This window comes from Gambusia affinis, linkage group LG04 (assembly GCF_019740435.1).
Source record: "Gambusia affinis linkage group LG04, SWU_Gaff_1.0, whole genome shotgun sequence".
NCBI lineage: Eukaryota > Metazoa > Chordata > Actinopteri > Cyprinodontiformes > Poeciliidae > Gambusia > Gambusia affinis.
Genome location: NC_057871.1, coordinates 12630257 through 12874049, shown reverse-complemented (window position 1 = coordinate 12874049; position 243793 = coordinate 12630257). Strand labels below are relative to the sequence as shown.

At 37.7% G+C, this 243793-nt stretch overlaps 11 protein-coding genes and 1 long non-coding RNA gene across 23 annotated transcripts; 6 read left to right on the top strand and 6 right to left on the bottom strand.

The window, feature by feature from the left end:
• Nucleotides 1-284: 284 nt before the first annotated feature.
• pkn1a (protein kinase N1a) lies at nt 285-62219 on the bottom strand. 2 transcript variants are annotated; one of them, XM_044115412.1, is made up of 23 exons: nt 61327-62219; nt 28366-28560; nt 26142-26247; nt 24383-24531; nt 23444-23564; nt 18415-18560; nt 17129-17342; nt 15393-15587; nt 14404-14513; nt 13830-13973; nt 13651-13726; nt 11073-11208; nt 10738-10864; nt 10421-10500; nt 10186-10258; nt 9002-9093; nt 8567-8743; nt 7910-7972; nt 6303-6379; nt 6076-6218; nt 4906-5013; nt 3728-3808; nt 285-2079 (listed from the first exon to the last, which is right to left on the bottom strand). In XM_044115412.1, exons 1-23 carry the CDS (start codon nt 61345-61347, stop codon nt 1876-1878), a joined length of 2838 nt encoding a protein of 945 aa, XP_043971347.1. In that variant the 5' UTR covers nt 61348-62219; the 3' UTR covers nt 285-1875. The 2 variants fall into 2 exon arrangements, with proteins under 2 accessions (XP_043971347.1, XP_043971346.1); XM_044115411.1 differs by lacking the exon at nt 61327-62219 and adding an exon at nt 29175-29300.
• Nucleotides 51625-51984, top strand: LOC122830226. The gene is made up of 2 exons (XR_006370496.1): nt 51625-51842; nt 51921-51984. It is a non-coding gene; the product is annotated as an uncharacterized LOC122830226 (long non-coding RNA).
• A 2989-nt stretch (nt 62220-65208) lies between the features above and the next one.
• Nucleotides 65209-75727, top strand: lg04h19orf67 (linkage group 04 C19orf67 homolog). Its single transcript, XM_044115410.1, has 7 exons — nt 65209-65874; nt 67573-67747; nt 67831-67975; nt 68883-68983; nt 69065-69262; nt 69790-69942; nt 70631-75727. The coding sequence occupies exons 1-7, from the start codon at nt 65733-65735 to the stop codon at nt 70755-70757; spliced, it is 1041 nt and encodes a 346-aa protein (XP_043971345.1). The 5' UTR covers nt 65209-65732; the 3' UTR covers nt 70758-75727.
• On the bottom strand, nt 71986-106307 carry si:ch211-214c7.4 (nucleolar protein dao-5). Of its 2 annotated transcripts, XM_044115409.1 has the most exons (8): nt 105942-106306; nt 94804-95427; nt 94632-94722; nt 86490-86668; nt 84175-85931; nt 82703-83327; nt 78154-78836; nt 71986-74884 (listed from the first exon to the last, which is right to left on the bottom strand). In XM_044115409.1, exons 2-8 carry the CDS (start codon nt 95357-95359, stop codon nt 74717-74719), a joined length of 4059 nt encoding a protein of 1352 aa, XP_043971344.1. In that variant the 5' UTR covers nt 95360-95427; nt 105942-106306; the 3' UTR covers nt 71986-74716. The 2 variants fall into 2 exon arrangements, with proteins under 2 accessions (XP_043971344.1, XP_043971343.1); XM_044115408.1 differs by having other exon boundaries at nt 71986-78836; nt 105942-106307.
• Nucleotides 106308-110263: 3956 nt separating this feature from the next.
• On the bottom strand, nt 110264-128986 carry LOC122830217 (mucolipin-1-like). The gene is made up of 14 exons (XM_044115398.1): nt 128772-128986; nt 122341-122612; nt 121345-121512; nt 120948-121104; nt 118088-118169; nt 117729-117825; nt 116426-116525; nt 114877-114983; nt 114560-114709; nt 113809-113910; nt 113602-113724; nt 113167-113373; nt 112231-112361; nt 110264-111653 (listed from the first exon to the last, which is right to left on the bottom strand). Exons 1-14 carry the CDS (start codon nt 128800-128802, stop codon nt 111617-111619), a joined length of 1764 nt encoding a protein of 587 aa, XP_043971333.1. The 5' UTR covers nt 128803-128986; the 3' UTR covers nt 110264-111616.
• Nucleotides 128987-132179: 3193 nt separating this feature from the next.
• Nucleotides 132180-137626, top strand: LOC122830218 (N-acetylmuramoyl-L-alanine amidase-like). The gene is made up of 4 exons (XM_044115399.1): nt 132180-132426; nt 133948-134808; nt 136156-136366; nt 137041-137626. Exons 1-4 carry the CDS (start codon nt 132357-132359, stop codon nt 137342-137344), a joined length of 1446 nt encoding a protein of 481 aa, XP_043971334.1. The 5' UTR covers nt 132180-132356; the 3' UTR covers nt 137345-137626.
• A 10-nt stretch (nt 137627-137636) lies between these two features.
• On the top strand, nt 137637-143351 carry LOC122830222 (lysozyme g-like). Of its 3 annotated transcripts, none has more exons than XM_044115407.1 (5): nt 137637-138211; nt 138447-138533; nt 138634-138830; nt 138924-139062; nt 140244-141053. In XM_044115407.1, the coding sequence occupies exons 1-5, from the start codon at nt 138208-138210 to the stop codon at nt 140366-140368; spliced, it is 552 nt and encodes a 183-aa protein (XP_043971342.1). In that variant the 5' UTR covers nt 137637-138207; the 3' UTR covers nt 140369-141053. The 3 variants fall into 3 exon arrangements, with proteins under 3 accessions (XP_043971342.1, XP_043971341.1, XP_043971340.1); XM_044115406.1 differs by having other exon boundaries at nt 137639-138211; nt 138456-138533; nt 140919-143351; XM_044115405.1 differs by having other exon boundaries at nt 137639-138211; nt 140919-143351.
• A 1140-nt stretch (nt 143352-144491) lies between these two features.
• Nucleotides 144492-149332, top strand: LOC122830221 (lysozyme g-like). 2 transcript variants are annotated; one of them, XM_044115403.1, is made up of 5 exons: nt 144492-144695; nt 145275-145352; nt 145453-145649; nt 145743-145881; nt 146392-149332. In XM_044115403.1, the coding sequence occupies exons 1-5, from the start codon at nt 144692-144694 to the stop codon at nt 146523-146525; spliced, it is 552 nt and encodes a 183-aa protein (XP_043971338.1). In that variant the 5' UTR covers nt 144492-144691; the 3' UTR covers nt 146526-149332. The 2 variants fall into 2 exon arrangements, with proteins under 2 accessions (XP_043971338.1, XP_043971337.1); XM_044115402.1 differs by lacking the exon at nt 144492-144695 and having other exon boundaries at nt 145214-145352; nt 146392-149320.
• Nucleotides 148564-155050, bottom strand: LOC122830219 (zinc finger protein Gfi-1-like). Of its 2 annotated transcripts, none has more exons than XM_044115400.1 (6): nt 154723-155050; nt 151462-151736; nt 150602-150795; nt 149886-149999; nt 149631-149796; nt 148564-148978 (listed from the first exon to the last, which is right to left on the bottom strand). In XM_044115400.1, exons 2-6 carry the CDS (start codon nt 151721-151723, stop codon nt 148800-148802), a joined length of 915 nt encoding a protein of 304 aa, XP_043971335.1. In that variant the 5' UTR covers nt 151724-151736; nt 154723-155050; the 3' UTR covers nt 148564-148799. The 2 variants fall into 2 exon arrangements, with proteins under 2 accessions (XP_043971335.1, XP_043971336.1); XM_044115401.1 differs by lacking the exon at nt 154723-155050 and adding an exon at nt 151916-151972.
• Nucleotides 155051-158086: 3036 nt separating this feature from the next.
• evi5l (ecotropic viral integration site 5 like) lies at nt 158087-199392 on the bottom strand. 4 transcript variants are annotated; one of them, XM_044115395.1, is made up of 21 exons: nt 198981-199391; nt 189332-189706; nt 186112-186301; nt 184166-184390; nt 181631-181705; nt 180558-180683; nt 180273-180416; nt 180099-180188; nt 178468-178565; nt 178167-178227; nt 177446-177499; nt 176985-177017; nt 174299-174439; nt 172537-172653; nt 172026-172166; nt 171757-171930; nt 170677-170823; nt 169955-170050; nt 169733-169828; nt 162293-162583; nt 158087-162152 (listed from the first exon to the last, which is right to left on the bottom strand). In XM_044115395.1, the coding sequence occupies exons 2-21, from the start codon at nt 189565-189567 to the stop codon at nt 162135-162137; spliced, it is 2553 nt and encodes an 850-aa protein (XP_043971330.1). In that variant the 5' UTR covers nt 189568-189706; nt 198981-199391; the 3' UTR covers nt 158087-162134. The 4 variants fall into 4 exon arrangements, with proteins under 4 accessions (XP_043971330.1, XP_043971329.1, XP_043971332.1 ...); XM_044115394.1 differs by having other exon boundaries at nt 158087-162583; nt 198981-199392; XM_044115397.1 differs by lacking the exon at nt 176985-177017 and having other exon boundaries at nt 198981-199389.
• A 2454-nt stretch (nt 199393-201846) lies between these two features.
• Nucleotides 201847-209746, top strand: LOC122830215 (ATP-dependent RNA helicase DDX39A). Its single transcript, XM_044115393.1, has 10 exons — nt 201847-202110; nt 203981-204188; nt 204375-204502; nt 205444-205720; nt 205864-205982; nt 207141-207272; nt 207362-207471; nt 208222-208366; nt 208528-208675; nt 209479-209746. Exons 2-10 carry the CDS (start codon nt 203981-203983, stop codon nt 209493-209495), a joined length of 1284 nt encoding a protein of 427 aa, XP_043971328.1. The 5' UTR covers nt 201847-202110; the 3' UTR covers nt 209496-209746.
• Nucleotides 209747-209928: 182 nt separating this feature from the next.
• On the bottom strand, nt 209929-220664 carry LOC122830213 (CCN family member 1-like). 3 transcript variants are annotated; one of them, XM_044115392.1, is made up of 7 exons: nt 220594-220664; nt 220471-220484; nt 217071-217284; nt 215204-215451; nt 214709-214853; nt 214441-214622; nt 209929-212041 (listed from the first exon to the last, which is right to left on the bottom strand). In XM_044115392.1, the coding sequence occupies exons 2-7, from the start codon at nt 220477-220479 to the stop codon at nt 211736-211738; spliced, it is 1104 nt and encodes a 367-aa protein (XP_043971327.1). In that variant the 5' UTR covers nt 220480-220484; nt 220594-220664; the 3' UTR covers nt 209929-211735. The 3 variants fall into 3 exon arrangements, with proteins under 3 accessions (XP_043971327.1, XP_043971325.1, XP_043971326.1); XM_044115390.1 differs by having other exon boundaries at nt 220471-220653; XM_044115391.1 differs by having other exon boundaries at nt 214709-214835; nt 220471-220653.
• Nucleotides 220665-243793: the final 23129 nt, after the last annotated feature.

Below are 243793 nucleotides of genomic sequence, written 5' to 3'. Positions count from 1 at the left end.
AATCAAATGAGATGGATAAGCAGTGCTTACCAATAACTGATAAAGTCATCCAGGACAAAATATTTCTATCCTTACTGTGAAATATTTAATGATCCAGAAGTGTTTGCGTTCTGATTGTTTCTGGGTTGTGTATTATTGCTGCAAATGTTTTGGCTTATCTATTCCTCAGCGCTGAGCTTCATCCTACTAACAAGGGATTTCAGTTTGGTTCTGCTTTTACTCTCATTATAAGACATTTAAATATTAAAAATAAAAGTGAAAATGATGACACCAATAAACAGACATATTGTTCACTGCAGGATTTCTTTATAAAAGATGTAATTTCATATGTTTTATGGTACTTCTTCATTGTACGCAAGGAAAATCCACATAATCATACAGTTTCAAAACAGACTACTCCTGTACTCTAAATGTCTTTTGTAAAATGGGATCAATTGTTAATGCAACAAATATTCCTCTGTTGTACTCTCATGGGACCATTTATGAAGAAATGTATAGCAGCGACATCCGCTGCACAAAGAAAAGGTTTGTTATCCTTTTGACTTTGATATCAACTAGTCTTATCCTGGGGAAACACAAGAGTGCAACCATTGAGCTTAAAGATTTAATGCTCCTGGAAGAAATGGCTTATTTTATGTAAAACAGGGGTGTCCAAACATTTGCAACATGAGCCAGAATTCCAAAGTTGATCTTACATTTTTCTGCCTTGAAGCGCAAAATAAGTTACATTTCTTATCTGCTCATCAACAAATTCAACATTAATGAAACAAAGTGGCAACTTTTTCTCATAATAAATGGTGGATAGTTTCCGAAATTTTTGGGCTTACTGGGCCGAGAAACATTTGCTTTGTTTTGTTTTGTTTTTTTTTAAAGTAAAAAGTTGCTGGACGTTTACGGCTTCTTACGATGAAATAAAAATGAAAATTAAAAGAAAATATGGCTAGTAAAAGAAAAATTCTTTGTGTCCAACATTTTCAATTAAAGACAAAGTAAATTTGTAAAGAATTAAATTATTGTGCAGGTTCAGGTTTGTTGCATTCTCACATGGCCATACAAAATGGTTCCAAAGGCCAGAAATGGCCCCCAAGCCACACTTTGGACACCCCTGATGTAGAAGACACTCTGGTAGCATGTAGTTTATAAGTAACAACATGATGCATTACAGTTTAGTGTTTTCCTTTGCTAACCTGTGTGCAGTATAGCTTAAATGCTGACTTCTGAGTGTTTTTCTGCTACACTTTTAAATTACATCTACCAATGAAAATATGTAATAAAAAAAAATGTGCTGGATGCTGAATAATGCACAAATGAAGCATTAAATACAGCTTATTTGCAAATTACAGACATAAAATCAAAGCAGCACAGTTTTAAAAAGATGTTTGTGGACATCAGAATAATCCACAGCAGTGGTTTTCTTTATACCCCATAAATCACCAAATTCTGAGCACAGACTCTCTGTTTTTCTTTTACCACTGCACACTTTTTTAATCTGTTTACAAAGGGTGACAAAACACACAGAAGTAAAAATGTAAGGCATTGGTTTGAGAGGCCACAGAGAAAACCCAAAACAGTCAACGGTACACAAACCAGTCGTAGGCCAGCATTTTCCCTCTGGTGTACGCCGACTGGATGAAGGGTTTTACGTTTGTTTCTTTGTTGTGATGGAGCGTCTAAGCCCAACAACTACCTGCCCTAGCTCTGATTTAGTCAGATCACAATCTTTAAAAAGCAGACACACCAAACTCTCAGTCTCTTCGTTCATTCACAGTGTAATAGCAGACGGGAGCTCGTATCGTCCGGCGGGAGGCTGAATCTTCGACGAAGCCTTTGAAAATACCCAACATTCCTTCCTCAGAGGCCCGCGGTTTCGGTAAATTAGCAGAGGTCCGAGACGTAATCGAAGTCTCTGAAGCCCTCCTGGTCTCTGCGGGAGAGGGAGCGCACCTCGCGTGGCGGCGTCAGCGCCGGAGGCTCCGTGGTGAACTCCTCGTCGAAGTTGCTGACGTCTTCCTTGCTGCGAATAGACGGGACGAAGGGAGGGGGGACCTTCCTCTGCAGCAGCGCCTCCCAGTCCACGTTCTGGATGGACAAGAACACAGAAATTATCTGTTTTTACTTGTTTTTTTGGGGGGTTTTTAAACAAAAAAAATGGCAGACTGGATATAATTTCAAACGATTTTTAAATAGTAAATGGATTGAACTCATTTAGAGCTTTTTCAATCATTTTGTCCACCCAAAGTGCTTTACACTAGAGTCACATTCACACTAGGGGTTGAACCAATTAGTCGACTAGTCGACTCTAGGACGTCTCGCGAGTTTTTACATTTCATGTCGACTAGTTGCAGTCACGTGATTGCCGGTGGTGACAGCCTGTGCTGATCTGACAGCACAGTATACGTCACAAGACACAAGAAAAATAAGTTAATACATTAGTTTAAATGATATGTAGATGGATGCATATTTGTGGTTTTATAGTGTTTTTAAAAGGAGATAGAGTTGCAGCTGCAGTCGACTACAAAACACGAGCCGTCTAAAACTCGCTTCTTCCGCTTAAGGATGTCACTTAGCTGCTCATGAAAGTGTCTTTGTCACGACGATCTAACTAATACATTATGATGTTATGTTGCTGATTAAATAAAGATCTGTGGTAATGCCATCTAAAAGATGTGCGTTTCCTTTTGAATGTTGGTTTCCCAGCAACTTATTATTTATCATAAACTATCCCGATGTTTTGTTGTTTCACTTGTTGCTGTTCTGTGTAAATGCCGTATTTTTCCGTGAAAACGGGTAATAAAGTCTGTACGTTATTCCAAAGCTTTGCGTCTTGCGTTGCTATGACGTCACAACGGCTAGTCAACTCGACATCGACTCGACTTTTATCATGTTGACGTTGACTAGAAAATATCTTAAATCGTTCAATCTGCTGAGTCAGCAGAGCTTCCTGCCGCGCATCGGGCGGAGGAGAAGCAGGTGGTTTCGTTGAATTCAGCTGTAACCAAACGGGATCCGTTCATAACAAGTTTGGCTTGTGATGTTCCAAAAGCACCATGTAGTCAGTGTGATAATTTGACTCCTATAGTAACTATCCAGAGATCATCAGCATCAGCCGGTGTTTAGAAAAAAAAAAAGTCAGACCCGACTTTGTGCAACAAACTTTTGCTGCTCACGAAGAATGATCTGTTTATTGCTCTTTTAATTCTCCATAATAGACTTAGTAAAAGCAGGAGAAGGGGATTGTGTGTGTGTGTGTGTGGGCGGGGGGGGGGGGGGGGTAATATTTGCCGTGAAAATAGCTAATAAAGCCTCCAAGTAGTTGTGAAGGGTTTTTGCGCTTACGTCACTATGACGTCACCGCGACTAGTCGACATCGACTCGACTATTATCATGATGTAGTCGACCTTAAAAAATATGTAGTCGTTCAACCCCTAATTCACACACACACATTTACACACCGATACGCAGTTCGGTAGGCAATTTGGGGTTAAGTGCTTCACCCAGGGGCACATCAACACGTGGCAGGAAGAAGCTGGAATCGAACATACAACCTTACAATCTTAAGATAACCACTCCACCCACAGAGCCACAGTTGCCAGGATTTGTACACTTTTCCCTCCAGTAAAATCAGAGATGCACCAATCCCACATCAATATCTGCATCAGTTCTGATATGTTTTAAGTTGAGAGAACCGAGAAAACCTGCATTTTAGCGACGACTCAACCGTACTTACTCTGAAAAACGGCTGCTTCTTCACCTCCTCTGCATCCTTCTCTCCTGATCCCAGCCTTCTCTCTGGGTTCCTCCTCAACAGCTGCACACAAACACCAACAAATTACCAGGAGTTTATTCCACTAATCAGCTGTGCTAATCCATGTAGCTTACATATGTTGTCATGCGGCAACTAGAAACTTTTTTAACGCGTTTTATTGGGATTCTATGAAACAGAGCAACACAAAGTAAAGTAGTGCAGAATTATTAAGGGTTGATATTTGCTGGACGTTCTAAAATATGCTGTTTTATGCATCTGGGTGTAAATTTCCAAGTCGTTTGCAGCTGATGCACTTGAATATTTTATGCAACCCCCTTCATCTACTCCTAAAACAGTCAGCCCCTCAAGAATTTAGAGGGTTTTGTGATTTTTTTTGCAATTTGGCGTTATTTTATGAATATTTGCAAGAAATGTTGTGATATTTTCCTTTAAACTTCTGTTAAAATCAACAAATAGAAGAAAAAAGCCTCAGAAAAAAAAACAAGCAGGTTGGACACAAATCTTTTTATTTTTAAAGAACTTTAATTTCTAGATTTCTATTACTCACCACATTGATCACCAACCATAAGATGGAATCATGGCTGAGACAGCAGTGTAGTAAAAGTTAAAGTAAGTCACTTAAATGTTTTTTGTTATCATTTCTGCAACAAAAAAAAGAAATTGCAATAAAACATGCTTTATTTGTATTATACATATTTTAATTGCAATACTCTATAAATTTATATATATTTATGGTTTTGCTGTTGGCACTTGTAGATAATATTTTTGATAATATTCAAGTTCAATACAAGATAATTTAATATTTTTTACTTTTTGCCTATTTTATTAAATAGCATTCATACAGACAGCAAAGTAAGTTTTTCATTGCAGAGTAAGTTATTCAAGGAAACATGTTTTTATTGTGAACATAAATACTGAACCTCTGATTTTTTACTTTAACAGGATTTTGGAAAATGCATATTGCCCTTCAACTTTACAATTGTAACCCTACACCTAAATATTCTAATTAAAACGGTAAGATTTTTGGGTCCAATGTGAAAAATTAAAAGCTCTAAATACTTTTATAAGACACTCAGCTTTTCGTATGGAAATAAAGCCCTTATTGTGTATGCCGAAGACGACAGGAACAATATTCTTACTCGTCTCATGATGCCAATGGCCTCAGTGGAGAGGAAGCGGGGGTAGCGGACTTCGTCATTCACAATGCTGTCGAACACCTCCTCTTCATCATCACCAGGGAATGGAGACTGCAGAACAAACACAAGTACTGTGAAACATTTTATGTCCAATCCATCTAAGAGATTTGGGACAAAATGTGCAAAATTTCAAGACAGTTCTGGAAATAGTTAAATAAATTTGGTAAAACAAAAAAGCATCTAGGACAAAAACGACTCCCAGTTCCTAGCAGTGGCACTAAATGCTAAGCTATGATAAATCAAAGTGACTCCATGAATAAAGCTTTCATATCCGAGAGAAAAAAAAACTCAATTTGGTCAGAACCCACCAGCAGGAAATATCACTAATTCTGGACTTTCTGTTGATAATTCAAGCAGCTGGACCCAATCATTAAAAAAGTCAAAGTCAAAAGTCTTTCATTGTCATTGAGGCTACAGCACAACGAGATGTGCACATGTAAAATAAGCCTATCAGACGCCAATCTAAAGATACGTTCACACTGCAGCCTGAAATTACACAAATCAGATTTTTTTTTTTTTACCTGATCTGATCTTTTTATGGCAGTTTGAACAACACAAATCAAATTTTTTCCAATGCGACCCAGGCTACTTTGATATGTGGTCCTGAATCCGATACTCATCTGAACGTCATTGATGCTCGACAAATTTCACTATTCCATTTCCTGAAACGCGCTAGCGGGGAAAAATCCCAACAACCTTATCGCATTTTACTGACGATTAAGCTGTTAATGTGCTGGTTCCGGTCGGACAACAACCTCAAAGATACGCTCCACCATTAGCATCCAGGTTTACTTCTACAAACTGTGAGCACCTCTTCTTCTACTACTACTTTTTTTATGGCGGTTGGCAAAACAGTAAGCATGCGGGACACTTTCATGTCATTTGCAGTTTACACGGGAGATCACAAATATCCACTAAAATTAATAAATAAACAAACAAGTAAATAAATAAATAAGATTTCACAAAAAGAGAGGAAAAAATTGGATTTTTGTCACTGATATGGAAAGACTCTTGTTAAAAATATATATGTTTGTTTCTAAATACCAATTGAAATCCTTTAGGCAGCCATTTTTCTGCCTTTATAAATATGTGAAACACAACCCCAGTCCTCACCTCTCCCACCAACATTTCATAGATGAGAACCCCGAGGCCCCACCAGTCCACGGCTCTGGTGTAAGACGTATCCGTCAGGACCTCCGGGGCCAAAAACTCCGGGGTCCCACAGAACGTGCTTGTGCGGTCCCCATAGCCCATTCCTGCCGAAAGAAGCAAACAAAACAAACGGTTTCTGTGAGCCGGCGAAAAGTAAGAACCTACCACTCTGCATCATCAATACCCACCTTCTTTGCAAAGCCCAAAGTCAGCAATCTTTACGTAACCATCCATATCTAGCAGCAGGTTGTCGAGCTTGAGGTCTCTGCGAGCGACAAGAAATGTAGGTGAGATGCGTCTGTTCACAGCTTACCGTCATAAAGTACGTAGAAATATTTCAGTGTTTTCATTCTGGCAGACTTTAGCTTAGGCCTGTCCAAATTGTTTGCAACGAGCCAGAATCTCAAAGTTGAAAGCACACTTATATTTGTGTCCATTCCCTTCTTCCCTGCTCAATGTGAGTATGAAAGCTTTGTTTCTAACCTGGTTGATGCGTGGGCATTGTTTTAGTTCCACATTCATTTCGTTTCATTGTTTGATTCCAGTTACAGTGATATAAAATCTTTTAAAAGTTGTTCGGACGCTACATATTTTGAAATTCAGCGTTCCCCTGTACCCACCCCCTCTTTCATACAACGTTTCCTGAAGATGTTTAGGTAACAGATCATAAATTATTTACATGAATAGTAGAGGTGTGCCGATCGATCAGCCACCCATCATGATCGGCCAATTTTCATGAAAAATGTATGATCGGTGATCGCCGATCACTGTCTCTTGTTGCCGATCACCAAAACGATCACCTGTATCTCACTTCCCAGCTGATCTCTTCTTTCCCTTCACACTGCACAGGCAGCAGCAACAAATCCTGTCGTGTGAAGCTGTAACACTCAGAGTGAACGGGACGTTTGCGTGTTGCGGCGGAAAATTACCTCAGGGGTGAAGCACTTCAAAATGCGTCAACACAACGAATCTAATATAACATTTATAAAACAAGCGCTGCACAGAGTTTGGCCATATCGAGGCTCAACGCAAGGAAAAAATGACATCTGGAGCAGCCAGATAGCAGGTAAAGCAGCGCATTGCTACCAACATTCACCCGAATTAGCATCACAGTCGGAAAACTAAAAAAAAAAAAAAAAAAAAAAAACCTGACAAATAATTAAAGTCTTCGAGCTGGCGGTGTAAGGCGCTGGTTCTGCTGTCACTCCTGGACCGCCGCTACACGCTACTGGTAGTAATACTTCACAGATGTTGCGCCGCTCAACCTCCACCAGAGAGTGAACTCTCACACCGAATGTCTGCTTAAAGCTGCAGCAGGTAACTTAAAGAAAGATTTTAGATATGTATTAAAATATGTCTATTATGTCTAAATTAGGGGAATTTATTGCCAGATAATCTTTCCATTTTGCCAGATAACATAGTATAATTTATACCTACACCGAAAAATTAACAGCCATTCCAAGTGAAAGATCGGTGATCGGCATCATGGATGATCGTTATCGGAGTTGGCGGCAAAAAACCTGATCGGAGTATCCCTAATGAATAGGACAGTTTGATATTTCACAATGTCCTGCAATTTTAGGAAATTGGACTTAAAAGATTTATGTGTGTAAGAAAACTAGCATTGTGTAATACTCTGACGGCTCTCTTTAGCAGTACTGTTACTGGTTGTAATTAGATCTGATTTAGAGACAGAAGATGCTTCGTGGACAATGATGCAGGTGTTAGAAGAGTCAGTAGCTCAAGTTCTCACCAACGTAAGGATCAAATGTCTGTCTGAGTGACTTTCACTCACCTGTACACAATCTTATGGTCATGAAGGAACTGAAGTCCAAGAACCACACAGGCAGCGTAAAACCTGAAACCAAAGGAGCAATGTAAGGAACTGAGATGAAATCTTTAAAAGACTGGAAGTCAGTCACCAAACTTTCTGCAAACTTTCGTTCACTCAAGCTGACATGCAGAGGCTCCGTTTCCCTCCTGTACTGCCAGATCGACAGCGTTCAACTTGAAAGCTGCATCAAATGAACTTCTTCTAGTGGTTTCCATGATGAGTTTGAAGAAATTTCTCGTCTTCTCTGCTGCTAGCATGTCCTTGTACTAAATGAAAATTAGCCCTTTCTTCTTTGATTTCCAATTTTGACTTCCAACTAATCACTTCCTGCTAAAAGAGCCCCCTGGTGGTTGAAGAAAAATCCACAGAAAAGCCGCACCGGGATGTAAGCCGCATGGTTCACACCGTGGGTAAAATGTAGCGGCTTGTAGTCCGTACTCCAAAGCAATACTCTGTATCCATTCCTTCTTTAAAATGTGGGTAATGCCTTTTCTTTTAAGTTAAATAAGTCAATAAAATGTGGAATATTGCCCTAAAACACCAGAAACAACTTAATTCTGGTTGGAAAGCATGTTTGTCTTTCTGAAACACACAGAAACACACACAGGCATCACGTACACGGCTCTTGGCTCTGTGAAAACGTCGGTGTGGATGTGCATCATCAGGTCGCCTCCCGCCGTGTACTCCATGACGAAGCAAACATGCTCCGGCGTTTGGAAGCATGCAAACAGGTTGACCAGGAAGGGATGGTGAGACATGTTCACGATCTCAAAGATGCGCTTCTCACACATCAGACTGGCAGCGAAAAAAAAGCAAAAGAGATTAAAACAGTAGGAAAAAGGTGAATTACACAAAGAATTGCAGAGAACTGCTTTATTTTGGTCGATTGGATTCTGAGACTCAGACGAAAGATGAGCTGTTTTATTGCAAATCTGTACAAAGCACACAGAGCTGTGTGTCTGAAGGAGATCTAAACCTGTTTGATCAAACACAACTAGCACAGTGTCACGGTTGAGGCATACATACACCACACACACACACACACACACACACCTTTCCACCTCATCCCGAGCGATTATGTCTCCTTTCTTCAGGGCTTTGATGGCGTACATTGTGCCCGTCTTCCTGTACTCTGACAGCAGCACCTGCAGACACACAAACACATTTTGTTTCACGGGAGGAACACCAAAGAAACTTTCAACTAATCCCGTTTGTAGGTTTATGTATTCTGATGATACTCACAGGTTTGATTAAATGTGAGTAGGGATTTCTGAACAACAAACGTCTCATTTGCATTTTAAAAACAAACAACTGATATAAATAATGTCCTACGTTTTTGTGGCGTGGATAAATAGTCTGTTAATTAAACAGAAATATTTCCATGCAAATCTGCATTTTTCTTCTCGGCTTTACTTACTTTATTTAATTTATTCTGACAAAAAGTTTGATTTATTGCATCATGGTAAAATTCAGTTGTTGATGGTAAGTAAAAACCAAAACTGACAATATCATTGGAAATGTTATTTTTCTTATTTACTCTATTGTTCCACGAATGCATGTATAAATATCAGTACATTTAGAAATATGATTAAATGCAGTGACTGTGAGACGTTTTCGGAACACAGTAAATGAGATGCACACAATAACTGCATTTAATTAAGTCATAAATTTCAGAATTTATGACTTTTTTTAAATGGAAAAATTAATCAAATTTCCAATTAAATGTATTTAGTGACACAAATAACACATTTTCTTAAATAAGTGGCATCCTGAAGAAGCTTGTTTCAAATTAAAATTTTCAAGAACAATATTTGAGCTTGTGGTATTATAAATGCTGTGCCGTAGTTACAGCATTTATAATTCCACATAGTATCATAATAGTATGATGGAAAAAAAGTAAATCTCCATCTAAAAAAAAACAATAAAATTGAGATTAATCTCAGAAATTTTCTAAAAAAAACCCCCAAAAAAACCCAAACATGGATGTTTTTTAGATTAACAAGTTAAACAAGTTTGACTTTTCGAACTCAGAAATTTCCAAAAGTCAAACATGTTTGATGTCTTTTGTACAAAATTTCTGATTCTTTTGGCATAAATTAACTCCTCCTTCTATTTCTATCTACAATGTGCCGTCGTACAATAGTACCACAAAATATCACAATGAAATTCTGAGTCCATATAGTCCATCACCTTTAAGCTAAAGAAAGACAAAGAAAAGGACATTTGTGACACTGTACCTTCCCAAAGTGTCCCCTTCCCAGCACAGCTATGAGCTTGAAGTCCTGAATGGACAGAGGCCCTTTCTTTTGCCTAAGAACAAATGGAAAAAATTTAAAACACAAGGTTACAAGAAAGCACAAACTACACTGCACGTAAAAAAAAAAAACAGACAAACCAAACATCCACTTTGGAAACTGCAGCTCCTATTAAAGAGTTAAATGCACCCCAGGTTGTGTTTTAGTGTGTTTGTACCTGTTAGCAGGTGGGGTTCGGACAGGGGACTCGGGGATTTGGTCTTGGGGAGAGAGGGACTCGATGACTGCCGGGTGATCCTTTAGGAGAACGTTAGGAAACAGACATAGAGGACAAAAAAACATGCCAAGGCAGAGGTGAGAACACACAATGGAAGACGAGGGACAAGGTTCGGATGTAACACATCGGCTCCTGTGCTGCGTTTAGCATCCACACTGAGTGTTTATCAGTTGGTGGAGGCACAGCCTTTGTTTTGTTTTTTTTAAATCATAAAATAAGACTGAAAGTGCAAATTTTAGAAATCCCTGATCACACACCTCCCCTATATCCTGGTTTTCCTCTTTCTCTGCCTGCCTCACTGGAGTGAGAGTGTCCGTTTCTCTCTTGAAATCTCCTCTTATCGGAGAGTCGTTGTCCAGACTCAATTTCTCCACTGAGATCTCCCTGAAAGTTTCACACGGACACGACGACAGGCAGACGTTGGCATGACAACGGACAGACACGAAACAAAACACAACAGGAGCATTAGACACAGGGCCGTGAAAGCATCACAATCAGTCACAGGAGAAAGGATCAAGGAAAGGTTTCATGTCCGCATCGAGCCGCGGCCGACCTGATTGGTGAACAGAAATATGGAAAACTCGGGTCTCACCCAGAGCTCAGAGTCAGGCTGTGAGCGTTGGGACTGTAGGTTCCCGAGTTGTTCACGGTGGGAATTGCGTTTCGCAGCAACCTCACCCAGGTCCCGATGTCCACGTTCATCTGACGCGCCCGGAGGAACGCCTTGCCTGGAGGAACACACAGGAAGAGTAATTATCGTCTCACAAACTGTAATGTTTGAACATTTCTGGCAAATAAAATGACATTAAATTACTCTAGTTTTCATTTTATTCAGCTTTAAATAACTTTTCTGTAGTTCAGTTAGCATTTTATTTATGTTTGATACATCCATATCAACCCATTATGACTTTTCATTAAGATGGTCTGTTCAAGTAAATCTTAAAACAACAACAACAGCAACAAAAATAAATACATATTACCCTGAACACACCATCTCTGTTGTGAAACATGGTGGTGGCAGCATCATGCTGTGGGGATGATGTTAAGTAAAGGGCAGCCCGAGAAGAGAAACCTTCATAAGCTATAATAGACTTGAAACAGGGCTGGATCCTGTCTAAATAAGCAATTAATCACATAATAAATTTAAATGTTCTTGATAATTTCCATTCTAATTAATATTTCTTGAAGGGAGATTTTATTCACAGAGACATAATGATCCACTTGACTTATGGTTTCAGTTGTGAGTGTGGTTTATTATTGTATTTATTGTTTTTGGTTGCTTTATTTTTGATATTTAAAATGTCTTCTAGTTCCAGTGTAAAGTGGTCTTTACTAAATTAAAGTTTATTGGCGTTTGAGAAGCCGATTTTCCATTATTATGCCGTAATCAACTGAAAATGGTCTCACAACAATATAATTGTTTGCAATTACAATAGTTACAGGGGCAGCAAAATTTGTAATTGTGACAGGCCTGCATGGAGGGATTTCCTTCCAGCAGGAGAACAACTGTTGCAGATGATAAATACAAATGCACTCCACACTTTTCAGATTTGAAAACAATGATGGAGTATTATGGTCACTGTGTATAAAATATATGCAATATATTGGCCATGTAGAAGCAAGTTTCTACCTAAAAACTCAGAAATTTCTACTTTAATTTAGAATTCAAACAAGAAAAAATTTATTTGTTAAAACATTACAATGTAGTTTTAATATTGAAATGTTATTTTTTTTAATCATGGAAAATTATATTTTTTCTTGCAAATGTATGACTTTTCCACATAACAGCATAGCCAATATTTTTCTTGTTAGTAAATATGTGAAATTAATCTATAAACTTTCAGATTTTTGGCAGAAATGTACTCCTCCGTGACTGAATTTTTCCCCTCTGAATCTGTAATGATCTTGACACTTTGGTAGAACAACAGTTAAAACTCCAGTAAAATCCACTGATATTTGCAGCCATAAAATGTAAAATAGTTTAATGGGTTTGAATAATTTTGAAAGGTGCTTTAAACCAGAAGAAAAACCACCCAACCTCTCTAAATGAGCTTTGCATGACTTCAACACTAGAGGGTGCTGTGGCACCAAAGAGAGAACAAAACTAACAGACTAGTGTCTGTGAAGCCACATGTGTTTCTCTCCTTTAATTTTTCACAGCTTTAAAACAAATAGCAATAAAAAAAACATACACCTTGTCGATTTAAAAAAAAAAAAAAATTTCATGTTCTATTTTTATTTTTGCAACAAAGCGCTGTTAGAATTATGAGCAGAAAATGCTACAGAGATCCAACTCTTCAATTTAAAATTTAAGAAATTTCACGAGTTGGTGGACTATTTTCTGCAAGATATGTTTAAAACACAAAAAAGTAAATTACAAACACATTTGCAAAAAAGATTTATTAAAAGAGATGGCATTTGTAGTCAGAAATTTTAGATTTTGTAAATTATAATAAAGTTGGAACAAACAAATGGAACGCGTTTGTGTTTGGGGAAAAAGTCTGTCTGAAATCAAAGCGATTAGATAAATTTTAACTTTTAAGAAAATAATAAAATATTCTATCTAAGTATAAGGACAGTAACATAATATATCTTTTTTGTTTCTTTATGTAGTGTTTTTTTGCTTAAGAATGTATCTACGGCTCTGGAAAAAAAAAAAGAAAACTCCTGGTTATTCCTCCAAAATAATGATTTCTGAACTCTTCCTGAGTTAAAACATTAATATTGTTGTTTCTAAGTGAATATCAACTTGTTTTCTTTGCATTATTTGAGGTCTGAAAGCACTGCATCTTTTTCATTATTGTGACCTTTTTTCATTTTCTGCAAATAAATTCAACATTTTTGTTTCGAATTTCAGAGACATGTTATTAGTACTTCATAAAATAAAAAATACTGTTCATTTTACACAAATATATAACTATAAAGAATAAAATCAGAGAAACTGATCATTTTAAGTGATCTCTTAATTTTTCCCAGAGCTGTAAATGGATGGTTGATATTTATGGTACAATGACTTTTGGGAGAAGGGTTAGTCTCTCAAAAGAATATATTTTCTTCCAACTACTCCTTTTCATTCAAAATCTTTGTTTATATCAACATGTGACATGTTCATTTTAAGCTGTATTTGAATGAAATGGACAAATAAATGAGTGTTGAGTCTTTTCTCCCACCTTGCTGCTTTGAAAAGATTTTCTTTTGTCTTTGAAGGCGAGGAACTCTCTCGATGACCGGGTTAAAGAAGGTCACCTGCAAACGGTGGACGAACATAAACAGCGTAGATGACAGCTTGTAGGTAATTGGCACTGGATAGGTTATGGTAATAAGAGCATGAAGGCAATGATGGATGTACCTCGGCCAGCAGCAGGCCCTGAGGCTCCAGCTCCACCTGGACTCGGTGTTTCTGGTTGTCCAGGAACTCCTCCAGCTTCAGGTACTTCAGGGCACAAAGTGAGCGATAATCCTTCCAGTAAACTGCGATCTCCAACTCTCTTGACTAAAACATACATACTTGTATTACTTATCGCTACTTTTACGGTTTATATGTTCATTTACAGACTTTTGGGAGTGTGTGTGTGTGTGTGTGTGTGTGTGTGTGTAGGTGGGTGTGTGCACACGTTTGTTTCTAATATCTTCTGGGGACCATTTTCCTGACACATACTACGTTGTGGGGACCCACTGCTTTTTGTGGGGACTGAAGCTTGGTCCCCACAAGGGGAAACGTTGTTTTTGGGTCAGATTTAGGACTAAGGTGTGAATTGAGTTTTGGTTAGGGTTAGGTATGTAATGGATAGGGTTAGGATAAGGGTAAAGGTAAGATTTAGGCTGTAGAAATGAATGGAAGTCAATGGAAAGTTCCCACAAAGATAGCTGCGCAAACATGTGTGTGTGTGGGTGTGTGTGTGTGTGTGTGTGTGTGCGCTGACCCTTTCCAGCTCTACAGTGAAGGTCTGATCCCAGGCCTGCTCTCCTACAGTCCTCCAGGCCGTCTGTCCGACCACAGTGTTGTCCAACTTCAGCACCGCGCTCACCTCAGCTACGAACAACAGAAATTACTTGTTCTATGACAAATTATAGAGCAATGTATATAGACAAATTATACATTGGTTTTAAGAAAACATGCAACTAACTTTGCCTCCATTGGTGGAAATGGCATAAAAATGGGCCACATTCTGTATTTTGTGGCAAATTTTAGTTTTTATTATAGCTAAAGAGAGCAAACTGAGTCCCTTTGGCCTTTTTCATCCCTATTTCCCCGATTATAACACATTAATAAATATAAAGCTGCAACTAACAATTATTTTAGTCATCACTTAATATATTCTGATGATTAATGGAGTAAAAAAACTTTAGAAATATATTAAAAGCTGCAAACAAGTAATTAAATTCCTTTTTAAAATAATAAAATAAACATTCTATCGCTTAAAATGCAATAACAGTATTCCTTTAGTGAAAGTGTGATCAAAAGAAGCATCTGCAGCTAAAAAATACTCCAAACATCAACATGTAAAAGGCTTGCACCTTAGTACAATAAAGACAAAACTAATATACAAATAACTTTTCTGAAAGAATTAGAAGCTTGTTTTTAGTAAATAATTCCTCAATATTGATGAAAAAGTGCTAGTTATAAGTGAAATAATCTGCCAGTGGAACAAAATATTTTTCCATGTTATAAGTTAAAATGTTTTGATTTCACTTACAACTTGTACTTTAAAGAATTATTGACTTAAAACAAGCCTGCTCTAATTAATAGCATTAATTTGAAGAACGGAAAGAATATGTTAATTAGTTGGAGCAGGAAATTAAGGTTAAAACTATCATTTTAAAAATATTTTGGAACAAATATCTCCCCGCAGACATTGCAGCAGCTGGATTAAAGCACCAAACACCTCCTGAAATCAAGAGTAATGCTTACAGGACAGTTCCTCCGTCTTGCTGGGCGTCTTCCCGCTGACAGAGCCGCTGCGTCCGTACAGTCCCTTGCTGCCTCTCATGAAGGACTTTGTGTCTCCAGGGCTGTAGCAGGGCAGCGTGACAGATGTCCCTTTACTGCGACCTGGGACAACCTCCAACAATCCGACGCAGCCCAGCAGCTGCACCTGCAGGGTGCCTGAGGACAGAGGGAAAACAGCACAGGTAACAAACGACTACAGGTCAGAGCACAGCAGGCCAAACACACACAATCATGCAAGTCCCAACTGGCAGCCTTTTATTCACATAGACAAGCATGTAAACTGCAAATTGGATTTCTCATTTTATCACACAACTGTGGTTTTTATAGACTCCAATTTAATGCTAAGATTTTGGGGGACTGTTATAAAAACGAGACAGTGCCTCTGTAGATAAAAGATAAACAGTTCTGCAGTCACTGAGTACTTGCTTGATGATGGCATTTGATAAATTATAATATCTATTGATTGTTTCATAACTGATGACTGTATGACGCTTATATTTGGGATGCACCGATACAATTCTCTGGCTGATCGCAGGTTACCGATCTTTTAAAAAGCCTAACCTGCCAACACCGATTTTGTCTGAAATGTTGATCAATATAGTAAGAAAGTTGTTGAAGTAGCAACAGAATGGTGACTATTGCTAACTGCAAACGTGCAGAAATGACCTGGTGGGCCAGTCTATCAATCAAATCTTTCTCATGGCAGATCAGAGGACAGTGGTTGATTTTTTAGACCTTTGCAACAATTATCCGATCACTGATCTCCCAAAATAATAAAAAAAAAAAAATTAAAAATCGACATTGATAAATTGGCTGGCCAATAAATCGGTGCAACCCTAGTTTTTAGGATTTAATGCACTTTTGAACTGTCCTGCTGCTGAAATGTGCTACAAAATATACTTGACTTAAATTTCCACCAAAAAAACTCAGGAATTTCTACATTAATTTAGCATATGTACGTGAAACATGGACATTCTTTGATGTCAAAAAGTTGTAAATTTGCAAGAAATAAATGTACATTTTCCACCAATATTTTACCAAATTAACACCAATAAATTATCCGACACTGTAAAGGCATAAATTTGCATAAAGTCTTTTATTAGGATTATAATGTCCGAAATCTACAACATAATTTGTCACGAGATAAGCATCTGGATATTTTTCAAAGTGGTCCATCTGGGCTCTTTTCCTGTCTCAGAACTATATTTCCTGGGTCCAGACCTGCCATGAATGCACGCCTGAGACAAGAGAAGAAGAAGCTCCAACATGGCCGCATCGGGTCAGCACCCTGGACGACGAGGTAAACAGCCTGGATTCAAATATTTACAGCGAAAAACTTCCAGATGTTCATCTCCTGAATTTACCACTTTAACCTTGGAGGACTTTTGGCAGTTTTGGTCAGAAATATCTGACTTTATAATGTAAAAGAATATTCTACTTTTAAAACTGTAATTTTTTATTGTTATTCATAAAAAAAAATCATTTTTACAACATGAGAGGATATCCAAAATTTTAGTCATAAATGTGTGAAAACAACCAAGATATTCCTGAATTTCTTTGGTGAAAATTTACTCCTCCATGATCAGATTTTTTTCTATTATCTACATCGGCCCTAATAATCCATAGTAGATTCTTGGAATTTCCCTTTCCAAATTGAAAAACTCTCAATGTCCCTATATTATTAAGTGTTTGCCTACCAGTGAGAGGAGAGGGCTTGTTCAGGGTGCTATATTGGTTCTGCAGATAGGGGGCGCCGTGGCGGGAGCTGAAGGCTGGTGAGGAGGCCAGAACCAGCTCCTCCTTGATGATGCTGGCCTTTGGATGGTCCTCTGGCAGTTCTGCCAAGCGCTGGTCCAAGGAGTCCCTGAGGAGGTCCAGCCGCTGAGATGCTTCACTGAGACGGGACTGAGCCTGGAATCAGCACAGTATCAAATGTCAGCAATAAACTAAAACTCTAACTTGTTAGGCAGTGAAGGTGGCATTCACACCAGCCTTGCTTAGTCTGCTTTAATCAAACTCTAGGTTGTTTCCCTAGAAAGTCCGGTTCGTTTGGGGAGGTGTGAATGCGCAGCTGAACTCTGATGGAACAAACAAGTGAAGTCTTATCCTCCTAAAAACCTCGGTTTTGGTTCGGTTCACTCAAACTCTGGCACAGTTCAAATGCAAATGTGAATGCCATCCGATCTAAAAGCAGCAAGCGGACTATAGCGCACGGCATCCAAGTTATATAGAAACTAAACAAACGTGCAAATCTAGCACTAGCAGGAGAAACCGCTCGTGTTTTTTGGTCAAAAACAAAAGAAAAATTCTACAACTATAACAGTGTTTTAGTTATAGAACGCTGTTACAACTAACAGCGATAGTTACTAGTTGTAACGCTGTTAGTTGTTAGTTCTATCTCCTTTTTGAAGATAGAAAAAAAGGAGGAGTAAATTTCTGCCATATACAAGAAAAAGACTAAGATTTTGAGATTAATTTCTGTAATTTTCTAGAGAAAAACTTGGAAATTTCTGAGGTTGAAAAGTCTCACATTTGCTAGAAAAAAACTTGAATTCGGAGATTAAAATGGAAATTTTCTAGAAAAAAACATGAAAATTTATGAGTTTGAAAAGTAAAATAACAATGTGCAAAAGACCTTTTTTAATTAGTTTGCATTGTTTGACAGCGCAGTGACAAATGTAACAAATGTTTCAGTTCTGGTTTCCAATCATAACGAGTCCACCAGGTGTGAAAACACCCTAAATGGCCTTTCAGGGGGTAAGGCCCATTACATAATAGTACCAAAAACAGAAATGATCAAATAAACACCTGAAGAGACACATTAACACATTTAAAAGCCTTAAAACACAAGATGGAAGAGTGCAGAGCATGTTTTCTTTGAACGAACCAATGCAAAGACCTGAAACTGTGTCAGCTACACGTCACAGACGCAGCTCAGCGCAGAGCTAGCTTTGATGTGTGAGCTGAAACTCTTTGGTCCCACCTCAGACAGCGCCTTCTTGTCCTGAACCTTGCTGGCCCCGAGGAGACGCAGGACATTTTTGGCCCCCTCGGCGACAGCGTGCTCCACCCTGTAGTGATGTCTCAGCTCTTCGATGCGCAGCTCCACCCCACAGAGGTCGTGGTTACCTGCGAGACCAAACAGCAGTGACGACAGTCACCAACTTCAGTTTCACATGAGGCGCCTCATCAGTCGGATGTTCAAGGCTCTCTGCATTGCAGTAAACTCCCCTGTGGATCCGAGTTTGGTTAATGGCTTAATGCATGTTGTACATTACACAAGAGTAAGAGAGCAAAGACATTAAGGCGTCTGACAGAACATAACCAACATTAAACTCCAACCACTGATTGCTAATAGAAGCACAACTTAAACAGCAAATGGCGCAACTAAAACCCTCTCAAGTCTCTACAGCTCCAGCATTGTGTAACTGAATAATTGTTACAAAACATGAAGGATTTGATCATTTATTTAAACAACTTGGTTCTATTAGAAAATATAACATCCCAAAAACATAATTCACTCTAAACCAGAGGTCTGCAACCCGTGGCTCCACAGCTGCATGTGACCCTCCACTGTGACTCCGCTTGATTAATCAAAATCCTAAAATGTAAAGGTAGTTTTACAAATAGTGTCTTTAGCAGCTTAAAACCAGATTTTGAGAATGAATCTGCAATTCTGAGATTAGTCAGAATTAAAACTTTTAATTGTGTTCTGATTAAAGAATTTTCAGAATTTTTTTCTCTGCATTCTGTGCCAAAAAGTCCTAATTCTGTGAAAAAGTCTGAATTTTGCAATTAAAACAAAAATTCTGAGGCTCAAGTCCAAATTCTGAGACAACAAACTTTGTAATTATTAGAATAAAGAGAAAATTCTGACCAAAAAAGTCCAAATTCTGAGAAAAAAAAGTCAAGATTTTTTATTTTATTTTATTTGTGCCTCTAATCCTCTTCCATAGTACGTGGCAAATTTGCTTTCGTAGTATTTCAGTGTATTTTTTATCTCAGGAGTTCCAGAAGAGGGCAAAGTATTGCAGCCGTTATGCAAAGCATTTCCATTTACCCCTGACTCTGAGCCACTGGCTATTTATTTCACCACAGGGATGTAATGAAGTGCTAATGGAAGCCCGGGTAATGCAGAAAATGAGGAGTGGCGCTCTCAGGTGCACAGTCAAAACACTGTCGAGCTCCTTCACTTGAGAAACAGACACAGGATCCGATCCAATCGCACCCATGCAGCAAATTCCCAGCCAAGTGGAAAGCTTAATGGCACAGCAGGCAATAAACTCAATGGAGCAGAGGAGAGGTGGGAGATAAGCAACAAACAGGGTAATTAACCTATAACAAGGTGAGTTTGACTTTCAAAATCCAGATTAGGTTTCTGAAGATCAGCTTTTCAAAGCCTCGTCAGAGACGAGACAAGAGAGGAAGGAAGAAAGCAATGTGGGTCCTTTCATATCCAAATAAGGTGTTGCGCCTGGAGCCCAGACGACCCTTTAGACGGGGCGTGGTGCCTGAAGACGGTGTGTGTAATGCACACAACTCAGGCCCAGGATGGTGTAAATAAGACAGACAGAGCCTGCCTCTCCGGCTAGAGGAGGAAAAACTACATTTATTTAATGCAACGTTTCCAAATCCCACAGAAGTTTCTGATGTGTGAAAAGTATTTGAGGTCAAACATGGAGGTCTCTCTCCAGTGAGCATGCCACACACACAGAATGAACAGCAGGAAAGTGTCTCGTAAAAGTGTTCACACCCCAGTTTTTTTCTCAGTCCAACACAAAGCTCAATGTATTTTAATGGAATAAATTGAAACGATTAATCGTGGTTAATCGCTTATTCAAATAATCGTCAACTAATTTATGAATCAATTAATCATTAACTGCAGTATACAGACTCAAAAAATGTCCAAATGCTTAAACTACATTCTCACAGCAACAATTAACCAAAAAAATTACAAAAATATATATGTTTTGCACTTAAGATAAAAACCCAAAACTTCTCAAGTAGCAGAGTTTAAGTTTCATCTGGTTCAGATTCTGTAAAATAAGAATTAAAAATAATCCTATTATGCACCCTTTGCTATCCATTAATTGGTTAATCCAAAAATGAACAGATTAACAGACCTACAATGTTTTGATGTTAAGTCGAGCCAAAATGTCTGAGCTTTTCACGTTTATGTTAGATGTATTTTTTAGCTGCAGATGCATTGCTTGCTACAAATTATGAAGAATTATTGCATTTTAAGCAATGAAAAGTTTATTTTCTTCTTTTTAAAAACAAATTTATATATTTGTTTATGTGTATCTTTTACTTCATTTCAATACTTTTATAAGATAGAATTAAATAAATAAAAATTCAGAATGTGACCATTTTTAAAAATCCGATTAACTGATTAGTGCGTCAAAATAATTGATTACTAAAATAATTGTTAGTTGCAGCCGTATGGTAAACCCACACAAAGCAAAATGAAAGAAAACTTTAACAAAAGTATTCCCACCGATTTAACTTCACAGTGAGAAAAAAATTGTTTTTTATTGGGTGCATGAAAATATCTGGTATCAAATTTAGACTTTTAATCAAAAGTCTAAATTTTTACAAAACTGTGCAGTTTGAATATAAACCCATTTCAACAACTTGACACACAAATCAAGCACTTTCCAAACCTTGAAAACATCTTATTTGAAATTCAAATATGAACCTTAGAGTTCCATAACTTTAACTACACATTAATTCAAAAGGACAATCGGTAAACAAATAAAACAACTTCCTTCAAATACTCAGATTACCCATATTGTTCAATATCAGAGAACAACAAAATATCTGTTCAACTCAACCCTGCAGAAATGGAAATAATTCCTCACATCATCAAAAACCCTGGAGGTTTTCCACATGAAGGACATGGATGAGTAAAGCATGCCCTTAAAAGGCATCCAGAAATCTCTACTCGCACCTAAAAAGACACTCTCAGCAGCCGCCGGCTCCCTCACTCTGACATCAGCAGAAAAGTCCAGATTCTCCTTTAAAGTCTGGGATTTTTCTCCTTTTTTGTCCTGTTTTATTCTTTAAAAACCTCCTGGCTTCTGAATGACTCTCATCAATCTTCTCACATTTGCAGCAGAAGGGTTTAAATGTCCGTCGGCATCCTCTCGCCAGCAGCGAATGTGTCAAGTTTTTTTTTACAAGCTTAAGGGTAAAATCAGAAGGATCTGATGGTTCAGACCCTGATTAATGTGCCAGGTGGACGGCTTTTTGTTTTGCTCGCTTCCATTTAAGGCCCACCTCACCTTCACACAGAGCCTCTGCTGTGCCTCAACCTGAGCCCTCCTCTTCATCTTCCTCCGCACATACAACCAGCAGAGCCATGTGAGGACAGAGAGCGGGCCTCTTCATTGATCTGTTTATGCTGCTGCGTGTCCGCCGTGCTCAGGACGGAGCTGAAGAAAGCCAGCCTCCGGATCAAATGACACCATGAAGGTGAAAAAAAAAAAAAAATTTAAAAAAAAAGAGCTGACCCGTTTCTGCCAGCTGACAACTGTCAGAAAGCAAAAACACTGAATTTACAAGCCTACACAGCCTTGCAAATGTAATGCTGTTAAATATATTTGATTTTAAACTGTTTTTGTTTAGCCACCATTACAGCTGATAGCTTTTTTTTTGTTTGCTGCATGTTTTTAACAACTTTGAACATTTTAGAGACTGAAATTTTTCTCCTGTTCTTTGAAAGCAGTTGAAGCTCAGTCTAGATTTATAGCCAGACCAGAAATACGGTCTGGCTATAAAAGAATTTGTTGGTGGTCGGATTCGTGCTTCTGTGGAAGACCAAACGAGAATGCACAATATAAAGTTGAGTTGATTTATTTATAAAAGTCTAAATAGGAATTGGCAGCTCATCCTCCTGAGGAAAGAAGTTAACGCACCTCCAACCGGCTCCGCTCCCATCAATCCCACATCCCGGAGGATTTACACAAGACTCACCCTGAGGTTGCAACGAGTGACAAAATGGAGCTGAAAGTTGTTAAACAAAAGCTAAAAACAGGAAAAGCTACACTTACTTTGCGTACTGAAATGATGATCTAAAAATAAAATGAAAGAAGAAAAATCCTAATTAAAATATTTATTGAGGTTCATTTTCGGTTCACACTGGGATGTATTAAGGCTTGATCTAAGCTCTAATCAGATTGAGTAGAGAGTGTATGAACAGCAGCTCAAAGTGGTGCACAGACTTTGACTAGGCCATTCTGACAGATAAATGTGTTTTGGTCTAAACCAGCACAGTTACAACTGGATGGTTGGTGTTATTCTCCTTCAGGAAGGTCAACCTCTGACCTCTGAGGATTGCTTTCTTTTAGTTCTCTTTCATTCATCGTGAGTTTAATGACTGATTTGTAAAGTACCAGAGTGTCCTATCTAAGTCTGATGTCATTTTTTAAAATTTTTTCTCATCAAACCAGAAAGCATTTTTTGACATGTTGGTTGTGAAACAGGAGTTCTTGCTCTGAAAAATGCACTCATCCTTCTTTATTTAGGGGTGTCAGAATACGAACGGCAGCCCTGATTATCAAAACTTTACCTTCCTTTTCCTTCTACTTCATAATCTTATCCTCCCTAGTGTTGATCTAACAACTAAAATCTAAACTAAACTGCAACATAAAAACTATAGAAAGGTCCAAAGGTAAAAGTACTGAACTCTGTCTACAATAGGTAATGAGATTTCCTGATTTCATGTGTAGAATGAATGAATGAATGAATGAATGAATGAATGAATGAATGAATGAAGTGTATTAACTTCTTGTCACTTGTCCTGCAAACAGTGAACTGAAAAACCAACAAGCCGGCATAAAAATTAAACACATTTTTCCCCACATATTCTATATGTTTGGTGTCTGATCCAGAACTTTTGCACTGGTGAGTTTAACACAAAAAAAAACAATAAAGTTCAGAGCATCTGCAGAACAAAAACCCCTCAAACAACAGCAGAGGAAGATAAAGAGGTGTAATTTCTTTAGACTCACTCGGTGTGTCCTCGGTGTGCTCAGTGGCCTGCACGGCTTTCCGTATTTGCATCCGGATGATGTCGATTTTGGTCTTGCTGTCCTGCAGCATCTGCTGGGCCGTCTGCAACATTTTCTTATCCTGAAAACAGAAACAAGACGAAAGTCACATGAAACGGTTCAGACTAAATCACAGAGTTTACCGTTACATGTCAGATACAAAAACTGTGAGGGAAGCAGAAGTATAACAGAAACATCAAAACCAAAAACACAAACCAATGCTGTATGAAAAGGCAAGAGAGAAAAAGATGGAAAAGGATTTAGTCACCTGGAGAGACAATGTGATGGATGTGTCCTTTATCCTACTGAACATGATACTGCGACTTTAGTATATATGTATGTGTGGTTGCGTGTGTGTGTGTTTGCAATACCTTGTGAGGACCATTTTCCTGATACATACTACATTGTGGGGACCGGAGCCTGGTCCCCACAAGGGGAAACGCTGTTTTTGGATCAGGGGTTAGATTTAAGACTAAGGTGTGAATTGAGTTTTGGTTAGGGTTACGTATTTAATGGTTAGGGTTAGGATAAGGGTAGATATGAATGGAAATCAATGGAAAGTCCCCACAAAGACAGCATGTAAGTGTGTAAATATGTGTGTGTGCGTTTGTTTGTAATACCGTGTGGGGATCATTTTCCTGACATGCACTACGTTGTGGGGACTAATTGCTCCTTGTGGGAAGCCTGGTCCCCACAAGGGGAAACGCTGTCTTGGATCAGGGGTCAGATTTAGGACTAGGGCGTGAATTGAGTTTTGGATAGGGTTACGTATGTAATGGTTAGGGTTAGGGTAAAGGTAAGGTTTAGGTTGTAGAAATGAATGGTAGTCAATGGAAAGTCCCCACAAAGATAGCCACGCAAACATGTGTGTGTGGTGCATCAAGGGAAACATTCCTCTACCTTTGTTGATCCGTTGGCGTAGATGGGGATCATATTCTCCACCCCCTGTTTGACTTTGAGCTCGATGTTGAGCTGCCTTTCCAGGGCGGCGATGCGCTCCTTGTGGGCTGACGTGCAACTCTCCGCCCCCGGAGACCCGGGACATTCATCTGTGGAAAGACGGCAAGGTTCGAGACGACAAAATAAGGAACAGGATGGTGGTTCACACGGTGGGGGAAAAAGGGGAAATTACTCCACTGGGAATTCAATGGAGCATCTAATAATATGAGGCTATACTTGGGTAACAAAAGCAACATTTGACATTTTCAAAAAAATTCACTGTGGTAATAAGTCTGAAGAGGTCAATATGTATGTACAGTTAAAATGCTCCAAGGCTTTTTTTATTAAAACATTTTATTTTGTAAAAAATTAAAGTTGCATTGCATTTATTAATCAAGATTAGAGAGATGGAGTTTTGGATTTGCTTCCCTAATTATAATTTAAGTTAAAGTTGTTGTTTTACATTTTTTCAGCCTCAAACACAAATACTTGTTTTTACCGTGTCCATTATTTGAACTACTTTAAAAAAAGATGAATAAAGGAAACAATTTCACTAAAATTAGAACAAAAAAAAACTTGTATGCAACATGGCTGACAAATATGAACAAAAATGCATTTGTGGACAAATGAACCAATTGAGAATAAAATAAAATAAAATAAAAATCTACAGACTTGGACAAACTTATTGGCATCCTTGGTATAGATATGCAAGAACAACCCGACAACAAATTCATCTCCTCTTACAGTAGCATAATCTCACATGGAAACATTTTCTTAGAAACATCCAACTTTTAAGTAAATTAATACAGTGCAGGAAAAAAAAGATGTTAAACAATTGTTCCTAAACAAAAAGACTTTTGTCCATAACTATTTCTTTAAAACATAAATTAACAGAATCGATTTTTTTGCATACTTCAATTTAAGCTGAAGATTTTCTGCGAACGTTTAAATATGAATCCATGACTTTGTGTTGCAATAAGTTGCAAATATGATGCAACACAAGCGTAAACGGTTTAACATCCAGTTAAAGACTCTGTAGAGTTTACTAAAGGTTACAGGGTCTTTAAATGAAATTTGGTCAGACGAAAGTAAAGGTGATTTCACACTTGATAGTTCGGTAGACTTTGATCAACTGAGGGCCAAAATTTGCAATCTTTGTTATATTTTCAGCTGGTGAGGTTCACTTTCACGCTACACTGTGTCAAGCAAATCAAACACTTTGAAAAATCTGTTCACCTTCTCACTCGTGGAGGCGCTGCAGCAAGAAATACTGAAGGAAACGACATGAAAACTTCAGAAGAAGACAATGAGCGCAACTTCCCATTTTTTCAAAATGTAAACAAGAAGGAAGTGGGAATTTTAGGATTTCTCTTTTGCCTTCTGTAAAAGACCATGAGCCGTTTCTCCCTTTATGCTAACAAATGGGTGGAGCTGTCAGAGTGCATGTCGTCATAAACTCTTTAAAATACCAGGAAATTTTAAATCAAAATCTACTGGACTCAGAAAATGTGTTATTACTGGTTCACCAAACACAAAATCTGCTTTACTCTGTGGCAATCTCAGTCCTGAATCCTACCTGCAATTTGTTGATTCACAACAATCTTAAAAATACACAAAATAATGTAAGCTAAAGCCTTTTTTTTTTTTTTTTTTACAAAAATGGAGGGAAATAATGAAGTGATGATTAAAAAAGAAGTGATAGTAGTGGTGGTAGCTGTACCTTTGCTCTCCTCTCCTCCTTTCACCACGATGTGAGCATCCAGCTCCTGCAGCTGAGCATGCAGATTGTCCAGCTTTCGGTTCGAAGAGCGCAGCTGACTGTCCACCTAAAGGCAAACAAAAAGAAGAAACAGCATGAAGTAATTCATTTATTTATTGATATAAGACATCATTCAGCATTATTTCCTCTGAGAAACTATCAGAGTATAACTCAAATTATGGAATCATCTGTTTGAAGTATGCAGTCTTAAACAAGAAGCAGAAAATAAAACAAGTTTCATTTTATGTAATTTTTTTGGAAATATATATATATATATATATATATATATATATATTGTAAAGGTTTTATTGGCTCTAGTGGCCTTTATTAAATAGTTAATTGACAGGAAAGTGGGTAATGAGAGAAGGGGGAAGACATGCAGCAAAGGTCGCCAGGCCGGGATTTGAACCTGCGACGGCCGCGTCAAGGACTAAGGCCTCCCCATGTGGGCCGTGCTTAACCCCTGCGACACCACAGCACATCCCGGAAATATATTTTTTAACAAATTTCGCTGGATTTAAGTTTTCGTCATAGTACCCATCAAACTACCAAAGGAATAATTAATCCAAAGTGAAGAACCATTTTGTTCTGCAGGGGATATAATTCTCTTCTCACTCTAATCCTACATATTTAGCTAAAAGCTTTCAGGCTTCTCCATCATTAATCCTGAATTTGACCTAATTGGATGCCTTCACACCCACCTTAAAAATCAATTAGTCGATAGAATAACAAAATAACTCAAAATATAAACAGCACAGGGCCTTAAAAAAGCATTAATAAGACTTAGACATCCACATTTTGTCACATTACAACTGAAGTCTTAAACCACACATTCCTACTTTAGTTTCTTGATATCTGAATTTAAACATATTCTTCCTCCTGAGCTGTGGATTTAAAACATTTTAGGCTAATGGCTACACTTTGACAAGTTTGAAGCTATGGCATACTTTCTTTTTGTTGACACTGGTTGTTTAATGTTGCACAAAAATAACAAAAAGTAAAGAGATTGGAATGTAATTGAGAAGTTGTTATTGTTGCCAAAGCCAAAGATTATAAAAATGTTGCATCATCCCCCAAAAAGCTGGATAAAGTCCTTCAGTGAACTCAAAGCAGGACATTGTCATCGTTCACATATTTGATTATTTATTGCAAGTCATATTATTAAATTCATCTAGAGTATCACAGGTTTTATTAATGTTATGCAGCTCTAATTCAGACTCAAAATGTTTACGTTCACAAAGCAGGTGACCAATTCAGATTCCTTGCAGAAATCTAATTATTTGTGTGTGGTATCAGGTTATATTAACAGCTGATATTGAGCTGTTAGCTCATCATGAGACCATGATGATACAGCAACAGTTTTCAGCCAGAAGCCCCGTCAGGTTAGTTGACTTTTGATTAAGGAAGCCCGATATATCGGAACTGACATCAGTATCTACTGATATCTGTCATTTTATAATATATCGGTATTGCTTTGATAAATAAAACTGGGTTGATATTAATAACCAATATTTATTTCTGTCTTGTCATTTGTTTTTAAATGGGGAGTGGAGGAAGTTAGTTATGTGACAGTGATGCAGAAGAGGATTGTGGGTGTTTTAACTGAAGTAGTGGTTAAGTTAGCGAGTGATTGTTTCTTTCAAGGTGTCAAAAAGGTGGCGAAATGTATAGAATATAAGTTATCGGCCATTACAGCAATACTAATATTCGATATTGGCCCAAATTTTCATATTGGTGCAATCCTGATTCCCCTTGCTCCCCCATTTCTATTTATAAATTTTGACATGTAGTTTGACATAAACTGGTTAAGATACAAGTGGTATTCAAAAATAAATTAAAAAAATAAATTAATTTTCCCAATTCCAGCCATCAGTTTGAAACCAATCAAACTGATGAAATAAGACGAAACACAAAACAAGACAGGAACAGAAGAACCATGAAGCTTTTATTTGGTTTGGTGTAATTGTCTTCAAGGAGATAAAGCAGTGGATAAATGATTGAAAAACGTGTCAGTGTAAACCTGATTTTTTCTAGTTTTGAAAAAAGAAATGACATCCTTTAGATAGAGTACCACCACCAGTGGGTGAGGATCTTTCCCGGACAGTAAAGTTCTGCGTTGAGACGATAAAGTAAAGGAAAGCTGCTTCCCTGATTCTGATGCGTCTTTGCAAGCGTTTGTTCTCACCTGATGTGCGTTCCTCTTGTCAGTCGTGGCGCGGCGCAAGTTCTCCGCACCCTCCTTGATCTTCAGCTCCTTCCGGATCTCCCTGCGGATCCTCTCCCGCTGCTCGTCCAAGAGCTGCTGAACGCTCGAGTCGGAGAAGTCGGAGTTCTGGTCCAAACCGAGCTGCTCCAGAACAGACAGCCCGCCTGGGTCACTCTACAAGAGAAGGAACAGAAGGGAAGGGCGGGAAAAACAAGGGAAAATTGGGGACAAAGGAAACAGTGGTTAAAATGTGTGATTGTTAACACTATAAAAACAAAAGAAAAAAGAATCGTTAATGTTGATTAATCCTAATTTAATCCTCTTTAAACTGTTAATGTGTGGAGCTGAGAGTGAGGAGGAGCGAAGAGAAAGAGATAGTGAGCCTGATAAGGCAGTAATGGGAGGAAAGGCAGATAGATAGTGATGGGGGAAGGAGAGGAAAAGGCCAGTTAGGTAAAAATGAGAAACCTTAGCAACAAAGCATCAATGAAAAAAATAAAATAAAATCAATTTCAACTGGTTTTCATAGTATTTCAAATTTAAAAAAGTATTTGTTATGTTGGCTTATCGGCCAAAAAGGTGAACAACGGTCCAAGCTGTCAATTGTTCTCAGATTTTTCCTCTGATTGTGTCTCCATTGGTTTAACCAGACTGATCTTCCCAGTGAAATATACATCCTAAGTCGTCTTTTTGGGGGAAAAAAAAAATCAAAATGTGGAGAGTCATCAAGGCAGGAAGACACAAAAACCTATTCCAAATAATCATCACTGAGCAGAAATCAAACCAACCTCGGAGCTGTCCTCATCCTCCTCGTCCCCATGCCAACACATAACCGCCTCAGATCTGACGAGTTCACAAAGATACAAAAGGGGGGTGAAAGTCTGCGGTTTGATTCCACGCTCAAGCGGGTGGTTTATGCCACACCAAGAGCAAAATGTGCCGGCGGAGGGTGACACAATAAAAAGAGATAAAGAGAGGGAGAGTCAAGTGAGAGAGGAGGGGAACGCCTCCAAAAGAGGATATCCTTCCCAACACCAAGCTGCTCAGGCCTTTCCTGTTTCCTCTGCGATTTCTGCTGCTGTCAGTGGTGAGTCAGATAAAGGGAATACAGCCGTTCGCTCTCCATTATAGGGTTTGGTAATCATACTTGGAACTAATGCATCAGGCCTGTTTGTGTTCAAACTGTGACCTTTCCTTTGCTCTCACTTGAGTCGCTGATATTATCTTAAGGGCAGAAACAAGAGAAGGATGAGACTTCCAAGCACTGGATCAAAGCCAGGCGGGAATATTGGGAGACATAAATGTTGCTAGTTGGATTACTTGTTTCCTCTTATATACAAGCTTCCACTTCTGCAGAAAGATGAAAAGGCATGATAAAATCTCTACAGGAGTGGCTGTGGGTGGAGCAAAATGCCTAATAATGGGTTCCTATGTTCCTAAAAGTATGGATGCACCGATTCACTTTTTCCACTTCCAATACCGATATCTGAGGTTTAAAATCAGCCGATACCGATCCGAAAAACAGTGAACTGACTTAAAACGTTTCTTTACAAATGTAAATGTGCTGAATTACAAATTTATTTGATATCTCTGCAGCAGCAATATAGCAATAGCTTCACAAACTTGGTCAAATGTGCAAAAATAGCAACTTTAATTTTTTCCAGCAGTGCACCGATTGCAGTTTTTGGCTGATCGCAGATTACCAGTTTGAAACAACAACAATCTGCCGCTTTCAATTTTGTTCGATACCAATTTCTCTTGTCTGAAATGTCACTAAATATAGCAAGAAAGTCGCTGAGTTGGTAACAGTGGGGTGAGTATTGTTAAATGCAAACATAACCTGTTAACTGGTGGGCCGGTTAACACATCTGTCTATCAGTCTCACAGGAGAGCAGAAGAAAACAGTGGTGGCAGAAGACTGGGAGATAAGATCGGCTGTAGTTGACAGGAGGGCTGGGCATTTATTGTATCGTTTATCATTTATTGTGAAAAAATTATTCTCATGATAGGAATTCTGATTTATTGTTGTCACAATAAATTCCCATCAATGATTTAAACTCACCCAAAGCTGTCCATATTGTCAGGATTGTTAGCTTTACTATTTTCTCCACCGTTTGTTCAATGATAGTTGAAATAAATTTGAAAGTATATAATAAAAGCAGTCACGGTGCTAAATAAATCACACTTTTTTGAGTGACTGGTGTCCCAAAGAAGCATATTACAAATGGGGATGTTTTTCAAAAGCAGTATTTGTGTTTGTGGGACTATGAATCCTCTATAATGCTGTCAGAGCCGTATAGTTACCTAGAAAAGTAGTAATTGTTCTTATTGTCATTATTATCATTACAAAATGGTACTGTAAAATATTGTAACAAAACATATCGCCCACCTCACCATCCTACTCTCTGCATGAGGCAGCAGGATAAACAGTTTAAATTTAAATAAAGCCATGGATTATGGATTAGAAATTCCCAGGAACTGATCAATTTAAATATAACTAGAAAAAAGTTTATGTCACATACACCACTTGTTCAAAAAAAAAAATAAGTAGCCAGCTGGATTCAACAAAGCAAATTTGTATAATGTTTATCTTTTGGATAATTAATGCAAAACTTTAAATATTAGAGTGACATTTTTATTTTCTTGGTGCCGACTTTCTTCTTCTTTGCTAGGCTACAAACTAAAAATAATGGGTGATTTAAAAATCATCCAGTTAAAGATAAAAAATTGCCATTGTCTGACCACGACTTCGATATATCAAACAAAACACAATATAGATCATCACTGACAGCTTGCCAGAGAAGCCTTCATCATTACAAACAAGAGTCTATGTGATGTCTGATATTTGGTTTCACCCGATAAAGGAATAAAAGCAGAACATATCCATCATGAAAATGGGATGTTCTCCGACAGTAAACCAACTTTAGCGCTTTGCAAAAGCTGGCTGGTGAAAACGTTCACCACTGTCGCAGCAGTGGATAAAGACAGGATCAATCATTTCCCTTTGAGCCTCAGTGACACAGAATAAACTAGAAGACTACTTCCTGGAATCTAAAAATGTTCAAGTACATTTAGGCTCGGTACATTTAGGACCATGAGGTGGCTTCAGACAAAAAAAAAAAAAAAATCAGCTTCTTTTAGCTGTTGTGGTAAAAATGCTACAATGACAAAATGTCTTACATTAAAAACAGCGCATTTATTACTTCGTATGATACACGGAGGAAATGGCGAATTCAAATATAGCAATGTGCTGCTTATGTCATCAAATTATTCAATGTAATGGCATTTTACTGTAATTTATGCTAAGACAAATTAGACTGACAAAAAAAAAAACAGTAGTTTTTAAACTGTTTAGTTGGTTATTTACTTGTACTTGGTAGCCCGCTAAGTGCTGTGTTAGATTAAAGAGAGTGATGGATTATGCTCGTTTGACACCATCACTGTTTTTTTGACAACAAAAGTATTTCCACACTGCTGAATTTATCCATCTATTAAGTACAGGGACAAAGTGTGGTTGCCTTTTACAGTCCAGCTGTCTCTGCTGAAAGGACCTCAGACCGTAGGAAGAGAAACTGACTTCAGCTGTTTTATAAATGTATCTTGATGTAAATGTTCACCAAAAATGTTGTGCACTCAAATTATGACTTATCAATACAAGCTGGACTTAAAGACTCTTATGGGAGCGCATGTTTTACACCAACCCTCACATGTGTCCGCCAGGTGACTCAGATATTAACACAGCCTTTAAAAAACAAAAAATAAATAGAAAGTAAATTTAAAAAAATTTTTTTTAAATAAAAATACTTAAAAATAAAACAATAACTTTAGGATTAAAGTAAAGAAATAAATATAGCTGTTAAAAAAAACAAAAATGAAAAATGAAGAAATTTTAAAAAGGAAAAAATGAAATGAATAAAACAAAAGAAATGGCCACTTAAAATACAAAATTAAAAAGATACTTCTAAATAAAAAACAATAAATGAATGAGTAAAATTACTAAATAAATACAGCTGTTAAAGAAAACAAAAATGCCAAATTAAACTAAAAAAAAACAATGATTTGAAAAAAAAAAACAATAAAATGAAAGAAATGGTCATTTAAAACTACAAAATTAAAAAAATATTTCTAGATAAAATAAAAAACAAAAGAAATAAAAATGCAAAAAAATCTAACTTCAATATATTAAATAAAAAATGAAATAAAAACATAAAAATTAAAACAGAAATAAATACAGGACTATGTTCAGCTCAACAGGATTAAATCGTCCAGTTGGTGGGAACTTGCCTCCTGTCACTTCCACCACCCATCTGCTACAGACGTGTCGGCGGCAGCAGATGTTTGTGATCCGACACAAATATGCAACATGGCAGGGAGACCAAATCACTAACCGAGTCACATCGGTGGTTGTGACAGCGAAGCTTTACTCTGCACCAAATTTGATTCCCCTGTTGTAAAAGTGAAAAACTTCAGGTTCATTTCAAGACGAGGAAGACAAAAATGGCAACATCCACTGGGCATGAACAGATAATCTCATGCATCTTGTTAGTAAGTTTGCCCGGGGAAGAACATTCAGACATAGTGTTCAGGGAGGCCATGACGGGCTAATTCAATAGATAAAAGCACCAAGAGAGTGTAATTCAATCAGACTGTGTGTGGCGTAGTGAAGCCTGGGGCCGGACAGAGGGGAACGACATGTAAAGTGAAATATTTGAATATTTTTCTTTCTGATATACCCCACCTGGGCTGACCACAGAGTTCAGATCCCCACAGAGAGGTCACAGAGTTGTGCAAGCGTGCACGACACGGACAAAAATAGGAGAGGAGATATTCACTTTTAATGAACATGAACACAAAGCCCCTCTCAGTTTCCAGTGAAACGTGAGAACATGTCACTGTGAGAGCGAGGCCGCTGAGCTCGGCACGCTTGGAGGACTGCGATCTGCGCCTCTTGTGACGGCAAGTGAAAATGCCCTCAGAGCAGCGATGGGATGCCTTTAACGTGACAGAGGAAGGACAGAAGACCTTTGTCCGAGTTAGAAGTCGCAGCCCGTATCAGACGGAGGAGGAAGAAGAAAAGAGAAGTGGTTTGGGGTGCAGATTAAATGTCTTCAGTTACTATGTGCTTAAATTTCAACTAAGACAGAAAGGTTTTCTAGCAACAAATAATTTGTGTTCATGTTGGAGAAAACAACTCTGCCTGATTTCACAACATGTTTACAACACAGCGGCACAAAACACAGCCAGTCCTCTGATTTCCATCACAACCCCCCTTCAGACCTAAATGTTTCAGATCAAACAAAAAAAAATTATGATTTCAGTTATATCCTGAGTTAATGCAAAAGCAGAGTTTCAATAGTCAATTATGCTTATAAATAATTCACTAAAAAGACTAAGACTAAAAAACCACTTGCTAAGAGTCGCTTTTGAACCATGATAGCTGGAGTATTGACCAACATATTTGAGGCGTATTGATGATATTAAATATGGTACTTAACAAAATGAGATGTCTGTTATTGGTTGTTGTCTGTGTGAGGTTTTATGTTTTTTGTGTGCATTTTCACCATTTAAAGCACTTTGAACTAATGCGTTTCTGAAATGTGCGATACAAATAAACCTAATTGATTAATGGGGGAAAAAAGCCAAACCAATCTGATATTATGTGAAAAAATAACCATCAGCACCAGGGAGCAGCCATCATTTCTTTAAGTCTCCACAGTGGGAGGTTTTTGAGCATTAATATTCCGTTTCTGGCCACAATAAAGAATCTTTATTTCAGTTTGGACTTTGACAAGCCCACTCTAAAATCCTAATTTTGTTGTTTGTTTTTTAAACTTGTACGATAGTGGACTTATTTGTGTGTTTGGGTCCATTGCACTGGTGTATAATCCAAGCACCTTTCATCTTAAGGTCACAAACTGATGTTCATGGTTTTTCCTTTTAGGATTTATTTTGGTCATGACCAGAACTTACTGGTCTATTAATTAATATAAATTAAAGAAGCATATATCCCAAGACAATCACACTACCACCAACAAGTTGGACTCTGGGAATGAGGTTTGTTTTTTAAAATGGTGCTATTTTCACACCATATGGAAAAGGGACACAGATCTCCCAAAACTTTCCATTTTTTGTCTCATTAGTCCACAGATTATTGCACTCAAAGTCTTGGCAATAATCAAGATGTTAAGTTGCAAATGTGAGATGAACCTTTGGGTCTTTTTGGTCCACATGGCTTTACCACTGTTCCATGTCGTCTCTTCTTCTATGGTTCTCTGGAGTCCAAAACCCCTTTAGAAACTGCGCTCTTTCCAGACTGATAAGACTCGGTCGGTGACCGTTTCTCGCTATTTTGAGGTCCTTTAGCCTTTCATTCACTTATTTCCAGATTTTAAAAGGGTTAGTGCTATCTAGTGAAACTAACCAGGAAAATGGGAGTCAAACAATAAATCATTTAACAAGAGGCAGTAACTTTCTAACGCAGGACCAGATTGTTTTGATAGCCGTTTGTATTTGACCGTGTCTTTACCTAATATAAACATTTGTTTAAAGTGTCACAGAGGTTCAAAAACAGAAGAAATTTCATGGGGCACAGTATGTTTATATATATTTTTGTTCTCTATTTCTGCTTCTATCAGTATTTTCACTGAGGAACGGAACGAGGGGCAGTTTCACAGTTTCACCCTGATTTTGGAGAATGTATCAACATTAGATTTATCGAATAATTTGATTAAAAAAAGAGAGACTAAGAACTTTTAAATGATTTGTATTAAAACTAAATGAAAATGAACCAAAAGAGAAATTGATGTAGAAAAAGAAACCACAATATACCTGGAATACCTACAAAATATATAAAACAAGAAATTAAAGTGGATTTAATTTTCCCAACTTGATAATGCATATTCAATAAAATGTTCTGAATGATTGAAACAGCTTTTGCAAAGCATAACTGGCTTTTCAGAACAATTGAGGTTATGGTGACCAATAAGAATATTTTACATTTTAATTCCATGAAAGAAGCAAGTTTGTTCCTACCAGCAGTTTGGTTAAAAAGCTTGAGCAAAGAACAAATACTAAGATACAGTATTACAAATAACTGGAGCAGAAATGACCTTCTCATACACAGATTATGTATCTTATTATGGTTACACGACATACTAGGAACCAACAGAGCATTTTTTTTTCTTCAAAGTCAACGGGTTAAAGCAGTAAAAAACGGGCAGCTGTAAGAATTTGAGTCAAGTCAGACATGAGAGGGTTACATTGTCTCCAAAGCCGCAGCTGTTGCGGCGACATTCCCAGTCTGCAGAGAGCAGGAACAACCAGAAGTGATCCAAGAAAAGGAGCAGGGGTGAACAACCAACAGGGTCAAAGTGGGCCAGAGCCTAATGATGCATGTCGAGCTGCAGCCGCTCAGATTGCTGAAGAGGTTCTGATAAGAAGGTACCAGAATCCAAACCCATTGTAGTTTGTTGCGACCCATGCAGAGCAACAGGCTGTCTAAAGCTTTACAGATACTCCCAGATATCTACAGAATGATGCTTCTGAAGCAACTCAGTCATTTGTTGTCAACTCTCTTTATTTCATCCAACTGGGCTATTCTGTTAATATTTGTTTACCGCAGTCTTTGAAGTGTACGCCACATTCTGTAAATATCTTTACCAATGCCATTCCCAACTGTTGTAATGGTTTTATCTTTATTTTTTTATCAGCTGCAAAGATTTAAAAATTCACAAATTTCCCTCAATTAGGAAGAGCTGTTTTCTAAAGCAGACTTCTCGTTAGGGATGCGCTGACAAAACTCTGGGCCAACATCGATATCAGACCAGCATTAAAAAAGGGGACCGATTATGCAAAATTCACTTTGTGCACATTTTTTGTACTTCTAGAAACAGTCCAAGTGAGAACAAAAACACCTAGTCATTTTCTGGCAATAACTTAATGTTTCTTGGTGTTTGGAAAACAAGCGGTTTCAAAAATCTTCCAACATTAATCTCCTGGCACTGCCCATCGCCTTGCAACTGAAGAGTAGCTCCGCCCACTTCATTATTAGTAGACAAGCCTGTTTGGTCAGCTACATGCTCTGCTGTTGGCTACAATGAACAACATGCACATTTTCTTCTTCTGCATCTGGGTCTGACTCAGGGTCATAAATGTGCAGTTGTACAATTGAGCATCTGTTTGCAGTCACTTTCACGTGTACAGAGTGGAATATTGAGTTAGGCTGCAAGGCCAGCAGCAGCTTTTTTGAATTTAAAGTGACAAGACGACCTAAAACATCTAATTCTGGAAGGAGCTCAAAACAGGCAGAACTGTCCAGATTAGAATCTCATGACCCAAGAATGATTTTGTGCAAAAAAAAAAAAAAAGTAATCAGATAACGTACAGACATATTTCCCAAATGTTTCAATTTATAAAGCCACAATTAGACTAATCTGACGTCATCTCACCATAACATCTTGTAACTTTTAATTTCAGCTACAGGAGAGCTTAGCTATTTTTGTGGTTCAGTCCCAAAGGCAGTGACATCAGCAGAAGAAAACTCAAGCTAATTTATTTACTGGAACTTGTAGGTCATTTCCTGCAGACGTCTTCAGTTCCTAGTAATTTTTCTGAAAAGTCAAACCAACGGGAAATACAACTTCCTGTTCTTGTCAAGTAAACTGTCTGGATGGGGAGAAGAAAAGAAGTGAAGACAACACATGGATGGAGTCCTGACAAGAACTATAGTAAAATAAAATAAAGAAACTTCCTCAGAGCATAAATCCATTGGCTCATTATTTTAAAGCGCACAAGAGCAAAGGGACGCGTGTCCAGTCACTCATGACAAAAAGAAAGAGGCTGAAGCACAGAGCTGAAGAGAGAGCAATGTGAGGACAGGAAGAGAGGGGGGAGAGAGGCAGAACAAGATGGAAAACAACAATGAATCAGCAGCCAGACAGAGGCTGCAATACAGGGCAAGAGTGGACAGAAACTGTCCCCACAACTGTTCATAAGGAAGACAGACCAACCAGACCAAATGTTGAGTTTTTCAAGAATTGACTTTGCAATGGGAGACATAAACAATCCCTTCCAGGTCAAAGGAACCCACTGAAAATGTCACTGTCTGAACAGAGGAGCTGGACTCAGAAACAAACAGCATCTGCCTCATGGAGAGCTGAGTGGAATCTGGAGTAAAAGGCAAAAGACAAACAAACCTCTGTTTACTGCATATAGCTGCCAAATGGATGAAATGCCCAGGGGAAGAACATGAGATGGGTATATTTCATAACCATCCCTCCTCCTCCTATAAGGCATATCCTCCCCTGCTGTGTCACTAAGCAGTTTTCTTGTGCAAACATCCAGGAGGAGGATTCGAATCTCACCTGAATTAAAGCTTGAGCACCACAAATTAAGTCAACTGAGAAACAACCATAAGGCCAGAGTGAAATTTTTATTCCATTATTAATGTGTATTGATTCAGTTCCATCAGAACAAATGCAACAGTTTTTGTTGGTTTGCTTTGAAGGAATAACTTTAGGCAAAACAAACACAGATGGACAAATTGAACCAAATCCCAGGGACTTTTTTTGGAAGAATTGCGACATCCACGCTTTGAAGCTTTGTCTGGGTCACACCCATCACAAGTTGCACTGGATCTGTCATTCCAGTCGAAGAAAGCAGACTGGAAACGTCACCGCATGTTTTGGTGAACACCAGTTTTATCAAGTTTCTTCAGAGATGTGGAGAAAAAAAAAAGTCTGTTTCAATAAAAACGTAATTAATGTAGTCTTATTAGCTACAATACAAAAGAAAGTGCTAATTCGTTGCTCTTTATTGATCTAGTGTGTCTTGAACAGTCAGGGTTTGCAAAGAAGTGAATGCTCATTTATTTACGGTTCAATATTCACAGATTCACCTATTTTTGGATTTTTCTGTGACGACTCCAAATTATTCTTGGAAAATTTGCCTATCTGCGGATGTTTTTCCTAGAGCGCATCTGAAATATTTCAAACAAACTGCAACTTGGGAAACTGAGATACGCTACTGGTTATTGTTTGGAAGACAGCCAATCCCAGAGCACCATTTATTTTTGTTGCCGCTGATTGGATGAACCCTCAAGATTGGAAATAAGGAAGACAATTTGTTTCTGAAATAGTGCTAAGACGGTTTCCAATGTGCGTATTAATGCATGTTAAGGTGTATTTGGTTTTCAAACTATTAAAATGTAAAGCACTTCTATAGTTAGTATCAGGTATTCACGGAGGACTCAAGCTGTGCACAGCTAGAATCCTCCGTGAATACCAGGAGTCTACTGTAGTTTCATGTTTTACTGTAACAACAACTGAAAAGAAAATGTTTGTCTTTCGTTTCACCTCCAAACCATTCAGTGTTGTTAAAATAATAGAGAACAGCAGCAGCTGAAAATCTTCCTTCTAAGAACAGCTTCAGTTCAAATACTTTGAGTTTTATCTGGTGAAAAATGACAGGAACCTGGTGAGATACTGCTTCTCTAAAAATATGCCCTATGAATTTGGGCTGGCTTTAAAAATTACTACAGATGTAATTAAATCATTCTATTTTTGACCTGTATAAACCCTGACTGCTTTTTTTAAATGGTTTTATTGGCTCTTGTGGCCTTTATTTGATAGTTAATTGACAGGAAAGTGGGTAATGAGAGAAGAGGGAAGACATACGGCAAAGGTCGCCAGGCCGGGAATCAAACCTGCGACGGCCGCGTCGAGGACTAAGGCCTCCTTATGTGGGTTGTGCTTAACCCCTGCGCCACCACAGCAAACCCTGATTGCTTTTAAACTAAAACAAAGATAGAAAAAATTATGTTTTCAGTGAGCCCTGCTAACTCTGCTAGCTGCCGATACAAGATACCAATATAATGTTGTATTCAAATAATCGTAACATCGAGTTTTATGATCTAATACACAGTGTATCGTCACCCGTCTACATGATATATGTAAAATTCTATTTTTTAGTGCTTGAATGATCTTTATTCACGTTATTAAAAATAACATTTCAGGAGACCAAAGTTTTCTAAAAACTAGAAAAGGGAAAATCATTCAAACTATTTGGTGCATCTCTAGTTAAAGAGAAGCACTTTGGTAAGGACTCAGCCAGGAGACCAGGAGAAACTGAAGATGGTGACGACCTGCTTTAGACTTTAATAAAAGTAAAATAAAATAAAAACAAGAACCATGTGGAGTCAAATATTAGGAGTGGAAGCAATCTTAGAATAATCTTTGAGGAAGGTTAAAGTCACATTGAGACTGGGGGGCCGATTGAGGCAAAAAAAGACCCCCTTTCTTTTCTATTATCCGATGACAATGAACCTGCTGAGTCTGGCATTCTCACCAGCCCTATTGATTCCTCCTCAGCAGCAAGAAGAGGGGGTTCAGCACAGCAGGTGCCCCGTCCATCAGCGTCTGCACCAGACGTGTTCAGTGAACAGAGCCGACACCCATCAGTCACTGTCCAATCCCTGCTGAGCCGCCGACAACCTCCACTGCCGTCAGTCAGCCTCCATACACTCCCCAAAAAAGACACAACACCGTTTTATACACGTGTAACATGACCATAAATATTCCATAGCCGATTGGTCTCTACCTGCCCTTGATGGATGCCGTAAGTAATTTTTTGGAATATTAAGATAAAGAGAAAATAGAGGTGAAAATTAGGGTTCACATATTGCAATTTCCTGGCCGATCGCCAATTACTGATCTTTTAAAAAAACCAACCTGCTGATTCCGATTTTGGCCGATAAAATTGTTTTTGTCTGAAGTGTTGCTCAATATATCAAGAAAGTTGCTGAATGGCAACAATGGGGTGACTATTGTTAACTGTAAATGGGCAGACATGACCTGGTCAGGTGGTTTGTCAGTCAAACCTCTCACAGGAGAAAAGAAAAGCACAGTGGGTGATTTTAAGACCTTGGCTGAGGTTGATAACATCGGTGGATAAGATCGGCTTCACATGTAAAAATTGGCCGGTCACCGATCACATGTGAAAACAAACTATGCCCCGACTACTTCCTGTAGTTTTCTTCTTCATGGTTGGAACCAGTGATAACATCTGGTTACTGATTATGCAACTTGTGTGTTACAAAAAAAAAAAAAGTGTTCCCATTGCAGTTTTGTAAAAGAAAGCACCTCATCCTTGATCAACGGTTTAGTTTTTTGAGATTGTCAAGTTTTCATTAAGTCAATTTATTTGCAAAATTTCAACCTGTGCAATTATATGGTCAATGGAATCGAAGCTAATGATGTCATATTACATCAATATTCTGAAATGAAGACTTCATAGAAAAATCATGAGCAAGACAGCTCAGGTTATAGTCAATAACACCCTTCACAGGAAGGGAACGCCACAAAAAGTCATTAATAAAGAAATTAACTCTTCACAAAGTTGTCTCCAAACATAACTACAGAAAATTAAGTGGAGGTAAAAAGTGTGGGGGGGAAAAATAGGTTACATAAGCAACAAGTGAAACAACAACCTTGAAAGGATTCTTGTTCTAATGCAATACTTAAATTATTTGAGGAACTGAACTGAAAAAGTATGTATACAACTCAGGAAAAAATTAAGAAACCACTTAAAATGATCAGTTTCTCTGATTTTACTTTTTATTGGTATATATTTGAGTAAAATGAAATACTCAACATGTCTCTGAAATTCTAAGCAAAAATTTAGTGCTTATTAACAGAGAAAGAGAAATGGTCAAAATAACAAAAATGATGCAGTGTTTTCAGACCTCAAATAATGCAAAGAAAACAAGTTCATATTCATTTACAAATAAAAATACTAACGTTTGAACAGGAAGAGTTCAGACATCAATATTTGGTGGAATAACCAGGAGGTTTTCAATTGGGTTCAGTGCAGTGGACTCTTATTTTTTCCAGGACTGTATAGTGCTCATAGAAAGTATTCAACCTTTTGGATGTTTCAGAAAAATCTAACAATTAAAAAATAAAAAAATAATTGAAATAAATTAACTTTGAACATTGTTTTGCAAGCTTTAGACAGCCATTTCTGTGGTGACGTTTTAAATGGAGCTTAGCCAGTTTGTAGGTGTGATTACTTCCAGTGTTACAGGAATAAACTACATGGAGTATTTTAGAGGGCAAGATAAAAACTGAATCCCAAACAGGTCATGATACAAACTAGTGCAGAACGCTCAGCTCAGTTGAGCTTTCCTGCTTCAGATTTTACGTCTGCATGTTCTGCCTTCAGAAGCGATGTTTGTGTAATCGCTCTGACAGGTCTGGGGTACGTCGAAAGATAAGCTTCAAAGAAACGCAGCTCTCCAGATCTGCACACACCATCTAATACAACTGCATTTCCCCTCTGAGTTCAAGTGTCTTAGTCGAACTGTGGCGCACCAGAAATGGGTAGTTACTGAAAAAAGCTGCAGTTCTGAACCAATGTTGATGGGCGATCCGATTTTGTGACAACCTGTTAAAAAAAGTGCAAAAATAACCATAAGAGATTCTGTTCTTATATCTGTGCACTTAACAGCTAAGTCCAACCTATTCCTGAATGCTGCTGTTTATGAACACAGGATAGGAATGAGTTTGGCTGAGTCAGAGAAAACATCTGGAGGCATTCCTGAGACGCCTGAGTGGTGACAGCAGCCAACCTGGCAGGAACTACAGGGAGGAAAGACAAGGCAAGACCTCAGGCTGCGATACGATAAGGAAAGACGAGTTAGGTCTTTAATGCTGACCCGCTTCTATATAAGGAAATATTCTGGTTATAGTGTTTAAATGAGGGTCATATATGGAAAACCCTGTTCACAATCACCTTTTGCACGTCGGAGATTAGAATGACCACTGATTTTAATCACGTTACCCCAAACCAGGGGTGTCCAAAGTGTGGTATTGAACTTAACCGTTAATGCAGCCAGCATTTACACAGTTTTAAAGAAGATGTATAATGGTTTCATTGTCAGAGTTCATACTTGCAGTAAAGCAAACCCTACACTTAACAAACGACAGCTAATATTTGAGACTTATCTGCATGTGAGGAACCTCTGAGGAAGCAAGTTTGTGCTTAGCAGTAGCATAAAGCTATATATATATATATATATATATATATATATATATATATATATATATATATATATATATATACACTTTTCATCAATAAAACCTTGAGACAATGCTATGCATGTATTCAAAAGAACTAATTTGTGAGGCAATCACTTTTTTTTAGTAACTTTGAGCTAAGTGACATTTATGATGATGTTTATTACATGAAGCACTCGCAGTGTGTGCAGCTCATCCTGGTGTTACCAATAATGATCTTTTCTGGTGAGATCTAAACCAGATGAGGGAGAAAATTTTAGGTACTTTTATGCAACAAGGTGTGCAACATTTCCCTATAAGGACTGTGGTGACAGATGAGCAGTTACGGACAGACCAATCACTTTCACCTTGACAAAGTTTTTATGCATTCCAGTTTTGTTGATATTTGACAGGAAAGCAGAGATGAGTACATGATTTAAACTCAGGTTTGTAGCTAAAATAAGATGCGTTTAATTTACGTAGCTGAAGTTTTTCACTCTGTTTTGGGAATGCAGCTGTAATAACACAGTCTATGTGGGACAAAGTAAAACAGGCAAAGTTACAAATAATCCATTCCTAATTCAGTCTTCAGCAAGGCCAGGCTGCTATGAACGTTTTAGAAATAATTTCCTCATATTTAGACCAAAATAATATGTTTATTTAAACAGACAAGCATGCATGGAAAGACAGGAAACATCATGCACTAGCTTAAAAATCACCTGAAACTATAAAACGACACCCTACTTTACCCTTTTTTGTGTGTGAAAAAACATTCAACAATAAAAATATTAAATTTCTTACAAACAAAAACATCTATTTCTTATGAAATAAGTCTAAATAAAAATAAATCTCTTTCATCCCAACTTCTCTGGTCTCCTCTGGTTGTTTTCTTTCAACCCAGCTCCCTTGCTGACACATCTTTTCATTTTTTCCTGCAAACAGAGAGAGGGATGAGAAGAGAAGAGCCAAACAACTCCCTTCCCCATGAGGCAGACAAAGGCCAAGGAAGCCTCTGAGCCGAGAGAGAGAGACTGACTGACTGGAGGAGGTGGACAGCTAGGGAGAAAGAGACAGCAGGGAGGGACGGAAGAGAAAGAAGGAATGCCAAAAAACGATAAAGAAACAGGTGGAGGAGGAAGGGAGGCCGGTTGGGCCACAAAGCAGGAGGCGACCGATGGATAAAAGGGCAGGCGAGAGCACGCTGGGAGGCCCGACTCGCTGCCAAAGAGACGGGAATCAGAGACACCGAGCGGTCGAGGTCGCAACAAAGCTCAAGTCCACGGGTGGAGAACAGTTCACTCTGATCGCTTTTGGCAAAGTGTCTGACATTCATGAAGCAGGGCAGCAACCTTAAAACCCTAAACGTCACCAAACCAAATATTATAATAAGCTGCAGGAGTTGCTTCATGTGTTGATGTTGGAATGGTCTGCGACACACATCTACTCGGCGCATTTCAAAACGTGTTCGCTCTGAAAACAGCGTAAGGCCTCTGCACATCCTGCAGCCCTGAGGCAAAAGCCAGTCACAGCGTATATGTGACTGCAAGAGAGGGAAGAGAGAATGAGGCTGAGGGTTCAAACCGCAGAACGCATCAGGCGCTTCTTGTGCCCCAAAGCTTAAAGTTAAATATAAAAACAGAAGCCGAGAGAAATGAAAGAGTCCCCTCAGTAGCTTTGAGTGGCAAATGTACGCAATGTTTTAAACTTCTGCTGTAGATGGAGAGTTTCTGTGTTTCTCTTTGTATAAAAGAGAAATTGGTTTTGGCACAAAACCAATGTTTTACTTTACTTTTAATGACGTAGCAAGTAGAACCACAAAACTCCAGTGACTTTTTACACAGAAATGGGCTTAGTCACCGTTCCTTTTAGTTACTGGGAATAAACTGAAACTGAAATGTTAAGAAACTGTACAACTTTGAAACCCCTTTTCGATGTTTTAAATTAGAATACATGCTAATTTGTTGTCTAGGAGGTAAAAAGAAAATAAAATCATTTTGTATTTTTAACAAATAAAAATTAATTGTGGCCCTTGAATGCTTTCAACTGGTGATTTTGGCCCTTTGTGCAAGACATTTGGACACTTCTTCTGTAAAGGGTTCATGCACTTTACCTATTGTAAAATTCAAGAACATTTCAAGCATTTTCAAGTTTTCAAATTTTTCCAAAACCACATAAGGAGCTAAGAGCAATACAACCATACTAAAAAAGACTGTTTAAATTTACCATTATATGATATAATTTATTACTGTTATTAATAATGTCTCGTGATAGTGTTATACATTCTGCAGCAGAAATAAAGTCAACTAAAGTATAAAGAAATGTAACGTTTTGAACCATTTCTCACACACCTGACTGGTTTTAGAACAAAACAGTAATTTAACAAAAAACAAAAAATCAATTTCAATAACTTGACATAAAAATATAGGCTAAACTTTATTTCAATGACATTAATCATCAAGTCATAAACCACCAGGAATAATAAGTATTCTTGAAAGCACTGCATCTTCTTTGTTATTTTGATAATTTCTCATTTTCTGCTAATAAAAACTAAATTTGTGCTTGGAGTTTTGGAGACATGTTGTCAGTAGTTCATAGAATAAAAGAACAATGTTCATCTTACTCAAACATAAACCTATAAAGAGTAAAATCAGAGGAACTGATAACTTAAAGTTGTCTCAATTTTTTCCAGAATTGTAAAAAAAAAGTTGCAAAAGAATCTCTATAAAAATGTTCTCGCTGAGTTTTCCGGCATTTAGCAAACATAAATAATTTCTGTAATTCTAATTTAACTAAAAACAAGATAAGTTTGGTCTGATTTAACTCCAGACTGAGAAAAAAAGATTTTTTCTTTTTATTAGGCGTTTGAAAATATGTGGTTTCATCTGTTCATTTGTTTTCACATTTGATAATAGACTCTGTACTAGAAGTGGAAATTCCCACCAATAGAATTGAACACTGTTGTATTTTGTCCAAGATGTTTCAATCCAATGTGAAGTGACTCTCTCTCAGTAGGCTGGAATGGAAATAAAGTTTTAGGTTAATACTTACTCTCCACAGTATGTCTGGAGATGAATAAACAATGAAACTAACCAGTTTCAGTCGCTTTTTAATACAACTGCTGTTGCTTCGGCGGAGCCATGACTAACAGCTGACTCCAAGCAAGTCACGCTGCAAGTTTCATCATGTGAAACTAGTACCTACAACGTGTGTGTATGTGTGTGTGGGTGGGTGAGTGAGTGTGTGTGTGTTGGGAAAGATGCGTGCGATGGAGCGCATTGCATTTGTGCTCCAAGCTAGCAGTTGTGAGCAACTGCTAGCTTGGGGCTCGTTGTGGGACATTCAACGGAAAAACATGACAGAAAAGTGCATGTTGATGTGCCGCAACAACGCCTTTGGGAATCATCTGCTTTGAATGTGTATGTGTGTGTGTGTGTGTGAGTGAGTGTGTGTGTGTGTGTGTGTGTGTGAGTGTGTGTGTCACTGCATACCCAGCGTTGACAGTTGGCCTCAGGTGTGGCACCAGAAGCAGAAAGCAGCAAGTCTGTCTGTTTGTATTTTAGAGACCTGCTGGGACAAGCTGAGAACGCACCGGTGATTATTTAGCCACAGAGATGCTACTGGCTCATAGTGGGGATTTTTATTATTTTTTATCTCATCTTTTAAGATATAATCAGAACTGACAATGCTAAACTCCACCTTAAGTCAAGGATGAACTTTTAATTGCTGCTGAAGGCTGGAAATCAAAAAACAATTTGAATTTTAAAAAGTATTTCTGCTAGCAATAGCAGTTGTTGCAACTTAACAATAGCATGTAACATGCATAACAAATTATCTTCCAGTGACTGAAAATCAACATAAGAAAAATATGGAGATGTTAATTCATCTGTACTCCACAATCATAATAAAGTTACCATTGACTTTATTAAATTAATACCCATGATTCAATGTGTTATACCATTTTTGATCATAAAATCAAAAATGATATTTTTTGATATTACTTTAGTAGTATCAGTCATCAGTCAGTTACCTTAGTATCTAGCATCTGCAAATGTGAGCATCTGCTGTAATGAGATTATACACAAGATAATAAATGAGCCATTTTATTGGCCCATATTAGGCAATTTAGATAAAAACAAGAACATCTAATTCATAAACTTTACTGACAAGTGAAGTTACACATAACAAATATTGTATTGTAAAAAAATGCATTGTAGTGACATACAGAGACTTTCTAAACTCTGCACGAGTCAATTTTCACTGAATTCATGTTTAATTCTAGGTTTTCCAAGACCTGGAATCTTAAGACTGAAGACCTGAAGACTCTAAAATAACCATAAACTACCCGAGATGTCTGCAAGTCATTTTTGTCAAGTCAGGTCTCAAATCTTTGAGTTATTCTCTCAGTATTATAAGTGGTTGAATTGGCATGATTTTGAAAAACATTTCAATCATTGCTTTATAGGAATGTGATGCCAAAAAATGGCTTAAATGAACACAAAGTCTGAAGTCTTTGTTCTTTTGTGCAACTTGAGTCATTCTTCAATCATAAAAGAAAAGAAAATGTTTTGTTGCATTTGTTGTGGTGCAGATTATAATTGCTTATTGTTCTGAATCTTCTGGTGCAACTCTGGGACTAACGGGTAGATATGAATTAAGTATGTTATGTAGAAAATAGGTATTATTTTGTTGATTTGTAAACTTTATGGTTTCATTCATATATAATGTTTTATTTCTTATGCAATAAAAGAAAAACGCCAGCAGATATCAGGGCAGTTAGATTAGAGTTGGCTAGCCTGCAATCTGTTGCTTGACATGTTTTTCTATGTTTACTTGCAAAATGAACTTTCAAGAAAGCCTAATTTTACAGACAGTAAAGGGAAATGCTCAGTTTTGCAATTATGACATTTTTATTTTATTTTATTTTTTAAAAGCAAACTTTCAGTTTTGCAAACAGGGACCAAGTCTAAAAGCGACGAGCGCACCAACATAGATCAGTAACTGTGTTCATGAAGTGCGTCTTTCATTTCATTAACAGTACTTTGAATTGTAGCAACAATGCCATGGAAATGTTTGCATTAATTTCTTAAACTGGGGTGCAACTTGATGACATTAACTGGAGCAGATCTTTTACAGAATAATCAAAACCATTCATGAACTACACTTACTTTGTCCTGATTTTAATTGTATGGCACAGTTACTCATCAGGCACAGAAATGAAGCTGCTATCAAACTCACAACATTATGATTGCAAGCAGTTTCTCTCTGGACACAGACAGCCATCAGTTTCCAGCTGATAAAAAGAACAAAAATCCATCAACATTGTTGTGCAAGAGCCATTTTAGTCACAAAGAACAAAAAGTCAACCAGGCTTAACCTGTTACATCATTTGCTCCTAATCTGAATATCCCAACATTTAATATTATTAAAAGCATTTTGTTTTTCACCGTCTCGCACGGAGTAATCCATAATGACTTGAAAAGATAATATAAAACCAGAATTTTAGCTAGGAAATATTGCGACAGGAATTGGTTTCATGGTAGATGGGAAGTGAATGTGATCCTCTTTAAATTAAATGATTCATGTTATTTTTTGTTGGTTTAAGTCAGGTTATTTAATAGATCTGGGAATGATGACTGAGTAATAACAGCTTAATTATGTGTGAAGAAGAGAAGCATTTGAGTTCAATCTCTAATCATGCAGCCCACATTTTTCACTTTAATTAGAGCCTCAAACAAAGTGGAGACATACAAATGGTGTCAGCAGGGAAAACACTTTTTGTCACTACAGTTGCATGTGAAGAGGGGACAAACACCAAAACCACCTTCGATTTTAGATGAGATAACCACCTTGTGGTGGTTCTGGCATAATATCATCATTTGCTCAACATGCTGCAGTGAGGCTTGCTGATTAATGCTTAGATGGTGGAAGCTGATTAAAACCAGATGGCATGCATACTTTGTGCTAAATAAAGGAACCGGTGCAGGAGAACATCTGATTTCTGACTGCAGAAATGACGTGTTGCCGTGGGAAAGTCTCATAAATGATCACAAACAGACCCAAGGCCTCACACAGGCTTGTGCATTCACGTTATGAGTTCATATTGTTTAGTTATTTACACTGAAATGTGGGTATATGGGGAAAATCATTAAGCAGCACGTTGTTTTATCTGAAAACACCTGCTGTTCAAAGAGCTCTGACTCAATTTGTTTTCTTAAGCTCCACCTTTTCTGGCAAACATCTCCCTGTAAAGACGCGATCACACCCTCCTGTAAGCAACTGGACCAGGTGTCAGAACATTTCCTTCATGATTTAGTTACATCCCGTTTTCAGCCTCTTTATCTGTGACATCATGACAACGCCTACAAATTTATTCTGGCCGCTATAAAAGTTTTATGAAGATGCTTTCAGTAACACTTTACTCGGCAGGATCCGAATCCTCTGATGTCAACAAAACACACGCAGAACAAAACAACCTAAAACAGATTGAACTAATTATGAGAAGCCCTGGCAAATCAGAAAAGGTTAGATCACCCTTGACTGGTCCAATTACGGTATTTTCTGGACTATAGAGCGCATTTTACTATAAGCCGCATCTACAAAGTTTTTAAAAACAAACAGGAAACGTACATATATAAGACATACTGGGCTATAAGCCGCTGGTATCTGCGCCGCTCTCGGTTTTCCACTTGGCTTTCTGTACTGCCAGATCGACAGCCTTCAACTTCAAAGCAGCATTATATGAACTTCTTCGTGTGGTTTCCATGATGAGGGGATCTGAATTTGAAAACATTTCTCAGTCATGTCTGCTGCTAGCATGTCCTCGTCCTAAATGAAAATTAGCGCTTTCTTCTTTGATTTCCAATGATTCACTTCCTGCTAAAGAGCCCCCTGGTGGTTGAAGAAAAATCCACAGAAAAGCCGCACCGGGCTGTAAGCCGCATGGTTCAAACCGTGGGGGGGGTGGGGAGTAGTAGTCCGAAAAATACAGTAAATCAAATTTCCTGAAGGACTTGATTTGTCATTTCAAGCTAGATTCATAAGTTAGTTTATTACAGTTTGGTTCAATTGGCTGAGCAACCACTTTCTTTATTTACGCACCAACATCTCAAACAAAAACATCACCCAAACTCAGGAATAATAAATATTTGTCATTAACTGGTAGGTGGGGGACACCCTGGACATGTTGCCAGTCCATCACAGGCCAACATAGAGACAGACAGGACAAACAACCATGCACACACACACACACACACACACGCCTACACACACACACTCACTCGCACCTAAAGGAAATTTAGAGTGAACAATTGACCCAACAGTCGTGTTTTTGAACTGTGGGAAACAGCCAGAGTACACAAATAGAGTGCACACATTCAAACGTCATGCAGAAAAACCCCAGGGATTCAAATCCAGGATGTTCCTGCTGCAAGGCAGCAGTCCGATCAACTGCTGAACTCATTGCAAAGAACTAGTCTCGAGTCCGGGGCAAAACATGCAAGATAATATTGTACAATATGTCTAAAAATGTGATAAAGTCTTTTGAACTTCATGAAACTTTGACACCACTCAAGAAAACCCACTTGCCCAGATTTTCCCACTGCTCCATCTGGCAGGGGATAAATAATTAAACAACTTATGACTGGCAAGAGAAAAGACTTATCTTAACACATCAAGGACTTGAAATAATGCAGAAATGTGAAAATCTTTACAGCTCATCCATAATGTATTTTCCAGAAAGGAAACAAAAGTTGCTATATGACAGAGAGGGGGAAGGGGGGGGGGGGTATGGATGAATGAAAAAAAACAACAAAAAAACAGTTATGGTATGTGTTTGTGGTGTGTTTTGTTGCATAATGAAGTGCGAAATAAATTTCAGTGGAGTTTGAAGACTAAATATGTGTATCGGTTTATGTCTGGTTCAACGATGTGTGTGCCCCGTTGATTTCTTTTTTATTTCTGGGGGGGATTTATAGTAATCTATAGAGGGGCCCAGAAAATCTTTGGGAACCACTGCTATATCATCACATTTTGAGCTATATTAAATAGTATGATAATAAGAGTAAAGGGGTTGTCTTTATGGGACGCTGAGAAGAATAATTGATACAGATAAAAACAAATTTTGCTGGATGAAAAATTGCGATAATGCTGTTTTGTTATAATCGTGCAAGTTTGCCATTTCAAGGGAAAATAAAGTTTCATTTCGTAAAAAACACTTCACACATTGGAAGACATTTTAAATACTTTTAAATATCCAAAATAAAACATGACAACTAAAAACAATAAATAAAAAGGAAACAAAAACCACACTCAACCACCATTAATAAAATAGATTCCATAGCATCTATAATCAAAAGATATCAGATTGGAAATTGTCAAGCTCAGTTTAATTCATCATGTGATTAATTGCTTAATTGTTTCAGGCTTAGATGCAGATAAGTGTCTTGGAGCTCATTTTCCCATTTACGCTGAAACAGATGTGTTCAAATCAAATTATCCTTGAGCATTTCCATTAAGATACAAGACGATAAGATGCATTTCCATTTAGTTTACTTCTGACATTCAAAACTATTTATTACTTTAGAACATTATTTAAGTGTCAAATCCAAATATTTAGGGATATTTAGTGATGAGTGGATTTAATTGCATGTGATCAGACTCGCAGCTCCACCCAGCCATCTAACCATCCGTCCGTTCAGGCCTGAGTTTATTTATCAGCACAACTGGATCTCCAGCCTATTGTAATGTGCTGGATTGTTTGTGAAGGGGACGTTAATAACTCCCATGCCCTATTTATAATCTATAAGCCACTGTGCCCGCTTATGACGCAAACAAAACGGCACTAAGACGAGCACACACCCTTCAAGACAAACTTTGATGAAGGACGCCTGGACTGCCGTCAAAGATCTCAGAATACTTGTTAGGATGGCCCTTAGCGGCTGGTTTACAGAGGAGTCTTGAGGCAGAGAAATAGTGCAGACCAACCAGGTGTTTATTCTCCAACATTTAACATAGAGACAATCCTGCTTACAATGGCCATGGGTCTCAGCAGCAGCCACACCTACTAACCTGCAATGTGGCCAACATACAGGTTTTTATAGTTCCTGGCTGCTCCCATTAACAACCCCACCAAGAAACAGGGTAGGACAAAATACCTATACACAGACAATCTTGACAAAACAAATAAATCTTCAACATAATCATAACAACACTCTTCATTTTTAAGCTGCCATTTCATTTCTAAAATACCTTTCTATAAATATAAATCCAATCATTACACTTCTAAAATACATAGTTTCATCGCTCCCCCTCTTCCATCTGCATTTGGTCTCTTCCGGAACCTTTATAAGGTGTTCAGGCCCCCGGGGAATCTTTTAGCCTGAACACCCTGCAGAGGAAGAGACAGAGGTAAGCCATTTCTACAAACATTTCAGTGTATTTCAGACAGTTACAAAACCCATCCATTTGTTTGTTTTATTTTAACAGGACACCATCAGTTCCAGCTGAGGTGCCACTGGACAAAACACAAACAATAAAATACTTCAATTTGTATTTGTCTCATCATTCAACCCCTTTTAAGTGTTTTTATACAAATAATGAAAACCTTCATTACAATCCTTCTCACTCTCTTTTCAAAAAGTATGTCTTAAAATATAAAATAATAGAGCTAAAAATAAAAAACCCATCAAATTACAACTGAATTTATTACTAGTCGCCTTTAGTCAACAAATGTTTAGTCAGCATGAAGTGAAAAAAGTCCACCTTGTAAATATTCCCACTGGAGGACGGCTCCAGAGGTCCAACCAGTCAAAGTGGTAAACATGGAGAAGAGGTCTGCAGAGGCAGCAGGGACAGAGAGCAGCTGCTGCACAGCCTGGACAGCAGGAGGAGGGAAAGCAAGAGAGGCTACAAGGGAAAGGAGGGGAGGGAAAGATAACAGATGGACAACATGGTGGATCACTTTACGCTCACAACTGTAGCTGACAACTGAGAGTGACTGACAAGTAATTCAAAGTAAAGTAAAGTAATTCAAGTGATGAGCTCAGCAGATGCACAGTTCCACCAGTTATCTGACTGCCACTAGTCTGAAGGGGCTGGGTGGAAATAATCTGCACTTCTTCATTGACAGAAAGTTATGGAACCACAGATAAGAAAGAATGAATTAAGAAAATAATACTTACCTAAAATAATATAATGCAGCTCTAGGCCTCTCACAATAATACATTTTGCTGGACAATAAATTATCCCATAAGTTATTGCAATTGGTAGTCATTGTTTTTTGAAACCAATGGTAATGGCATAACAATGCAAGTACACCCTCTCAAAGGTCCATAAACTTTAATTTCTCATAAACATTCAACACAAACTGGAAAACGTTTCAAACATCCAAAATAAGTAAAACAGCCACACCAACAAATAAAATGAATCCTGAAGTATGTAAACAAAGGAGCAAGTTGAGACAAATGAACCAAATCGGAAGCATTTTTTCCCCATCTACTCTATGAAGAAAGACAGAGCTAAGAAAAAAATAATAATGCAAATACAAATGATCAAGCTCGTTTTAATTTATTATGCAATTCACTGATTTATTGTTTATTGCAACAGGCTTAAGCAGCCTGGTGTTGAATACGTTTTGTGAAATTAGCTCATAGTTTTGATATTTGCTTTTAGCCTATGCATAAAAGTAAATACATATACAATAGTCGGTATGGAGGAAGAGCAAAAAATCATTGGGTTTCTGTTTCAAGTTAAAAGAATGAAAAAAACTTAAAAAAAACTCCACTGCTAAAACGATTTATAAACTTGAAATGTTTATACTCTCGTGTCATGGTTGAGAAAAAAGAAACGCCACGGTTTCTCATACCATCAATTACATCGACTACTTCTGGAAATAATTCAGAACATTTAAACTAAAATCAATAAACACTCAAACAGTCATCCTTGAGTTAAAAAGAGGTTGTTAGTTGGTACTTTCTGCTTTCTGTTAAACAAATTAGGCCTAGTTAAATCCATTAAGGGTTCTGGTGCTGCTTTGCTAATGAGGTGTTTACCAGCTGACCCCCTGCTGAGGGGGAACAGTCATGACTCAAACACTACAATGTGGGGAGAATAATGGGAACACAAGCTGGCTTGGTGGGAGGTGGACACAAAACTCAACGCTTCCTTTAGTCCTGCAGTCAGACAACAAATACTTGACATAAAATCCAACTGGGAACATGCCAGTTTTTAGTCCAATTTGATGGCGTGATAAAGCTTAATGCTATTAACTAATTTTCACTCAAAAATGCGTTGAAAGTCAAGCAACTACCCCCTCAGAAATCTTCCCTTCCACAATGTTAGGTGGGTTTGTGGCAGATATCAGACTTTCTAAAGACATTTAAAGCTGTGGCTCCCTAACAGCTTCACAAAGCATCAACTTAACCGAGTGGCTGTTTAAACTGGACGGCCGAACTGGGAGCTGAAGGATGGGATCGATGCATGTTGCCCCGGGCCGCTTGGCACCGGCGTAATGAGGATGAGGGCTAAAAGAAAAGCGAGGGAGAGGGACTTACTGTGCTTATATGTACACAGGGTTCCTACACAACCTGGAAATTTGTGTCTATGTGAGAAAATTGACACCTGGAATACCGTATTTTCCATATGTACAGTGCTCAAGAGTGCAAGTCGCTACATGAAGAGGAAAACCAGCTAAGCTATGACAAAAAAAGGGCAAATTGTAGTCTGAAAAATATGGTAATATTTGTACTTCCAGACTTTAGTCCACACTGTGTCCATGCTTCTTTCCTTCTGTCCTACTCTCCTCGTGTCCTTTCTCCCTTATTTTCACATCTTTTCTTGCCATATTTTTGACCTTTCCTTCCTTATCTTTCCTCATCTCCTGCTTTCCTTTCCTGTCTGGTATTTCTTAATGGTTTTCCTCCTGGCATCATTCCTTTTCCTTTTTTCCATCTCTGTCCTTGTGTACTTCCATTCTCTCTTCTTTGAGTCATTGCTTTCATCCATTCTTCTCTGTCTCGCCTCCCTTCCTTCTTTCTTTCCTTCTTTGTGCTCTGTATAGATGAATCTGGAAAAGTTTGGACTTTTTACAAGTAACACGTTTACAGTAAAACTTCCAGCAGCAAAAAGCAACCATGTGCAACTATAAAGACAAAACCTCAGCATGTAAAGCCCGAATCCCCTTCTGGGATTGAAAAACCCAAACAGATGACATTTTTGGAAAATGTCTGGTTGGGTGACGCACCCTGACCCATTTGCTCTCCTCCATCCTCCTCGTCTGCTGGTTTCCAGTGGTGATACAGGAGGATGTTATATTTTTGGATTCAGTATATGTCTGGGGCGGAGAAAGTAGAGGGGGGTGCATCTGAAACTGGAATGCTAGGGTATGCCGCCATGAGGTCATGGGAATTTTGGGGAATTTTCAAGTGAGGGAAAGATGTGAATTGCAAAGTAAAAACAACAAAAAGCTTAAGGAGATTGACCAACGACAACAAAAGCATGAAATCAACACAAGATTTCCTGTCACCAGTATCTAGACAGTCTAACCGTGACAACGCTGGGAGCTGGGTTGGCTTCTGAGGGTGTGGTCACCAACATGACACAGACAGGAAGAGGAAAATGAACTCGCAGTGAACTGAATGTGATCTGGGCTTTTACTATCAGACAATACAAACTATTGTGCTCCTGCGCCTGTAGGGCCTCATCGTCGGCACGGCAGCCTCCTTCACTCCCACCACTGCCCCCCGAATCAATACGTCTCTCATCTGAGCTGCAATCATCTGACAACAGTGCTGCTTTTCAAGAAGTCAACCAGGCAAAATGTGTTAAAAAATGAGGGATCGACGGATAAATATCTCCTGAAACATCCGGGAGTCTGACAAACAAAGCCGCCCTATCAGTTTCTGCAGGGATGCTTGGATTAAAGGTGTCATCCGCCTTCGGAATCATGCATCAACATTGATTTATAAGTTGATGCCTTTGCTTCATTTTGGTAAATCTCCAGTTCAAACTGATAAAGTATGCTCTATTACTCTTTTCTTACAAACATATCGTCAACTAGCCGGTTGAAGCTACTCCACAACAGGTCAAGCAGCTGACCAAAAAACAGAGGGAAACTTTAAAAATAAAATAAAATCTGCACTTAGATTCACAAGGGATTAAAGTAAGTTTTATTTAGTTCCAAAGTTGGGTCATGTTTGTTTTTCTTCAATTTTGCCATCCTTGACATTGACACAAAAAAAATATGCCTGACTATATTAGGAAAAATAACATTGTGATATTATTGTGTAATTCTGAAATGGCAATAACCCCTACTTTTTCCTCAAACAATGTGAATACAAATTTGCATAAGAGGCTTAAGAATGCGGCAATTTTTTTTTTTATCCCATTAATTGATTATTCTAATGACTAATCAGATTTTTCTAAATAAAAGGCATACAGACAGGAAGGGTTTTTTTATCTTTAATGTAGAATGCATATAATATTTGTACAGTTTTGGCTTAATTACTGCTCTGAGTATGTTATTCTTTCAGCAAATCGCCTTTTGAGTCTGTATACTCCAGTTAATGATTTATTATTAAATTAGTTGATTATGGGCGTGCTGTGGTGGCGTAGAAGGTAGCGCGACCCACATATGGAGGCCTTCAGTCCTCGACGTGGCCGTCGGGGGTTCGATTCCCGGACCCGGCGACATTTGCTGCATGTCTTCCTCCCTCTCCATCCCCCTCTCCTGTCAGCCTACTATTGTATAAGGGACACTAGAGCCCACAAAAAGACCCCCGGTGGGAAAAAATAAAAAATAAAAATTAGTTGATTATTTAAGCAAACGATAAATCCCGATTAATCGTTTCGGCCCTTGTTGAAACGACGTTCTACAATTTGAAGAGATCAAAAGAAAAGTTGAGTTTGTCACAAAAAAAATTAAAAAATGCAGAATAAAGGCCTTTTTTTTAGCTTTGTTCTTTAAAATTTTCTTTAAGGTTAATATTAATATCTCATCTTATTCTTGTGAAGTCAATGTTGCGCTTCATCTTGAAGGTTTCAGGTATCGTTACACATCTGTTAATGATGTTCATTTATTCTGTATGTTTTAGAAGCCAAAATGATTATGTGTTTATTAAACTGAGAAGACCAAGTTTGACAGTGAGGAATGTATTTGCTGTCTGTTCTCCCTCACAGGTTTTTTGATCTATTATTTTGGATCGTCTGCCAACACGGCCTTGAGGCAGCAGTGAGAAACCCCACTTTGTGTGCATAGCTGTCTCTTTACGTCATGGTGAGGCTTATGGGAAATATTCCTATGGACTCCTAGGAGTATCCGACTCTGTATGTGTATAACGCTCGTTATATTTGTATGTCTCTTGAAAGCAACAACTTTCACTGAGCCAATCTCATATTTCATAATTTAAAAAAAAAAAAAGAGAGAAAAAAAGGGAAATCTGTCTTCTCCATTCCATTCCTGTCTGCCCTTTGACCTTTCTGAGGAAGTGTGACGCAGTCAGGCTCTATTGGGGGCTATTTAATAAATGGTCTTTCTCGGCCTGCTTCATGTTTAAACACTCCATAAAGTTACCCACCAGTTACAGAGCTGTAAAAATGTATTTGCTCCCCTTACAGATTTCTTCTTAAACAATTTAACAAAATCATTCAAGGAGATTCAAAACCACATTTACTACTACTGATTTTATTTATGAAGCTTTTCAAATCAGACTAATCATATGTGAAATTGTAGTAACTTGGTCATTTTAAGGCGTTCTGATAAAATTCCATCTTTATTTTGCTAATATAATGACTATATTCTCATAACTAAGAACTCCATTGTACAACTCACAGAAGGAACGATTAAATTAAAGGTCCGTATTTGAAAATTTTTTCCTTCATTTGTGGTTTCTTTTAGAGAAAAAAAAAAAACAAGAAAATAATATCAGGTATGAAAAAAATATTAGATTACATTTTTATGCCATGATCGCGCAGCCCTAGCTAATATAATTACACAAACCCTTGAGGCTTTCACAAGGTAGGAAACTGTCAAACACAACCACACAGGCAAGCCCAAAATTATCTGTCACAGCGTCGCTGTCCAGTCTGATCAGAACCGGTCCAACAAGAAAATGTCACCTTCTCATCAGCCTTGTGTTGGCACTGAAATGCAAAATGACACCAGCACCCTGGAGCCTTCAGATCCCCAGTTTATATTATGACAACAAACCTTTAGACATATTGCAGTAACATTATAGGAGCCAAAGAGGTACAGGTGATTATTTATTGTATCGTTTATCGTTTATTGTGATAAATTCCTCATCACGGTAAGAATTTTGTCATTATGATAAATTCCAATTAAAAACAGTCCGTTTTGTCAGGATTGTTAGTTTTACTGCTTCCACTGTTTATCCAATGAAAGCATCAGTAAATCTGAAAGTACGATTTAATTCAGGTTCGATTTGTAGTTTAATGATATAAGTCACACTTAGTTTTATTAATAGTGTCCTAAGTTAACATCTTACAAATATGAATGTATTTAAATAACAGTGTTTGTGAAGCTATTATTGCTGTGACACATGGGTCTGTCACAATAAGCAATAAGTCATTTAATTGCAAGATAAATTAAAATGAGCCCAATAATGTTCAATTGGAAAACAATCGTTAGAGAAGCTCCCCTTATATATATATTTAAAAAGCTGGAATTTGATAAACACTGCAAACTTTTGATGCCCAGCATAAAGTAGTTAGTTTGGACTTGTATTATTTTATTTTTTAGCAATAGTCCAGACTGCTGCTTTTCTCTGTTTTTCCTGTCTAAGCTGAATGAATATTTTTCCAAATGCAATTTCAGTTACAGAGACTCAATACTGTAGTATATTTTACTTATGTTGTATATTTAAAATATCTTCCACTTCCAGTCTTAAATACTGTTTAGAAATTAAAGTGTTTTCTTTTTACTTTGAGTAGGTGTAGGTGAATTAACATAAAACTTGTTCTAGTTCCAGTGAAAATGTATTCTTTAGATATCATTTTTTATATATTTGAGTGGGTATAATTGCATTAATATACCATTATTATTGTTATATTAGTTGAAATTTGACTCAAAATGACTATATTTATTATAATAATCTCCAGGACAATTTGTTGTCCACCAAAATTTGCCATTATGTGGCGCATAGTCTGTCATACAGTTACCTAAAAAGAAGCATTAAATTGTTCTCATTGTCACTTACATCGTTATCACAGTAGTAACACAAAATATTGTGATAAAACATCAAACCATATCCCCAACCCCTTAAAAGAGATGTCTTGTTACGTGAAGTCATATCTTGATTGCATGGTAAGGCACACATTGAGACTTTGATATAAAGATGTGGCTAAAGGAGAAGGCAAGTATAGAGTGGCTGTATCAGCTTGGCAAATACTTTACATCTCAGCTGTTTTCCATATGAGGAGCTCCAACAACAGGCGCAACTCCACTTTTACATCAAGGCATCAAATCCGGAACTGAGCCTTTAAAAGCTTTTCAAAGCAGCTATATAACATACCGCACTAAAGGCAGGCCAATAAACAAGGAGAGTTGTTTTACCACTGACATATGTTTGTGTTTGTGGCTGAAAACTAAATGAAATCTTTCTGAATTAAAGGGTTTTCAACAGAGTGTAGTAAAGACATCAAAGACGAGACAGGATCGGCTGTAACGCTGGAAAGATAAGGTGTATGTGAACTAACTAGAGTGAGCAAACAACTGTTGTGTTTAGTCAACATTTGGTGACGCAATAACTCTGCACACACACATACCATGCGCCGATCCACCCAGCACACCAGCAGAGTGACTCCGTGCTGCAGCCGACATCACTTTGTTCCCTCTTCTGCATTTTTTGCACGTTTCCCCTTTCCACAATGGGCTGCTTCTAATTATAGAAAACACAAAGGCCAACTTGCCTCCTGCTTCATTCAGCGAAGCAGCATTGATGTTCCTGAACTACACACAGAGACGCATGTCTGCAGAGTAAACCTGCAACACTTGAATGATACCTCAGCTAAACATGCCTCTGGATATGGAGATCCAGATATCTAAATGTTGCCGAGCTGTTTTTGGAGAAGCATGGTTGTCTTTAATTCTTGGAAGATGCACTCAAAGTGAACTGTGGCTGAAACTTGAGTGGTTTCACCCCAAATACCAGTATTGTGCCTGCCTTTAACCTCTGCATCAGTACACAGAAAACCTTGAGAGCACAAAGTGAACGGGAAGGCCGCATTGGAGCATGAGCAACACAGGACAACACCAAGGTGACTCTGTTCAGCCCACTGCACAATCTGAGTGGGCTAGAAATGGGAGATGTGGCTAAAAAATTAAATATAAATTGTTTTTCTAATAAATTTTATTAGATTTTTTGCTCAGTATCTTTTCCAAAAAGGAAATTACAGAAATCAAACATCCCTTCTCTGAGTTGTACAACAGAGTATTTGGGACAAGTTGCAAGAATGTTTATTTATTATGTTATTAGCAGAAAAAGATTATTTTTTACCAGGAAAAAAAGTTGTTTTAATGACAAAAAAAAGCTTTAATAGACATCAGAATTTGAAGTAACAACTTCAGTTTCTGTTGATCTTTCTTCAAGAGATTCAGTCATTTGCACAATCGTTTTAAAGTGCTGCTAATTTGATGCCAAGTACCGGATTTCAATTTCTTACTAAGTATTATCTTCACAAGATGATCAACATCCCTCGTTTTAACAATTATTTTTTGTGTTGGAGTTGTCATCACTCATTGGTAAAATTATGACTTTATTCTGGTAATACAATAACTTTATTTTCATAGATTTAAAAATATGTATATTTTAGCACAGCCCTAACACTTCATTGTACAGTTGACCTGAATTCAAAGTCCAAATTAACAGAAGCTGTAAAAAGCGCTTGTCAAAAAGGATGATAGGCACTGGGAGTGCTGACATCATTCTGAACAATGGAAACCAAAGGAGTGCACTGATGGGGGGAAAAGAAAAAATCTAGATTTTCCAAAAATTTAATCTTTAAAAACCAAAAATTCAATTAATCACGCAGGTTCTTGAACTGTTGTACAAGTACCACCGACAATTCTCAGGCTGCTTTGGTGAAACTCAAATTCTGACATTATTTAGTTAGAAAGTATTGTAAATACAAACATTAAATATAATTCAATGGACTTAGTTTGTAGTCGCACTAGTATGACTGGCTATGGAAATGCTCTTCTGAATATGAATCATAAAATAATGCACTGAACCACACCGACCCATGGTAGAGGTGGCGTGTTTTTGTGTTAAAAAAGTTTTGAGGTTGACAGAAAATTTGACAATATGCTTCCAACCATGTCACCAAAGAGACTCCTTAACCTGTCTTTGTAGCACTTTTACTGGTGTATATAAAATAAAAACTATAATATAACAATAAACATTTATTAGCCATTTTCTTAGCCTGTTGGGGGTGTAAGTAAAGCCTAAGTAAAGTCTGATGACTTATAATACTCTGAGGGAGATCCAGAGTACTGGTCAGTGGAATCAAGTTTTATTAGCCAGGCGGCCATATTGGATTGTGAGATCAGGAGTGGGACAAAAGCTGTAAAACTCCAACATGAAACATACATTTCTAGGGATATTTCTGGTAAATGTTCAATATTTAGACGCAATTTCCACAGCAAAAAAAAAAATATACCACTGATGCTGCAATGCAACTAGACCCACCGTATTGTTCACCTACGCTAATACGTCACAACAAAATAAAAAAGGATGTGGTTTCAATCTACTTTTGCCATTTAGACCAGGTCAATTGAAGATGAACCTGATCAATTGATTGTTTTACTTTTCTTAAAATCAAAAAGCTGCGAATCAGATGCTAGGTCGCAGGACGCTTAACCCTGTTGGTGTGAACTTACTTGGACAGAGTCGTTCGCCATGGTTGCTGTCCCTGTTGGGTCTTTTCTAGTCTCCACGCGGCTTCACAGAGATCCCGCTCACGTGTGAGGATTACAGCCCCCCACGGTGTGACACGGTGTCTACTTTCCGAGACAATGAACTGAGTGGCAGAGGATGTAGTGGCTGTTCGTCCCGCGAGTTTTTTTTATCTGAAACTTTCTGCAGTGTGAGCACACAAAGGCAAACAGTCAGGAGGTAATCCGCATTGTTGGCTCGCCTGGCCGCGCCTGAGCTGCTCCTTCCCGGGGTGTTTGACCAGCGTTTAGCCACCACCTCACAAAAAAGAGCAACAAAAAACCCAAAAGCAACTGTCAGTGCGGGGTTAAAAATAATTCACGTCACAACGTTAAAATAAAGCCTTTCAGCTCCAGACTCAATGTCCATCCTGTTTTTAACGTGTCTGCCATGCAACAGCTAGCTAGTGCCCCGAGAAAAGCCAGGCGCATCCACAATGAAAGAAAAGCCTCCTTCCTCCTCCTGTTCTCCCTGTAACATCCGTGAAACCCGCCTCAGTGTCCTGGATGTATCACATGCCTCCAAAGAAGAAGAGGGAAAAGGGGAAAGAAGCCGCCTGTCAGCCCCTTCACAAGCCGATCGCTCAAGCAAAATGAGGGGAAATAAGAAGCAAGAGTGTCCGTCAAATGTCACACGGGATCCGGTTAAAGTCGGGCAGCACGGAGGGCGCTTTTCTTTGTTTTGGAGCAGGAAGACCCGGACTGTGAGGCACAACGCTTTCCAACCTTACAGCAGCCTGTGAGCGACTGTGTGTGAAGAGGGCTGCAGTACAAACACAGAGCTAACACACTCGCGCGCGCGCCCGACAGTAGACTGAACCGTAGACTGATTGGTCCAAAGAGGGGTGGTGGGAACGCGCCCGGGTGTGTCAGGTGACCCGGAGGAGCGACCGTTGCCAACGGCAACCTTTATGCGAGCAACTGTTGAGCGTGACAGGACACTCAAAATATACAGCCATGAAATATGTACGGAAGAAGATTGCGGCCTTTTTTACTCGGAATTCTGACTTTTCTTTTCTTTCTTTTTCTTTTTTTTTTTTTTTTCTTTTTTACCAAAGTCAGAATTCCTTATGCTCTTGGATTTTTTTCTTTCTTTTTTTAATTTTTTTTCTCTCAGAAGTCTTATTCTTTCAACAATATTTTTTTCTTTTTGGAATTCTAACTTTTTCTGACAAAAGTCAGAATTCTGAGACTGAATTAAGAAATTTTTCTCCGAACTGTGACTATGGTCAAAAAAGTCTGAGATAAAAGTAACATTTTTCTTATTGCCCCTAATCCTCTTCCATAAATACTCTTTTTTTGTACAGCATAAAAAATAAGAGAAAACCATTTTTCACTTCCAATGATGCATAAACCCTTTACAGGTTCATTAAAATTAAAATAAGATAGTTTGAAGTAAAAACAAACAAAAAAAAGTTAGTCAATAAAAAGGTGCAAGGGGTGACAGTCTTGTTTTCAAAGCGAATTAACTGTTTTTAATAGGAAAAATTAAGTTGAGGCAAGAAAAAACTAAACAAAACAACACACAATTAATCACAAAATAATGCATATGGTGTAGGGAGTAGTAAATCATTTGTGGATGTTTTTAGAAGAGTGGGTGTGATTTTAAAAGCAAAACTTTATCTTAAGCTTCTAAGCTGATCTGTCAAGTCAGACAGACCAAAATCCCAGTTCTGACCCAAAATCTCCAGATTCGACCCAAAATCTGGGTTGTAACTAACTTCATCCACCTTGACAAATATTTAATCCCAGAAGATGATGTTTCACTGTTTGGTGTTGATTTTGCAATTTTGCAATGGTTGAAATTCAACCATTTATTCAGAAGTGGGAACTGGCAGCCTGTCACGTGTCAACATTGTGATACAAAATGATGCAGTGACATTTCAAGGCCTGACTTCTCCTTTACAAAAGTGCACAAGTGCCATGCAAACCAAGTTCTACTTTAATTCATTCAATTTTAATTTAGGTTCTCCAAAATTTTTCCTTTTTTATTATTATTATGTCAACTGGTTCAAAAATAATAAGAACCACACAATCATGTTTGCTGTAGAAAATCTCTCAGAATTTGTTGGAATAAATTTGAGAACAGACTCAACAACTGATATAGCAAAACAGGAACTGAGGATAAAGTGCAGTTACTGAAATTTAAATAAATTCAGGTGATATGAGTAGACATTAACTGATAGAATTTAGGTCAGCGTTGAAAAGTAATGGACTGAAGCCTAAACAAAATATTATAACTAAGATAAAAAACCCTCAATTATCTGTTTGTGTTTCAGTTGCTGATAAAACTTTATTTCCTGTCACAAACCAAATTAAATGACAAGAAAGCCTGATTGCAACATTTTCAGCATTTCGTATTTTAGATGAGGCATGTTGAATAAACTGATACTGCTGTTGATTTTATTGATACATTTCTTAGAAAACGTTTGAGATATCAATCAAACCAGCTGCAGCAGGGTTGTCTTATTTAAAGTTTGCTGAAATCGTTTTGACTCACTGTGCAGTCGTTTACAGTCTGGGTAAAGACTATAAATATTCTACAATTATTACAATTATTTTTCATGTTCAGCAGTTTTTTATAAACTTGTTTGTGTTTGCGCTAACTTATTTGCTTGGTGTTGTTTATCATTATTTTACTTCTCCTTCCAGTTCCATGACTTCCCCAAATAAATTATTTCAAATAAATCTCACATTAAAAAAATAATCAAATTGTAGTGCAAAGGAACAGTGTGGGAAACTATATTTGTTTTATGAATCTCTGCTGAATATACATTTTGGTAAATGTAAGAATATCAAATTGAAAAATGACAGCTGAGGTAACAGATTCAATTTACACCACTGATGCCAGAGTGCAAGAGGCAGATAAAGGAAGTGTTAGCAGTTTGAAATGGATGAAGTGAAGCACATTTGAATAACTGATTTGCAAAATGAAAATTGAGCAGGAGGGAAGCAGGAAGCAGAAACAGAGCAACCTGACACTCTGCTGTAAAAACACTTCCTGTAAGCATCATAGAAACCGTGTTATCAAATGGAAATCAAATGCATATAGCTTGCCCTGGTTGTAAGGTGTATTTTAGAAATGAATCATAAAAAGAATAAGGTGAGGACATTTTCAAGATTAGAAAGTGCCATAAAAATAGTGCAGGAATCATAAACACTATCAGGGAATGTTTGAACGTCTTAAGCTTGGAACTAATATTATAGTAATTGTATTCTATAGTCATGTTTCAGCTTATCAAAACATTTCAAATTATCAGTGTTCAACAGTTAATCAAAGTCTGCATAAAAGGATTTGGTTGCATGAAAAAAAGTAGGACAACACAGCATGTGACATTTCTCTATTATTGGCAGGGTAATTTGCATGCAGTTCCTCTGCATTGGGCTCTGACTATTATTTTAAACTATGGAAAGACCAAACTTTCTCGTTCAGGCGGATCTTCTGCTGTTTTACATTTTAGTTGGGTCCCTTTCTTTCTATCAGACAAGAACTTGTGTTACATTTTGACAAACAATCATAGTCAAATTTAAAATTTTTGTCACCAGTAGAGTAAGGAAGGATATGCACACAGTAGTAAACTAAAGTATTCCCATCACATTAATCTTTTCACATTTTGATTTTATTCTTTTCACTTAACCTCACCACGTCATACAGAATGAACGGTTTCCAGTTTTTTTTTTCTTGCAGAAAACATGTAGTAGACACAATAAACCTGTGGAAAAAGATTGTCTAATCAGATGAGACAAAACCAAGCCGTTCGGCGTACAAGCAAAACAATTCGTGTATGGACAAATCCAGCTAAAATATGACAATCACTCCCTGGAACTGAGCAAAGCACTATGACCTTGTGTCAAAAACGTGCTCGTATATATTTAAAAAAGATGCTAATAAAAAGCACCAGCAACATCGCAGCTTAAAACAAATATTTCTTACATATTCAAGAACTGCAAGGTGCGTTCCTCAAATCAAATAATTATTTTAAATGAATAATGAAGTGTCGTTATTTATGATAAAAAACTTTGAAGCGCAGTCACCTTTGACCTTTGACCTACAAAAAGGAGGAAGAAGTTAGCAACGAACGTAACGTCATTTGATAATTTTGGAACTAGCAGTCTACTTTGTGCATAGACACTTACTACACGTGTAATAGGGATATAAAATATTTCTTAAATAGTATTAAAAATTAATCCACCTAGTATACATTTGTGGCATTGTTTGTGTTGCCTGCCTTTTGTTTTCTTTTCATTTTCGTTGTTAGCAAGCTAGCTAGCGAGCTTGCTATCTTTAATTAGCACGAAGTTACAGAGGTTTAATTTTCGACAGAGGTTTTTGCCAACACCCGACAGACAATATGATCGATAGCGAAGACGAGCTGGTGGTTCTGACGGACATCTCGTCTCCGTCCCTGGATGCGTTTAAAGACCTGCTACGAGAAGAAGGGGTCGGAGAAGCGCCGGAGTTCACGGAGGGACCTCAAAACCCTGAGCTCCGAGGTTTGCTCACATCACCTGTAGAACCATATGTTGTTGTTAATGCATCTGTCATTTAAGGCGAAACACATAAAAAAAACTGTCCAGTTGTTTCTGCATTAATAATAACTGTTAAAGATATTGGTAACTGTACAGTTTGCATACTTCAGAAAAAAATAGTAAAGCATAATGACACAACCGCTAGGTACAGTTACCCCCCCCCCCAAGGTTGTAGTTTGTAGCTCTACGTCAACCATATTTTCCCAAGTAAAATTAAAAAAGTAAACATTCCAGAAATGACGGAAGTAAGATGTTAAAAGTATTTGATGAAAAAACTACTCAAGTACTGAGCAACTAATCGAAACTTAAATCATTTAATATTTAAAAATGACATCAGATGAATCAAAACATGCAGTTGGAAATGTTGGTATTTTAAAAGACCAAATGAAAATAATTTAAGTAAATATAACATATTTACAAAATCAGGCAAAAGAAAAAACAACATTTCAGATTCTTTTTTTTTCCAATAGAAAACTTTTACAAAAACTGCAAGTGTGTTTATATCTGACAATTTTTTTGTTTAAAACAAGCTTGTTTTTCATTCAGTGAAGTTACTCACAATGGGTAGAGGATCCAGAAATTTTACTCAAGTAGCTGTACTTTATAATAAAGTTACTCAGCTAAAGGTGAAAGGTACAGCACAGAACCTTTCACCTATTGTTGTCATGTTTATACCTTTTACCATATGAACACGAGAACAGTTACATCTACAACAGAAAGCTAAAGGCTTGTGTTGTTATGTTTGAATGAAGGACCCAAGTAACAAATTAAACTTACAGCGAAATGCCTCCTGGAAGACAGAGAAAAGGGAGCAAGGACCAGGAAACAGAATAATGGAAGGAACCTGTGATATGAACGATGAGAATAGGAAGCTATATGTACTGCAGCCTGAAAGCCTTATAAAATGGAAATAGAAACAGCGGAGGGAGTGTGCAATCAGAAGAGAATAAATTATAATAGTTTAATTTTAATGCCACATTACAGTTCAGTTTCAGTCTAAATATTTATAATAGAAATAACTTGTATTGTCCCTCATTGAGGAATTTGGCAAACGGCTGGGCAATTAAAGAACGTTGATTCACACAAAGATAACAAAATTAAAGACTACCGTAGTTGTGGGTTTAAATAGCATTTCACTGGTGATGTTTTCCAGTAACAATTACTCAGTAATATTTTTACATTTCCTGTCTACTTAACATCTTTTAATACAAAACCACGGTGGGCCGCCTCGGCGCCTCAACCACCGGGCTCAGCAAGTTTTCTGGGGGGAAACCCTGATTTCTATAGTTATTATTACAATAAAGCTGATAACAAGGAGTTTAAAGACAACGAATCACACATCTGAAAATACTACTTTTTTTAAAATCCAAAATATTAATGCCATAAATCAGAATATCCATCCATCCATTTTCTAACACCCTTGTCGGGAAGGGTGCTGGTGCCCATCTCCAGCTAACATTCGGGGTGAGAGGCGGGGTAAAATAAGAATGTCTTTTTTAATTTTGTATATTTACTTGGTTCTCTTCTGTTTTGCGACAGCTGGCAAATAAAATGAGGTAGAATCACATCAGAAAGTACACTGTGCTCTCTAAAAGATGCTGGAACATTAATAGTTCCCAAAAAGTAAATAAATGTCATAAATAATATTCTGTTTCCATGTAGAGGACGAGCCGTTGGCGCTGTTGGCTGACGTTGCTCTGGCGCCATCGTGCGGCAGGTCTGTGTCCTGCAGCTGCCCAGAGGTCAGTGGGGTGACGGGGAACTTGCATTCAACCCAGCTGCAGCTCCAGTTCTTTTTAAGCAGAGTGGACGACTTGCAGGATAGCCTCGTTAGTGGGTAAATGTCGGAGTGATGATGATGATGATAGACTGATTTAATTTGTCTAGTTTTCTCACTTCACTGGGTTTTTGTTCTGGCAGGAATAGCCATCTAGACAGAGAGGCTCTTGCTGCTGCAGTTTCCAGCCTGCTGTACACCTGTCAGCCTTATTTTAACCACCTGGAGTCCACAAGTCGGAGTGCAGTGTCACTGTGCGCCCATAAGCCAGCTGAATTTTGTTCAAAGGTAAATGTTTCCTGGAAAATCCAAATTTTACTTCATGTTGCAATAATAATTTCAGTTATTTAGCTATTTTTTTTCTCTATGAACTATGTCCATTCTAGCTTTTTTGTGAATAGGTTACATACTACTTTGTGTTGGTCTTTTCCATTAAAAATCCAAATTTAGAGCTGTTTTCTAGTCTTCTACATGCAGGGCCGGCACAAACCTTTTTGGAACCCTAAGTAGACTTTCATTTGGGGCCCCCCATATCACCAGATCAGCACCCGATGCTTCATCATTTATTATATGTGTACCAACAATAAAAATAATATGGAAATGTTTTTTTTCATTCATAATTCCATTTAGTTTGTATCATCTAATGTTTTCACAAAAAAACATTTGTACTGTGAAACACTCATGTCCCAAACTGAAATGAATTAACTCATTAAACAAGTTACTAGCCAAAAAAAAACACTATTCTAAATAACTAAAATTAAACAAAAATTCTAATTCTAAATTAACCAGAAAGTAAGTAAATAAAAATAAAACTAAATCATCAAAATTCTAAGATTTAACTGAAAATAGAGAAATGGCTCCTACAATAATAAATAAAATGATTAATTAGTATAATTATATAGCAATTATTATTGGCATTACTATAATTATAATTTAACTTACAATCCAGCTATTGGATTTAATTAATAATTTATTACAATTAATTGATTATAGTTATTAATAATTGCTAATAATAACATTAATAATAATTGCAGTATTAATTAGTATTGCAATAATTATTTGTAATGAATTACATAAATTAATTTTTTATAATTAAATAAGCAGAAACCTGTCCATGTGCAGCTCTGTGGATTGAAATCAGTCGTTTCAGAGTGAAACATTGTTGACTTTGCATCGCCGCTCTTTCTGCTTGCAGCTGTTGAGCTTCTCTCAGCAGCTGTGTGACAGGCTGGAGCAGCTGCTGCTGACCTACGCCAGCTACGATCTCATCAGTTTGGATGAGACCGAACCCAACAGGTAGATTCCAAACCCGCTCGATTTTCTGTGACCGCCTGACGCCATTTAACCCTTCGTGCTCCTTTGCCTGCCTCCCTCCAGCATATCTCACTTCTGCGTTGGCCAGGTCCAGCTGGGCCAGATGAAGGTGACCGCCTTCCGTTACTGCAAGCCGACGCCGTATCTGTCCCGCGTCGACACCGGGGTTTACAAACGCATGCGCTGGAATGTGGAGAGACTCCAAGAGGATCATCGGCGAGGAGAGGACAGCGAGGAAGAAGAAGAGATCCAGACTGATTAGTGAGTCTGGAGAGTTTATTTGATGTGTGTTTGTCACTTAAAGGAGACCTTTTTCACATTTTGCTCGTTTTTATACTCCCATCTGGATCTCAACTGCTTCTAAGAAAAAAAAGTCCACAAAAAAAACAACACAGAGATGTTTTATGGCAGCTAGTTAATATTTTTTGGTGTCTGGAAAATGAGCCTTTTCAAATACCACCTTATTGTTAAGTCACATTCCACTGGCACTCCACCGTTACCTAGCAACCCCAGGCAGAGCCCAGCTGGTTACTTGGCAACCCAAGCTGAACTCCGTCCTAAGGGGCGTGGCCAGCAGCAGTTTATATGGATTTAAAGAGACAAGAGGCTCTAAAACAGCTCATTGTGAAAGGAGATCAAAACTAGACCAAAATCTCATTATCTAACAATGATTTTGTGGCAAAAATGTACTGAACATGTTTTTTAAGCACACAAGCCAATCCTAGCCTGTTCAAGAAAGTATAATAGGTGACTTTTACTAAGTGAGCCGTTCAAACTGCCTCTTTCAGCTACTTCCTGTGTTATGAGGACATCCATAACACACACGCTGACCCAGACTCAGAGAGCGAAGACGCCTCTAACGATAACGTGGTGAGGATGTGGTCCATCGGTCAGTGGGTGCAGGTGAAGCCAGAACGGACTACAAACAATATATACGACTGGTAAAGCTGAAATCAATCAATATGCAAATTTTTCTTCGTGCCTAATTTGAGATATTTTTTTTAGGAAACCACAATTATTAAGCCAGAGTTCATTGAAATGGTGGAAATGCTTGAATTTCAAGGTTTGGAAAATGCTTGATTTATGAATGGAATCCTTATAAATGCCTGACATTTTTGTAAAAAAAATAATAATTCTATCTAATGTCTGATTAAAAGCTTGAATTTGGAAAATGTTACTTACGGTTGAACCGGTTGCATTTTTTTCTCAATGTCTAAAGCTAAATCCTGCTAAGCTTTTATTGATTCAGGTTAGATAGAATGATCTAAATTATTATTATTTATTTTGCTAAATGGCAGAAAACTTAACTGTATACTGTATATTGTGGTTAAGCATTTGATTTGAGCTTTAAGATACTTTTGCCTTAACACAATTTATTTGGATTGTTCCAATATAATGAATATTTACCATTTCCAATGGCCTCAATTAAAATGTAAGAAGCAAAAGTTATGTCAAACGTTATTGAAACTGCGCAGGGAATTGAAACAGTTTTTTTCTTTTCGTATACTTGTCTTGTTTTTATCTCCAACGTGCTTGAAAACGTACCTTGAAAACGCTTGAAAAACACTAGATTTTCACTGAGGGAAACGTGTGTGAACCCAGCATGTTCTCGCTGTGGTTTCGTTTCAGGATCTTGTGCGAAGTCCCCGAGGCCAGCTACCGCAGGCTGCTGTTCCTGGGCCGCAACGAGCCGTCCAGCTGCACGGCGACGGACTACCTGCAGCAGCTGCTGCTGACGACGTGCCACGCTGACTGAGCTCAGGCCTGCAGGAGGAGCACACACACACGCACACACACACACACACATCAGTTAATGCACGGTAGCGGCTGTTGCTTGGATAAAACCTGGAGTGTCAGGATGTAGCTTTGAAGCTATCAGGCTAAACCGATGCACACGGTGCCCATCAGAAGTTTCATCTGAATGGTACGATAATTTTGGGCTTGGAAATAAAGATTTGAAAGGATTTTCCTTTCCCTGGATTGAAGATACAACTTAAAGGATTTTTAAAAACTAACTTTTAACATTGTGCGGAAATATTATATCGATATGTGAATTATAGATTTACATTGTTTTTGTAGCCATTAAAATTGGCCCTGGCTTCATTTTTGACCTGTTCTCATCATTAGAAATGAGATTATTCATTTGGTTTCCTGGAAAGGACTCAAGTTTTAACCACCTCACTGCAAAAACACAAATTCAAAGTATTTCTAGTGAAAATGTCTCAGTACCCTTGAAATAAGGCAAAACTAACTTACAAGAAACTTAAGCAGGCAATAGGAGCTTGTTTAAGTCAATAATTCCTTAATATTGATGAAGAAGTTCCAGATTATTTCACTTATAACATTTAAAATAACCTGCTAGTGGAACTAGTACTTTCTTACATTCAATATTAATGAATTATTGACTTAAAGAAAGCCAATATCTTGCCGAAACGTTACTTTTGAGTTAGTTTTCTTTTATTTCAAGGGTACTGAGGTATTTGCACTAGAGACTAGACGGAACAAATACTTGGTAAGATTTTGTGTTTTTGTGGTGTGTTTCAGAAATGTTTTACGATGTTGAGGCCTGGAGCGTTTATGAAGCTTAATGTTAGTCGGATAAAATCCTTACCAAACCATTTCTAATGTTTTGGGGATATTTGTTCTGCCGAAACACTCGGTGTCAATCGTAGGTTGAAGAGTTTCTAAGTTGTCCTCTTCATTTCTTCCTCCATGTTGTGCCATCAGTGCCCTCAGCATGATGCTGACATTCATTTAGGTCGTTTTCTAATTTTTCTGACCTAAAGTTAAAAAGCAGCACCAACGTTGAGTGAAAGTAAATTTCTTTTTACAAATGTTTTTTTTTACTGATTTTACCGTCACGTTTGCTGCTAAACCTGTTCTTTACCAATTTGTAAAAATAGAACTGTTCTCTGTTTGCAGATCGTTTACAGCTGTTTTTTAAAAGTTGCTGTTTGGTGCAAATAAATCCAGACATGTTATTAAAAAAAAACCCAAAAAACAGTATTTTATTTACATGAAACATTGCATTGAAAGGATTACAGTCACACATTTCTCAAAAAAACCAAATAGAAAATATCACCATTTAAACGAGCTGCCATCATTTGGGCCCTGGAGGAAATTGTCCCGTTTACTTCCCTTCAACAGGTTGGTTTTAGTAAACAGGCCAAATTTGATGTTTTAATAAATTAACATCTGAGTGAAGAAAATAACTGATCCTGAGAAACAACTGCAGTCCTTTTCGGGCCACTTCTATTTTCCTTAAACTATTAAAAACTCACCGCTTCTACATGGACAAGGGAAGGCAATATAAGTATAAAGAATAACACCTATAAATCATTTAGTAGCTACTCAATAAAATCTATATAGAACTCTGCTGCTATACTTCTAAAACTCTTGACATAGAAAAGTAATATAGACTCTGCTCAATACAGTGATCAGTCTTTAAACGGCACAACTACAGTTACAGAAAACGCTACATGAACCTGGTGGAGCGTCTTGGATCAGGAGTCTGCAAACTTTACTGAATCAAATGTAACAAAACCTTCAAAAATAAAAATAAAATAAAAATCAAAGGTTTTCACGTATGAAAATTTATCGGCATTTTTAAACGTCCCCGTTTTATTTTTCTGTTTAGATTGTAAGATAAAACATTCGCCTAAAAATTAAGGTGGATACATTTCCTTATGTAAGATGCTGAAGTTTTAATAAGTGAAATAATCTTTTAGTGGAACTGATACTTTTTAATCAATCTAAAGACAACGTAAAACTTTTGGTAAGCGTCTACTTCAGGAAAATTGTTGCCATTTTTAAAAATCCTGATTTTATTTCGGTTTTTAGAGCTTAAAATAAACAAAAGCAAAACATTTGCAGAAAAGAAACTTATGGACACTGAACAAAACATGATTTCCAACTTATTGACAGAAATAATAGACCTAAAACAATATCCCAATAATTCAGTGTCATTGTGTTGTGGAAAGAAAAAAAAACAAAAAACGGTTTAATCATAATTTATTATTAAATGTATTTTTAAAATTGATTTTTATAAAATCAACGTAAGCCCGATTTTTGAAGAGCCATTGAAGGTCTAAAAGCGCTGCAGGTTGCAGACATTAGTGACATTATCCCCAGAGGGGAAAAAGAAAGAAAGCTGGAAATAGTTTTTGTCTAGTTAAAGTCAAATCAGTGCATTTCTAGACTGACGGACCAATTAAAAAGTTCCAGGTTTAACATGAGCACAGACTGACAGATGCGCAACAGGACAGTCCAACATGAAGAGATAAACAGCTGCACAGGCCAAGCACTCTGCAGCTTTTCACAGTTTTAACAACAATCAGAAGACTTGGAAAGTTTCGGCTCACCTTCAAAGCAAAAGCCGTAGAAAAGGAAAACAAAACAAAAAAAGAAATCTGGAAAACTCTTTCCTGAAACTCTTTCCTGCATCATCGACGATGATGAACTGTTTGTTTGTGCTTCGTTTCTTGAAGAGATCCAATCACTGCAAAAACACAAACATTCTGACACTACAAAGTATTTTTGTCTGCTTTCTTGTGCACATATCTTAGTGTACTTTCAATATAAAACTAAACTGACTTACAAGTTAACAAGTAACATTTAAGCAAGATGCAGGTTGTTGCAAGGCAGTAATTCCATAATGTTGATGAAAAAGTACCAGCTCCACTGTTATGGTTATTTCACTTATAACACAGAAACAATATCGTATTATAAGTCAAGTAATCTGCCAGTGGAATTAGTTCTTTCTTAAAATTAATATTAAGGAATTATTTACTTAAAACAAACTTCTATATCTTGCTGAAAAGTTACTTGTATGTTAATTTGCACCGTGTGCTAAAAATCGCCAAGTTGAAAATACTTGGGAGCCACAATTTGTATGTTTTTCAGTTAAAAACAGGAAAATAATTCTATTGTGAAGTTTTTGCTTTTTAGCTGCTCTGAAAGATTAACATGTAATATTTTATATATAAAAAGTCATTAATAGGGTCTCAAACTTGGACGGTTTCCTAAATTGTTGGTTAAGACGTCATGTTTTAGTTTATTCCCAGCAACAAAAATGAGAACAGCCTTTGACAATACTTAACCGGATTTAGTTTATTTTAATTATTTGATTAAACTAAATTTGTTTTGGAGTAAGAAGTCATTGGGAGATTTGTGACCCTACTTACTACGAACATTAAAATAAAAGCAACAAAAAACAACATGGCTAATAAAAGACCAGGACCACTCCTTACTACTCAAAGGGGCGCAAACGGCCCCTGGACCACACTTTTGACACCCCTTCACAAGAAACTAGACAAAAACACTTTGGTAAGTTTTTGTGTTTTTGCAGTGCACAGACTTTCAAGCTAAGGACGTCTGATCCACCAGAGGTTTCCTTTTCAAACCAGAGCAGCACAATGAAAAATAAAAACTTTCCAAAATTAACTTTAAATTGCATTTAAGCAGTAATATATCTGAAAACAGAAGAATTAAGGCCTTATCAGAGCCGCGCTCCAGTGTTTCACCAAAAAGCTAATATGCAGATTGAGATCAAACATTACGTTTGTTTTCTTTAATCTAAGAAATAATCTACACCAGTGGATTGTGATCAACAGGAAGTCCCTCATACCCACCTGATTTGGTCTGATACTTTTAGATATATTTATATAACTTCAAGAGTTTAAGTGCAATCTGCTAGAAGAACAGTAAACTAAGGATTCAAACAGTCTCGCCTTTCATTGGATGAGGAACCGAACCGGTGAGCTCGGTTCGGTCGTATCCAGTGTCCAGTGTTGATGAGCAACACCTTCCTGTTGTGACCTCACGACTCGACGCGTGTGAAGACGAGCGAGTGGCGCCATGATGCGTTCGTGTGCGCTCAAGTTTCTGTGGGAAACATGAAGCCCGACGAGTCAGACACTATAAGCAGAGGCAGTTTGTGGAGCTGAAGAAATCACTTTTAGAGCCGAGTTTCAGTCTGTTCACATCAAATATGAAGCTTTCAATAAAAATAAAAAAAAATGAACCCGAACTTATTAGATTTTTATATCCTGAAATCTGCCAACAATTATGCCTCTTTTTCCAGAGCTGAATCACCACCTACACTGCAAAAACACAAAGTCTCACCAAATGTTTAGTTTCTAATGCAAATATCTCAGCTCACGTGAACCAAGACAAAACTATCAAGTAACTTTTCAGCAAGATATAAGAGCTTGTTTTAAATAATTAATTCCTTTAATATTGATGGAAAAAGCTCTAGTTCCACTTATAACTAGGGAAAATGTCTCGGTATAAGTGAAATAATCTGCCAATGGGACCAATACATTTTCATCTATATTAAGGAATTATTGACTTAAAACAAACGCCCGTATTTTTGCCGATAAGTTACTTGCGAGTTAGTTTTGTCTTCTTCCAAGTTTACTAAGAAATTTGCACTAAAAACCAGACCAGAGTACTTGGTAATTTTTTTTCGTTTTTGCAGTTTAAGAGCCTTTATTGGGTGTAAGAAAACCCCAATCTCATCCACAGTGGGCCTAATCCAGGATTAGCTGACAGCAGCTGAACGCGCCGCTGCTGTTTGACAGGTGTTGTTGTGGTGTTTACGATGCCTTTAAGTGCCTTTATAAATATACGGTACACAAATGTTTGGATTGGAAGCTCTCAACAGGCAGAAGGTGGTAAAAAAAAAAAAAAAAAAGGGACAGATTTTATTTTTTTGTGTCACCGTAATCAACTTATACAATAAATAAAGGCTGAGTAGAAAAATGTTCACACTTTTTTTCACTCTTCTGGGTAATTTTTTGCTGAATAAAAGTCAGATTTGCTCTCAGGCAGAATCTGGTCTCCAGTTTTTGCAAATGTATGCAGCATTTTTCATCATCAAAACCTTTAAATCCAAACCGTGACAAAATGAACACTTGTTTTTCACTGCAAAAACACAAAATCTGAATCCGTTTTATCTCGTTTCTAGTGCAAATATCTCATTAAACTTCTAATAAGACAAATATAATGTTCAAGTAAATTCAGCAAGCTCGTTTAAAGTCAGTAATTCTTGAATATTTAATCAATTCCAATGGCAGATTATCTAACCGACGATGTGAGAAAATTGTCATGCTACAAGTGGGAAAAAAAATCTGCAGGCAGCATTAGGACTTTCTATAAATATTCAAGAATTATTGACTATAGATTGCTAAAAAGTGACTTGTTGGTTTTGTCTTATCTGAAGTGTCAAACTGCATTTGTCCCAGAAATTAGATCAGGAATCTGCAACATTTACCAAATTTACCTTTAGTTCAGCTAAATAAGAGCTGCAAAAATTGAATGATCTTAAAAAGAAAGAACGAAAAAAAAAAAAAACTTAAAACTTTTTATAAATATCCACTTCAGGAGATTTGTAATTTACAAGAAACTTAATTTTATATTTGTTTTTAGGTTTTAAAATAAAGAGGAAAAGGAAGATTGATACATTTCCTTCTGTGGGATTGTTAAATTTATGGAAAATAAATAAAAAAAACATAATTTCCAACTTAAAAATATAGTACATCTAAAACAATCACTGGTGTTTTTAGTGTCATTATGTTGTAGAAAATTTATTCCCTACGTGAGAACAGCTGTTTAAACCAACATTTGTGATTAATTTTATATTTTAAATCATTATTTGTTTTTTTTATTAATATATGAGATTTATTCCGACCCATTGTTGAAGGTCCAAAGTTGCAGACGCCTGAACTAGACATAAATACTGGGTAAGATTTTGTTTTTTGCAGTGTGTGTTCTCCACAACTACCCCTTAAAGCTGCAGTATGTAACTTTTATTTTTTAAAAACCCAGAAAAAACCCAGAAAACTTTTTTCTGTTTTTTTTTTTTTTTTTACATATTTGTTAAAACTTTCACTGTCGTGATGGTATAATACGAGACGGACAAAAAGTAAAAAAAATAAAAAATAAAAATTGAATAAAAAAAAACTGCTTTTCCTTTTCCCAATGCTAACTAGCCTGAGCATCCATGAAAGGCTAAGCTAGTTGTAGCATAGCAAAAAGTAACAGGGAATTAGACTAGCTCAGGCTAGTTAGCATGGCCACTGATGTTAGTAGATGAGCATTTTTTTCTGGAATGTTGTTTCTCACCATTAGTTCATTCAGCATGTCGTACACAAATTGATTGACGGCACTAATACCCTCCTACTGGCTCTGATTCGTTTCTAGCACTGGGAGAAGGCAGAGGAGCTAAAAAGGTTTTTTTTTTTTTTAGATTATCCGTCTCGCGACATGGTGAGTTTCAATAAGAATGTAGAAAAGTCCTTACAGTTTAAACGTTCCACATGCCGTGACGTAATGTCATGAGATGGATAATCTGTCAGAATTAATCTAGCTCCTTCCTTAGCCACTATTAGTATCTGAAGAAATGCACCGCTCCCGGTCAAAAACAACCAATCAGAGCCAGGAGGAGGGTCTTGGCGCTGTCAATCTACCTGGTATGTGTGCTGCTAAATGTGCTAAAGGTGAAGAAACAACTTAACATTCCAGGAAAATCGTTTATCCACCAGTCTGAGCATTCATGACAGGATTTGTTGTGGTGAACCAACTGTGGCATGACAGAGAGAAAGGGGAGAATGTAAACAGCACATACATAAGCTTGATTGACAGCACTAAGACCCTGGACCTGGCTCTGACTGGTTGTTTCTAGTTAGCATGGCCACCGATGACGGCAGATAAAACGTTTTCCTGTAAGGGTAAATTGTTTCTCATTGAGCAACAAATACATGAGGACAGCGCTAAGACCCTCCTCCTGGCTCTGATTGGTTGTTTTTTTTCACAGATTATCCATCTCAGATTACACCATCCTGACGTCCGAATAGGTTTAGTAAATATGTAAAGATTTCTAAAAGTTACACCCTGCAGCCTCAGTGATGAGTCTCTAGCTCCACCACCGTCCACTCGCCCTGTGGCGAGCTGCCGGTGGCCTCAGGGGAGAAGCTGCTGACGGAGGTGACGGTGGCGGACGGAGGAGTGAGAGGGGGCAGCAGACTGGGCCAGAGGCTGCTCTCCAGGGGGCTCAGAGTGCCCCCCGCCCCGCCAGGCAGCAGCAGCAGGGAGGAGCACCCGTCCCCGTTGAGCAGCAGCGTCTGGTTGATCAGCTGCTGGACAATGTCCACCTTCTTCTCCCAGTCCAGGTCGAGGGGCGGCGGTCGCTCCGGAGACGGTCGGTCAGAGTCGCAGCTGGGACACATCTGTTGGTGTGGATCCGGTCGAGGTAGGGTCGGGTCTGGATCCGGGTTCTGCTCCGGGGTTTCTTCATCTTCGCTGCTCTCCAAAGCTTCATATATGGTGCACAGTCCAGACGAAGGGGACAGCAGTGCAGTCTGGGATTTGTTGGACTGCTGCAGCTCTTGCTGCCACTGCATTATCTGCTGCCTCTGCTGCAGCTCCTGCTGTTGCTGCTGCAGCTGCAGTTCCAGACCTCTCCTCTGCTGCAGCTCCTCTTCCTCCTTCTTCCTCCTCTCCTCATCCGCCTTATTCCTCTTTATTTCTTCTTCTGCCTCGTCTTTCTTCTTCCTCTGCTCCTCCTCCACCCTCCTCTTCCTCTCCTGCTCGGCCTCCTCCAGCGGCCGGCTCTGCTGCGCCCGGCGCTGCTGCAGCTCCAGCAGCTGCCTCTGGTGCTGCTCCAGCCTGCGGAGCTGCGGGCTCAGCGCCTGCTGCCCGAGGCTCCGGGGCGGCAGGTCGGTGCAGGTGAGCTTGGGCGAAGCGGCGGCGCTGATGACGGGTTTGACGAGGTCGCAGAACGTTCTGGGGTAGGACGAGTGATCGCGGCGGTGAGGGTGTGGGATCGCCGCAAAGCCTGTTAGCGACGGGAAACAAGAAAACTCCTCAGAGTCGGAACACAATGACTGAAAAATGTGTTTTCATCAGTAATCCAATTCAAAAAGTCAAACTCTTTCATAACAGGGAATAAAATGATTGTTAGTTCTCAAATTCACCATCTCAGAAAAGTCTATATAACAACACACTGCAAAAAAAGTTGCAGTGTATTTGGTATTACAATTATTTCAGTACACTTAAATTAAGACAAAAACGTAAAAGTTTTTCAGCAAGATATAAGAGCTTTATTATTGAAAACAGTTTTTAAAAATACTAGTTCCACCAGCAGAGTATTTAAATTGAAATAAGAAAAATATCTTCTTATTAAACAAGTTAAATAATCTGTCAGCGGAACTGGTAATTTTGAAAAGTATTCAAGATCAAAACAAGCTCTAAAATGTTGAATACTTACCTTGAACTTATTTTTTATTCTAAATCAAGTGTACTCAAATGTTTTCAGTACAAACTAAACAAAATACTTGGTAAAATTTAGTATTTTTGCAGTGCAGGCAAGGCGAGTCATAAACACTGAAAACCTTACCAAGTATTTTTGTCTAGTTTCTAGTGCAAATATGTCAGTACACTTGAATTAAGATAAAAATAAGTTCAAAATAAAAAGATATAGGAGCTTATTTTAAGGGGATCATTTCTTTATTTCACTTTGACATTTTGTAAGTGTTATAAGTGAAATAATCTTCAAATGGAAAAAGTACTTTTTCATCTATATTAAGGACTTAAAACAAGCTTGCAAGTTAGTTTTGTCTTATTTCAAGTGTACTCAGATATTTACACTAGAAAATAAATTTGTACAATTGAAATATGCGTTTCACTTTTTGAACTAAATTGCTGAAATAAATTGTTATTCATAGAGAAACATCTGTTGAGCAGCACAGAGACAAACCACAGCTGTGTAAGGAGGAGCAGAAGAATGCACTGCAAAAAAATAAATATTACCAAGAATTCTTGTTTAGTTTCCAGTGCAAATATGTTTAAAATAAGACAAAAATAATTTGGGCTTCAGCTAGATAAATATGTTTAAGTTGACAATTCTTTAATATAGACAAAATAAAGTATTAGTAGATTTTTTCAAAAGTCAGCCAGTACTTTACCTATATTAGAGATTTTTTCTTTTTTAACAGAGAAAAAAAGCTTATTTATCTTGCTGGAATGTTACTTCTGTCTTACTTTAGATGTAGCAATATATTTGTAGATGAAACTAGACAAAAACACTTGGTAATATTTTGTGTTTTTACAGTGTGAAATAAAGAAGGGTGTCCTCATACTAGAGGAATAGTGAAAGGATTGTGAAGCCAAGCTCAAGAGTTTTTCCAGTTGCCTGCAGCCCGGAAACAACCAGCAGTAAACGGTTTTTTATTTTATTTTACTTATATAAACAGAAAACTGTATTTTTGTGCAGCAGTGACAGAACAAGCTCATTATTTATATAGAGAGACAAAGTGAGGTGATTGGGGGTGGTCAAGTGTTGGGGAAATTTGTGCAGAGAGCAAAAGTGCAAACCCATTTTCTTTTCTCAGAAATGAGACCCAGAAAAGAAAGACTTCAGTGCAAAAAAAAAAAAAGAAGCCAATCTTCCTGTATATGCAATCAGCCCGGTGAGACATGGACACCCACAGAGACGCTCTCAACCAGCTCAACAACAAATCAACCGTGTATAAAGGTCAGTTAGTCCACCTTCGATGCATGCAAAAGCTCCCCCATGCATTTACAGACATACAGAGAAGCACAAACAGCTTGGCTTTACCTGGGAAACATTCACAGCTGGATGTCATTTCTACACAAAAAGCCCCAGAGCCGAGCTATTTGGCTGACCCTGAATGCATCATCCTATATACATGAGGTGCAACTCATTGTGCAGCGGTGACATGCAGAAGCTCAGTGCAGCAAAAACCCCCTAAACAAACAAACCAACAAGGAGGCATAACAGCAACAGACCCGAAGGGAGGGAAATTACAGCTCTTGAGTTCTGTAACGCAGCCAGGCGGATCCTGAGGCGACCCGGTCCGGTGGAGCGAACGGTCAGCTGCGTTCTTCTGGTCGAAGTCACAGATCGATGGCGTCTTTGTTGTGGTCAACGGTTTTGATCTTCAAGGTTTTACAGGAAAGTCACAACTTGTGGAAACGGACATGAATACAAGTCGACATGCGGCGGCATTTGTTCAAGACGTTTTATTCAGCAAAGGATGTTTTAATTTATTTATTGCAGAAATGATTTTTAGTATTTTCTAAAGAAAACCGCTCAGGCATTAACAGGTGAAGAGTTTTGACTTTGGGGGATTTTCATGTAGAAAATGCCAAACCAAATATTTAACTAAACCTAGAGATTCTGTAAAAATCACCTTTTGCTTCACTGTACTGACGTCAAGGAGAGATGAGCTTTTCACATGTTGGACAAACCAAAAAATGATCAAACATAAACTAAAGGAATGCAGTTACATTTTTATTTAAAGGAATCGAGTTATTCATTTGGATATTTTAATGCATTTCTAATATTGTAGAAAAAGGCTCAATTGTAAATGTGACTACATGCTGCAGGTCAGCTGGCTGATATGCCACTGCATTTTTCCCTTGCAAGCCCAAAGTACATGGTTTTTAGTGAACAATGGCATAGAAAATAACCACTTATTAAAAGGGTAAGAATGTTTTAAAGGCCAAAGAAAGAAAACTTTAAGTAGCAGGAATAATTGTTGCTTTTATGCTGTAATTCGAGGGTATCCAAAGTGTGGCCCGGGGGCCATTTGCAGCCCCTGCACTGATTTATGTGGGCCCAATTGGAATTTAAAGAAAACATACATCTGGCCTGCCAGCACAGAAGGCTGCTTCAGATAGACTTTATGTGTAATTCTGAAATAATTAACTTTAAATGTTCTTACAATCACCTTTGTCTATTAAAACCAAATTGGCTGCAGAATTTGCAAACTGTGGGTCTTTGAATAAGACAAATGTGCAAAACCCCTTTTTTCAGTTTTGGATTTACAATACAAAAGAAATGCAACATCTGTGTTTAAAAAGTCTGTCTCGTTTTCCCTTTTTAACATTTCATTTGTCCTGCAGGTACTTTTAAGTTAAAGATTTTTGACCGTGTAAACTAAACTAAATAAAAGCACGTAATTATTTTAAAGATTTGGTTCTGAAATACTTTGATTTTGTTGCATTTTCACTTCATTAACAAACCTCGATGATCCCACACAAACAAATTCATGCAGTGCAATTTGCTCATTTCAATAACGGTACAGTAAGAATACATGATGGTAAAAAAAAATCTAATCTTTATTTAAAGCTTTAATGTTCATTATTCCAAAGGAAAAGGAGGGGAGAAGTTGTTACAATCATAAGTGCAAAAAGACTTGGTTAAAGAAAAGTACCTATGTAGAGTAAGAGCAGCTTCAAAACAGCAAACAGTCTTATTAGTTCTGCTTATTAAAAAACGTACAATGATAAATGTGTATGGAATCGTGTTAAACAATTCATTCCACAGTTGTTTTGATATGTTTTCACTGTAAACAGATGAGTCACATACATGCCACATGATTCTGCATCAGATAAAACAGACACCAAAAACCCAGCGCACGTCGATTAAAGGTAGACGCACCAAGCTATTGCACATACAGGAGTTACTTAAGACAAATGCTCCGAGTTTAAATATGACAGAGGAAGTGCCAATGCGGTCTGCATTTTCCTTTTTTTTTTTTGCTCTCTGATTTTCATTGATTCAGGTTTGAATACATCCACCCCCAGAGGTTTATACAGACTAGAACCATCACTACGGTGTGGAGAGGAAGCTGAGGGGTCAAAGGTGAGTTAGCGAGCTCTGCTACTATACATTACCTGCAAAAGAGTCCTCAGTCTTTTCACAGACAGTCGAATAGTACGGGGGCTGGATGTCTTCTGCGATTTCCTCCGTCTTCACTGTGGCGTCTTCAGATCCAGGCAGTTCCGTCTCGACGCGCTCAGCCGCCTCCGCTTCCTGCTGCTTCCCACACTCGATGTACTCTGCGGCGCGGCACTGAGCGTCAGGCTCCAGGTTCAGGCCCGGTTCCTTGGCCTCCTCCGGAAGTTCCTCAAGGGAGAAGATGCCGGGGCTCTTGATGCAGCTCTCGCCGGTGGACTGGGCGTTGGAGTTGGAGTTGGAAGCTGTGGTTACGGAGTCGAAGTTGTAGGACGCCAGTGAAGCCGCTGAAGGTGGAGTGGCTTCATCGGCGATGAAACTTTCCACCTCCTCTCCCTCTTCCACGGTGGACAGGCAGCGCTGGGGCAGCGGAGGCTGCATGTCGAAAGTCAGGTTGGACACTAGTGGACACTTCAGCGATTCGTCCAGCTGAGCTTCTCCCTCCGTGTCGCTCGCCTCATCTTCCGTTACAGAGGAAGAGGAGGGGTTGGACGTTGGCGCTGTCGAGGGGCCGCCAAGAACTTCATCAGCAGGCAGAGTTTCAGGTTCAGCCTCTTCCTCCTCCTAGGGATGCAAGTTAACGATTACTTAAAGAATCTTGACATCTCTTAGCCTACTGAATGGAAAAATAAAAGTTGGAGAAATGTGAAACAATTGCCCATGAACAGAAATATTCATATAGACGTACAGTCTGTAGATACTCCCAAAGAATTAAGGATACATTTAAAAATAAATAGAAATGGTTGAGAATTTAAAAAATAAAAGTGAACTTCTACTCCTTTTTGGACAAGTACAGTAACTACAGTAGGCAGAAATAAAAAGGCATAGATTTCTGCCCAAAAACTCAGTTTTGAGATTAATCTAAAATTTTCTAGAAAACCCATGGACACTTGTGAGCTCCAAAAGTCAATGTGTGAGAAAAACCTTCAGAAAATGTCCAAATATTTAATTTATTTTCCTTTATGAGCTGAAAATGTGTTTTTTTTTCTAGAACATTTATGAGGTTTTTTGCACATTTTCAATTTTAGGAGCTCAAACGTCCTAGCTTTTTGGTGGAAATAGACTTCATTTTTCTTTCTAAAGTGTCCCTAATACACAGTCGTATATTTTTATTTATTTTTTTCATAAAGCTAGGCTGAATGAGCGATATTAAGGTAATAACTTAATGAGTTTGCGACGTGTTTATATTAAAAAAGAACCTACATTTTACACCCCAAACCGGACTCTGTTTTGACCGTTTCTCTATCCCCGCCATCTTTGATTCTCCATCAGCTAGCTCCGCTTAACGATCAACATTAGTGCCTTGTGAGGCCAAACAATGACACTGAAAGAATGTCTAAACGGACGTTCTTAGTAAATCGATTTTGACTAATTTTAATCCAAAACTGTTAATCAACAACAACATCCCTACCTCCTCCTGCTCTCCTCTCTCCACCTGAGCGTCCTGACAGTCTCCATCCGGCTGCGAGGAATGCGCCAAAGCTTCAAAAATGTTAGCTGGGAGCTTCCCTTCCTGCTTCTGGTCGCCCTGGTCTCCAGGTAGGGCCGTTTCCGAGGCTGGACCCACCGGTTCCAGGTTCGGAGGTTCGTTTGGCACCGATGAATGATGGCAGACATCTTGTCGTTCAAGAGCAGAAGGTGCAGATCCTACGTCCAGCCAGGTCTGCGCTGCGGATTGAGCTAAAGCCTCGCAGTTTGCAGAGGCTTTAGATTCTTCTGGAATGTGTGATTGTGGCGGTTCTTCCCACGGAGAAGCGAACGGGTTGGGTTGGTCCCACTGGGCCGCTGGTGCGGAGGGCAGCACCGGTGGTGGCGGTAGCGGCTGTAGGACCCGGTTCAAGTTATCCAAGTTGTCCTCCGCAAAGTCGTCCTCATCCGCATTTCCGTAGCTTTCTAGTCCGCTCTCCGTCACGCCTTCGCTCGCCATTTCCACGTCATCATCGTCCTCATCTTCGTCCACGTCGTTGTCATGCCTCGGTCTGCGCGGCTCGTCAATCCGCTCCGAGCCCACTTCCATGTCGCACACCCGGTCGCTGTCGTCCTCATCTTCGTCTTCGAATTCGTTGGCGGGAATGTCGGGAACCTTCTCGAAGTCGGGGGAACCCACCGAAGCCAACTCCATATCGATGGCTCCTTTGAGGCTGCCGTCTCCGAGGTCGTCCGTGCTCTCCGTGCCCTCCAGGACGCCGGGCGCGCTCAGCTCCGACGCCCCCTGCTGGCTCCCGCTCACATCCTCCGAGTCCAATTCCGAAAGCAAGGCGCCTCCGGCTTTCCAGGCGGCCCTGCTGACCGGCCCGCCGGACCCGGGACGGGACTCTTCAGTCGGCTGTGTGGTTCCGCTCATTTCCGACACAGACACCAACTGGCTTCCCTCGCGCTCTTCCTCATCTTCCTCTTCATTTAGATTAATAATAGCAACCTCTGTCTGTGCAGCGGTGCTTGGTTCTGTTGGGTTGACATCAGGTGTAGAGGCGGTTTGATCCGCTTCCTGAGGGAGGCGAGCAGAAGAAGAGGCCACGGTTGGTGATGAAGGCTTGGCTGGGGAAGAGAGCTTCTCTGGCTCAGGAAGCGGCGCGGCACGGTCCTCAGATTGTTCCTGAAAAGGAGGAGATGTTGGTGGCGATGTTGTGTTGATGGGTTGGGCCACCTCCTCTGGTTCTGCATCCCTTCCCTGCTGGGTTTGGACCTCCTCAACAGCAGAAACTACAGCCGCTGTCGTAACCTCGGTTACGGTGTCTGCTACCTGAACAGATTCAGCTGCTGTCGTTGAAGGAGCTGCAATCTGTGGTTCGGCAACAGGCAACGCGACTTTCGCAGCTTTTTGTGTGAAAGGCGAGACGGTCTGAGTCGGTTTGTTGGTTCCGCGTTTTGCTGCGGGGGTCAAAGGTCTGCCTGCTGGAGAACAAGGTGGAGTTCGCCCAAGTGGTGGTCTGGTTGACTGAGGGAAGCGAGCCGTGGCTGCAGGTTTCTTCATTTGGGTCGGTTTTACCACGGATTGAACTTTGCCCAGCGACGCTTTAGGATCGGCTGCCTTGGTTGCCGTTGGAGCAGAGGTTGGTTTCACTGCAGTTGTAGTTTTTGATGTTTCTTTCTTTTTGGCCACAGGTGATGCTGATTGTGTTGTAAGGGGTTTCTTGGCAACTGCAGCAGAAGGTGGTCGACTAACATCTGGAGTAAAAAAAGGCAAATCAGTTTTATATTTTCAGAAAAAACATTAACTCTGTATATAAATACATGTACAGTTATTTTATATTAATAAATTGGAAAGCATCAATTTAAATTCATTAGATGGTAAAATGTTTTCTTTATTAAGGTGGAACTGTTTGGCCATATTGATCATAGTTACATTTGGAGGAAAAACTGATGCAATGTATGTAAACGTCTGATTTCAAGACATTAAAAGACGTCTCTCATTATTATGACATTTTGTGAATAGATATAATTTTGCTAGTTCTAACTAAACTAAAAAAAGATTGGTCTGATTTAACTTTAGGCAGAAAACAATTTGCAAGTAAACTTATGGTTTACTTAAAAAGTAATTTTTTATGAATGATTCACATTCCCCTCTAGTCACTTAATAGACAAACTGTGATAAATATTTGAAGCTTTTCTTATTTTACCAATTTATTTACCGACTTATTGCAGTATTTTCCCGTTTACCACATAAATCAAAAGCAAATCACTAAACCAAAGAAAAACCTGCTCCACATGACATGACTTTCTCACCTTTATTAGCAGGATTTTTATTCAGCTGTGCTCCTGCGCTCCTGCCAGCAGATGGCGCTGCAGTGGCTCTTGAAGAAGCAACTCTTGAAGTCGCAGTGGTGGAAATCTTTGTTGTTGCTGCAGCAGCCGGCTTTGAGAAGGTGGATGTTGCTCGAGATGTTGACGGACCTGCAGCAGGCCTGAAAGGAAATCAATTTTATTAGAAAGAAAATGCAGCATTTGTAGCAAAATGTGACTTTTTTTTTTTTAAATGTCCACCTGCAAACTCCAGTGAGATGAAAAATAGAGAACTGAAAAAGAGAAACAAGTGATAGGATAACATCTGAAGTGTTATTTTGTCTGAAGTAAATCAAAAGAAAGAAGGTGGAGTAGAAAACATCAAAAGAAACAGAGGCTGTGGGTTGACGCATTTTACTTACAATATTCTCTGAGACATCCATTTCTAGTCTTCAACATTTAAAGCAGTTACGTTTATCCTACAGATTTGACAAATAAATTAAACATGAGGCTGCCTTTGTGGCATCTGGACACAACTGAATCAGCTGTGTTCAAAAAAAAAAAAAAAAAAAAATCCACAAATCTTGAATGCGTTGAACTGGGTATGAAGTATCCCATATTCTTTAAAGCAGAGTGTGTGAACATTTGAACCTCAATTTTTAATCGTAAAATTGACTAACAGCATTTCTAAGTGCTTCATTTGGAGTTCAAGCAAAGAGTTGAAAATTTGCTGTATGTTTGAGTGTTGAACTAGTAAGAAGTCAAAACACTTCTGGATACATTGATAAATGCAATGTGAGTTTTGGCAAATAAAAAGGAAAAAAATTGGTTAATTTAATATTTAAGGTAAAAACCACATTTATTAAGCATCATTAGACTTCTGCTATTTAGAAAAGACAACAGAGGAAAAAGTTATGAAAAAAACAAAACCAGTGTTTCATACAGTTTGTTTTTTTTAATCCATCTATGCAAACTCAATATAGAACAATTCTAGGCCGGGATTCAAACCCATGACCTTCTTGCTGCAAGGCAGCAGTGCAACCAACTATACCACAGGGCAGTCCTTAAGTCTGTCCAGTCCTGAAAAAAAAAAAAAAAAAAAAAAAAAAATCAAACTCTAAGCTTTAGAACTGCATGAAAACGATGTTTTCACTGCATTTTATTACCAAGTCTGACATCATCGAGTTTCTAAGGTAAATGAAAATAAATTGACCGCCTCCAGTTCCAGTCCGCAAACATTTTTCTGGTTTAACGCACCTGATGCAAAGCAATGGTTTATTACTAAACCTCTGCAAAAGCTGGCACGCTGCAGAGGAAAATGCCGTAGCCTATAAAATTTAGATTTACAGTCTTTATTACCTTTTGGCTACTTACTTTTGTCCTTTGGAGTTTCACCCTGAACAGAGACACTAGAAGTTATTTGACTTCTTGAAAATGTAGCTTTTTAAATCTACAAATATGACAACAGGAGAGCCAAATATATTCACTCTTATAAAAAAAGTACAAATAAAAGTTTCTTGGTACAACAATAGTCTAGAATTGATTATTTGAAGAATTAATTAATTGGAAAATAGCTCAAAGTTGTAAGCGGAAGTTGAACTCTCCATGGGAAATTTGCAAAAAAACAAAAGACATTTTGTGAGGACTTTTTTGATGCATCCAAATAAATAAATAAAAAGGTTGTGTATCCAAGAATGAAAGTTCATTATCAAAAACATTTGTGTCTCATATTGATGAGATTGACTGTCTAGCAAATGTAGGTTGCCCTCTTTTTGAATTAGAAGATGATAAAGAAAAGGTTTCCAGAAAACTTCACCCAACTTTAAATCTTCTCCCATTTATCATCAGGAAGTCATATGCCTGAAAGTAATATTCATGGCATCATTTTCCAACCAAGTGCACCAGGTTTGCTTTAGAAATTGAGTTATCAAATCAGCGACAATAATCTGCATTACGTTTCCTTTGACTTTGTCCGCTGATGTGGAAGTTGCAGCAGGAATAATCTGGGACAAGACTGATTTTTAGCGGGCCAGCATGCCTGCAAAGAGATGCCGCTCCCACATTACAATCAGCCATTACAATGACCATTTGTTCCTCCAAGATCAGACAACCACTGTACAGACATGAAGTCAGAGCGGCAGAATTTTCTAATTGGCTCCCATTAGACCGTAGAACCGGACTTTAGTTTGGCCAAAACCGCTCGAAGCCAGTCTGACACGGAGCTGACCTCGGCCTGCAGCCAAGGAAATAGAGACAATAAAACAAACTCAATAAGAAAGAGCTTTAAAGAAAGTGGAACCATTGATGTCTGTCACATTTGATTTTCTGTGATATGAAGAGGATGTAAATAAATATAAACACAATAAAAAGGTAAAGGTGGCATTACTCACTGTAAGTAGTGATGCCTTCCTCAAATTTTACCCAAACAAAAATGCATTTACTCTGAACTTAATCTCTCCAGGATGGCAGTTTAGTGCATTTCCAGCCCTAAATAAAGCTGCTTTTAGTAAATTTGCCCACCAATTGCAAGAAGATCACTCCAAATTTAAGACACCATCTGTGTGAGCTGCTCTGTCAGAGAAAGATGCACCAAAGCCATTATAGGTTTTTGAAAATTTTATGTATGCTTTCTGTAGCAGGAGTACTACTTATCGTTTGGACCAGTTTCAATGTGTTCTTGTGAAAGTGAAGTCATATATACCCATCAAAGGTCTTAGTGTAAAGAAAAAAAAAGAAAAGTGATTTATGTGCTTCAGCTGCATGTTTGTCTGGATCACTCTTCTCTCCATCAACTCCAAACTGTCCAGATTCCTGCAGCTCAGTTTAGGTGGCACTAAAAAACACAAACACACTCCAATCTCATCAGTTTACTAATTAAAATGGACTTTTAAAACTTTTAACTGGTCTGGCCCAGTCTTCTTATTTAACTGATCTCAGCATTCAAAGAGCCGTAAGAAACACTCTGCCAAATACTGCAGTCATTACCTAAAGTAAAAATGTTAGTGTGCTCCCGACTCGCCACGTTCAATAAAGCACACTGGATGTTTGGGATCAAAATAAAGGCAAACACATGGGGAATAAAAGAAGATCATCTCTGTTGTACTTGATATTGACCATTTTAAGATGGCATTTAGTCGTGGTTAGCCAAACGCATCTGTGCTGGTGTGTCCATTTTGTAGTATTTTCGAAATGTGGCCTCAACTCTGGGTTACACTTTGAAACAGATTCAAAGTCCTTCCAACTTTCAACAGAAAGTGCAACATTAACAGGTTTTTACTGAATTAAGCTAGGCTACTTCACACAAAAACAGTGTTGGGCACACTTCTGCTAATAGCAGAGCTAATCTTTGCATTTAGCACCTTAGCTAACTTTGAAAACATTTGGCATACTTTGCTTCCCCTAAACTATCTTCTTTCTGGATAAATTCTAAAGCGTTAATTTACTTTGCTATTTTATAACCTTTCATTTGAATAAAGGTCAACACAAGCGCCAGTCACCCTGCAGGTGTTGACTGGCGCTTGTGTTTGAGTATAGATTACATTTCCTGCCAGCAGAAGGTTCAAATCATTACAAACCACCACTAAAAGGAACATGATCAGCCTCACAGTCATCCATGAAACTTTAATGATGAACAGCAGGTCCTGAATGACCAACACTGTTGACAAAAAAATTGTATGATTTGTCAGGCTGAGTGTGTTTACAAGAGATGATAGGACACTTCTACTGCTCTCAAAACAAAGCAACTACATCAATTTGGTTGCCAATTATTAAACGCACAAGGAGTATTTTAAAAGCTAAAAACCATTCATCTGTGACTGCTATGGTTCTTTACATACTGGAAAGAAATAAACCAGTTAATTAGTTTTCCAAACTATTAACCGCCTCATAAATTAAATGCATAAAATATATTTTTTGTTTTGCAAATATATTGTTTTCTCATGCCTCAGTGCACGCTAGATATTCAAGTGTAACGCAGAGCCTTGTTTTGCTTGTAAACCGTCCAAAACCAGCAGATTTACTCTGTCCTGAGAGCAGCACACATTCTTGACGCTTGTGTGGGTGATCTGTCATCTCCTCCATAAAGACCGAAAGTGGAGAGTTCAGACGAAGCTCTGCAGCCTAGCAGCCGCCAGGCACTCAGGGTTGGTTCTGCAACCATCACAGAGCACACAGGACCTCTCACAGGGAGAAACTACATTTTCAGAGAAAATGTAAAATAGAGGAAAAATCCAAAATATACTGCTGTGGTTTAGTTGAATTTACACTGTTCATTAAAAAAAAAACAACAACTAATGATTAGGGCTGCAGCTAATTATTGTAGTTTATTATTGACGATTAAAAGGATAGAAAAAATTGGCAGTCGTTTTAATACTTTTATATGCATGCATTAAAAAAAGCAAATAAATGAATTTAACTGCATGGATTTACTGGAATGCTGTAATTAATTATTATTTTATGTGTGTAAAGTTTCTGTTGGTGTTAATTTGTATAATCTTTTTCTAGTTTTATTTACTCCAGTTTAGCATGCATTAGCTTGTGCTATGTTAAGTGTGGGACTGTACTATGTATTTTTGATAAAGTTCAATTAATAAAAAATGCTAATAAATAAATTTCTCTTTTAAATAGGAAATATTTTTACGTCTGAAATGCAATTATAGCATCCCTGTAGTGAACGTTTGGTAATTTGTAGCAAAAGATGCATCTGCAGATAAAAACAAAAAATAAAATCATGATATAAAACTTAATATCTTTTCTGCTTCACATAATACTGTGAGGGCTAACATGTTGAAAAGCTACTTAATTGGAGATTTATTTATTTTGCAGACTTTTAAACAGGTGAAGCTACAACTGACATTAGAGAAGTTCTGGGTAAAATATGTACAAAGGATATTTTTCATCTTAAATACTAAATGTATGCTCTGACTTGTTCTTTAGTGTATATTCTGGTTAACAATTAATAAACTACTGAACTAGTTGACGATTTCGATAACCGATTGCTTCAGTCCTAATGTTGAAGCTGAACTTTATTAGTGTAAACACTTATAACAACAAACATTTAATAACTTCTGTAATTCCAATACATTATGCAGTTTACATTAGAGTTCAGGGTCTTAAATTGGATTGAAGGAAGAAATCAGGATCCATCCGTCCTGTTCTTCACTTATTAAATCTGAAGTAGGATTTTAGTTTTTGTCCTCCTTCAAATGAATTTCCCAGTTAAAGCAGCCCTGCCCTGCAAGGCAGATTGGAGAGTAGATTGGTTTGTCGTATCAACCCAATCTAAGGCATGACTGATCCAGGGCAAAGTAAAAACAAAGCCATGAAATATTCAGCTGACTGATGCATGATTGGATGAAAATATTATCTTTTCTAAAGTTCTTTGTTCCTGGAATCCTCTCCATCCAAAAGCACAAACTCCACTGGTTAAATATGAACCATCTGGCACAGCAGGTTAAATATGGAACTAAACTGGGACCATAAAGTTTGCAAAAAAAGAAACGGAAAGAAAATATTTTAAAATTGAAAAATTGTTAAGAAATAGATCATATTTTTTAGAAGTGGCATTCGATACCCTCCCCAGCAGGTTCTTGTTTTATCTGCGCTCCTGAGCAACATAACAAAAAACAAAAAAAACCCAAAAAACTACAAGCTATAGTAGCTGAAAAAAAAAAAACAAACAAAAAAAAGCCAGGTATTATCAGCAGTTTCACGCTACTTGGTAAATGTAGTTTAATTCTGCAACACTTTACTTGACATTTTGTAATTTCCAATGCACATTTGAAAATATTCAAGCTTTCAAACACAGATGAAGTAAAGTTTCCCCCACTCCACCAAAAACCTTGCATATGCCTCTCTTCATATTTCAGAATCCAACTAACTTCAAGTTTTTTCTCCGACAAAGAGAGATGAAACAGAAACCCGTGCAATAAGTTCACATTTCTGTCCGATATCAAGAAAGAAATTCATGACATCAATAGTAAGGATTACCGAGGGAATCTGAGTGACCAAATGGTTCTGATCTGTTCAATCTTATTCATATCACAACTGGAAAACGATTGGCAGCAAGCATCATAAATATAAAAACCAGAAAAACCATCCTCAAAAAAAAAAAAGGTATCAGCTGAAATATTTCATAATCTTGTCTTTTAACTTCTCTTGTCCAAATACAGTTACCGTTCCTCGCCACAGTCATCTACTTTCCATGATACAGATCTAGAATGTGTTGTTGAGGGGAACATAATGAGCATTTTTAAAAGAAAGCAATGGCTTGAAGGAAAATGGGAATCAAGTGACCCTGTGCTGGGAAGACGGCAGGATTTAATCACGTTTTTCCACAGAACATTACATTCTGTGGAAAACCGACGCTTTAATGTAATAGAAATTACATCTACAAGACAACAACAAAAAAAAACTAATTAAGGAAAACATGCAGCAAACAAAATTGTTAAATTTTCCAGTCACTTCTAAAAACAACTTCCTGTGTAAAATGGATATAAAAAAAAAAACAAAACCCAACAGAATTCATAAAGAAGTCCCTGAGTATTGGCCCACTATGAGGGGTTTTATGATCCAAGTCAACAGCTCTCTGCCCCGGGGAGGTTGGTCTGGTTCTGCCAGGGGGGTCATCAGGGACAAAGTACTGGTTCTTCGGTTTCACATGCTGTGTTAAGGCTCTCTGTCTCAGGTCATTTCTGCTGATGCGACTCATGTAGCTGAAGAGAATCCGATTCATCAAGACTCCAGCAGATGTCCATCACAGGTCTTTTTTCCATCGCATAAAGACGAAGCATTCATAAAGTCTGGACACTAAAAATGTCCAAGGAAGACTTAAAAACCTGTTCTTCAGACAAATTCACAAAGTGTTAATGAAGCATTTAGGCGTTTGAGCTCTACGGGTTGAACCTACTAGCTGATTCTTTTGCTTCTTTCACGTCAACAAGTCGCAATCACGCAACAAAACTGATTTATTCAAGAAGATGGAAATCTAGGCGAGTTCGTAGTCAGCGTTATAAAAACAGAGACAACATGTCAAAAGCTTGGTGCTGATTAGTTGGATGGATGAAAAAGAGCCAGACACCAGGCCTTGTTTTGTTTCGACAGCCTTCGTCAGAGTTTGCAGTGCAACTTTGGTAAATTACTTTTTATTTTTATACAACTCAAATCTGGACAAAGTTTAAGAAACGTTCTGGGGATTTGAGAATCTTTTCCTACCGTCTTAGCTGCTACCCAGAGCCACCAGAGCAGCCGGCTACACCTTGAGCAGCAGGTGGGTGAATCAAAGGTGATCCGTTTACGATAAGTTTAGTTGATAAAGTTCCAATGTGTGCAATTGTGGTCAATTTGACTCCCATAGACGCAGCAGCTGTCCAAGATTATAATATACCCATCAGTAACCACAAGAGTTTGAGGAAAAACAGTCAGACTCTAGTTTGTGCAACTTTTCAGACCACAGCAGCAGAAGTTCAGCGCTCTGCTCCTTTGCATACAGGGTCTCAGCAATTGGGTAAAATTTAAAGCTTCAGAGTCCACAACTCCAGGAAGAAACTGTTTCTCAATTGCAAACTTTTGGCTATTTGGCTGGGCCAGACCAATGGTATAAAGTTTATCAGAAACAGTCTGCGCTGTGAAGAACCGTCTTTCTGCAAAGAGAGAAATAATGAGCCGAACTAGATGGCTGTTGAAGTCGAGTCAATATTTGGAAGATTGGCAAACACGGACTCAACAGCTTCGTTCACTTCCTCCTCTGCCATGCGTAAAACGACAGGCACACTATGATTCTAAAACAGCGCAGAGAATCGACGTCGTCGCTCAGGACGTCTTCTGTTTGCCACCTGGTCTTGCTGACATTCAATTCAATGGGAGAAAGCCCATTCACTGTGCTGGAAGTGAGATTAGAATCAAGCAGAGTTTAACAGGAAGACGACGGCCAGGCTATCTGCAGCTGGAAACTCCAGAAAAATGTTTTGTCCCTTTTTTACTCTGTAGAAAAAACTTCTGTCTGGCTGAAAAGGGGAAATAAAGCCTCTCAGTTGCTGTGAAGCGATTTCTCCTACATTCACTATTCGATTCAACTTTTATCATCTTGACCTCGACTTTAAACAATATGAACTCGTCCATCTGCCTAGTGGAAAATATGACCCGTACCTTGTTCTCGACGAGGCTGGATCGGCAGGTTTCGTTGCGGTTGATGCGCTTGTTTTTGGAGCAGCTGAAGCAACCGGTCTATTAGTAGCAGCTACACACACACAAACAAAAAAGCCAATGAAACAATGATCATATCACAAACCTTTGATTTTATTTTATTGAGAACACTTGCCTGTGGTTTTTGGTCTAGCTCCATTAGCAGCCTCAGCTGCTGGTTTCCTATTAATGCCATTGGGTGCCACTCTCAGTTTGGTACCATTGGTTACTGTTGCATCAGCAGTCTTGACGGGTCCGACTGGCTTCCTGTCAAGAGCTCTCGACTGGTTTTTAGCTGTGAATGAAATTGCTGGCACACCTACTGGTCTTTTAGGCACAGCCCCTGCAGCAGAGGGTTTTGATGCTGCAACTCCTCCTGCTGCTGCTGCTTTCCTCCCTGCAGAGGAAGATTTAATATCCCTCTCTGTGCGGTGTGAAGCAGTTCCCAGCCGTGAGCTGGACCCAGCAGCGCCAGCACAGGATGTTGGTTGGATTTTACTTCCAGCTGCTTTTGGTTTGACTTTGGGATCCACTGCTAAAGGCTTCCCATTGGCCTTTTGAGTCTCTGCAGGTGCTGCTGCTTCCGGATGAATTTGGGCTTCGTCGTTTATGTTTTCCTGAGATGAGCGCTCCACCACGACAGCAGCTTCGCCGAGCTCTGGGGACTCCATAGTAGCTCCATCCGGCTTCATCCCCTTCGTAGGTTGGTATGTTCAGTGTGGAGCGTCACACCGGCCAGTTCCTGCAACTCTTTAGTGCCCTGCAGAGAGAGGAAAGGAAATAATCTTAATGCTATCCAAAATACAACAATACTCCACAAAGTACTGCTCTGAACTTGGAAGGAATTTATGCAACAAACAGCCTAAAAAAAATGTAAAGGAAAGACCAAATATGATCAAAGGTTCTCAGAGTATGGGAGAAAGAAAGCAAAGCCGGAAGGGAACAAGTTGGCAGCAAATAACTGAAACAGCTTGCCCTCTGTGACACTCCAACATGTAATCATAAGACGATAATGAACAACAACTCCTAATAAACATACATTCCTAACCCTAGAAACATCTGGAGGCATCTGGAAACTAAAAGAGGAAAAAAACTGGATTGTGTGCTGAAAGCAAAGAGGCAGAACTTCAGGGAAATGTGCATTAATTGTCCGCAATGCAAAAAGTAAATACGATGTATTTTTGGTCTACTTTGAAGTACAGGTATCTTGAAATAAGTCAAAACTAACTTACAAGTAACTTTTCAACACAACATAAGAGTTTCAGTATATAATTGCTTAGTATTGATGGTAACATACAAATTCCCCCGGCAGATTTCAATTCTAAAAAGATATTTTCTCAAAAGTGAAATCCTCCAGTGGAAGTCGGACTTTTTAAATCAATATTAAGGGATTATTTACTACAACAACTGTAGTGAAGAATTTATGAGAGCAGAATCACAAAATACATTTCATAACAGTTTATTCAAGTAAAGTTAATTTTGACCTTGGAAAAAACCTTTTTGTTTCCTCAACAAATTAGTCAACCATTTGTACTCTGAAGCAACTGTGTCTACATGCTAACCTTTAAAATTGCATATAGAAAGAGAAACAGAGGAAGACGGAAAAGAAACCAGGATTAAAGAACTAAATAAATTTAATGTTGCCGGTCCTCCAGCTGATGAGGAAAATAACGACCCACGACCTTCTTGTTGCAAGGCCACAGCTCTACCAACTGCTCCACTGCGCAGCCCACTGATCATAATTATCAGAAACCAAGTGTTGCAAACATCCGTCTTTGTGTTTCGGTTTGCAATAATGTTCCTGAAATAAACGGATTTTGAGTTATATTCTAATTTACTGAACAGGTCTGTGCGTATTTTGTACTTATTGGGAAAAAAAACAAAAACAACTTAAAATAGCTAATAAGTTACGGTTCCATTTTGGGCATTTCAGAAGCCAGCAGTCCAGTGTAAAACAGCACCCTTTGTTCCCAGACCTGGACCAACTCGGGCCAACTCGTTAGGACGGTTCAGTTCAAACCTGACCAGTTCTACAGAAACTCTTTGCAGCAATTCTTGTTCTGCTGTAGCAGCAAATGTCTGGAGTGGTTGTGATAAAAGATCATCCTGTAGAGACTCTGGGCCAACTCGCATTCCTCATGCAATCACCACAAGAAAAGCCAACAAAGGGGAGTAATTCATCAAATGTCCCTTCACAGGAATAAACTGATTGTTTAATTACATAAGGGAAAAACAATCAACTTTTATCTCATCAGATTACACCTTGGTAACACCTTTTTAATTTAGACCTTAGGGCAGCAACTAAATTATTTTACAAATCAATTATTTGGATTAAGAATCACACATTGTGCACATTATTCTTTTAAGTGCTTCAGCTTATTTCATACAGCGTTAGAAATGCATAAGTAAACGCAGAATAAAAGTTAGAATTTAAACCTGGTGACAAAATTGGCCATTTGAGTTAAATCCAAAATGTTTACATTTTGGATTTAATAAAAACTGCACATATGTGTACAAATGTACAGTTTTTGTGTAATAACTGTTCTCTTTTTTTCAGAAAACTGTCTTGTTTGAATCTCCAGTTACAGATGAATTCATCACTAACTTAGTGGACAAATATTTCAATAGCATCAATCTCTTCAGCCCCATTAGGCATTAAAAACAAACTGAAAACTGAATAAGTACAGGAGGCAAAGCAAAAGCATTTCCCCTACCTTTTACCCAAACATCTAAATGCAAATGCAATTGACATCTTTATCAAAAATCTATCTAAAAACAGTCAAAGACTAGAAATAACAGCCTGCTTATATTGAATAAATATAAAGTTGACAAAATCTGTCACACTCCAACGTTAATAGATTTATTGTCTTTAAATCTTATAGCAATCTGCAGTTTAGTTGCATCTGCCCTTCCTCTGCATGTTAAGGTGCTGGATTGCGTGCGTTTGATAAAATGGGTCAGTTTTAATGCTGCATTTATCGTAGGCAGAGATTACGCCGTGTTGCAGCCACAGGAGGAGTTAGGAAAGCACCGAGCAGACGGATAGGTGGAGGAGGAGGAGGAGGAAGAGGGGTTTGTTGAAACTGAAGTCAGATTAGTTTCATCTGTGGACCTACATCAGATGAATGTTGCATCAAAACAGCAGAGGAATGCACAATGGGCCTGTAAAGGCTGTGCCAAATGTAATCAGTGATAAAGCTGAGGAGTCGTCTAAAAGTGAGGGTTTTAATTTAAAGCTCAGCTGCTTCGTTCTACTGCTTTGGTAAATGTGTAAACAGGGTTCAAATTTATCTGGACTAAACAAAGAGGATTTTTTTTTACCTGAATTTCTCTCTAAATTGTCTTTATGTGAATAAACCCCGGATGGATGAGAAATAAGGATTCACACTGGTCAAACTTGGGGTTTAATCAAACCAGGGAAGTCTTTTCGTATGCTTATTTGGTCCAGATCAAAAGCAAAACATCTGGTGCGGTTTTCTTTCACGTTGCACTTTTTTTTTGCAAGCAAACTGTAATTTGTAAACACGTGAGTGACATCATGGCTCCCGTTGGACAAAAATGACAGGAGATACAGAACAAACCCAGGAATGAAAATCATGGAAGATGTGCTCCACGGATCACCAATTAAACTTTCTGCTCTTTCAGCCTGTAGTGATAAATTATGAAAAAAGTGGGTTACAGCTGAATTATTTCTTAAAATAAAATTCTGCTCTTAGTTCAACTCAAAAAAATCGAGCTGAGAGCAGAAATCTGTTTACCAGAGAGCGGAACCAATAATCACAAGCTATCACTTCAACCAGACTGGGGTCACATCTGACTCAATATTCTGGGGCGCTGAAGCTTAAAGATGATCTACTATGCTTCCTTGAACAGGTTAGGATGGATCACAAAACATGTCAACAATTTTCTTGGATGATATTTTAGTCTGCTCAGTTCTGACCATTTTCAGCTCCTTCCAGAATGAGGCATTTCAGGGCCTCTTGTCACTTTAAATCCAAATAAGCTGATGCTGGCCACGCTTTCTCAACTCGACATTAATACTCCGTGAAAACGGCTGCAAGCAGATGTGCAAAATTACAACCTTACATCTTTGAAAAGCAAAAGTGGAGCCTCCTGCACAAAACAACAAAAATGCAGAATGGTTTCTGGATGGCAAGTCCACAACAAAACGTGTCTTTTCCAGCAGCCATTGTGCACAGCGGTAAAACCAACGGAGCAAACATGCTGGTTGCTAGGTAACGGACGGTAGGTTTCTAGAACGGCTCAACATGAATTTATTGCCCAAAAAAAACGGCCTGGTGGTTGTTTTTTTATGCAAGCGTTGGGCTATCTTTAAAAGCAGTTGAGACCCAATTGGAAAGAAATTTCAAAAACCAAATTTTGCATAATAGATCCCCTTTGAGATTATTAAAATCCAACTAAGAGGCAATTACTGCTTCAGCTTTCAAATGTTTTTGGCATTTTATTTTGCTACGCTTAGGAAATCTGGAATAAACTCAAAAATCAAGTTATTTTCCAAAAGCCACGTCCAGTCTACATACCAGCCCAGCTGGGTGGTGTCCTGAAAAGCCCGTATAGCCTGACAGCTTAATGGCCAGTAAAAGTTTCCCAAACTGAAACTACTTGCACTCAGACGCAGTCATGACTGGCACGCATCTGCCATCCAAAATCAACTGGTTCCAATTAGTGGCAGATGCTTTTATTTGAGGACTGAAGCCATTGCAGCGACTGAAGGAAGTGAACGTGTTCAGCATCAATAAACGCACGTCTGACCCGCCTACATTCCAGCTCTCATGAGGAATCCTCAGGCAGAGACATCTGGCTCATGCATGCGTGCAGCAAATTAAATCTCAGAGAGGTCAGACGGACCTACACATGAGTGAGTGACGCGTTAATGGATGAGAAGCAGCATGTCGAGGAGTGACTGGACGATCAATGGCTGCCATGAAGACGTGGAATCCACTTCCTTCATGCTCCTAATTCGACCGCCACTCATGACTGAGCTTTACATTCTTACAGAACCACACATTCCCTCTTTACAAGCTCAGAAAGTAAAAAAAAAAAAAAACAACCACTTCCTGCTGATGTAAATTCAACCCAACTGTAAATCCCAGTGAAAGTGTTTGAAATGGTCAAAGAGTTGACGGGAAGCAGGTGGGGGGACCAAAAGGGAAAGGAAGGGGTTTTCCCCGCTTCCTGTGGAGAAAATTCAGCAACACAGGATGCAAAAAAAACTGCTTTCTTATGTCCTTTTTAGATTCTCACAGGCAACTTTTATTAAAGACTTTTAAAGCAAACTGATGCTGGCTCAAGTAACTTCAGTCGACTCCTACAAATCAGAAGCTGTGTGTTGATTCCTGCTGCTCAGACTGACCATATAAGGAAGTGACGTTTCTGTTGTCAGTATGAGGGCTTCTCTCTCTCTCTCACACACACACACACATGGATGGATGGATGAAAACAAAAGATAAGAAACTTAATCCAAGTTCGGACGAATAAGTCATCACAGACCAGGCACAATAAATTCAGCTGGGTGATAAGTTGTCCCAATATTTGTTGCGATAAATGATAACATTGTTGTTGCAAGACTAATTTCAAGTTCTCACTCTCTTATCCAATAAACATCACTTTTGTAAAGAACACTTACTGGTGGAAGACATTTTAACGGTCTAAAATAAAAAACAAAATTCCCCCCACCCCAAAAAATAAAAAATAAAATCTGATTGATTGGATTAATACATTTTAGCTTTGAATATGGCAGATGAATTCACACAAAAAGTATTTTTTTTCTTAAATATTAAGCAATTATTGACTTAAAACAAGATCCTACTTCTTACAGAGAATATTCTCAGTTAGTGTTTTCAATATATTTACACCAAAAATGTAACCAAAAATAGTTGAAGATTGTGTTTTTATATTCCATTTTTGTAAAGTACATAAAACGATGAAGGGGGAGAAAAAGAAAAATCTTAACTGGTATTAAAAAAAAATATCTCATTTTATTTTCAAGCCATCTCATCCAGTGTACTTGTTATAAGATTCAACTATAAACAGACTTACTGTAGCATGATAATATCTAAAAGGTGGATTGGAGAATAAAAAACCAAACTGCTCCGGTCATTACAATCTGGAAAGTTCTGCCCTTGTCTCACTTGTGCCACAGTAAGATGAGCAAACTGTTAGAGAGGCTTTACTTAATCATATCTACACACGACGGTGTGTTAAGTGAATGTTAGCGTCTCGTTAAAGCCGCTCTAAAGCCGGTGGCTGAGTGAAGCTATGAGCTGAACAGACGAAGTCAGCATGCCTTAAAGGGAGTGGCTGTCAAAACGCCAGGTAACCCCGGCTACTGGCAGAGCGACGGCCTCAAAACGCTACAGAGAACTGGGTTACAATCTGTCCTAAACCCGGCAAACAAACACCCAACGTTGGCAACATCACAGGCTGAGCACAGCCAAGTTAAACACCGAGCACAAATTATTTTATTTTTAATAACATCTCAGAATAAGTCCATCTATTCTCATCGTTAGTATGTAAATATTTGATATTAATGAAGTCATGAGAGAATGGTAGACCAGCATCTCTATTGTCTGGCTTTGCATCAAAGATCCAGCCTCGGGCACGGTGCTGGGAGGTGTGGGGGTGGGTGGCGACTGGATTAACTGGTGCAAAAAAAGAAAGGAGGAGCAGCTGGCACAAAAAATAAAAGAGAAAAAAAACAAATCCTGGGACAGCAAACATGTTTTAATAAAACTGGATCCAAGACCGATTGCTCTCCTGTGAATTGGCCGCTTCGCGATAAACAAGCCGACAGTTTGTCAATAAAACACTGGATATCCTCTGGGCCGGATCCGTTACCGTCCCAGTGAGCGGGCAGGGTGAGCCGAGGCCAGACAGGCAGCGGCTGCAGTCGCTGCCACACCCCAATACGTTACACTTTTGCGCAAAAAGCAGCAAAATTTATTCAGAACGATGAGCTGCCAGAGAACTGAAAGTAAACAGACAGGCTTTTAGAGGGCCAAATTACCCGTTAAATAATTACAGAGCACTGGTCCCAGTTTCAGTCTCAAACTGGGTTCCTGAAACTGCAGCGCTAGCAGCTACCACTTTATCCTAAGAGGCAGGAAAGTACCAGTCTGTAAACCACAGTGATGAGAGCTGCAGCAGGGCATCATTCCTTCACCCCACAACTGAAAAAAAAAAAGAAAAAAAAAAAAAACTTTCAGAGTTAATGATTTCATTCTTCAATGCGCTCTAAAATGATTCAGAGAGCCAGGAGAGAGTTTGCTTTCAGTTTCCACAGGTTGGGTTCTGGAACAGGCAGAGCAAACATCCAAACCCATGCAAATCCTTTCTGCTGTGCGAGAAGAAGAGTGATTCAGAAGTAAAAAGTGGAATTGAGGTTAAGGAAATGATTGATCGACCATCAAAATAATCGGTAACTAATTTAGTAATTGTTTAACCGTTAATTGGAGTATTCATACTCTAAAAGTTACCATTTGCCGAAAGAACACCACACCCAGGACGGCAATAAAACCAAAACTGTACAAACAAGGTGCACATTTGGTTTCAAGGTGAAAGATCTGCTTTGTCTATAAATATGTTCCACCCACATCTCTTCAAATGGCAACTTTAGCGTCACCTGGTTCAAATTCTGTGAAAAACAATTTAAAAAAACCTCTTGATATACAATTATTATAAAGAAAACCAATTAGTAGACAGTATTTTTTTAGCTGTAGATACATCTTTTCCTACAATTGATCAGGAGTATACAAAAATAATTCATTCGTTCCAGGAAATAAAAACATTTTCTCATTTTAAACATTTTAATTTGCTTATTTGCATCTCTTGTTTCTAACTCAAGTAAAAGAAATCTTAGGTGGTTAAATGAAAAGTCTGCAGAATGTGACAATTTTTTTAATCAATTACCAAAATAATCCAAATTAAGGGCTCCAAGAAATTGAGATTTTCATTTCCAGCATCTAACATACAAAACATAACTGTGATTCTTTCTCCAATCCAGGTTCGATTTTTTTGAAACCGTATTCTAAAATTGAAAATGGACTGAAATGAAAGTAACCAGAGAGAGAAACATTATGCTGGTCTTTCAAAATGAAGCATAACATATCAAAAGCAAGAAGCAGTTAAGAAGAATTCCCCTCCCTGGTGTTTTCATGGCGGTAGATTAGAATCAGCACATTGTGTGTTCGATAATACAAAGTTCTCCAGTATGCAAACAATGAGGACGTCAGTGTTAAATGTACCTTAACTAACCAGCGATCTGGTACTTTCATGGTGAACTCCTGCAGTTTAACCTAGAAGTATGCAACACTTCAAATGCAGAAGGAAAAAATACTAATGGGCAAAAGTAGGAAACTTGAGCTTTGCATAAATGTAGCGGCAGCTTTTATACTCAATGTTATAACATTTAGCCAATCCCAACTTGATAAACTACAAACAGCAACCGGCCAGAAAGAAACTCAAAAATCGAATTTGTCCAATCTTAATCAAACAATAAGTTTTAACACTGCACTAACACTGTTACAAGTTTCCCCCAGAAAACTTGCTGAGCCTGGTGGTTGGGTGTTCAGGCAGTCATTCATCCAGCGGTCCACCATGTTTTTGTATTAAAAAATCTTTTTTAAAGGTGACAGAAAATTTCAAAATATCACTTGGTAATTATGCGTTATTAAAAGATTGGAAGATGAATATCTTAACACCAACTACAAAGTCTTAAAAAATGCAAACATTAAAAAAATACAAATAAAACTTAAATGAATAAACAATGCTTAGCCTGGTGAGGGCACAAGTAAAGCCTGGTGGCCCGCCAGGCTTATAATAGCTTGGGTGAAACCCTGTCTTGGGTGCTGAAGCCATTACTGAGGGAGGAAGCCCAAAGTTAGCACCTTTATGAGTCGTTTAAAAGGAAACCCATCTTTTCTACATGTTTGCTGTTCATTCAGGCTGGAAGAGGCTTTCAGGAGATAAGAGGACGGTTGAAACGAGTAAAATTAATTTGCTATGTTTTATCATTTTAGCTTTCAAGCCATTGGTCCACACAGGATGGAATTGTAAATGTTACCAACCTTTGAAATTCAAGTCGAGGAAGATTTGTATTCTAAAGGGAATGTACATTACTGCGTTAAATACTTTGTCAACTAATTCAGTAATTGAATAATACTTTAATAGCGTAATGGTGTAAACAGACACCATTTTACGTAACAAAATGTTTTTGCTAAAAATCTACAGAATGTGCCAATTATTTAATCGATTGCTAAAGACCAGTAGAACCCCTAAAATGAACACAAACTTTCAATCAGAGATACATAACTTATATTTATTCCTTAATTTCAAAAAGTACTACATTAGAGAGTCAGAGCAAAATGACTGAGTTATCACCATTTACTTTTCATTTTCCTACAGTAAACTAAATCAGTGAGAACCGTAAAGTTCAGCAAATTTTCTGAATAAAAGAAAAATGTTTCCTTAGCTCCTGCGCTGCTGTGACATCAGGAAAAGGAGAGAAGGAAACGGAAACAGAGTAAGTAAAACATACAGCTGAACACGCCAAACAAAAAACAGAGCCTGCTCCTCGTTAAATATTACGACTAAAGTCCGTTACAGAAAGTTAGAATTTAAACATTACTTTAAAAAGTCAATACAAGTTATTTATTCAGACTTAAAGACAGTTTAACACCTGAGTGAGGTTGCCTCATCCACGTTCCAATTAAAATCTGTGCAGCCATTTCACTTTAAAAGATATTAATAAATATTTCCAGTGGTCAAAGCTCTAAGAAAACTAACTGTGTCAACTGTTAACTGTGTGCTACAAAGAGTTTAAATTTTAGCTTTACGAAGCAGCACAATTAATTTGTATCCATTTAGTTTGAGTTTGTTAATGTGGTGTGGGAAGGGCAGGTTGATCTCTAGGCACTTTTTTAAAATCTTTAACAGCACAAATCAAATTTAGTATCATTTTGTAAATGATAGTAAGATTGGAAGATGGTTGACTTTTGAAGACAATATCTTTTAAAATTATAGCAGCACGAACAAAGTTTTTTTGCTGCACAAAAGTTTGACACCAATTTCACATCCAGAAATACAAACCTGTCTTTTATGGACCCAAAAGTTTTAGATCAATATATCATCACCTTCCAAGGGGGGAGAACTAGTTTTGACAAAAAAGAAAAAGAGACTTGGGTCATCATTTTAGGAATGTGGTGATAAATTAATTTGAAATCAGAGTAATCTTTGAAAATTGGTCAAGCAATCAGAATAATCACAAAGAGGATGCAATTCACACCCTGGGGGAGGCGAGTAAAGTTTTAGGTGAAGAGAGAAGACATCCCACGCCCGGCAGAGGGTTTCTCCTGTCAAACACTCGTCCATCTAAAGCCGGAGAAGTGCAGCTCGTCACATCTAAACACTGCCAACCACACCCAGCCATGTCCACAACACTCTGATTATGTAATGCAGGCAGCGAGCCAAACCAGCATCTCTCCATCACCGAGATTTGTACTCCCGATAGACTGCCCATTTCACTCTGCCCTGAACAGTCAACAAGGATGCAAATATGAAAAACAGATTCAATCTTAGCAGGGAGTTATGAGGGAAGGTACACTTTTCCCAAAAGGATTTATCATTAAAGCACTCAATATAGGGCATTTAATCCCCAATTACAAACGAAATTAAATTTTAAAAAAAGCAGGTCGTTGAGGGACACATACTGCACTAATGGGACCCCAAAAGGGGCCTCAGTGTGGCCCCAGGAGGCCGGTTGTTTATTATTTTTTTAAAGGGGGGCTCAAGTGGAGCTTTAATAACACCATTTGTTTCTGTAAACAAAAAATACCAAACCTCCCCTCCCTGGTTTAGCAGGAAAAAAACAAAAAACAAAGAGGACGGTCCAGCCTTGACAGAACAATAGCAATAATGCGCAAAGGGAGCCTGCAGGGTGAAGCACATGAGATTAGTCAATAAACTGAGAGCAAAGGAAACCCAGACGACTCTTTTACCGCCGGAGACAGACGCCAATGTCCTTTTTGGGGAGGAAAAGCTACTCTAACCACGGCCCAGCCGAACCCAAGGCGTCTGGCTACAAGCCGGCTTCTCTAATAACGCAAACAAACGTAACACAAAAACAAAAACATCCTCTTCAAACGCAGTATACACTTTCTTCAAGCAGAGAAAACAAAGACGACAAGGTGCCGAGACGTGACTTAAATTAAATCACCCTCAACAGAAACGACAAAGCGTTACTAAAGAAAATTTTACCTTCTGGACCGCCGACGTTGTTCTTCAGCACCACTTGAAGATGAGAGCAGCTCCTCCGGATCGGAACCAGCCCTGAAGCAAATAATGTCGACACAAACCGGCACCAAATTAACAATGGAGCCGCGTGCCCTGATGCGAGCGTCCCGCCGCGTGCCCTTCCCTCCACGTTTCAACGGCGACAGGCGGTTCTCCTTCTTGAAGGATGGACCCGGGTGGGGAGGGGTCAGGAAGAGGAGGAGGAGAAGGAGGACGAAGGCAGTGACGAAGAGTCCAGCTGCAGAACAACGAAGAAGCTTGGTCCGCACATTTAGAGAAAAAAACACACACGCACGCACACACACACACAGAGATATGGAGTTAAATTCATGTAAACGGTCCAATCAAGGCCGCCAAACGGTGGTGGTTATGCAAAACAATGGTGACGTCAAAATGAGACTCGAGCTCCATGTCAGAGTCCAGGCAGGAAGCTCCGCCCACTCAGAGGGGCGCCTCCATGCACTGCCTGGATGCTAAAAGGATATTAGTGGTTCACTGAAACAGAGGCGGATTATTTCATAACAAGGCCCGGGGTGGGCAGAGTACCCAAAGTTATACTCAGAAAGAGTAGCACTATTTCAACATATTTTTACTCAAGTAAAGGTAAAAAGTAGCCAACCAAGAAAATACTCAAGCAAGAGTAAAAAAGTATTTGGTCAAAAGTTGTCTCAAGTACTGAGAAAGTGATCAAATTAATCATTTAATATTTAAAAATTACATAACTAAAGATAAAGTTAAGTAGAAAATTTGGTAAAAATGACAATAAGTCATAAAAGTAACAAAAAATAGCTAAATCTAGCAAAATATTTTTTTCCATGTCTTTCAATAAAAAAATGAAACCTTATAAAAACTGCAAAAACATGTTTGTTTTTCATTCTGTGAAGTTAGTAGCAATACTTCATAATGAAATTTCTCTAGTAGAAGTAAGAAGTACAACGTCTTAAAAATACTCCTAAAAGTAATTTTTTTCAAAAAAGTTACTGTAACTAGTTACTACTCAACTCAGAGAAAGGGTAGCACTACTTCAGCATATTTTTACTCAAGTAAAAGTAAAAAATAGCCATCCTAGGAATGGACCTTACCAAGCTCCGCCCACAACCGACCCACGTGACCGCAAGTCTCACAAGCAAAGCCTCGTAGCGCATTGTTTCTATGTAAACATGACTCCATTAGTGCATTATTTCTACCGGATTTTCACAATATATAGGCTACTAAAATGGACAGAGGAAATACCAAGTTCATGTCATCATCTGGGAGGAGGTTACTGGCTTCTCAGTCACAAGCTGGTTGCAAACCTGAGGTTAGCAGGTGTCAGTCGGTCAGTTATGGTAGATCTGAAATTTGGTTTGATGACCTCAATATGAGAAGCTACAGACTGATAAGAGGAACCAAAGAGCTCCGTTACGGTAAAGAAGCCATTTGTTTGTTAAAATTTTATGAAATCTATTTGTTCTTTTTGATGTTTGTTATGAATGATGTATAGTCACAAACAAACAGGGTAATTGGTCCAACGTTTAGAAACTACAGCGGCTGTAATGAGCCACAGCAAATGTAAACAAAGGTAAAATAACCCGAACAGGTGATCAACTCAAAACCATTCGTACCTTTTTCTGTCTCTCTTTGTAGTTTAAGCACACTTGTTTACCGTATCAACCCGCCGCCCGCAAGACGAGCAAAGATTACGTTAAAAACATAACATTCACTCCGTTCACGATATCAGGTTTCCAGGCTTGATATTTATTTCTGGATTATTAATCAGCTTCCCTGCTTCCCTGAACAGCGATGGTTGATTGACCAGCTGTACTTTGTGCTAGAGTGGCTAACACGAGTAACAGTTTAGTCCAAAGCGTTTTCTGCTAAAATAAAATCTTTAGTGTGTGTCAGATACAGTACACGTTGCATATTGATCTGTTTAGCTAACGTTAGACTGTGTAGCAGACAGGCTTCAAGGTGTAGAAGTTGTATCAGAACTGCTATTATGCGGTACTTAGCTAACGAAAAGCTCGTGTTTGTGAGACTGCCACCCACGTGACCACGTAGAATGAGCATCAGCCAATGAAAAGCGGCCCCTCTGGTAAGGTCCATTTCCCCTGACAGACTGACATTTCTCGCCCCAGAAGAGAATCTAAATAGCCAATCGTGTGTGGTTGCTAGGGAAAAAGAAGAACTTTTGACCAATCAGGATCACTAAATTTAAAGTCTTTGGGGTTCTCGAAATTCCACCGCTGCCAAAGAAACCGCTGCCGGAAAGTTTTGCGTTGCTATGGTGATAAAGTTAATGATGGCAAGCTGCCAAGAATCTATTTCACCAGTCACCACTGATTCTAGTAAAAGTTAATGTTTCAGTTGAGTCTTCAGGAGTAAAATTGAATCAACCAGCCTTGTTTTTAAATCTTTCTGAAGACTGAACTTTTCCAAAACTTCTGTGCACTTTGATAAATCAGTGATTCTCCACACTAACTCCTCCCTGCTGGGTTTTTTTCCCCACTCCACCATTGTGTTTAATTCATGCTTTAAACAACAACAACAAAAAAAACCAAGACACTAAACTGCAAGAGCTGAATAAAGGAGTGTCTGTTTTCTGAAATTTCGATAGTTGAAACTTGAGCCATGGGAAAGTCTCTGTAAGGTTTACATTGTTCATTTCCTGTTCCCAAAGTTTCCTACAGTTTTCTCTCTCCTATGGTACAGGCTTTGAATGGACGAACTCTAAATGCTTTTTCTGTGAATGCTGATTCTTCAACATGCAGCTGCAGGAAAACACAAGCACAGAATAGAAAACAGAGACAAGGGGGAAACACGCAGCTCCCTGGAAAGACGGTCAGGGTGAAAAGATTCAGACATCAACTCTTGTTTTCTGCATTAAAATGCTGAGAAAGAAGAACAAAGACATTTAACGGAAAAAGAAAGGGATGACTGGAAATTGGAGTGACTGGTAACTAGTAGTTATCTGTCATGGTTTCCCCACAATCTCAGTCAAGCAGTCTAGGAAACCTTTTCCATTTTTTGTCACTTTACTACAAACTTCCAAGTATTTACATCTGATCTCATGATCACAAAATGCAACATAATTGTGAAATAGAAGGAAATGCCTGTGGTTTTTAAGTCTTTACAGACTGAAATGTGTGGTAAAATTAAGTGTTGGAAAAGATATATTTTTATAAATTAAGAAAATATGCCAAAGGAACTAATGCTTTTTCTCAATAACTTAAGAATTATTGACTTAAAACAAGCTCTGATATCTTGGTGAAAAGCTGCTTTTAAGATCGTTTTGTCTTATTTCAAGTGTAATGAGATATTTGCACTTCTTGAAAAATACTTTGTAAGAGTCTGTGTTTTTCCTGTGCAATTCCTCATAAAGCCTGACACTAATGCGCTCCATCCATTTCAGATAGCTTCATAATGTTGCTACATAATGTTGTTACCCAGAGGTGTGGCTCAGAACCGGGCTCTTCCAATCCTAAACAGAACCACGACTGGCTGAAAACTCAAAAGGCTCTTCTAGAGAGACCTGCTTCTTTTAGATCTTCCTATTCTTTTGTGCTGCACTGTAAAAGACAGTCAGGTGCCTGCAGAGTTTATTATTTCAGCCCACAAATACGGCAGGAAAAGGAAAGGCTTGCTGGTGCAGGCACCTACTTTTGATCTGAGGCGCTTTGTTGGTATAAAGGCCTTGCAGTTCAAACACTGAGTCACAATTGAGCAAATGGAGCATATTTCAATTCAAACCGAGATCAAACTGGGAATCAACAAAGGATCTTACATTAGCACACAGAAGCAACAGCTGACAGACCATTAGTTGCTTCTGAATTAGCTACTTCCTCTGCGCTTTCAGTCTGCATTAAAGTCACAGAGGAAAGCTTCTGTATGTCCACGCATGGGGAGAGATAGATGATCCAGGTTTGTGGGATGCATAAAACTGCAAACATTTCCTTTGGTCTCTCACAGACCCATTAACATGAGGTAAAACCGGAGTAGCACATAATGGAAGATGATATTAGCTTAAGTGGGTGAGAAGCTGTGATACCTCTGCTCCTAAGTCTGCTGGGGAAGTAACCAGGAAATTGAACCAATCATAGAGGAATCGATCTGAGATCGATCTGACCTTCTCATAAATTTTTTGTATAAAGTAGTAAAAAACTATTTAAACACCCTCTAATTTATGTAAACTGAAATCTGATCCCAGAATAGCGTTGCATGAACTTATTGCTCCCCCTGCTGGTAGCACAGGAGAACTACAGCAACATTCAGAAGAGAAATAACTTAAAACAAGAAAACGGCAGAAATCACAGGTGACCCAGAAAATTTAATTCATTATTGAGGAACTGGACTGTGAGCAATAGATACTGTACATGACACAAAGCAGATGACTGAACAAACAGTGTTTCTCTGAGGTACAGTACAGGCACATCAACACCGAAACTCAACATAAAACACTAAAGTCAAGCAGAAACACATCTTAGTAATAAAGGACAGTAATGGATCCTTGATTTAAAGCCACTGATAAAACAGGCACTTTTAAAATATATTTTTAAAACCTATTATAGTACAATTAACTTAAAAAATTATTCAGCTGATATGTTGAACACGAGCGGAAACACTTCAGTCCTTTTTTCGGACCAAACGTCTTCATCCTGAGACTCTTCAAACTTTTGTGCGTACAAGAAAAGAAGAAATCTAGTTAGTTCAGGACTCCAACAGAGCAACTGTTTCAGACAAGACAACTTTATGCTAACGGGAAGCAACAAGGAAAAGAATTGAGTCACAATGAGAAGGCATTGTTAGCCATTGTTTTCCATCATTGTTTCCTAATCAGAGTCCGGCTATTCAAGTCAGATCCAATTTCTTAATGGCCGTCAGTGTTGTCTCTCCCTACAGCGATGAGAGTGGAGGGGATTTGCAAACATTTTAACTTCTACACAATGAACTATCACAGTCTCCATAATGTTTTGGCATCATTGAAAAGAAAAGTGCACACAGCTTTAGAGGACAAACCAACTGCAACACAGTCCGAGTAACGGAGTGAGTGTGTCTGCAACACATGGTACACACACTGTGTTGCAACAAGAAATGCTGTAGGAAAATTATACTGAAGCAGCATCATTCATAAGAAATAAAGCTTCTATACAGAAGCTTTGTTATCTTCATTTTAGTTAAATGTCTCACAAATTTTACTAAATAAAACTGGACTTGTTCTTGGCTTCAATATGAAATTTTCTAAAATAGAAAAAAATAAAATAAAATCAAGTAAAGGAAAATAAAAACATTCAGTATCAGTTTCCATAACATTTTTGCACCAGCAGTTTGTGCTGCTTCTGCAGCAGTAATGCAGAATAACAAACACAGAAAAAAAAATACTGAGTTTTGTTCTAAAAACAATATAAACTAACAGAAATGTTTGTGCAGTAGTCGTCAGTGATGCTACACTGTAATGCTCTTTTAGAAAAGTTCCGTCCTTCAGTTCTCAACGAACAGAAAGCTCCAGCAGGAAGAGTGTAGATCCTTCAGTAGATCCAGCCGATGGGAGACTCCTTCTTCAGTACCGACTGCTTGATCCACAGGAACGCTGCTGACGTGTGCAATATACACCGCTGGACAGCAGGGGGGGCTGGTGAGCACTCAGATTATTAAGGTAATCCTCAGTTCACCAGCAGGACGTCTTCATATGTTGTTGTTCTGAGGAGTCAAAGCATAAAAGAGATTTCATACCTTAAACTAAACAACAAAATGTTATTCAATTCTCAGAAACTTATTTTAATCCTGATTCATGTACTTAAACTCCATATTTTAAAATTGTTTTTGTCATCTGATCCAACAAGAAGTTACAAAAAGAATGATTGAAAAAAATCTTCTTTCTTTATTATTTTTTACATGAAGTCCCCATTTTGTGTTTAAATAAATAAATATAAATGCAGAGTTGAAGAATGTTTCGTACTATTTCTCTCTCTTTGATGGTATCTTTTCTGATACCATTTGCAATAGATGGAAATGAAAAACTAAATTAAAATTGAAAACTGTCGTATTTTAGAGATACTATTTTATTTTCTAATATCTAATAAAATCCTTGGTCTCCCAACAAAAATAATATTGATAATGTTTAGCTTTTAGTGAAGTAGGGTTAGGAAGTGTGTTTACATATGCTGATATTATTTGGTTTCCAAAGAGAAATTTTAAGTGTAAGATTTTGTTTGGTGCATCTTAAAAGACGGTTTTTATTTTAGTATTTTCTGGGGTGTATGAGTGATGCGCTCACCTGTCACAGCAGCAGAAAAAGGAGCAGGGAGACGTCTCCACTCCCCTGAACTTGCCAGATGTTGGTGCATCTGTACACTCGGCTATGAAGGCGTGCAGATCTGTGATGTGGATCGGTTCCTGGGTTTGGTGCTGGGGAAATCAATGACAACACGCTTCTGTTATGTATAGACTTCGCTCTTCCCAGTCGCACTGTACTCTACTGTGAACGATTGATGTGGTATATTTAGATAAATCAGATGTACAGTTGACACCAGAAGTTTATGTACACCAAATAAAGGCACACCAACTCTTGTTTTATTATAAAAATTACCTAAATTATTTCTACTTGCTAAAAGGCACAATAATGAGTAGAAATATGTCAGATATTTACAGAGTAATGTCTTCAAGATCATACATTTACCTACAGATTATCTCCTGTTACTGTTGGTTTTTTATGTTTAAGCAGATATGAGGCACAGCGAAGAAACCAGAAACTGCTGCTGCTAGGCAACCAAAGAGTGAGTGAGTTGCTAGGTAACCAAAGATTAAGTTAGTTTGTTGATTCCACCAACCTTGTTTAGCTGGCTGTGAGAGGTTGAGCAGCTAATTAAGCCCAGATGATGACGTCATTGCTTTGGTAACTTTTGATAGGTTAACTGACACATTTAAGTTAATTTGAGGTTTAAGTACATTAAATAAACAAAGCATCTTTCATTATTGTGCCAAAATTATTTCTATTTAGCAAATAGAACAAATTTTGTCATCCTAATGGACCTAAAACAAGAGAAGTTTGGTCTGATTTAACTTCAAACAATGAGAAAAAAAGGTTTCAGTTCTAACCAGATTAACATTATGCAGAAATATAATGTGTTTGCTACAGTTTTCAGAAAAAGCAATCTCTTACATTATCAGTACACTGATTTTAGTTCTTGTTCTGAATGGATAAGTGTCTCACCTTAATGGTCTCGTAGGCCCCAGTGATGAGAGCGATGAACAGAGACAGGACCATGTAGATGAACAGGGAGATGAAAGTGTAGAGGTAGAGCTGGCTGAACGCCCAAACCAGAGTGCTGCTCTCCTGCATCTCCGAGAATGTCACAAACATGTCGTCTCCATTAATGAGGGAGAACAGGCACTCCGACACCATCGACAGAGAGCGAAACTGTGGAGGGCAAAAAAAAAAAAAAAAACAGAGCTGAAGATTGTTTACACGCACGTAGTTTGACGAAAGCTGAGTCGATGGGGGAAATTAAAAGTCGAACAATGTGCTCAGGTCAGATGAAAACAAAATTACAGCCGTACAGCTACCTAAAAAAGACATAAGTATTTTTTTTTAAATAATAATGTTTATCGTTAACACAATCAAGTCAGAAATGTTTGTTTTATTCACCTTCACGTGGTACGGTCCGAGTACGATCCAGCCACAGAAGCAGTAACCCAGATAGATGACGGCTACGCAGCAGCAGAAGCGAATCACATTGGGGAACGCTACTCGAAGTGTGATGATGAGAATCTGTGATAAGAGAGCAAAGATCAGGCGAATTAAATGTTTAAAGGAACGATCTCTTACAGAACAATCAGAAGATCAATGACTTACGTTGTACTTTTGGAAAAACGTGAGGTAGCGAATGACTCCCACCCACACCAAAAGGGTGGAGGTTCCTAGCAGGATGGCACAGATGTCATAGGACGACATAGTCTGTCAGGAGAAAAACAAGATGGACGACACATTTTTAACACAAGAAGCACCCAAATTTATAGATCACAATGCTGTTTTGAAGAAAGCTAACACCTCACGTAATCCTAAAGGAACACAATAAACACAAAGCTGATGTAAGGGAACGTAATTTTATTTATATAGCACATTTTCAGCAACAAGGCAGTTCGAAGTGCTATGCATGAATTAGAAGGAAATACAATCAAAGCAACAAAAACAAAAAGGTAAAAGTATAAAACTACATAATGGTTCCCCTTGTTTGATAAGAATAATAGTCCATAATTTATAAACCAGTAGAGGTTTATAAATTATGGACAATTAATATTGTTCTGATCAAACTAAATGTTGGTTCTCCAGGTTTGATTCTTGTTCTGGGTTAAGTAGATGGTATTTTCTAAGTTTGTTGTAAACTAAGAGGAGTTTCTCTCCAATATTAAAAGTATGAAAATGCTAGTCTAAAGTAATAAGTACTCCACAGTTTATAAAAGTAGCTAAATCTTGACCTAATGTAATGAGGCACTCCACTCCACTCATTTTCATTAAAAGTAATCAACTAAGCAGTTTTCTGTTTTAAATGTTGGTCTAAAGTAATAAGTACGCAACAATTTTAAAAAGTATAAAGCTGAAGGACCTTTGATTCAATGCCGATTTTGATGATGCTGCCAGTGATGGTAAAGATGTCACTGATGATGAGAAGAATATACCAGCCGTTGATAAACTCAAGCCGATCCGCCCAGCACACTTTACGATCCAGAGCCTCCTTGAAGTACTGAACAAACTCCTGTAGAGAAATTCAAACATTTAAACCGTCAGATCACTTTACGTTTATGCAAACAAACACATTCACAACACCATTCAGGTTTTCTGTTGTGTGCTTTTGGTTTTATGTGACATTCATGAAGCAGTTCTCTTGGTGTTTTTGTTTTGGTTACAACGAAACTCTCCTACCTGTTGCAGGATGATGCCTCGCACCAGTGAGCGTCCACAAAGGATCAGTGACAGCAGGCACACCAGAGAAACGATCACGTCGAACGTTACACGTGTGAAGCTCTCAGCTGTGTTTAAAAGAAAAAAACCCAATACTAATAGTGATATTTTATATCATTTTGGTTTTGAACATTAATAAATGGACTGCATTTGCAATGCCCTGCAAATGGATTCACACTACATGAACAATTAAACATTTTTAATGTTACATTAATACATTACTGAATGGATTAGAACATATAGCTCTTGAAATCTGTTGTAATAGAAATCTGTAAATTTATCTGCTGTTCATTCAGCCTGTGAGAAAGCATGAGACTGCATGACTTATCAGTAGTTTTTGTCTTTTGTGGATTTTTAAGTGTTGTCAAACTCATGGAAATCCAAAATGTGTAGACACTTGTTCTACCCTAGAACAAGCATCTTCAACCTGAGGATTCAAAGCAGCAAATGGCTTTTTGCTAACTAATGATTTTAAATAGAATTACAAATTCAGCTTTTACCTGATTTTTATTTAATCATTTTGATGAATTTCCACAACAGAGTGGTATTACAAATATCAATAATGCATTTTTGATCTATTTTCCTTTTCATCAGTTTAGAACGTGTTTGCTTTTTATTTAAATACCATTTTTCACAAATATTATTATCCCATAGCAGAAAATGTAATGTCTTATTAATTTTTTTTATTTTCTTTTTTAAACCTCAAAATTGAAGTCCAATATAAGTTCTTCAAAAATGACAATTTCCTACATTAGAAACCATATGTTGTCTTTTTTTTGAAAAAATATTTGACATTTGGCTCTAAACAAGTTTATTTAGCTGGACTGAAAGCAAAAATGGCTCTTTGGATTAAAGACGTTGCAGGAAGACTCCTGTTTCAGTAATGCTAAGCATGCTAACTGCACTTGTTGCTAACACAGATTACAAAGACAAAGTTTAAAATCCAAACACTAGAATTATTTTGTGTGTTTTAAGGAAATAGTAAAACCCGGTTTTACATTGACTGATCTCTTACAAAGTGTCTCTAATTTGAAATGATCCCTCACAAAAGAAAACATGGAAATTAATATTTCGAATGCTTTTCTTTCACAGTTTTCTTTTTTTTTTTTCCTTCCTTCCCCACCAGGGGGTCTTTTGTGGGCTCTAGTGTCCCTTATATGACAGTAGGCTGACAGGAAAGGGGGAAGGACAGGGGGAAGACATGTGGCAAATGTCGTCGGGTCCGGGAATCAAACCCGCGACGGCCGCGTCGAGGACTCAAGGCCTTCAAACGTGGGTCGCGTTATCCCCTACGCCACCGCAGCACGCCCCTCTTTCATAGTTTTCTACTTAAGTTCTTAAAGAGGAACTGGAATCTGCCAAAACTGAAGTGGGCAGGTCAAAGCTTTACAAAAACAAAAATTGGCCAAAATTTTTGTTTATTTCTAGCTGAAATCAGTAAATATTTTCTTACAAAGTAGCAACTGCACATATGAAAAAATGATCAGAATTGAGAGACTTAGTGACTTACCATGTCCAGAGACACTTGGGTCTTTACATTCCCTTATCATCGCCTGGTTTTCTAACCAGATCTTCACTTTTCCACTGTGAGCCTTGTTGTCCATCACTATCTGAAAGGAAGAATCAGCAATATGCATTGATTATTATATTACACCAACTTTATGGCTAACAATATCACAGGAAATACAACAGATTTCTTCTCCTAATAAAGCGAGTTCTCTTTACTATGAAACATTTCAGCAACTTGTAACTATGATTTCCTTTATTTACCAGTTAAAGCTTATGCTTTACCAGGTTTATCATGAGCACATTATTTCCAGTCAGGAGATTTGACCTGTTTTTGATTTGTTTCTTGAAATCCAGTTCGTGACTCTTCTTTTGCATCATGATGTTTCCCTTAAACCAGGATAAACTGGGTCATTGTTTTAGCATCATTATGTTGGAAAGATCAGAGCTGCTTCAAAAACACAGGAAAATATTTGCTAGCAGTCCAGTAAAATTATCACCACAATGACTAAATCTTTTAGAAATGTCAAAAAATGATAATATGTTGGGAAAAAATATTTAAGAAAGTACTATGACCACTGGTGATGAATACTTTCTTTGCTACTGGTGGCAGCAAAGAAAGTATTCAGGCCAAAGCAAACAAAATCTCAATGGATGACAATTGTGTAAGAAATATATTTTTCATGGAAAAATTAACCCACATACTGAAGCTACAAGAAGCACAACTGTGGGGAAAATTGGAAAATTTGGTTTCTCTAATACCTTAAATAAAGACAAGAATATGAAAAAAAAATGGGGACTAGAATAATAATGAATATAGTAATCTGCAGTTTCCATGGACAACTCTTTGTCCAGTTTCTTTGTTTTATTTTGTTTTTAAGTTGGAAAAACAATAAATGGCCAAAAAAAATGAACATCACAATGGTAAAATATTTTGCAAACTTACTATTGTGATTTGCTGATCATTGCAGAACAGAAACACATTTCTGGTCTTACATCAACGCTTTGATGTAAACTCAGAAAGTGTTATGTTCACAGTAAAAAAAAATCTGCCTGTCTCTGTTATTTCTACGCACATAGAGACAGCATGCCTTTTGAAAAGTGGCCTCGTCTCATGACAAACTCCAAAATTATAATTTTTATCCTTATTTTTATACACTTTAATGTTTTATCTGACATGTCTTAATCACTAAAACTACTTGGAAAAGTGACTTGTTTTTTTTTTTATTCTGATACCAGAGTCTTTGTGTTACTCCTCTATTTACCTATGAATTAAAAATGCTTGCTTGCTTCCAGTGCAAACTTACTGTAATGTGAAAAGTGTAGCAGTCTGGGATCTCATTGTTGATGATAGTTTGTATGTTGATGGCCTTCAGTTGGAACTGGATGGTTACATTAATCAACCTTAAAAAGCAAAACAAATATTCGCATTACTAGGCAAAACAAGAATTGTCTCGAAACATGCATGAAGTAAAAGCTATTCACACCGCAGTGTGTTTACACCAACCGCTGTTGAGTCAGTGTTACTGAATACATCTTATAGCTTGCTGAGCGAGGTGTTTGTGCAAGCCAGATAGATGACTTGGTGAATGTCGCAATCAGATGCAGAAATCCAAAGATAATTTTGATAAAGTCGGCAGACGCAATGGGAAAAATGAAGCCTTACTTGTGGAACTTGAGTGTGAAGTTCTTGTAGCTGCTGGTGAGCAGATTGTGGGGGACAGACATAGGATTCACGCCGATGCAGTCTGAAATCAAGACAGCAAGCAGGGAAAGACACTTTTAAGTAATATTAATTATCATAGTCGCCCATCTGTGTTAAAATAACAATAAAATGTTTAATGATTCAGTTAAATCTTAAGTAAATGTTTCATGTGCTTGTTGATGCAAGATGTGATGTCACTTCCTGGTCATTTCTGACTCATTATATGAGAAAGTCAGAAACTTCAAGCTCATTTAATGCTTTCTCTAAATGGATGTTTTAAAAAGAATCAGTTAGATTAGGGGAAATCTTAGTGGTAAAGAGAAACCTACTGAATTTTTTCAAGAGCATTAAATATATATTTAATACTTTTTTATTGAACAGATGATTTATTTTAACAATACAACAGATGTGAAGCTTGTCAAAATTTGTTTATTTATTGTTTCAGTTTGTTTTATTTAGTCAACAAGTTGTTTCTCCAGACATTTACTGGTGTGGTAAGTTCTTCTGCATTGCTCTCAACAGTTGGTGGTTACCATAACAACCAGTAACTGACAGCTCCTCCCCCTTTTTTCTGTTGCGGTTGGTAACTGTGGTATGTATTAGAATTAGCTCTGTGTTTCCTTTACAAGTATTACTTTACATGTTTAATACTTTACATGTAAAGTATTAAACATGTAAAGCTTAATACTTGACATGTTTAATACATGTGTGAATACTTTACATGTTTAATATATGTAAAGTATTAAACATGGAAATGTTTATATGTAATAACACGTATACTCACAATTTACATATATATTGTGAATATATGTGTTACTCACGAAACACATGTACAGTGTTTTGTGAGTAATTTTTCTATATTTTGTATACATTTTTAATTGCTAGGACTATTAATGTTGAGCATTTTAGCTACGTTTAATTTTACTAATGTTAACTGTTGTTGACCACTACTAACTGCATTTAACTGCTGCTAACTGCAGCCTCCAAAATATACATCAAAACATGTGGCTGGATCTGTGGCTATTACTTCTGTTGGGACTTTGAGTAACCATGGCGACATAATTAGCAAAAAAAAAAAACCCGAGCCAAATTCAAATCAAAACAAATTCTAACCGACACCGTTAGGCTGCGTTCATGCTGCAGACTCAAGTAACCCAATTACAATTTTTTTGTCAAATCGGATTTCTTTCCCTGGCCGTTCACACTTCCAAACATATGTGACCTGTATGCGTTTGGCAGTGTGAACGGGCAAACGAAAGAGAGGATTAATTACCATAGCCACAGAACACTGAGGAGAGCAGAGATGTAGAGAACTACAGAGATGGCGAAACACAGTTTGTACAGAGGAGGGCAGAGCTTCCAGTTAGAACTACAGAGACGCCACCTTGACAGGAAACTTACTACAGAAAAGTACATAAGTTTTATAATATATGTACCACCAACAATATAAGAAAAAAAGACATTTTCACTTTTCTGCAAAATTCACCACCTTCACAATTCTTGTTAATTAGTATTTAGTGTAAGATAAAGAGTATTGCAAAAGACCAGAAAAAAATCTTATGTTTTTTTAACAATAACAATATTCGTTGTTTATCTGTTGCTAAGAGATGAGCATGTGTTCTGGTAACCAGGTGCCACGAAATAAACATCTGATTTTTACTGTTGCAAAATTTACCAAATGTGAATTTCTTGTGTCTAAGAAGATAAACAGTATTTCAAAATAGCTTATATTTTATAACTAAAAATCAATTTGGTGTTAAGAGATGAGAGTCTTTGTGGTAACAAAGTGCCACGAAGTAAACATTTGAATTTTACTTTCGCAAAAGTAAAAATCGGAAAGCAGTGCATTAACATTAGCACAGGCATTGCTAATGTAGCTATGGCTCACATTAGCAGTATCCTTTTCCCTAAAATAAGCTTTTTAGCCAATTAGTTTATTTATTAGCCATGTTTAAGCACACTGAATGGAGAAAGTCAATGTTAGTTGTACCCCACATGCCACTAGCAGCATTTAGGCTAATATTAGCATTTTGGCTAATTTTAGCTTATACACTAATTTTAACATGCTGAATGGAGTAAGTCCATGTTACTCAACATGCTTGTGACTCTCCACATGCTACCGAGTACATTATAGCTTACTTTAGCAATGATGCTAATTTTCAGCATCAGAATGCTGGGTTCCAACCGGCAGGCACACCTTGACAGGTCTCACTTAAATTTCTTCAGAAATTTTCTAGTTGAGAGCTATTGCTTTGTAGTTCGTTTGGGTTACTTGTATTTTATTTGATGTATAGGGACAGAAGCTGCTAATGTTCTCTTTTGTCAGAATAAATACAATAAAACTGAATGTGACTGTTGTGAAGTCAACCAACTGGACCTTATCAGTTCATAAGCAACTTCAATAATTATTTGTTCTAACATAAAGATGCGTTATGTTTTATCTGGTCACATGTAAAGCACAAGCAGAAAATTCCTACCGCTTCCTGGCAGCCTACATAACCAGTTTGTGTCATTTTCAACAGATTCTGGAGAAAAGTTTTGTTTTTGCATGCTACTTTTGTTGCTCTATCTCATCAAACGTCAGCAACATACTTTTTATTTTAACCATTTGAATGGTTAAAATAAAAAGCAGACTAATAATTCTCTGAGGGGATTTCCAAATATTTCTCCAAGCCAGGTGGTGACAGAACTGCTTGTGTAATTTCAATGAAAAACTGATCGTTTTGCAAAAGGCTTCATTTGGTCAGTAAAACTTTATTAACTCTCAGGAAAATAAATCAGTATGTTTGCGACTCACTCTGCATGGTGCAGTTTGTGTTACCTGTGACAATGTGAGGGTCTATGTTGAAAGTATCATTGGCTGGATCGATCTGTCCCTTCCTGTAGTACTGTTGGCAGAGGGAGAGGGCGCTGCTATTCACTTCGGCATCGTAGACGTAGGCGTAGTGCCCCACTGTGTTATCCGGTAAGGTGAGATACTGAAGTGGAAGGAAATGAGGAAATATTCTGAATAACCCAAACCTTTATCAAAAGACGCAAAAAATGATCCATCATTGTGAGTTATTACATCCGAGTCTAATTAAACTTCTGCTACAACTGTTTATAGAGTCCAGCTCGGTTCAGTAGAAGATGGCAATATTTTCATTCAGTGTTTGCCGTTTAAACCAGAAAAAGAGAGTCAAATAAAATGGTCTTTGTGGTCCTTTACATCCTCTTACCTTTTCTATTGCATAAAACATGTGGTCGTAGACGTCCCGCTGGGTGTAAACAGCGAAGGAGTCATCTGAGGATTGATCGTAGTCTTTGAGGAAGAGGTGTTTGAATGTCATTGTGTTCTCCTCCTTGAAGGTGACGGCCACCTGGTTACTGATGCCAAATACGGCTAACTGCAGAGAAGAAGGTGCACAATTTTAAAAAGTTGAAGAAAAGGACAGAGAGAAGGCAGATGTTAGAACCAGGAGAGGCTAAACTGAAACAATCTTTTAAATTATCTGAACTAATGTTAATGGACCAGAACACTTTATACATAAAGCCGATCTTATTTACCAATCTTATCTACCTGAGCAAAAGCCAAAAAATCAACCACTGTCCTCTTCCATTGTCCCATGAGAGGTTCGAGTGATAGACCGGCCCACCAGGTCATGTCTGCACATTTGCAGTTAACAATAGTCACCCCACTGTTGCCCACTCACTGACTTTCTTGCTATATTTAGCAACATTTCAGACAAAAAAAATTTGTATCAGCCAAAATTGCAATCGGCAGGTTAGGAATTTTAAAGATTGGAAATTGGTCAAAAAACTTCAATCAGTGCACCCCTAACAATAATAATAGTGTCAAACCAAGAAGTACAAGGCTTGGTTTGAAAACTGAAACAATAATTTGACAACTGCTTTTGGCATTAGTCCAGGTTACATTTGTCTAATATTATCTTTATAGTCTGAATTATTCACATGTAAAAGCAAAACACATACAAAAGAAGTCTGTAAGGGAGGAAATATTTTTTACGGCTGCGTTACAAAGAAAATAACTCTTAAGAGTCCCATAGTTTAAGCACTCCATAATGTCTCAGGATGTCTTGCTAACTGCTGCACATGGACCATACTTAGTGTGCCCTCTTCATTTGCCTATTTAAAAAAACTTGATGATTAAAAAAACCTGCTGCAAAACAGAGTAGAGTAAGTAAGTAAGTAAACGGAGGAAATTTTTGATGTACCTGAGCTGTGACAATAAATATCTTCAGCACCTGCAGGATCAGCTTGAAGGGTTTGCGTCCTTTGGCGTGATATTTATCACATGGACTCATGAAGAAGTACTTCAGCTTCCTGCGAATGGCCTCCTCCTCTTGATAGGCCCCGACCCAGTGACCTGCTGCCGCCGTGGGAAAGTTCTGCTTGTTTTGGTTGCTGTCGTTGCTGTTTGCTTGATGGTCACTGCAGTTTTCTGTGGAGCCATAGTGGTTCACTGAGGAGAACAGGCCTGTATGCTCTGTTGGGGCAAAAGAAATATATGTTTACATTTTTGGATTTTCAGAAACAATCTCTATTTTAATTAAAGTCTCATATGTCATCCTAACAGGATTTAAAGAGAAATACAGAGAAAATACTTCAAATCAAAAGTACTGGTTAACTAAATGTTTATTAAACATAGACACAAAGTCTTGCTAAAAATTTAAATATCTCAAATAAATACATTATTTATGGAAATGTATTTACCCATGTGAAAAATATGTATACAATTCTTATACTGAAGACAACAGAAGGCTTATTTTTTATATGTTTTTTCTATTTCTTTTCCATATGGGTAATATCCATGTTTTTTTCCCGTTTCTGTTCCTAAACTCCTCTTTTGAGCCTAAGGAAAGTGTGTATACTTCTTGAACTTCCCCACATTTCATCACATATAACAAAAGTCAGCATATGTTGCTGACGTTTGATGAGATAGAGCAACAAAAGTAGCACGCAATTGTGAACTGTGCATTTTCTTATTGACCTGTACAGCACTTTGGTTGCCTTTGGTTTTTAAAGTGCGTTTTAAAGAAATAAATGAATGAATTCAAATGTGAAAATATGGATGATGTACTTGTTAAGGCTGAATATGAATGAACAAAAAAACTTTAACAATTCAGGTTTTGCCTTCCTTCTTACAGTTGTGCACAAGTTGCAGCCTGGTCAAAAGCACAAAGAAATCCCAACACAAACATTGAAGTTTGTGTTACAAGTTGAACTGCTTAAGGTTGTATTAAGATGAATGACACTGGGGGGGAATATGAATATTCTAGATTTTAAATCAGGGATTTCAGATTTCTAAGTTTTTGGTCAAGGATTAAATATTGTACATAAAAAACCCAATAATTAATAAATAACTATTTAATAAATAATGATAGAGCAGAGACACCATATATGGAGAAGGGTGAGTCATATGGACTTCGTGGTGCTACTGTGATTATATTCTGGACATGTGTTGACATGTCAAGTTTAACGCAATGATTGAACTTCTTCAGCCTTTTTGGCTCAATTTATAATATGTGGTTTTATTGTAAAGTACAGAGGTGTGAACAAACAGCCAACTCACTCACACAAAACCAAAAAATAGAAAAGTACCATTGAGTTTTTGTTTCCTTCAATCTGGAACAAACTTCCAGAAAACTGTAAAACTGCTGAAACACTGAATCCCTATAAATCAAGGTTAAAAAACCATTTGAGGTACACAAATAAACTTGACATATTGGCACAAGTGCCAAAGCTAAACAGAAAGTAAAAATGAAAATACGATGGTGTTGGCCAATGCTGGGCCGTTACAGCATTAATTAATGTCAACAAACTGGCAATTTTACAAGAGTTGCATATCATATCAATGGTATAAATCCTGAAGATGAGCCTTGGCAAGTCAGTCTCTGCTATTTAAAACCAACAAACACATCATTGTAACAATTCAAACAGGTTTCAATTTGCATCCAAAACGGTGTTGGTAAAAGAAAAGAAAGCATAAACCAGATCCAGTGGAGGAGAATCCATCCAGAAATGATGCATGTCGAAAACGATTTAAACATATAATTTTGTCAAAGGCGTGCCATCTGTTTTACAGACCACTGTCAATAGTTTCATCACTTTAACCTCACTCTGACTCCTCCTAAGTTGATGTCTGTGTGCAGCTCTGCTGCAGGACATAAAAAAATCCAACATTGCAACAACTCTTACTGTTGTACTTTAGAAGAGTAATCTGCTGAAGTGGCAAAAATAAATGCTGTTTTCTACCTTAACTCACTGAAAGAGCTGCAAAAGTGGAACTTATCTCTTCGGTGTGCAATAACACACATCAGCAACACTGAAGGGGAACTATCTTGTTAAGAACCTGCTGTGTGTGAGCCCATATCTAGAAGTAGAAATTTGACAGATTTCTTAAATAGTTGGGAGCTTCAGAAAAATCTATGATTTTTCATTATTAGTGTTTCAGTAAAAGAACAGCCAGAGACGGTACTCAACTCAACAGAAGCATTTATTCAGCAAAAATATACTGATATAACTTCAGGATACGATTGGACGAAATGGCTGAAAAACATGTCAGGATATAAGCATTTCGTGTCAGTAGATGTCAATATTATTGATTTCTTTTTTTGTTTTAAATATCTGAAATACTGAGTTTTATCCACAGGTGAAACCTCAGCAGGGCTGCCACCATGCATGCTGCTGTGCAAGTTACTCAACAGGTTGTTGCTAGGTAACCAAAAGACTGGAATAACGTACAAAAAGCATTAAGCTAAGCACCTTTGTATCAATAGAAACTTTTAAAGATATTCTAAAAAAAGATGCTGCCTCAAACCTGTACATGTTTCAGCTGCAATGTCAATTGTATCTTATAAATTTGTCTCAGTATTTGCTTTTATTGCTTTATGACCTCTAATGGTCATAAATGTTACTAATGTTGAAATGTAGAAGTGTGCTGCTTGATCTTCCTATTTGTTCTTCCCTCCTGTTTGGTTGACATTGTAAGTAACATTCTGTTCTTAATAACTCACTTGGTTAAATAAAGGTTAAACTAATTTTAAAAAGCAAAACTGGGAGATAATTTGACAACTGCTGGTCAGTATATGGAGTTGACTACTTTATTATTCCTCAAAAACAGCCCATGACTTCCTGGAGTTTAAACGATATGTCTCTAATCAGTTGAATTTGTCTTTCTTGTAAGCGAGGGAAACTTGTGGTTTGTGCAAAACAAAAGTGAACAAGAGAATCCAGATGTTCTAAAAAGAAATTTAAGACAAGTAGACATGTTCTTCTTGGTAAATGTGTAGTACAGATAACAGAGCAGCCAGTTTATGATTGGAAACAGGAAAACCACTCAGCACAGAGTGGGCTTATTATTCCTAATACTTGTCACATGTTTTTTTTTTTTTTTTCCCTCTCATGGACAAGCTGTTGGAAAGACGTCAAGAACATTCAGTTCACAATTTGACCCTGACTTTTGGTTTTAAACGCCAAAGTAGGTCAAGCTTTTGAACAAGTGATGATGACATGAGGGAAATTTATTAAAGTTCCCATTAACAAAGAAGAGTCATTAACTAAGAGTCAGCGATCTGTCAGCATCTGAGAAAGTCAGCAGGGTTACCAGCATGCGTCTTGCAAATGGGAAGTGAAATGGGAACAGATGAGCTGCGTTGGGTTCAGTATCACTCAGCATATCAGGTGGAACCACTGTTTGTTTCCTTCAGGGGGTTTATAAAGCAGCAGAGGTAAAAATAAAAGAAAAAAACAGTTTATTATTTTAGGAGAGACATCTCTGAAGTCTGGATTTTTTCTGACAATTAATTGGATCAAAAAAGAATTCATTTAAGTCTCATATATATATATTTATATACACACAATATTGGAAATAAATTAAAGATGCAAACAAATACCTAAATTCCTTTTTAAAATGAGAAAATAGGTATTTTATTGCCTAAAATGCAACAACAAACCATTCCTTTAGCTTTATCTTTTATAGCAAATAATGCATCCGTGGCAAAATATAACTTCTACCATCAACATGTGAAAATCTCAGCCATTTCTGCTTGACTTCAATCAATTGTAGGGCTAATCTGCTGATTATTTTTGGATTAAACAATAATTCTATTTAACAGGTAGTTAATAAAAGATTTACTTAGAATTTGAACCAGGTGAAGCGAAATTATACAGACTCAAAATAGAATTATTTTGAGTCTGTATAATTCACTTATCAATTAATTGATTATTAAATTAGTTTATGATTGTTTCAATAACTGATTTGTCAGGATTAATCTTCTCAAACCTTGTGTACACACAGCTATCATTCTGAAATACAACATATGATGCAGGCTGAAGCTAGAGTGTGGTTATTTCAGTAATATAAAAAAAAAAAAATAAATAATAATAAGAATGTTGTTCTGTGAAAACATAATATATATGTATATCAAAAACTTATTTTACAAAAAATATCCACTTTGAAAAACCATTTTAAGGTTTTACGGAATGAAAAAAACGTGTAGTATATATTTACCACACATGTATCACACTTGGATTCCAGCAATATACCAAAACCAAATTTAAAGGGTCACTTCCCGTGTCGACACCTGTCGAAATTTAGACAGAAATACAAACTGAAAAACCTGACAAACGAGCAGCTTGGCTGGAGTTTATTAATCTGCTTTATGAACTCAGGTGTGAAGGCAGCAGGTACTGCATGCTCACCACACAGAAAGAATCTGCAATCAGAAGAGCGTGTCAATCGTCACGGCAGATAACCATCAGTCAAAGAAAAACGGGGGCAGATTTCTAGAACGTGGCACCAGGTTTGATACAAAATACGCACAGACACTGGAACCAAGCGAATCTCTGAAAGTATCCGGTTCTTCTGGTTCACTGTCTGCTTTACAGATGAAATGATGGCGCTGTCAGTCAATCAGTCATGACTGGAAACGATAATAGCTCAGTGCTCGCATCTAATCTGCTCATCCAAAAGCAAAAGGCAACCCACAGGTTGGCAGCTCAAAACTTCTGCTTGCACCAAAGCTAGAGAGCTTAAAACACAAAACACTGATCTGTAGGTTTAGAGCTATACGTTCCCAAACATGTAGCTGCTGGAAAGTAAAAGCTGTAACCCAAGAGAAACATTAAAGTTTTAGAGCCCAGGTGTACTAAAAGATGATTTTATATAGGGGTTGTTACTGAGAGAAGACTCAAATGTATTTATTTTCTTTATTATCTTGTTGATGCAGAGAGGATTTGGTATGTTTATTTGCATTTCCTTTTAAATAGTTTTTTCCACAAAAGATAAAATGTTTTTTAAAACATTGTAGGAAGGGCTTTTTTTTTTTTGACAATTCTACAACCATAAAAAGTAAAACAATTTCTGCTGGTATTTGCATATCTCAGGTTTTATGTCATACATTACATGTATTATCATGGACTGGTGTCTCTAATGTAGAAACACATTTGTGAAAAAAAAATCCTACTTTGTTGCTCATTCTTTGAATCTGAGTTCAGTATTTAATATCACAATCTGACCCTTACAGGACAATATATCATTCTTTATGCTATTTTTATATATTTGAATACTTTTACATTTGTGTGAATCTACATGAGTCAATGCACTGTCTCTTTCCTGCTGTTACACGTGGATTTTTTCCACTTTGGGACAACAAAGGATACTTTTTCTTCTTCTTTTGATTTAAAATAATACTAAAACCCTGCTTTAAAGCAACTGCTCTCTCCCACATGGCATATTGAGCTGCTCCACGTTATGGCAGCTCATGGCAAGAAAGACAAATAAGTCATTTAAAAGTTACTAACTGTTCTTTTTAGAGAATAGTTGAATCAGCTAAAATCAGCAGCTAGAAGCCAAAGCCTCACAAACAGCAGAGATGAGGAAAGATCTGATATGTGCCTCTCTAGGTGTGCCAATGGTTTTCAACCACACCTCACAGTCTGAAACAAATATTATGCATAATTGAAGAGTGTCTAAAGGAGAAGGAAGCTGTAGCTGGAAAACCCAACTCCAGCCACCATTAACAGAACTGCAAAGTCAACCATGCATGTAAGAAGCTTATGACCTGGAAAGTGATTATTCTGCATGAAAACATTCACATGTTGGGATATGGATGATCCAACAGCTTGACCTAACAAAAAGAAAAAAAACCACAGAAACATTCTGCAACCACTCAGACATTACACACAGGAGTGGTTCTTATTACATCAGGTGATCCAATAATTACACGGTGCTTTAAATCTGCCACTAATAGTTAGATTTAAAGCGTAGTATGATCTAACTTTGTGTTTGCTATTTTATCTAACATACCCTTTGTCTGGCTCTCTTATTATCTCTGACTGGGAAATTTAATGCAGTGTTTTCAGCTGTGATGACCTCATGATGACTGTTTTCCAGCTAAACATGCAGTCAACAAAACCAAAACACACAAACGCAGCTGCAGCTGCCTGTTAGCAGAAAAACTAATATAACTAATATTTTTTTAACCTACTTGTTGCATTTCAGATGCCAAAACTAGCTAAAATTTGCTTACCTTATCTAAACAGAAAACCAAACTGCGTAAAAACACATGGATTTCTGTACAGATAAGGGAAACACAGCAGAGTAACGGAAAAATACATTAAAAAAGGAACATTAACACTTTACCAGAGGAGTCCCGCCGTCTTGTCGCTGCCATTAGGGTTTAAAAAAGCCAAAAACATTAAAAAACACAATATAAACACTAAAACGAAACTGCTGTGATAGAAATTCCAGTTTAACGACGAACTGCCGAGCGACTCCAGCAGCTTTACCTCGATGTTTGCTCAACAGAACTTCCGGTCGGCCAGGTCACGTGACTGACGAACCGTAATCAGCTGACTCAGAGGAGGAAGGACCAGCGCGAATGTCTTTCTTTCTTTCTTTCTTTCTTTCTTTCTTTCTTTCTTTCTTTCTTTCTTTCTTTCTTTCTTTCTTTCTTTCTTTCTTTCTTTCTTTCTTTCTTTCTTTCTTTCTTTCTTTCTTTCTGTAAATGGAGCAGTAGTATGTATTTTTATGTAGTAACGTTTCATAACACAATCAGGTAATTATGCTACCCGCAGCTATATAACTGCTATATTTATCAAACATAACTTGCCATGCCTCACAGTATGCCATCACATTTCTCCATTAAGCCTTCAACAACATTGTTAGGCGTGGTGGTGTTTGTATTTTAATAATACATAGTTCCACCAGGTGTTTGCTAATTGCTGCTGCAACTAGTTTGAAAGAGCAGATATTAAAAAAATATATTTTTATTTTTACAATGGAAGTTCTTGAAAAATATTTGGGAATTTTGCACACAAATGTTTAATCTAACTTAAATTAGAAGTCAATAGATATTACTGGCATTTTGTAATAAAATAAGCAATTTACATTTCTTAGTAACATTTTAACATATCATTGAATTCCTGATTACGTTCTCATCGAACTTCATGTGACAGTGAACTTTGACTTTGGCAGGGAAACTACTGAGGATGAGGACGGCCTCCATGATGCCATCTGTGAAGACGGCACAGTTCAAGCCATTGTTTTCCTTGAGGACTGAGATGAAGGTGTTGATAAAGGATTCACGCTCAATTATATAGAAGGTCCTGTCATCATCGTTAGTCTGGTCAAGCTTAACTTTCTCCACACAGCCACCTTGGAGATGCAGAATCATAGTAGAAGATAGGAAATAAATATTTATTTCTATTTAATCTCTCATAGTTTGATGTTCAAAAAAGAGACCCTGAAAACGAAAACATGTGCCCACTGCCAAATTATGCCTGATTGAATACGCAGCAAATCTGGAACTAAAAAAAAAAAAAAAAAAAAGGTCACCAAACCCTGTATTTCTCATATTTGCATCAGTCACAGAGAGAAGTGTAACATATGTTCTCAGACAAGGACAAAAAAGAAAATTGTTAATCTAAAAATAAGTAAAAATAGAAATTTGAAAACACAAAGAGATGACCAGTGTTGTTGCTGGATATAAAAAAAGCAGTCAGTTTTGTGGTGGTCCGATTCTGAGTGTCGGTGAGCTGACCCAGTTCTGACAGCAGGTGGCGATACAACCTACACACACACACACACACACACACACACACGCACACACACACACACACACACACACACACACACACACACACACACACACACGCACACACACACACAGCGGTTTGTATTAGGACTTTTTGTGGATTCACATTCATTTTAGTAGCTACATTTATGCCTCACAAAAACACTTTACTAGTCTATTCCTAAACCCAAACCTTAACCAAAACTTACACAATACCTCTAAATCAGTGGCACTGCAAAAAACATTCTTACCTTAAATGAACCTTCCCTTTAAGGTCATTTAAGGTGACCTTAAAAGGTTAAAAGTGGTCCTCTATATGTATGATATGCAAGTAAATTTTGAGTGTTGTGTAGGAATACATGGTTGGCAATGAATTTATGAGTTTTTCTTATTACAACAATGTTTTCCTTCTTTCCAACAAAGTAAAACTTTTTTTTTTCTTACCATTTTTATTTCAATGTGATTCAAATCACAGTTTCTGTATAAGATTTATTTAAGGTTAACAGCCAAAACACACAAATCATTTTAAAATTTACATTAAAAAAGCTTTTTTTTTTTTGAAATAACTTTGAGTTTATTTCAAATGCAGTGGACATGGAAATGAAAAGGGAAATGAAAGATCAAAAATGGATGATAGGATGAAGGATGAGGAGAATAAAAGAAAATATTCTAGAATTCTACACCTGCAGAAAGAGAAGTGAGAAACCACAGACATTTTCACAGAGGGAAATGGGATCCAGAACTCTGAGTTTGTGTCTATATCTAACTTAACTATATTAGCAACAGTACAAAAACTGAGGTAAAACTTTTAAAATATACCCTTTCAAAAAGTGCATTAGAAATGTAGCTTTATTTTGCCCTGTCTATTTATGCAGAGGACAAACAGCATGAGAGAAATCAAAGTATTTACTCAGAATTTATCAAATTTACTTGAATTATGAAAAATTAAGTATCCTTCAGTAATCCTTCTGAATCACAACTCTTACAGCATTTTATTTTCTATTATTTAATTTTCACTCAGACTATATTGAAGATTGAATTCTAAAACATGTTATAAACAGATTTAAACATGACAAAAAAATATTAATTTCTTTGGTTTCATATTTTCATTTTGTGTGTACAGAACTTGTCAAATAATGTGATGAAATTAATTGAACACTAGTGATACCAATGTTTGTTCCTAATTCCAGATTTCTAATCTGTATTAGATTAAAGGCCTACTTTGCCTTTCCAGGAACTCTGGGTTATATTTGATCTGGTTTAAAGTGTAAAATAAACAGATGGGTGGAGTTCAGATTGGATATTTAACCCATTCTCCCTCAAACCTGATTTGATTTAATAAAACAGGGTTTGGTTACAGGTTAGAGAGGTCACTTTACCTGATATGCATGTTTCTGAACTGTGAAAGGAAGTGAGAATAAATCCATAAAATCACAGAGAGAACGCACAAACTCCACACAAAGGCAAAATCTAGGTTTTGACCACATGGTTAGAATATTAATAAAAAGTCCACTTATTTCAGGCTCTTTATCACTAATAATTACACATAGATGGACATTTAAAAGCCTTTAAACATAAAAATGAACGAGCCAATTGGCAGAAAAAGGTTTTCTAAACTTGTTTTTTTCCACAAATCTACGTTCAGTACCCTGGTCATGATGAGCAGTGACTAAGATGTTTCCTCACTCTGGTAGTAGTCAGCAGTTAGATGGTAAACAGTAACTCTGTATGTGCTTTATTTTTCACATCGATTGCATTCAAGCAAACACAACGAAGAAGCCATGAATGGATCCGCTTGTAAGGACAACAATGACACGACGGGAAAGTCGGATCTTATTTTTAAAAACAAACCCTCATCATAGCTTTTTTTTATTAACCAGGAGAAGCAGACTTTGCTGCTTGACTGTAGGCTAAATCAATATTTGTACCAATGAGTGTGCAAATAGTACTATTGGGACAGAACATTGAAGTCACGAATGTACACCCACACACATATACACAAAACCCTCAGAAGCCCCTCCAGACTCTTACTGGGGAGGAAATTTTTTCTTATGACAAAACAAGAAAAGAAGAGATTTCAAATCTTAGATGTATCCTGTGATCTTATTTCATTAAAAACTGGATGTTAAAAGCTAACAACCAGGAAATGCAACATGATTTCTTTTCAATTTACATTTTTGGTTCTTGCTTTAAACTTCTTAACCGTCTACAACAGGCCAGCAGGTAAGCTCATTAAGTTCAAAGACAATTAACCTTTATAACTGAATGCTGTCTTTCTAGAACATTTATCCACAGTTATTTTTTACAGATCTAAGTCTATTCATATCATCCTAGAAGAAAAATGCACCTAATCTGAAGAGGTTAATATGGAAGAAGATACTTTACATAGAAATGTGATAATATTCATTTACTTAACACTTTAAACACAGACATGAGAAACGTTTGTAAGAAAATTCACATTTTAAAACTTTGCTGGGATTAAAAAAATGTATTGTAGTTGATGCATGTTTGTAATTGTAAGCAAAAATGTTTGTTTTGGATGCATTATTAAAAACACATGACAAAATTAAACATAATCTTTTAACATTTTTAGGATCACAGTAATTTTTGTCCTGTTTGTTGAAACTCCAAAGCCCTACGAGATCTGCGTGGTTGGGTTGAAATCAGTTTCTTCAGCATTTCCTCTGCCATGTCATTAAAAGAATCCATGTCTTCACAGAAAAAATATTTGCTTTCTTTTTAAATCATCTATGCACCACAAATCTGGAACAAACTTCCAGAAAACTGTAAAACAGCTGAAACACTGACTTCCCTTAAATCTCAACTAAAAACCCACTTGTTTAGAGTTGCATTTGAAACGTAATCAATTGCAAATTTAATGACGGAATCTGACTTGGTGTTCTGTTTTGATTGTTGATTCTATGTTGCATTGTGTTTTTGTGTTTGATTTGACGTAAAGCACTTTGAAATGCCTTGCTGCTGAAATCTGCTATACAAATAACATTTGATTTGATTTGATTTAAATGGGACCTATTGTTCAAAATACACATGTTGCACATTTTTATATTTCAATTTGGGTCTTGAGTGCTTCTAAAAACAGCCATTACTCTTAAAAAAACAAAACACCCAGGTATATTTTGGGTGGTTTTTGGTTCTTGCTTTAAACTTCATCGTCTAAAGCAGGAACTTATTTTTTGGCAATACGTTCCTGTCTTTTGGTGTCCAGAACAGTTTCAGAAACCTCCCGATTTTTGAGTCACATTGAGTCTACACCGTTACCTAGGAAACACAGCCCATCACCTTAGCAACCCAAAAGGAGCTTCAGCACATTTGGTCAGCTGTTTTTACCGCCAGCATATGCTGTACAATGGCTGCTGGAAAAGACACGTATTTTGTTGTTGATAAAACACTTGCAGGAGGCTCCACTTCTGCTTTTCAAAGATTTATGGTTGTATAAATACGCAGTACTGACCAGACTAAAATCTTACTATCTAAGAATGATTTTGTGCAAAAAGATTTGATGAACATTTTATGTATTGTCTATAGACCTTTTCTAACCTGTTCAAGGAAGTATAAGAGGTAATCCTTAAAGCGGTTTTTCATGGAGTCCAACATTCATTTTAGTTTAAGGCGTGTAATTAAGTTTCAATCTCAAATGCCACAAGTGAACGTCCATAAAGTGAGTGGCTTTCTGGATCAATGACTTTACTGATCTATAGTAAACATCCATCATATTTCTTTCAGGCATCAACGTGCGTAACATGGAGAGCTTCATCCAAGCTGTGCAGCAGGTTGAAGACTCCAACCCTGGTCTGTCGCCCCTGGCTCTGGTTAGAGCTTTGCGGAGGACGGCTGGCCACGATGATCAGATGACCATCCATTTCTTAGGCGCGTCGCATAATCTCAGTGACACAGAGGGTTTGGAGGGATCAATCCTAAATGCAACATCTTTCAGCTTTTTTGACAAAGCTATTCACCACATTGTGACTGACAACGGTGAGGAGCGCGGGGTGGTCCTCGCTCCGGACGGGACCACGGTTGCTCTTGCACCCCTACTGTTAGCGATTGAATCAGGACTGAAAGCCAAGATGGAAGGAACCGAAGCTCTTGGGCTCTTTCCTCTGTCCCTCGGTAGGACGTTGGGCCTGTCGTTTCTAAGCCTTCAGGACATCCCACCATCCATGCGTCTGGGTCCCAACGGGTGCTGGGACAATGTGGAGCAGCCAAAGGTGTTTAAGATATCTCGGCCTGCCACTCTGGCCACAGATGCTGTTATAAATGGTGGCATGGATGGACTTCTACTGGGCATGCATCTCAGCAAATTGCCAGCATCTGAGCAGCCTCAGGCCCTCAGTGAGATCTTAAGGGGATACTATAATTTCACTCTGACTGAGAAACAAGGCATTGATGCTGTGACAAGCTACATTAGCCCGAAGAGAAGGCAACTTTCAAGGCAACTTCTGGAGCCACTTGATCTTCACACTGAAGTGATGACGACACTAACACTGGTCTGGAAGCTGGAGAAGACAGAATGGATTGCTCAGGACTCTGGTTTGGGAAAGGCGGTGCAGGAAGGATTAAAAACATTTATGCACAGGTACCTGGGTGAGTAATGTTATCATGTTGGAGGTATTTAGGCATAAAATAAGGCTGCAGGTAAAACTTGATTTTGAAAGACAATTTTTCAAAATCAGTTTTTACTTGCTCTTGCTAGACAAACTGAACTTTAGTTTATTTTAGATTTCGATGTCATCTGGTGACATTATGATATATTTTGTAAAGAGGCGAAAGAGCAACTTACAAAAATGTTCACATTCCTTGAACTTTTTTTTAAACATTTGTACCAAGTTTCTCATGCTACAAACAACCTTCAGTGTATTTTATTGGGATTTTATGTGATAGATCAACACAATAAAGTGCATGGATTTCTATTCAGTCTGAACACACTACAGAGAACTGTGGTAGTGGCAGCATCATGCTGTAGGGATGCTCGTCTTTTGCAGAGGCAAAGAAGTGGGTCAGATTATGAAGAAACGATCAATTAGCTAAATACTGCTATACTAGCCTAGCATAGAATAGCATAGCATAGCTTAGCATATCAAACCATAGCATAGAAAAGATTAAATTAGTATAACATATCAAATCATAGCATAGTAAACTGTAGCATAGCAAGAAGCATTTTAAAATTTGAAGAATGTTGATTAATGAGCTGCAAAAAAATGTAGGATTAAAAGAAGGCAGACTATCAGTTAGAAATATACAAAACCTCAAGACAAACAGTTATAAATTTAGCAAAGAAATAAAACAGTCATAGACAAAGCCTCACTTTGTTTTGAAGGGCCGGAAGTAAAAATGCATTTTTAAATGAGATTTAAAAATAAGAACCGATGACACCTGTCTGATGTGCAAATCATTTGACAGATTTGCCACAGTTTACTGAGAAGCTGTGTCACCTCTGGGTGTTGATTAAGTCTTTATGCATGCATATTAATGTTAGACAAAACAATAACAAAAAACCTTAAAAACCTTTTAGTGACTACAAAAGACTTTGGAAAGAAAGAATAGGGCAAAAATATTAGTCTGTTGATTTGAGAAGCTGGATCAACAGACAAGAACACCAGCAAAAATATATTTACATTGCACACTTTTTAGATTTAATTTGAGAAATGTTGTAAAAAATATTTTGTTCTTGTTTTGTTTTACAATAATATATAATATAATATATCATATTCTACAAAATGTAATGCCAGTAAAATGCAGATTTAATTTTATTGAAAGGATAAAAATACTTTGGCATTGTACAATAAACTAACATATATATATATATATATATATATATATATATATATATATATATATATATATATATATATATATATATATATATATATATATATATAAATGATGGCGTTCTGAGATAGGAACTAATTAACGGTGTCCTCCTGAATGCAGATTGCCCTCAGATCATCCCTCGCTGCCAGTGGGGGGCGAAAGCTTCACGGGACACACCGATTCCACTCTCCCTCCCACTCAAGTTTCTCTATGTTCACCATACTTACGAGCCTTCGGCGCCTTGTTTATCTTTCTCAAGCTGCTCCCGTAACATGAGGTCCATGCAGCGTTTTCACCAAGAAGATCGTGGATGGAATGACATTGGATATAGGTAATCAAGTTTTGAAAGTTTCACTGTGTTGCACAATTGGATATAAAGACAGAAGCCTATACTATTGAATTAAAAATATGATCATATGTTATTTTTTCTTTAACAAAATTTGTTGAGGGTTCACAAAGTTGAATATTTTTGATAACCGTGAGCCTATTTTTTTTGTTTCAAATTGCATGAACATAATTTCTGATCTGATGATGAATTTTATTAAACATCACAATAAATTCAGTCTCAGAAACATTTAGTGTGAACAAAACATTATCCTCAAGCTTTAAAATAAACATTTTCCTAAGTAAAACACAAGAGTCAGATCAATGTACCGCTCTTCCATCTCAAGATACAGAAACAAGCCACTAAGCATTCTGGGAAATAGTTCCCACTCCTGTCTTTTTCTTCTTTTGTTTTTTTTGTTAGTGTTAATCTAAAAACTCTGTAATTTATTCAATTAATTAATAAAAAGTTACTGCTGTAACTTTATCTTTCACAAATTCACATTTAGGTTCAAAATCTAAATTTAAATTTATTTAAAGAGTAGAAGATAGTCGACACAACTACTAAATGTGGCTCAAATGTTTTGCAGTGCATGGGAACCAGCTGCTGAAACGCATCTCAATTCATGTCATAATTACTGATACACTGAATTATCTATTTTCTTGCATCTTCGTTTTCAGCTTTGTGGTCGGATCAGATGGTTACGTCTATGAAGGACGGGGTTGGAGCCACGTCGGCAGACACACCAGGGGACACAATGCCTTGGGCTACGGCGTGTCCATCATCGGAAACTACACGGCCGCACTGCCGTCTCGCCACGCCATGGACCTGCTGCGGAACCACCTGGCGCTCTGCGCTGTGAATGGAGGAGGACTGACAGGAAACTACACCATCCAAGGCCACAGGCAGGTGGTGAACTACACCTCCTGTCCCGGAGATGCCTTGTTTTCAGAAATAAGAAGCTGGGAACATTTTAGAGGATGACACAAGATTCCTAAATCTAATTTTGATCTCTGATGTAGTTTGATTGATTAATGTGAATTGGTTAATTTATCCAAAAAAGAAGCTTCAATTAAGACCCTTGTGGTTGATATCAGATTTTGTTAAACAGATTAATAAAGAAGTTATGATGCTTTTTTCCCCAGAGAAGTTTAAAGAATACTAAAGTGACAAATTACTTTAATAGAGTGATGGAGCAGAGATGGCAAAATGTTCCCCAAAGCAATGTCACTTTTCAGTTGCAGAAGAATAAAAAACAATTTCACCACATTTGACTGTTTTTGAGATCTGGTTCACTCTCTGTCTAACCAACAAAAAACATCACAAAAAAACAGGCTGCAGCAGTTAAAAATAATAACAGAAAGTAGTGATTTTCTTCTTATATTTCTCAATAAAATCTCTACATAACCACGCTCCATTCAACATCTGAATTTGAGTCAACGCCATAATAATCCTCGCCAGACATCAGAAAACCTGCTGGATGACTGTAAAATACTAAATGTTTGTATTTAAAGACTTTATTTTAATCACAACAGCATTCATCTACATGTTCTGCCTTCATGATGATGTACTGGAAATGAGCGAGCATTTTCACTCTTGGTGACAAATGCTATTGTGGTAAAACTCTGGTTTCCTGTATTCAAAATGCACACAAGCACTCCAGCGGTCAGAATGGGAGTTTTCATGCACAATTTTCTGTGCTGCACTGAGTGTGATAACACAGACGAAAGTAAAAAAGGTGATAAGAGATTGTCCTGCACCCACTGCGTTTACGCCTCAGACGGCAGAACAGTGAACAGATCTTCCACTTCAGCTCCAAGGGAGCATCAGCAAGAGAAACTGCAACAATGAGTGAGTATTTTTATTGTTTAAATAATGTATTTTGTCTGGCCAAATGCTGATGTAACATTTAAAAGAAACAGAAGTATTCATTTTTTCTCCTTAAATATGAAGTATTTTATTAATTATGTAAAAAATAAACATTATTTCAGACATAGCTTGTTCAAAATGTGGTTAAAGAAAGGATTTGATGTACGATTTAACATTTAAATTCATCTATTTCATGCACTTTATGTAAATGTTGAAGTGTTTACAGCTTATGGAGACATCAATAGAGTTGAAACTTCAGGTGCTTCTAAGGAAACCTCTCAGCAGGATAGACTGGGTTACTCTGGTAAATACTGAAGATAAACAGCCCAGCCGACTGAACTGAAAATGTTAATCTGTCGTGCTGAAAAAGGACAAACTTGTGAAATTGTAACTTCTCCAAACAGGTGTGAGGGCATCAGAAACCATGGCCCAAATGGATTCCGAAAGAATGAATAACTACAAATTCAAAATCAACAGAGTGGGGAATCAGTCTGGTATTGATCCAGCCCTTATTGCTGCTATCATCTCCAGAGAGTCCAGAGCTGGAAACGCCCTGACTGACGGTCAGGGGGATCACGGTAACGCCTGGGGACTCATGCAGGTCGACAAATACTGTTTAGGTCTAACGTGCAAAATCTTGACAAATGATTCCAAAAGAAAGATTTAGAACTATTTTATTTCCAAAAACATGTAGGTGGATATTAGATATCACCGTAAGGAAGGAGACTGGGACAGCGAGGAGCATCTCCGCCAAGCTACAGGGATCCTTGTTCACTTCATTGAAAGGATTCAGAAAAAGTTCCCGAACTGGAGCAGAGAGCAGCAGCTGAAAGGTTTGTTTAATCTCCAGCATTTAGTCTGATATTTCGTCCAACTGTCTTTGTATGACCTGTGAGAAGACTGAAGGTTGATGCGTCTCTTTGTGTGCCAGATGTCTAAAAGTATTCAGACGTGAAGAATGTCATTTAAGGTTTATAGCTTCGCTGAGGTGCAAATCATTTCTTGGAGACATATTAAACATGGTTGCTGCTGCAGATCAAATCTTCCTGTTTTAATCCTTTTGCGGTTTTAGTAAGACGCTCAGGAGGAGATCAGAAAATGTCACAGTCTGGCAGCGGCAAAGTGGACAGAGAGAGTACTGGGTTTAACAACAGAACGTCAGTTTCCAAAACCACACACACACAAATATGGAAAAGCTCACATGGGATTACCAGGCACCAGACAGAGCACAGAGTAAAAAACTTCTGAGGTCTAAATAACCCCAATACTTCAAACCACTTAGAACGCAACTAGTAGCAGGAGGAATCAACACAGTTTATTCCTTGCAGACAATTTAGAGGTAATTGTGCTTCCTGTCTCCACCCAGTTGCTCTTCCTGTTTGGTGAGACGTAATCATGCTGTGTGGGGAAAGCATGATTACCTCCTACACACCATGCTTGTGTGTGTGTTGATGTGTGTGTGTGTGTGCGTGTGTGTGTGCACTTCTGTAAAGAAAAGCAGCTTCTAAGGACAGAAACAAAAGCTGAAAACCAGATTCATGCAGCATGCCGTGGTCACAGTCAGATTAAGAAGAAGGTGGAAGCGGTGCATCATTATTTTTAACTGTGTTTGGTTCCTTTATGTTTGGACTCATAGAGACAAACTGTGTTTTACTGCTTGAAGTTGTTTACAATGTAAAAGGTTAAGGAGAAGCTTGTTTTGGTGTCTACATATTTTTATTTTGTAATTATTTTATAATTATTTTGTCAAAAGACCCAATGACTTAATGAGGAAAAAATATTCCAAACTTTCTTTCAAATATGTCTAAAGTAGCACCAAAAAAATTCCCCCCTGTGGAGGTTCCTCAACAATTAACCCAGTGTTAGTATTTATTTAAATGTTTTCATACCATACATTTATAATTTCATTTGTTTGTGTGTTTATTGTTTTAGGTTGTTTACTATTATGGGTGCATACATTTAGTAAACGCCTTTGTTTGGTAATTATTAATTATTTTGTTTTGCTGAGTTGAAGGACTGGCTGAGGGAGAAGACTGGTTGAAAGGCAAACCAGGAAGTGGAACAAACCATCAGGCTGCTGGAAGCAGGGGACCTGATGTTAAAAGAACTTTCCTCTTTCTAGTTATAGCATGTCCTTAAATATTTTGATGTTAGGTTTGATTTGTGTTTGTTATGGTGTTGTAGTTAAAATATGTTGGTTTAAATTAATTGTTTATGTTTATACATTGTTTGTCTTTGCCTCATCTCCCACCCCTTCTTGTGTGTGTAGGCTAGCCTTTGTGTTTAAATTTCCCTGTGTGTTCATTGTGTAAAGTCAGTTTTTGGTTTGTTATCCTGAGTTAGGTATGCTTTAGTTGTTTTCTTTTGGGCCCTTTTTTTGTCATATTTTGGAATTTGATGTTCTTTTTTTGGAAGAAATAATAGGAAAATAAATAGAATTTATTCCTTTTATGCCTTTGTCCCTGTGGTTTACTGGACGGACCGTAACACCCCCAAATAAATAATAAAATCCTGGAGGGAATGCATGATCTTTATATGAAAGGTTGGTGGTTTAAAATTGACTAGAGGCAACCTAAAGAAGGGAAAACCTCTAAAGCCAAATACTGCTATTTGAAAAGAGCTACCGGCATTGTATTTTTTTGATACGTTGCTGAGCTTGATTATCACGACTTATTTATTTTCTCTGCAGGAGGAATAGCGGCTTACAACATGGGGGACGGTAACGTCCATTCATATGAAAATGTGGATGAAAACACAACTGGCAAAGATTACTCCAATGATGTTGTTGCCAGAGCCAAATGGTACAAAAGAAACGGCTACTAAATTTAGCACCTGATAAATCAAAGTGTAGCCTGCTATAAAGAAAAGATACTTCCATGCAAACTTAAATTTTTTTTGTTTATTCATGCAACAGTTTTTGATTATTATAATACAGAAGCGTATTGCTGTCACAGAAGAACACATGTTTTTAAACACTGTCACTTGATAAAATGATAATTATATAATGCAAATGTTTTATTGTAAAATGGGATAATTTCATCAGCTGGTGGTGATAATTTGCCTTCGGGTTTTATTTACAACAACGCTTAGCAGCGTGTGGCCTATATGTGGTGAGTTTTGCCTCCCAAAACTCTAAAGCTGCTTAATGACGACCGACACCAAATCTAGATAATTATTTTGATTAAAATGCTTCTCAGAGAGAACATTCTGATACGTTTTCATCCACAATGCGTAGCAGCATCAGTTTCTCTCCACGTCTTAGACCAAACATGAGGTGAAGCCGCTATAGCAGTTCTTTATGTATGGACTAAAGCACAAGTGTTCAACTCAAGGCCTGGGGGCCAAATCTGGCCCGCCATGAAGTTTTTTGTGGCTCAGAGGGACATGTAAATAGAACCTTGAAATAACCATTGCATGCTTAAATAATATTTTGCCAATTGAATGAAAGCAGCTGCGACAGACTGGCGACCTGTCCAGGGTGAACCCCGCCTCTCGCCCGGGACGCAGCTGGAGATAGGCACCAGCAACCCTCCCGACCCCATTTAGGGAAGAAGGGTGTTAAGAAAATGGATGGATGGATGGATGAATGAAAGCAGTTTTCAACGGAAGAGGATTAGGGTCACGAGAAAAAAAAAGAAGAAAAATCAGATTTTTTTTCTCAGAATTTACCAGAATTGTTCTGATTTTAATCTTCTGAGCTTAAAAAGTCAGAATTCTAGGGTAAAACATTTGAGAAAAAAAGTGAGAAATCTGAGAAAGTAAATTTTTTGGGACTAAATTGTGAAAAAAAGACAGAATTCTGAGAAGAATATGAGAAATGAGAATAAAAAGTCAAAGTTCTGAGCAAAAAGTAAAAATTCTGAGGGAAAATACAGACTTAAGAGAAAAAAAGTCAAAGTTCTAACGTTACAATTTGAAAAAGTAAAAATTCTCAGAATTCTGACTTTTTAACCTCAGAAGATTAAATTCTTTCATTTTTCCTCTGTCCATAGTCGTTTTCTGTAGTTTTCATACATAGGCTACTCTACCAAATTATATCAATGTAATGATGTTCGTTATTATTTAACTTTAAGAAGAACCGATCAGTGCGGAGGCAGCTGTTTAGTTATACTTTAGAAGTTTATTAATGAATTTCATCAATACATTTTACCACAATCGGCCCTTTGAGGACATTTATTATCCTGATGTGGCCCAAAATAAAAATGAGTTTGACATCTCTGGACGGAAGACAAACTATCGCCACTTTCTGGATGAAATTATGATGCCTATACAACGTAATTAACGTAATTATCACGTTTGTATAATTTCATTATGATGTTTATGCAATACTTCATCACACAATTTAATTAGCACATTATATGATAAAAGCATCATGTTTATGAAAGTAGGGCTGCACAGTGGAGCAGTTGGTAGAGCTGCTGCCTTGCAGCAAGAAGGTCCTGGGTTCGATTCCCGGCCGGGGATCTTTCTGCATGGAGTTTGCATGTTCTCCCTGTGCATGCGTGGGTTCTCTCCGGGTTCTCCGGCTTCCTCCCACAGTCCAAAAACATGACTGTCAGGTTAATTGGTCTCTCTAAATTCTCCCTAGGTGTGAGTGTGAGTGTGCATGGTTGTTTGTCTTGTAAGTCTTTGTGTTGCCCTGCGACAGACTGGCGACCTGTCCAGGGTGAACCCCGCCTCTCGCCCGGAACGCAGCTGGAGATTGGAACCAGCAACCCTCCCGACCCCATTTAGGGAAGAAGGGTGTAAAGAAAATGGATGGATGGATGTTTATGAAAGTTAATTGTTACGTTTGAACAATATGCCTCTGTACTACACCGCCTGGTAGGTTTTTATTTGTCTGAGTCAGTCTGTAGTCTAAGGAGTAATTAATGTTCTGTGCACTATGTTCTGCATTTATCAAAAAGGGTAGAATAAGTTTGTGTAAAAGGAAGTAAAATTAGTAAATGCTAAATGATGAAATAAATGTAATAAAAACAGCATTTGCTCGGTGTCTTCACTTTTAAAGCATCAGATCAGTGGACCACAAACTGTCAGGCAGTCATACTCTTCACACTTTCACGCTCAATAAATAAATGACTCTGACACAAAATAATTAAGCACAAAAATATGTTTGTTTTTTTTTATTTTTTATTTTTTTTTATTTTTTAAAAAGGAAACGTTGAAGGATACAAGTTAATTTTGTCTAATCGGGCGTGGCTCTTGGGAAACGTTTTCCTTTGGGCGCGTTTCCTTCCTCTCCAAACAATGGACCTTACCAGAGGGGCCGCTTTTCATTGGCTGATGCTCTTTCTACGTGGTCACGTGGGTGGCAGTCTCACAAACACACGCTTCCCGTTAGCTAAGTACAGCATAATAGCAGTTCTGATACAACTTCTACACCTTGAAGCCTGTCTGCTACACAGTCTAACGTTAGCTAAACAGATCAATATGCAATGTGTACTGTATCTGACACACACTAAAGATTTTATTTTAGCAGAAAAGGCTTTGGACTAAATTGTTACTCGTGTTAGCCTCTGTAGCACCAAGTACAGCTAGTAAATCAACCATCGCTGTGTTCAGGGAAGCGCTGTTTAATAATCCAGAAATAAATATCAAGCCTGGAAACTTGATGTCGTAACGGACTGAATGTTTTGTTTTTAACGTAATCTTTGCTCGTCTTGCGGGGGCGCAGGCGGTTGCCACGGTAACAGGTATGCTTAAACCACAAAGAGACAGACTAAAAGTACGAGTGGTTTTGAGTTGATAACCTGTTCGGGTTATTTTACCTTTGTTTACCTTTGCTGTGGCGCATTACAGCCGCTGTAGTTTCTAAAGGTTGGACTAATTACGTCGTTCGTTTGTGACGGTCGCATCATCATTCATAACAAACATCAAATAGAAAAAATAGATTTCATAAAATTTTAACAAACAAATGGCTTCTTTACCTTAACAGAGCTCTTTGGTTCCTCTTATCAGTCTGTAACTTCTCATATTGAGGTCATCAAACCAAATTTCAGATCTACCATAACTGACTGACACCTGCTGGCCTCAGGTTTGCAACCAGCTTGTGACTGAAAAACCAGTAACCTCCTCCCAGATGATGACATGAACTTGTTATTTCCTCTGTCCATTCTAGTAGCTGATATATTGTGAAAATCCGGTAGAAATGATGCACTAATGGAGTCATGTTTACATAGAAACAACGCGCTACGAGGCTTTGCTTGTGAGACTTGCGGTCACGTGGGTCGGTTGTGGGCGGAGCTTGGTAAGGTCCATTAACGTTGAGTGAAAGCGCAGATAAACGTGAAACAGAAACTGAAAACAACTGCAGGATGTCAGAATGAAAGTGAATCGTGAAAGGATAAGGTTATAAACGCTTCTCCTGCATCCAGCACGTTTCTAATCCACTCCTGACTGCAGAACAGGGAACAGATCTTCCACTTCATCTTAAAGTTAAAGTCAGCAAGAGGAACTGCAACGATGAGTGAGTATTCAACCCGTTCTCACTCCCAACTCGTCATATATTGACGCGTGGGACGTCCTTCGCGAGGGGTTTTACCTTATGCCTTACCGTAATTTTTTCCCTAAACCTAACCAATTTGCGGGGTTTTGAAGTTTCGGCAGTGTTTGCGAGGACCCTTCGCATGAATAATCCATGTAAAACATGCGACCTTCCGAAATCGTCAAATTCGTCAACATTTTACGGTGAAGGAACCTGCCCAAGTCGTCACATATTGACGCGAAGGGGCTACCCTTCGCGTCAATATGTGACGCATGGTCAGACGGCGTCCCAACTCGTCAATATATGACGAGTCGGGTGTGAGAATGTGTTGAGTATTTTATTGTTTATATGATGCTTAATGCCTGGTCAAATGCTGATGTCAGTCTTAAAAGTTAGAGAATTTTTATTTTTTTTTACCCTTAAATCTAAAATATTTAATTGAGAAGGTAAAAACCAAGTATCATTTCAGCCAGTCCAGCTGGAGATGTGGTTAAAGAAAGCATTTGATATTAAAAATGTGTCTATTTCATTCACTTTATGTAAATGTTGATGTGTTTACAGCTTATGGAGACATCAATAGAGTTGAAACTTCAGGTGCTTCTGAGAAAACCTCTCAGCAGGATAGACTGGGTTACTCTGGTAAATACTGAAGATAAACAGCCCAGCCGACTGAACTGAAAATGTTAATCTGTCGTGCTGAAAAAGGACAAACTTGTGAAATTGTAACTTCTCCAAACAGGTGTGAGGGCATCAGAAACCATGGCCCAAATGGATTCTGAAAGAATGAATAAGTACAGATCAAAAATCAACAGAGTGGGAAATCAGTCTGGTATTGATCCAGCCCTTATTGCTGCTATCATCTCCAGAGAGTCCAGAGCTGGAAACGCCCTGACTGACGGTCAGGGGGATCACGGTAACGCCTGGGGACTCATGCAGGTCGACAAATACTGTTTACGTCTAACGTGCAAAATCTTGACAAATGATTCCAAAAGAAAGATTTAGAACTATTTTATTTCCAAAAACATGTAGGTGGATATTAGATATCACCGTAAGGAAGGAGACTGGGACAGCGAGGAGCATCTCCGCCAAGCTACAGGGATCCTTGTTCACTTCATTGAAAGGATTCAGAACAAGTTCCCGAACTGGAGCAGAGAGCAGCAGCTGAAAGGTTTGTTTCTCACAATAGCCTCTTTGAGAAAATACTCTTGAGCATTTGTCTGAAAAGTCTTCCAAATGCCTTTCTTTCACTTGTGAGAAAACTCAAGATTGGGGTGAGTTGAAACTTTTACCAGGTTCAATGTCCTGTTCCCTGTTACATACATTATTCTACTTTATATCTACAAATCCGCTCCATTGAAACATGAACATTTGAGGCTGCGGCTTTCCTCTCTGACAGAACGTTTAACTGTTGCATTGAACATTTTGAGAGGCTTACCGCGGCTCTAAAGCCGGTCTTCATCAATGAAGCGCCCCCTGCTGTCCAGCATTCAAATTGATTCTATGTAGCATTCACTGGCAAGTTCACGTCTTTCCGTTCAAATGAATAAACAGTTTAAATATATGTACCATTATTGATCACTTTACTCTGGTATATATTTTTTCTTCAGCAGGCTTTAAAAAGCACATTGGCGTTCTGATTGTTATAGTTTGATTATTATGACTTTTCTTTTCTCTGCAGGTGGAATAGCGGCCTACAACAGTGGGGATGGTAAAGTCCATTCATATGAAAATGTGGATGAAAACACAACTGGCAAAGATTACTCCAATGATGTTGTTGCCAGAGCCAAATGGTACAAAAGAAATGGTTTCTAAAGTCTGCGGCTGATAAACCAGAGTGTGTTCAGCTAAAAAGAAAAAATACTTTCATGCATGCAACCATTTTAGATGACTAAATGCTTTATTTATGTCTTCACAGTGAAATAAATACCTTCAACAAAATTAAATCCATTTGTTGAATACACAGATTAAACAGTAGTCTGTGTAGATTTATATTTAGTCTGCGCTAAACTGGTGGGAAAGTCGTGTTTAGAATCAACAGCGTCCATTATTCCCACAGTGTAACATCTGATGCGTAAAGAGAAATTCATGTTCTGTGCAGAATGTTTTGGATTTGTAATCAAATACCACTGAATAAATTTTAATAAAATGGTAAATACTTACTATTGAAATAAATGTAACAAAATATACATTATTTTCTCTTGTTGCAACCAAATGCAATTAACTGAAGACTGCAACATTTTCATGGCAGCAGTTTATTTGTTGACTTTAGGCTTGATGACTTCACAAAAGACTTGGGATTCAATTTGCCACTAATAACTTCACTCAAACTTGAGCCTTTTGACCTGAAAACAGCTGATATCTTACACCAAACAGACAGTGCGTCATTTAAGAGAAACTGACTCTCTCTTGTACTTTAAACAATCAATTTTCTTTGTTCCTGTCAGTTTGCACTGATTACCCAGAACCTGCAGGTCTGAACTCCACATGCAATCAAGTGTAAGTGAGGTAAAGAGGTTCAGTGAGATAACTGTCTGCCAATTAGAGAAAAATCATGTCTGTGGTCATTTCATTTGTTTACGTAGGCGTTAGAGAGGCCATAATGTCCAACAAGTTAAAAACTAAAGAGGAGTATGACCAGTGTCGTATAGTCTTGCTTGCTTGTTAAATCCATTAAGTGTTTTATTACGTTCCTGCTCAGATGTAAACCCAAGAAGCTGTGACAGATTGGCTTTTGATGCAGAAGGAAGTACTCTGCTATCCTTGCAGTGCTTTTAATGTAACGTCACATAACTAATGCTGCCTTCATTGAAACATCTGGTTACTTACACTAATTAGGCTGCACTCTAAGCCTGATTTAAACCCCATTCAGTCCATCTAATGTCATATATTGAGGCTTTTGAGGGGAAAGTTGCAGATGGATGATGGGGAATTTACTGATGAGCTTACAAAACTCAGAGGAAACTCAGAAATTAGGGTGATAGGAACATAAGATTGTGACAGAATGAAGCTAAGGAGTTTAAATACTGTAGAGACATGATTGTGGGATGGGAAACAGGTGAGTATGATAAACAAAATGAAGAGCAGCTGGGGAGAATCTAAGAAAGGAGCTGAGGTAGGAAGAAAAAATGGAAACAGGAAACCATTAGAATAAGACAGAGTACACATAACACCAAAATTATTTCCATAAAACTTACCTAGTCAAGACCAGTTGTACTTTGGTTTTAATTTGATGAAATGTTGTTTAAAGAGTCAGAGCTCCTGTGTAACATGGAGAAGGACTAGAAATGGATTTTGCCCAAACTCAAAATTCGATCCATTTGTTGAATTTTTATCTGATAAACACAAAGTACAGCACGCTTTCGAAATGAAAGGAAAATAATCCATTATTTTTCAGGTTTTCAGAAATGCAAATCTGTGAGCACATTTATTCTGGTAACACTAAATAGAATAAACTAATTGCCTTCAGAAGAGTAAATATTTAACGTTTTCAACAAACCACATAAGTGACAAAGTATTCATCCGAAAAAAGGTGATCAGGATGCAGACGACAGTTAAAAAAAAAAATAAAATCTGTAGTCAGAGCTTTGATAGTACAAATAAAAGTATTTCTTATAGCTTCATACAAATTAGACTTATATGAAAATGGTAAAATAAATACCTTTCTGTAAGTCTTAAAGGTTGCAAATCCCATGGCCAGAAACATTTCTCTTATACAACACTATTAAATAAAATAACTTAATGATACGCTAAGAAGTTTTGAAACTTTCCACCTTTTATTGCCTTTTCTTCTGTTGGCACAAGAAGTAAACATGAGAGACATCTCTGCAAATCTATTCGGATCTCAGAAATGTATTAAGAAAATATTTATTTTTGAAAGGTTTAGTGCAGAGCGCAGCAGTTGCTAAACATGTAAATTCCATCCAAAGCTGCAGCTTTTCTTATAAATGGATGCTTTAGGCCACAAAAGATACACGAGGTGATCTGCAGCTGAGCGAAGTCTGTAGACACATGACACCTGATCAACAGAACAGCAGAAGGATTTCTGTCCTCAAAGTGTTTTCTGTGATGAAGGAGAAAGGTCAGAGGTCAGCGGCAGGTGCAGTGGTGCTCCTGGTGCTGCCGCAGGTCCACTTTTTGCTGGAAGCTGTAGTGGCAGAGAGTGCAGCGGTAGGGCCGGTCGTCTCTGTGCTTTCGGCTGTGTGTGATGAGGTTGGAGCTCTGGCTGAATGCTTTGCCGCATATCTGGCAAACATGAGGCTTCTCCCCTGCAAAAGGCCAATAGGTCAAGGTTAAGGAGTTTCTGAAGGGCTGAATTGCACATGATGTCATTCCTCTATTTCATTTCTACATGATATTAATGATTAAAAGGCTATTGATTCAAATTCAAAAATACTTTATTGATCCCAAAGAGAAATTAAATGTTGTTGTAACTCATATTTGTTTAAATTAAGAGTTACTGTAGATAGTAATGGATGTTGGCAGGAAAGATCTCTTTCTAGATCATTGTTTCTAAGTGAATATGAACTTGTTCTCTTTGTCTGAAAGCACTGCATCTTTTTTGTTATTTTGACCATTTCTCATTTTCTGCTAATAAATGCAAAATGTTTGCTTGGGACTTCAGAGAGATGTTGTTAGTAGTTCATTGAATAAAAGAACATTGTTAATTTTACTCAAACATATACCTATAAAAACTAAAATTAGAGAAACCAATCATTTTAAGTGATATATTTTCCAGACCTGTATAGAAAAATACATAAAAAGCGCAGCAGCTTGAACATTTTCACACATTGTGTTACACACCAGTTTGCATCTTATTACAGTATTGGTGTGTCAAAGCTGCAGTGTAAAACATTAAGTTTCAGTAACTCAACGCAGCATCTTCGTGTCAACAATGCTAAGCGGCTAGCGTGAACCTGCCTGTGTGAATGAATGTGTGTTTCTTCATGTCCGACTTCTGGTGGAATCTCTTGCCGCAGTACTGACAGGGATAGGGCCGCGTGTCCGAATGTATGAGCAGGTGAGTGGAGAGGGTGGAGGAACGCTTGAACACTTTCCCACACACTTCACAGCCGAAGGTCTTCTCCTGAAACGTGGAGGTAAGAGTTGTTAAAATACAACATTCAGCGCTGCTTTCTGAATATAAATCATCTGTAAAACTTCTGTGGTTCTGACCTTGCCCCTGTGCAAAGACTTCTTATTATCAGCCCTGCTGGCCTTGAAGTGGGTAGCTTTGTTTCCATGACTTTTACATATATGTGTCTTCAGGCTTGACAGAGATGAAAATATCTGCAGAAAAGAGATGAATGATATTTAACTAGAATAGTGAGGGAGTCTAGTTAAACATTAGGAATCTACAAATATTGGTGCAAACGTATTTTAGCTCTTAAAGGCGACCTATTCTGCTTTCTGGAACAGGTTAGAGCATACTAAACATGTTCACTACATTTAAAAACAAAAAACAAAATCATTCTTACATAATGGTATTTTAGTCGGCTCAGTTGCGCGTATTTTGATCTCCTTTCAAAAATAACTGCTTTAGGATCTCTTGTCATTTTAAATTCAAAATGGTCACAGAAGTCAGCGTTTATACTCGCATAAAAATGGCTGCAAACAGATACACAGTTATACAAGAAAAATACAGCTAAGCAACTGTGCAGGAGCTCCCCTTGGGTTGCTAGGTAACATGCTGGCTTCTCTGTGGTTGCTAGGTAACGGGCTGGGCATTGCCTGGGCTGCTAGCTCATTTTCCAGATCCCCCAAAAAACATGAACTTTATCCTAAAAATCAGCTATATGGGTCTTATTTTTTGGGTTTTGTTTAGTAGCAGTAGAGACTCAAATGGAAGTACAAAATCATTCAAATTGTGAATAGTTGAAACGTCGACATACTTTGCCACAGAGCAGACACTCTTGTCTCAGTACACTGATCCTGGAGCAGCTGCTGCTCCTCGTCTGTGGCGGAGTCAGATGTCCCGGGTCCTCTGACAGTTTGTCTGGATAGTCTGAGCTCACGGCAGAACTCAGCCATGCTCCTGTTGCGGGAGAGACAGCGCCCCCTACCTCCTCTTTGATAAAAGCACACTCTATAGAAAAGAAATGCAGGGTATTAAAACAATCACGTCGTCATAAACCTATAAAAATGAAACATCGGTCGATCAAATTTGGCATCTTTTTCCACACGTCTATGCTCTCAATCAAAATACTGCATGTGTGACGTGAAATAATCTGTCAGTGTAACTCTTGCTTTTTCATCAGTACTAAAGAATAAATTACTTAAAATAAGTTCATATACCTTTAAGAAAAGTTACGTGTAAGTTAGTTTGTCTTATTTCAAGTATACTAAGATATTCAAACATGTATTTTTGATCTTGAAACTAGAAACTAGATCAAAATACTTGGTCAAATATTATGTTTTTGCAGAAGATGCATGGTCAAACATTTTCTGTACAATTAAAGTTTCAAGCCTTTCATTTTTATAACTTGATTCATCAAGTTTGAGATGAATGAGCCAAATCTATTTGGTTTTCAAATTAAATCAGATAATAATAACTTAACCACTTGGAGACACTCAAAGACTTTACATCACATTAAATCGTAATTCCCAGCATTTTAAGCATAGAAGAAGTTGTTACAGTAACATGAATTTTACACCTTTCATCCCAACACACATGCTCTATACAAAGCAGAGGTGCACGAAGAAGATTTGGAAATTTAAAAGAAGTTGACTTATGGAGGAATATGTCACCTACCGTTAGATTTGGGACTGAATTGCTGAAGTTGCATGTTTGCATCGGTGCAACTGGAAACATAAATATCGGCCTGTGAAGTTAGAATAGTCGCTTGCTTTTTATCTGGCTCTTTGGCTGCGGAGTACCCCAGGGATGCGTCCCAGGACTCCACGTTTTTCTCTAGCTTGCCGAACACTACCGGGGTGGAACCAGGACTGGGGCTTCTCACTGCGGCCCGGAGGTGGTGCAGCCCTCCGCGCTTCACCAGAAAAGACCGAGGCATCACTCAGCTGATTCTAAGTAGGCCGCAGCAAGAAAAAAAAAGAGAAAGAGATCACACAGTTAAATTTAGCTTCAGAAAATTTGACAAAGCATGTGAAAGTTATTATTAGAAATGGTTCAGATTAGGCTTTTTTGCCGTGTTCTCAGTATCAAGGCAAAAAACCTAAACAGTGGAACCAGAAACAAACATTACACAAAATACTCGGATTGTCCAGAAGGGGGCAGCAGAACCATATTCTCTCTGGTTTATATCTGAACCTCATATTTACGGAAAAACAGTCACGGAATCACAGGATGAAACGAGACAATGGCATGGTAGATTTCAGTTTCCGGTTCCCAATAAATTAACCATATCCTGTGAATTTAATTTAGATGTTAATTAGGTGCGTTAGCCCCAATGCTCCATGAAGCATAAATATAACAAATAAATCAAATAGTTTAACTTCAAAAATACTCCTGGAGAGACTGGATGTTTAACAGTGGCCTCTTCCTATCTGTACTTGTTGCCGAGCTGTCAAAATGTAGTTTTGTGCAGGAATTGATGCAGAAAGTTTTTAGAAGGGCCTCTGTGGGCCAGTGATGAGAAACCAAAATCGAAAGTCATAGTTAATTATCAGCAGGCCTTTAATGCAGCGTCATTTATGAGAGGGGAATATGATGAGTCAAAGCAACATACTATAAAAGATAAATAAATGGACATAGGCATAACTAACTAGATAATTAAGTAAGTAAATGCTGCAACTCATTAAAAATGTCTTCCTCCATCAGAGGGTCGGTGAGGGCTGGGCACTGAGAGTAGTGGCCATTTGCTCTCCTCTCTCCCCTCCTTGATACCGCCACTGCTTTCTTTTCTACCAGGGTTCCTAACAAAGGATTGGTAAATAACGGTTCACTACTTTCTCAGACTTGAAAAATAATAATAAAAAACCCCCAAAGCAAAACTGTTTAATGACCGGCGAAGGAACCATCTGAAACCGAATCTAACACTGAGGTTTAAATTTGCACCCAACAGCTCTGAGAAGCGCACTATTGTCACTTGAGTGCAACACGTCTCATGACTCAGTGTGTGCACTTGACACGTTTAAAGGAGCGCACATGAGAAATGCCAGTTCACAATACCGCTGAAAGAAACCAGACGGCATTGGAGCATGGTTGCCATGTTTTTTTGGATTTTTTCCCCACCAGGGGGTCTTTTTGTGGGCTCTAGTGTCCCTTATACAACAGTAGGCTGACAGGAAAGGGGGAAGGAAAGGGGGGAAGACATGCGGCAAATGTCGCTGGGTCCGGGAATCGAACCCGCGATGGCCGCGTCGAGGACTGAGGGCCTCCAAGCGTGGGGCGTGCTACCCTCTACGCCACCGGAGCACGCCCCTGGTCGCCATGTTTTAAAGCAGCAAATTTAAGTTGAATTTAGGAGGTCAAATGAACTAATTGAAGTATTTTGTGAAAGTCTTTCATTCTGTGTGGTAACAGAAGATGTACTGACAGCAAAAAAATGTAATAAATCTATCCAAAGTGGGGCAGGACATCATGCGCGGAGGGTGTCAGTCTTGTCCTCGGCCTGCATGTCTTCCTCCTCTTCCTCTTTCCTGTTCAATAACGCTAAAATCACAATTCATAGTGCCAATAGCTTAGTTTGTACATTTCCAAAATGAATGTTTGTGACAGTTTACTGAATAATAACTTTGAATCTTAAGACGTAGGTTTTTGGTTTTAGATTAACAGAAATGCTTTCCAACCATGAACACGGGTTTCCTGCAGAATGGATTCACATTCAGTCCTCACAGACAACAACTACGAGATTAGAAAAAACTTTTTAAAAAAATAATCTGGAACAAACATTTCAGATTTTAAGTAAATGCTCAGTAGTTAATGTCTATATGTGCATTTTTGCAAAGAAGGACATTGTTTACCGCTATAGGCTTGTTGGGTCAGAGCAAAAAATGTCGGAAACCATGAAAACTATCTGCTTTGTGTGTCTTATATCAAACCAAAAAGTTAATTTAACAAACAATAAATGGTCTCCTTCTTCGATTCCATGGAGAACAAATACACCCTGCTAAACCTCCACCACCTTCTGCTGCACACTGCTGCTCAGCTGTTGTAAAAAAAACTACAAACGTTACAGATAACATTACTCTAACTGTAATAATCAATGTGTTTAACAATGAAAACTGGGATATTTTTACTCCAGAGTGTCTAAAAATCTTTGCTAGACAATCCCCCCTTTAAGTTCCTGACTCATGTATTTTGTGCTTTTCTGTTCATTTTGGGATGTAATTCATTTTTCTGAAACATTTCTATTTTGGTTTCATCTCTGCGTAAAATGAATGAAGTGGAAGAGCATTTTTACACTTAGGTGACTTTGAAATCACATCAGTTAAGAGTTAAAAGCCTAGAAAAGACAGAAATCCTACTTTTACTTAACATAAAGTACATCAAAAGGAGCAGATGTTTAACCTTTGACCTGTGTGTGTGTGTGTGCGTGTGTGCGTGTGTGTGTGTGTCTGTCACATACAGACAGGTCAAACGAAAGAAGTCCAAACTCATTTCTGAAGATCATTGACCTTCATTTCTGATCAGGTTTTCTCTTCAAGACATCCAGGAGTTGCAGGAGACATTTAGACTTGAAGGCAGTGATTTATGCTGCTGCTGGTGAAGTGCTCTTTGTGCCGGAAGCTTTCTAATACAACCAGGTTCGCTGAGATCAAGATTTTCTCTCAGAAATGACCAAAGATGAACAAAGAGTCATTCTAGAGAATTGTTAATCATTTTAGAATTAGAGGAATGTAAAAATGTGATGTTAAAGGTGGAGGAACTTTCCTGGGAACCCTAAAACCTTTAACTATGTGTGAGTCTCCAGGATTCAATATGAAACAAAACGAGGAGTTCATACGTTTTGTGTAGTTTTTCAATTACACATTTAGGAAAGTGTATGCATATGAGCCGATGTGTACGAGTGGTTAGAATGACACTAAAATAAAAAGTTCAAACACTCACCAGATTTTTTTACATTCCTCCAGAGCTCCTCAGCATCCCAGAGACTTCCTGATGTCGCCGTCTGACAGACTGGAGGCTCACATGAAGCTAGAAAGGACACATGGTCAGCGCGCTCACAGGCTGATCTCTCTAGGTCGGACTGATGTGAGCGACAGAGGACGAGGAAGTGCTTCAGCGCTGAAACCTTTGAACCCACACCACAAAGCTTCCTCACACACAAACTGGAGCGCTGCACGCTCGAGGCAGCAGCACCAAAAAACGACCCGGCTCTGTTTAAAAATAAACCCAAATGTGCAGGAATCACAGGAAGGTTGCACCGGGGCGCAAAAACCACCGATGACAGAAGGCTCGACTAGGGGGGAATTAAATAAATATGATTAAGAGGAAGCAGACTGCGTAGGAAATTCTGCAGAAAGTGTCGACACGTTGTGTTGACATGGTTGTGTTTCAACAGAGACCATTGAGGTCGGGTTTTAAAGAAGAAGGTTAGTGCAACAACAATTTCCTTCTGATGTATTGAATGAAAACCCATCCATCCATCCATTTTCTTACACCCTTCTTCCCTAATGGGGTCGGGAGGGTTGCTGGTGCCTATCTCCAGCTGCGTCCCGGGCGAGAGGCGGGGTTCACCCTGGACAGGTCGCCAGTCTGTCGCAGGGCAACACAAAGACATACAAGACAAACAACCATTCACACACACACTCACACCTAGGGAGAATTTAGAGAAACCAATTAACCTGACAGTCATGTTTTTGGACTGTGGGAGGAAGCCGGAGAACCCGGAGAGAACCCACACATGCACAGGGAGAACATGCAAACTCCATGCAGAAAGACCCCGGGCCGGGAATCGATCCCAGGACCTTCTTGTTGCAAGGCAACAGCTCTACCAACTGCACCACTGTGCAGCCCTGAATGAAAACCATGGGAACAGAAGAGCCACAGTCAGTCCAGTCCATGTTTATTTGTGCTCCATTTTTTGTTTCTCTAATTCAATAATAATAATCATCATCGTGCTTTTGGTTTCTGGTGAAACTAAGCTGAAGTGAACTGTGGCGAGAATTTCTAAATTTATTACCAGATTTGCAAGTGAAATGCAAACGTCTGATAAACAGTGATTCATTCTTGACTCGTAAGTCACTGGAAAACTTTGGTTTGATGATGTAGCAAATATACTCAGTCATTGTATGAGTAAATAAAAAACACATTTTCTACTTATGTATCATTTTCCACAGAACAAACATGAGAGGTTAAAACCTGGACTTAACGTTTTATCAGGATACATTTTAGTACTATTGTGATAATATTAAAATTGAAGGCAGGAAAATGAACTTTTCTTTAGGTAACTGCATAACTGAATGGCAGTGACTCCAGGACACAGCAACTGTAGCACTACACTGAAAAACATCTGAGCCGCATTTAGTTGTGTCGACTATCTTTTACTCTTTAAATCAAATAAATTTAAAGTTTTAGATTTTGAACCTAAATGTGAGTTTGGGAAAGATAAACTTACAGCAGTGAGTTGCATTAACTTTTTATTAATTTTGTCAAACCTCCAAGAGTTGAATAAACTAGAGATTTTAGGTTAGCACTTAAAAAGAAGAAAAAGACAGGAGTGGGAACTGTTTCCCAGAATGCTTAGTGGCTTGTTTCTGTATCCTGAGATGGAAGAGCGTTACATTGATCTGACTCTTGTGTTTTATTAAGGGAAATGTTTATTTTAAAGTTTGAGGATAATGTTCTGTTCACACTAAATGTTTCTGAGCTGAATTCATTGAGATGTTTAATAAAATTCATCATCGGATCAGAAATTTTGTTCATGAAATTTGAAACCAGAATTTAAATTATTCTAAAGTAAAATGAGTTGTTATTTTAACTTCATATTGTGAGTAAAATAATAGAGAAATGTGTCTCTTTAACCAGATGAGGGCAGTTTTTTTTCTTGCATATTGTGAAATAAATATTTGGTTTAAATTGCAGCACTAAGTTAAAACTCACAATTCAAGATTAATAAACTTAAAAAACAATGTTTAGACAACTTGTCTCTTGTTGTTAAATCAACTTCATAAACTTTAATTTCTGAGTTAAAACCAAAACAATTTTCTTGTTGAGTTAAATTGCATTTTCAAGGCAGTAGGTGGACTTTCATTTTCAAGTTTAACCACCTTCAAATGTTTTATAGTGCACAAACACAAATACTGCTTTAGAAAAAGAAAACTATATGTAATTTAAGTCACAAAGATGTGTGATTTGTAGCACTAAACTTCACACAGCATTTACATCTTATCACATTTTTCAAATATATTAATATTTATTGATGCTCTCATTCACCAAACAGTCAGCATAATAGTGAAAAAACAATAATCCTGACAAAGCCAACAATATTGTTTTTTTCAAAACATCATTAATGTGATTTAATCAAAAAGAAATTTAGCACAAATGATAAACGATATAAACTTGATTTGAGCATCAAGTTATAAAGTTGACCTAAACATCCAACTTTTTCACTCTACTTATGTAACAACCACAAATTATGTATTTTACTGGCAATTTATGATATATATTAACAAAAATAGTGTATAAATGATACACAATTTTTAACTAAATATTACGACTAAAACTCTGAAATCATGGTTTAGATCATTTTTTAATGCCTTCCTTACTCCGAGACAACCAAATAAAACAGCACTGGGTGCAGTTCTCAGTTTAAACAGAAATGCTCCTTGAGGTTTGGGAACATTGCAGAGTCTTGAAGACCGAAGAACACAGCAGGGAGGAAGATCATGAGCAGATTACTGAAAGATTTCAACATCCCACAGAGGAACGTTCAATCCATGGAAAATGAAGATGAGGAGCCGATCAGGACGCCAGGAGCCGATCAGGACGCCAGGAGCCGATCAGGACGCCAGGAGCCGATCAGGACGCCAGGAGCCGATCAGGACGCCAGGAGCCGATCAGGACGCCAGGAGCCGATCAGATTGGAGTAGATCTGCTGCTCCAATCTGCAGGATCGGCACTGAGCAATTATTAAAATTGCTCAGATTAGATTATTAAAATTATGCTTGGATCATTTTCCAATGCACTATTTTTACTAAAACCTTAGAATAGTAGGATAATGCAATCTTTAATATAAATATCTTTAAACATGTGGTAGTATATTCGCCTCATTCTGTAAGATTTATATTTATGAACGTTTCAGAAAGTAAATAGAATACATTAAATTCAGCCCAATTATCTTCAGGTGTTGAAGGTGGTAATTGCTGCACACGTCTCTTCCTGGTGAAACAGCAAAGCTACATCTGAACGTTTATATGCTGATGTAATGCAATTATTTACTGAATGTCAGACAATAAAACCAAACCTGTGCAAAGGTGCAATGTCAAAGTTTATTTTGCATCATTCATAGGATACAGGACACTGAAATGTATTTATCCCCATCATACTGAAATCTATACCATTTTACTGCCATATAATAATAATAATATGTCTGACAACATGAGTTGAAGTGCATGAGAGGCTGGATGCTGAGGGTATGAAACAGCAGTCACATACAGTACAGAGATGAGAGGAATCCCAGATCAGGCGAAGTGAAAGAAAATCTTTTCTTTTTGTTGACTAATCCAAGATGATAAACACAGTGTGTCCCATGTAAAACAGCTTCGAATTCAAGACAAAAATGGTGATATAATGCAATAATCTCCCAACTTTTATGGCACGTTTGATCATTTTCTCACAAACTATAGCACTGCTAACAAGTCAAAGTAGTGATGATGACACTGAAGGTTAATGCTACCATATTAAAACTAATTTACAAATGATAAAAAAGTAATCACAGTTGATCTAGTGGGGATGAGACAGTGGTGAGAACAGAGCACCATCACCGAGGAGAAGTTCACTGACGTTGGATGTGTGTCAGGAACTGATTATTTCGTTTCCTCTCAGAGTAATTTCCCTGCAAGTTCAAACATTTGATTAATTTATTCATTCTTACCCTTTTAACTCCTTTTGAAATCAAATTCAAAGGTTAAATTATGAGGTTCAGGTTTGAGCACTTTTGAACCAATAGTCCAAAACAAAAAGAGAGTGAAATTGCCCTTTAGCATCTTTAGCCAGCTGTTGTATTCTGCCATATTTTACACACATCACAGGGGTGAACTCGTTACCTATTTGTATTATTAATATGACTTACCCCACATAGAGGCCTATACGTTCCATTTATTTATTTCTTTTTTGCCTGACTGTATCCAAAATCTCGATGCCGATTCCAGTGTCGAGATTTCAGTTGCTACATCCAGCTGTTGACACCAAAAGGCTGTTATTTGCAACAGTGTGGTGGGGAAGCCAACATCCTCTTTGTAGCTCTGGTAGCCAGTGCTGGAGGTTTCCTTATTTCGCAGGAGATGGCATTGAGGCTGCATTTTGTCATGGTTTCATTTGGACAACGAAAAGAAACGTTACAGGGGAGGAATTCTTTACCCAAGTGTTGCAAACGTGCTGGAAAATGAAGAAACTTAAGTAACAGTACAACTTGCGCTGATCAAAAGTGTGGCTGTGATGCTCATTTTAAAATAGTTTCAATGCTTGTTCAACAAAATTGTTCAGAGGAAAAAAAAGCTTTTGAACTGGGTGCCCTTAAAGAGACAGAATAAACTACAAGGATTAGGATTGATTTCCTGAGATTAACTTAATATTTCAGATTAACTTAATATTTCAGACATGTTGTAGGGCTTGATGTTTGACCAAATTAAATGCCATCTGTTATTAATTTTAAATTTGAGAATGAACTGAAGTAAAGCACCTGAAGAAGTGTTGGACATAAACCACTCACCCATTAAATCTGTTTCTGTAGATGAAAACAATGAGAAACAATTTATATGCATTTCCAAAAATTACTCATCTTCTTCTAACTTTTTTCTCAATCTTTCTTTATAGTGCAAAAAAGCAAACATGGCTGCTTTATATGAAGACAACCTGTTTGTCAACATATTCACTTTTCAAACTACTCAAGATCTGACCAACCGTGATATAGCTTTAAATATCTGAATTACACTGTAGGTAATACTTTGTGTTTAAACAGAACACTATGTTTGATATGAAAAATATTTTTCAGTCGCACACTTTCCATTTTCAAAGACGTTTTGTTAACATCCTCGCAAGATAAAGTAGGAGACATTTTGACCCGTCGAAATGTGATATTGGTAAATAAACTTGTGGATCCAGCTGAGCAGAATTCCTGATAATGCAAAGCTAATTGATGGTGAAACAAATCCGACAGGGTTGCCAGCTTTTAACAACTACAAACAGGGAATACTGATAAACTGATCTGTCTTTCTCACCGGTACATTTCAATGTGTTGCTTCTCTTGCATACCAAACAATTTGGTTAACCATTATCGGACATCTTATAGAGCATAACAAATTAATTCCCAGGCGGTTGGTAAATTCTTAAATATGACAGAAAAACAAACTAAAACAGGACTGTGTAATGTACAATATCTTGATGAAACAAAACACTGAGTTTCACACCTTTGGTCCTCGTATACATGCACTGTTCATAAAAAGAATGCATCTAAACCAACACATATTTCAGACATGTTGTAGGGCTTGATGTTTGACCAAATTAAATGCTATCTGTTATATTTTATATGCTTTATATAGATCAAAAAAGGCTTTCGCTTGAGTTAAAGGGATACATTTTAATGAATTGTCCTCTACTGGCTAGACTGAAAAAAAAAAAAAAAAAAAATCAAGGCATATAATTGAAATAAAGAATAATTTCAGACAATATTCTGCAAGTCTGATCAGTCATAGATGATGAGAGACTTACAACCAGTGACTGACTGAGAAACATAAATTAAAACAAAACTGATCGAAATAGGAAGTATCAATAGTTTATCGATGTGATTATGATCAGTAAACAGATTTGCACAGACTTTCAAAATATCAAACTAATTACGGTCCGCATCCAATTTGTGCAGAACGCTTCTTTTAGGTATGAAATTTTTTATATTTGACGTTTGGCAACCCCAAATGAAAAAAACAAGGTCGTCTCTTTCATAAAGCAATCAAATCTGTTCACCAGGAACACCGAAGTGGTTCGGATTAATTCAAACACTGTGGCACCGTTAGAGAAAAGTTAAAAACTCTTCCTCTAATAAGTCAGATGTTAAACTCAAAAACTTTAATTGGGTCTATTGTGATAGCTAATTCTAACAGATCTGTCAGAATTTGTCAGGTAAATAATGCAGCTAGGTTTATATTTTCCTCTCATTAATGCTTTGCACTCAATGTTACACAGTGTTTCAGTGTTTACTGTTAAACATCATATGCCCTTAGTTTCAGAGAAAGCAAAATTTAACTCTCCATGTTAAGCTAAATGTCAAAAGACGGTGAAATAAAGACCAAACTTATGAGTGCTTAGTGTGAAAGAAAAGGTTAACTGTTTTTGTTTCTCCTTTTGCAAAGTAACTCCCAACTTTGAACTGTGGCACATAAGAAAAAGTGACATGTTTTCAGTAAAGCAGCGATCTAATACCACTAAAATAAAAAATAAAATAAAAAAACACCAAAAGAGGATAAATCCAAAATCATAGCAGCACATCTTTCTGTCTCTGAAACAGTGTCACAGTAAACCCAAAAGGAATGACAGGTTGGCACAAAGGACGGTGTAAAGTTTGGCCTCTATTGGTTTCCCTATAGTGACTAGAGTTTATACAGATATATAAAAAAATAAGAAGAAAAAAAACATACCAAAATAAGTTAAAACATATAAATAATCATTTAAAAAAACAAAAACGATTTGGCAACTTTGACTATCTACCTTTTCCGCAGGTTGTTTTGAAACGGTTTAAAGATGAACTGTTGCATTAACGTGCTTGCTTCTTGGCAACTGCAAGCTACACACAGACAAGACGAGTATTCAATATGAATTATTTGGAAAACCATCTTGTTTTGTAACCGAACGGTGTGTGTATGTTCCTCTACAGCAACCTTCATACTTTATATTGTTGGGGGGGAAAAAAAACAACAATGTTTCCACAGAAATCGGAAAGGATGGATGGATCTTCTGAGGGAGAAAAGTGATTATGATGCTGTTTTTAACTCTGAGCCAAGCAGGAAGGAGAAGTTAGGGTATACAGTGTGTTATGGGAGAAAATCTCCATTCGTAGAGACTCAGGAAATGTGGTTTCCCATCTCTTGAGCAGCGAGCAGCAGCAGTTGTGATACAGTCAGTCCTCTCTGTATGCATGTTGGGTGATTATGTTTCGAAGGATATGCAGTTTCTGGCACACGGATATGGAGAGCGGCCTTACATCGCCGTTTCTTGAAGGAACACTGGATAAGACTTTTCGGTGACGTTGAGACGCTCAGGAACAGATGAACAGAAGACGGTCATTCAGTGCCACCATGTCTGCGTCACACGAACGGTAAACACTGGGAAAGCCAAAGAGGATCAGACTGATTAAGAAAATCAACAGTAAGAGATGCCCCTAGAATCTCCTTAGGGTGGAAAAAATGCAAAGGAACGACTAAAGCCTTTGCAGGTCTCAGTTGTCCAGCATGTCAGCACACACCATGTTGCTGTAAAGCTGCTGTGGGTCTGGATGTGTCTGTACCCGCTCCTCTGCCTCGCTGTCCGTGCTGCCTTCGCTGTCGAGCCGGGTAGACGGGTGACACGGGTCGGACAGCGTGGGGTAAAGGGCGGTGGCGGGTAGTGGGCTGTTGAGGAGGTCTTCGTCTGAACTCAGGTAGTCTCCCTCAGCGGAGGTGGGGCTGGCCAAGAGCAGGTCCTGGTAGTTGGTGCTTCCTCCTCCGCAGCCGATCCGGGAGCTCGGCGCCGCCTTCTGCCCTCGCAGCTGCCTGACCTGAAGGTAGAGGATAAAGGTTTTACTTCAACAGACCTGGATGGCTTCCTTTCCTACAAATCAATTGTATTCAGATATCGGTTACATCCATGGGGACACTATTGTGTCTCTCAAAAACCAAAAAGCTCCCAGTCTGATCCCAGTTATCTTAGGGTTCAGACATCAGGGTTTCCTGTGACAATAATGAATGCGACATGGTCAAATACACAGAGTTCAACTCTGAACGAAACATACTATAGAGGAAACTTCCGAGATGGGATTAGGACGTAAATTTCTAAGGTTATGTTCACACAGCAGGCAAATGTGCTTTTTTTATCAAAATGTGACTAATATCTGACCGTTTCATGACGGTCCGAAATGGCCCAATTCCAATATTTTCGCCCAAAAATATCTGATCAGTGTCACTTCCATATGTGGCACTAATTTGGATATATATCCGATTCTGTCCAAAGTGTCTGCAGTCTGGACGATCGTGTTGCTTTTTGCTTATTGATGTGAGACATGCAGGCAAATGCGACCCAAAACGACCCAATATCCAACTTTTCTACGGCAGTCTAAACAACCCAATTCTGAACTTTTCACACCAAAAGAAATCCATCTGTGCCACATGCATATATGGTACTAATTGGGATACGTATCTGATTGCTTTAATTAGGATGCGTGTCTGCAGTCTGAACGGTCATACCGCATCTCATCTGACTCTTTTGGCATCAAAGTCAGACATGCGTCACAAATCTGCACCGGAAAAAGCTAGCCACTGTGAATTTATGAAAAAAGTTGGTCACTGAAGCACATCACATCTACACTCCTACAAAATTGGCAGTCAATGCTCCACAGAAGGTCAGACATCAGTAGAGCATTTTTTTTTATTAGCTTTCTTCATGTTGTCACGATCTTGTGCTCTCTGTTGGCTCTCATTACTGAATAAGCTTTAAAATCCATCCAGAAATTGCTCCATCCATTTTACTTCCGTAAAAAATGCGCTGCTTCACTGTACTTCTTTGGCACATGTGGGTCGCTTTGAGCTAGCCACTCAATTAACCGAGTTTGATTTCTAGATGGCATCTGTGACCAGGTGAAAAGAGACTAGTGTTATGCATCAAAAAACAATTTTTATGCCATTAAAACACATCTGATGGGTTGAGAGAATATCTGTCCAGAGGTCAGTCAAGGTTGGATATTTTTATTAGGGGAACTGCTTAAAAACAGAACAAAACTGAAATGGCACCACATGCCATCACTGTGTTCAACTCTAGCAGATGTTTGACAGTTTTTGTGTAACACCTTACATCACCTAATGACAGAAACATTCTGTGAAATCAGCAACAGAAAGAATTAATGAGGTACTTGGTGATTTGATAAATGTGCTGGATTGTCAATCACTCACATAGCAGTGGATATATTAACTCAATACTACATTTGGCAGGTGGTGTACTAATCTATGGTGTAAAAAATGCTGAGACTTGGAATCAGAAAGTACTTGGAGGATGAAAAGCTCAGCTGGGACAAAAAAAAACCCTGTTTGTTAAAACAGACGTTTAAAGGTCTTCTTGTGTTTAGCAAAGTCATAAACTTACGTGCCAGGTGCTGGGAATTTTTAAAATGGGTTACTGGGTGTGAAGAAGGCAAACTTCTTTATTTTGTCCAGATAACACTAAAAAGGGTCTGTATGACTAAATCGGAGCGCTCACTTAATCACTCACATCTGACTGATATCAAAAAGATTTGCCCTCAAGATTTCTTCAGTTTTGCTCTTTTGTCACATTTAAATCTTTCTGATCCTTAAACACATTTTTTTTCAAATATGAGACAAAAATTACTGGAAGTAAAAGAAAATTTATGTTTTCAAAAGATTATCTTATTTATCAAATCTGGTCCGCCATATCTTTTAATGTGGCCCCTGCAGACTCCAGAGCCTTCAAGATCTCAGCTGCGTGCTCAAGAATTAATTTATCAAATCAAAGCAGTTTTGTATCTGTATACTGCTAAATAACATCCATTGGAAATTCACTCAAAATCAACAAACTCCCACATTTTTTCCACGAATTTATAACAAATAAATTTGCGAAATGGTCAAACACATCGGGTTTAAGTGACGCCAATTCCCACCTGCAGGTGGCAGTATGTCTCACGATCTGGATTGATGTTGCAAATAACAAAACGTCACTTTTCCAATCATATATAATCATAAACATCTCAAAATTGTAAATATTTCTAAGTTAACGCCACAAACATGAATGATTTTGATTGCAATCAAATCCCCAAAACAATCAAAATCCTGAAGGGACTGATCAGTTCAAAATTATTTCATTTCAAGAAGAACTTACCAAATGCAGAGACAGCTATTTATTAATATTTTATCAGTTTAATGGGTTTTATCAATACATTATGGAACCACTGTCCTAAGGTGAAATTGAGTCAGACTGCCCTGCCCTACAGGGTCGACCTGGACTTGTTGCCATCACAAACACTGATGTTAGCAACGGCGTCACAGTCGGTTAAAAGGCTTTAGAGGGGAATCACCGCTTCACTCAGAGCCAGGTAGGCTTGATTGTGTTTCTGTAATGAATAAAGTCACCGTTTGAAAACATATTTTTGTATTTACTTAGATTATCTTTGATATCAAGATTTGTTTGATGATTTGAAACAAACAAAAGAAAAAAACAACCACCAGAGACATCTGTATTGTGGATAATATATTTACAAAAAAACGGCAAACAATTAAAACACTCAACAAATCTTAGAGCTTTGAAAACATTTCCCGTACGAAGAAAAAAAGTTTGTTCTAGTTTGAAAAAGAGCCAAACCGGAGGCTGACTTTACATTAATGCATGCTTTCTGCATGTTAAACTTGCATGTACCACAGTGACTCATGACAAATCTCAGAGGTTTTAGTTTCCCCCCTATCAAACACTAAAAGAAGCTGCATGGTAGGGGGGGAGGGTAAATCAGTGGTTAACCAATGGAAATGTTTTGCCTGACTGCTCTTTGACAGACAGCAAAACTAAAACCTAAATGGACTAGTTTAAAGTTTTAGGCTAATTTTTTTTTTTTAGAGATATTAATGCCCAATTCAGCATCTGGAGTGTAAAGATGATGGCATTATGTATCAGCACTACCAGAATGAGTACACGCCAAGACGATTTCTTTGTCACCACACTGAGATTTCTCTAAATGCTTCATTGCTTCCTCATCTGTACTCACGCAAGTTTCAGTCTCTCTTATAAGAAACCAACACTTTGATGAAAAAGAGTTGTGGGAGGAGAAGAAAAGCGTAGCGTGGAGTGGAGCGGTAAAGAGCAGGGCACTCTCAGCGCAACCATCTCACTACAAAGTTCGGCCCAACTCTGTTGTAGTCACGCAGAGCCACTCTCTGAATGAACAAACCCAGACTCATGCTGAGTGGGAGGTTTGAGTCTCAAATCAGAGCTGGAAATTATCTCTGCAACACGTCACAGAGGTTTAAAAAACATTAATTTTGACAGCACTTGACTGAGTGAGCTGTACATCTGTGGGATTATTCAAATATGTTTTTTTTTTTTTTTTTAAGAAAACCTCAGCAAGCATTAAAGATTAAAGATCGCTGAAGTGAATGATGAGAAGCCAGGTGCTGCGGAGGATCAGTGGTCTGTTGTTACAAGAAAAGCTCAAAAGAGTTTGCGTGTGTCGAGGTGGAAGTGGTGTCTTGATATGAAGCTGCTTGCAGATGACGAGATTGTTCAGAAGGGTTAGCAAAGCTGCAGGCTATTTGCATGCAAGTACTTTGCGTGAATGGACGAAATGTTCTCCGCCAGATATTAGAAAACCATTTTATTCACTCAAATCTAAAACTTTTTCTAAATCACATCACATACATTAACTGTGAATGAAGCAGCTTGAACTTAAATCGGTGAAGTTTTGGAAGACATTTGTCTAATTAGCATCAATTAAAATCACCTGGTTTGATTAGATTTTTACTCATTTTAAAACACTAAGAAATACAATCTAGGTAGGAAACATTTAAAATGACTGGTTGGATTTAATTCAGTCTGATCCAGTTTCCAACATCTGCTCAGGATGGAGACTTATTTTATAATGCAAGTGAAAAGAAGCTCCTATAATGCTGTCATAATATTTAACTATGTTTGATCAGACATATTTAACAAAAGAGCAGGAACTTAAAAGTAGCTGTGTTAAGAAACAGTGCATGAAAAACATTTGAAAGGTTTTCCTTGGCGTTAATCTTTACTTTATCATAAAAATATTGTGAATACTGTGTATGAATTTAGGGGAAATAGTGACAGGCATGAGCTTAATCAGATTTGTCTTTTGGGCTAAGCTTACTTGTGAATATTGCTCAATTTTGTACTCTTACTTACATGCTAATAAATTTCCTGTTTCTTATCATTCTGCACATAAAAACGCAACCAAAATCAATCTATTTTCACATTTAGCAGCCCTAATGATTAGATTATGTTTAATTCATCCATCCATTTTCTAACACCCTTGTCCCTAGTGGGGTCAGGAGGGGTGCTGGTGCCTATTTCCACTGAATGTTTCGGGCGAGAAGCAGGAAACACCCTGGACAGGTCGCCAGTCTGTCGCAAGGCTATACAGAGACTGACAGGACACACACACACACACGCCTACACACACACACACACATCTAGGGAGAATTTAGAGAGACCAATTAACCCGACAGTCATGTTTTTGGACTGTGGGAGGAAGCCGGAGAACCCGGAGAGAACCCACGCATGCACAGGGAGAACATGTAAACTCCATGCAGAAAGACCCCGGGCCGGAAATTGAATAAAGGCAACAGTGCTACCAACTGCGCCACTGTGCAGCCCATTTATATTTTAAATATGTGTTCTTGGTTGATTTATTTTGAGAATAATGCTTTCGAACTGAATATTGAAATCGCTTTCAGAATGACTTAAAGTCATGGAAAAAAGAAAGACTTTCAGATGTAGTTTCAAAGTGGCAACGATCTCGTCTTTGCTGGGTTTTAACTTTGTTCTAATCCACATATGTCAGAGTCAAGGCCCGCGGGCCACATCCGGCCCGCGAGAAGATTTTTTACGGCCCTTGGGATGATCTTGATTTATTATTAGAACCGGCCCGCAGACCGCAGCAAGCCGGCACCCCGTCTGAAAAAAAATATCTTCCTTATTTGAACTGTAAGTAGTTCTTTAAATGTTCTGTGAGATGATGTACTTACCCATGTATCCATAACAACCGGAACTTTCAATATCCACCAAGTTATTGCCGAAATATACCGTCTATTAAACGAGTGCCCCCCGGATTAATTACACTTTCTGCAGCTGCAGCTGCGAAGTTACCGTATTAACCCGATACTTGCTGGAAAGTGCAACGTCTCCCCTTTCAGAAACCGTGGGAATTTTTCCACTTAGCGCTACGTGTGGCGGAATTACGGTACTGCAAATTTAGATGTGTCGCTGGCGACACGTCCGGTCTAGAAGGGTTATTAGCACAGCAGTCGTCAGCATAACTGTAAAATTAACTTTCAGATACCCATCAAAAATGGCAAAAAGGAAGGTGGACACTGAGTTTAATATTTGTTTTCACTACATGTTACTTCTCCTTGATGAAAGTGTTGTTTTTGATTAATAGATTTTTGCACTTTATTTTATTGTATTTCAATCCAATAAAATTGGATTGAAATACAATCCAATTTGTATTTCAATTGGATTGTATTTCAATTGGATTGTATTTTTAAAAATATTTTTAAAAATATTTTTTAAAAAATATTTTTAAAAATATTTTCTAAAAAATATTTTTAAAAATATTTTTAAAAATATTTTTAAAATATTTTTAAAAATATTTTAAAAATATTTCAGTTGTGTCTGTTGAAAATTAAAGATTACTGACAGAGCCATAAGAGAATATTGCTTTATTTATCTGATCATATTGGAATATATTTGTTAGGTTTTCAGTAGGTTCAATTAGGTTCACTAGACTATATGCGTCATTTAAAAAAATTTCAATGAACATTCGATCAGTCCGGCCCTCGGCTTGTACCTAAATTTTTTATTTGGCCCTCCGTCCATTTGACTTTGACACCCCTGTTCTAATCTGATGCATATAAAAAACCCCACCTACCACAGATAACGCTGTTAATAAGCATAGAGCCAAAATGTAAATGTGAAAAAAAATCAGATACCTCAAAACACTCGATTTGTACAAAACACAGAATTTAAAGTGGTGTACCTTATTTTTAGCGTGAGTTTATTCAGTCTAAAAATAATATTTGCATGATCAAGTAGTTTTGTATTGATGTTTTAATGAAATTACAAGTGTTGCACAAAAATGACGTTGCGTACACCTGTTCTACTTATTGTAATGATCAACTAAACAAACTTCAAAAAACATTTTACTTCTTTTTAAATAATCGGGCATAGTTTAATGAAACTCATACGTTCAGACTCATGAGTAAGAACGTCTTTTAAATAAATTTCTACCCCAAAAAAAGAAAAAAGTATGGCTCCTATGTAATCAAATATGCAGGCACTGATCATGTGATTCTTATTTTTATTCAGTTTTGTTTTTTTTACGTATTGCGGTGAACGTTTGTACTACCTGGCTTTATATAATGTTTAAACATGTAATTTGATATGTTCCTTTTAGGAAGAAAATGCTTTTTATTCATTATTATTATTCTCTTTTTGTGGCAGAAGCTTGTCAAGTCATCTGTATTGCACTGTAATACAATGTATTTATATTGATTGTACCTCAAGCAAATACAGATGAAAAATAAACTCTGGAATGGCATGTGATGTGCTTTGTCCCCTTTGAAATACATAAACAACCACAACACCAAAAGTGAATCACAGAGACTTTCAAAGAGATCTTGTTCAGCCAAGATGTTTCAAGATGTGGTATTTTGTGAACCTCTGAGCTGGACTCAAGTCCAAAACTAAATATTAGGCTTCAGTCCCCAAGTTTTGGGTAAAAACCACCTGAAATTTGTCTGAAATAACCCTGGGTCTTGCAGGGTTAATGCATATTTAAATGCTCTGAAAGTAGAACAAAATAACACCAGAAGCAAAAGGTAAAAAAAAAAAAAAAAAAAAAAAAAAAAAAAAAAAAAAAAAATCTTATCAACCATGTTGTTGGCAGATTCATGGTCATGCATTAATAAACTCTCACCTCATTCTTCAGCTCAGCAATCTGGTCCCGGAGCTGGCTGATGTACTGCCTGGAGTCTGAGTGGTTCAGCTGCCCCTTGATCAGCCCTTCTTCTTTCTGAAACAACAGTTACATACTTGAGCTTGGCTTGATAATCTCTGTCTGTGGCGAAATAATCTGTAAATCAGCACAGATAAAAAATAAAACAATGCTGGCAATTTTGTGAGACTTTTATACAAACACCTGTATCTCAAGTTCAGCAATCTTCTGTCTGAGTTCAGCCATGACAGTCATGCTGTCGGCCTCCCTCAGCCTCACTGCCATCACTTCTTCTTTACTCTGCCAGGAAAAACAAACAAAAAAAAAAACAAAAAACAGCATTTTTTTTTAGTTGTAATGTAAAATCAGCATCTGAGTGAGTGGAGCAGCTGCTTGTTCATTTTTAAAAGAAAGATCCAAAGCTTATGTTTGAAAGTGTTTTTTGTTTCTTCTAAAAAAAACAAACGAACAAAAAAAAACTTTTAGTCAGGCAAATTTGTTAATATACTTAAACTAAAAATGGAACTAGAAACTATAATAACTGCTCAATCTTTTTCTCAACCTGCTTCATCTCTGAATTGGTTAAATCCAGTTCGGTCTGTATGCCACAGACTGATTTGGAAATAAAAGTTGCTTCAAATTAGAAAGCCAAGGGGGAGAAAAACTAAAAGATTCTGAATTGAAGTTGATCTTTTCTGTGTTAAAATAGACTTTCTCAATCATATTAAAAAAAATAAAATACAATAAATTGGCTGATTAAACCAACATATACCTGAGACAGAATTAACAGTCAAAGAAAAAAGCAAAATTATTGTAGATCAGTCTAATTTTCCAAGTGCATAAATAGCTTCCATTACATTTTTATAAATCTGTTTTTTGGGGTTTTCATCCAGGTTTCATAGTTGTACTGATCTCTGAATCCACACCTTGCAGTCCGACTCCGCCTGCTTCCTTTTCATCTCGTTGAGCTGGGCCTGTAGAGCTTTGTTCTGATTGGCTACCATCTGGAGGCGATCTTGCAGGGCGGAGCGTTCCTGCTCATGACGACCAATCAGTTTGCTGTGGATCTGGTTCTAAGTTAGAGGACAGTTAAACAGGGAGACACGGAAATAAGATACTATTTGCAACAAAAAGCAGAAAGAAATGACACACAACATCATCTTATGTTACATTTTGTGAAATGTTCACTATTTCTGTTTTTATTTTGTTTTGTTGAGATGCTTCGCTTCTGTAATGAGTTTCTTAAAGGGGATATATTATGAAAATTCACATTTTGCATGTTTTTGTACTTTCTGGTCTCTACTGCTTCTAAACACATAGGTGCTTTTTGGGAGTAAGTAAAGCTTTTTGGTGTCTGGAAAATGAGCTGTTTCAAAAACCTGCTGAACGTAACGCAACAAATAAGCAGGCACTGCTCGTCACCTAGCAACCACTGCACAGCTCTGCCTGTTGCCTAGCAACCCAAGCTGAACTCCAGCATGTTTGATCTGCTGGTCTTACTGCTATATGCTCAGTTCAATGGCTGTTGGAAAAGACGAGTGTTTTGTTGTTTGCTTGCTAGTTTTGTTGATTGTGCAGGAGGCTCTACTTCTGCTTTTCAAGGATGTAGAGTTGTATAATTGTACATCTGTTTGCAGCCATTTTCACATGCGAGTTGGGTGGTGTAGCCAGCAGCAGCTTATTTGGATTTAAAGTGATAAGAGGTTATAAAGAAGCTCATTGTGAAAGGAGCTCAACATAGGCAGAACTGATCAAACTAAAATCTCATTATCTATGAATGATTTTATGTAAAAATAAATGTAATAAACATGTTCTTTATAAGACATATCCTGACCTGTTCAAGGAAGCACAATAGATCAACTTTAGGTCTGCCTTTTTTGTGCATAAGAAGAGTTTAGGAGATCTTGGAAAACTTTAGCTCCAGAAGACTTAAAAATATTACAGAAACTCTGGATTCTAACAAGTTTAACACAATCACAGGTTGCTCTACAGTGCAGATATCTGACCTGGCTGTCCAGCTGCAGGGCTTTGAGTTTGACCTCCCGGAGTTCAGCCTGGGCCTGGGCCTCCCTCAATCTGACGGTCATCAGTTTGTCCTGCAACTCATTCATTGCATTCTTCTTCGGGGATTCCTTCCAGTGGCCTCCGCCGCCGGTGCTGCTGCTGCGCGACATGTGATGCTGCAGGAACACAGAGTAAATTATTCTAATTCGGCTTTAACTCGGTTTTTTAAAAAGAGAGTCACAGAGACAGATCGGCTGTCTGTATCTTTTACCTGCCAGCGCTGGTTGAGGTCAGTGACAGTGTCCTGCATCTCTCTGAACGACCGCAGCGTCTCCAGCTCCCGCAGCTTCATCTGCTTCACTTCTTCCTGCAGGGCGGCCATGTTGTTTTCATCAGGTAGGCAGCTGCTCCTCTGAAAAAGTTACATTTTTTGGTAACAAGTCATAAAAGGTTAACAAATCTATCTACAGATCTGTTAGGGGTAAATATGTTATAGTATTTTGCAAAAGCATCATTCTGTTAGTTTGTAGCTAAACACAGAGCAAACCTGGAAGAAATACAATGAATATGCAGCGTCTCCACACCATACATGTAAATACATAACCATGTGTAACCCTGTGTTGGGTTATCACATAAAATCCTAAGAAATATTTTGTGAAAAATTAAGGGGTATGAATACTTTTGCTAGACATAGTATGAAGAAGGCAACAAAACTGAATTCAGCAGTATGAAATGATATTGCTGGGCATGTTTTTATCACTGTTGCATGTTTGTTGCTTTACCTTCTCCAGATCGAGCACCTTGTCTTGCATTTCTTTCAGCGCGCCGAGCAGTTCGGCCTCGCGCAGCCGGGATTGCTCCAGCTGCGTCTGCAGGTTGTTCACAAACTGCTCTGTGTACTGGAAACACAAACCGTCATGTTACACACACATATACAGCAGTAACGGATATTAATTTCAGTTTATTGATCGGCTTTTATTTTGTGCTGTAGGACTTTGTTTACTGAAAACTTTATACGTTTTGTTTTAGAGTGCAAAGCAGATGCACTGTGCTGCTCATTTTAGGGCGAGCAGTTCTGTTCTGTGAGTTTACCACAAGGGCGGGTGTGAGCTCTGCCACATCTCTTTTTGTTTCTTTCTCCAGAGAAAAGAAGAAGCATTACTACCATTACACATCTGCAACCATTTTTCTCCGAGTACTGAGAAATGTCACCAAGATGCATTTTAGGAAGATAATTAGAAATCAGACAATCCAAAACTGAAAGAAGTGTTTTTAAGTGAGAGCATCTGTGGAAATCTGTTGAGCGCGACAACGAAACAAAACTCTTCAGCCGATAAACACACACAAAAATATAAACTTGCACTTTTGCCCACTGACTACCCCTGACGTCAGCGAATTGAAAGCCACTGCAGATTTTTAAGCCACCACATCAAGGTCGAACTACGAAGTGGAGAGTATGAGAGCAGCAGAAAAACAGCAAATGCAGCGGAAAAATACCTACAAGGTAAAATACAAAAGCATTAAATCGGGCAAGTACATAGCGTGAGTAGAGGATTCTCGATTTGTCATTCTGGGAATTTCAGTCATGGTTATCAAAGCTGTCTAAGAGTGTGAGGAGGTGTGTGAACCCTGGGGGGCGGAGGGTGCCAGCAATCTGAGTTGGAATAAAATTCTCCACTTGCAATGACGTCATTCAGAGTGAAATCACTGTATTCATTTAGATTTTTCTCAAGTAATTATGCAGGCTGGCAATTTTAATAAACAACCAAACAGGCATAGACTCTGAATCTTATCTAGTCTGACATGTTGCAGTGAGTTGCACAGTGGCTGTGAGATGTTTAACTGAATTTCGGTGGTTACAAACACCATAAAAAGGTGTTGTTTATTTGGTACGAGTTAGAAACCGTGAGGAACTTATCAGGTTTTGGCTGCTGGAGGTCATGATGAAAGAAAGAGGGTTTTTTTGGCTTTGTGACAATCTAATGTCAGTCGTTTGACAAGTTTTATATCGGAGTTACAAATATTGACTACATATGAGCAAAATGAAATAACGGATAACACACATCTACACTGAAAAAAGAAAATGGAGGTCCAATATAAAAAGAACTTTGTCACATGTAACTGAATTAGGTTTGTTATAGTTACTGTTTGTTTAATGTGACAACTTAATAAATTTACCTGAATGAACTTAATTTAATTATTTGTGACTAGATAACGCAATATATTTAAGTTGGATCACCTGTTTTCCTTTTTCAGTGTAGATTGGATTAAAACATGAAGTTCCAAACAATCAGCACCAAACCTGGTAAACTCACTGCTGTCTTGTCATGGTGTCTCTGCAACACTGCAGTAATGTTCTATAGTCCTGTGTCTTGCAAATAAACATTAATAAGAATGTGTTTGTATAATAGGTACACCGCAGAGAAGAATGGTGTTTAATTTCTGCTCAAAAGAATGATTCAAAAGATTTGAGAACAATAAAAAGCAGGTAATCTTTCTTTTTAAAAAGTGGCTGTGAAGCTTGAAACAGTTTTACTCATTTACCGTCTGCTGCTGCAGCTCCCTGATGGTTTCCTGGGCTTTCTCCAGGCTCTCACTGGCCGTGTTGCACTGCTGTCTCACCACCGCCAGCTCCCGTTTGATAACATAGTTCTCCTCTGCTTCCTGTGCCCGAGTCACCTGACCCTGGATTAGCAGCCAGAGGAAGGGTCAAGATCAACAGCAGAGCTTCAATGTGAACATGGAGGAAATTAGGGATGAAGGGCACATTACGGTTACATAAGAGGATACAGAAAACATACAGTTAAGGGAAACATGTCTGCTATATGTTACACAACTGATGTTTTCCCCTTTGAAAAGCTCTTTTAGAAGAGAATCACATTCTCAACTCTATTGACCCTTTGCAGCTACATCACTAAATCATCCTAGGCGCCATGATGGACGTCGGAAGTGAGGTACGAGAGCTTTGAACTGAGCAACTGAAATTGTCTTCAAAAGTTGTTTTTGCCAGTTTATTTATGGCTTCTACTTATTCCAGACGAACTAATTTGTCTGTGAACGTAACACACCTGATTGCGGTACTTACAAGCTTGAAACAGCCAACTTAGAAACCGACCCTTACCTCCTCCCTCCTGACGTGTTGCACAAATTACCGACTTTGTCTGAATTCACACCACATGATCTATATCACTATGTCATAAACAGCGGTTCCCCTTAAACGGGAGCAGCCAAAACGTACAGAAGACGAGATGCTAACCAGTTTTTTCCGTACATGCTAGGCTACATGAGAGTGGGGGGCACTGTTTCCATGGTTACTGACAGTTATGCACGTACCTTCGCCATACTGCAATATTTGATATCGTTCTAATAATACTTATTTATAAATTATATGAACGTTAGTCTTCTTGACCTTGTGAAAAGTGTTCGCTGAAAATCCGCGGTTTTACTCAGGGCTGCCAGTCATTAGCATTGACGGCTGCTATCCATCGCTGCCACATCTTTCCTCATTAAAAGTTATACAAGAAAACGACAACTTTGGTTTGTATCCTTGTCTGTTTGTGCAGCCCACCGCGCAGCACCCTGTGACCATTTTTACGGCAAAGTTAACAAAATAACAGCGGTATTAGGCTAAAACATGCGCGTTTTATGCCAGGCTTTAAAGCAGATTTGATGATGACGTCGGTCATGGCGGAGTTTCAAAGAGACTGACGTCACGCGCAAAGGGTCAATAGTTCAAGCACAAAACTACAGCATATATCTTGTTGGTTTAATTTTGCCCCAAAAGCGCATGCCTGGGACTTTAAAGCAGAAATCAACTGTCCTTCCAATTTGTCCAGTAAAACAGCATGCTGATTATTTTGATAAAGTTTTATAAAAATCAAGCTAGTAAATTTAGAGTAAGTGATATTGATGTCCAAAGACAAAAATAAGCTGTTCCTATTGCCTCTTTTCGGTAAATAAAAAAAAAAAGATTTCATTCTTCATTATATTTTTCCCCCATTTTCTTGGGATTTTATGTAACAGTTCCACAAAAAAGTAAACGTGACGTAGAAGGAAAACGGTACATGGCTTTCAAATATTTTTGCACTTAAAAATATTTATGCAAGCATGGCATCCATTTCTAGCCACCTCATCTGAGTCAGCACTTCACAATGGAAAAAAGAAAATCTTTCCAAAATCTTATTTTTGGTCTAGTTTCTTGGCACACTTGAAATAGGACGGAACTAACAAGTAACTTTACAGCACAAGAGCTTGTTTCAAGTAAATAATAATACTGATGAAAAAAATACTAGTTCCACTAATAGTTTTTCTACTAGTGATAACGACAAATAATCACCAGCAGTTACAAGTGATTATTTCACTTAAACAAGACATTTTTCCATCTTATGAGAGAAATAATCTAGTTCTTTGTCATCTATATTCATGAGTTATTTGCTTAAAAAGCTCTTATATTTTTCTGAAAAGTTACTTATAAGCTAGATATTTATTTAAGTGTGCTAAAATATTGCAATATACACTAAACAAAAATACTCCACCTTTTTTTCACACCTAAAGCTGCAACTCCACCCTCGCTTACCCATTCTCTTTTGCAGTCCTCTTCAGTCAGACTGCATGGTGACTCTTCTTGAACATCAATTTTCAAGTCTTGTCACAGATTCTGAATTAAATTCTTTCTTAATTCTTTTTTTAAACAACATATTATATTTGTACTGGAATTGCAATGAGAAATGTTGACTCTTACACTTTTCACTAACTCAGCTTGCTGCCTCTTTCCGTCTTTGAGGCTTCACAAAACAGCTGGATTTATGCTAATATTACATTACATACGTCTGATGGCAAGTGGATTTTAGACTGAATCCATATGAATAAGTACAATTGTATTCGATGTACTGTTCTCCTTTTATTATGTAGTAACATTGTACTTTGTGTTGATGTTCAGCATTAAATCCTGATAGAAATACATTTATATCTATGATACAAATATGCAATTTTAACACCGGCAGGCCACATGCAAGGATTATGATGTATAAAATAACTCCATCATAACTAAAAACTGCATGCATTCAGGGACCAGACAATATCGTGGGCTGAAAAGGTAGACAGCATATAATTTATGTTCATGCATCTGGTCAGGTTAATGGAAAACTACTGCAGTGAGGCGGAGAGGGAAGGTGTGAGTAAGGCAGAGGTTAGCCAGAGGTCTGTGGGAAAGTGGTGTACAGTACTCTACCTGTATCAGTCTGTCTGCCAGAGCAGCACTCTCCTACAGCGAAATCATGGAGAGGAACAAGAGGGTGAAAAAAGTGATGGAGATGGTGAAATAAAAAAAAAAAAGAGTGGGAAACCATGGAAGATAAACCACAAAAAAGGAAACAAATGTAGAGAAGTGAAGAGAGAAGTGAAGAAATGTTTGTGAGCAAGAGAAGCAGCAGCATCAAGTTAATTCTAAAAAAACCCGTCTTTCACAGAAGATGAGGACTTCAGTTTTCACCAGCTGAACAATCACACACACTCACAAAAGGAGAAGTGAAAGAAACCCCAAAACAAAAAACGTGAATTTAAACCCACAGAATTACAGCTTATAATTCCAGTGCTGAATAAAACTCCCAGACTGGCCTGATGTGGCTGTGCAGCTTCAGCAGAGCTGCTGATTTAAATCAACATACTGAAGACAGGAAGCTGCTTTCTTACCTTCTCTAGTGTTTCAATCCTCTGCTTCAGCAGCCTGTTTTCTGTGCGTAATCTCTGAACAAACAAAATAAGCAAGTGTAAATAACGACTTATAGAATATGTCAGATTTTAGGCAGCTTGGCAAGGCAGCTTTATTTATATACGGCGCCGTACAGCCAAAGGCAACTCAAAATGCTGGTACATAAAGATATAAACAACACATTGTTGTATTACATAGTCTATAGTTTAAACTAGGGCTGTAATGATTCCCTGAGGGATTCGAGTATCTCGATTATTAAAATTCCTCGAGGAAACTTACCTGCCTCAAAGCTTTGATAAATTGTGTTTTATTGTTTTTATTGTAATCACTGGGTGATTATTTATGTTGCGCAGCGCTCTCGCTTCCAACTACGAGTTGTTGACAAACACTAAGTGTTAGCAGCCTAATGTCCCAATCCTAACCCTAGAGGTATTTAATTGATTTATGATAATGTCTGGGTTTTTATTGTTTTTCAGTTTAAGGATGTTTTAAGCATCTTTAAATGAACTGGCCCAGTGCCTGGAGTACGGCTGCCTTTCTCCTCCCAGAGATAATTAGTTACAACAGCCCTAGTTTAAATTATAGACTATTATTTTCAAACGGTAATAATGGTTAAAAAAAATCTAAATAAGAAGATAGTGACTGTAGTAATAATAAAAAAAATTGATTTTCTATAAGCATAAATATGTAAATTACACAAACCTTTATCTCAATCTGCTCCTCCATTTCTTTGTTCTTAATTGTGGTGTATTCTTTCTCAAGTCTGGAAAAAATAAGACATCAGAAAATACAGTTGTTTTTTTTTTAAAGTTTCCCAATAGCTAAATTTTTAATCAAGTTTCCTTTTACGATGCACTAAAAGAGACCTTGAATAATAGGAGACTATCTCTCCTAATTTAGTGTGGCGGATGTGTGTTCGCTTCTGTGGAACAGCCTAAGTGTTACATAAAGCTCACTCAGCCTCCGGTTTCTGCAGAGGAAGCTGAGTAAAGAGGCGTCTTACTTCTTCATCCTCTTGGGGTTGTATTTGACCTGGTAGGCCCTGAGGATGAGTTTGTCGGGGCAGCTGTCAAACTGGTGGGGGATCACCTTCTGGAAATGCTGAGAGGAAAACAAAACAAAGACGCTCGTTAATATCAAACCTCTACAAAGCAGACATGGAACGGCTGCTTTTATTGAGAATATTGTTACCATGTGACCTTAAACTGTGATATTGAAATGCCACTGTAAAGCCAAAGTTTCAAGCTGCTATCAGTAAATGAAGTTGTCTGATAAAGTGAGTGTTGGGTGTTATTATTGACCCAGGATGCGAGGGTGAATGCTCACAAAAAAAAAACCCAATTTTTTTTCTGTTATTTATGTTGAAGAATATTGGGTTAAGGTTACAGCAGGTCTTGATGCTCAATTCTGATTTTGTGCTGAAATCCAATTATTTCGCATCATCATTCATACCTCTAATAGAACCTGGCTCCAATGAGATTTCTGTGTGATTGTTTTAGGTCCCCACCGCGACCCGCGTGTCCAGAAGAAGAATGTTTAAGTCACACAGCAGCACAAGGTTTACAGAAGCATTTTTATCAACCTGGTTGTCAATATCTAATCTCTGTTTTTGGCTACATGGCTACCTTAGAAATACACAAGCAAAAACACTGGAACATATGAACTGGTCAAAACTGGACTATTCTACCCTGATTATATTATATATTCTTAAAACATAGTTTGTTATACGTGGAGTTTTACTTTATCTGTCAAAACAAAAAGTGGGGATTTTTAGTTTCCCCTGCAAATTGTAAAAATGTAATCCGGTAAACTGAACATTTTCTATCATCTTGTCTTCTGAGCTCAATGTTTTCTTGTGATCTATTACTCAACATTAGATGTCATTTTAAAAGATCTAGCAGCAGAAACATAATCTTTGCCAATGTTTTTAAAGTGATTATAGGATCTATGTTTTAAATTTTTTAATAATGATATTGTTGTTGATGAGTGAAAGAGTCTCTATTTGTTAGTAACCAATGTAATCTTGCTGCTGCCACAGAGTTTTTAACCTGGTTCAATAAAGGTTAATGAGGAATAAAACATTTTTTGCGCAAATAAAAATGCACCAATTTCACCATGGCACATGTATTCAGATAAATTAGAAAAAATAAAACAAAGCAACACACATAAATAAGTATATAAAGCCTGTTAAATACTCTAAAACCTGACAGGTATAATTTTTACAAGTTCTGTCTGCAAATAAAGATCAGCTACTGACATGTTTCACTTATTTGACCAGATTTTACCAGGCAACAGGGGTTTGTCTCTTTTTGCATGTGTACTTAAACAACTGCTGTCTCCTGACGATAGCACACATATAAGTCAGGCTAAATGTGGTTTGTGACCACAAACTTAAACTCTAGAGTAAAAATAAAACACTGTTTGTTTCATTTTCTATGCAACGCTGATAAATAAAAAAACCCTAAACTGTACAAAGCTTCTTTTTTTTTTTTTTTTTATCAAAATAGATCTTATCTGTGCTCAGGAAGCTCGCGTGCGGTGGGGAAATTGGGACAGGGAGTGTTTTGTCTCGTGGCTGAATCTGTACATGAAACTATTATGTTCAGAAAGTGGCACACAGCTGCAGACGCTTACCTGCGACATTCCCTCCATGTCGAGCTGAATGAGGTCGGTTTGGTTGTACTGCAGGATGGCCAGACCCACACGGAAGATGATCTCTAGGCCCTGGGAACCGTTTGTACATTTTATTTTATATATACGTTATATTGTGAACAAAATCTCCTGATAAATACGCAGAATGCTCCCTACCTCATACATGAATATATCAAAGATGCGTGTGGCGACAGGTAGAGGGAGGAAGGTGAGGAAGAGGGTGAGGAACCAGGAAGAGGCGTACATGGATGTGTGGAAACTCTGGGAGCGGAAATGGACGTTCAGTTCTGGAAGCTGCTCCTGCAGTGACAAGCGGCATCAAAAACGCAGCCAAACCTCTTAGAAGGAAGTGACTTTTCAAGATCAAAATAAATGTTTTGCCTCCCCCTTGTGGTCAATTAAGACAGCACAACTCTTGCTCTTTTTTTTTTTTTTTTTTACCTGTAGAAGATATTCAAACTGGTAGATGCAGAGGCCAAGCTCGGCCATGCTGGGTTTGAACAGTTCCCTCAGACGGTACTCCTGCATCAGTCGCACAAAAACACAAAATGCCTCTTCCTCTGGCATCTGGGAGGAGGACAAAAGGTGAAAGAGTTACTTTATTGGTTGGAAGTCCAATATGGCTTATTTTGGACATAAATAAGGAATATATGGCTCATTTTTTATAGGCTTGAACTTTTTCAGACTTTTTTCGCAATAGAACCACATTTCTGAATGAACTTTACCAGGATTCTTTGTGATAGATGAAGTACAAAGTAGTAAAAAAGTAAAAGATTCATAAGGTTTTCAACCACAATTCCTGCTCATTCACATTCCTGCCCATTTTCACGCCCACATAGAGGGGCGAACAAACTGCCGATGGAGACGCACCCACATTGGTTGCAACCAAACCAGACACTAACTGGCTGGACTGAGATTTAATGAAGAAGGAGCTTTACAAACCTCTGAAACCTTCAGAGGACAGCTGGATTTTTACTAAGATTAAATGACACACAAGTAGATCTCCAACTGGCATTGTAAATCTCAGTTGGATTTTCCTGTTGAAATAAAGGCTAAATGAAAAATACGACAGATACAGTTTTGTAAACACATTAAAAGACACAAGCCCTTTGGAACAAAATTTCTTTCAATTTGTACATTTTTAAATGTAGCTAAAGGACAACAAAATCTGTCTATGTCTATCACATGTAGTTTTTATACCTTTATTTTTATTAGCAAAACAGTATTAATGTTATTTTTGTATTTTGTCTTGTTTGTTTCATGGTACTATTGATGAAACTTAGAAATTTGCCAAATCGGATATATTTATGACAATATTTAATATGCAATGTCCAATCAATTCAATTGATTTCCATTCAAACTCAAGTACTTCCTTGTGTTGGTCCATCACAAAAGCTACTGTAACCTCAAGACAGTTGAACAGAACTGAATGTTTAAACACATTTTACTGAATCTGTTTGAAATAAAATCCCCATTATGGATTATGTCTTAGAAAAATACTATTTAATTCGTACCTGCATTAGCAGCAAGCCAACGATGAAAGCACTGCCCTGGCAGTAACCCACCTCTCGGTCTACAAGGGAGTATGCCTAGAAGTCAAACATGCGTTACATTTATAATGTTACATGTTGGCACAAAAACAAAACCGTCGAGATCCTAACAGAACAGACACAGCCAGGAAAATGGGATTAGAGAGCGTCCAGATATCCGTCTTCATTTCCTGAGCAGCTCTGCTCTAAAATACATAAACAAGTGGAATCAAAGTTATTATGAAGCAAAACATTATTAATCAGAAGAACAAGGTAGAAAGGAAAGCTTAAACAAATCACTTTTCCACATCCCATCAGGACAGTGAACAGGTTTTCATCACATCAAAATCAGAATTTAAACACTAGTTTGGTAAAGTTATGTTAAAACATAAATCCGTGAACAACCGTGTAACATAATCTGTGTTTGTGAAGGGGAAAGGTGAAAAAAAGTCAAACAATAAGTGGGATTGTTTCAATAAAACTAATTTGTCTTTTTATTATCCTAAATGTATATGAAATTACTCAGAATATTGTAATTTCAAAGCTGATACATGTTGCAGTATGTGCCAGTTTGCATATGGCATGTTTCACAAGCATTAAGTGCGCTGTAAAACATTTGAAGCTGGTTTCACTTGAAAATCAAAGTCCACCTGCTGCCTGGAAAATGCAATTTAAGTTAGCAAAAAAACGGTTTTGGTTTTAACTCAGAAAAAGTTCATGAAGTTAACCAGAATGACGTATATCTTAAGTATATATATATATATAAATTAATTACTTTTTTCAAATAATTCCTGTAATTTATGTACCGGTACATGCCTCCTGTTTTTTGTTCTCTATATTAATTTTGTATAAGTTTTGTCCTGTTATCGCACTTTACTAAAAACATGCCGCTAAGCATTCTGGGAAATAGTTCCCACTCCTGTCGTCGTCGTCTTTCATTTTTTTAAATGCCAAATTAAAAACTCTAGTTTATTCAACTTTTGAATTCATAATTAAATGCAGCTCAAATGTTTTCAGTGTGTTCCAGCAGTTCAAAACTGGGAATCAACACTGGCAACATGCTGTTTAATTACCGATGATAAAATATATTTCTAAAATGAGACAAAGTACCTTGTAAATCTGGCTAATTTAACAGCCTAATTTCATCATTAATCCCCCAGGATGAGCAATATCTGATCTTGCTTTACTGAGGATAAAGCGTAAAGATTTATTGATCTTTTATGCATTTAAGTGGAAGACAATTGGACTTCTTCTTCACCTCTTATCCAAAAGATTTCCACAGTTCCAAATAAAGATCTAAAGTATCAGCCTTATAAAAGTAGTTGTAACAATCACAGTATCAGGCCTGTCAAGGTAACTAATTGTCTGAGTCGTCATTTCACAATTCAAACATTTCTCAAACGATGCCAACATTTAACTGGTTTTGGTCACATATGTTGAAGTATGAAAAGCTTTAAAAATTTTGAACCACAAGGAAGGATGAAACAAAAGTCCACCTTATCTGTTTAGTTTTAATTTTCCTTTTTTTATTAGTATTTTTTTTATTAAAATGTAGGTCGTTTTTCTCTTCCCTCCAGCAAAAGGAGTTAAGATAATTATTCATCCTGTGACAATAACAATAATCTTAACTAAATTTAAGAATTTTCCATTTGTGCTGCTGCTACAATTTTTAAAAATAATTGAAGACAATTATTGTGTACAGTTGAGCAATAAAATTTAACGACATGCAATGAAATTAAAGCCGTAAAATAGAACATTTATTATTGGAAAGGCTTTGTTGTTAGAGTATCGTTTGTGTTTGTAAATTCTGACTGACTGCATAGATTATGGACTTTAAGCCACAAAGATTATTTGCTGTTTTTTGACTAAAAATCCGTATACCGGTAGTCTGATAGGTACTTTTGTTGTCGTGTTCCTTGCTGTGCCTGTATTAAACTTTGTTTTTACTAAAGCAATAACAATATGCTCATTTGAAAGAAAATAAAAAAGTTTATCTAAGGCTGAGAATAAAATAAACAGAAAAACATTGAAAACTTCAAAAACATAAATTTCAAATTTATTCTGCAAAAATCTGTGAAGTTGCTTCAACTTGTGTTTGGTGGAAAATAAGAAACCCTTGAGTTCACCTGAACAGAATTTATTTAAAACTTAATGGGGAATGATTGGTGGTCAAACAAAATGTCAGATCTATCCCAGTTTGTGCTGGTCAAACTGATACAAGGGCCGTACAAAACCCACAACATCTTGAGCACAAGAACGGCATTGCAACCACAAAAAGACTTAATTCATAAAGGGCTAGTCACTGTCCTCAAAGTGACACCAAATGATGTTTGCCAAAAGAAATAAAGTAAACAATCAATATCAGATTTTCTGGCAAGATTACAAAAAGTTTGCAAATCATTTATGATGAATTATTTGTGGTTGGACATTTATCATGGAGGGATAAATGTCTGACATTTTTCTAAAAGTGAAACCTATCAACGTGAAGTTCAGGCCCTGATGAAAAGCAGAAGCGCTCACCTTCATGACATTGAAGAGCACTTCCTGCCCCAGGCTGTCCTGGCCTTTGAAGAACTCGTGCTCCGGGTAGGTGCGGGCGATGTCCCGACGGATTAGCTTCTCGCAGGGAGACGACATCTTCAGCAGCTCAGAGTACTGGTTCTTCACCGGCATGTCGGTGGCGTTGCCCAGCAGCTGCCAGACGATGGCACGGAAATGATGGGGAATACCTTTCCTTATCAACTCCTGGAAAGCAAATACATAATGCTGAATGAGACACTCATTCAATACCAACTGAGCAAATACCTACCAAAGATTTAAAAGGGGACATACATGTACGATTCACGTTTTGCATATTTTTGCACTTTTTGTAATTTGGTTCTCAACTGCCTCTAAAAACAGCTGAGGCGCTTAAAATAAGTTAATGGTTTTTGGTGTCTAGAAAATGAGTGGTTTCAAAAACCTCCCGGTAGTTAAGTCACATTCTACGGAAACTGTGCTGTTACCTAGCCACCCAAGAGGAGCTCCAGCATGTTTGATCAGCTGGTTTTACTGCTGTATCTGCTATGCAATGGCTGCTGGAAAAGAGACGTATTTTGTTGCCGACTTGCCATCCAGGCACCATTTGCTGCATTCTGGTTAGTTGTGCAGAAAGCTCAACTTACAAGAGTTAACAAGCTCAACTTTAGTTGTCTATTTTAGGATATGTTTGCAGCCATTTTCATGTGCGAGGGTACAACACATGGGGTCAGAAGCAGCTTATTTTGATTTAAAGTGACAAGAGGCCCTAAAAGAGCTCATTCTGAAAGGAGCTCAAAATGGACAGAACTGACCAGACTAAGATCTCATTATCCAAGAATGATTTTGTGTAAAAAAGAAAATGCAATAAACATGATTTGCATGGCTCATAGACCAAAACTAACTTGTTTAAGTAAATCTGCCTTTAAAGTAAACTTTAAGAAGCCAGCAAAAAGAAGAGCACTTGTATAAAAAAAAAATCTAATCAAAATAAGTTACTAAATATACTCTTTTCTATGTTTATTTTTTCTTTCATGGCTTTTTCAATCTCCCATGTTGCTGACAATATCTTTTCTTCTCTTGTCTCACATCCATCTTCTCTTCCCACGGGTGAGTTTGGTTTGTGTGACAGAGGACGCAGAGGGGAATGCGACACAGAGGACGGACAGAGAGGAGTGCTGGCTGTGCATACCAATACATCTAAGCTTTTTGCAAAACAGAGGTCATGACAAATAACACCAACTCCAACAAACATTCTTCAGACCCATATGTGTCCAAAATTAGAAAACAAACCAGTGGTATTACAACTAAGGAAGAGCTGGTGAAATATTTGTTTCCCCCCAGATAACTTTGACAAATAAAGAGCAAATGTTCCCAAATCTACAAGACGTTTTGCCCACGATGAGAGGAATTAACACAGTGCTGATACTATTGTTGAAGACTTTTTGGACACATTTTCTAAAGACAAAAGAGAACCGATAAAACTGCTAAAATCTGTAGCCACTCCTAGTGTTTTCTTCTGATGTTTCCACATCATTTTCTTTACGTGGTTCTTGTGCAAGGCCACCACAGGTGAGGGGGAAACATTTTTTTCTTAAATGGTTTGGCACAAACCAATTAAGAAAAGGTGTGGTTCACTTTCACACCAGCTGAAAATGTCAGATGTTCTCATTTTGGTCCCCAATCGAAAACACTAAGATTTATGTGTACAGGAAGGGCAGCTAATGCATCATATAAGAGGTTAATGCTACTCTGGATTTATTTAACTCATCTATTCAGTTGCTAACGCCAGGCTCTTGGTTTAATTTCCTCCTGAACGTTTTTGTGACTCCCACCAGTTCCAGATTTTTAATAAACCTTTTAAAGCCTCTTTTGTGTTTGACTGAATTATCCAAACTCTACAGCATACATTTAAAAAAAAAATAATCTAAAGCCTAGGTGTACCTCACCTTCAGGAGCTTGTCCTTCTTGCGTCTCCACTCCTCCCACTCATTAACAATACGGCCCCATAAGATCCAGGTATCTTCCTCAAAGTGTGACAGGTTGGAGGAGGCAGAGGAGCTGGACACCAAAGAGGAGCCGCTGTTGCGTCGCGAGCCGCTCATAGATCGCATCGACTTAGAATCAGCCTCCAGCAGCCTGCATGCAGACAGTTCATGAGCTTTAGGATAACATCTATCAGCAAGTTTGTGTTATTCAACATGCAAGAGAACATTGACATAAGTAAGCAAAAACAAAGCTGAAAAAAGCATAAACAGTTAAGGAAATATCTTATTTTTTGTTAGAGATTTGAGAGTTTTAATGCCTTTTCAGTTTCTTATATTCATTAGCAGACATGTTGGCTTTCCACAAAAATGGAATGTGAATGTTTCCTATTTTTAGTTTTGTACAAATCCTGTACTGTCTAGCTGAGTAAAGAAGCACATTAATATTGAGGGGAAATTTTCACTGGTGCAATTTTAGTAACATTTTTGTCTTTCCTCTCTCTGTTTTTCACTTTATGCTTTCCTCAAAGGTTTGCCCTGAATCTTCTCCGACGACTTTCCCCTGCATGCCTTGAACCTCCGTCTCTTGTGCAGCCGCTTGTGCGTTGTCAAATACCTGCAGCCGTATTTTCCACTGGATTAGGAATTTAATAAAAGGAGTCTGGAAGTGAAGGCCCTTAACATGTATGATCAGTGTTTCTCCAAAACCTCAGTCGCATAGCAGTGGTTGAAAAAGATTAGCTTTTTTCTTTGACTATCTTCAGAAATGTTTCATTGAGTTTGAACTGCAGAACGTTTATCATCATGGCATCTTGACTTCTAGATCAGAGATAGACAGGATTCAGAGAGACATATTCTCTGGTAAAGATCCAACCAAAAAGCAGTTTTTTCAAAAAGTATGTCCCTGAGTCGCCCTCCATGTCCTCTAGGATTTCAAATGTTTCTTCTGGAACCAGTCCAATCAAAATCCAGTCCATTTTATTTATAAAGCACATAAAACAAAATGTTTACCCAAACTGCTGTAGGGACAGATAAAACCCGAGACAATAACAACAACAAAGTAAAAACATTAAAAACAGAATAAGACTTACTAAAAAGACTACAGATATTCTAAAAAAAAAATATGTTTTTAAGGACTTAAATAGCAACAAAAGACTTCAGGCTCATATTTAATGGCAACTTGTTCCACAATTTTGATCCGATAACATATTTTTTTGTCTAAAGATCCACAATGCACTGTTCGACTTCAGCAAGAGCTTTTGCTACATCTTACAGTTCCTTTTTCATGTCACCTTTCAAATCAAATCAAAGGTGATGGAGTGAATATCCCTTTAGGTTTGTTGAAAATCTGTCATTTTCATAGGAAAGTTGATCTTAAGCTTTCTGATGGTGTTCTCTTTTTTCCCCCCACACTTGTAATTATACAGTCCCCTGTTTTTATTTGTTTTGTTTTTTTTAGCTTTTCTCGCCTCTCAGATTCCCACGGCACATTGATGAGAGACTAGACCTCATGGCTACACCCTGCGGCATAAATTCAATTATATTTTATTTAGAAGACCAACACAAAATACTTCCTTGTTAACAAATTATTCTGGGAAGTTTGGCATCCATTTTTATTTGATCCCGGAGAGTAATTATTTTTAACTTTAACTTTTGAGGTATGTCTCTATCAGCTTGACATGGAGAGACAAGAAAGTCAAAATGTTACAATTTCATTTTAAATAGATTCTCAAATTCATTAAGTTCTGTACTTTGACTGGGCCGTTCGAATACATAATTATTTTTTTAATCTAAACTATTCCACTGTAGCGCTGCCTGAATGTTTAGAGTTGTCCTGTTGGAAGGTGAAGTTCTGCTCTTATTTTAACTCTTTGACAGCATCAAATATATTTTATTTCTCGTCATCATAAAGCTGTCAACGCCATGTTTCAGTTTGTGAATTCAGAGTGGTGCAGTGTTAGTGTTTTAAATGCTGGTTCAAAAAGTTAAATTTTGATCTTATTTCAACTTCAAGAGGTGTGAATACTTCTGCAAAGGACAAGAGTCATACTGCAGTACTGCAGACTTAAATAAAGGCTAATCCGAGTATAAATTCAGTGCCACCTTTGCTGCAAGTTAAATAACCATTTGTTACAGCTGCTGCAATTAAAGCTGGCAGAGTCCAGACTCAGTCAGTATATTTGGGGCTGTTATTGTGACTCAGCAACATGACCTTCAATACCATCACCTTCCAGTTACACAGCTCTGGAAAAAAAACTAAGAGCCCACTGCACTAAAAACCTCCTGGTTATTCCACCAATTATTGATTTCTGAACTTCTCTTGAGTTAAAACATTAGTATTGTTGTTTCTAAATGAATATGAAATTGTTTCCTTTGCATTATTTGAAAGCACCGCATCTTTTTTGGTATTTTGACCATTTCTCATTTTATACTAAAATACTACATTTTTGCATGGAATTTCAGAGACAAGTTGTCAGTAGTTCGTAGAATAAAAGAACAATGTTAATTTTACTCAAACATAAACCTATAAAGAGTAAAATCAGAGAAACTGAGCACTTTAAGTGGTCTCTCAATTTTTTCCAGAGCTGTACGGTTCATTTCTGGTACCAATGCGTCTCCCTGTGCTTCCTCTGGGTTTTATGGTTTTATACAAACCAAGTGATCTGATTCTACAGGACTACAGTGCAAAAACACGCAGTTTTAGCAAGAATGTTTGACTAGTTTCTAGTGCAAATGCATTAATACACTAGAAATAGGACAAAACTAGCCTACACGTAGCTTTATAACAACATACAAGAGCTTATTTTAAGTCAATGATTCTTTAATATTGATAAAAATTACAATATTAATTAATTACGGACCTTAATATCTCCTATATCTTGCTAAAACGTTAACTGTTAAGTTAAGTTTGTCTTATTTCAAGTCATTTGCATTAGAAACAAAAAGGAAAAATACTTGGTAAAACTTTTTTGCAGTGACTCTCAAACTGTATCAACCTTTTTAAAAACAGAACTGTGGCAACAGGGAAGTAGTTTGTTCTTCAATTTGAAAATTAAACAAACCCCATTGTTTGATCTCTTGCAGTGATTATTACAACTTGACTTCCAGTCCACAATCAGACGGGAACTTCCTTCTATATATGTAAATTTAAGTTGTTTAGGCAACACAGTAGCTCAGCTGTTACCTGTTCTGCTCCTCCAGTTTGGCCAGCAGCTCAAGTTCATCTGGACTCAGATTCTCAGAGTCTGCAGGAGAGGCTGCGGGTGCCGACAGCACTGCATCATGGGAGGAAGAGTCTGGGCTGAGCACTGGGCTGCCTGTTGATGGGGGGTCTGCGTCCAAACCAGGAGGAGATGAGGGGCACTCCAGCTGAACTCCAGCGGATCTCTCCCTTTCTGGGCTGCTGCTGGGGATGGACATGGTGCTGAGGATGGAGTGTGAGGAGTGACACAGTGTGGGTGCAGTAAAGGGGTCTCTAGCGCTGGTCTCCCTCCTCACTGAGCCTGGCTGTCGCCTGACTGGGCGGCTGGAGGGCCAATCTAATCAGAAATCCTTAAACCTGTCATGGATACAGAAAAAACTCAACTTACAAACAGATATTTAAAATGACAGGTAATCATATGACAAATATTTGGTCAGAGATGTTGTCAATGTTTTCTGTTCTTTAATTTTTATTAATTATTATTATTATTTTTTTAAATGAGCATAATAATCGTGAAATGAGACAATACCAAGAATATTTAATTTGGAGACCATTTCATTCACTTCACAAATCACCAAAGCTCACATCTTGCTGTATGTGATTTTTAAAATGATCTAAATATCAACATTACATTTAGAACTGAAACAATTAATGAGATTAATTTAATAATTGATTAATTGTTAGCTAGAGCATACAGACCCAAAAATGGGCAATGGCTGAAAGAACATTTTCAAAGCACTAATTAAGCCAAAACTATATATATATATATATATATATATATATATATATATATATACATATAAACAAAAAGCTTATGTCTGTAATTATCTTCGATCCTGAACTGATCAAGTGGCAGTTTTAGCCTCACATGATTCAAATTCTGTAAACTCCTATTAAGCACCTATTGCTATCAATCAGTTAATCCACAAAATAATCAACAGATCAGCCCCAAACTTTATTGATATAAAGTCAAGAAAAGCAGCAGATGCATCTTTTGCTACAAAATGTTCCCTGAAGGAATGTTATTTTCTTAATTTAAAAAATACCTAAATGGTTAAATGAAATACTACAGAATGTGGCAATTTATTTATCCAATTAATTGACTAATTGTCAGAATAATTGCTAATTGTTATATTATATGCAGAATCTATTTTCTTAGCACAGAATGAATAAATAAATAAATAATGTAAAAACAAACCAACATGTATATACTCCTTTTTTTGCTTTTTGTCAACTTTATATGTTGCAGATTATTAGTATTACAATTTTCAAATAAGCTGATGCGGCAGGACGCAGGTATGGAGGAGAATGAAGGTGTAATGGAAAAACCAACACAGCACAAGCAATCCAGGCAGCACAGGTTAGCAAAAGCAAAGCTCTAACACTGGTAACATCTGGTGAGGAGTCACAAAAACACGACACAACAGTAAAACAAGGACCTGATGGAGAACAAGAGACACAGGGGGGTATAAATACACAGGAAAGGTAATCAGGGGAAACCTGGGGACAATGAAGGGGAGATTCAATTAACTGAAAATGACACAGAAACCTAAATTAACACAGAAAAAAAACAAAACCTTAAAAAGATTGATGCCTTGTCTTTTTATTAGAAAACTTCAACAGAGACCTGACACTGGCAAAAAGACTGAAGGAAATCCTCTTAATCTCACGTAAAGTACAAAACTCAAGGAGGTACAGCAGATACACAGCATGTGGGAGAGGCAAGGCGAGGCAGGAGTGTAATAACCATCCGAGGACTGCATGGGAAAGAGACAATGATTACATTCATCCTCTGCAACCAGCCTGAACAAAACAACCATTAACGGTTCAATAAAACCAGCTGTGTTTGTAAAAAGAGCCTTTTTTTTAAAAGGGAATCACAAACGCCATCATTTGGGTAGAACCATAATCTACCAATATAAACTAAATCAGGTTACGGCCAATAAAGACTTCTTGTTAAAAAGCACATTGACCGAGTTTTCGTCATAAAATTGAGACAGCTGGGGAACCTCAGGCCTTCTGTCCCCATCCTGTTGATCACAAGTTCACTTTAATTCAACCAACTGTAGGAAGTAAAATGAAAAGCGCAGTGCTGAACTTTAGACACAAGCAGAAGCTAGTCTCTGGTTTTGAGAGTGAATACAAAGGAATTAAAGAATAATTTTGAAGTACCGACTTCAGAAAATGTTGCTGGCTGCTTATTTTAAAATCTTTTAATCTCATGTATAAGTCTCAGCTTCTGATTTCCACTTTAGACAGTTACTGTAGGCAGTGTGAGACTTTAAGGCGGATTAAAATGCAGAGATGCACCAAGCTATGTGCAGACGGTCAGAATCGGCTATTTTTACGCTTTACATGCCAGAAAAAAAAAATCTAATTATATTCTCTGAGAGGTGAACGCACCATTTCTAAGACCTATCGAGCTCATTCAGACTAAAAGAGAGAGTGAGACTTAAGCAGATAACAGGAAGCTGAAGATATCAGCAGGAAGTGGTAGCATTTCATTCTCATGGAGAGTCCAGTTCTGTCTGTTACAGAAGATGCTTGATTAGGAAATCTTAACAGTCTATTAATAGCTAAACAGAGCATCTACAGGAAAGACACAGTTAGCCTGATGGTTACTGTCATGGAGTCAACAGTATTAATTGTACTAATCATTGTAAATGCTAGAGTAAGATGTTAATCGTAGCTCAAATGTAAACTAAGCAATCATTTATGAAAAATTATAACATCCCGTTTCCCAGCAGAGCTGTGTAACGCCCACTGCTCTCTCTTTCTCACGCAGGGGGTTGCAGCTGGTGATAACATAAATAATATATGACTATATATGCTGCTTAGGGCCATCTTACAGTTAGAATAAATTAAGAATTTATCAGTCTAACACAAGAGTAAGTCACAGATACATTATTTTCAAAATTTAAATATTTATTTATTTTGAATGAACCTTGCAGAAAATGTCCGGATCTTGAAAAACGTTCCCCTCTTTTCAGGTAAACCTCGAGGCAGATTGTCTGGGTGTGTGATTATTCTGGATTTCTCCAGCCTCAGGCAGTGACAACTGGAAGGCTGACAAACAACAGCTGATGCCTGGATCCCTTACAACATTGGCAAAAACATATTGATTAGACTTTTCAAGCCTTGTATACTATGAAGATCTTGTTATGACAGAAACCATGTCCACAAAGATCAACATAATTCGAAGAACGCATACAAATCTGAGCAGGACTCGGTTTTCAAAGAGATCCAATCCCAGCCGTGTGCATATGTCTTCCCTTCAGGGCTATCTTTTCTTTTTTTTGTTTAAATCTGTAGCTGCGGTTCAGATTCATGATCTCATGTTGGACTAGTCACATTGTCCCGGCATTCAGCTGCTCTACTGTCCTTGTGACTGCTGCGGCTCCATGCTGCTCAAAGCACACCATTGTAAAGGAGGGAGGTGTTTCTCTATTACTGCAGCTCAGTGATCTCTGCCTTCCACCCACATTTAACATACAAATGGTGTGATTGACTAAATACTACTTAAAGCATGCATACATGTATCATATGCATGCATACATTACTGTAAATGAGTTAAATGGACCAAAGACAAATGCAGCAAAAGGCTTAACATGTTTCCGACAGAGGTGGAAAGTAGCTGTCAAAGAGCAGTTCCTTCCTTCCACATGAAAGTTTTATGGGCAAGAGAGAAAAAAAAGCATATATAATATGTAATGGAAACACTCTTTTGTTGCTAATGCAAAGACCTGGACCAGTTTCTTATATCACTCATGACGAAGCTTAAAAATTATCCATATTTTATCGCAGAAGGATAATTTTAAATATGTCAAAAAAACAACCTGTAATTTAAAATGGAGAAAACACAATCCCATGTGAAAGCATTTCATAAATGGCAATACATAATCAGTGGCTTAATTAGTGGTACCCCTGCAGTTGATGCATTTTCCCCTCAATCAAGGACAAGAAGGTTTTCTCCTAGAAACATTTTCCAAAGTTGATCATTCAGATTGAGGGATCTGATTTCCACTGTCTCTTTAGATCATCCAGAGTTTTACAGTAAGACTGAGATGTATTACAGCATATCCCTTCTTTTTCCAAAAATAATAAAAGAAGCAACATTTGGAGTTTTTTGCCCTCAGCCTCTTTTATTTAGTCTCAATTTTGAAATGATGATGTTCGGTTTTGTTAAAAAGTCTAAGATGCCACACAGGAGTTTTACCAGCCTTACCATCCCCTTCACCATGTCTGGCAGCAAAATATATAATGATCCTCCTCCTAGTGTCCAGTTACTTAAAAAAAACCCCTGCTAAATCAGGGTCTCATCATATTTTTACTAGCAACAAGAAATAAACATAACTGGAAACACTAAGAAGAACCAACGTAAAACAGAAACAAGGCTGATCTAAGGAACACAAAATAATAAAACTTAAAAAAAAACTCAAAACAATCCAAGACATAGCATGCTGATCAACTCTAAAAAATAAGCATAATCTTTTCCCACCCCCAGTAATGGTATTTTACAGTTATTTTTTAAGGAGAAAATATTACTCTTTGTTAATGCATGAAACCTACAACACTGTGCAGAACAACAAGGTAAAAACAGACTGAGGGAAATACAAAGGTGGGTTTTCTTTCTTTTTCACATGAATTTTGGTACAAGATGTAAACAGTCCAATCAATGCTTCATATGCAGCTCAATGATGCATCAGACTCTGTGCTGATAGAGTTCTATTAATATTCAGGCATCTGTGCATCAATTACCAAAGGACATAATCCAGCATCCTTTTTTGGCAACAGCAAGCTACCCTCTAAACGCCCTTCAACAGCATAGCCTGCACAACTGATTTATGCAATTTCACATGCTCACGTTCTGCAGCAGATAATTTTTTTTTCTCTGGGGTTCGTCTAAAGCAAAGTTCTTGTGTTGATGCAATAAAAATCAAGAGACACTTTTCATGCAGCCGTATTTTCAAATGATTTTCCAGAAATTGAATGTTGTGACATGATGTAACTTTTATGTCAGACGAACCATCACAACCTGTAGCAACTGAATTTCCATCACAGAAACCATGAATCAGGACCTGGAAAAATTATTCTACACACACAAAAAGAGTTTTCGGCCTCACAAGAAGACGCTGCAGACTAAGACTACCAAACAAAACATTCAGTAGTGGAAAAGGTTTGAAAGAAAGCAAGAAAAGCAGGAATTGCACACCAAGAAATTGTTAAAAATATACCAATGTGCTCCTTTATTTAAATTTAGCATTATGAAAATGTAACCCTTCATGCCATGGAAAAATGATCTACCCTCTTGACACAAGAACAAACTCAAGTTTTTAAATAACATGGCGGCTTCTTAATTAATAGTTAGTTGATTGATAAGACCAGTCAACTTTAGATGAACTTAATGAATAATACTAAAACATTTTACTTTTTGTGTAGAAGCTAAGCTCGTTTCCACCTGTTTTAGAAAACACATACATACAGCATTACAGGTCTGGTGAGATTTCTCTTATTTCTTGTCAATGAGGCAAGGCTTACCAAGGAGAATGTTAAACTACTTTGAATCCAATGAATGAATATCAATGAAGAAGTTAACATTAGCACAACACAAACACATGTATCCATTTCCACGTCTATGCCCTCGTATCTGGCAGATTTTACACTCGGTTGGATCCAGTTACAAATCTACAGGCTGAGACAACAATGAGCCTAACAGATGATGCTTCTACTACAGCAGCCAGGTCATCAAGCTGCTGCCTGTTTCCATGTGTCAGCAAAGCAGACGAAGAGCAAAGCTGCACACGCAGGCCGGCCAGCAACAAAGCAGCCACGCATCGACTTCCTGACTTTACGTAAACAGGACAAAAATATGACTTAATTAAACTAACATTCACAAACAATAGAGATGTTTCTGTGGAACAACTCTTCATGGCGTTCATCACTAATTTTACAATAGTACAGGTGATGCTTCTACTAAACATGATGCTGGTTCAGTCTATTTGTTTTTGTTCACTGATACACAAGGATTCATAATCAATGGAGACAAAGTTAATCCATTAAATGTCTAGTTACATTTTTTATGTTCATTCAACAGCACAACTGTTCTGAATAACTAGAATCCTGAATCCTATAGGTATTCAGTTATCCAATAGGATTCAAGTTACTGAATCCAATAACTTGAATCCTATTGGATAATACCAATAAGCTAATTAAAGAAGAAACACCAAAGCTTAATTGATGACCACAGGCAGAGGCAGCTGCTATAACATTGACAGAAAGTCTTCCACACACAGCAGCAGCTGCCAGTTTTCACAAGCTACAGTCATAAATCAGCACTGACCAGTTAGAAAACAACATGAGCAATGACACTAAATACATTTTGTATTAACTTGTACCTTTTATTTTGCAGTAATGTTACAATTGTTATTATGCAAGATTGTGTTGTTTGTTGCTGTGGTTTCTTGGTTTAGTTTTGTTTTCCCTCTTTCTGCAGGTCTACAGCCAGACTATAGGGTTCTGACTTGTGTTCTATGTTTGAGCAGCAACATGGCCAAAGCCATAGTGCTCCACTTATAACCACACTTTTCAGATTTTTTAAGTAATTTTTAAAATAAATATGTAAAGTTTTCCTTCTACTTTTCAAGTATACACTATTTTCTGTTGCTCCGTCACAATAAAACATGATGCAGCTTGTACATTTGGAAAAATTCATGGGGAATTAATACTTTTGCCTCTACCTCTGCTGTTTATCTGGACATATCATATAATGTTGTGGCTATGATTTAATCCTCAGAAACTTCGTCTTTCATCCTCATCAGTTTTTCAATGTTATGACCCAAATATGAGACTCACGTTTGATGCAACCGTTCCTGTCAGACTCAGACAGCAATGAACTTGGACAGCAGCAGGAAGACAAATGTATGTAGACGTTACGCCTGGTTCTGTTCAGATTAGCACATCCCTCCAACACAGATAGTGCAGCAGCAGAGGGGAAGCTGGAGGGTGGTTGCTTGGCATGGTTTTGTTTTGTTCATGCGTGATCGTGGAATCTGATAAAGCAGAGGTTTTCGAATCATCACTACTCAAAAAGAAGGTCACCATGTAAAGTGAGAATCTAATACCGGCTTTCTAGATGGTAAAACTTTTGCACTGAAAGTCGACTACACAGTTTTACAAAGTTAAAGTTTTACAAAGCTGTCGTGAGCTTAGTGTTGATGCAAAATGCTACATAAATGGTCTTATTTAAAAATAACAGAGATCATGAAATCATTGAATAACTTCCCTTCTTAGAAAGGTTAAGTGCTTGAAGAAGCTCTTTCATTGTATGACAAGTCAGATATACTTCTAATCCTCCAGCATCGTAGCCCCAAAGGAAAATCCCTTCCCCACCATTTATTACACATGCATAGTTAAAATTATATGTGTTTGGAATAGATCTATAAACCCGAGTCATTTGACTTTCTGGCTCCCAGTCTAGATCACTACTGTTTATTTATATCTGAAGTCTAGCATATTTAAAGGATCCACCTGTTAAGGGTCAGAACAGCACCATTATTGCTGATTTTTTTAAGGACTTTAATTTGCAAATATTGAGTTATAAAATACTTAGATAAGGGAGAGTGTTTATAAAACACAAGTTCTTTCAGCTTGTTAAGCACTGTAAAAAAAAGTAACTTTAAAGGGTAATCTTAAACATTATTTAAATTTTGCATATTGACTTTCAAATAATTATGTTAATTATTTTTTGAAGCTTAAACCACATGAGCAAAATCTTCTTAATAATTACAATTTAATTTGTCTACTTATGTCAGAACTGCACAATATATAGCAAATATATTGTCATCACAATAATAAAGAACTGTTATAATATTTGTTGTGAACTTCCAGTTAATATTCAATACTGGTTAAACTCAAACAATATGATCTGCTTTTTGAGGTAAGAAATTATTCCAAGAGATTTTAATTAAAGTTTAACTTAAAACGTTGCTTCAGTCAGTGACTATTCTCGTTGACCTTACTTTATATTTTACCAATATGTAAAGTATAAACATATTTCAGGGAAGCTGTGTGTTATGAATTTTCGATCTGGACCGAAAGCAACAATTTACTTGTTGCTGAGAAAATTGTTACATGAATTTAACATTTTGTGTCCTAATAATTAAATTTATAGCATGAAAGGACAAACCATATGAGCAAAATTAATTTATATTTATCTCGGAAAAACGGATGTATGTTTGTCTCAGTTGAGTTACCACACTTTAACAACTGGCTAAATTTAACTTATTTATGGGTGAAATGAATCACAGATCATCTCTTCATGGTGACACCTGTTTGTAATTTGGAAATTTCTGGCAGGAAGTGAAAAAATCTCATGAGTCATAAATAGAAAAATGGAGGACCAAAATGATTTGCATGAGTTTGATAAGAGATGAGTGATGGCAACTCGGTCAAAGAATGTCCAAAGCAACAGCTCTTGTGAATCTGGACCGTATTTATTATTTTGTCCAGGGAAGAACAATGGTGATCTGGCAACAAGGTAAGTGGTGCACCAAGCCTCATTGATGCACGTAAGGAGCGATGTTTGGCTGGTGTTGCCATACCACCAAGCAAAAATGTTCAGGAATGATATGAGGGGAGTTATATTTTCTAACTTGGCCTCAACATTCCACTGATCTCAACCCAATTAAACATCCAGGATGTGCTAAACAATTGTGATCCACATAAGTGTCATCTCACAAACTTTCAGGATTTACAGAATCTACTGCACACAACTTGCACCCAGACCTTCAATGATGCCTTCAAGGATCTAGTGGAGTCTGTGTCTCAACAGATCAGGGCTGCGTTTGTACCAAAAAGGAGAACTAATAAACTATTAGTCAGGTAGTCATAATCTTATGCCTCATTGGTGTTTTCATGAGCATTTTAAGCTGTTAACGTAGCATAATTTCTGTTTAGAAGTATCAAATAAATGTAGGCTACTTAGATAAAAAATGTGAAAATTGTTGTATCGGTTTTCATGGTTAGATGCTTATTAGAGTGATCTTCGTCACTATACAAGAGCTGAGCATTACTCGTGCTTTGGGTTTAAACTTAAGAGCCAGTAATCTTATTTACAGATCTGTTTGGACACGACAACTCGTTATCCCGGTCTAATGCAGTGTGCCGAGACCGATGGGCCTGCGTGCATGCTCTGCAGCTGAATCATAATACGGCTGGATCCACATCTGTGGTTAAAATGACAGACCCATCATGGCTACCTCGTGGATCCGAAAATCCCCAATTTCTAACAACAACAATAACACGATTGTGTAACACATGAAATGATGACGGAACGTTAATGAAAAGCTGTGTCAACATAGCCACACACTGCGTTAAGAAATACGGTTTATGAGCAAATGAATGGGCCGCATCCCTGTTGGCATGCTCTAACAATGACATGTTTCACTGAGATAAATGGAGCAGACAGAACCAGGAATAAACACAGGCCGAAATGAGTCACCAATCTGAATTTAGTTCCGTCTGTTTTGAATCAAGAGGTTGCGGGCCTCCTTGATATAGTACTGACATTTCCTCTGAAAAATAAAACCTTAAAAAAATAAATAAATAAAAATAAAAAATCGCAAACGCTTACCTGGATTCAGTTTCCATAATCACGGCGGACGCGTTTAACGTCGCTTCCACGCCAGTCGGTCGTAAACGTTAGTTCTGAGCTAATTAAGCCCCTAATAAAACACCGAGGACGAACACAGACCGACGGTCCAACGCAGTGCCATCCTCCTGCCGTCGCTCATCCGCGAGGCAGCGCCGCGACGCACAGCTGGTCGCGAGAGCTCCGTGCACGCGACGCGGGGGCCAGGGTAGTCCGAGCCGCGTTAGCTGGTCGGAATGTTTCCACAGGCCGCCTTTAAAATAAGCATGACAGCCGTGTGATGCTGCCAAGGACTCAACAGAGATGTGGTTATAACACACCGGCCCGCATCAATCACACGATGATTCACGCAGAATGGCTGGCGTTCTGCGGCTCCGGCTCACAGAGAGGTGGGGCGCACCAATCAGAGCGCGTAAAGACGTCTGACTGACGTCTCTCTAACCAATAGCTGAGTCCATTTTGCGGGAATGCTAGAAAATTACCGAAAAAAGAGCCAATCGATGTGGAGTTTTATTCTGCGGGAAGGTGGGCTCCGCAGGTGACGCTGCGCTGTCAGGGAAAACGGATTTATATAAAATAGCAATTGGTATTTTGTTCCATATAACACACTAGGAGTGTAACAGGTAAACCTTTTATGGATGCAAACTAAAAACCAACCTGTTTAGGATTGTATTTAAAACGTAATCAATTACAAATTTATTGATGGATCTTGACTTATTGTCGTGTTTTGATTATTGATCCTATGTTGCATTGTGTTTCTGTGTTTGATTTGATGTAAAGCACTTTGAAATGCCTTGCTGCTGAAATGTGCTATACAAATAAAATTTTATTTGATTTGGATTTGATTTACGTGGGTAATGCATCCCAATAATTAAATGTCTGTCTGTCTGTCTGTCTGTCTGTCTGTCTGTCTGTCTGTCTGTCTGTCTGTCTGTCTGTCTGTCTGTCTGTCTGTCTGTCTGTCTGTCTGTCTGTCTGTCTGTCTGTCTGTCTGTCTGTCTGTCTGTCTGTCTGTCTGTCTGTCTATCTAATTTAAATACAGAAAGCTCTTTAAATAAAGAAATATCTTTGTCCTGTTCTGTAAAATAGGCAGGACTTTTATTTTTTAACTTGACTGCATGTTGGGTCTTTTTATTTCCTTGGCCTGTTCTGCAGTCTCTTGTTAGTTAATCATTACACCTGTTTTGCATTAAGACTTTCCGTCTTTGGGCAGTTTCTGCTTCCCTGTTCTGATCTTTGTGATTACGTTCTGCTTGGGAACATTTCCTTCTCTTAAACTTAAACCCATAATTTTTATTTTACCTACTTGCAACAACTTTATGCCTAAATAATTTTCCCTCGTTACTGATTAAATGCTAAAGCCCAGTATAATGACTGTCTGTGATCAAAAAGACCACAGACAGCTGTTTTTTTTTTATATTGTTTATAATTTCATTTCATAAGCTTCCCACACTGATGCCATGCCAGGTCTGTCAATATTACTTTGCCACCAAAGGGACAAACTTGATACTGCACTTCCTCGTGCTTACTTCCATAGGAAAGGCTCTGTTGGTTAGGATTTAATTTTTAATTTTTTTTAATAATATTACAACACATTTATGTAGATTTAGTGTGAAAGTTCAACACTAAGTCATAATTGGCAAGTGGAATAAAAATAATTAACAATTGTCTAATTTTTCTTTACAAAAAAATCTAAAAGTGTGCCATTCATATTTCCCCTTCACCCTGATTCTCAAAAATGAAATGCAGCACAACTAGTGTAATTAGTAATCATGAGTCACTTACTTCAGAATAGATCCAGTTTTTTTTGAAGGCCTCAGAAGTTTGTTAGAGACAAACAGCAGACAGGTCAGGGGAAATCTTGTGTAGAAGTTCAAAGCAGGTCAGATTGATTTAAGCACATTGCCCCTAAAAAAGGACACAACTGCAAACCTACCAAGCATGACCATTCCCTTTCCTGCTTTATGTTGCCACTTCTCAAAAAATGACAAAATGCAATTAGCACAATATGAGTCTATTCTGGTCACTTCTATTACACACTGTAGCGCCCTCAAGAATTTATGCACAATGTAGAATCATACAGGTTTTATTCTGGTGTTGACATCCCGTGAGAACTCGTGAGCTGGCATCCAGGAGGGGCTAAATAATTCGTATTAGTCTTATTCTCTTCTCCTCTATCATTTCTCCAGAGTATTTCTTCTCTTTATCTTCAATTTTTACATTTTCTGATAATTAACTACAAGGTGATGCCAAGGTTGGGATGTACAGCTCAAAGGAACATTAAATGTAAAAATACTTTTATATTTTATGTTATTTTTACACAATACGCAGTCAGCAAACACTTTTTTAAAAATACCTACAAATACTTAAAAAAAAAAATACTAAAATTTTCTTAAGTCATTTTAACAAAACCAAAATTATGGATTATTTATGTATTTGTATTTGTGTATTATTTATGTTTACACATATTGAACAGAACACTCAATAAATCAAACGGTGCCATTGGATTAAGGGGTTTCAAAGGTTTATAGCTTTATTCATGATATTCTAAAAATATTTATGTATTGTATAATGCAGAAAAATTTTAGGTGAGAAAAAAAAATCTATGTCATCTTTTTATGTCCCATTCACATTTTCTCTGAAACAATTCACTGTGATGCTTGTATACCTGGTGAAATCTCCCGAGCGTTAGCTTTATTTTGATACTGAGATTAAATAAACATAGTTTTTAATTTCTGAGAAAAATTAAATTAGCTTTGGGCATGCTATTTCAAGCAAAGAAAAAAAAGAACTTACCAAAATGGCGCTTTGCAAAGAAATCTTTACCAGCTGTGGAAAGTGCTGCTGTGCTAAGCGTGTAAATGTAAAGTTTAACAAGTGTTAAAAAGGTATCAATTACAGCATTGTCTAAAAGGTTATGTTATGATTAATGATGATAATATATCATCGTTCACAGTCCTCCATACTATAGCGTCCTCTACCGACAATATTCCGAATTTTGGAGGTGTTCGCGAACGCAGCATCTTCTTGTGTCCAGTCTGCTCTCCTGTGAATAGCGGTTAGCTGGCACTGTAGTTGACGCTAAATAACAGCAGCGGAGGACAGACTCAAGGTAACAACACTCTATGTTTTCACTTTTCATAACGCATTTGTGGACGTCTAATTGTGTGTAAACTTCAACCTGCAAAAGGCATATTTATTTTATTCTCCAATTGCATTGGAGACATTTCAGATGTAACATTTGCTTTGCTAACTGACATGTTTGGCGCATCAATATCAGACCGTTGTAAATTGGGGTAACCGTTTGTGTTTAGGTGAAGTTATGGTGAGGAGCCTTATTTCTAAGACATGTCGAATTGAAATCGATCTTATATGGCTGTGAAGCTAAATATTAGAGGCTGATATCCTATGCACAATACTCGTCTATGCTAGCATGCTAACCAGTTTGTATGAATGAAGGAGAAAGACTTCATTGTTTTTGTATGTGTCCGTTAGCTCAGGTGAGCGCTTCCAGCACTCTACAACGCTTAAGCCCGGTGTATAGTAGAAGGCAGTCAAAACAACTGGTTAATTGCGGACAAACAGAGAGCATCCTCGTTGTTTTCCTCTCAATATTTATTTATTCATCTTTGGTAAGCCGGGGCCTGCTAACGTTAGCCAAGCTAACTTGCAGCCAACATAATGTCAGTGAAACTTAGCATCTATAACAGCATCAAAATGCATCATCAAACCCACTCTAATATATAATACGTCACGGCGAACAGGCATAGCATTGTGTTACTTTCCTGGTCAAAGAGTGCTGACCCGTTGCGGCTTTGCTTTCATTAGACCCATTGGGGCAAACAGGACGCCAAGATTTAAGCACCAGATCCTTTTTAATGTTCTGTTTTTGAAATAGGGCCTACCTGGGTTGAATTGGTGTTTCCCCGCACATCGAACAGATGTTCAATTGGTTTGAGATCTGGGGAATTTTGTGGGGGAAGTCAACACTTGAAACCGTTCCAGAAATACCTTTGTCTGACAGAGAGCATTAACCAGCAAAAACGTCCACAGCCATCAAAGGAAAACTCAGATATGCAACATCATACAGGATAAAATGCAGTGCGCTGTGAAACTAGATACCATTTACTTCAGAAAGGCATTAACTTTCTCAGAAACTTGTTCTGCAGTAGGTCATCTGGACGTTCACTTTCCATGTGGATCAGTGGACATTAGTGACCCATGACCTTATTGTCAATTCACAGCTGTTCCTTCCTCTGACCACTTACAGACAACTGACCACAACAGACCGACAACACCACACAAAGGCTGCAGCTTTGAAAATGCTCTGACCCAGTTGTTTTGCAATCACAGTTGGACCCTGGTCAAATTCCTAAAATGTATCACCGTTTTTTAATCAATTCTAATGAGTTAATTTTGTCAATAACTTAACTCGGTGATTGATACATCTCATCAAGGTCCCAGATAAAAAGATATTATTCACTTTACCTGTCAGTAATCCTATTTCTCATTGTTTTATACTCTAGATGGTAAAAACAGTTTACAAAGTAAACCAAATGCTCGGCCAATATAGATCTACAGCCACATTAGCAGCAGTAACATCTCTCACATTGCCGTAGGGAAAACTTAGACTTGTCTTATTGAAAATACTTGAAGTTTGTTGAGGTTTGACAGAACTTGTGTGAGCTCTGTTTACTTGAAGGTCAATTATCACATTTAAATCATCTGGGGTGTAAAGTTTGGTTTGAGCTTCGCTATGCCTCTTCTTTTCTGTGGCTGTTTTTTTATTAAGAAAAGGCAAAGCATATTTAATATTAAATTTAGATGGTTTCTTGGTTTCTACAACTAATTGTGAGTTAAGTTGGTGTGATGCCTATTTCATGAGGTTCCTTGAGAGTTTCTTCTTGTGAACAATTAGTGCAACTAAAAAACACAAACATGTGCATTTAGTTTTCCTCGTTTTCCCCCCAATTGTGATCCAGATGGCAGAGAATGACGTTGATAATGAACTTCTGGACTATGAGGAGGACGATGAGCCCCAGGGACTCCCAGAAAGCGGCACCCCTGCCAGCAAGAAGGAGGTGAAAGGTTCCTATGTATCCATTCACAGCTCGGGCTTCAGAGACTTTCTCCTTAAACCAGAGCTGCTCCGCGCCATTGTTGACTGCGGTTTTGAGCATCCTTCAGAAGGTAACTCGCATTTAAAACCTCAAATAAAATGTTACTGAATAAATTATTTGTAAATATTGGTTATAATTTTGACTCGTAAGGGCATTTTGATTGTAGTTTAGGCAGCAATTTAGATCTTCATTTGATCTATGTGATGTCTGAAGATCTTTCTTATTATTAATTATTTGCCATTTTTTTCATTTGTAGTTCAACATGAGTGCATTCCTCAAGCTATCCTTGGTATGGACATTCTCTGCCAGGCAAAGTCTGGTATGGGAAAGACGGCTGTGTTTGTGTTGGCCACATTGCAGCAGATTGAACCTGTGGATGGCCAGGTGAGCTGATCATTAAAACACTCTCAACCCTTGAAGCATCTTTGTTTCCCAAGCTGGAATTTCTGCTTATTGGTTTTCTAAATTATCAATATTTTAGTTGGCTTAGAAGTTAACTAAATGAAACTTTGGCCAAAAAGACAAATGTATTTTCATAGCATATTTCGGAAACAAGGCAGTTCAAAGTAATATACATGACAGAAAGGGCATAAAAACATAGAAAAGATAAAAAATATAAAATGAAAGACTAGAGCGATGGGTGACTATATTTGTGGACTGTTTGCTGCATGTTTTTCACTTTTCTCTCCAGTCCCTTAATGTACAATTAAATCCACAAGAGCCTAAGAAAACTGGCTCTATGTCTATGTCTGTATCTGTCTAGAACTGTTGTTGAAAAGATTTGATGCAGTAAAAGGGGAAAAAAATAAAGCAAAATATTGAATTTTTATTAGACTTTGATAAGAGTAAGTACATTTTGGGACTTGGAGGTAAAAAGTACTGCTTTTTTCTTCCAGCTCTAAAATCTCCAAAAAATAATAAAAATCAATTTTTGAACTAATCAAGGTTTTAAATGTCCCACATTACTGTTTATTTTTGGAAAATGTTGTATATTTTGTAGTTTTCCCTTCACAAAATTTTTGTTCATTTTGACAAAAAAAGGGCATAAAAATATTGAAAAGTAAAAAAAAAAAAAAAAATACAGAAAAAATTTCCTATTTTTTGTCAAGTCTGAAGTTTTTGAAAAAATGTGATGCAGTGAAACATTTGAAAAGTAAAAGGTTTGAAAAAGTTGAGTCAGTCAACAATATGTTTCTTTTTAGATCTTCTAGCTAATGTTAACAAGCTGCTCTTACAGAAACAGCAGCTTCAATAGCATCAGGTTTCAGCAGAAATATAAAGAACCGACGGCTCCTCCATGACAATTCTCATTTTGTTTGCACCAGGTGTCTGTTCTTGTGATGTGCCACATTCGGGAATTGGCCTTCCAGATTAGCAAAGAGTACGAGCGCTTCTCCAAGTACATGCCCAACGTCAAGGTGTCTGTGTTCTTTGGCGGCCTGGCCATCAAGAAGGACGAGGACGTCCTGAAGAAGAACTGCCCTCACATCGTTGTAGGAACTCCAGGTCGTACGCTGGCCCTCATTCGTAACAAGACTTTGAGTGTGAAGAACATCAAACACTTTGTGCTGGACGAGTGCGATAAGATGCTGGAGCAGCTGGGTAAGTTAGACGATAGTCAACTGGACGCAAAAGAAAGAAGACAAATTACTGACGTGTCCTGACGGTTTAGTTACTTGTGTACATAAAGAATCTGTTAAAAAATAGCAAATATTAAATTCTTTTTGGATATTTTTGTCCTTCAGACATGAGGCGTGATGTGCAGGAGATCTTCAGACTGACACCTCATGAGAAGCAAGTTATGATGTTCAGTGCGACGCTAAGCAAGGAGATCCGCCCCGTCTGCCGCAAGTTCATGCAGGATGTAAGTTTTCACTGAGCAGATTCATGTATGGATGAGGCAAGTTGGCATGATGAGATACCCTGGAAAAAATGTGTGGGTCCTCTTGGTTGTCTTATTTTTACCTCATCCCATAGATCTACCATAGGATTTAAGTCTGGTGGTTTATTATTTATTAGCTTTTTTGATCCATATTATTATAAAAAATATTAGCCAACAATTGTTGCGCTTTCAACAATCTATTGGGATATGAATATTGCACACACTGATATTGTGATGCTGATACATTTGCAATATATTCTGCTACCCTAGCAAAAATAATAAACATAACAATGAAGGGAGTTATTTCAGTCTGCATTTGTAAATCATTACCTTCCTAAAATAATGTTTTGTGATTTTATTTATTTATGTTTTTGCCTTAAAAATCTTTTGGAAAGAAAGAGGTGGTGATTCTTTACTTATTTTTGGCAATATCACTTTTTAGCAAGTCAAAAGTATTTTAACTTGACAAAAAGTCAAAATCACTTGCTTAAAATCTGTAACACATATGAAAATGTGTATAGCTAGGACAAAGTGTACAAAACCAAATTTGAACTACTATTTGTAGCTCTGTTGTTGTTAAGAAATGACCAATAATAAAACAGTCTGAAAGTTGTTGATTTAAATATAATGTTTGAGAACCTATGAAACAAATATCCTCTGAATATTACAGTATTTGTTTAGAAAATTAGTTAAACATGTCTTCAAGATGCCAAGGACATTTTTTATTGAGTGTGTATCTTTGTTGCTTTTGTGGCCTGTCGGTTCTTATTTTTGAGGAAATAATCTTTTTTTATTGCATCTTAAAGCTACATTACCCTGCCTTCAGGTGCAGGGTAGCCCACCAAACATACATGTGTCTTACTGTTGCTGATGAGTGTAATGCGTTACTCGCAGTAAAGCCCCCGTAGCTTTGCCCGCCTGTGGATGTTGGTGTCGTAAGTGTCCATTTCAGGGGGGCAAAGTGAACCTCCTGACCATAGGCAGCGGTCACATGGCTGCGCTGATGTGCAGGAGAACAGAGACAGAGAGCAACCAGGAAGAGCTTTTAGCTTCTCTCTTTGTGCTTTACATTTCTAAAATAACTCATAAATGTGTTGATGCAGCTAATTTTACTCATTTGTTCCCTTCCTTTGCTCGCAGCCCATGGAAGTATTTGTGGACGATGAGACTAAACTGACACTGCATGGCTTACAGCAGTACTACTGCAAGCTGAAGGACAGCGAGAAGAACAGGAAGCTGTTTGACCTCCTCGATGTGCTTGAGTTCAACCAGGTACACCTGATTCCTCTTCTAGCCCTCTTGATTTTACTTTTATCCTGTTAAATGGTTACAACTTCACATTGTCCTTCGGCTCATGACAGGTGGTGATCTTTGTGAAGTCTGTGAATCGTTGCGTTGCCCTGTCTCAGCTGCTGGTGGAGCAGAACTTCCCTGCCATAGCAATCCACCGGGGGATGGGACAGGAGGAGAGGTGGGAGCTGATTTCATCAGAGGGTTGTCATGTGATGCATCGCTCACCTTCTAGTGTTTGGGTATTTTGCAGAGATATCCAATATTAATATGTGTCCCAATATTGGAAAAAAATTGTAGCTCGGTTATCAATGAAAGAGTGCCTAATTCACAAATTCATATCTATTTTGTCTAATCCTATGCTTTCCGCTCTGAGTGATGTCATGGGTTATTATTTATTTTGCATTGTATTTAGAATTCATCATTTCATTTAAGTTATTTTTACATGTTTGACCAAACGGACTAAACCTGCTGTTTTTGTCAGTTTCAGTGTACTGTTTATTTTACATTGGCTCTTGCACTCTTTATTGCTCTGATTGAACAAATTAAAGCTGGGTTGTTTTTACATGTTTGACCAAGCTTGTGAAGGCACTGGTAGATTTAAGTGTGCTGTGCTGCTGCAGAATTATCAGATACATTTTTAATTTAGTATGTTTATCTCTGTGTTTAAAAAATGAAATGTTTTAATTTAGTCTAGATAGGATTTCCTGCATCAGATCAGGATCTGCTGATGCTAACCCTCAGAAATCTGTATCAGTATTGGAAGTAAAAAATGTATTGTTGCCTCCATAGAATTTTGTTAAAAATTGTTATTATAAAATTCTATATCTATATCAGTTTTGCCTTAAACAATAAGTAGCTTTTCTCACAGTGCTTGGATGTAAAGGAATATTTTTTGGTGGTTTCTGAAAGCTTTCCTGGCCCTCTCCAGGTTATCCCGGTACCAGCAGTTTAAAGACTTCCAGAGGCGGATTCTGGTCGCCACTAACCTGTTTGGCCGAGGAATGGACATCGAGAGAGTCAACATAGTCTTCAACTACGACATGCCCGAGGATTCTGACACATACCTCCACAGAGTAGGTTCAGATCTACAAGATCTGGTCTTTGGTATGGTTTTAATTTGTGTGGATTGGTAAAAATGCGTAATCAGGCTTTGGAAGTATGCTTGTTTATGTTTATCTGATGCTTCTTGTCTTTTGAGCCATTATTAATTTTTATTTTATTTTTTTTACATCAGGTGGCCCGTGCAGGCAGGTTTGGAACCAAAGGCCTGGCCATCACCTTTGTTTCAGATGAGACTGACGCTAAGACCCTGAATGAAGTCCAGGATCGCTTCGAGGTCAACGTAGCTGAGCTACCAGACGAGATCGACATCTCCTCCTACAGTAAGTTTCCAAGGTTGGCATGTGGCAGTGCATGGGTTAAAGGAGCTTCACGTCCGGTACCAGTATCTGAGCACATGTGCTCTGATAATCATAACCTTACATTTTGGGAACATTTATGTTCAGACATATTACAGTGCTTTGAAAAAGTATCCACACTGTAAATGAGCTTGTTTCTAATTTTGTCACATTACAGCCACAAACTTTAATGTATATTTTTGGATTTTATGTGATAGTCCAACACAAAATACTGCATAACTGAGAAGTTGAAAGAAAATGAGTTTCAAATTTATTGTACAAGTAAAACATCTGAAAGGCAGAATGCAGTTTACCACCAGTGAAACAATTTGGTTGAATGAATTCAAAGTTGAGTTTTTGGAGCACAAATGCAAAAACGCTGTAGCAGCATCATGCTGTGGGGAGTTTAGGACTTGGGAAGTTGTTTAGAGCTGATGGGTTGAAGTAAATGTGAGGAGATACTAGAAGCAAACCTGTGTAGAGTATTACTGTGTAGAGTATTACATGCCATAATTTAGATTTTTATTTCACTGAGTTTTTTGTTTTAACACAAGAACATATGGAAATTTCAATGAATGCCAATATTACTGAACAGTACGCACACTTTCCAAGTCAGGAGTCTTTCACTGGAGACAGCACTGGTGCTTGCTAAAGCAGTGTTTGCTCTTCAGACATTGAAATGTATGAATCTTTAGTGATTAACTTGTTAAAAAGTTGTAATTATAAAGACATTAGACTTTTTTGTTGTCGCTTTTCATTTTGTAATGTCTTTGTTTCTGTCTTTGCAGTTGAACAGTCCAGATGAGTTCGCGGGCTGCAACCAGTGAAGACTGTTTTTATGACTACTATTGTTGCTGTGTTGTTGGCAGAAAGGAGGAAATTAAGAAAAATCCGTATTTGTTTAAATATAGCCCTCCCAACATAAATGTAGTCAAGTTCAAAAGGCATTTTTTATTTTCAACATGTCTTTGCTGAGTGCTTGTTTTAATGTTTTTCTTGTTTAAACCATGTTTTCAAAAATATTGTTTTGGTTAAATAAATTTTTTGTAACTTACCTTTTTGGTGTTGAAGTCATTGTTAAATAATATTCAATATATATGTATTTTTGGAAGATACTATTTTATCTGCAGATAATCAGACTCACCACCAGAGGGCAGCACTATAGTTTGGGAAAAGAAGACAAAATGTATATATAAACAAAAAAAAAATTAATCAAACAGAAATGCAATTGTAATTGGCTGAAATGGTACTTTATTCTGAAACGAAAGTATTGATTAATTACATGCTGAATAGTTTGGCGCACACACACCATTGCTTATTTACCAAAGGCCAGCGGTTCTGCTTAGTAGTTTACACACCCTCATTCTAACATTGCAACATTAGGTGGTTTTTAGAAACAAGAACTGGGTTCTCAAGTAAAAATTACTGATTTTCTCAGATCCACATACACTAAAGATTATAAACACAGGCTCTAAAAACCTCTCAAAGACTGAGTGTAGTGTCATTTAAATTGTTTGAACTGTTTCATAGGACCGACCAAATTTACAAGCATTGTTAAATTATCAATGGGGATGTGGTCAGTGTTTTCCTGAAGGTTAATGTTTGCTTGCTTTGTTCATACAGTTTTTATCTATTTTTCAGATGTTTCTTCAGGTGAAAGAAATTTGGTCAGGATGCTCAAAACAACTCTGCAACCATTGTGAAAAAGAAAGTGCTGGAAAAATAATCTATTGGCACTGAAGCTAGTTTTAAATCACTGTCAACTAAGAGAAAGGAGCTCCTGCTGCAAAAGTCAACATTTCAACTTCAACAAAATTTTTAAGTCATACATATGGACTGGAAAAGGAGACAAGCTGACAAGCTGACAAGCTGAATATTCGCAAAATATCTTGTCTCACATAACTGGGTTGAATCAGATAAAACAGGCTGTCATTAAAGTTAGTAGAATGACCCTGAACTTAACCCACCTCAGTCTATTTAAAGACATTTATGTTTGTGTTGAGAGTGAGGTTTTGCAATGGAGATCAACTGACAGAAACTGACAAACTTTACTCTTTGTATCTTAGATTAAAAGTCTCCATTCAAATAGGAGTCTAAAGGAAAAGATCTGACAGAAAATGGAGTATTTACGGCCGACTATTAGGAAAATAGAAATAAAAGTACAGTAATTTATTTTCATTCTTATAAAACAGCATATTTATTCTGACATTAGGACTTTATTTGTGTACAACTTTTACCTTAATACTACAACTTCTCATAATTTTATTTTTTTAAATTTTTTTAGTATGGGTCTAATACGTAGTTGTATAATATAACTGAGATATTTGTGAAAGAAATCTTATTTATTTATCTCACTCATTGTTGGTTCGTTTCATGCTGAATTCTTTGGCGTTGAGACAGTGACTTATTTAACCTGAGTTTAGGTTTTCAAGTAAACCGAGTCACAATGTGTGCACAGCAGCTGGTGCCTGTTTTTTTATTTCTTTTTTATTTATTAATTTTTTTTACAGATTTTTCTAATCAAAAATTCCATCCACCTAATGCATGACATCGAAGATGTAAATACAAAACAACCTACGTTACTTTCCTGCGGTTGTCACTGAGTAGTCAGTGCATTATTAGATGTTCAGGTCTCAAAGTGATCCAGTGATACTAAAGATTCCCTTTCACTGGCGCTACATGACAGTCAGAAATGTCGATACCAAGTAAAGTGCTTTGTTGCTTGTGTTGAGTTTCTCCTCTGGCCGATCGAAGCGTTTCATCTTCCATAAATGAAACCAGCAATCAGTGCAGAGTGCAGAACGGATGGGGATTTCAGGGCTCTAATTTAGGTCCCACGTCAGGCTTAAACAAAACAGCTGAGTGTACAATCCACTCCGGTCACACTAAACAATGTGGTTTGCTTTCAGGTAGTGACTAATAATCCTGGCAATGCATCTTGCCTTTTGTCTTCTCCATTTTGGAGGCAGAAGCAGAGAAGCGGCTCCTTGTCTCGAAGGTTCCTCCTCTGAGCTGATTTTCCAAACGACAATTCTCACATCCAGGCTAATCAATAAATTTGTGTGTGTCGCCGTACATCCAGTGCTGTGGAGGGAGCGCCGCTTCATTGAGGTGGCCACAGTCACGGCTGCATTTACATGACTGGATGAACATGGTCGGCTTCTGGAAGCGCTCGCCGTCCGGGCAGACAAAGGTCACAGGCACGGTGCGCGTCCGGCGCGGCGAGCAGCAGCGGCCGTTTGTACACACACCGCAGTAGTTTGGTCGGTAGAGACGAACGCTTTGACATTCTCCGTAGGAAAGGCGGATGGGCTCTGGGGCTTTCTGCGTTGGGGAGCAGTGCTTACCTTTCTGTGGAAAATAAAAAGTGTTAATAGTTAAGATCGCCCTGCGACAGACTGGCGACCTGTCCAGGGTGAACCCCGCCTCTCGCCCGGAACGTTAGCTGGGGATTGGCACCAGCAACCCTCCCGACCCCATTAGGGACAAAGGGTGATTAGAAAATGGATGGATGGATGGATAGTTAAGATCTTCACCTTAACTAAACGTACAGTGGGCAGAGTTGTGCAGTAACCAGTTAGATTCACTTGCATAACCTTTGGATAGCATTTACTTTTAGGAGTATTTTTACTGCAGTCTAAGTAACTTCACTGAATGAAGAACAAGCTTGTTTCAACCAAAAATTCACCAGACACATTCACTTGGAGTTTTTGTTAAAGCTTCATGAGTTTCAAAGTGAAAGAATTTGATGCAACTATATAATTTTAATCTTTAAAATACCAAAACCTCCACATATGTCATAGCTTAAAACTCCATCTGGTAAAAGGTCTGTGGCACCACTTGAAAAAAGTTGAGTACAAACGATATCCTCAGAGATTTGGAGAACTTTGGTGAGGTAGAGGGCGCAAGTAGAATGAATAATGAAACTTAAACCATAATTCTTAGTTTAACTGTGTTCACACAGACTGATTGCAGCTTTACTGTTTTTATGTTTAGCATAAATGGTCACATTTAATGTAGAAAAAATGTTTATATCAGAAGAGGCTGCCTTTTAAACAAGGTTGCTTTCGCTTTTCATAACCACTGCATATGGCAAGCTTCTCTAAAATTCAAACTCATCAACATTTGTCTCTATACACAGACATTTATGATGACTTTTAGCACTAAAGCATTCAACTCACTCAAGCTGAGGTATCAACAAAGGATTAATATAGACAGATAATTTCCCTGAAGTCTGAGTAAACAGACTGGGCTCAGCTATCGACAGTTGCTTTGCAGGAATGCTGAGTATGATGGACTATATTTAAAAGTATCTGCCTGCTACCAAAGCACCAGTGAGTAAATCAGCACTACGCAGTTCACACCAGATCTAGTGCTACTGAGAATATAGCTGTTCCTAAACTGAGAATAAATATTTAACCACAAATATTTGTTCAAGGTCAGAAAATCAAGCTTTTTCTTTTATCCTGCCCATTTTTCAAATTTTCTTTATCTGGTCTTGAGTCGAAAGGGACTTTGTTTTTGTAACTCGGTCGTTAAGCATACAGGTAAGGGGAGAAAAAAATGACTTATTGGTAAATGTTATCAGGGTTAGACTTTGTGTGGTAAATATTTGTTGGAAGTACAGTTTCTTCCAAAGATATTCATGTCCTCTGAATTTTACGCTGCTTTGACCTGGTACAACATGAGGCTTTTATGTTTTTTTAAGTGAAAGATTAACACAAAATAGTGCATAATGGTTAATTGGAAGGAAAATAATACTAGTTGAACTTTTAGCCCATAATCCTTTGAATTATGGAGAGAATCGGTGAACATTGATTTTCAAATCTGGACTTTAGACCATGTTAACACGTGTACGTGTCCACTACATTACTTGAGGCAACATTTGTTGTTGCTTGTTTTAAGGCTTCTTCTTCTTGCCACTGTTAAAATTCTTGACTTGGTCTTTATGATGCCGTTGATTCATTAATGTCTTCTAACAAATGTAAGAGCTGCAGAGAGGAATCTGATTCATACTGAGATTAAATTACACATGTGTACACTCAGTTTATTGGTCAAGTAATTTCTGATAGCAGTTTATTAAGTGGTATCATAGGGGGTTGAATAAAATTGCACTTAATATTTTTCTGATTTTTATTTGCTATCTCTGAACTAAAACTAGGTATTTAAAGCTCTCTTTTCTATTCCTTCCTCTTTTGACTTCATGTTCTATTTTATGTTCTTCTGTGTTTATAAGGAGGCCAAATGTGAAAGAATTCAAAGTGTATGAATTGGCCTGAAGGACCTGACGTCTCCTCTTGTTTGGGTGCATTATGAGCCGAGTGTTCCCATGAATTGGTAGAAAGCCAATGAACGACTAATAAAATATCTCCACACAAGGTTTGCTTTTCTCAACTGAAGCTCTTTTAAACAGATTGTTGTAAAATGAGGAAAGTTTTCCAGGGATCAAACCATATAAAGTGCATTCAGTGTTCATGAGTCGTTTACTTTCTCCGAATTGCCTAAATTGTTGTTGACGTCAAAGATAGTATTAAGAGCGCTCACTTGCTCATGTTTCTGCAAATACTTTATGATAAAAATAGTTTGTAGCACAAACTATGATCACATTTCAAACCCAAAAGATTTTACCTATTTTAGTATGAATTTAGTCATGCAGTTTGTTAACTCTGAATCAACTATCAGCTTATTGATGTAACTTATTTCCATTCTAAACTAATTTTCAGTATTTGACCGATTGGCATCAGACCCACCTTGGCTGGGAGCGTCTGACTGCGGCACGGCCGTATGGTGCAGATTCTCGTCTCTTTCTCCAGTTTGCACTGCAGGTTCTCGTTGGTGATGCGAGAGGAGATGCCCATGCCGCAGCTGCGTGAGCACTGGGACCACTCAGTGGTTTGGACTGGACACTTTTTCTCCTTCATGGTGCCCGACACTGAAGAAGGAGGAGGAATGTCAGAGCCAAAAAAGATTATGAAAGGTTCCTGATCATTTCCTGCAGCTTCCCCTAAACACTGTTACCAGGCATGTGTTTGTAGCCCTGTCGGTTTTCCCAGCTGTTTATGTTGGTATGTGTGATGCCGTCACCCAGGATCAACTCATTCTGATCCCCTTGCGGCACTGCATGGTACCGAGGTCTGGGCAGATTCTGTTGTAAAGGAGGGATCTGTTAAACAAGAGACGGGACATGTGGGCCACTTATGTTACGATCAGTGATGAGCAGAAATGCGTTACTGTAATTGGATTACGTTTTTCAAGTAATGAGTAAAGTAAGAGATTACAATTGCAAAAAAGGTGATCATTGTTGCTTCCGTGCATGTAGACTGAGGAACCACCTAGCAAGCTGCAGAGACCGGCAGATCTGCCAAAATAACGGGTGTGCTGTGGTGGTGCAGGGGTTAAGCACAACCCACATATAGAGGCCTTAGGTTGTGATTGTGTCTGTGTTTAGTTTGTTTTTACACACACACGCACATGCATACACATACCTACACCAACGCATACACACACACACACCAGGTACTTAGGTGGAAGAAGCCAGGTGTCTTGGTGGCAGTCCACACTGAAGCAGCACCGTCCTGGGATCCTGACCAGTCGAGGGAAGGGGCAGGCCGGTGAAGCAGCGGGCAGCTTGTTGCTGCAGAGCGACGTGCAGCCGACGGCTCCGTCTATGCAGGAACACTGGTGCTTGCAGCCTGCATGGAAGATCTCTCCATTCTGGTAGATCCTGTTATTGTACTCGCATGTACGTCCCTCTGATTTTGCTGAAACATGATCATTAAAGAAAGAAAAAAATTAAGCTATAACACTTCAATTAACAGCATGAGTAGAAATAGGTATTTTGCTTTTAGAGAAGAGAGATAATTTTGGTAATGATCTAAAACTGAAAAAGCTTTGGTCTGATTTAATGTAAGACAATGACAGTATCTGTAGATATCTGGTTTAATCTGTATTTATTAAGCACTGTTTCGCCCATTATGAAATGTTTTACAAGACTAACTGTAGTAGTGATTGCATACTGTATAGTACACATAAAAAACAGATACCAGAGCAAAACTTACTTCAAAATGTATTGAATAAAGCAAAGGTGTCATCGAACGGGGCAAGGAACAAAATCGATGTCTATAAACTCAAAACAACTTCAGTCTCAAATTCCATTCATCATGATCTGCGGTTATTGACAAGAAAATGTTGAAACTGTTTAGAAAGTTCTTGTACAGGTCAGCGTGGTTTCTCAAAAGACTGCGGCAGATTAAACAACAACTCACAACAATGTGGCAGGTTTGCTTCAAGTTTGGATCTGGAAGGCAATTATACACCGCTTTTCTTTTCCTGCTTGTCAAAGAGGTTTTTTTTTGTTTTTACTTTTAGTATTCCTGAGACAGCACTGTCCGATGATGGCAGTGCTGTCACTACATCCAATAATCAATAATAACCCACCATGACTTTGCTACAGAAGTAGTTCAACAGATCTGAATCAAATGAAGGATCATTAGCAATAAATCAATAACAATATATTTTCTCGATAGACACATGATAATTTCAATAGTTAATACATCATTAAATGTTCAACATATAGATTATTAACTGAACTCCAGTTCAAAACCACAAAGCATTCTGGGAGATGTAGGCAGAGGAAAGATTTTAGTCGCTCAACCTCCAGCTAAGCAAGGTTGGTGGACTTAACTAACTCACTCAGTGTTTGGTTACCTAGCAGCTCACTCACTCTGGTTACCTAGCAACAACATGTTGGGTAAATTAAGCAACTGCAGTTTAAGATTTCCCCACTGTGTCTCATTAAAAATAAAAGGTGTGGAGTAAAAACTATGGATAAAAGAGAAAAGGTCACCCTACCAATTTGGCATTATTTCAGGTATTATTGATATCAAGTGATGTGAAACGCTTCAATAGTGATACATTTTTCAGCCTTAACCCAGATAAACAATGACCTTGTTGTAATACTACAAGGCTGCCTGTGGACAATATTTGCTTAATCAAATGAAAATTGCCCTTATCAAGACTACCTACTAACCTTTCACCTTAAGAGTGAACAGAATTACACAGAGTACTTGCTAAGATGTAAAAATAAGAAAAAAAGGAAGTGGCAGACTCTGTGTCCCCAAGAAGCAGCTATTTATAGCTCTCAGGGAAGCGCAGGCCTGGTACAAATGGAAAGCGTAATATTATCCCTGAAACCCCCATCATGGCTATAAACCATTTACTATTTATTATAATGAGTAAGGCTACATGTTGCTTCACTGCTGCACACCACTTTCACTTTGAATCTCATTTCGGCTTGTTAAAAATTGACCCAACATGACCAGGAGCGTAAAGGAACCTTTAAATCCATTTTCCAAGTGAGACTTCCTGCTTCCTCCCTCACCTCGGCAGACGCCCCAGGCCACCGTCACGTCGTTGCCATAATTGCACTCCAGCCCTTTGTGGTGGTCGCAGGGCTTCGTGTGGCTGCAGTCTTCATTAAGCTGTGCGGCGCACACCTTGCAGCAGCCACAGGTGTCTGGCACGGTGCTTACGCCTGGAGGGCAGGCAGGGGGCTGCGCAGGGCATTCACACACAGCTGGGCAGCTAGCAGACACCTGGAGGGATCAACACATCAAACAAATCCCACAAGATGTTAATGCATGCTCAGGTTTAGGAAATCCAAGCAGCTAACATGTATGTATACACCTCATGCTTCTCTAACATTATTTATTGTTGACCTATCAGGCCAGTGGTCAATATTACTACTTTAATATAGAGCAGAAACCGGTCATTATGTCAGTTAATTTAATATTCTATTGAATATTTTTACGATTGCTTAATTAATCGGTTCCAAAAATTTACAGTCTGCAGCTTTCTCATTTAACCATGTAAGCCTTTTTTAACACAATATTAGAAATACATAAAAAATGCAAATGAGCAAATAATTCATTTACTTTAAGCAGAAACATTTAAGTACCTAAAATGTAATAACATGCCACAGTCTATGCTTGATCATTGTAGCAAACAATGCATCTGCAGCTAAAATACTCGGGCCTTTCTGCTTCACTTAGCTCTACACAGTGTAGAGCTGATCTGTTGTTTGGGCTAACTGATTAATAATTTAATAGCAAAAGATGATTAAAAGAAGTTTTTTTTAAAAAACAGAATTTGAACCAGGTGAAGATAAAACTATAGCATTTAAGTAGTTTTATAAACAAAGTTGTTTTTCAATCATAGGTGCAATTTGTATATATTTATTGTACAGTTTTGGCTTAATTATTGCTCTAAGTATGTTGTTTCAGCAAGTGGCTTTTTTTAAAATCTACATACGTTAGTTAACATTTAATTGATTATTAAATTAACTGATGATTATTTCAGTAATTGATTCATCATAATTAATCCAGTTAATCACTTTGACCCTACTTTAATATAACCCCAAACTTTGTTCAGGTGATCAATTAGGTTCCTAAAAAGTATTTTCATTGTTCTAAAGTGGGAGGGCAACCATATCTAAATATACAGATGTAATAAAAATATCCCAGGTCCGTTTTCTAGCTTAAACAGAAATAACAACATACTACTGGTACTTTTAATGTCATTCTTTGTGGAAATTCAGTGTAAATATTGCAGAAGAAAATTTAAAAACAGTTACAAACCTGCCTTTGTTATTATATTAATATTTAAAACATTAGAAAACATTAGCTGCTTCTTTTTATTTTTTAACTAAAGCTATTAAAAGTCATTGTGGAAGGTCCAGAGAGCCACTTTCGGTTGCAGACCCAACACTTTTCATGTTCAGATAGTTTCCTGAGTAGCGCTCTGTGAGATGTTCAAAGCTTAAAGTATTTTTAAATAACATTATTAACGGCTTTATATCATTTGTTCCTTAACCTTCATGATGCTGTTTGCTCTCTATTGTTCCCTAACAAACCTCTAAGACCTTCATAAAACAGCTGGACTTTAAATTACACACAGGTGCACTGTTTTTACTGAATATGTAGTTTGAGGAAGCAATTGATTTCATTAGATTTAATTAATGGATATGAACATGAAAGGGACTAAATATAAATGCACAGCAGATTTTTCAGATTTTCAAGTTAAAAAAGAACTTGAATTCTTTCCTTTCACTTCACAAGTCTTGATTATGATCATATAAAAGCGCCATTAAGTTTATTATAAGGTGGCAAAATGTGAAAAAGTTTGTACACACTGTGTCCTGTTCTGTAAATCCAGTGCAATAAGACAGTCTCCTCTCATATCAGCTCTTGTTTACTGATAAAATCTTGTTCCCTGTGCAACAAGCTGTCATAATCCTATAGCGAAGTGATACTTTGTGTTGGTCGGTTAAATAAAATCCTATTAAAAGGTTTGTAGTTGAACCATGACAAAATCTAATAAAAGTTCAAGGGGTGTTGAAAGTTTAACAACAAACTTTACTCTTAGGTTTATTAAATCTCAATTAAATGGTTACACAATATTCACTTTTTACATTTCGTATGTCACTAAGCTGCCTGCACTCACTTAGCACTGCTTTGTTAATGTTTATGTTTTTTATAGTTCTTATGAACGTTCTTCTTTTAAAGCAACCTGCTGCTCTGGAGCTCAAGTGTCTCTTTGGATCTTCCACAACTCATTATTAACTTTGGTTAAAAAGGATGAAGAATCAACATTTTTTTTAAAAGACATAATAAGAAATATAGTTTTTTAACTGTTTCTCTTTTTTCAATGGAATAACTAATTTCCACAACTAAACAATTAAATTAAAACTCAAAGAGAAATTACACAAAGTACCAGTAATATTTTTTTTTTCTTGTTTGGTTGGAAGCTGTTTCTTTCTAAACATAACTTTCCATAAATATAATTTTTTAGGAGAAAATGCATCCATCCTCTTTCTTTTTTTTTTTTTTTACAAAAGGGTTATGTTTTCCTTTATTAAACCCCCCAAAAAAATAAAATAATTAAATAGTGGTTCTTTAAAAATGATAATGAATTTGCCCAAAGGTCTCCATCTGGCCACTCCATGTGTTTTTTCTGGTGGAAAAGTAAAATGTTATATGCACTAAGCATGTCCACCTTAAGATAGTACAAAATTTTGTGTGGTCATATCTTTGCTTAAATCAATGTATACAACAACATAATAACATAATTCTAATGTAAGATTTGGTAATTAGTAGTAACTCTTGCTGTTCTGTTTTATATAAAAGCAATAGGATCAGGTTAATTTAGCTTAGAATTTTTGTCCAAATACTATAAAATATTTTAATGTTTTCATCAGAATCACATTCTTTTTGATGCCTAACCGCGTCTGAAATGCAATGTATTAAAACTGCTATTTAGTTTCTTAAGCAGTCACTCAACACATCTAAATCAACGTCACATGTATGAAGTATATTAAAGTTTTATTTTACTTTTTTTTTTGCAGAATGGGGTGGCAGAATGGTGCCCTGATGCCCAAGGAGCCATTCATGTAAGACTCGCCCCTGAATGCGCTCGATTAAAGTCCCATGCAGACAATTAACTTGACTCATGCTTTAGACGCGGGAGCTAACATGTTTCCATTTGTAAAAACTTGAAACATGAGTCGGCACACTTATTACCAGAAATGACAAACTTCTTTTCTCGTACATTTTAGAACAACAGAAAAATTACTTAAATCATTCCAACACAAGAAAAGTTTATTTCACCGAAGAATGTTCCTGTTAACACCACCGACAACAAACTGTACTCAATTATTTATTCGTATTTACAGTACGTTCATATAAATCCACTATAGTGAGCGAGCTGAATGATAAACATCTTACCTGTGTCATGGCGACTGTTGTCAATAGAGTCGCGTAGGTCAGAAACGTCATTATTAGTTTGGAAAACGTCTTAAAACAAAGATAAACGGGAAATCAAAACAACCTAAGCTATGTTATAACTACTTTCTCTCCTTGCGTTTCCTTTTCTCCTGGCTTCAGACCGTCAACCTCCTATTTTATAATGACAGTGGGCGTGGTTCCCCCCTCCTTCCCCCTCACGCGGCTCGCTTTCTGATAGGTCGGTGGGCGGGGCTTGTAATCAATGCAGCCATTCATGAAACCTCCAGAGCTGCTAGGTATTTTCTTCATGAGTTAAAAATTAAAACGTAGCGGTCGCTTTCAAGTCACATTCCTGCTTATGCGGCCTCCACCCTTCAGAGTAAATATACTCATTCTGCAAGGCCAGACAAGGTAACATTAAGGAGAGCCTGCACCTCTGAGAGGGGAGAACAAGGAGGAGAACATCTGCTCCGTTTTCCCTGAACAAATTTTATGCCTGAGCAGAAAGTTTAAGTGAAGTGTATTCAGCAAGTAGTAAAATAGTAGCAGCAGCGAGTGAGGATACTCTTTGCTCTGCATGGTGAGAGAAAACTCGTTCCCATAGTTTTTTTTTTAATTGCTTTGAATGTTTCATCTGGATTTTTGCTGCGCCAACTGTTTCTGACCATTATTTCTCACCACATCATGCTGACCTGGGAAAAATACATTTAAGATCACTTGGAAAGAATGGTGTAGCTGGGAAACAGGTTTATTGTTACAGGAGCAGAACATATGTTGGCTGGCCTCCTCCCTCTCCTCTCCCCCTTTGCCTTATTCAAACCGCAGGTTTCCAGCCACACCTGCCTCAACACAGAGACCCCTTTTTGATGAAAGAAATGTGATATGCAGAGGTTTTCAAAGTTAGTGTTCTGTTATATGTATTATTACGTTAACTTTTTTTTTTCCAGCACATAATGTACAAAACCTATATAATTTCAGGTTTGAATAAAATTAGTTAATTTTGAGCAACAGTAGCTTCTTTAGATACTAAATATGCATATGCTTTTGGTTCATGTGCAAATCATATTTTACATAGTACCCGCTTGTTACTTAGTTTTTTTTTCTCTAAAAATGAGCTGTTCCTTAGTTCATGAAATTAGAAGACAGTGACTAAGCAATAGTATATGTGAAACATTAATTTTTAAAATTATGCAGGACCATGCAGAAGTATCATATTTATAACCTTACATTTTCACAAAGTTAATTCTTTTGGGATTTTATTTGATAGGCCACCAAGCAGTAAGCCAGGAAGCATGTGTCTGAAAGGAAAATAGTAAATAACAGTTTTAAAAGATGTAAGATGTGCATATATTCACCTCCCTTAACTTTGATACTTTGAAATAAAATCCAGTGCAAACATTTACCCTCAAACTGAACTGATTAATAAAATCCACCTGAGATTAATTTATCCTCAGTAAAAATCCATCTGTACTATGAGGCCAACAGAGAAAAACAGTGCACAAACATAGTTTTGTAGCAGATAATTTAGGGAGAAAGATACTGGAAAGAGAAGAGTACTCTTACTTTAAAAACAATACCCCAAGCTTTAAACATCTTTTTTAAACTCATGTGGATTGGCTTAAATTATAAAGGTAAACCTATGGTTTGCTTTTTTTGTGATTAACAATATTTATAAAAAAAACCGAACAAAAGCAAACCTCATCAAGAATCTGTCAGAGTTATGTTGTGATTCTAAGATAAAGTTTACACCTTTTAATGCAAAAATGGTCACAGAGCAAAGAGCGCTCAGGCAGTCTCATCAAAAGCTTTGTGTTTTATCTCTCCATAGACGCCTGACAAAGTAAAATTAGACGCACAGACACCCTGCTCCAACAGTGATGGGAAATTAATGTGTGCTAATGTGGACCCGTCTTTTTTTTTAATGGAGAAAAACAAATTATCTCGAGACAGAAATTAGCATTTTTCTTGGGATACTTGTAAGTCTAATTTAAACCATAATAAGTGATCTCAGGAGAGAAGCAAATCTATTTAAGCAGGAATTTAAGAGGACTACAAAACTTCCACTTTTCTGACCTTTGAGTAGCAGACAATATACTAATGGTTACGTCTACTGCTTCAATTTAAATAAAGTCGTTTGTTGCATGGCATAGTTTGCTGTTTATTAATGAGACGCCACTACAGAGTTTGACCATTTTTAAAGTATAAATTAACAAAATCACTGGGATTGTTGTCTGTTGTCACCTGACTACTGTCTGACAGAAGCACACTGTTCTTAGCTCGTCTTAGTAGCTAGTAATTAGTTTGGTAACCGAGCACAGCAACTATTAAAGTAATCCCACAATAACATTGAGATGGGTTTGATGTCAGGTCCTGGTTTTGGTTTTGAATTTAGAGGCTAAACAGAAAGAGCCACTGAGACTTATTCAATTCTTCTTGAATTTAGACTAAAAGTTTCTCTAAAACTCTCCACTGCACTTATTTTTGAGTAGTTTCTGTGTCTGAGCTAACACAGTTGTAGTAGAACCACCTATATTTTAGTAGTTTATGTTTATTTGGAGTGTATGATTAACACACTGTAATTCTCTTGTTAATAGTCGATGCACAAAGTACCACTAAAGACATGCCAAGTTATTATTGGTGAGATATTTTATTACAAGAGATCCAGCAACGGTATTCGTCTAAAAATTCTGCAGCAAAGTGGAGAAACCAAGAGTTGACTGCATGCTTAAGCTCTTTGGTTAACAGGAAGAGCTGTAACAGAATATACTAGATGTGTTTAAACATCGAAATGCAATACACTGAGTGGGAATACAAAATAATATCAGCAGATGAAAGAGAGTTTGATCTACATCACATGTGGCTCCCAGATACAAAGCAGGATGCAACACGACCCATAAAAAAACATACAGAAAGGCAGTTTCTGACAGGGACTTGATGTGGGAAAACAGGAAATGACCTAATGAAAGAGCAGTGGGAATGTTAAGAAAGGCTGGTGAGTAACAGAAGGATGAAGCCAGGATTGAGGTGTGGTGGTCTTAACAGGTGTTTCTTGGTTAGAGAGTTTGTTTTTTCAGAAGGAGGAGTGTGTGAGTTCCCTGCTGACTGGTGCAATGCACCAGCACAGGGTTTCTGGCAATCTGGAACCACGGTTTTATAAAAACATACCGCTCCCACATAAACATTTTAAAACCCTCAGAAGTAGATGCAGAAATGCATGTCAAGTAGCTACAAAATAACATGTGACTAGGACTAAAGAAAATGAATAAATATTAGATTTGAAGAAAAAAAAAAAACAACCCAAAATTTAAAAATGTAAGTTGCAAACTTGCATTTTCATGTAAAACATCAAAGTTTTTCACACTTTTACTTTGAATTTTATTGTTTTTGGATGTGATACACCACAACCAAGTAGTGCACACCTCAGACAAAAGGTTTCAAATACTCAGCTTAGAGGAAATAAAAGATATCCAGATAAACTAAAGTGCTTGTGCGCTGCAGGACTCAAACTGTGGGTTATTTGTTGTTCCATGTAGTATCAAGGTAACATTTTGAGTGATGGCTTTTACTATAGTGAGACACAGCTTGTTACAATTCCTGCAGTTTGCAAGTAATTCCTCTCAGCTAGATCTTTAAAGAGCAGCAGCCAGAAGAATGAGATTATTGTTTCTTCGGTCGCTTTTCTTTACAGCAATTAGCCAGCAATCGGGCAGAAAGAGAGAAAGGGGAAATATAAGGGCTGCTCAGAATGTTTGAATATTAAACGTTCAGTGTTGCAGGAAATAAGAATATTACAGAAAGGTTACAGCACCCTGGTGCCAAGAAAGTAGAATTGAAGGAAGAAATGTGGTAGGAAAAGGTGCAGCAAAAACAAAAATAACAACAGTTTCTAGAGTTTTGTCAGGAAAAATCCAATCTGTATCTAATCTTTACCAATAAAATAATAACCTGATGAACATTAATATTTACTGATGCTCTCCATTTAATCTAACTGAGTGATCTTACAGAGACAAATGAGCAAAAGCTCGTTCTCTAGATGTGTAAAAAAACCACCAATTTTACCAGGTTTTTTGGTCTAGTTTCCACTGTAAATATCTTTCTACACTTGAAATAAAAAATAACCTACAAGTAACTTTTCAGCAAGATATAAGAGCTTATTTTAAGTCAATTATTCCTTAATGCTGGTGAAAAAAGTACTACTTCCACTGTCAGATTATTTCACTTATAACAGGGGGAAAATGTCATGAGTGAAATAATCTACCAGTGGAATAAAAACCATTTAAAATCAATATTGAAGAATTGTTGATTTAAACAAGCTCTGTTTTATATAATTCTGATGATTTCTAAATACCGTCATTTTTGAGGTGTCATCTTCTGAGGCTCATAGCAAATTTTATGTAGCTTAACCGGCTGGTTGGTTTGAACTTCTGGTCTTCTCCCATAAAACCCCAATAAGACACAAAGCTCTTTCTGGGTGTAATGTGACAAATTGTTGAAAGGTTAAGTGGTATGAATACTTTTGCAAGGAACCATGACTATTTGTGTGAATGGAGAAAAGTGGGAAAAGTAGCTGGAGAGAAACCTGAGACTACTCAAGCTTGGGGTGGGGCCACGTCTGCGTTCACACCTAACATTCTTCCTAACGCATAAAGCATAATGAGATATGTGTGAGATTTGGCATTGATGTATGGATCCTGAGGTAATGCACTCTGGAGTTTGAAGCTCAGAGTGTTACATTTCAATAGAGCCCAGCTAGCTTTTTGGAGAGGAAGCCAATAACTCCTGAAAAGCAACTTCTGCTGGAAGTCACAGATGAATGTGATTAATAAAACATGAAACTCTTTTGTGTAGGGTGCCTGAAAGCAGAAGTGCTTTTTCCAAGACCGACTGTGGAACTGCTATGGACACTTTTTAAACTTTTTTCCCCTACAAAACATGTCATCATTCAGGCTTCCACCAGATGGAGCCAAACTCTTTAATAATCAATGGGAGGATTTGATCCAAGAGCTAGAATTCAGCATTGAGAAATAGGTTCATACAATGTACTGCTCAGTACATCTTGAATCTTTTCTCGTTTTGTCACATTACAACCAAAGAGCTCAAAATTTTTAGATTTTATTGTGTTGAACCACACATTTTTGCACCTGCTCAACTATAAACTTGCAATATTTTAATTAAACTAAGCAAGAGGGATGTCTAAATCATTGTATATCCAATATTTGAAAAGGGTTTTGCCTTCAGTTCACAAATGTTTTTGGCTCAATTGAAAAATTTTTGCCAGCACTAATGACAGGATTTGAGTCATTCCTTATTTGAAAACTTTAAACAAGTTAAATGAATAAATTAAAAGCAGATTTGGGTGCATCAAAGACTTCTTTTGAAAAAAAAAAATCACTTGATAGATTTGCTTCTATTTATTGTGATTTAAAAAGAATTAAAAAACGAGGATATCTAAAGATGAAAACTTTGGTCTGTAATTAACAATTTTTTGTTGCAAAATGTTTGTCATTTTTCTTCAGTAATTTTGCTCTTAGTAAAAACTAAAAGTTTCCATTTAGAACAACAACTTGTGCTGCTCAGCCAAATCTGGATCAGTCAGGAGAATTAATAGATTGCATGTTGTTTCAGAAACAAAAACGTTATGGGTGTGAAAAACTTCTGTGATCAGCCCCTTTACTCTGACAACCCCATGAAATTTAGTGCAGCAAATTCCCTTTGAACAGTAAATAAAGTGATTAATATAAAATCAAATTTTCTGATTTTCATTTGCAAAAACTGTTGGAGATTCAGTTCTATTTCCCCTCCATTTCAGATTGTTGTAAAGTAATAAAGTGATAATGTGAACACATTTAATGCCCAGTGTACCGTGTCTCACTAGTTGATCTGACGAGGCAGAGAAAGTAAAAAGATGCTGATTTGTAAATGTCTCTTTCTTTTTATTCTCCCTCATCTTTAATCAAACACTTGGGGACAAATAGCTTTGTGTCCATCCGCTCTGTTTCTGTCACTCTTGCTGTTCTTTATTGCCTCTCTTTCTCTCTCTCTCCCTCCTTCGCTCCCATAAACCTCTCCACACTGCGACAGCAGAGCACAGTGGCTTTGGATTTGGCTTTATTCAGAGCACGCTCCTGTCTCCCATCACCCGTGGTCTCCTGATTAGACCAACCCTCGTCCCCCCCACCACACACACACACACACGTGCACACGCCCGCATGCACACACCCACACACACACACACACACACACACACACACACGCACACACCACCACTCAGCAGTCACTGGGACTCACAGCAGCCAGCTGACAGCCATGGAAGCAGCTTTTCCCAGGTAGAGCTGCTCCTCCACCTGGAGACATATAAGCCTAATTATCCCACTTGTCCTGGAGGTGGGGATTTCCCGTCGGGCTGCTTCGAGATGCTCAATTTTCCGTTGAGACGGATGGGTTTTAAAAACACAAATATAGTTGCCTCCGCTATTAGTTCCCGAAGGGATAAATGCTGTTTATGTCAAATACACTCTAAATGAGCTGATGGGAGTAATAAAAATAGCAAAACGGTTGCATTGTTATCCTTAATGCCAGAAAATAGTTCTAAACTTCCTATTTTTTTATATCAATTAGATCCTTATATATTTGCAACACCTGATTTCAGATATTTATTTGTGGCAAATATAATCAATCAATCAATCAATCAAACTTTATTTGTATAGCACATTTCAGCATCAAGGCATTTCAAAGTGCTTTACATCAAATCAAACACAAAGATACAATGCAACATAGAATCAACAATAAAAACACAACATAGTCAGATTCCGTCAATAAGTTTGCAATTGATTACGTTTCGAATACAACTCTAAACAAGTGGGTTTTTAGTTGAGATTTAAAGGAAGGCAGTGTTTCAGCTGTTTTACAGTTTTCTGGAAGTTTGTTCCAGATTTTTGGTGCATAGATGCTAAATGCTGCTTCTCCTCGTTTGGTTCTGGTTCTGGGGATGCAGAGCAGACCAGAACCAGAAGACCTCAGAGGTCTGGAAGGTTGATACAACAGCAGCAAATCTTTAATGTATTGTGGTGCTAAACCATTCAGTGATTTATAAACTAACAACAGTATTTTAAAGTCTATTCTTTGGGAGCCAGTGGATAGACTTTAAAACTGGTGTTATGTGCTCTATCTTCCTGGTTTTAGTGAGAACACGAGCAGCAGCATTCTGGATCAGCTGCAGCTGTTTGATTGATTTGTTGGACAGGCCTGTGAAGACGCTGTTACAATAATCAATACGACTGAAGATAAACGCATGGATGAGTTTCTCTAGATCTGGCTGAGACATTAGTCCTTTAATCCTAGAAATGTTCTTCAGGTGATAGAAGGCCGTCTTTGTGACTGTCTTTACGTGGCTCTGAAGGTTCAGGTCAGAGTCCATCACTACTCCCAGGTTTCTGGCCTGATCACTAGTTTTTAGTTGTAATAACTGAAGCTTTGCACTGACTCTAGATCGTTCCTCTTTAGGTCCAAAAATAATTACTTCAGTTTTGTTTTTGTTCAGCTGGAGAAAGTTTTGGCACATCCACACATTTATCTGTTCTAAGCATCTGTTCAGTGATTGGATGGGTTCTGAATCACCTGGTGATATCGTAATGTAGAGCTGTGTGTCATCTGCATAGTTATGGTAGCTAATATTATTTCCTGTTATAACCTGAGTTAGTGGGAGCATATAGATATTGAATAAGAGGGGTCCTAGGATTGAACCTTGGGGTACCCCACATGTGACCTTTGACCTCTTTGATGAGAAGTTTCCAATTGAAACAAAGAAATCCCTGTTCTTTATGTACGATTCAAACCAGTTAAGCACTGGACCGGAGAGTCCGACCCAACTCTCCAGTCGATTCAGTAATATGTCATGGTCAACAGTGTCAAAAGCTGCACTGAGGTCCAACAGAACCAGCACTGTGGTTCTCCCACAGTCCGTATTTAGATGGATGTCATTGAACACTTTTGCGAGGGCAGTTTCTGTGCTGTGGTGAGACCGGAAACCAGATTGGAAGGAGTCAAAGCAATTGGTTATCGTTAGGAAGCTATTTAACTGTTTACACACAACTTTTTCAATAACTTTAAGAAGCAAGTCAAATTTTTGTTCAATTTCAGAATTACATTGTACTTTATGTTGCTCAGTCACATAAATAACAAAGGATGAAGTTTGCTATTGTGATGTTTTGAACAATGCTTTTGGGATTTAAACACTTTTGTAAGGGACTAAAGTTTCTCAGTTGTTGTTTGTGTTTTAAAGCAGCTAAATGGTTTTAGGAAAGAAATCAACCAGATCTGGAAGAGGCAGCAAAGACTCTGAATGCTGAATACTCTAAAACTTTACATAAACAGAGGCTAGGAAATGATGGCATGACTATATTTTATGTGACCAGACTTCCTTCCTCTCCTAAATCCTCTTGTGGGTGCTGAAGACTTTTATGTCAGTTCAGGCAGGTATAAAACGTAGCTTTGTCAAAGGCTTTTTTTTTTATGCAGCACTGAAGTGTGACAACTTCTGGGTGCTATTAGTCACAGAGAATGTTTAATACTTTGCTGTGTTTCTTTAGAAGTAAACTAAGAGGAATCAAATCCAGAACTAAACAGGAAGACAGAACTAAAAGCACAGATCTATGGTGCCTCCAAAAAAGGCATAACCAATTAGATCGACTGAAAGGTTTATCATGACATTTTATGGTGCTATTATGCATCCGATGAAAGTGACAATAAGAACTGTTACTTCTTTTTTAGGTAACTGTATGACTGTGACTGCATTCACAACAACTGTAGCCCCACAAACCCAACTGTTATTCTTTAAAATATTTATAATATCAGTGTAAAATGTATCCTGGGACTGCATTTAATCATATCCTCAAATTTATTAATGTTTAATACACACTTATTGAGCAAACAATGGAGAAAAGTAACAAAAATAACAATGATTTTGAACTTCATGAGCTGGAATTTATTGTGACAACAATAAATTTCATAAGAAATTCCTAATGACAGATGATAAATGATACAATAAATGCCTAATCCTATAACCGATGAATGTAAAATTGAAGTAGATGTGAAACAGGTCATAGCAGCGAAGCTTCACTTTTTTCCCAAATTGTGAAATTTGTGACCATTACAAGAGAGAAGAACTTCCCCGGCTCTTCTTCCCTCTCCAAAGTTAAAAAAAAAATCCTTTATTACTTCTCTATTTGAAGTAAACTAAATGATTTGAGTAAGAATGATTTAATTTTGTCAAGTTAAACCAACTTAAGTTTGATAAACTTAATTGAATTACTGGTTACCAGTTGAAGCAATTCAATTAAGGTCGTTCAACTGTTTTCTTTTCTCAGTGCATGAACCATTTGACCAAGTTACTTGAGTAACTTTTTGGTAAAAATGTACTTTTAGAAGGAGTTTTACTACTCTGTACATTTTAGTTTTATTTTACTTGAGTAAAATTTCTGGATGCTTTACCCACTGTGAGTTCACTGAGTAAAATTTCATTAGTTTTATGTCGGGTCAAAAACATAAATTTTACTACCAGTCAGAATAAACAGTTAATTTAGAAGAAGACAGTCAGGGTGAAAGGTAATTTTGAGCTTGACTGAATGTGGAATTAGCTCTAGATTTGCAATATTGCTGTTAATATTTTAAGGAAGAGATAATAACTCCACTGTAATAAACATTAGATCACCACAAGGCTTCTGTGCAGAAGATTATGTTTTCTCCGTTGGAAACATTTACAAGGAGACCAACAACAGAGGCATATTAAACTGTTTATGTGTATCTGCCAGATTCCTGCCTGCTGAGCATCAATCACTTCACAGCCAGCATGCAGATTGTCACAGATCTTCTTCTGGATTATTCTGTTAGTTTTACATCACATGTACCAGGATGAAAACCTTCCAAAAAGTACTTTTCTGTTGTCGGTGAAAAGAAAAACTAGCAAACAGTTTTGGGGATCGTCAAAGTGTATTTTTTCTTTTGAAAAGGTGAAATGTTTGGTTGTGTTCTAAGCAGTGGTTTTGGCCTTGAATTCTCCCATTTAGGCCAATATTTGCCTTTAATCGCTCGTTCTTATTGTCAAATTAACACTGAATTTGAGAAAGTCAAGCATAGCCAGGAGAGGTTTAGATGTTTTTCTGTTATTATGTGAGAAAGTGTCCTGTTTGCCTGCAGATCCTGGGTCATTTCAGCACTGCCCCATTTTTCCTCCATTTGTGGATAATAGCTTCACTGTGGATCTTCATGTTGTGAGATTCTATAACTTCATATGTCTGGTGAAATCACTTTAAAAAAAATGCAGTTTATCAGTTAATTCCTGCTTCACCAAGGAAGGTAATAAAGTTTTCCTATATTCTATATTTCAGATTGAGTTGTAATATTGCTAATCATCTAAAACATGCAAGTGTGATCAAAGGAAGTACAAAGTTTATTAAATAAATAGAGAATCACAAAAGCAGCACAAGTGAAACCAATAAAATCTCTATAAACAGGTCAGCAAAGCATAAAAGTAAAAGAAGCTCTGGTGAGAATGACCTTCAAAACCTCTAAATGTTCATGAATGCACCTCAGGAAGAGATGCTTTAGTCTTTGTGTAGTTTACAGATACAAAAGCCAAGGTAGAGAAGCCTATTTGGAGAGATAAAAGTGGTGTTATAAAAAGGGTGAGTAAAAAAACAAACCTGGATCACTTTCAGAGCAGCACTGAATCTATTTTAGAAAAGAATAGCATTAAAGGGCAGACCAGGAAAATTCAGCAAGAAGGACATCAATAAACGCGGAAACCAAAGAACTAAATGTAAACCTGAAGTCTCTGCAAAGTGCACAGCATCATATCTGCTAAAAAGGCTGTGCACTAAAAGCCAACCGTTCTATAGTTGAGGACAGGGCAGAAAAACCTCAGAAAGTGTGGCTGTAGTTCACAAGACAACAGGGAGAAAGGAAACCTCTGCTTACATTTTGTAAGATCTTGTGATGAACGTAAACTGTAACAGACAGCTATGAGTATGACCTGTGTTTTAAATTCTTTTTCTAAATTTGTGCATCTATGAACCCTGAACTCTAAATGATCTCTGTAATAAGCTCACAGGAAATCCCTCATATACTCTAGAAATATATTTTTACTGCTTCTTTGTTGCCATGTTTTATTTGGTGCTTTTGACTGTTTTTCTTTTGAAAACATGGCAGATATGAATACTCAAAGAAATCATTCTGTTTGCTATTTCTGATGTGAGAATATGAAGGCAAGAAAAAAATGTTGCAAAGCAAGAAAATTGTATTACTTAATGAAAACAGAGATCTGTTCTAGTCTCTTAGCTTTAACCTCAAAGCCTGATGGGTACAAGGACAAAACTCAGCCTTGTTCTCTGAAATAGTTAATAATACAGGAAGAACCTCCTTGTTTAGCTTTTAAAGACATAGCCTAACAGCAAACTATGTTTCAGTTGATGAAAATCAAAACAAATTGGAGGGCAACAATGAGATTCAGAGAAACCGATCAAGAAATTTGCTCAGAAAATAAATTAAACTAATTCAGAAACTCAAATTAAAAATCCTTGAAAATCAATGTAATAAAACTCTGAATGCAAATACATCTTCTTTAGAATGAGTACATGAGTGAAACCTGAAAGCGAAGACATTTAACAACATAGTTTTCGTTTTAGTATTCTGAACTAACCTGAGGTAGAGTTCATAACACCCAGCCCGTTTTTCCATCCTCACCTCTGTGAAGTCACCGCAACGTAAATTTAATCATCTTCATCTGGTCACCATGGCCAACTAGCACTTGCGTATTTTTCCAATTTCCTATCAGAGGGTGACGCAAGCAGTGCATCATATCACGAGCAGAATAAGACGACGACACAACAGAAGAAGAAACAGCAACATTTCTTGTTTTGATGAAACATAGTGAAGAGAGATCTACTGTTTTCCCCAAGTGAATAACAGGGACCACAAAGAAGCTCAACTACTGTAATATTTTTAAATGATATATCACTTTACATCCCTTTCAGTTATTATCTTCATCTTATCATCTGACTGAATATTGTATATGGCCAGATCCAGATGCAGTGTGGAAAGTCGGTTCTCCCTGGCTCTGCATCTCTCATGCTTCGCTCCAAGGTTATCCTGCTAGACGACAAACTGACCACTTTTCCTCAACATGCCACTTTCTTTTCTACTCTCCAATTATTATTATTAATATCTGTTATTTCAGCTGTTAAAATTTGATTTTCTCAGTTTTTTTAAATGTTTTCATCCAAACTGCATCTGGTCTGGACTTCTGTTTGAATTTGGTCCTTTCCTGGAAGAGTGCATCGGCTGAGATAACAACACCAACAACTAAACGTTTTGCTGGGTATGAGACATTGACTTACTGGAATGTTTTTGTCCCCGGAATGCATTTCAAAACATGACAAAAGTTTAGCATTTTTGTAAATGCAATGTGCAAAACACAGCAGCAGAGGCATTGCTCTTGTTTGTTGACTGGTTCCAACTCTGAAATTAGCTGCTTTGGCAGTTCTTTGGTTCTCTCAGCCCAGTAAGCATGCAATGAAAAGAATCTGGCTGGACTGTGAACAGACATTGTTATGACAGCAGAAGCTGATTGAGCCTCTTTGACTTCTTTTCCATCAGGCCCTGGCAGGATGACGGGTCAGATTCTGGCGCTGTCGATTCGCTCGTCTTTCCAAGACTAACTAATAAGAGTCAGGCATTCATGATGAATCATTTAGCACTTCTTGTAATAATTCAATCCACTTGAACACAGGTAAAATTAAGACCTTCTGAAGTCATCCATTCATTAAAACAGGGATATTATTTGGAGCCGTTTAAAGATTGGAACCCTGAGGTGAAAAGCCCGAGCTAATATCCGGGTTTTCTGATAAAACCCAAACTTCAGTTTCACAGAAACATTTTCTCCCAGGACTTCCAGTTACTTGATTATCTCCACTTGCTGCAGGTTCTCCAGACGCAAATTAAGCAAAGCAGCCACAGAGCATCACTGAGCCACCACCATGCTTCACTCCAGGTGTTGTGTTTGTTTCACACATCTCATGTTCTTCTTCATACATACTGCTGATTCATAGATGTTTTGGCTTTGATTCATTACTTCACAAAACAGAGCCCCATGGCTGGACTGCTTATATTGTTGTGATATAATTCTTGTGCATCTGAGTCTGTTGTGCATGTCTTGGAGTTTAGGCATTGGCTTTTAGCAGGTATTGGATGGCAAATGAATTGTTAACTGATTAAAAGAGAGTCATTAATAAATATTACAAGACTGGAAGATGATGAACGATCAAATGTCCATGTAATAATTTAATATTTTAACATATTTTGCAGAAAAGGGAAACCCTCTTATTTTTACTTTCAAATCATTTGTTTCTTCATTTCATTTTTTTTTTCAATCTGTCTTCTGGAATTAGAATTAGATTATTTTAAATATTAATATCTCAGAAGCTGGGCTGTGCTCGCTCAATTTTCCCTGAACCCTGAGAAAAAACCCAAAAGAAACAAAGTACCATGAAACTGATGTTATGTTGTTGCATCATCTGGCTCACTGGTGAGCGTCCTTTATTTTTTTTTAGCTTCTTTCTAGAAAACTGAAGAAGCTGCTTTCAGGAGAGATGTTGACAGCTCACTTGTGCATGGCAAAAGAGTTTTGCAGCAACTCAGTTGGATATTTGCGGTTGCCATAGATACATGGGACACTGATATAACTGAACGACCATGAAATAATTTTGTTAATCGATGCCCTTTTGGTGCTATGTATCAGGGAACATGCTGCAGTATGCTGGGAGATTGTAGAGATATCCTAAAACTGTGCTTCCTTAATTATGATCATTTATTTGTTTATTTTTACTCATTAATATGCTACCAAAACACACGACTTGGTGGACTGGCATTTTCTGCATGATGATATTAATCATGATGACATTACCTGCAGCAAAACTTGAAAATTGACGTTCACTGCTATTTTCCAACCAACTGGATTGAGCTTGAGCTCATCTGTAAAAAAACAGGTCGGATATTTAATTTCCAGATGTATGCAGGTAGAGACTGTAATTAGAAAAAAGGTTCTGGTTGGAAGTTCTACCAATTATTGTTTCAGAGGGAGGATCACCATATTTTGCATTACTTTCCATCTATCTTTTGCAAAAAGGTTAAACCACATATAATTTTTCTTCCAGTCCTCAACTATGTTCTACTTTGTGTCAGTCTATCTCATCAAATCACAATGAATCAGACTGAACTTTGAGGTTGTAGAATGACAAAATGTGTAAAAGTTCAGAGTTCAAGTATTTGAGTCTAACCAAATTTTGACATTTCTAGATAAAATCCCAAATTTAGCCAGATGCTTGTGTTATTATTTATGTCTCTGCATGTTGGTTCTACTGCTCTACATTTCGATGAGAAACATTTACCATCTTTGTAGCAGATGGTAAATGTCCTTGTTTTTTTTGTGTGACAACAACGGTAACTAGAGGCTTGGTTTCTCCAAATTGTTTCTAGAGGAACTTGCAACAAAGAACAAAAATCTTTGCAAGTAACAATCCAGTAATTTTCAACAAAATATATATTTTTTGGAATTACTACAAAAAAAAAACAAACAAAAACATTTAGTAAAAACCAGTGTTTCATCATTCCAAGACCCCTTAAGTATCCTCCCAAGTGTGGTGCAAAAATTGAGCAAAAAGAGCTCAGTGTTTGCTCTTCTAAATGGTAAAGAGATAAAACATGAGAAGAAAACTCCTTATCCTTTCTGTTACCTGTGATTGTTGCAGAGCAGCAGTAATAAACCAGCAGCAGCATAATTAGTCATTTAATTTGGATGGCCCGTTGCAATAAAATGGGAGTCAGTGAGATTTCCCAGCTGGACGTTATTTTTGGAGTGTGCTGCCATATTGGGCACGCTCTGTGATTGTCAGGCCAACCGGGACTTAGAGTGACTACACTTCCTTTGTAGTCATACTTGTGTATTGTGCTGTTTTTATTTTTTCTGCCGACATCATCCACTTGTAATGTCGAGTGATAGGAGCTGCTTTGGAAGCCGCTGCTTTCATCTGAGTGATTACAGTTTTCATTTGGTTGGTGTTCATGTGCTTCAAATCCCTCAGAGGCTCCAGCAGACAGTGAAGCTCCATCAGAGCACAAACATGATTAAAATTGACATAATGCAGTTGCTCCAAAACATGGTTGATTGTAAAGTCTTTATTTAAGATAAGGGGAGTTGAAACAGATAATGTAAACTTAAGTTTGATTGTGGTCGCGACATTGTGAACATCATGAGTGGATACCATTATTAAAGCTGCCAGGAAACACTCAGTTTGTACTTAGCTGACATATATAGAGAAACAAAATGTTGCCAGGTTAAAATAAGAAATACAACAGCATAATAAAAAAAAAACAATGATTTTAAAATGAATAAATAATAAAAAACACCCAACTTAATGGATTCAGGCATTTTTGTTAGTAAATCCATCCATCCATTTTCTGTTCACCGTTGTCCCTAATGGGGTCAGGAGGGTTGCTGGTGCCAATCTCCAGCTATGTTCCTGGACAGGTTGCCAGTCTGTCGCAGGGCAACACAGAGACATACAGGACACACAACCTTTCACACACACACTCACACCTAGGGAGAATTTAGAGAGCCCAATTAACCTGACAGTCATGTTTTTGGACTGTGGGAGGAAGCCGGAGAACCCGGAGAGAACCCACGCATGCACAGGGAGAACATGCAAACTCCATGCAGAAAGATCCCGGGCCTTATGTAACTACAACAAATTATGAGTTAATGGCTTCTTACAATCCTTTACCAGAAGAACCGAGGCCAGCAGTGTTTTGGTCGGTCCGTGTTAATTTCTCCACATTTGTCTGAGTTCATATTTTTAGATATTAAATTGCTTAGTTTTGAGTCTTTACATCCTTTCTTTGCAGTGTGTTTTTAAATCGATTCTTCTCTGACCTCCAGTATTCCTTTACTTACATTGAAATAGTTTCACAATTTAGGTGAAGCTATTTAAGAGGCAGCTGTGAAGCTAACAACACAGCAAGTTGTAATTACCCAATATTCTCCTGTAAAACACGGATGCTGAATTTTATTTAAGTGCTTTTACAGTTGGTCTCAATTTACCCCATTAGATTTAACAGTCCCTCATCACAAGTGCCATAAATGTGCTGCACAGGAAGAAGCTACGTTACTGCTGATAACCTCAGTGCCTTTGTTCTATTAAAATAAGCAGTGAATCAAATGGACGCGTAAAAGGTTTGTGTCCTGCAGAAGATAAAGAACAAGCCAGTAGAGTTCAGTTCTCCTGAACCCAGGAACATTTTTAAATGCAAACATAAATTAAAGTATCTCAAATTTACAAGAGCTAAACCATGTATGCCTCTTCCTACTTGACAACTTAAGGCATTTATTTTTAATAAAAATGTCCATATTTGTGAAATGTATAAATACATATAAAATCCATTCTGACATTCAGCTTCTATGCACCACAAATCTGGAACAAACATTCAGAAAATTATAAGACAGCCGAAACTCTGCGTTCCTTTGAATCTAGAATCTTAAAACTTGCTCCTGTACAACAACAAATGAAACACTGAGCAACATTTTGATGTGCAAGGATAGAAAAATGTTTCAGTTGTTGATTTTTGTGCTTTTATGATATAAAACACTTTGAACTGCCTTTTTACTGAAATGTGCAATACAAGTAAAATTTCATTTGATTAAAAAAAAACGTTCTGCTGGAAATTGAAGCTCTGCCTTGTCACCAATCTTAAGTATTCAGCTGCAGCCTCCTTCCACTAAACTTTGACTGCACTATAATTTAGTGTTGCTACGTGACAAAATGTGAAAAAATTCAATTGGTTTTAATATATTTGCAAGGCAGAGTAGTTCTCCGGCATGTCTAATGAAGCAATGTAGACACTGGGATGCATTTAATGCCTAAACATGGGCATGTTTTGTTTACTTTGAGGGTTTAAACATAAGTAATGAAGATAATGAGTCAACAACGTTTGTAGGACAACGTTGTGGCCTAATGCTGTGATTTGTTGAATTTCCCTGTGAATCATCCCCATCCACAACAAGAGGGAAAGTAAATGTAAAGTAGGCATACTGAGCTCTGGTGTCTGATGAGTCTTTCTTTAATCTGCTCTCAGAGTGCAGAGCACCACAACAACCATCCTTTATGTTTTTGCTGATGAACTGATAATTGTATTGAATAGATTTAATGGTTTCTGCATTCTGTTGAACCGGGTGGCGTTTTGCAGAGTGTGACAAGGTCATGTATCTCTTTCCTTTGTGTGGATCAGCTGAAACGCAAAGATAATCAGTGAGAGAAAGTGAATCATTGCGTTCATTATGTTTCTGAGTGTCCTGAGCCGGGTTTGTATATTTTTAGTGGATCTCTGGTCACTGGCCAGCTGCAGCGGCCTGAGGAGAGATAAGAAGCGCTACGTGTTGAGCCTGTTTGACGCCGACTAACCTCAGGATGCTTTCATAGTACACATGCGCACTCACTTATGAACACAACTAAACATCTTTTACCTCCGATACGCACCTGAATAACCTTAAAATAACAGAGAAAAATATGGACCACAAACACAGACCAGATAATAAAGAATATGTATGAATTTGGAAAGGTATACAAAGAGAAAAACAAAATTAAGGGTACGGTTAATTTGAGAGAACAGAGACATGTCAATCATGATAGAACCTTAATCTCCAAAGCCTCTCTTCTGATTTATAGTTTAAAAAATGTATATTAAATAACATCTAAAGTGCTTAAGGAAGGTATGCCAACAATCCCATCTACTTTTCCAATCAGTCAATAAGTAGGATGTGTTCAATTGTTTCAGTGCAGCACCGACATTCAGGAAAATAGACGTTTTTGATGCATCGTTGTTGCATCAAATGCATGTCTTTTAAAACTTTTACCAACACAGCAGTAGAAACGTGGCCTGGTCAAAATTATAACTGGAGCGAGGTATAAAGCTAAAAAAATATCCACCCCTCTTGCATATTCAACTTGCATAGTATTTCACCTAAGATTTAAAACTTTTGCTGCTACTAACCTGAATCAATCCCAAACAAAGCTCTTTAGAAAACAAAACACATTCTAGACATACCTGAAGCTGATAGTGGATAATTTACTAGGTCAGAAAATAGATGGATAGTCTGCAGAGTGCAGATAAGATACTAAGGTATTGCTGCCCTATAGTCTCTTACAAAACTATTCAAACTGTTATTTCTTCTTCATGTTGTATTTTATTGGCATTATATGAGACAGACCAACGTAAACGGAAATAACACATCAGTCTTAAATTTCTAACAATTCAAACGTCGTTTTGCATGTTTAGTTAGTGAGTTTTTTGTAATGGAGAAGATTCCATTTTCAACAAATCAGGAGGAAAACTGGATTTCCAAAAATGGAAATTGGGCCATCCTGGGAAACAATTTCCAGATTCCTGAAGCTACCATTTAAACACTTCTATGCTGGTTTGGAGACCATGCCAATGTACAGCCATCATGTTGCTCAGGAAGGATGGGATTGGGGAAAAACTCTTTGTCTGCTTTTTATGGACAAAAAAATTAAGCTGAAAAATACCAGAAGATGAAAAACCCAACTTTAATTTTACAATTTTTGTAATTATGACAATCAAACTGCAACTTCTATATTTCTTCTTCTGTTGTTGCAGTTATAAGTAGTTAATTCTGCACTTTTTTGTCTTCTGTTTTTATGTGGCAAACTGAATTATTTAATGCTGAATAAAATCCGGCAACAGTGATAAATCGTATTTTTACGAACCTATAAACTCTTTTGATAATGGAGCCATTGTTGCTGACTGTCTGCAGTTTCAGACATGTGCGTCTCCTCCAAGACGCACCATAGTGCTGAGATAAGCTGACAATTTGTCTGAATACACTTTGCTGACTCTGTTAATATATTTAAAGTCAATGCCACTGTTTACTTTTAAACCACCTGCTCCTGTGAGGGCGCCATGCTATTCCATTTGTAATGTTGGCCCCCGCCCCCACGGCAAACTGCAAACAACAGACCAAAGTAGTGCCTGAAAAACAGAGCAAGTTTTCCCCCCTGTCTGTTTCAATGCTGCACAAATAACACAGAGACATAATGCACATATGGCACAGACAGCACAGAAATTGGTTTTCTTCTGTTCTGCTCTGCTATGAGGGCCCTGCTTCTGTAAATCCTTTCACACTGAAGACTCATCCTTGCTCATACGGTCAAGGATCCAGGAAGGGGGAAATGAGAGTGTATACTTCATATGGATGCCTAAAACACACCATGGGGAAAACAAGAAAGTAGGAAAGATACAGACGTGTCTCTAAAATCTCACAACCCTTCCATGCTAGAAATGGTCTGTTAGTTTAACGCAGGGCACACAATGGCCTAAATCAAAAATAGTGAATAAATCTCCAGGTTCAATTTAAGTTCAAGATATGAACATTTATAATAACTTGTGCAGGGAAAAGATAAGGAGGAAGAATTCAGAAGAACTGCTGTCTGAACGCAGAAGTTTGGAGACTTAACAAACCGGCGGTTTACAAGCTGAGGCCAGCTAGCTTGTAATTCACAGCAGTGCTGAATCAATCAATTAATCACGTTTATTTGTACAGCACATTTCAGCTGCAAGGCAATTCAAAGTGCTTTACTTCATAAAAACACAAAAAAGTCATGAAACACACAGTCAACAATTGAAGCAAACCTTTCGTTTAGTGGCATTATTACACATGCTGAGACAACAGCAGATCTCTAATGTATTGTGGTGCAAAGCCATTCTGTGATTTAAAAATGCGCAACAGTATTTTAAAGTCTATTCTCTGAGCTACAGGGAGCCAGTGTAGGGACTGCAAAACTGGGGTGATGTGCTCTATGTTCCTGGTTTTAGCCAGATCACCAGCAGCAGCGTTCTGGATCAGCTGCTGAATTTTTAGGCCTACCTGTAAAGGCACTGTTGCAGTAATCAATGCGACTAAAGATAAACACATGGATGAGTTTCTCTGGGACATTAGTCCTTTAATCCTGCAAGTTTTCTTTAGGTGACAGAAGGCTGACTTTGAAACCGTCTTTATGTGGCTCTTAATATTCAGGTGCGAGTCCCAGATTTTGAGGTTGATCACTATTTCTTAGCTGTAATGACAGCATATGACAAAAACAGTTCTTAGGAAAGTTAAAACTCTTTATAAAATTGTAATTTCTGCTCCAGTTTAGCCTGGATTTTTACTTTAATGCACATTGATGTTACCACTCCAACTTCTTGTCCTGTGTTTTTTTACTACAACATAGAATTGGTTATTTGTTGTTTTTTTCAAAGCAATAATGTACAGAAATAGCTGTTCCTATAATGTTTCCCTTGATACTATTAAAAAACTACCTCTTTGAATGTTTTTGACATTTCAAGAGTTGGTTGAAATGAACTAACATTATGTTTCCCATTTACTGGTCCGATAAGAATCTCCTCTCAATTCCTTGAAGGCTCATATGTTTGGTTTATTAGGTTTTAGTCGTTTCTATTGCTGAATGCCCTGAAAATGTATGTCAATTTATGTCATTACCAGTGTTCCATACATCCAACAAATTAAACTGTATTTATTATGTTTTTGGGTTATTAGCATGATCTAATGCAAACCACTGAGGTAAGAGTGCTGGTATTTGGAAACTTTAGTTTTACAGAAGTTAAAATTGATGTCTGGAAAGCAAACTTTGGTAAATCTAAAATAATAACAAAAGGATCAATCACCATGCTGTTTATTTTTTGTTATAGAAATGGGTTTTCTGTAATCTAAATTCCATTCTTTCTCATTAACGTTGCACAATATTGCTATTATTCTTCTAATCTGTACATCGACATGTAATCTCTGTTGCCACAGAAAAAGTCTGCATCAGTGTGCTTCAGGCTCAATAAACATCTTCCTACAAAATAATAAAGCCTGCATATGAGGAGCAGCCGTAATATCAGCCCTAAATAAATTTCCCTTGATAGCCTATGACTCCTACTAGGCTAATGTACTTCTTTCTTCCTGGGCTACTCTGTGTTTGTTTAGGCGCATTCACAAAGGATTCCTTCCAGCTTCCACTGGGCTTTAGTCTTTAATAACTTTTTATATAAGTTTGATTACTGAGTTGGGTCTGATTAAAAAAGGGGAAGTGAAGCACAGAGGGAATGTGGACCATATATTATGGACAGGGCAGGTCAGAAAGAGCCTTCAGTGGAAAGAGCCAAACATGTTTTATGGAGGAATAACGCGTAATGGCTTTGTCCTCTGTGAAGTGACTCTGGAAAAGAGGATCTATTTTTATCTTTTTGCTTATGTGCACACATGGGACCTTTTTATTTAACAGTATTTATTATATAAGTCTTACGGGCTATAAGACGAGTCTGGGACTGTGGTTGAAGTTGTAATTTAAATTTATAGGTATTACAAGTATTCAGTGAAGGTGAATACGTTTACATGAGAAGGATCTTTATGCCATGTTTTGCAAGACATCTGAATCGTTTGGAAAGCTAAATTTCTTGAAATTCATATAATAAGAATATTTATTTAAGCCAAAGAAGCAGAAACTCAACAATCACATAGAAAATCAAATAAAAGGTCACCAAAAACCTTCCCGACTGATCAGTAATGGACAATCAAGTTAGACAGATCAGGGTTGTTTTGGCAGCACGAGGGGATCCGACTTCCTATTAGGCAAGGGGTCATGTTGTGTCTGATTGCTATAAATGCAGTGACTGCATTTATAGAGGAACAGTTGCAATGTGAAACGTTTCAGTGAAGACAGGGGTGTCCAAAGTGAGGACTTGGGGCCATTTGAGGTCCTTGTAACGCTTTATGCGGCGCCCAGAGTGCAGTTCAACAACAGTCCAAATCGAGCTTTTCAGCAAATGGAGGAGATGCAGATGTTGACAATTTATATTTTCTACTTCCCTTTATCAGCCAACTTTTTCTGCTTTTATTTTAATATTATAGAGAGTCAGGCCTGAAACAGATGGGTGCATTCATTAAGCCCGTCTAAATACAATAAAAACATTTAAAGAATGTTATTATTGTTCCTGCTGGGAATAAACTAAAAATGAAAAAAAGAACATTTGAGGCAAAAAGTGAGAAAAAAGTGACACATACCTTTTTGTCTTAAACATCTAATGAAATTTTTTGGGCCAACAAAATATTGTTCTCTATTTTTGTTCATTTCCAGAGGTTTTATTTTGTGTATTTAACTGAGGAAAAAAGCCAAACAAAATTATGGCTCCTGTAGAGTACTCTCACTTTGACTATTTCAGCCAGAGTTAAGAATTACATCGCAGACGTAAGAGACTTCAGACCAACAATTTCCATGTTGTCTTAACTGAAACTATTATGCATGAAAGAGTTTTAACAATCCTGGTATTGCTGACAGTAGGATTCAGGAACAGATGGCAGAGCTGACATATAAACTGATCTGGGAGGAAGCGTTGCTCTGCGAGCATGGCGGGGCCATCAGATTGGTCTTGGGGGCTGTAAAGCTTCTTGCCACAGCTTTAACCAGCATCTGCCTCTGTCTGGATGAGCTCATCACCACAAAGTACCATGGGGGAAACACCCAACTTGCTGCAGCGCTTTGAGGAAAACTGGAGACCACTTGGTGAAGCAAACGTGCTGACCATAAAGGAGCAGAAGGAATAAAACCTCAGAATTAAGGAGGATGGAGGATGGTCTGCATCAGGGGTGTCAAACTCATTTTTGTTTTCGGCCAAATCAAGCTCATGAATTTTCTTAAAGGGCCAGTTGGGCCAGAATGTATTGATAAAGCCTGTTCACAAACTGTTAAAATATTGATAAAAACCTTTCTCTGCATTTTAAAAATTAAACATCTTTTGATATTGTTCACTACCTTTAGGATTTTGCGATTGATTTTATGATTTTTTTCCCGACTAAAATCACCAATTTTGTGGCGCTAAATTAGAAATAGTTTCAAGGAATTTTGTAATATTTTTGTTTATTGATGTAATTTAGCATCTGAAGTGTTGAGGGCCACACCAAAAGCTATGGTGGGCCAGATTTGGCCCACAGGCCTTGAGTTTGACACGTGTAGACTGTATGTCTAAGACAAGAAAGAAAATCAATGTTTGTTTTGTTTTTTTCATGCAGCATTGTTTACTTTCCTGTCCCTCATTAAATAAACATGATTGACTGACGATAACAGAGACATTTTTCTTTTGGAAAGATGTTGATTAAACCATATCAGTCAGCTCCCCTGAGCCCCAGCTGTTACTTGTTGTTGTGGGTGTATATAAAGTA

What these genes read in the sequence shown, in the direction of transcription:
- pkn1a (XM_044115411.1), bottom strand. Translation starts at nt 29,216, where the DNA reads ATGTGTTGGCATGGGGACGAGGAGGATGAGGACAGCTCCGAG. An exon ending in CAAGACGGAGGAACTGTCCT is followed by an intron (nt 14,514 to 15,392) that starts GTAAGCATTACT and finishes TGTTGTTCGTAG; the next exon opens with CTGAGGTGAGCGCGGTGCTG. An exon ending in CCATTGGCATCATGAGACGA is followed by an intron (nt 3,809 to 4,905) that starts GTAAGAATATTG and finishes GTTTGTGTGCAG; the next exon opens with CTGTTGAGGAGGAACCCAGA.
- lg04h19orf67 (XM_044115410.1), top strand. Translation starts at nt 65,733, where the DNA reads ATGATCGATAGCGAAGACGAGCTGGTGGTTCTGACGGACATCTCGTCT. An exon ending in CAGCTGAATTTTGTTCAAAG is followed by an intron (nt 67,976 to 68,882) that starts GTAAATGTTTCC and finishes TTCTGCTTGCAG; the next exon opens with CTGTTGAGCTTCTCTCAGCA. An exon ending in GATGAGACCGAACCCAACAG is followed by an intron (nt 68,984 to 69,064) that starts GTAGATTCCAAA and finishes GCCTCCCTCCAG; the next exon opens with CATATCTCACTTCTGCGTTG.
- si:ch211-214c7.4 (XM_044115408.1), bottom strand. Translation starts at nt 95,359, where the DNA reads ATGAAGCCGGATGGAGCTACTATGGAGTCCCCAGAGCTCGGCGAAGCT. An exon ending in AGCTAGACCAAAAACCACAG is followed by an intron (nt 94,723 to 94,803) that starts GCAAGTGTTCTC and finishes GTGTGTGTGTAG; the next exon opens with CTGCTACTAATAGACCGGTT. An exon ending in TAAAAATCCTGCTAATAAAG is followed by an intron (nt 85,932 to 86,489) that starts GTGAGAAAGTCA and finishes TTTTTACTCCAG; the next exon opens with ATGTTAGTCGACCACCTTCT.
- LOC122830217 (XM_044115398.1), bottom strand. Translation starts at nt 128,802, where the DNA reads ATGGCAGCGACAAGACGGCGGGACTCCTCTG. An exon ending in TATTTATTGTCACAGCTCAG is followed by an intron (nt 121,513 to 122,340) that starts GTACATCAAAAA and finishes TCTTCTCTGCAG; the next exon opens with TTAGCCGTATTTGGCATCAG. An exon ending in GCTACACTTTTCACATTACA is followed by an intron (nt 116,526 to 117,728) that starts GTAAGTTTGCAC and finishes TCTTCCTTTCAG; the next exon opens with ATAGTGATGGACAACAAGGC.
- LOC122830218 (XM_044115399.1), top strand. Translation starts at nt 132,357, where the DNA reads ATGATTTCTTTTCAATTTACATTTTTGGTTCTTGCTTTAAACTTCTTA. An exon ending in ATTTATGCACAGGTACCTGG is followed by an intron (nt 134,809 to 136,155) that starts GTGAGTAATGTT and finishes TCCTGAATGCAG; the next exon opens with ATTGCCCTCAGATCATCCCT. An exon ending in TGGAATGACATTGGATATAG is followed by an intron (nt 136,367 to 137,040) that starts GTAATCAAGTTT and finishes CTTCGTTTTCAG; the next exon opens with CTTTGTGGTCGGATCAGATG.
- LOC122830222 (XM_044115405.1), top strand. An exon ending in GGATAGACTGGGTTACTCTG is followed by an intron (nt 138,534 to 138,633) that starts GTAAATACTGAA and finishes TTCTCCAAACAG; the next exon opens with GTGTGAGGGCATCAGAAACC. An exon ending in CAGAGAGCAGCAGCTGAAAG is followed by an intron (nt 139,063 to 140,918) that starts GTTTGTTTAATC and finishes TTTTCTCTGCAG; the next exon opens with GAGGAATAGCGGCTTACAAC.
- LOC122830221 (XM_044115402.1), top strand. Translation starts at nt 145,229, where the DNA reads ATGTGTCTATTTCATTCACTTTATGTAAATGTTGATGTGTTTACAGCT. An exon ending in ACGCCTGGGGACTCATGCAG is followed by an intron (nt 145,650 to 145,742) that starts GTCGACAAATAC and finishes AAAAACATGTAG; the next exon opens with GTGGATATTAGATATCACCG. An exon ending in CAGAGAGCAGCAGCTGAAAG is followed by an intron (nt 145,882 to 146,391) that starts GTTTGTTTCTCA and finishes TTTTCTCTGCAG; the next exon opens with GTGGAATAGCGGCCTACAAC.
- LOC122830219 (XM_044115400.1), bottom strand. Translation starts at nt 151,723, where the DNA reads ATGCCTCGGTCTTTTCTGGTGAAGCGCGGAGGGCTGCACCACCTCCGG. An exon ending in ATTCAGTCCCAAATCTAACG is followed by an intron (nt 150,796 to 151,461) that starts GTAGGTGACATA and finishes TCTTTTCTATAG; the next exon opens with AGTGTGCTTTTATCAAAGAG. An exon ending in ACACACATTCATTCACACAG is followed by an intron (nt 148,979 to 149,630) that starts GCAGGTTCACGC and finishes GGCCTTTTGCAG; the next exon opens with GGGAGAAGCCTCATGTTTGC.
- evi5l (XM_044115394.1), bottom strand. Translation starts at nt 189,567, where the DNA reads ATGTCCATCCCCAGCAGCAGCCCAGAAAGGGAGAGATCCGCTGGAGTT. An exon ending in TTGGCTTGCTGCTAATGCAG is followed by an intron (nt 180,684 to 181,630) that starts GTACGAATTAAA and finishes TCCTCCTCCCAG; the next exon opens with ATGCCAGAGGAAGAGGCATT. An exon ending in TTGCTGAGCTGAAGAATGAG is followed by an intron (nt 162,584 to 169,732) that starts GTGAGAGTTTAT and finishes CTCTACCTTCAG; the next exon opens with GTCAGGCAGCTGCGAGGGCA.
- LOC122830215 (XM_044115393.1), top strand. Translation starts at nt 203,981, where the DNA reads ATGGCAGAGAATGACGTTGATAATGAACTTCTGGACTATGAGGAGGAC. An exon ending in TAAGATGCTGGAGCAGCTGG is followed by an intron (nt 205,721 to 205,863) that starts GTAAGTTAGACG and finishes TTTGTCCTTCAG; the next exon opens with ACATGAGGCGTGATGTGCAG. An exon ending in GCCGCAAGTTCATGCAGGAT is followed by an intron (nt 205,983 to 207,140) that starts GTAAGTTTTCAC and finishes CTTTGCTCGCAG; the next exon opens with CCCATGGAAGTATTTGTGGA.
- LOC122830213 (XM_044115390.1), bottom strand. Translation starts at nt 220,521, where the DNA reads ATGACGTTTCTGACCTACGCGACTCTATTGACAACAGTCGCCATGACA. An exon ending in CAACAGTCGCCATGACACAG is followed by an intron (nt 217,285 to 220,470) that starts GTAAGATGTTTA and finishes TGATCCCTCCAG; the next exon opens with GTGTCTGCTAGCTGCCCAGC. An exon ending in GGGCTACAAACACATGCCTG is followed by an intron (nt 214,623 to 214,708) that starts GTAACAGTGTTT and finishes CTCCTTCTTCAG; the next exon opens with TGTCGGGCACCATGAAGGAG.